This window comes from Poecile atricapillus, chromosome 28 (genome assembly GCF_030490865.1).
Source record: "Poecile atricapillus isolate bPoeAtr1 chromosome 28, bPoeAtr1.hap1, whole genome shotgun sequence".
Lineage (NCBI taxonomy): Eukaryota > Metazoa > Chordata > Aves > Passeriformes > Paridae > Poecile > Poecile atricapillus.
The window spans coordinates 5,741,647-6,006,053 of NC_081276.1; the positions used below are offsets into that span (position 1 = coordinate 5,741,647).

At 43.4% G+C, this 264,407-nt stretch overlaps 8 protein-coding genes across 18 annotated transcripts; 4 read left to right on the forward strand and 4 right to left on the reverse strand.

Moving 5' to 3' along the window:
* Window positions 1-12,585: 12,585 nt before the first annotated feature.
* On the forward strand, window positions 12,586-29,163 carry TMPRSS9 (transmembrane serine protease 9). The gene is made up of 18 exons (XM_058858310.1): window positions 12,586-12,706; window positions 14,425-14,552; window positions 14,960-15,027; window positions 15,455-15,633; window positions 16,752-16,793; window positions 17,736-17,907; window positions 18,122-18,396; window positions 18,561-18,697; window positions 19,940-20,255; window positions 21,080-21,251; window positions 22,474-22,745; window positions 23,442-23,578; window positions 24,075-24,432; window positions 24,521-24,637; window positions 26,012-26,183; window positions 26,496-26,761; window positions 27,278-27,414; window positions 27,892-29,163. The coding sequence occupies exons 1-18, from the start codon at window positions 12,586-12,588 to the stop codon at window positions 28,051-28,053; spliced, it is 3,231 nt and encodes a 1,076-aa protein (XP_058714293.1). The 3' UTR covers window positions 28,054-29,163.
* A 1,077-nt stretch (window positions 29,164-30,240) lies between these two features.
* TIMM13 (translocase of inner mitochondrial membrane 13) lies at window positions 30,241-31,102 on the reverse strand. The gene is made up of 3 exons (XM_058858399.1): window positions 30,764-31,102; window positions 30,552-30,620; window positions 30,241-30,476 (listed from the first exon to the last, which is right to left on the reverse strand). Exons 1-3 carry the CDS (start codon window positions 30,890-30,892, stop codon window positions 30,378-30,380), a joined length of 297 nt encoding a protein of 98 aa, XP_058714382.1. The 5' UTR covers window positions 30,893-31,102; the 3' UTR covers window positions 30,241-30,377.
* Window positions 31,103-32,282: 1,180 nt separating this feature from the next.
* Window positions 32,283-79,562, reverse strand: LMNB2 (lamin B2). Its single transcript, XM_058858398.1, has 12 exons — window positions 77,353-79,562; window positions 70,033-70,169; window positions 49,964-50,120; window positions 49,104-49,229; window positions 46,542-46,712; window positions 42,922-43,047; window positions 42,503-42,723; window positions 41,618-41,909; window positions 41,016-41,123; window positions 40,077-40,196; window positions 38,590-38,691; window positions 32,283-37,488 (listed from the first exon to the last, which is right to left on the reverse strand). Exons 1-12 carry the CDS (start codon window positions 77,662-77,664, stop codon window positions 37,447-37,449), a joined length of 1,914 nt encoding a protein of 637 aa, XP_058714381.1. The 5' UTR covers window positions 77,665-79,562; the 3' UTR covers window positions 32,283-37,446.
* Window positions 79,563-97,960: 18,398 nt separating this feature from the next.
* LOC131589157 (merozoite surface protein CMZ-8-like) lies at window positions 97,961-98,305 on the forward strand. The gene has a single exon (XM_058858311.1). The coding sequence runs from the start codon at window positions 97,961-97,963 to the stop codon at window positions 98,303-98,305; it is 345 nt and encodes a 114-aa protein (XP_058714294.1).
* Window positions 98,194-100,004, forward strand: RPL36 (ribosomal protein L36). Its single transcript, XM_058858520.1, has 3 exons — window positions 98,194-98,400; window positions 99,179-99,313; window positions 99,874-100,004. The coding sequence occupies exons 1-3, from the start codon at window positions 98,308-98,310 to the stop codon at window positions 99,961-99,963; spliced, it is 318 nt and encodes a 105-aa protein (XP_058714503.1). The 5' UTR covers window positions 98,194-98,307; the 3' UTR covers window positions 99,964-100,004.
* A 1,132-nt stretch (window positions 100,005-101,136) lies between these two features.
* LONP1 (lon peptidase 1, mitochondrial) lies at window positions 101,137-123,015 on the reverse strand. The gene is made up of 18 exons (XM_058858519.1): window positions 122,589-123,015; window positions 120,391-120,479; window positions 119,866-119,985; window positions 118,497-118,725; window positions 117,910-117,971; window positions 116,517-116,646; window positions 115,305-115,388; window positions 113,361-113,581; window positions 111,690-111,828; window positions 110,755-110,933; window positions 109,037-109,124; window positions 107,524-107,646; window positions 106,649-106,765; window positions 106,220-106,360; window positions 105,968-106,133; window positions 104,827-105,035; window positions 103,395-103,559; window positions 101,137-101,512 (listed from the first exon to the last, which is right to left on the reverse strand). The coding sequence occupies exons 1-18, from the start codon at window positions 122,970-122,972 to the stop codon at window positions 101,348-101,350; spliced, it is 2,811 nt and encodes a 936-aa protein (XP_058714502.1). The 5' UTR covers window positions 122,973-123,015; the 3' UTR covers window positions 101,137-101,347.
* Window positions 123,016-125,421: 2,406 nt separating this feature from the next.
* Window positions 125,422-168,319, reverse strand: LOC131589301 (excitatory amino acid transporter 4-like). 8 transcript variants are annotated; one of them, XM_058858605.1, is made up of 13 exons: window positions 168,058-168,315; window positions 154,655-154,766; window positions 139,363-139,620; window positions 138,374-138,511; window positions 137,374-137,578; window positions 136,479-136,521; window positions 135,554-135,894; window positions 133,154-133,387; window positions 131,917-132,111; window positions 131,354-131,488; window positions 129,875-129,978; window positions 127,747-127,773; window positions 125,422-127,071 (listed from the first exon to the last, which is right to left on the reverse strand). In XM_058858605.1, exons 3-12 carry the CDS (start codon window positions 139,574-139,576, stop codon window positions 127,769-127,771), a joined length of 1,614 nt encoding a protein of 537 aa, XP_058714588.1. In that variant the 5' UTR covers window positions 139,577-139,620; window positions 154,655-154,766; window positions 168,058-168,315; the 3' UTR covers window positions 125,422-127,071; window positions 127,747-127,768. The 8 variants fall into 8 exon arrangements, with proteins under 8 accessions (XP_058714588.1, XP_058714587.1, XP_058714585.1 ...); XM_058858604.1 differs by lacking the exon at window positions 127,747-127,773 and having other exon boundaries at window positions 168,058-168,316; XM_058858600.1 differs by lacking the exons at window positions 125,422-127,071; window positions 127,747-127,773 and adding an exon at window positions 159,634-159,735 and having other exon boundaries at window positions 129,406-129,978; window positions 168,058-168,316.
* Window positions 168,320-198,642: 30,323 nt separating this feature from the next.
* On the forward strand, window positions 198,643-261,723 carry RANBP3 (RAN binding protein 3). 4 transcript variants are annotated; one of them, XM_058858592.1, is made up of 18 exons: window positions 198,643-198,769; window positions 210,495-210,550; window positions 219,690-219,893; window positions 225,632-225,668; window positions 225,757-225,843; window positions 228,337-228,408; window positions 229,551-229,616; window positions 231,094-231,186; window positions 232,289-232,392; window positions 238,535-238,654; window positions 239,224-239,327; window positions 242,651-242,729; window positions 244,311-244,413; window positions 245,259-245,383; window positions 247,371-247,491; window positions 248,745-248,887; window positions 250,517-250,697; window positions 251,568-261,723. In XM_058858592.1, exons 1-18 carry the CDS (start codon window positions 198,748-198,750, stop codon window positions 251,609-251,611), a joined length of 1,761 nt encoding a protein of 586 aa, XP_058714575.1. In that variant the 5' UTR covers window positions 198,643-198,747; the 3' UTR covers window positions 251,612-261,723. The 4 variants fall into 4 exon arrangements, with proteins under 4 accessions (XP_058714575.1, XP_058714578.1, XP_058714579.1 ...); XM_058858596.1 differs by lacking the exon at window positions 219,690-219,893 and adding an exon at window positions 211,489-211,542 and having other exon boundaries at window positions 198,755-198,769; XM_058858594.1 differs by lacking the exon at window positions 198,643-198,769 and adding an exon at window positions 211,489-211,542.
* The last annotated feature ends 2,684 nt before the right edge of the window (window positions 261,724-264,407 follow it).

Genomic DNA, 264,407 nt, shown 5'->3' on the forward strand with positions numbered 1-264,407 from the left:
GACAGTTTGTGTGGACTATTCACAAACATCTTTGCACACCTTGCTCAGTTTTGCAGCAAAACCCCCTCAGGCAGCTCTGGAAGGAAGGGCTGAATTCTCCACATTCTTCACCCAGGATGATGGCTCAGTTAAGTACAGGGATTGCTCTATGCACAGATGCTACTTGAAGGTCAGTTTCAGGGCAGACTGAAATTCTCACAGGAGAGTTCCTGTGCCAACTAGTGAAATATGTTTTTGTGAATATACTCAATCAATTACCAAATTTCAAATCATCTCATTGCCTCACTTGTGCAGGTGATTAACTGGGGAGTTCTTGAACTACCTGGGGACCCTAGGACTTGGCTATGCTGCAAATCTGTCCTATTTTTCTTCTTGCGGGAACTTTAACAAGGCATATTACAGTATTATGATCTTTGGTTTTTCTATTTAAATACAATTCCCAAATTCACAGTCTCTCAGTCTCACCTTCAAGATAGATTTGACTCTCCAGATCACCTCTTCATACTGCTCTCAGAAGAGTTCCTTGGAAAGAGATGCAGCTATCAGAAGAGTGTGCTACATGTCTCCAGGGGCTCCTAGGAATCACCCTGTTCCCAACAGATGCTCCTGAGCAGGTTATGTTATAGTCAGGTACGTCTGCATCCTCTGCAAGGCATAGCCATCTAGCCCAGCCATTCAGATGTTCCATGTTTTCCTCTGTGTGGGGCAGGGAAAATCCTCTTTTATGTGGAGGATTACAAGGAAATGCTACCTGAGCAGCAAGAGTTGGCCTGCTGTCCCTTCCTAGATCGGTCTGCTTTGCAACATGGGGTTGCCCTAATATAGACAGAGAACATTAAGGAGCTTCATGAACTCTGTGGCATGGGGATGAATTCTTCCAGTCTTGGTGAGCTTGAGGAGGTTTTTTTTGCCCTGTCAGCTGTACTCTGTTATATTATTACAGTGTTGTCAGCCACAGTCAGGAGCTCTATAAAATATATGTGGCAAAAATATCTGCAACATCTACTATACAATAGGGCAATAGTCCTATTCCCAGAGTCCCATAATTGTTTGGGTTGGGAGGGTCCTTAAAGCCTATCTTGTTCCAGCCCCTGCCATAGGTGGGGGCACTCTCCACTGTCCCAGGCTGTTCCAAGCCCCGTCCAACCTGGCCTTGGACACTTCCAGGGATCCAGAGGCAGCCACAGCTGCTATGTCAGGGCCTCACCACCCTCACAGCCAAGAATTTCTTCCCAATATCCCATCTATCCCTGCCCTCTGGCAGTGGTAGCCATTCCCTGTGTCCTGTCCCTCCAGGCCTTGTCCCCAATCCCTCTCCAGCTCCCCTGGAGCCCCTTTGGGCACTGGAAGAGGCTCTGAGGTCTCCTGGAGCCTTCTCTTCTCCAGGGGAATACTGCTCTGGCTCCAGATCAGAGTGGTTCCAGCCTCTGGACATCCTTCAACAGGTCCATGTTCCTCCTGATGCTGAGGACCTCACAGGTAGATGTAGTACTCCAGGTGAGGTATTTCAAGTGAGAAATTAATTCCAAATGACCTCCAGAAGTCCAAATGAAGAGTGTGTTTATTCAGTGTCTTTGTACCTCTTTTGGATGGGGATAGAGAAAAGGAACAACTCTGTGGCCATTAAAGAACTGTTCAATTATTGCATACTCTCAAAACAATTCCATCAAAGTTCAAGCAACTATCACTAATAAGAAGTGAAATCACTCAATATTTCTGTGATATTTCCATAGGGAAAAAAAAAGAGTGGAAAACTTCTAGCAGAAGAAAGCCACTTAACTATCAGTTTTGTATCTCTATAAAAATGAATAGTGTAGAATTTAATTTTATGAAATAAAAATTCTTAAATGTCTCTCATAAAGTTATGTTTATTATTTTTTTCTATTCCTATGTTCTCTTATATCTTGATTGGCTTATCACTCTAAAATCAATATTAAAAATTGAATTAAATCAACCAATATTTTTTTCTCCTTTGAGAATGTCTCTTCCCAGTGCAGAAAAAGAAAATGAAACAAGGAAATCTGCACTTAAAATGTCTTTTGAGGGTGGTGATGTAGAGTGTGTGATGTACATCTTGATGTGTCAGGATGGGGTTCTTATGATAAAAAGTTATTCATTTCTAAAGAGTTTTCATAAGCTGATTTCTGTCCCCATTCCATTTCTTGCTGTACCACAGGGAAAGAACCGGGAGACAACCATTTAACCTCACATTCATTTTTTCCATGCCCTCAGTAAAAGGATCTTCCTGGGAAACAGAATGAAGTGAATGGTCTTTGAAATCCTTTCATGTAAAGTTCTCCTCACTGTGTTTTTTGCATCTAGAAATTTTCTTGACCATGGAAATAATTCCATATCCCATACATTTTTCAGCATTACAGCATGAAATGTAGCAAACCAGCTAAACATTGTTAAAGCTATTTAAATCCTTCTGGTGTACCACAATGTTTTCCTGATTGTTCTATTAAATTTTGAGTATTATATTGCTTTAGTGCAGTGTTAATTTTATGTGTGCACTGTGACTGTGTGTGCAGCAAACATAAGAGACAAAGGTGGTCCCAACTGCCCCTGTTGAATTTGACTGCCAGAGATCACAGCCGTAGTGAATTGTCTTCTCACTTTGATATATTTACTCCCAGCCACTTCAGCAGGAGTGCAGAAACTGCTGCTCCTGATTTCTTACTTATTTGACCACTGATAATTTTGTTGGTTTCTTCTTTTATTGCAGTCCTCCTCCCCTTATTACTTTTGGTCTTTTGATTATGCAGTTTTGCATCTCCATTCACACAAAGATCATCTTTATCTAATGAACTATTAAAAGGATGTCAATGCCTCACTCAGCTCTTTCACACTTGTGGTGTTCATGTGGCTCACAGCCAAACATGTTCAGATTCAGAGATTGCAGCATTTTTCTGGTTATTAGCTTGGTGCTAATAAGACCAAGGTTCTCAGTTTGATTCTCATATGGGCCATTCACTTAAGAGTTGGACTCAATGATCCTTCTGGGTCCCTTCAAACTCAGACCAGTCTGTGATTCTGTAACCAGACAATTATTCATGAATGATGCTTAGCAGGAAACCTAAAACAGATTTCAGTTTGTTGTTGCTCAGTCTGGAGAGATCCATGGCACAGCAGATGTTAGGAATGAAAGGATACACTCTAAACAAAATCAACTTCAAAATCTCTATGACAATTTTATAATTTTAGAATCCTATGTTCTTTCATTGCTTTGCCATCAAACACATGAACTGCTCAAGTTTGTTGTTAATGTTGAAGCTACTTAAGAACAGAAGCGGCAATTGGATGAGAGATGACTGTGTCAAGGAGCAGGCCAAAATTCCAACTAAAGCAAGAACTAAAACAAGTTCTCAGTTTTTCATATCTTTTTTGTCTTTTCAACATGGCAGAAGAGTCATCTGTGGGCTTAAATAAGAACTTCAGCACAAGGACCTCTGTCCAGTTTTGGCTTCTGCTGTGGGTGTGTGTGATGTTGGATTATCCCTGTCCATTCCTGTGCAGCAGTGAGGCTGTTCTAACACAGAGGTTGTCAGGAGGATAAACACAGTAGGAACTGGAAGGGCTATGGATGTCTGACTGAGGAAATTAGTAGGGTTTTTTTGGGAATCCTGCACCCTTTATGGTTTCTATGTGCATGGGCCAGTGCTGGTTAAGAGATCATCCCTGTGGCTTTAGTGTGGGGCCAAGTTCTGGTGATGGGGGAAATTCAGTGCTGCAGGTATGAACCACCCCACTTCATTCAGCTGTTTTCCTTTATGTCCTGCTGCTGGAGGGGATGGGAGCTGCACAGCGAGCTGCAGGAATGTCTCGTGACTGGGGAGAGGCAGGAGCTGGGGCATCACTGGTCCGGTTCCCAACGCAGGCAGCTGGGGAGGGGGGGAGGGCGGCTGGGGGGGGGAAGTGTTTAATTCCAACGTTCAGTGAAAGCAACAAACCAGCTCTTCAGGCTAAACCGTTCTTGTCTCTCAGCCTGTGCCTTTAAACTCCGCCGCGAACTCCCCCAGTGCCTCCCACCGCCCCCGCCGGCGCCCCGCGGGCCCGGGTGGCTGAGCTGCCGGGGAAGGCACCTGGCGGCAACGGGAAAAGCAAAGCAGGTGAGTCCCTGCTCCTTCCTAGGAGCCCTTTTTACTTCCTTCAAGGTGCTGTCCTTTCTTGGCTCGGATGGGAAGAGAAAAATCTACACCTTTCCCGACAGCTGCACCCCACCTTTTTGATGCTCCTCGCCCCGCGGTCCCACCGCCTAGCGCGATCCCTTCTGCCTGGCTGGGGCTCGGGCAGCCCTCCTCCTTCTCCTCCTCTCCCTGCTCTTTTTTCACCTTCTCCTCCTTCTTCACCACCTCCTTCTGTTCTTCCTCCTTGCTTCTCTGTCAGAGTCAGACAGGTTTGCTGCCTGCGCCCGCAGGTTTTCAGACAAGCTGGAGTTTGAAACTCGTTCTCCACGCTGGATTTTCCCCCGTGCTTGGGAGAATCCCTCGTGCTTTGTTGGCTCTGAGGAAACGGCCTGTTTCTGAATTTATTGAGTGTGGAGAAAACAGCTCAGCTCACCTTTTATTGAAAGTAATGGAAAAAACTTCTGTGCTTGCTTTTAGTTGCTGATGGCTAAGCGGTTTTCCTTATGTGATGCTGGATTGCTTTTCAGTGCTTCTTGGTTCCATGTAATTCTAACATGATTTAGGGGAGACTGGGAGCACTTTGCACGAGCAGGTGTGTGGTGCTGGAGGGGATTTGTTCGTTCTGGACCAAGGGAACCCATTAGCTACAGAAACGGGGCTCCCCATCAAATGTCTGTGGGAGTTTGACCCTTCTGCCAGTAGTGTCCTGCAGTTGTATTTCTGTAGCACATTTCATCTTCTGCCTGTTAACCAGTGTGTGTTCAACAACATGTGGGACCTAAGGGATGAGCCTTGGTCAAAAGTGACCTCTAGACCCCCTTCTCTGAAAGTACTGGTTAGGAGAAACATCTTAGTTTCTTAAACACTTTGGAAACCAAATGCAGAGAATGGTCTATATTATTTGAAAGCTATAGCAAATTAGGAAATATTCTAGAAAGAAAGCTCAGGGTATTTCACGGAAAACAAAAAGCGCAACTTTGACAGTAATGCAGACCTAAATGCTGAAAAAAACAATATTATCAATGTAGGAAATAAAGAGTGAAACAGACGTGGCAGTGAGCAGCTTCGACCTAGGCATCGGACAAACTCTTCTAAACAACCTCTATGGGCTTAAAATAGTACCATCATTTGAGCTTAAATAAAATATTTCTGTAGCCGGATAGTTCTTTGTCCCCATGGTTGAAGGGAAGGGCTTGAGAGTCACGCTGCTTCACACCCACTTGTGTTGCATCCCTGAGGTTGCCCTGCAAAGAGCCCCTGTTTAAGGGACGTCCCTGTAAGCGAGGTGCCAAACGAGGCAACCCTGCCCAATGCAGGACTCGAGCAGTCCGTGTGTGCCAGCGTCCTGCGACTTCTGCCCGGGGATGCCCTCCTCAGGCAGGAGGGCTGGCCAAAGCTGTGCAGAGTCACACAGCTTCAGCGCTGGAGTTTAGCATGCAGCACTATCCCCATATCGATACACGGAGAGTTTCACTCTGCGGCCTCTCTTTGGCTCAGGTGCTGTGAGTTCAATGCTTCACTGATATCTTTCATCACTGGCTGCTTTCTCTGTATCAATTCTTCCTTTGAGGGAGCATGCATTGCAGGAAATCGATTTCAGGGTAGCTTGGGGGTTTTTTAATGTCTATCTGACAATCTGTAATAACAAGCTAGGTAGAAATGTAATTTAATGTATGTAAGCTGGTAAGAAAGAACAAAATGTGATTATTTGTGAAATGAAGACCTCTACTTTAGCCCCTGTTCCTCCAAGAACCTCTGGTCCCAGTATGTCCATCAGCTTCACTGGGACCAAGATTTCTCCTACACCCCCTGCACTGGGCCAAGCAGTGTTCAAGGGAGGCGAGTGAAGGAAATGCCATGAGTTGAGCGTGTGAGTTTTTCTTGGCCATTCATGAGCTGAAAAGTATCAAATTATATAGTGCTCCTATTTTGGAAAGTAACCAGACAAACATGGACTTACTGGATACTCCCTATGTGTATTCAGTATTTACTATCTGTACTGAGTTTTCAAGCCAGCACAGTTGGGGGGGCAAGGCTGCCTTTATTTTATTGTGTAATCCATGGCTACAAGTTTAAGAAGTAATTGCAGGTCCAAATCTGCCCGGTACTTTGTTACCAGTGAGAGAGCTCAGGGCTGAGTGTCTCCAAGGTGGAAGTGATGTTAGAGCCTTTGTTACCCGTGATAATATGAGCACTGGGGAGCTCAGCTTGTCTGTCATGCCCCAGCTGAGACTGCTGAGCTGGCAGGCAGGGAGAGGATCTTCTTACTTGTAAATTGAGAGACATTTGTAGACCAAGGGGGACAATAAACAAGGCCAGCACAGTGTCATTTGGCTTGCTGGGAGCAGGACTACAGCTGAACCAGATGCATCTCCATGATGAGTGCTGCAGGTGAGCAGGGACTTGGAATCCTCACTGATCTGAGTGCAGGGGCTTTCAATTTTGCTCACTTGCAGGCTGTGCATGGTCTGGGAGCTTGCAGTGTCAGGGCTTTTCACTCAATAACAAGAGGTGTCCTCAGCTCAATCTGCATTCTCTTGAGTGACAAGAGTTTCTTTCTGCTTGAAAGTAGACTTTAGCCTTTTAAATACAGCACGACCACTGCTAAATGTTAACCTACAGAGAGATGGGGAACATGCTCTATTCATCCCTTACAGAAGCTGGAGACGGGTTAGAGCAAAAGGATTGGAGAAATACAGTGTTGGCTGGTCAGGGAACCAGTGTCATGGTAGGTGAAACTCATGTCACCCAAAACAAAGACCATGTAGTCAAACCTGTGTCTGCTGTCATGGGAAGGTTTGCCTTTGATGATGAGTGCTCTGTCCTCTATCTGCTCGACCAGCTGCTGCTGTCTCTGCATAGGCGTTTTTTTCATGACATAAGATCATCTCATCAGAAGATTTAAGGGGAAATATATGAGCTCACCAGGAAGCAACAGTGTTGGAATAAATTCCAATACTCCCTTCTCTGGAGCCCCACTCAGAGAGAGTGACCCATAAGGAGGAACTGGCACAAAGCTCTTTGCCTCTCCAGACTGATGTCCTCACACTGCACCACCACCCAATAGATACCACTGGTAATAAATCCACTCCCTTACAAAAGTATTCTACCCTTCTCAGTAGCTGCTGCCACAAGTTCTGAGCTTCATTTCAACTAAATTCCCAACTGTATTGAAAAAATCACTAGGCTTGACCCCATTTTAACAGAGATATTTGAGGTTGGCTGTTGCCACCATCTTGCTCTGCCAGCAGATATGTTTGCACACCTCTTAGCTCCTGTGGTCATGCTTCTCATTTCACTTACAGCAAACAAGCATCTTCTCTTTCCTGCTCAGGCTCATGGTTTGGTGACATAGATGTGTCACCAAAGGTCTGTTGTTTTGGCGGCTGTGATTTTGGATGGTGAATCTACCAAATGAGGCATATTGGAGTCTGCTTTCTGATTTTGGGCTACCTCCTTCTGGAGAAATATTCTGCTTCTGCTGTATTCCCCCTTTGAAGTGCCACAAGTCTTTTATCTTGGTGATAAAATCAATAGTCCTTCACTTGCCTTTGGCCACATGCTCATTACTTGTTGTGGCTGCAGGCAGGTCTGCTGCTGAGCTCGTGGTATGCCTTGAGCAAGCGGCATGTTTGTCATACCTGTGCCATCATTTTGCAAAGGCTCGGTCTGGATTTACAGGTCACAATGAGACAGTTTTACGACCCCTGTGTCTGAAGGCTCAATAGACACCCTATTGCTGTGCTAAGAGCCACACTACCTTATTATGGGATGAAGCAATTAACAGTTGGTTATTCAAATGGTTCCAGCATATTGGGTGCCCTTTATCATCCCAGTGTGAGAGAAACCATGCATGCTAGAGTACAGAAATGCAGCACAAAGACCCGAGAGCAGCCCAGACTCTCCACTGGGGGATTGCATCGGGGTGGGGGAGTGGTTTTCTTGCTTTGTCCCTTGGGGGACATCAGGGTTTCCTTGCATTTGTTGTCTGTAAATGAAGTTGACTTTTGAAAACACAGATACTACTGTTTCTTTCCCGTCTTTCTTTCCTCTGGCTAATAGTTCAGAGCAGGGCATCTCAGCTTGTGTCCTCATGGTTGAGGGCTGCTGATAGGGGCCACCAGGCCGGGAATGGGAGAAACTGGAAAAGAGCAGGGGGAAGTGCAGTGCAAGACAGGAGTGTAAATGCTCCTGTTCTGAAGGGAGACTGGAGAAGGCTAGGAAGGCAGGATGCCTCAGGAGGTGAAAACATGAAAGGGAAAACAAGGTGAAGGAAGAGAACTACCAAGCAGTGTAATAAAGAAGGCCAGGGTGTGTGGAGGTGAATGAAGAAAACCAGCCCTTTTGCTGGGCAGCCACCAGCACAGTACTGGGAGATCTGTGCTTCAGACTCAGGAGCTGTGGCATTTTACAAGAAGACAGTTTCTACCTGAAAACAGGAACCAGCACAATTTGTGCTGGAGACTGGGCCAGTCCTTCAGGTGTGTATGGCATGGGATCCCCTGAGCTGGAGAGACCCCTGCCACAGTGAGGCTGGGTCTGTGGCCAATGCACGGACAGACAACCAGGGTGCCCCTCTCGTGGCCCTGCCTTGTCCCTCTGCTGCTCCTGCAGGTGATATTCCCTCAACATGCTGCAAATGCATGTTCTCACACACGTGTGCATGCACACACACACGAGATCACACACACACACACACACACACACACACACACACACACACACACACATGAGATCATACACACACACATGAGATCATACACACACACATGAGATCATACACACCCACACCCACATGTGCTATTTGTCCTCCTTGATGAGAAGAGTGGGTGTGAATGACAGTTTGGCTAATTGGGTAAAGGAATATTTTTACCATATCACTTTATATTTTACAATTTCCCTGCTTGAACCAGCTGAGAAATAAAATCCATCTTCCAAGGAAATCCTATGGAATTACTCAAGGCTGCCCTAGAGCAAAATTCAGACTTCTGTGGAGAAAACAAGCAGCAGAAGAGCAGAGGTGGTGGCCACTTCCCAGCACATGGCAGATCCTCAGGGACAACCAGAGATGATGACAGTCTGCAGGACAGCTCTTTCTGTGCTGCACATCAGACATGTCTTCTCTGCTAAAATGTAACAGTGAAACGATGCCCCACTGATATGGGCACTCTCTTAGGTCACAGTTCCCCACACCCTGCTCTCAGGGGCACCATGTTTTATAACCACTCACAAATATAAGCTGACAAAAAACCATAGATGTGCTTTTACTTCTCAATAGTCCTATTGGAAACTCATGACTGTTAATACTCTCCTAATTTCTGCCCCACTAACAACATTTACTTTTCGCTCATCTGATTTTATGACACAATATTTTTTACTGTATATAGCTTCTTGCCACAGATCTCCACTATGCATTTATAGATTATCCTTATTGTCTTTCAGGAAAAAAAAAAAAATTAAAAAAAATTGCAATCTCTACTTTACTATTGCAAAATGGGCTTTCCATTTACATGTCCTTTTAATTATTTTTTTAACTCACACCACTGACACCAAAAGAAAATAAACTTTCCTTATGCTAAAAGGGAGAGCAAAGACAAGTTTTGATTGTTTTGGGAAGTAGAAAGTTTCACTCTCTCTAAATAGTCTATTTTTTCCAGTTAAAATGCCTCTGCAATCACTAATACAAACTTCTTTCTAGGGTTCCAAGTACCTTTTATTTTAGTATGACTTTTACATGCAACTAAGATTGTATTGTCAGAAAAATAAGCCAGAGCCAATTTTGTCTGCAATGTTTTGTTTTTTTTTCTCAGATGCATTTGTCCTACCCTTGAGGTCCATTGAAATCCACTCTTGCACTGGTCAGCACACCTGAACTAGATTTCTGAGTGCCCACATTCAGCACACTGCAAGAGGGACAGTGACTCCAAAACCTACCGAAAGAGGGAAGGAGAGATTCCTCATCTGTATGTATTCAGGCCACAAGGACTTGTGTTCCCTACTTGTCTCCCCTTAGCTGAATTGTCAGAGATATTGTTAGCAGAACCCAGGGGCCACAGTGCCGATCTGTGCCAGGCTCAGTTACAGCTGAAAAAGAATATTTGGATGTCTGCTAAAAACAAGGGGCATTTTGGACAGACTCTCCCTTCCTCTCCCCTTTCTCCATCTGTTGCCTCACAAAGAAGCGACCTTCTACAATCTCTTATCTAGAAGCTTTGGTTTAAAGAGCTGCTGACGCCTCTTGGAAAACACTGAAAAGCTCTTCTGAAACAGGGAGCTGCCTCTCCCTGTGTCCCTATCCTCCCCTCTTCCTTTCATTGCTGAATGCATTTACATTAGAAAAGGCTGTTCCTCTGCAGCTTCTCTGAAGTCACAGTCTGATTTACAGCAGTAGGGAATTGCTGCTGTGGCAGCCCAACCTCTCACAGCACCGTCTGATGGATAGGAAGTGACCAGGTGAGATATGCCTCGGCAGAACAGACTTTTGAACTGAGGAAGGAAGAGCTGTGTGGGTTTTATACTCTTGATGCTGTTGATATCAAGACAGAGTAAGTTTGAGAGGTGATTGTGCCTAATCAAGGCTTTTCTGGTGTCTCCTGTAAATCTGAGTTTCCCTAACAGTCCTCAAAAAACTCATTCTGAAGCTGAGGAGCTCTGGACCCTTGGCCAAGAAGGTTGGACTTCTGTGGATTTCCACTCTAACCACACAGATTGTCTGAGACAACTTCAGCCTGCCAGTTTGAACAGAAGGATTGTGTGTCTTCTTCCTGCTTATGTGGGAGAAATATTAATACAGTAATTTAATACATTTTAGGACCACAGGAAATCAGTGTCCCTCCTTGTCTCATCTGGCTTGTTGCAGATACTAACCTGTCTGAAGGAAGTAATAACTATGGATATTACAGCCTGGTTTTATTCCTAGTGATACCCAATTGTTGATGATGTGCAAATATAGTCTGTCTTGTACTACCAAGACTGCAGAGTAAAAACAAAAACCAACCAAACAAAAAACAAATACATATTCTTTATATTTTTGGCATTTTATTAAATTCACACTTGGAGCACCATATCCCACCTGGGCATCTTCAGTGCATGGAATGCATTGACATACTGAAACCAGTCTAGCAAAGGCCAGGAAAAGGTAGAGGCAGGAAAGTCTACAGGAAGGGGCTTTGCTTCTGATGCAGGACCAGTTGAGGTAAAATACAGGAAGCAACAGTGCCAATGATGGCCACAGGGAAGGAGAATCTATTCATTAGGGTAGCAGAAAAGCTGTAATCAAAGGACATATTAATTTCTCTGCATTACTAGGCATTGGGAGCTCTCATCTAAATGCTGTACTGGGCTTTGCCACTCACTGTGATTTTATAATTCCTCCAGAATTCCTGAAAAAAATGTGGAATAGCATTGGGCTATATGAAACCGCACCCTGGAATCTGCCCCATAAACTACAGGATGGGGTTTATTACTTAAAGAGTTTTAATCCATATAACATGAACCTTGGGGATATAAGTAGCCTAATGCCAAGACTTCCATAGCCAGGTCAGAATGGTCCAGCAGGAGCAGATAATGATTTCTGAAGTATTCAGTGCCAATTAGCTCTGGTCCATTCATGAGCCAGAGTTCCAGGCAGGTCTCTTTCCACAGCTATCTATTCAGACTGAAGTTCCATGTTTAAGGATGAGACTGCAGTACAGTTGTGTTTGCAGACCTATAAGATTACTCTGAGATAAATGTTGAACTTTACAGCTCAACTGTTCTACCTATTTACTGTAGCTCCATGAGTCCTGAGCAGCACTAAGGCATCCTCTAGTGACACTGCCTGGGTTTAGGATCTTTATGAGGGGTGATGTCTAAGGAAGAAGGAGTAAGCCAAAATGTAAAGCCCCTAGCTACTCAGCCCGTGCTAAGAGCTGAGGAACCTGTTCACCCTGGCACTGTGGGCAGTAGGACCTGGCACCCGGCTGCTAAGCAGGCCTGGGTTATTGCCTGCTGAAGAACAGGTACAGGGTGCTGCCAGGCAGGTTCTGTGCTGCTGGGACACTGGCTCAGTATTCATCTGAGCATTCAGCCTGAGCATTCATCAGCATTCAGCCTGAGCAGAACATGGAGAGGGAGGCATCAGGCTGGTTCATGCTCACACTGGCATGGCCATTGTGAGCACAAGCACAATGGGCATCACCAGTCAGTGGTGGCCTCCAAGGAAGACAGAGAAGGGGAAGCAGGCAGAGAGGAGCCACTATGGTTGATGAGTTCAGGTCCTACAACTTGAATCTCCTGACTGCAGCCTGTGGCACATTCAGGGGACACAGTGTGTATCTACCCTTTCATTTCTTGGGGCAATGCACTCTTTGGAGCTCCTGAGGTAACCTTAGCTGGCAGGACAGATTTCATCCCAGTCTTGTCATTTTCCTCCTCTTCTTTTTAACCACAGAGCCATCTGTAGAGCTGCTCAGAAAGCATGGACCAGATAAAGACAGGGCAAGGCACACAGAGGAGACTGGGGGCCTGCTGCTGGAAGGTAACCGCTGCTGCTGCTGTGGTGGGCAGTGCAACAGCCCTCTGCCTGGGGATCCTGCTGGGTGAGTGTACAGCCAGGGACATTCTTTCAGTTTATCAACTCCAAAAGACAAGTGGTCTGCACTGCTTATAGCAAAAATCCTCAAACTCCTCCTGCTGAGGACAAAATGCGGACATCTTTCTGCACAATTCACAAAACCTACAAGGGCTGTAGTCAGCTCATGTTCTCAATATGTGACTTTGGAGCACTTTACCTTCAGTGTCTCATGATACATATGCTGTATTCCTTTCCTACTTGACCAATCTGATGTCTTTCTATGGCAAGATGACCTGTCTAGTGAATGAGGGAAAGGGTCTGAATCTGTTTCAAATTCAGTAAAGCCTTTGACACCATTTCCCATAAACATTTTCTTGAAGAAACTGTCTGCTTATGGCTTGGATGGGTGTGGTCTTCAATGGGTAGCTGGATGACCAGGCCCAGAGAGTGGTGTTGAATGGAGTCACATCCAGCTGGAGACTAGTGACCAGTGGTGCTCCTCAGGGCCACTTTGGGGCCAGCCTTGTTTAATATCTTTATTGATGGTCTGGATGAAGGGACCTCAGTCAGTTCACAGACAACCCAAGCTGGGTGGGATGTTTATCTGCTGAAGCAAGAGTCTGGCCATCAGGACCAGGGCAGTGACTGTCCTCCTGTGCTGGGCACTGCTGAGGCCCCTCGAATCCTGGGGTCAGTTTTAGGTCCCTTATGACAAGAAAGACATTGAGGGGCTGTAGTGTATCCAGAGAAGGAAATGGAGCTGGGGAAGGGGCTGAAGGACCAGGAGCAACTTGGGGTGCTGGATGGGCTCAGCGTGGAGATAAGGAGGCTGAGGGGGGACCTTCTGGAAAAACTCCCTGACAGAAGGGGGCAACCAGGTGGGAGTCAGGCTTTGCTCCCAGGAAACAGGGACAGTGAAGAGGAAAAGGCCTCAAGGTGGCCCAGGAGAGTTTAAGATTGGATATTGGGAAAGTTTTTTCACTGAAAGGGCTGTCCAGCCCTGGCACAGGTTGCCAGGTTGAGGAGTGATGGAATCCCCATCCCTGCAGTGATTTAAGAAACATGTAGAAGTGCCATTAGGGGACATGGGTTAGTAGTGGCCTTGGCAGTGCTGGTGGAATGATTTGACTCCATCTCAGAGGTCTTTTCCAACCTAAACAATTCCATGATTCTATTATTCTGTCCTGTAATCTCTCTCTGTGGCTTTGAAATTTCTTGTCACTGTACCTTGCTGCCTCTGCCATTTCCTATCATGACCACTTGCAGCCACTAAGCACTGCCAGTTTTACTGTCCCACTCCAGAGCATGAGCACCATTTCCTTCCCTCTTCCACCTCCCTCCTGTTGCTTCTGCTGCCCCATGGCCAGATGCCACCTCAGGCCAGCACCCATCTGTACAGTCAGTTTCTGGGTCAGCCTCAGTACCCAGAAGAACTTTCCCAAGGCTGTTCCTGCACAGATAGAGCCAATCTTAGGTTGTTGGCTGTACCCATCTGTTCATGAATTTCTGTCTCAGGCTTGACAAAAATCCACTGTTTTCAAGTTCAAACAAGTTCAGTGCAAAGTGCTATTACTACACATGTGCAGGGTTATCCCAGTCCAGTTATGGGGCACTCCCAAGGCAGCTGGGATGGTCAGGGACAGTCAAGCTCCTAAAAACAGGGGGTTTGAAGGACATGATGATATCCATGTTGCAAAGATGTGAGGAAGGCTGCTTCTGACAGACACCTTCCTTTTCTGGCAGCCTGCCATTCCACAGGAGAGGCCAGCTTTGAGCACACAGTGGAGCTGAAAGGAATCACATTCAACAGCAGCTTACAGATGGAGAACTCAGACTACTATAGGGTGCTGACACCTGCTCTTGAAAGACTGGTGAGTTGATCTGAGCCTTCTGGAAAAATGTTTGTGAAACACTGTAGTGGCAGCACCAGCAGAATCTGTATGCCAAGGGCAGGAGGAAAACTAGGACTTCTTAAACATCAACAAAGTACACTGTGGGGCTGAACCACACTTCAAGAGGCCCTGTCAGGGCCCTGAGAGACATTCGTGGAGTGGGAAATTGTTCAGGCCTACTTGCAAACAAAATAAAGCATAAAAAAAGGATGTACTACCTCATGCCAGGGTAGGAGAAAGGTTACATATGAGCTGGACACGGGTGTTTCTGCTTATAGAGAAAAGAGACCATGCATCAACAGCTCCATATTTCAGCAAAATCCCAGGCATCATCTATTCCCACCTTCTTGGGGTCCAGTGTGTGACCATCACTCTTTGCTTTGCAGTTTCTGTCCAGTCTCCAGGACTCCCAGCTGAACTGGAGTTGCACTGGTTGCACTATCCTGGGCTACAGGTGAGTGTAGGCAGCTAACTGCATATCCTGCAGCTCATGTTTCAGGACATTCTGACAAGCCTCACCAGGAAGGTGAACTCACACCTGTGCTCTTGTTCAAAGATAGTACAAAGAGAAACTGTTTTTTGGTCAAGGCTGAATTTTCATCTGGGATTGCAACAGTGTTCTGGATTCTTTCACCTGGAAATTCAGACAGAAAGGCAGAGGAAAACAATTTTGTTCAACTACAGCTTTGGGCCAAAGGGAAAAAAAAATTCAAATGACCACTTCAACACAGAGAATCTCCAGAGAAACATTCAATCGTTAAGAATCAAAATATTAAGAATGAGATTTGCTTCCTTTGAGTTCCCTGTAGACAGCTAGCACAGGAACCTGTCCCTTGTACTGATCATAAAGCCAAGGTGCCCCTTAATTCTCTGTCTCCCAGTAGGAATGGAAATTCCGGTGTGATCGTCCATTTCCGCCTGCTCTTCACTCCCCAGGATTCCCAACCCCTGAGCTCCATCTTGGAAGAGGAAGCTCTGAGGGATGGGCTGGCAGCTGCCCTGCACAAGCAGGCTTTCTCCCTGGCTGCCTATGGGACCATCTCCTCAGCTTCTCTCACAGGTATGGCCCTCCCGCCTCTGCCGAGCAGGCAGAGCAGGGTGCCGTGTGCTGGGGCTGCTGGTAAACAAGGTCACACAGTTAAGCCACTATTAGACAAACTGCTGAGCTTTAGCTCTGCACATCCACTCAAGGCTTCATGCCCAGCAGCAGTGTTGGAAATGGGGGTGTTGCCAGGCACCCAGTAAACCAGTAAAATTATCTGCCTGGCTCCCAGCTGCTCCAGCTTCACCAGACAGCAGAGGAAACCAACCTAAATCTTGGCTGCTGCTTAACAGACATTTGTGGGGGCCCCAAATACCCCTCCAATACTAATACTGTCCTGCTGCTCTGCCCTGCAAGAGTAGTTTGAGGGGCCTACAGCAATGACAGAACCTAAAGCATAAACTGCAACTGCTTTGGCTTTTCTTGCAGCACCTGGAATCAGTCTGAGAGACAGGGAATGAAGCTCCAGGAGGTTAATGGCTGAGGTTGTCTGTACCCACCTGTGCACAGCAGCCCTTAGGCAGACCTCAGAACTGTAGCAATTACTACAGCTCAGGTTGCTATTTCTCATACTTTAATTACTCTCTGAAACCACCTGACAAGAAATTCTCCTTTCCTTTGTGGAGTTGCATGTGACATAGGATTCCAGGTCCAGCCAATTTTAAAAAAAAACATGAGCCTGGGAAACAAGAAGGTGTGGGCTCCTCTGCAGCTCCCTCTGCACCCTCTGCCACAATGGGCAGGATCCCTGGATCTTTGGGAGCCTTGTGCTGCCCAATTGGAAGGTGCTGAGAGTCCTCTTGGCTTTAGACAGACAGTCTTGCACAGCTTCAGCTCCAGTCTGCTCCTGAGAGGCAGCTCACTGCCACAGCTTTTGGGAATTTCTCTGTGCACATGGAGTCACCCCAAAGCCTGCTGGGCAATAGGGAGCTGCTCCTCCCCTGCCCTGTGGCAGAGCAAGGGTCCCCAGCAGGGGCCTGGGCTGTGCCTCACCCCCGATACGGGTGGGCAAAGAGATGGCCAGGCAGGAAGATGCAGCAAAGCCTGTGGCAGCCCCAGCCCAGGAACACAGCTCCAGGACCTGAGGCTGGGCTGCCCTGCCCCTGCTGATCCTGATTCCTTTCTCTTTGTCCCAGGTGCCAACAAGGTTTCTTCCCACAGACCTGGACTGAAATCAGGTAAGATCCAGGCAGCAGGAAGGACCCCCTGCACTGTGCAGCCTCCTCCTCATCTTCACCAGCAGCCTGAATACAGATACAAAAGGTGCTTGGGCCCCATTTTGTTCATAGCCTGGTGACCCAGGGGCCTGCAAGCTCAAAACAAGCTGCAGCTCTGCTTGCAGCACTATCCTGCCCAGACCTGGGGGCAGCTGAGGAGCAGAGGTACAAGGATACAGTGGTTGTTGCCCCTGGGGAAGCCAGGGGAGAGTTGCTGTGTGGACTGCAGAAGACATGTGTGACTCAAGCCTTACTGTCCCCAGGGAGCTGCCCTTGAGACACAGGCAGTCACTTGCTCCGACATCCAGTATGTGAAAAGAAAGCCCTGAACGTGACAGCCAAACAGGCTGTGCTGATGCCTCTGATGGAAAGGGTTGTGCTGAATCTCCCACAGCAGGTCTCCTAGACAGAGACCAGCCACAACCCATTGTTGGCAGACCTTGACAGGTGGGACACCATTGGCTCTCAAGCACTGAAGAGAGCCAAGGATATGACATGATTTTTCAAGCCAATAATAAATGGCTGCATCAGGATGAGGGAAATTTTGCCCTGGTCCCATCAGCTGTGATGGGTTGTGGCAAGGTCCACCTTCCTGGTGGGCTGGCACAATGGACAAGAGCCACATGCCCCTGAGCTGCTGGAAGGAGGCAGTATGCTGCTCTATGATTTCTTGCTCCAGAAGAGTTTTGGGGAGGATGTTGTGATGGCTCAGTGCTTTGCAGTGTTCTTCCCAAGCCTGCAGGTTAAAGGCTGCCTTGTGACATCCCAAGTACTATCCTGCTGCTTGAGCATATGCCAGCAGCACACACAAAACCGAAGCAGCTTTTCCCACTTGCCCCCAAGAGCGTGTTGCTGGGGTGCAATGTCAGGATCCTGATGCACTGGCTTTCTCCTCCCTTTCAGACTGTGGGAGTCGCCCTGCCATGCAGACTGCCAGCAGGATAGTCGGAGGCTCAGAGGCGTCCAGAGGGGAGTTCCCGTGGCAAGTCAGCCTACGAGAGAACAATGAGCACTTCTGCGGGGCTGCAATCCTCACAGAGAAGTGGCTGGTGTCTGCTGCTCACTGCTTTACTGAGTAAGTTTTAGTCACGCCACCTTCCACCCTTCATCGCTGTTCCAAAAGCTGCCATATCTGCTCAAGCTCCCACTGCACCACTCTGCCCCACCATGGGGAGAATGAGGAGTTTCCATCACTCCTGGAGTGGATGGCAGGATGGGCAGGAGGCAGCTTGGGTTTGCAGGACAATGTCGTGGCTGCAGGCTCACATGGCCCCCACTGTCTCCTCTAGGTTTCAGGACCCAGCCATGTGGGCAGCTTACACTGGGACTACATCCCTCAGAGGCTCTGACAGCAGTGCAGTGAAAATGGACATTTCACAGATCATCCCACACCCCTCTTACAATGCTGACACAGCTGACTATGATGTGGCTGTGCTGGAGCTGAAGAGACCTGTGACTTTCACTAAGTACATCCAGCCCGTGTGCCTGCCAGATGCTGGCCATCACTTCCCCACCAGCAAGAAGTGCCTTATTTCTGGCTGGGGCTACCTCAAGGAGGATTTCTGTAAGTAAAGCGTATTAGGCAGCAGAGAAGACATGGTGGGCTGTAAGCCAAGCAGAAAGCATCAGGGGAGGGAACTCTGAACTTGCTCTGGCCAGCTGGGGTGAGCTGCTGATCCTGTACAGGGCTCCCTGAACTGAACTCTCAATTGCGTCTTTCTTGTTTAGTAGTGAAACCTGACTTCCTGCAGAAAGCAACAGTGGAGCTTCTAGACCAGAACCTATGTTCCAGTCTCTACAGCCATGTCCTCACAGACAGGATGATGTGTGCTGGCTACCTGGAGGGGAAAGTTGACTCCTGCCAGGTAAGTTTTGCCCAGAGAAGACAGCACACCTGCCCACATAAGGCTTTTCCTTCCCAGTATGCACCAAGTGACACTTCAAGAAGCAGAACTGACACCATGGTCATTGTTTCTCATTGAGGTTTGAGGCCCTGCATTGTACCCAAGCACAGATCAGTGACTGCAGAAGACACAAATGAGGATATGTTCCCTACTGTTTAGAGCAGGACACTGTTTTTTAAGGGGCTCTTTCAGCTAATTAACTATTAATTAGATCAAAGCTAATTAACTTTTCTCTTCTTCCTGAGCTGTCATCAGGACTGGCCCTACCAATATTCCACACAGGTCTTCAGATCAAAATCCAGCTGGGCAAATGGCAGCAGTGGAAACTAAAACATACACAACCATTTTTGGTGAACAACAGAGTGGTTTTTTTAGTTAGCCTTTATCCATCCTGGAACTGCAGCTGGTCAGCTGCAGACAGGCCTGCCTTTCATAGTATGGAGAGAGGAGAGCTACAATGTGGGAGGAGGACTGTAATTTCCAGGTTGGTCTCTGTGGTTTGGCAAGACTGTTAAAACCAACAGAAACCAGCTAAACAAATCTGCACTTTTCTGGTAGTAGCTCTTCATATTTCTGCATCAAATATAGTACAAACACCAGAGAAGGGGCCAAGAATTGAAGATTCAAGGTTGGGGGATGAATGTAACCCATCTGGTTATTCATTACTGATCTAGAGCAATCTCATCCCCAGAAGGTATTATCAGCTTCACAGACACCACATGTCCATCAGTGATAGTCACAGGGCCCCACAATAACCAAGAATTGACCAGGGAACCATAGACCAAATCAAGAAAACCTCATGCAAACATTAACCATTAACGTGGTCTCCCTGGGTTGTGTATCAGGCAATGAATACCCATCATCTGGCTGTGTACAGGCTGCTAGGATCAACCTTTATGAGGTTTAACAAATCAAAGCAGTAGAAATGCTTAGAAATGCTAAATCCTAGATTTTACGGATGCCTTTGTTCTTCTGGCATATAAAGGGCACAAGGCTTCTGTGTAATAGCAGGACAGTGGGCCCACATGGAGGAACACCCAAGGGCCAGCACAGAGATGCTCTACTCATCACTAGTTGGAGCAAATATGAAGTGAGTTAGGATACACAGGGACAGAGATCCCAGCTGGTAGAGGGACGCTAGGGCTAGCCAGGGCAAGCTCAGTGCATCCCCAGGGAGAGCTCACCATCTGGCTTCTCTTGCAGGGCGACTCTGGTGGGCCCCTGGTTTGCCAAGAACCATCTGGCAGATTTTTCCTGGCGGGAATTGTGAGTTGGGGTATTGGATGTGCTGAGGCCAGGCGCCCTGGGGTTTACACACGTGTTACCAAACTCAGAGACTGGATCTTGGATGCTATTTCTGCCTTCCCTACCTCCATAGCCCATACTGTTCCTCCAGTACACTTCAGGACTAACAGTAACATGGTCAGTGCTGAAGAGGTCAACAACACCACTGGAGCAACACCTACCACCTCACCAGCCCCAGCTGCCAGCAGGCCAGTGACTGCAGCAAGATCACAAGGTACGAGCACCCACAGCAGGTGCACCCTGGTGGACAGAATGGCAGGTACAGGTCCAAATGTCAGGTTTGTTCCTCTGCTGACCTAAGCTGACCTTTTGTAGGGTGAGCCACACAACTTAGCCTAAGTGCTAAGGCACAAGTGACACTATATGGCTGCCCTGGCTCAGTCCAGAGCAGCCTGGCAGAGTCACTCAGTCATGCAGTTCCATGTGTGCCGTTGCTTTTGTGACTGTGTAATCTTTTGTGGCTGTGTAACTGGTCTGCTCTGGAAGGCCTAGAACAGACCACTAAGGCACAGCAGCATCTGACAGTATTTAACCTGTTGATCACTTACTTTTTGCTTGCCACCTAACTGCTCCCAGCAGTTCAAAACTGATGGCTGCCCCTTCACAGTAGCCATGCATCTCTCCCTGAAGGAAAGGAATGCAGGTGTCTGCAGGATGACCTGTCCACTCCAAGGAGCTCTCTCAACAGTTTTGCAAGAAGATGCAGATGAAGGGTATTTTTCTAAATCTGGAATAAACATTTTAGCTGGAATGGCAAAGCTAAGAGGCACAGAGCTACTGATTACTCTGCCTTCAAGAAAGGCCCAGTATTCGTTATTTGCCAAGAACAAGATGCAGAACAGCAGTTTTTTGTGAAAGTCCAGCTGTACATGGCTACTATCAGGCACTGCCACTATCAGCTGGCAGGGCTTGGGTAGATGTCTCACACCTCAGCCCTTGCCTGCCCTTGCTAAGGCTTACTGGTTAGAGAGAGCAAAGTCTCTCCTTGCTCGTCTATTGCTAGGAATACTCACAAGTCCTGCTTTGACTTTTGTTCAGAGTGTGGAGGACAACCTGGGTTCTCTACACCCAGCAAGATTGTGGGAGGAACAGATGCTTCCAAAGGAGAGATCCCTTGGCAAGTCAGCCTGAAAGAAGACTCAAGACATTTCTGCGGAGCCACCATCATTGGGGACCGCTGGCTGCTGTCAGCAGCTCACTGCTTCAATGAGTAAGAGCCCATCCCTTCCCCAGCTCCAGCTCACCTGCCCAGCAGCACAGAGCTGGGTAGCTAAATCCACAGTGTGGCACTGGAGTCAAGCAATGGAAATCAAGAGTACATGTTGGACGTTAATTTTTGCTATAACTAGAAATTCATAGAAAAAAGGAGTTTGTGGGGAGATTGGAATGAGGTAAAGAAAGGTTAAAGCAGCCCGAGCAGGGAGCAAGGACAGCACATCTAAAAGGAGTGGAAGAAGGTGTCACAAGAGAGTTTCTTTATAAACTTAACCTTAAACTCTGAATAATTTTAAGACAACCTCATGCATTAAACATCTGGGCAATAAAGGAGCAAGTGAAACGCAAGGTAGGCAAGTATGAAATGAGGCACACAGCAAAACCAGCAGTGTCTGTCTGTGAATGAGGATGAGTCTCCATCACCTGTTGCAATTCAAAACAAGAGGTCAGAAACATGTGGATATTGTCCTGAGAGCAGTGGTCTTGTGGCAGGGGCAGTTAATGAGCACAGTAAGAAACAAGGGAGAAAAGAGGGATGTTGCTGGTAATGCACAGCACACCGACTGCTGCAACATCACAGGGAGGGCAAGAGTAACACTGTGTGAATGTGCAAACAAGGCTCAGGGATGAGCTGGGTGTGGAGCAGCATCACAATAAGCACAACAAAATAGACCAGACTAGTCCTGGGGGGAAAAACTAATGGAGAGGCAGTGTTTGATGGGACTGTACAATAACGAAAGGTACAAAGTGTTTAGGGAATGCCTTTTGCCTGTCTTTTTAAGATACCAAATAATCACCAATGGAAAACAATCAAAAGGAAGCAGTTTTTAAAAATAAATTTCATTAAACTGAATACTAAAAATTCACCTGGGGTTAAAAAAAAAAAAAAAAAAAATAATAAAGCACAACTTTAGAAAAATCCAAATAAAACAAAAAAAATCCAGCAAGACCTACTGAATACAGAGACACCACCTGTGTGCCAGAACACTCCTGAAATGACAAATTTCTGGAGGTGAAGAGAGAATTATTATTACATGTTTATTTGCTCTTCAGGTAATATCCAACAGATGCCACTGTTGGAAACATTCTTTGGGCCTGAATTAGCAGGTCTGCTTTGCTGCATGCTGATCATGTAAAGCTGTATGCAATTTCGATGTCAGAATTCATGCCAGGCATTAAGTGTGTGAGTATGCATTCTTAGGTTTATGTATTTGCAGGACAATGCCAGAAGAGATCGAAGCCTATGTGGGAACAACATCACTAAATGGAACAGATGAGAATGCAGTGAAAGTCAATGTAAAAAGAGTGGTCCCACATCCCCTCTTCAACCCCATGATTCTGGACTTCGATGTGGCTGTACTTGAACTGGCAAGACCTCTTGTCTTCAACAAATACATACAGCCCGTGTGCCTCCCACTTGCTGTGCAGAAGTTTCCTGTTGGCAAGAAATGTCTCATTTCTGGATGGGGTGACCTGCAGGAAGGGAACGGTAAGCAGTAATGCATTACCTGCTGATTTGCCTTGGAGCAGTGATACCCTGAGCAGCAAAGCCCATGCCACTGTGACCCACAGTCCTGGGAATGTATAGGACTGGGGTCAGTAACAGGGACAGTCAGGAACTGACAGAAACACAAGAATAAGCAAGAATAAAGGCACACAGAGCACTGCCTTAAGCAGCAGTTACCTAGGAGTAACCAGCAAAGAAGAAAATTGAGAAAGCACCTTGGTGGGAACCAGGAGAAACCTGCTGGACTGCCCTTAGTAGCTCTACCATGCTAAGCAAGTGTCAGGTGCTTGCCTCAGAGCCTGCTGCAGCTCTGGCAGGATGGTATGTCAGCCACAGCAGCCACTCTCAGAGATGTTCCAAGCAATGAACATAAGCAAAGATCCCACTATAGGGAGAAGGCCTGAGTGACACGTGTGCTACTGAAGAAGTCCAGCTTACAAGAAGCCCACATTCTCAGGAGCATGGGACACAAACTATGTGCAGAATCCTTAGCACAGACACAAAACTGCACCCTGGGGTGAGCAACAAGCTTCAGGGCTGCAGAGAAAACAGGTTATATAGGACTCAAATTCCCATGTGGGATTAGAGCCTGTTTTCCTAAAATATGTGTTGAGTGAGTCTAAAAGCCACTAGTTTCCTCCTTCTGCTGCACTCACTAATTCCATACTTTTCACGCAGACACCAAGCCCGAGATCCTGCAGAAAGCCTCTGTGGGCATCATAGAACAGAACACCTGCAACTTCCTCTACAACTTCTCCCTTACTGACCGAATGATCTGTGCTGGCTTCATGGAGGGGATGGTAGACTCATGTCAGGTAAAAGTGTGGGATTTCTCTACTCTGTAGGTTGTTCTAGAAAGCTGGGCTAACTCTGCCTTCAGCAGATCCCTGTGAAATATTTAGTGAGCTGCTGTAATCCAGCTGTGTAATTCACATATACTTGAGCACAAAAACCCCAACCCACTACTTTGGAAATTTAGAAAAGTAAATAAAGCTCCACCAAGTCGAGAATTACTTAAACCAACATTCTACCACTCTGTCTGGCCAGACAAATCCTGGATGAAGCAGGTCTCCTCCTGTGGCAGTGAGTCAGTGGCAGTTGGTGGCAGCTGTGGAAAGGTGCTGACAGAAGCCAGGTTGAGCCACTGACCCTAGCTTCAGCTTCTGCAAGCTGATGCTCTGCAGACACACTGTATGACAGCAGACAGACCCACAAGGCTAAAGAAAGAAGAGCTGGGGGTAGTTAAGTCCTGGTGTGTCTGAGGGGCAGACCTGATTGGACTGAGCAGCCATTGCCTTGCTTCTTCCACAGGGAGATTCAGGTGGGCCCTTGGCCTGTGAGGTGACTCCAGGAGTGTTTTACCTTGCTGGCATCGTGAGCTGGGGATTTGGTTGTGCCCAGGCTATGAGACCTGGTGTGTATTCCAGAATTACCAAATTCACAGACTGGATCCTGGACACCATCTCCCAGTTGCCCAGTGATGGCACAAGCACACCTTCCAGTTCAGCCATCCCTAGAACTTCTGCCATGGCCATTTTTATCCAGCCCAGCACAATGGCTGAAAGTCCAACCAGCAGAACCACCCTGGAGACAAAGATGAACAGAACCATGAATGAAACTTCCACAGCTCTGAGAACGACCGAGACTGTGAAGCCTACCCAAACCCCAGGTAAAACTGATAACTGATGCATTGACATATTGACAGGAGGCCTCCAGCACAGAGGGTACTGAGCAGGCCATGGGTTATTGCCTTCCAGTGGTGCCTTGTACCAGCCTCACTTTCAAGTGTTCCAGCAAGGTGTGTATTGGAAAAGAAAATCCTGAATGTGATGGTGTTGTGGACTGCAGCAATGGTTTCGATGAGCGCAACTGTGGTGAGTTCTCCTCTGTAGCCTGTGGCTGCTGCCAGCTGTGCTCTACATGACCTGGACTCCACAGTGGTACCCACCTGTCTTGGTTTTAGAAGAGAGGTGTCTGCTAGAGAGGGCAGGAGCCTCCCTTGGAATGAAAATGTAGATCCCCTCCCTCTGAATTATTATCATTTTGAAATCAAGGAGCTCTCAGGCAGAGATCTGGGGATAGCAATAACAGTTCTTTATTAGTATGTATAACGAGGCACACAAACAACAATAACTACAGCATTAGCAACAAAACAGAACCAGGGACCCGTGACAGCCTTCTCGGCTGAGATGGGAAGGGATGGAGGAGAGGCTTTGCTTCACAAACTCCCTCGGGCGGGCAGTCCTCGTGCTCCTGCAGGGCTCTGAGGAACACTCAGCTGGATCAGCAGGGATGAGCTGAGATCCTGGGCCGGTGGCTGAGATGGATCAGCAGCTCCGTGGTGGTGGCTGGCACTGCCACACATCCTGGCAGGACAGGGGGTACGAGGCCACCAAGGAAGAAAGGAAGAAGGAGAAGAAGCAGAAGCTCCATCTGGGTGACAGTGAATTCCCTTCTCTCTGCAGCAACAGCTCTGCACCCCAAAGTGTCCCTCTCTGAAGCTGAAGAAGCCGCCAAACTGCCCCTGCCCTCCCCTTTTCCTGCCCCCCTTGGCCCTGGGCCCAGCTGAACTCTTTGTGTTGCTCAAGTACCCACCAAGTACCTGCAGTCAGGTTTTCCCCGAAACTAATGGGTAAAAATTCCACAGGTGAGCCAGAACTAAAAGAAGGGCACCTAACCCCCAACACCACCATATTCACACTAGCTGTCTTGGGCCCAGACACTGGGGGTCTAGGCCAGCCAACTGTGGCACAGATCGTACTTGCTCTGCCAGAGCCTAAAACATAATAAAGCTAGATGAGCCAGATCCAAATTTACTGCCAGAAAGTGGGGCCTCTTCTACTCTGCTACAGACATTAGAACCCATTTCCCAACATACAGGCCTTTTGGCCAGTCAGTCTGGGAGCTCAAGGTGGCAAGACAGCTCGGCACAACATGGCAGCCCAGGAAGTGTCTTGTCATCCCTGGGACTGCACTTTGGGCTCCACATTCCTTGCCATGTGATAGCTCAGACAGCCCATCACTTGTGCTCCTCGCATACCACATCCTTAGAAGGTGTGATCTGTATTAACAAGTCTGCAAAATATACCCTTCTGTCAAGCCTTGCCTCAGCTGGGTGAACTGAATTCACCAAATCCTACTGCCCTGTGTACATGAAGGTTTTCCCACAGCACAGGTTATGGAAAGCAGGTAGTCATTCCTTTCATTTATGGTTACTTAAGCCCACAGTGCTTTTTCCTCTGTTCCAGACTGTGGCCTAACAACTGCTCTGGCGTTCAGCAAGATTGTGGGTGGTAGCAGTGCAGCCCAAGGAGAATGGCCCTGGCAAGTCAGTCTGTGGCTTCGGCGGAAGGAGCACAAGTGTGGGGCTGTTCTCATTGCTGACCGGTGGCTGCTCTCTGCAGCTCACTGCTTTGACATGTAAGTCTAAGATGAGCTAGTTGAGGCAGCTGACTCTTGCCTCAGTCCCATCAGCCAACTTAGCCTTCCCCTCCCTCGCTGTCCAGCACCCTGGCTGGGATGATATGCCCCACAGGAAGCACACACTCCCTGTCAGAGAAATGCCCCTAAAGGTAAGTGTGAAGAGGAATGGGTGGAACACAGCCTGAGTACACCCACTGTTCTGGAGACAGGGGTCCTGACCTCCCAAGGTGTGGCCAGGCTCACAAGTGGTGGGATGGCCCTTCTTGTGAGCCTATGCCCCTAACAGCCAGGTTTGCTGTCTTTCTGCAGTTACAGTGACCCCAAAATGTGGGTGGCCTTTCTAGGAACACCCTTCCTGAGTGGCATCAATGGCAAAATGGAGAAAATATTCCGTATCTACAAACACCCTTTTTACAACGTCTACAGCCTGGACTATGATGTGGCACTACTGGAACTGAGCACACCTGTCAAGTTCAGCAGCTCCATCAGACCAATATGTCTCCCAGACAATTCTCACATCTTCCATGAAGGAGCCAGATGCTTCATCACAGGCTGGGGCTCCACAAAGGAAGGAGGTACTGGCTGAGAGGGCCCTACCACATCCATGTTCACTGCTACTTACACTTCAACACATCTACAGCTCTCATACCACCACCTCAAGCACTCCCATCCCAGCCATACACTGCAGAGAATACCAAGCTGGGCAAGGCCTGGTGTCACCATCATCTCGTCCCCAGCTACCACGCACACTACTCCCCCTCTTTATTACATCTCTGCCCTCTTGGAGCCTTCCCAAGCTTTCTACATGCCAGCCACTGTGCTCTCCACCCCTATAGCAGCTGCTCCAGCTGTGCTCCTGCAGTACAAGAACCACCCCAATACCATTTGTATCTTGTCAGCCAAGCTGCCTGACAAACTACACACCCAAGTGACCTTCCTGTGTTTGCTCTGCTGAACCAGGCGTGACTCACTTTCCCAGAGCAGGTCTCTCCCTCTGGCAAGCAAGTAAAGCTGCAGAGACCCCATTTCTTCACATGTTGCTGTTTCTCATGCGCTCTTTACCCAGCTAACAGCAATACTTATCTCCTCAGGTCTCATGTCAAAGCATCTGCAAAAAGCGGCAGTCAACATGATTGGAGACCAGGCTTGCAAAAAGTTTTACCCTGTCCAGATCAGCAGCAGGATGCTGTGTGCTGGTTTCCCACAGGGCGCCGTCGACAGCTGTTCAGTGAGTGCAAGAGCAGCAAAACGCTGTGGCTAGAACAGAGCAAGCTCCTGCCAAGTCTCTAGACTATATTCTCTCAGGAGGGCCCTGCCCTGCTTCCCCTAGCTCAGCTGTCTGTCCATCCATCAACTGGCTGCTGCTTTTATCCATGTCCATCCTGCATACACCTCATGCTGCTTGCCCCACCAACCTGTGACAGGTCAGGGAAATAAACAGAGAGGTAGTGCTAAGCAAGAGACCACATGGAGCCTGTTCCATGTTGCTACTGTACCTTCAAACACACTCTTCTTTGTTCTAGAACCCCAGCCCCAGATTGTTCATGCAGGTACATCACTGAGCAGTCATCCAGCTTGGAATGGGGCTCCTGGGGAAGTGGGGAACAGGACAGAAAATGCCCATGCCCAGAGAGATGGACATTTCACAGCAGGGGGAGCTGCACTTCCTGTGGCTTGATACTGGATCCTTTTCCTCTCTCTGCAGGGTGATGCAGGTGGGCCCCTGGCATGTAAAGAACCTTCAGGGAAGTGGTTTCTAGCAGGAATCACAAGCTGGGGCTATGGCTGTGCCAGGCCATACTTTCCTGGCGTCTACACCAAAGTCACAGCTGTCCAGGGCTGGATTGTACAGAACCTGAAGCTCTGAAACTACATTTCACCACTCAGGGAAGGCGATGAATGAGAGGAATAACTGCCAGAGGATGCACTAACCCCTCAGCTACTGTGCATGTACTGTACTGTCCTGATGTTGCAAAGGGGTGAAGATGGCCTTGCAGGTACTAAGCAAATGCCAGTGGTGTGTGACCTGCTGGTTGTTACACCAAGGCATTTGATAACTGCTTTGCATAGAAAGGTACAAAATTCTATAGATATTTTCTATAAATAAATGAAGCCTGTCCCATCTGGCCAAACATACTGTGCATTAAAACATGACCTTTGTAGTTGGATGGGTGTCAGAAACATCTGCCAAAGATTCATGGAGTTTGGCTGACCTCTGCCTATGAACTGTCATTCAAAGCCAAGCCAACAGACTCATGACCTTTGCCCCAGCCCAAAGTTATGCCCTTGCAGAAGCTTCAGACCACACTAACTTGATGGAGCTGTTGTGCTGTGCAGTGGCTTTTGGGAAAGGTGTGATGCTGTTTTGAATTAGTGCATGGTACTAGAGAGTTCAGTGATGACTTCCTGGCTCACCATTTGATCCCAAGAGAATGCCAGACTGGAGCACTTGGGAGTTCAGACTGCACAGGCCCTCACCCGTACTAGAGTACTAGGAGGGGCTTCTCACACACCCCTTTGCAGCTCCTTTTGCATTAGGTAACAGGTAATTAAACTAGAAAGATTAAGGCATGACCACACAAACCACTGTCTGGGTAAGCTAGTGGAAAAAATTTAAATTGCTAAGATAGTGGTGAAAAGTATTCTTGTCAGGTCCCACCAGCCAGCATAAGACACATAGACAACTGTTCACAAGCAAAGAACTGCAGCAAAGCTCGTGTGCTGAGACTTTGGCAGAGCAGACTTAGACACATCCCCACTGATTCAGCCACCAAAACTGAACTATATATATCATATCTCTTCATACCCCTAACCTCTTCCTCCTTTTTGGTGCATTAAGCTCTGCATCTGGGCATTGCAAGAGGTTTCTTCCATCCCAACCCAGCTGGCAGCAAGATCCACAACTTTTGCAGACAGAGCACCAGCTAGGTGGAAGACCTGGCTTCCAGGCATGGCTCAGTTTCAGATGGGCTGAGATTCATGGCTGGAGCACCTGTAGGATGAAATGGGACTGCTGCACAGCCAGTGCCACAAAATTTACACAGTCATAAAGAAAAGTAAAAAGCCCCCGTAAGCAAACATGTCTGAAAGCACTTTATTTTCAAGTAAGTCATTCTGACAGTCTGGAAACTCCAGTTTCAGTAAGACCAAATACCCAAATATCTTCTTGTAGTTTATGTTATGTGAGAACACTTTAGGTTCTATCACATCACTCTCAATGTCCTAGCAGGTATGAACATGTCATTCTTCCCGTCTGTCCCTGTGTCCAGCAAACTATGAAATTTTTCATAAAATAGAGAAGAGCTTCAAAAGAAAGGATTTTAAAAAACTCACTAGATGGGCACTGTTAATCTCCAACACTCTCCTCTTCCAGCTGTTGTATCCACTGCTGACCATGCAGCATGAACCCACCATTTCAGGAGCAGTGTGTAAGCAGAAAACAATAGAGTTGTGCCCCAAAGCAGACCCACATCCTCTATTGCAGACATGCTCCTCCAACAAAAAAATTATGCTTCGGATGTAAGCTCCAAGTTGGAGCATCTGTGCCAGAGCCAAAGCAGAAACTAGAGAGTATCACAGCCACACAACACACTTTATTCTATAAAGAACATAAGCACTTCCCAACCCTGTTCATCCCTAGCTGTGCTCATACAACTATTTGTGAGGCTGTCCTTCCCCCCACCACTCCAAGTCAAAGACTATGAGCCCAAAGATAGCCCCAAATAGTGCTATACAGATATAAGGGATGAAAGAGCCAAGGTGGCTTGTGGATAATATTCTAGCAGCTTTCGACTAATGGAAAGGGACTACCTTATGGATGGGTCCATGCTGGAATCCTGAGCAAGGGTACTGTGTTGCTGGTTTGGCTTAGCCCTTGTTTTCCACAGAAGGCTCCCTGCCTGTTGCAACCTTTACAGCAGGGATTTATCAATTGATATAATGCCTGGGCCAGTCTGGACACTTGGGAAGGGCAAGAAGTAAACCAAGCAGCTCATGGGGAAAAAAAATTAAAAATCACTTTCTCCTGGAGCTGGTGCTAATAAAAGCCAATGGATGCAAAAGGTTCAGCGAGGTTTTATTGCTCTGCCACAGCAGGGGCTGGGAAGGCTGCAGGATTCACCCCTAACCATCTGGACTGGCCGCTCGTCCCTTCCCCACATGGTCCCTTCTCGGCCTGGAGGCTGGCAGGCGTCACATGTTGGCTCTCTCCCGCTGCAGACGAGAATTGTAGGCTCTCGAAACTGTGTTCCAGGAGTCCATGTACCGGTCCATGCACATGGCGATGCACTTCTGCGGGACACAGAGCCTCAGAGGCAGCCCCGAGCTAGGGGCCCGCGGGTCCCCACTTCTCCTGCCCGTCCTTACCTGCTCGGAGTTGTCCAGGGCGCCGCCTGGCTTCCCGATGCACTTCCGAAAGCACTTGTCCGTCATCCGCTGCGGAGAAGAGCCCGTGAGCGGGACCGCGGCCCGAGGGCTCCGGCCGCAGCCGCCGCCCCTGCTGCAAGGGGAGCGAGGCGGCCTGGCCGTCACCCGCGACCCGCACTGGGACCGGCCTCGGCCCCGCCGCCCTTTCTGACCTGCAAGAGCTCCTGTGCATTGGCCACGGCGATCTGCACTTTCACCTGCTCCATGATGAGCCCCGGGTCCAGCTTCCCCCCGCCGCCGCCTCCTCCGGAGCCGAAGTCGGAGCCGAAGCCGCTCTCCATGCCCAGAGTCACCGCGGCCGGGGCCCCTGCGCTGCCGGAGGGAGAAATGGCGGCGCCCAGGACTGCGGTTCCCAGCGGGCCCCGCGCCGCCTCCGCCTCCGCGCCGGGCGGGACTGAGCGCCACGTTCCCCTCCGTGGGCCGCCTCAGCGGGGCCGGTGCACGCCGTCCCCGGCCCAGGGGTGCCCGTCCCGCCGCCGCTCGTGGCCCGTGTCCCCGAGCGCTGGTGTCACCGCCGACCGCGGAGGAGGCAGCCCCGAGCGAGTTCCCAAGGGACTCCCCGAGGCCGAGCCGGGCCCCTGTCAGATAACAGCGTTGGAATACCAGGGTTCAGCGCAGCCCCACGAACTGAAGCAACGGGAAGGGGCTTTAAACCGGGATCACCAGACACAAACACTGCCCAGCTACACCCCGTAGTGAAACACCAGCTCTGCTGGGATCGCCACAGAGAGAAACTGCCCTTTGGGTTCTCTCTGGAGTTCATCCTTCTGTTCTTCGAGGCTTCCCTCTGCTTTACCTGACTCGGGTGAGAGGCCCATGCCCTCAAAGCTTGCCTCAACTCCATTACACTTCCTTCATCGAGTATGAATGCTGGGAGACGAGGTAGAAGTAAACGGGAGAGGACAACATTACGGAGTTCTTTTTCATGGGTGAGATTTGATGTGCAGGTAGGAGATTGCATGAGAGGAGGGGATTACTGGGTACAACAGCAGAGCTAAAGCCAAAACTGCTCATCTTCACTAGCCCGAGTCCACACTCAAGAGTATTGCAAACCATATTGTCCTGTCTTTGGATCTGCCCACTTCAAACAGAAGCCATTCCTATCACCCTACAGAAGCATCATCAGCTAGTGCTAAGGATGGGGCAGCCGCCTAAGGTACTATTTTAAAATGAGTATGGACTCAAAAGTGGACTGGGAGCTGAGCCAGGCTGGCAAATGTGTCAGCTCATGGCAATGTTTCTGTCCATCCCTAAGAATCCATCCCTGCCAGGGATGGTATCTGCTCTCATTCTTATTTAGCATCAAGTAGGTTAAATCGAAAACCCCGTTCACTGCAGTAGTGATGAGAAAGCAAGGGAAGGTTTATCTGTTCTAGCTCCTAATTTTCTTCCCCCTGCTTTTCTTGGTACTGATCAGAGAGGATAGCATGTTGCACCAGAACTCCATAATGTTTAAGGAAAGCATTCATTTGCTTCTGGAGCGCATCCTGTGATCCCTGTTGGGACACACCCCACGATCCCTGCTGGAACACACTCTGTGATTCAGCTGGATCACTGTTGGGAGCACAGACAGCAGCTCTTTGTGTCCTCTCTCCAAACAGCCTCCTTGGATGAATAATCTCAAACAGCCCACATGACCTGTGTGTTGGGCAATAGACAGAAAGAAACCAATAAAATGCAAAACATTTATTCAAGTGTGTTGTACAAAAAGTTTCCAGTCATAAAATGTATATTACAAATCATTGAAAAAGACAAGACATTTGGCATGCATATTCTAAAAAGAAAAAAAACCAAACCACTTTGAAATGATAAAGTCTAGGTTATGATGTAATTTTTCTAAGTTTTAAGTGAACACTTTCATTATTTTGTTTTTGTGTTTCTGTTAACATCCTTTTTCATAATTCTCTATTTAAAAAACTTGAACCTTCCAAAACCACGTCTGCAGCAGCTGACTGGAGGTGGTTACTGAAGTGCCCTCAAGCCAGACCTATCTAAATCAAAATTTTGTTAAAAAAAAATATAAAAATAAAAATCACAATTCAAGTCACAAGGCATCACTGCTATGAAAATAAAGTATCAACTGTATTTTGTGCCCAAATGGAAAGCATTTTGGCTTAAACTTGCTCAAAATAGATTATTGCTTGTAATTTTAGTGTAATGATCTGGGTAGCTGAATATACAGTAACATCTGCCTTACCAAGATGGACTTGTCACTTCAGTAATAGCTAACTAGAAAATCTGGAAATTCAAGAAATAACATCATATTTTCTGTAACTCCAAGTCAATTCACTGCTTGTGCTATTCTGAATGGAGGCTTTCACATCTTTTTCACTCTAGACCTTAGCATTTCAAGAAAGGCATTATGTTTACAAATAATAATTGCATGTAAATATGATCTTGTGTAAAAAAAACAACAAACACCTTTAAATAATTTTAAACTGGTTTAAAGCTAAGCATATTGAAGGGCAAATAAAAATTCTGTTTCCCAGGCCATTTTAAATGACAAAACAATCTCTCCAATATAATTTGTTCTGACATTCAGCTAAAACAGTGCTTTGAAAAATGCAATCACTGTCTCACCTTCCGCTCACTGGTTCACAAGGCTTTGCTCACACAGAGCTTGGACCCAACAGTATCAATAAAATGCAGGACCAAATATGGATATGCCTTTGTTTAGAGATAAGACTTTCAAAAGAAGATAGAGAAAGAAGAGATAGAATGGTTTAACAGTGAAGACATGAGAGAAGTGGCTACAAGAGATCTAGAACATACAGCATGCGTGTTTTCCTGCAGCATCAAAACCTGTCTGATGCGCATAAAATTAACAGATTCTCCAAGGTCCTGCGGTGTAGAGAGGATTTTTACACGTCTCTTCTAACATGCAACCTCTGTTCAGGTTGTAGTTAAACACCCTTTATAGAGGATGAGCATTAAAAAAGAAAAAAAGAAGTGTATAAAACCCAGTAAGATCCCTGAATGGAACATTAAGTGTCTCATTGCCTGAGGACAGGCACCACACATAGTGATCTCCTTTCACACTGCAGTACAAGTCCCACACTACTGTCAGCTTGCACATATGCTCAGCTAGCTTTTACATCACAGGAAGCAGATATTTGTATTATTCCTGAGACTTTTGGTTCCTACTACAAACACAGACTATGCAGCCAACTGTCCATCTAATGGCAACACAGAGCTGAAGACAAGTGAGCAACGTGTCAGTGCAAATGATGGGTTCTGTCAGAGCCAAGCTGGAGCCCCATGTAGACATAAAGAGACCCGCTGGGAAATAGAGCTGTGAAGCAACAAGGGGAACAGGAAATACAGCTGTGCGGCAGCAAAAGAATCACAGGAAATACAGATGTGCAGGAACAAGGGAATCCCAGCCACTCCACTCCTTGGAGTATATCATTGCAATGCAACAGTTAAAGGAACAAATGCAAAAGCAAGGAGAAGTGGCATGAAGTGGCTATGCAAGGGACTCTGAGGCCACACCTCACTCCAGAAGGCACCACAGTCCTGACAGGTCTGCAACTGGATGGACTTATTCTGAGACAAGTATTTTCATGTGGCATGAGCTTAGGAGGAGGCAGGATGTGCTTATTGTATTTTATATTATATTCAGTTATGAGTTACACATAGGAAAAACTGCTTACTATTTCATCCAGAGCAAGGTTGTCTTTCTGGAATAAGAACATCCATATGGATAGTTATGCTCAAGTAACTACTCTGATAAAAGCTTCATTTCCCTCATCAGAGACACCTTAAAATAATTTTTCTCCTGACAAGTCAAATCTATTTCTCCTTCAAGCTTATGCCAGGTACCAGCACTGGAGTAGAACTGCTGTTCATGCTCTAATTTTGTCAAGACTGGATCATATACAGGATGAAAGAGGAAAAGAGGGCAAGGAGACACTGCATTTTATTTGAACAAAAAGCTTTAACTATCCTGAAAATGGAAAGAAATCTTGGAAAGACAGAAAAAAAAAAAAAAAAGAAAAGAAACAATGCATTTTGGGCTGGTAAAGCCACAAAACTGCATCCCAGTCTGGCTAGCACAGGGCCATTAGACTAAAGCTCAGCATCGAAAGCAAGAGGCTGGGATGGTGGCTGGAGGAGGTAACACAAAAAATAAAGTATATGGAATACAGTAGTTCTTCTCTGTCTTGTAATTTACAGCCAGGAGTTATTATCATATTTGTAGTAGCCTATTAAAAAGCACTGTGGTAACAGAATCATCCACACTCAGACTTGGCTTCTCCCACAGTGTCAATCACAGGTTTATTTGTCCTTTATATACCTAAACATGGTCCTGGAGTATCAAATAAACTGTTTCCAAAGTTAAAGGATACAGTTCCAATTCTAAGACAAATTCTGCAGACTGTTACTCAAGGGCACAGTGCTCATTACAAGAGATCTGCAAGCACCAGTTCTTAAGAATACAAGAAGATACATTCCCCATACAGTAGCTGAAGAAAAATATGGCTCAGGTAGCAAGAGGTTTTTCTTCATTTGAGCTGCCTTTCTAAGGCCATTCTTTACAAGAAACAAACAAAAAACCACCCAAAAAATGTAAATTAACTACTCATTCATTGCTTTAGTATTTAAGATCACAAAGTAATCTTAAATTTACAGGACAATCTTAAAGGAATAAGCAGTCTTAAAACTGGCCCATGTAAAAAAAAAAAAAAATAGATTTTTAGGGAAAAAGCAAAAAGCTCTCAAACACTATGTCAGTATATTATAGAAGCTGTGGGTCAGAAAGGGAAATGGTGTCCAGTGGTTGGAAGGTGTGTTGCAAAAATAACTTTACATTGATTGCATTAATTTGCATAACAACAAATTTAGAAAAGGTAATTGTTACAGTATGTCTGAGAAACATAATTTCACTAGATACATCTTACAGAGAGAGAGAGAGAGAGAGACATGATTTACTACATATTTAACCTACTCAAGCAGAGTGGGAAAATTACATTAGAAAGATGGCTGAGTACATCAACGCAGTTATCCCATCAGCCCAAACAGCCAAATCTTCATCCTGTTTTTTTGTAATGGGTCTTCAGATAATGGATTAAAACATAATTCTAAATGTCCATTAGCTTAACTTCAGCAACTCAGTCATCCCACTCAAAGAGGGAAAAGTAGCATCTTTGATTTATTTTTAGATGGCAAAATAAATCCTGAGGCTTAAAGCCCCTTTTGTTCCCACCCTGCTTGCATAACAAAGCCATCAGTCAGAGCCACTATAAACCGACTTTCTAGGTTATATCTGTCAGTCATGATACTGTTCAGAGAACATAATGTCCGAAAGCCACCGAAAACATCCAAACCTTGTCACTTTTCTGATGAGTCTTAGCTATTTGAATGACAAGATCAGAGTTCAAGAGTGCAGGTAAAAACAGGATTCTATGCTGGAATCAAATGGTGTCCAAATTTTGTATCTAAACTACTAAGTTTGTTTTTCAACTAGTAGTTGAAAAAACATTTGCATTCTTTGGAGCAGTCAAATATATTTCCTCATGCTTAAAGATGAATACTAACCCTTATGGGACTCAGAGTTACCTCTAGAGAAATGCAGTGGCAGAAACCTTAAGCTAAATGGACACTGTCAGATAAAAAATGCATCCTACTAAAATAAAAATCACCTGCTACCCATAGAACATACTTTTTATATAAAAAACTATTCTCCCTTCACTCCTTGTTAGACTTCGCCTTGAGCATTCTAATGTTGCTTACGTACTTAACAGAGGCAGTTCCTTTGAACTGTTTAGAAGTCAATAAACTACTTCTGCTCTATTTTGCAAATATTGCTCCTTAGGATACCTGACAATGCCCCTTTGAACCTAAGAGAAGTATGAACAAGCTATATCTAGCTCTGATTAAAAAGGACAACATTTACATGGGATAACCTTTAAAATCCCCAATATTTGTAACTGCCAAAAGTATAAATATGTTTTACATCTAAAATCTTAATCAAATATTTTTAAAGCTGAATAAGTCAAAATGATTAAATCATAAATACTGAATATCATAATTTGTGTCCATGATTTAACTTGTGACAATGGCAAAATACCCTAAAAATCAAACAGTTCGAACTCTGGGGTTGGACACTTCCAACTTAGGATGGTGTGTATATTTAAGAAGCAGAACCCACCATTCTCCATCTTCTGAAATGATGACATGGAGCTCAGGTGTGACAGACCCAGATGTTTTATTATTAGGCTGTCAAACATTGGAGAAAGACACAATGGCAAGGTCCTGAGTAAAAAATGCCTAAAATGAAGCTTCCATGTGACATTGCAATTGTGAAACAGCACTTTGAATGAATCTGTGGTCTAATTTTCCTAAGCTGGGAATTGCTGACGATACCAGGCAAAATACTAGCATTTCTACAACTGTGGAGGAAACACTCTGTGAATCTCTCCCAGGGCCCTGTAGATGAACACACTTCATTAAACTTTTTTCTGGGGGTATTATACTGGTTATATATTACTGGTTATAGATTTACCATACACTCAAGGAGTCTCATCTCATTTTAGCTAAAAATCTCTTTTCTGCTTTAAGTTTCTAAGTAAGACTTAAATTCTGTACGGGGAAAAATACTGTATTCTAATATAGTGTTTCAATAAGGAGGGAAAAATAAAGAAATCTATTAAAAATCCTGGAAGTTTTGTTCAGTAAAGTTTTTTCTTTTTATATAAAAATGTACCAAGGAGAAAACTTCAAAGAAATAGGTGATGCATATAAAAATAGTTTTCAGTGGCTCTGGAAGGAAAAAATAAAAAATAAAAGGAAATAAATGAAGGGGGGAAAGCGCAAATAATAGTTTCTTCTTTTTTCACATCACTGAGCATCCTCTAGAGGTTGTTCTGGGATCACCCTAAAATAAGATAGACAGAGTTGAATTCAGTTCATACCAGCTATTCAGATTGCAAGCCTAGACTCTGATTATCATCTCAGTTCCAAAAGCACTTTTTTAGTAGTTTAGTTACATTAAGGGAACATAACTACATAAGAGGAAGTAGAGCACATGCCCTACTCTGCTGCCAGGACTGACACACTGCTCCTCTGGCTGTGGTTTCCTGCAACGGGTTGACTGGTTAGACTCCACATTTCCAACAGTGATACAGATGACAAATGAAAATTGTGATGCCATTAGCTCAAGACCAGCAAGTTCCTTTATTTCAAATGCTGATTCCATTTCAGAGAGATGTCTACTGCATAGCTGCTCTTTTGGGTAAGAACTATCAGTTGTTTTATACTACAAATACACTTCTCATTCCTTGGGACCAAAATAGCTTTGAGAACACAACTGCATACCTGCACAGAATGGGTTATTTGTGAAAAGAGGTACTAACAGCCATTGATCAGAAGAACAAATCCCTTGAGTTTCAAATATAAAATATTTTCTGGTATCATCTATATGCCTTTCTCCTTTTTTTTTGCTCTGTCAACTGCTGGTCGCTTATTTCACATTATTAAGCTAAAGGTTATCATAACATACAGGTGGTATTATTAAGAAAAACCAAGTTTATTTCCAGTGTAAAATTGTATCAGAAAATAAACCAATAAGCTGAAGCTTGCAGCAAGAGAAGCACCCCCATTCCTGGTTTTCAGTCGTTATCTGGAAATCTGCTTCCAGCAAGAATGTTCCAGCTCTGTTGCACAGAGCAGCAGATACTGGGTGGAACACTGCTTGCTAATGCTACAAATGTGTGATCTGAAGCACAGATATCCTGAGCTGGCATCAGCCACTGCCTGGGCTGTACCAGGATAGATCCCAGCAGTAATTTCTGGCAGCACTGCTCACATTGTCCTCTCTTGGTGCACTGCAATGTTGCAAGCAACCATTGGAAGAAAGGACAAGGAAGCTCAGAGCTGACTAAAGTTGAAGGGGGATGCCCCCCCCACCCCGCAATCTTATGCCCGACTGATCCAAATGATGAGGTGCAAGTTAAACATCTGGTCTGCATCTGATTACCTGTTGGTTGAAAAGGTCTTCCTCTCCATATTCTGTTTCGTCTTCTTCCTCTTCATTCTCTCGCACAACTACTGATTTAGTAACACTTCTCACTGCAACTTCCTACACAAAATGACAGATAAAGAGATAGCCAAGACTCTATCCCTTAAGTTTTTGCTATACAATTAATATAATATCCTTATTAAATTTTGGAGAGTTTAAAGCAATTTGGCCTAGATTTAACACTAGCTATGTAAGCAAATACTGGCAATATCCTGCAAACCACAACATCGTTCCTATTTCTGCACACTAAAAGACATGGAAATGTAATTAAGCCACTTTAATTTTCTTTCATTACCCTGGGATTTAAGAGGAAGCAGACATGTTTCAGGTGAACGGTAGTCAATTTTACGGTAGTCACAACAGAGACAGATAGATGCTGAGATACAGTGTAATGTGAGATACTAAACTTTCTCAGTATGATTACAAAACATAAAAAATATTCCAATTTCTAGTAAATATTCAATGTTAATTGCATATGTTGGTTATCAGTATGGTCTTACAAGGCAGGCACTAAAGAGAATTCTAAAACCCCAGGAAGCTTCCTTTATTACTAAATTATTTTTAACACTTCTTAATAGTAAGAAATTCTTCTGCCTACTTGCACCATGGAAATCACAGGTGAATATCTCTAATTGTGGAAAACGTTGCCCTTAACATACACTCCTAAGCAGGGATACTAAAAGTAACCATAGTGAAAACAGACATGGATTTGAAATTTTTTCAGATACTAGTTCAACCACACAGTTTGAATACTGAGAGTGTTAGCTTTCTATTTGTACAAATTATCCCACTCCTACCTCATCCTGCAAACAAAGTTCTTCCAGAAAACTGCTAGTAAGAAAGGCAACACAAAAACTGATACAAGTGTTGTCTGCTTTCTTTTCCTACTGCTATCAGATTGCTGGGATAATGGCATGGTTATGACTCACAACCAAGGCATGACTTTCCCTTGCAAAAGTTGTCTGCAGGAATGATTTTAAAAAAATTAACTGTGGGCAGATGTAGGACAATGCAGAATGCTCAGGAACATCTGCCAAATGAGAACTTACGCTTCTAACATGGAAAGGACAACTATCTTTCTACATTAATGTTTACACTGTACCTCAGAACATCATAGGAACTATATAATGGAAGTATGAATTGCCAGAAACACTTCTTTTCTTTGTCTTGTTTGAAAGTACATACTCAAATTCCAAACAAATTCTCTATTAGCAGGGTATTCTTCTAAAATAGGAAAAAAGTGTCTATGGGCATAATCATGATGATCACAGTTTTCAAAAATATCCCAAAAATGTCAGAGATATATACAGAAACCTAATTATTTTACTGTTATAAACTGTCATATTAGAAGGCAACAGCAGAGAGCTTACAATCAGGAATTTGTAAATGTGTCATGTCACCTCACCCTCAGCTGGGAGACAACCCAGCCCATGGACACAGCCTACCTCTCCTTCAGAGTTTACGAGGTAAGTGCGGATATTTCCACCAGTGCCCCAGCTGCCTTGATTCTTCCACACGAGAACAGAAGGGGGGCTATGAGATACACCTGCATCTGCACCCCAGATCTAGAGAGAACAACAATCTGTAATTAGCTATTTATCCAATTTTTACTTTTAAATATACATATCCCTCTAATTCTCCTACATCTCTCTACATACTAAGTTTCTTTTCTGAATTCAAATGGCAGTTTTACCCTACTTTTAGCTACACTGTTACTTGTAGTAAGGTATTAAAAAAAATCTAATACTTCAGTCATGAATTCCTTTCTGAACAAATTTCTCCTACCACTGTCTCAATAACCATACTGTATGGAGCCAAGGCAAAAAGCAGCATGTAGTGTATCAACTTGATTTTTTAGATGTATCTGAACAATTGATACTTAAGCAGAAATAGCTGAAAGTGATTAAAAGATACATTTATTTCTTCCTAAAAGAACATCTGTTGCAGTCTAAAAATAAAATACAAAATTATTGAAAAGCAGCTGTTTTACCACAGTTAATGCTGAGAATGTCCAGTCTTAACTACAGTTTACTAGCCTGAATGAATGCTCTGAACTGCTCTAAATTTTTTAAGAGGTTGAGCAGGATTAGGGTTCTAAACCTGGGCAAAGGTGTTTGGTAACAAATAGTACCAAAACTAATCCCCAAAATACCTTTTTCTTCAACTTTCTCTGTGCCCAAAAAAATGGTCTTAACTACTGAAGTACTAATGTAGAAATTAATTTTTTGTTTTGCATTTTTATAACTGAAATCCTGGTTCTGTAGAGTGAGACCCATTAACCCAAAAGTTATGCACCAAATCAGGCTGTACCAGACTTCAAGATTTGCAATTGCAAACAGCATCAAAGAAGAATATGTTGTTGACATACTGTAAATATAACTTACTGTAACAGTCTGCCCAGCTCTGAGGACATACTTAGGAGTAAATTTGTAAGCAATTTCATCTCCATCTCCAATTTGTCTTTTCAGTCTCCAGTTACCCAAAGACTGATCCTAATGGAGAGAGTCAGAAAGTTATTCAGAGTGAGCAAAACACAACAAACAGGCATCAGAGTATAGGTCTTTGTTATTAAAATAATGGGAATATAAATTTATTTATATGGTTGTTAGACATTTGCATTCTACCTTGAAAGTATTTGCCTGTATCTAGTCAGAGTCTGAAAGTCTAAATCCCATAAGGTCATTCAGCAAAATTTTAAAAGATATCCATTTCACACTACAGAGTTCTGTTAGACAGCAGGCTGTTTCTGTGACCAATGCCCCAGCACACATTTACACATTTGGGACACAAATTGTATTCTCTTCCTGCAGCATGTTAGCCCATCATTATGTTCAACTTTTCAAAGCCACCATTAATTCCTGCAGGATGCTGCACCTTGAGATGCTGCTCCTGCTCTCCACATGGCCGCACCTACTCATGTTGCAAAGGGCTGCGTATCATCCAATTTAGCTCCTCCTTGTTTTCTATGAGTTCTGCTGATGCTCACCTTCTCTGAGTTGTTTTTCAGCTGAACATATTTGCCCTCCAGGTCTATTTCTTCTATGCTGATACTTCCTGTTGCTGAAGCTTGCTGGGACATTTGAAAGCTACTGCTACTACTGCTGCCACTGATACTTCCAGTGCCGATCCCACTTGTTCCACTGCCAGAAAGCTCCTCTGCTTCAATACGTTTTCTCTTGCCTCGGGAAGAGCGAACAATTGAAGTGCTGCTGCTGCTGCTGCTGGAGGTAGCCCGAGAGACTGTGACGCGGGAGGAGGGACTTGGAGAGAGCTTCAACCTTAACACAACCAAGAAAGCATTTTAATTAACTCACCCAGAGAGCCACTTACAAAGTTACAATATCCTCAAATAACCAGACTGTAATGTGTGCCGAGGCTGACAGCATCCTAACTCTGTATGTCAAGAGGACTGCACACATGAGGAGGAGTGGGCTACCCATCCCTAAGGAATGTTCTCGCAGTATGACCATGTGACATGGAAAGCAGTGCTATTGAGAGCAACACAGATCACTTAACCCCTCCCTCCAGTACAGGTACTACTAAACACACTACTCTTGGGCCTCACGATTTAAACCCACAGAAGTACAAGCTCTTAAGCAAAAAGATGATATGAAGACCAAGTACAGAATGATATATATTGTAAGCAATCACTATACTCCAAGACCATTACAAAAACCCAAAATAAGGACACTATTCAGTTGAGAACAAGTGCTCTGTGCAAGTGTTCATGCCACAACGTTGTAGTGTGATGCCAATATTACTTCAGGGGAAGGAAATCTGGGCATTCCTGCTCAAGTGGTAAAAAAGTAAGTGCAAGAAATGAAAATAACACTTGTGAGTCTTTAGAAAAGAAAGTGGAATCTTCACGCACCTTTCCTCTTCTCCTTCCAGGAGTTTTCGGTAAGCACTAATCTCCATGTCCAGTGCTAATTTAACATCAAGCAGTTCTTGGTACTCTGTAAGCTGAAGCTGCATCTGGTCCCTCATGTCAGTCATTTCCTTCTCCTTTGCATCCAGCATCTTCCTAAACTTCTCCCGCTCACCAGCCATCATTTCCTCCAGTTCCCGAATGCGATCTTCTGCTGCACTGGCCTAGGCACACAGCACAAGAAAAAGCCCACCTGGCATCCATACAGGTCCACTCAAAAAGTTAAAACCCTTCTCTGTCCCAAATGAACATAACAAAGATTTCTCCATGTAAAATTCAGAAAATATGAAGGGTCAGAAATGTTAATACATTCACACAAAACAGCTGTGTATTTGAGATGAAAGCCAATTTAGTCCCTTTACCTGTTTCTGAAGACCAGAAAGCTGGTAGCTGAGAGCTTCTATCCTCATGCGAGCCTCCTTCAGCTCCTCTCGAGCGGCACCAGCAGCTTTGTCATTTTGGTCAGAGGACAATTTGGCATTCTCCAGCTGGAAAGTAAGTTTTATACAGCTCACTTGTACTGAGTTAGAAATCTTGCAATATCCTTTTAGAAAAAAGTAGCAACTATTTAATTTAAAAAAAAATTAAGTGGTCTGGTAAGTTTAGGATAAGAACTGCATAACATTAAGGAATGCCCTAAGGACCAAAGGAAAATAAATTTCTATAGCATTTGCTTATGCTGTTAAAAAATTACTCTTAGCCCTTCCATTATAAAAGCAACCTTAGTTTCCAAAAAATTGACCACATGCTCTGCTTGCTTGTCCTAAGGCAAATCACACTGGGTGACAGCAAAGTCTGCCCACCTAATTCATGTCCTAGTCCCCTGGATGCCCAGAGACTAATTCAATAAAATATTCCACGGGTATTATGTCTCTGCCGGCTATGTGCAACTCAGGAACTTCCTCAATCAGAGACAATATTTTGCTGCTTACTATCTCTCAGTGCATTTCTCAGGCAGGAATTTGTCTCTGGTTTTTGAATTTGTGGGGCAATGACTTCAGCTCTATGTTAGAGAACAATACTTTTTGTTTCTTCTCAGTCTGGGCATTCTCACTGGACATTTACTGCCCCTGCTCCTACTGAAAAAATAATAAACAATCATTCCTCATTCACCTTGCTATTTATTCTTTATCAGACATCCAATGTATCTTTCACTTCTCTCAATGCATGTCTTTTCCAGATGAAGTTTTATTTAAAATACTCTCATGCATAACTTGTTTCCCACTCTAAATTGTCTGTCAGTCTGTTCTGTATTAGTCTGTAGTATCTTCGCAAGAAACAATAAAACTACCTGTTTCCAGATGACATCCTGTCCCCGAGGCAAAACAATGGGTTTGGTTTTCTTCTCTTTCCTTAATAGTTGCCAATATGCATTTTGTTTCTAATTTTTTGTTAAATTCACCTAGTGAACAAGCTTAATTTCTAGTGGTTAATTTTAACCAAAACAGAGAGAGCAAAACCAGAACTCCTACAAGGTTAAGTTTCATGAAAGCAGAGAGCTAGAAAATGCATCTTCTGCATGCCTTAGAGCTGAACTTCAACAATTTGGCCACACCATGAAATCCACTCAAAAACTAAACCAATCCAATTGTAAGAACAGTTAGAGGCAGAAGATGTTCTTTAGTCACACAGCACAAAGGTTTATAAAATCAATCTTCATTAGCTCTGCTGTTCACTAGCTTCTGAGCAGCAAAAACAGAGCCTTCTTTTAGGCTACGGATTTTGAAGGAACTTCAACTACACACTCCATTACTTCTTGTAAAGTTTAAAGATAAAAAACATTTGAAGTCTAACAGCTATTCACTACCTTATAGTCATGCTGGCATAGTGCCACATACTCGTACTTAGCATTTCTATCTCTTATTATCACAGATCATTATGATCTTTCTTAGAAGTCCTTTTTAAGTATTCAGAAGTTGCAATAAGGTCTCGCTGGAGAGTTTTCTTATCCAGACTGAATACCCCACCTATGTCAGCTCTCTCCATAAGAGGTGGAGTCCTTGGATCACCCTTGTGGCCTCCTCTGGACTTTCTCCAGCTGCCCCACATTTGTCCTCTGCAAGAAGTGAGCTTTTACCCAAGACCAGCTCATCCTGGAGCTGCTCAGTAGCTAAACCTAATTATTTTATTTGACATCATATTCGTCCCAGCTTTGGCTCTCTAAGAGGTACACATCTTTGTTCAGAAATCACAGAATGAAGTTCACAGCTAAACCCCTTTCCCTCCATATTCCAACTTCATCCATAACAACCACCTTTATGGAGGGAAAAACAGCATCATTTCCTCATTCCCCTGCTCAAAGCTTGTCACTTTTTCATTCTCTAAATCTGTATATTCCATCCTTTTTTAAAAATCTGCTTTTCTACTAAGCATCTTCTATCCTGGATCTCCTTCAGACTATGACAAGTCAATCCAAATAGCTCCTTGTATAAAGTATTACATATTCCAGAGTTCTGGGAATAATTCCAACCCTGCCAACTGTGTTGGGGGTTTTAATTTTAATTTTAGGGTTCTAGTACCTATTATCTATAGTGTTGCTGCCATAAGTAATATTTAAATATTTGTGGATCAGTGTTTCTCGAACCAAATCATCAACCCAAAGAATTCAAAGGGAGTTTCAGTGAAGGGTGAGGGACAACAATGTTTGCAGTACCATCACTCTTTCAGCACAAGAGAACAAAAAGTGGCTGTACCTATTGACAAGTAACTATTGAAAAGTATTTTCAATAGACAGAATTGCCAGGATGGGGTTCGGAGCAACCTGGTCTAGTTTAAAGATGTTCCAGTACAAGGCAGGGGGTTGGACTAGATGGCTTTTAAAGGCCCCTTCCAGCCCAAACCACTCTACAAGTCTATGATTTCCAAATTATGCACCATGGTTTTCATCACCAAAGCTGGTCAAGAAAGGTCTGGTATCTTGCCTGAAGTTTCCCTGTCACCAAAGAAATCACAGCTACATCTAGTCATTTTCCAGTCCAGAACTAACCTAGATCATTGAAATGTAGCCAGGCTTAAACATATTTAAAAGTGTATTGGCATGATTAAGAACACTGCAAAGACCACAGTAAGAGCAAAGTGACAATGCACTCTTAGATAAGAAGCCCTTCCAGTGTGTCTGTATTAGTTTGCAAGCTCACTGCATCCAAGCAAAGGCCCACATCAAGACACACCCACTTCCAAGCCCTCCAATCTCCCCCTTCAGCTTCTTATGCACAATGCATTGGACATATTGCAATTCTTCTCTATCCTCTCCATTTGTGAAGAAAAACTGAATCTACTGAAGTAAGAAAAGAACCCTTAGAGCAGAAGATGTTGTCTGTGGAGGCTAGCTTTGGAGCAGGCTGTAGGCCCATGGCCTGCCAGACCTGCCTGAGAAGCTAGCCTGGGAATTTCATGGAAGGATTCAAAACAATCCTCAAAGACAGAAAACAGCCTGCAGGTGCTGTTTGTCTGTTCCCGTGTTTTCCTTGCAGGAGAAAGTCAGGGGGTGGTGAACCCCACTGACCAATGATGGTAATGTAGCACTTTACTAACCAATAAGAGTTTCCTTTCTGTACTTTCTACGAACTAGTCTATATAACATGACTGTAGCAATAAACTAGAGATTCTCTCCTGTTCTGACTCCCTTGAGAGTCCGTGTCGTTCTTCCTGCCGTTCCCAATTAGAATGACAGTTGTCTAATCAGCTACTGCATGACATCCATAGTTCCCACTGTGTCTTCTGCAGAGACCAACAATAACTCCACATGTTTTCTCACTAACTGACCTCTCTTGGCTAAAGCTATTGCTTGCCATTACCTTTGGCTATAACTCCCTGGAAATGCACCTGCACACAAGTCCCAGGGAAGGCGTTTGAACATTGGGACAAAACTTCCTCAAATTATAACTACTCATCTCCTTAAGAGCCATAGAGCTGGTAGAAGTGTTTTTTATCTCACAAACTGGGCTTCCAGTCTGACAGCACTATGGACAGCAGTTGTTACCTTAGCCTGATAGGTCTGCTCCAGCTCCATCTTATACAGTTTGACTTGTTCATCATGTTGATTTCGCAGATCCTCCAGAGCCTGAGTCATTTTGGATTCATACTCCTGTTGGCGGCTTGTGTCCACCTCAATCAAACGATGTTCATGTCGTTTTCTTGTTTCCCTTATTTCCTACACATACACAAAAGAAGAGGGTCAAATTCCCACACTAAGGTAAACAGTACAAGCAGTTACATTCAGACAACAATTAACTACTGCAGCACTATTTAGTATAATGGAGCTACAGTACTACAGGCATTTAAGCCTGGGAATTGCTGCATGCACTAACAGATTCAAGTTACTGTTCTCATTTGTCAAGATGCAATTCTTAGAATTGATCCAACTTAAAACCAGCTTCAAAAATAGCTATATACTGTCTAACTAAGGAGCTGTTTTATGCTACAAAAGTCAAAATGGTGAGAAGGGTGGTGAAAATCATCCATTTTTACATAGCAGAGAGATTCCATATGCTGCACTACAAACCCTGTCCTTCTCAATATACATCCTGACAATACAATAGCAGTCTACATGGAATCAGATGAAAATGAACACCTTTTGTGAACATTACATATATTAAAAAAAAAAAATAGAAAAAAACTGCATCTTCAAATTTCACTCTTAAGTACATGCAGATCTCATCTATATTCCATATACCTGATGACCCCTTCTTACTAGATTTTGATTAGAATATTAATAAAACAGCAACCCAAGAAATCCTGAAGACATAATCTTTTATGATCAGTTTGTACTACGAAATTTTCATTTTTAGAAAGGTACAAGTTTACTGTGCTTAAGAACACTAGTTGCAAACTAGTTAAGGTAAGGCTTACTTCATGCACTTATTCATACAGACCTGGCCAGGTCTGAATGTGCAGTACGAGAAAAATAATTTCTTTCTTCAGGGCAGGACAACCAACCAATGAGTGGTTCTGAGTACTGGGAGGAGGCCTGAAGTTAGCAGCAGGGCCACGAGGAACAACAGCAAGTGAAGCAAGGCTCAATTTTGCTAGACTAGAGTCACAGCAAGCTAACACATATATTCAAACCAACTTTACTGGTTGTTTTGTAAAAATGCTCTACATCTAAAAATAGATCCCCAGAAACATGTCCTTTTACTAACAGCAATGTGCTATGAAGTGATATGGAAGAAACTTTTCTTTCTGTGGTTAATTTTTACACCAAGAAAACTAGCAAGCAGCAGTCTCTCAGTACCTGTAGGCAATGACAGCCCAGAAGCTGAAGGAATGTCTTGGGGGACTACAAGGGATCAGGTGAAGGGCTGAGTGGATCCAGCAGTTCAACACCACTAGAATAAGTAGGCCTTACTTGCCACACTCCCAGTCACAATGTCTCAATTCTAATGGAGACTTGGACCCTTCAGTGAATCAAATCCATCCACTAACGCAAAGGAAATCAATTTCTTTATTGCTTCATGTGTTGAATTGGTGCATTCAAGAATCAAAGAGCTTCAGGGATGGCTAAAGAACACTCACCCTTAAGCACAGCAAGCTTTAAGATTAGCTTCTGCTGTCTCATTTAGCTTTACCTTCAGTCAACAGCAACACATTCTCCCCAATAAGAAAATTTATTTTAAGGTCCTACAACCAAACAAGGATCTGTCACTGCAGTCAGTGTAGCAATGCAAACGCTCCAGGCCATGGAAGTGAGAACAATGGTCAGTACATTTCAGGGGGACCTCCCTGGTTGGTTTTTTTACCCTTCTCCAGCCCCTGTCCCACATCCTTAGCCACACAGCCCTGTCCCATCCTTTAAACCAGTCTGAGCACTCATTTGGATTCTGTGGTGAAACAACTCAGCCACTAAGCAGTCAAAAATTAAACTCAACCAAAAAACTTTAGTATTTTTCTAGTTAATCTGGTTGAAATGGTTAGGTGACTGGTGAGCCAAGCATCACACCTAGAGCAGGTGAGATGAACAGCAGAAACGTGGCAACTACTGAGCAGCCACTCACTGAATGAGCTTGCAGAACTACCAGAGATGGAATAAACAGACATAACACATTTCATCTGGAAGGGAGAGAAAGTTATGCTTCCCTTTCCCAATTCCCACTATTACAAAAGTTTTGGTCTTCACTAGAACCATTCACTTAACAGGCAGAAAAATACCTCTGCAATAAGCAAGGCCGTTGCATACTGTTCTAGTCAATAAAAACAGGTTACCATCAGGTCCAGCAACAAAAGCTGGTTTAAGTAAAGAGCAGGGCCATGCAACCAGGTCCAGAGAGAGGAAACAAGAGGAAACTTTTCCCTTTCCCACATCAGCACTCCATTAATTCACCTGCCCATGGAAAAATACTCTGGTCACCTAGCTTTCACAGTGACTCCACCACTGATTTACCATGTAAAAAGATGTAAAACCTTCACCTATTTTATTACTCAACCCATTTATAGGAAGGCTAATACTGATTTTCTCTATCTGGACTAGTAAGTAGTTGCTCATAGTCAATTTGATTAAAAGCTACATTTACTTTGGACAGTGGTAAGATTACTAGATTGATAATACCTCCTCAAACACATTCTTCCTGAAATCCAGATCTTCTTGCAAACTCTGGCACCGATTTTCCAGGTCCACGCGCATAAGTGTCTCCTTCTCCAATTGCTTCTTTGCCACAGCATGACCATCTTCAGCCTAGTAAAGAATTTTAAAGATAATTTTGTCTGGATTCCTATCTTCCATCCATAAACATTTTGTGGTCTTCATCTGATGTCTTTGGACCAGTTACTCACAATAACAAATCTAATGTTAAGCCACTGATTTAAAGAAAACTAGCCCACACCACCACCAGAAGGAACGCAATAAATAAGCAAAAGCCAAAAAAAAACCCCCAAACAAAAAAAAAACCCAAACAAACAAACAACAACAAAACAACAAAAAATATGTGTGTGTGTGTTAATTGATACTTAAACAAAACTTATATGTTTGCATACCAACTATTTAAAATGTAGGATTAGTTCAATACATTCTGATACAGGAGCCAAGGATTATTAATTCCTCAAGCACAGTATGTTGCACTTTCTTTTTCTTGCTAGCATGGTCCCACTGGGTACTCCAGCACAAGGGTGTAATTATGCAGGACCTTACAAAGGACAATATTTAATAACCCAGCATCCCATGAATATAGAAACATCAGAAATCTTTAAATAAAAGCTTCTGAGCAAACTGTGTAAAACACTGTGTTGCTCTGGTTGTTTTACAAAGATTTCTTAAAATTTATTTTTGTATCAAAGAGGGGTAGCCAAAGGTTCAGCAGTAAGCAAGGTGGATCATTGATGTTCAGACTATAAACTAACTGCAAAGAAAAAAGGGAATTTACGCTACACAGACTGTCCTGTGCTGAAGCAAGAGAGCATTGCCTATCATACCTTAGCAAGCTGGGCACGTAGATCAGCCACCTCTGCTTCCAGACTGCATTTCTCGTTCAGGACAGTATTGAGTTCTGCTTCACTTCTATGGAAAAGAACTTCCAGATCCTTGATGCGCCCCTGAGCCACAGACAAATCTGCATCTTTCTTCTTGTAGCTGGAAAAACAAAAGTACATTATACTTATACACAGGTGCACACTCATCCTGAGCACGTCCTGGTTACAGCCACATGTATTTTGTTATCAGACACTTTTTATCAAGCCCAGGTCACCACTATATGGCTCTTGCAATAACCTGCAGATACTGCTGATCATTGACCTGGAACACCCCCAAAATGTGCAGCCAGTAGCATGTTCTGTAAATGCATAGCAGAGTAAAAACTATGCCATGGACAGACAAGGGAAAAACAAGAAGGCAACTCTGGTAGCTAAGAAATGGTAATACCTAACTCCCAACATACACATAAGGTGTAAATAGTACTTTTTCATCTGACAGCTACACAGATGGTACCTTTTACTTTGGAGTACAGCCCATGAAGCAAAGTACATGCAATGGCCAAAGAGGCCTGAGCATCCCCATGGTTTAATATCTTATGTGGTCAAGCCTACTCCTCATGATGCATTCCCATGAAAAATAGTAAAATAAAATAATCCACTGTGGAAATGGGGTGACCTTTCAGGAATAAACCAGTATTTCTTCAGCAGTATTTATCTCGGGCAAAGCACATCCAAGTATTTTAAATATCATTATTTGAGCTGTTATATCCAACTTGCAGATATGATCAAGGTAATCTTCCTTCTGCCCACCAAGTAATTTATCAGTCTTTTCATCTAACATAGTGACTTTCTGCAGCTTTTCTCAGCATGTATAATTATGTTTTTAAAAATCTGTTCTGCTATGTGCTGTAATCCTTCCTTGTTGCTGCTTAAGCTCACTGTTCTAGCCTCATACCGCATGAGATGGCGGAAACAGAAAAAATTGTTTTCACTTAAGTCACTGCAGACAATTTTTCTTCTTTCCTTTCCTCAAACCTTGAATCCATAGATCTGTAGTTTGTGCCTGTGGTCCATAAGCTGCTTTTTAGGGCCCACAGAAATAATTTTGAAGAGAATTTCTTCTGCATATAGGCTTTAAAAAGCTCTGTATTCCATCTGCAACTCCAAACACGGAAAAAAATCCATTATGTGTGCAAAGAGAAAAAAAAAGCTGAAAAACACTGTTCTAGATTATACAAACCTTGCTGCAAAGCCCAAATCCTGAAGCTTGGTTCCCAAACTCCTCATCACTTGTACTGTTGTCTTGAACTTATGATTTGCCTGAATTGGCCAGAATTATTTTACAAAAATCCTCCATTATGGGGTATTGGTGTGCCCTACATACAATATTTCTTTACATAGTACAGCATTACATGCATTTTTTTCTAAGTTGACATCTTTATGATGCAATCAGTTTTCTTTCTGCATTTCATGGTGTAGATCTTGGAATTTATTTTCATTTAACGGTAACCAATTTTTCTTCTCATCGGTCCAGTCTGTCACTGTGAATTCTGTTCTGCAACATATGTGCAGTGTCTTCAAACTCAGCAGCTTGCTGGAGGCACAGACAAAACATGACTTCTACTTAGAAGACAGTTATTTAGCAGTAATCAGAAAGTCACAAGCACAGCGTTACACACATGTTGTGTGTAACATGTTTCATGTTGTGAAACAAGCCACTGTGCCTGTGTCACAAGCAATCAGACCTGGGAGCCTTCTGCCTGTGCAGGACCCAAAGGACAAATGCCACTTCACTCTGAGCTTGAACATCAGTATGTGTGTTGAGGGTTAAGTGGGAATTTTTACCCATTATGTGCTGGGACAACCTAACTACCGGTACTTAGGGGTGCTCACAAAGGACAAAGAGTGGCCGGGCCCAGAGTGGCGGGGGAAGGGGGTAGAAAAAGGAAGGTGGGGACAGTTTTTAGCTGGCTTTTTTCCTCAGCTTCGGGGAGGAAAAAAGTGCGCTGGGTCGCGGAGCTGCTTCTTCTCCTTCTCCCCTCTTGGTTGGTGGCCTCGCACCCCCTGTCCTGCCAGGCATCGCCGTGGAGCTGCTGATCCACCTCATCCACCAGCCCAGGATCTCAGCTCATCCCTGCTGTTCCAGCCGACTGTTTTCCTCGGAGCCCTGCAGGAGCACCGGGACTGACTGCCCGAGGGGTTTGTGAAAACAAAGCCTCTCCTCCATCCCGTCTCAGCCGAGAAAGCTGTCCCGGGGTCCCTGGTTCTGTTTTCTTGTTATTGCTGTAGTTATTGTTTGTTTGTTTACCTGGTTATACTAGTAAAGAACTGTTATTCCTATCCCCAGATCTCTGCCTGAAAGCCCCCTTGATTTCAAAATTATAATAATTCGGAGGGAGGGGGTCTACATTCTTTCATCCCAAAGGAGGCTCCTGCTCTCCCTAGCAGACACCTGTCTTCTAGAACCAAGACAATGTGTTCACACAGCCTCCTGCTTCCTCCCTGCAGAAGCCAGACAGCAAGTAAGTGCTTCCAGGGATGGGAATGAATAGAAGTGTTTGATACAAAGCTTGACAAAGAACCACAGAGAATTCCTGACAATGATAAGTAACTTTGGCCCCCTCAAGGACACTGACAATATTGCAAGCCATTTTAATTTTTATTTTTCACTTATAATTTCAGCCTGGTTTATTGCCTTCAAGCAAAAATGTGACAGAGGTTTTACAAAGGTACAACTGCTTTGGGGACCTATGAGATTTAAAAAAGTTCCTAGAAGCAGTTGATGCACCTGACAGATGTGTCAATGCCTCCAAGGAACACCAAGTTAGGGTAACTCTCAAGAGCTCTTTTTTCCAGAAAGAGCCAAGTTTGCTCAAGGGAAATATTTTGGTGACCACAGAATCACAGCATTGTTTGGGTTGGAAGGGACCTTAAAGTCCATCCTATTCTACCCTCATTATACTCCAAGCCCCATCCAACCTAGACTTGAACACTTCCAGGGATGGGACAGCCACAACTGCTCTGGGCAACCCATGCCAAGCCTTCACCACCCTCACAGGGAAGAATTTATTCGCCATATCAAATCTAAACCTACTGTCTTTCAGTCTGAAGCAACACCCTGCTGTCCTGTCCCCACATGCGAGGTAAATAGCAGGCAGAGGAAGCCACAACATGACATTCACCCCTCTCAGAGCTGGGAGTGTGCAGCTCCAGCAGAAGACTGCTAAAACATGCAGAATGATGGCACCTGACAGATACTGACCTCAGACCTGGCTTGACTTAGGAAGAAGTGATACTGGTAAAGATATGAACAGACACTTCATGAACACCAGGACAGAAGACTTTCCTTAAACATGCCATCAGAGTTACTTCTGCTATCAGTGAATGGCCCTTATTCACTTCACCAGATCTGGTTCAAGAGCCTTGCGAGAGGATGACTTTCTACCTAAGCAGATGTGTTGTGCACCTCACCAGTATGTTAATTGTTTCCATCCACATCTCTACTTATCCCCTCCCTCCAGTAGTCAAAAGTTTTGTCAAACAGCTGAAGACGAAAACAGTGGAAGCCATTACACAGCATACAGGATAGAGCCATTCTCGCTACAGAATGATATGAGAATGGCTATTTTTACAACAATATTTTAATTCTAGATTTAAAAATACGTCTCATCTCCTGATACAAGCATCTTCAAACTAAAAGTTAAGCTGTTCCTTACATCATATAAATGGTGTTTGAACATCCTAAAGATATTTAACTTTTTATCAAGTGAAACTACCCAACTGTTATATTGTGCTGTTAATTTTGCTCCCCATGGTGTTAATGGTTTGTTCTCCTCTCCCCTCTGTTGTGTTATTAGTTTAGCCCAATTTGTACCCTCCTACCCCAGTTGTCAATCCACCCTGCCCCTTGTTTCTGAATCCTCCCTGTTCCTCCCCTCTGGGCTCTGTCTGTCACTCGACTACACCTCCCAGCTTCTAAAAGCTTGGCGAGGATCGTCAAGTGATACGGCACAGACAGAGGAAGTCCCTCCCCAAACCATCCTCATTAGTTCTCCCCAACGTCCTTTTGATCCTATCGCACTGCCCCCTCCCTTGTTTCTCACTGGTTTGCAGTCTGTCCCCTCCCCTTGTTCCTCCCCTGTATCTAAGATGCTGTCATTCCCTGCTTTGGAGGCTCTCCTGGAGCAGCACCCCTGAGGTTGGAGGTCCCTGTGAGGACTAAATAAACCTTGGAATTTGTCCTTCACAAGAGCCTGACTCCTGCCTCCTCCATAGTCGCTGCAGTCTCTTCCAATGAGCCACTTCTCTGATTCCCAGGATTCAGAGGGGTGTCCCCCTGCATGTCAGTGGTGTTGAGCTAGCCCGGGTGGATGGAGTGCCAACGCCAAAAGGGACACCGTGACACCCAACTGCTTTATGAACCTAGTTATTGTCACAGTCGGACACAAAATTATTCACACAGATGCAGCTCAAGGTGTGGTGAAAGAATAATAATCGTTTATTTGTTCTTTCAGTATTTATAGGTTTTCGACCATGACCAGGGATTGGATAGTCAGGTTACCACCTTCCCAACTGCACTGGCCGTGAGAGATGTCCATCAAAAGGCATATCTTTAATGGAATGTATAAACACCTATGTTTATAGTCACTTTCGTGGGAATGTGGCTAGAACTTGTGAAAAAAAAAATATCAAAAGGCCTGATTCTCAGGGCGACAAGTTATGAACTTGGTTCAGTAGAAAAAAATTTACATTCATAAGTTGCATTCAAGGTACAAATGGTACAATACTTAAGGTACAAATAATACAAACAGTACAATTCATACATGGATGTGTTGTAGATGTTGTAAAATACACAGAATCACAGAATGGGTTGGGTTGGAAGGGACCTTAAATCTCATTTTGTTTCACCACTCCCATGGGCAGGGACACCTTCCATTAGACCAGGTTGGCTCCAAGCCCCATTCAGCCTCATCTTGAACACTTCCACACAGATGGTGCAGCCACAGCTTCTCTCAAAGTAACCATTTCCAGTGGTTGGATATTATGTTCTTCCCCCAGAGGGTGCTGGGGCATTGAACAGTCTCCCCAGGGAATGATCACAGCCCCAAGGCTGCCAGAGCTCAAGGTGAGTTTGGACAAGACTCTCAGGCATAGGGATTTTGGGGTGTCTGTGAAGGGCCAAGAGCTGACTTGATGGTTTTGTGGATCCATTCCAGCTCAGGATATTCCACAATTCTATGATTCAGTGCCTCACCACCTTCACATGGAAGAATTTCTTTCCAATATCCCATCTAATGCTGCCCTATGTCAGCATGAAGCTGTTCACCCTTGTCATACCACTACTGCCTTGTATAAAGTTCCTATCCCTCTCCTGGAGTACCTTTAGGCACTTGAAGGTGCTTTGAGGTCTCTCTGAAGCTGTCTCTTCTCCAGATGAATGTCCCCAGCTTGCCCAGACTGCCTCTAGAGCAGAGGGGCTTCAGTCCTCAGAACACCAGAGCATGTCCTCCTCTGGATTCACTTCAGCAGTTCCACATTCTTCTGATGTTGGATCCCCAGAACAGAACACAGTACTCCAAGTGGGCTTGAGGAGACAAATTGCCTCCCTTGACCTGCTGGCCACACTCCTTTTGATGCAGCACAGGATATGATCAGCTTTCAGGGTTGCAAGTGCACACTGTTGGCTCAAATTCAGTTTTTCATCCATTGATACTTGGTTATCCTCCTCTTGATCCATTCTCCACCCAGCCTTCGTCTGTGATGGGAATAACCGAACACATATGCAGAACCTTACACTTGGCCTTGTTGAACTTCATAAGATTCTCACAGGCCCATTTCTCTAGCCTGTCCTGATCTCTTTAGATGGCATCCCTTTCCTTCAGTTCATCAACTGCACCACACATGTTTTGGCTGGCTGTTCTTTCTCGTTATAAGGAAGTGCCTTCTATCCCTAACCATCCTCATGCCCTCGTTTCACATTCAGTTTCCAGTGGGTACTCTCAAAGTCTTATGGAGATGATGAGCTGGTGGCTCCTGAGATAATAGGAACCAACAGGGAAACAAAGAAGATGATACAGCCAACAGCCCATCTGTTTCTCTACACCAGTGCATGCAGAGTGGGCAGAAAGAAGCCACTGTGCTACTGGAAAGCTGCAACCTAGTTGCTGGTGAAACTTGGTGGGATGAATCTCATGACTGGACTACAACTATCAACAGCACAGGCTGACAAGAAGGGACAGGTGAGGAAGGAGGGGTGGACGGGTTGCCCTCCCCAACAAGTAGATTGAATGTGAAGGTCTGTCTATAAAGAACAGCCATAAGCATTTTGAAAGCCCATGAGTAAGAATCAGAGACCAAGGCAACAATGGGAGCCCTTGTGGTTGGCATCTACTCCTGGCCGACTGATCAAGTGGAGCCTTTTTGCTCCAGCTACAAGAGGCACTGCACTCAAAGACTCATCATGCTGTGGGACCTCAACCATCCCAGCATCTGCTGGAAAAGTAGCAGGGCAAGCTGTAGGCAATTGAGGAGGCTGTCGAAGAGCACGGAGGATAGCTTGCTAATCCAGGTAATAAACAGCTCTACCAGATGGGATGAGATATTGGACCTAATGGTCACCAACACAACTGAGCCAATCGGTGATGTCAAGACAGGAGACAACGTGGCCTGCAGTGATCATGCAGTCTAGGAGTCTGCATGACTCCTGAGAGACGTGGGTCAAGTGAAGAGTAATGAACAATGAATTTTAGGAAAGCAAACTGCCTACTGTTCAAGGAGTTAGTCAATAGCACCCCCTGGGAAAGTGCCCTCAGGAACAAGGGAGAAGATCTTTTAGGAAATTTTGTGGAGCACAAAAGCTCTTGATCCTCAAGACTGGGAGGCAAGAGACCAGCATGGATGAGCTGAGACCAGCAGGTCAAACTATAAGGCAAGAAGAAAATGAAGAGGCAGTATTAGTACAGGCTGGTATTCTGGCAAGAGTATGGAAATTTCAGAAACTGCACTTGCTCCCAGACACGCCAATGTGAGCACTATGTGCTCACAATGGTAGAAGCCACCATGGGACAGCTGGAGGCCTGCCCTGTGCCTCACACTAATGCCCGTAACGCCATCCAAGGTCTTGAAAAGCAAGACCTTTGGAGGCATGGTACCACTAAGAGGCTTGAGTCAGAAACCAGGACTCATTTCAAGAACAGCATTAACAACACCTGGGCTAGGGAACACGGCATTGAGGGGGTATACCCTATTCCCTACCATGCCCCATCAGGCAAAGTGGAGAGGTACAATGGACTGGTAAAAACCACCTTGAAAGCATTGGGTGGGGGATCTTTCAAAAACTGGGAGCAGCATGTAGCAAAGGCCACCTGGTTAGTTAACACCCACAGTTCCACCAGCTGAGCAGGCCCTGCCCAGTCTGAGCCCCTGCACAGAGTAGATGGAGACAAAGTCCCAGTAGTACATGTCAGAGGTTTGTTATGGAAGACTGTTTGGATCAATTCTGCCTCGAGTACAGACAAACCCATCTGTGGGGTTGTCTTTGCTCAGGGACCAGGTTGCACATGGTGGATAATGCAGAGAGATGGAACAACACAATGTGTACCTCAGGGTGATCTGACATTTGGGTGAGAACCATGTGTAAATATCACTGTTTGCTGAACGTCACTGCTATTGTCTGTATACAGTTGTATACTGTATATATATATATGTGTGTGTGTGTGTGTATATATATATATGTATGTATGTATAAAAGTACATGCTTGTAGAGTTAGAATATATATTAGTTTTGGTAGTAAGCTCATATGGGAATAAGGGTTGGAATATCCTAGGGTGACTTTATGATGTTTGCATCCCCAGTCATCTGTTCTGTTCATGCTGGATATTAAGTTCTGCAACTTTAAGGCTTATTCCGAGAGCACAGAGGGGGAGAAGAAGCACATTTTTTTGTTTGCAGAAACTGCATTTACTTCTCCACATTCCTTCTCCCGACTGTGTTGTCTACAGCACACACTGTGGGACAGAGCTCTCCTTTCTTTTTAGTTAGTTGTGGGGTTTTTTTTAAGCTAGCTGAGGCAGAGAAGTTCCCTGGACTGTGGCATTTCTTTTTCTCAGAAGCACCTGGCCCTGCCTCTGGACTGAGAACCCAGAAAAACACCACGGGCTCATACCTGTGGCCCACCAGGGCCTGGGACACAGCATTTTCCAGTGCTGGAGGGATTGCTAAAGAGACTGAGCGAGCTGAGCTACACCCCACAACAAAGACTTTCTGAATTTGCCATCTCTTCAGAACTGCAAGAGGTTCTATTGTTTAATATTATTCTTTTTTGTGCTTGTTAAATAAACAGGTTTTTTCCACTTTTCTCTGTTGATATATATTAGTAAAGGGCTGTCTGCACAAACCAGCCTTTGAAATAAGTCGTGATATTAAAGGCTAAAGTCCTTGAAACCTTCATGCAGAAGAGAGAGTAAAGCAAAACAATATCCTTGTGTGTAGGAGAAAAAATGTAAACTGTGTGTGTTAGCCAATAGTAGCTTGCTCTGCCCACGGACCCTGTAAAACCCTATAAAAGGTGTGCTAAAGATAGAAATAAACAGTGTTCACGTTTACTTCTGTGAAGGCTGGTGAATAAGCTGGTGGTCTCTCAAAATCTGGCGCTCTGACCAGGGACCTCCTGCGGGCAGAGGGGCTTTGGAGCCAGCGGAGCGGATCTGGGTGCGGGAAGCCGTGGGCGCAGATCGGCACCGGATAGGCAACCTGAGCGCGGTGAGATGCGGTGCGGTTAGATGTGGAAATTCAGGTTGCTGGGGGAGACCGAGGTGCGGGGGCGTAGTAGAGGGGTAGCGACCTTCCCCCCCCCCCAGCCGTTTGCCGCTAGCATGGAAGCGGAATGTGTGGCGGTGAAAAAACTGCTTCTTTGTATTCTCGTTAAACGAGGCGAAGCAGCCCGGGAAAAAGACGATATGCTCATTATATGGGCTAATTGTCACGGGCATTTTGCAGTGCCCACACTGCTTTTTGCGGTCGAAGAATGGACTGATATATCCGTTCTGATATGGGAAATGGCAATCACGGAAAAGAGCAAGGACACTGTGTCTCTCAGTCGAACTTGGCAGATTGCAATTAATACCTCAAAAAACAGACAAGTGAGATATGCTGAGGCTGTGAGCCCCGTAATTCTACCTGCATCACAGCAGCAGATGCCTTTACCTCCCACTGCTGGGCAAGCACTCCTATCTATGCTGCCCTTGGAGAGAGGGAGGGAGAGTCAAAGAGAAGAAAATAATGAGAAAAAAGTTCCACAGCGAACACTGAAACAACGAACAGAATCTGTTCAGTTACGGCAGGATGTGATACATCTGGAATCATTTGCTTCATTTTGGGAGTCACTTTTAACACTACAATCTTATTTAAGTTCCAGCTTTACTACCCTGGAAGAAAAGAAGCCAGATTTAGATTGGTTTCCACCCGAACCAGGGGGACACGGGGGAGCACTGAAGTGTGGGCAGAGAACAAAGGCACCCTGGGGGTAGAAGCAGTGCAAGAAAAGTTCCAAGGCCACGCTGATAAGCTGCAATGGTCACCATTGTTAGCACCTGGCCGTGAGACTTTTCGTGTAACATCGCCTACTTCTGTAAAAATCATGCCCTTTTTCTTCTATCTGCAAACAGCAAGAGAGAAATTGAGAAAAAAAACCCTGCATTTGTTAAAGTTAACTTTGTGAGGTTTTTTTTTTTTTTATTTTCTCTCCGTTTTTTCTCTCTGCGAGAGTACGTGGAGAATGTGAAGAAAGATAACAGCAGAGCTGCAGCAGCAGCAGAGCGGGCAGTCCACCCCCCCTGCACCCTCTCTAAGAAAAAGCACCGGGATAATACCCAGTTTGTTACAAAGTCATGATTTATTGGGTTTTCAAAATGTTTTTATATGCCCTCTTAGAGTTAATTTTGTGTTTTAAGTAATTATGAGTTTATGCAGTTGCAGTTTTTAGTTTTACTAGAGAAGTTATTGTGATTCTTTGAAAGTTAAAAAAAAAAAAGTTTAACAGAAGTTGCCTTGCAATAATTTGTTTTAGAACCCCAGGTTAAAATATAGTATGATTTACAGCTTCTAAGAAAACCTTACAATTAATGTTATCTACAGAAGAGATTTGTGGTTTAAAAAATAATTAGTTAAGAGACCTTTACTGTACAAGACAAAGTTAAGTTAGAACATATATTATCTATTTGCTTGTTTTCTCCACAATTTTAATAAGGTAATTTCAATGTGAGTTCTTTTGTTATATAAAACACATATAGCTGCATATATACCAACTTGGATTTTGGATTTTAGTTTAAGAATTGGACTTCATTTTCCTGAAAAGTGCTACAGAAGCTGAATGGCAATCAGCCAAATCCTGTGTTGTTGTGGTTTTTCTCTAGAAAAATTGCACTTTAAAATCCTATCCAACTTAAGCATATACTAGGCAAATTACTGTTATGAATAAGTATTTTTAGTAACATTTGCAGTTATTGTGAGTTATTTTCAAATCTAGATGACATAGAATTGTGATGTATTTGTTACATTTTTATAATCTTTCTAGTGAATCCATGTTATTGTATTTTGTGTTTAAAAGATATATATCAAACTTTTAGCTGCCTTTTGTAGTAACAGAATAAGATTAAGTTATGTTTTTATTTAATATAGATTAAGTGTTAATAGAATTAAGAAAAGTCAGGTTTTATTCTGTTTAGGCTTGAATGTTTTTAAGTTTTATAACTTAGATGTTCTTTTAAGGTTAAGTTTTGTTATTTCCTTTTGTCATAAATAATTATTGTTAGGTTTAAATATTGTTTAACTTAAATTGTTTTATGTTTTATTGGAGACACTTGTTTAAACTGCAAAGTATAGTTATTTTTCTAGAGAAATTAAGATAGCCACAACTGAAACAGCTGTGATAGAACACTGATGAACACCTGCTTGTGGATAGAAGTGAATGCAGTCTGTGACACCCTTGACTTCATCAGGAGTTCTATTGTTTGTTGCAATCTTTGCAGTTTTGTTTGTTATAGCTTTCTTATTTTACAGTGTTTCCAGAATTTTAAGAAGATGTACCATTGTTGAGGATCAGCTGCCACGGGGGAGGCTTCAGATTAAACCAACTGCTGCATGGTTTAATTGGTCTGGTACCTAAGGCTTCTGATCATTTGCTTTGTACAAATGCATTTTAACAGTTTGCTGTGCTGTAAGCAGCTCATAGCTGCTACTATTGAGAACCTTGTTTTATAAATATGTTAAGAGGCATCTTTCCAGTTTAAAGCCTAGGCCCTGGCCAAGCCTTGACTTTACCTGGACGGAATGTTTGCCAACAGATCCAGATGTTTTCTCTACCAAATCAGTATTTGAGTCACTTCTTGACTCGGCAATTTGACCCTATTAATATGACAGCTGGATCAATTTTGAAGTGGGCTTGGAGAATCATTTCCAGAGGTGATTATCCAATCCTTCACTGATGATTTTTGTTGTTTCTGTTTGTTTGCTAACTATGGGATGCTAGTGCAGTGTTTTAGTAATTAATAGTAGTTCTATATTACATATGTTATAAATAATGTTTATGATTTAATTGATTTTAACTGTTATAGGTTCTTATTCATTGTGTATATAGTTTTGTGTTGATGTTGATGTGTATGACAGAAGTACATCTCATTTTTATTTTTTTTTAAGAAAACGGGGGAAATTGATGCCCTAAAAGCATTTAATTAGTGTAATTCATTAACTTCAAGGGGAGAAGTGTCTGTGTTTTGTCGGCAGGTTCAAAAAGGTCACCTGTTCATCTGACCAGACTGTGTGTCTCTGAACACACAAGATCCAGTGAACAGAGAAGTCATCACACAGTCTTAGTTCTCCAGACATGTATCAGAAGTGGACCTGTCAGGACACAGTTGTGTCTGAACACTACACAGACAGTTTGCCAACAGAAATTTTATGTCGTTATTATGATGTTGTGTCTCTACCAATTTTTTCAGTTATCTTCTGTTTTAAGATTTAGAAGGATCTGAAGAACAACCTAAACATCAAAGCCCTCAGTCACCGATCAGCTGCCAGCTGACATCATGGAAGCATTGAACGTTCCAGGACTGAATCGTGTTAGAGAAATTCTGTAGAAGATCTAAGAAAAGTGTAGAGACTCCATCTAATTGTATATAAAGCAAATTGTAGTTGTGTGTTTACCCTTTCAGCAAATTGCTTTCACGCTTAGACTACATATATACCAAAGCACGTGTGTTAAAAGTAGTTAAATAGTTTAAGATAAAGAGTTTAGTCTGTGTAGTAATTATTATGTTAGTATAAAGTATAAGTATTTCCCCTTCAAGAGCTAGTGTAAGCATCTTTGAAAGTTCATTTAACGTTAAAGTTTTAGCTGTGAGTTTGCAAGTATGGTGTCATTTGCATGGAACAAACTGCTTATAGTAATTGTGCTGTGTATAGTCGTGACCAGCTGTCTGCTAACTAACATCCAAAAGTGACAGAACATATGGGTCACTCTGGCACATTGAACTGGCCAAAGGTCAATGTGTTTGAGCCTAGCCACACCTGGAGATCCTTTTCACACCTGTCTCATAGGAGTCCCTGAGTGGGATCCTCAAGCATTTAAAGGTTTAATTAGTAATGAGACTCAACTGAATCGATTGGCAATGTTACAAGAGTGCAATCGCACTGTTGGCTTCACATTAAGACAACTTGAAGCCTGCTGGCAAGCAAAAATTACCAAAGTTCTCAATGTTACCATAGAACCCTCAGAAGAATCAGATTTGTTAAGTTCCACCAATACCTCAGGTGGTTGGATAATGTTTGAACCCCCAACAAAAAGTCATTCTAACAAAGTAATGCAGCACTGGGATGCAGTCAGCCCTATAGCTGATCTCGTTACTACCATTGGAAGTAAAGCCTTTATTCGTGGTGCAATCTCACAGGGCAATTACCAAAGTGATTACCTAGTTCCATATTCCTAATCTGTGGAGATAGAGCATGGAATTAGATTCCTGCTAGTCCACATAGAAGATCCTGTTATCTTGGGAAACTTACTTTGTTCCACCCAAGCTTACACCAATTGCTGAATGTAGCTAGCAAAGTGAAAAACATCGAACAGTCAAAGCGAAGCCTGAATGAATTAAGGCCTAGCAACTCTAAAAATGCTCACTTGTTAGACTAAGAAAGAATTGAACTTAACATCCACAATGTTAAGTGAACTTTCAGCTGATGTGAGTAGTGAACGTCATGCAGTATGTCATCTATGGAACCTTAGATTGGCTTTTGCATGTGGAATTGTTTGTTGTTTAGAAGTTGTTCATTGCAGAATTGTACTGGTTGTGGTTTTTTGTGTGTTCCAATTGAATGTTTAATTGTAATAAGCATTATCCCTATTTTTGTAGTCCCTTACTCATTTGTTTGTTGCTATCGATGCTTTGTTTGTAAGTTTAATAACCCCTTTTAAGTTTGTTACTTTCGAGGTTTTCAAAGCAAATCCCCTCACCAGCAGCATCTTACAAAGAAATTTTAACCTGCCCCAGAAGACTTGTAACTTGACACCACGGCAACGGTGAATACTAATGAGGAACTTTCCCTCCAAAACCTCAGTTACCCCATCGACAGCAAACTGTTGGAGGAGAAGATGTTACCAGCACCAATCAACAACAGCTATAGGGGTGGGACTGCCAGCAACAAGCTGAGGGGACAGAGATTATAAAAGGACCTGTGAAGTTTGAAGAACTGCCCCTTAACTGTGGATTAGCTGCAGCTGAGGACCCGACACTGCAGACTTCGGTCTACATCTCTAAATTTTAGAGACTTTTATATAAATTTGAATGCAGATTAGCTGCATTCACTGCAGTGCCGCTGAGTTCTTGCTTTGGGACCAAAACGCCGGTTCGGCCAGAGGATTCCTTAATCCTCAGACCCGGGACTTTTTTTAATTTCTTTTTTTTTTTTTTTCTCCCTCACCCATTATCCCTTCCTCCCCTTTGTTTTTCTTCCCTTAATAAAAACCCTAGTTTATTAAAAACCCCAAAGTTGTGTCTTTTTCCTCACACAGTATTACAGAATCGAGCTGCAATTGATTTTTTGCTCTTAGCACAAGGACACGGTTGTGAGGAGTTTGAAGGCATATGCTGCTTGGATCTTACTGATCATTCAGCTTCCATCCATGAGCAACTACAACAGCTACAGGATGGGTTACATGCCCTGAAAGAAGATAGTGACCCCATTGGAAGTTGGTTCGCCAGCTGGGGCATCACTGAATGGTTGAGGTCTCTTGTGCTAGAAGGGGGACAGACTTTACTTATAATGTTAATTGGGATGACAGTCTAATTTGTATGTTATCTTGTCTTCATAAGAGTACAGAATGAGTCACATCCAAAGCCTGGTTTGTGCAAAAAGAGAAAGGGGGAATTGTTGCTATATTTTATATATTAGTAAAGGCCTGTCTGCACAAACCAGCCTTTGAAGTAAGTCGTGATATTAAAGGCTAGAGTCCTTGAAACCTTCATGCAGAAGAGAGAGTAAAGCAAAACAATATCCTTGTGTGTAGGAGAAAAAATGTAAACTGTGTGTGTTAGCCAATAGTAGCTTGCTCTGCCCACGGACCCTGTAAAACCCTATAAAAGGTGTGCTAAAGATAGAAATAAACGGTGTTCACGTTTACTTCTGTGAAGGCTGGTGAATAAGCTGGCGGTCTCTCAAAATTTCTCCAAAGAAATCTTTTCCCCAACCAGTACGGGGAGGGGCCGCTTTCTAGAGAATTTGCTTTCTAGAGGGACCCCTTTGGAAGTTTCCTCCCAAATTTGCCCTAAACCACAACAGTAGGGATAGGGTCAGTAACGCCAAGGTGCAGCTGAAGTTGTACTTGGTAAGGGACACCAAGAATAACAAAACGTGTTTCCACAGGTATGTTAGTCAGAAAAGGAAGGTCAAAGCAAGCGTACTTCTTCAATGAACAAGACTGGCAAAGTGGTAGTTGTCGCTCTATTGGGAACAGCGAGAAGAACACAGACTCTCTTGTGTGTTGAACAGGAGAGCAAAGTATTATTCTTGATCTTCTTTTATAGACATGTTCAAGAAAGTCCAATAGGTAAAACTCTCATTGGTCATTAAAGCAACACATCTACCATCATTGGTTAAGTGTAACATCACCCCTTGACTGTTTTCTTAAACACCACCTGAAAAGATTGTTGTCCTTTACCAAGGACTGTTTGGATTCTTTCTCATGCTTTTTCAGGCCAGAATGAGAAGGCTGTGACTTAGTTTCACACAGGCTCTGTTCCCTTCTTCTTAGCATCCACAGGTAGTAACAGATGAGAAGAAGGTTAATGTACTCAACAACTATTTTGCCTCAGCCTTCAATGGCAACCTCTCCAGTAGATGGACTACAAAACAGGAACTGGCAAGGCAAAATAACTCACTATAAGAGAAGGCTAGGTTTGTGACTACCTGAGAAACTTGAATATATCCAAGTCTACGGGACCTGTAAAGAGTCCAGAGGAGAGTGGCCAAGCCACTCTCCATGACATCTGAAAACTCATGGCAGTCAGATGACAGCCCAGGTAACAGAAAAAAAGGGAAACATTGCACCCATTTTGCAAATGGGTGGGAAGGAGGACTTCAGGAGTTACTGACCTGCCAGCCACACCTCTGTACCTGGGAACATCTTGGAACAGATCCTCCTAGAAGCTCTGCTAAGTCACACAGAGCACAGGGAAGTGATTCAAGACATCTCGTACATCTTCTCCAAGAAGCTTCTTGGAGCATGAAGCTTCTTCTGCTTGATGGAGTCACTTCATTGCAGAAGGGTTATGAATATTATCCATCTGTACTTCTGTAAGGCCTTTGATAAAGTTCCTCCACAACATCCTTCTCTGATAATTGCACAGGTAATATTAGACAAAAGCATCAATGAAGAAAAATAGTGGGCATATGCATAAACATAAAGAAATTAGAAAATTCAGAGTCAATTTGGCTTTTGTAAAGGAAGGCAAGGAGCATAAGCAGGGGAGGGAACCCTGCATAGAAGAGCTCCGAGAGGGTCTTACTTCACCTCTGCCCAAAGAGGCCACAGCAAATCTGGTTACCACAAAACACTCCTGAGTTCTGTAGCACTTCTGCCACTCACTGGGGTCTTGGGAGACATCTCTGAGTCTGACGTAAAATACTATCTGAAGCTTACCCTTCTTCACACACCATCAGCTCAGAAGCACTCAAAATGCAACTGTGTTTAAGAAATTACTCATAAATAAAATTCAGAACAAGACACTGAACACTGTTATGATACAATAGCATCTTGATTACTGGCTGAAGTTCCAATTCTGCAGCTTTCCTTCCCTAGAGGATATACTAAAACAGGAAAAATGACAGAGGATAAAACATTGATTGAAAGCACAAAACAGCTTCAGGAGTAGAAGCAACTAAGCAGTAAGATGTTTCCACTTCAAAAAATAGATCATTAAAGAGAAATATATTAGGAAATATGAAGGAAAATACAAAACCAAAGGGATAAATGAACAAATGAAACTGGGCAGACAGATTGAACAACATGTTTATACAATACGTAGGTAAGCTCAGAATCCCCTTGCTATATCTAAGAACTCCACAACCAGCTGGTCTCAAGTACTGGTTGCACTGTGAAATGCAAACCCATGATGGCTATTGCACAGAATCCAGCTGGACGTCAGGAAGTCCCTTAGCTGAAGGGAGATGCTGAAGACTGGAAGAGTATTCCAGAGAATTGTTGCTATGCATGTTACATTCTTCTCTTCTCTAGACAAATGGCTTTTAACAGAGATCGATTAACAGGCTAAGTAGACATTTGGTCCAATTCAATACAAACTACTCTTGAAAATGCCTTGGGATGCTCTTTGTTAACTAACTAGGCAAAAGTATACCAAATTATCTCAAACACTAAAAATCCCCCAGAAAATGTTACAACAGAGGTAACACAGTAAGAGAAAAAAAATCTAAACTAAACAAAATAGGTGCCCCTGTTGCTGCTGGACACGAAATGAGTCACACGGACGCAGTTTGAGGTGTGGTGAAGGAAATAGAAAACTTTATTTTTTCGCTCAGTATTTATAGGTTTCTGACCACAGCCAGGGATTGGATAGTCAGGTCAACACTTTTCCAACTGCACTGGCCATGAGAGATGTCCATCAAAAGGCCTATCTTTAATGGACTGTATAAACACTTACGTTTATAGTTAGTTTCCTGGGAAAGTGGCTAGAATTTGTAGAAAAACAGTATCGAGGGCCTGATTCTCAGGGTGACATGCCCCAAAATCCAAACCCTGGGAACTGAATTTGCACTCACATGAAACCCTGGGGTATTGTTATCTTTCAGTATCTGAAGAAGATACAGAATGACATAAGCAGAAGTATTTCCTCTCAAGTCTATTACTGACAGAAAAACCTTGTTCTTTCCTAGACCACAGGCCCTGTCCCAAATTCCTGTGTCCCATCCAAGGCTCTTGATGCAGGTTGGTCAGCTGCTTCACAAATTGAAATTGTGGCAGTAGGCAGCCCCAGGAAGGAAGTAAAAGCCAAGAAAGCCTCAGGCTCCTTTGGACATGAACTAGGCTTGACATTATAACCTCCAATCACACCCTGTGGCTTCCCTGGAGTATCTTCAGTGCCTTCAGGGCTTTCCATGTTCACAAACTCAGGCTTTTGGAGAAAAAAGGGGGGATCTGCTCTTAAAGCAGTAGGTTGACTGTGATCCTATGTCTCAAGGGAAGTCTATTATCTCCTGTCCCAGCAACCCAAAGTATTCCAAGCAAACAACAGGATAGCAGTGTTTGGGATCCCTCTGGGCCAGACTGTACTGGCATCCATAAACCTCTCTTCTGTCATGAGCTTGAAAAAGAGATAGAAGTAATAGTGGTAAATATAAAATTATACAATAACCTACTCTTCCACTACACACAGTTCCCAAAGAAAGTTTGGTTTGAGAGAAGCACCATCTGACTGTCAGCATAGACAGGGAAGCTTCAGAAATGAGCTAGATGTCAAGTGAACACTGCAAATCAGACAAAAAATTGAAAGCTGCACTTGCAAGAGTCATATTTAAAATCTGGCCACATCACAAGCTAGACACCCCATGAACACTCCAAGTACATTACAAGAATCTCAACGGACTGGAAGGAATTTGGTAGAAGAAACTCTGAAGCTGAAAAAGAATTCAGGTCTACTGCTATGAACTGTAAGCAGAGAGAAACCCAGAGAACCAGGTGTTTTTTCCTCATCTCTCACAGAAGACAAACAAACAAAAAGTTGAAATTAGTTTGGTAGAATTGGTCATTGAAGTGACTGGTAAGGGGCTACTAAGTTGTCCAGACAAAGGATGAGGGAGGTGATCCAAGGGAAAACACTATCTCCACCATTTTACATGCTCAATTTTCTACAAGGTATTTGTAAAATCTCTTAGGGCTATCAAAAGTCTAAAGAACAAGAGTCAACTGGATTCTCATTACCTGCCAAGTGAAGACACTTCTTACAAGGATACCTTAATCAAAAGAGAGAAATATCATCTTGCAGAAGATGAGAGGTGAACCAAATTCCCAGTTACTACTGTTGCTCTCTTCTGGAGCTTGCTTTAAAAGCCAAGCAAGAAGAGTATCTGCTATCATGAGATGAGAGAGACAAAGTCCATGTAATGCCAACTGCCATGCAAAATATACTATCCAAAATAAATGCCAAGACTGCTGGCCTGAGGCTTTGAAGAGGAAAACCAGTCCCAACAGGAATATCCCAGTAGGGCTGGCTGGGATTCACCTCACCGCACTTCAGAGGTTTTATGGCTGACCTAGTTACCAGAGAGGTTTTTCATGGTTAACAAAAGCTGAGCTAACCGAGTCCACAAATACCAGTGCACAGGTTGCCTGACCACATGAAGGCCCATGGTATTGGCTGTACTTCAATAGGCTTTACACCAATTCACTCAAATGCAAATGCTTACACTATCGCTATTTCATAATTGGACAGTTGTTACAGGGCAAATTCCAAAAATATCTCCAATGGCTGACTTTAAAAAGAGGGCCCAGCATAGAAAATGAGTATCCAGTGATATAACAAAATTTACAGAGAAAACATTAAATACTTCATCATAAATCAACTAGCTAGTCAGAAAAAGAAAGGAAAGGGAGGAAAACACTGAAGTTCTTCTATAACCACTTAGCTGCAAATGAAGAGAGATGAGAGACTTATAGTAGGCCTTAGTGGCACTGACAGATTAAAACCTATTTTATGGCCAACAACATTGATAAACAGGTGATGTACATAATGACCCACTCAGGAAAGATCTGTAATTCCCAAATCTTATATACAAAAATAGGTACCAAAATTCAATTAGAAGCAAAAGTTGATTTTTCTACCACATATATTAATTTTAAAATGAAGTTCCTACTGCTAAACAGTATTTGATTACAAATAATTCCCATGGGAATTAAATAATGGATTCTACTTGGCTTCAAGAACTAGTTTATTATGCCAATTTTCTGTGATGTAAACTGAACAGCAGTTTTAAAAAACTTAAGTTTTAAAAACAAGCTCTTTTCACAGCACATTTACATTGTAGCTTCACGTCTTTTCAAGGCAACACTGTTTCCATATTCCCAAACTGCTCAGGACCAACCCTTTCTCCTTTCTTCCATTATTCCTATCAGCCATATAGTGAACCAGACAATAAAAATCATTAATTAACCCTCCTTGGATGGATTAATTTTAATCTAGATCACTTTCTCAATGCAGTTTACCAAGCAGCTGTACACATGTGTGTTCATGTAGGGGAGGTATGGCAGGACAAAGCAGGCACAGCCATTTGTTTGAGCCTCAAATCATGACATTCATCTTACATTTATAAATACACTTGCGTATATACTGCTGGAATTATGGGCTCTGACCAGCTGTACCAACAAGGTGAAAGATTTTTCCTCTGACAAGACTGTATCACCTCATATATCTGCTTCCAAAATGCGTTTTAAGAAGCATCATTGGTATCATTTCCACAGCAAATATTACTCATTCTAATAAAAAGAAAAAAAATTGAATAGTCTCCTCACCTTTTATTAAACTCCTCAAGTTCTGCTCTCAATTTTCCTATTTCAATTTGTAATCTAGCCCTCTCTTTGGCAGTTTCGTCCAGAACTCTTCGAGCATCAGCCAGTTCAGACTCATAGAGACTCTTGATTCCACTCACCTAAGGGGGGAAAAAAAAAAGTATTTGGGTATGAGAACATCCCAACAACATCAAAGAACTGAAACATAAGATCATGTTACACACAAGTTACACACAAGTTTCTTTGAAAAAAGGTGTATGATATGATTTCTGCCATTTAAGAACATTCTATATTCAACATTTTTAATTAACGACCAACCCAAAAATTTAGTTTTTATCATCACTGTGGGTATTCAAACATACTATGTTTGAAATGTGCAAACCTTCCTGGGAGATAAGCAGAACTAGATCAGTGCACCCTATAATCTTAGCTTCAATTATTTGCCCTTATTCCCAATACTGCTGGCTTTGGGAGTTTTTTAAACACTTGAAGACATTTTGTGGAATACAAGCCCAAGGGCGCATTTTGACTCTGCTTTTCCACTTTGTACAAAGCTACAAAGAATCAGAAACCAGATGAACTACAGAAATGTGAACTGTTCATTTCTACCTCAGAGGATAAAGAGCTACAGACTTCTCCCTGTCCCAAAATAATATATCATATAATCAGCGATACAGACACCATGAGGCACCTCAAAGTCTTCTATACCTTTATATTTTTTAGAAGGCAAGATTATTTGAAAGGTATAACAGACAGCTAAAATGTACAGACCATGTAAGATTGCTGCTTTTGCTTCTGTGAAAGGATACCAGAACAAGTATCATAGAATCATAGAACATGCTGAGTTAGACCTGTTAGGAGCACCAAGTCCAACTCCTGAGTCTGCACAGAGCACCCCAACAATCCTATGCTGTGCCTGAGAGTGTTAACCCATGACACCCACCTTAAGCTCTGGTAGCCTTGGTGCTGTGAGCACTTCTCCGGGGAGCCCGTCCAGCACCCAACCACCTCCTCGGAAAAAACCTTCTGATATCCAAGCTAAACCTCCCCTGACTCAGATTCACGCTGTTTCCTCAAGCTCTGTCATTGGTCATGAGAGTGTAGAGACTGGTACCTGCCCCTCATGAGCAGGCTGAAGACTGCATTGAGGTATCCCCTCAATCTCTCCTTCTCCAGGCTGAACAAACCAAGTGCCCTTGGCAGCTCCTTGTACATCTTTCCCTCTAGACCCTTCCCTATGGCAAAGTCATAGTGATTAGGAGAAGAGATTTGATAATCAGGATGCCTTGGCAAAAACAGAGCTTTGAAGATTGCAAGAGGATTGAATCAGTCTGGTGACAGAAAAGAGTGAATCAAGTAGAGGGATGTTGCAAAAATGTATAAGTTTGTATGTTTGCAGGATGTTTAACCCAATCATTGTAGTAAAAAATTAGTAGCCTTCCTAGACTGGTATATAAGCATATGTAACACACAGTAAATTCAGATTCTGATCACCACTCAGTTGTCCCTGTCTCTCTCTCTCTCCATCACTGATACTTCCCCAACCTTGCAGCTTCTTTCTTTGGACACTCTCTATTATACTCATATATATATACAATTATATATATAATATATATATATAATATATATAATTGTCTTGGGTTGCAACGCAAGATATTCTACTACCATCTGTTGAAACCAGGTGGGGCAGTGTTCTTCCTCTCTTCCAACCCATCCTCCCTCCAGGGGGATATCTTCTGTTAATGGGCCATTGAGTCTCACTGCATCGCTGATAAAATTACATCATCCCATTGTGAGATGATCCACCCAGGGGGAGGGGCCAAGCATTTCTACCTGTATCTCTTTGGCAACTCAAAACACCACAAGCAGCCTTTCTCCACTGGGTCCCAGAGGCGAGACCAGACCCATCTACACCACCACTGGACCTTCAGAGGAAATCTATGCCCTTCTGTAAGATCACTACTGCAACAGAACCACATCCGTCACTCCAGGAGGACTGCAGCCACCATTTAATCACACTGCTACCAACACCCTGACCAACAGGGTGTAAGGCTGTATTCTGACTCTGTCAGTGGTTTTTTTGTTGGTATTCTTTTTTGTACTACTGCATTTTTATTTTTTATAATTTCCTTAGTAAAGAACTGTTATTCCTATTCCCATATCTCTGCCTGAGAGCACCTTGACTTCAAGATTATAATATTTTGAGAGGGGGGTGGTGGTTTACATTTTTATTTATTTCAAGGGAGCTTTCTGCCTTCCTTAGCAGACACCTATTTTTTTCTAACCAAGATGATAATATATATTATATATTACATTATATTTATATATAGTGTATTATACTCTTCCTTCTTTGGACACTCTCTATTAACTTAATTTCTTTATTGTACTGTGGTGCCCAAAACTGCCCCCAGAATTCAAGGTGAGGCTTCCCCAGTATAGCGCAGACACAATCCCCTCCCTTGCCCAGTTGGCCTGATGCCATCAGGACATGTTTGGCCCTCCCGGTTCCAGGCCACTGCTGACTCAGATCCAACTTGCCATCAACCAGAACCCCCTTTCAGTAGCTCCTGTTCAGCTTCTCATTCCCCAGTCCATCCACAAAACCATGGGGGGAAGGGGAAGGGGAAGGGCCTAACCCTCCAACAATCATTCAGAATCATGTAGTCATGTTTGATACTCTTCAGGTCCCTCTTGCCACTAGCATTGGTCCCTTTGTTGAAGAGCAGAAGGAATAAAACTCATATGGTCATGTGACCCTCAGCAGCCTCTCTACAATATCCAGAACACAAGCCCTGGGGAGCAGCAACGAACCTTATCAGATGACAGGTTAGGCCAGCAAATCTGTCCCTCAACTGTGAAAATGGAAACCCCATCTGAAGGTGACAGAAAAAATAAAACTAAAACCTCAAAATGGAGTTGAGGAAAAAACAAAAGGACATGCTGCAGCCCAATCCACTTCATGTCTATGTCCACCCAAGCATAAATCTTACTGCACAGAGGCCAACCTAGACACCCATATCGTACTACAAATGTGCTTTGACTTCCCCCCTCCCCCGTTTTGCCAGCAAAAGAGTCTGCAAGTTTGTAATTGGGCAACACAGAAACAAGGAAATACAAGAAAACAGATGTTTCCATAGCAGACCGAAAGACACAACTGCTGGTTGTGCTAACCTACCTGTGCTGGGAGCATTCAAAGCTCACTAGGCAGTGTGTGAAGGGCAGACACACTGATACAGACCCTCCCAAAGCAACCACTTGAGAAAAGCTGCAAGATGTCACTCAGTGAAGACCCGAAACTTGTCAAGAAGGCACTGAATCAACATGCTACGCAAGAAATATGTTCCAGCCAACCACAAGTGACTCCAGACAAATTTGGTGAAGAAACATTAATCTCATTAGCATACATTAATGTGCAAAACACAAGTGTATTCCCACTTATGTTCTTATTTAGCCAGTTATAAACTGACAAAGGACTGCCAGCCAGCTCTCGCTCAGACTCATCAAGAGTATCAGTCAAGTTCTCAAGAACAATGAAGATATGTGTTATGTCACCTCCCAGATGCACCCACAGTGCCAGAAAACCATTTAACCAAATATTTTAGAGGATGCAACTTGAGTGACTCAATGTCCACAGCAGCATCTCAGCATGTACTGTACAGGTGGCAACTTGGCAACAACAAACCCTCATATCCTGGTCATGACAGTAGCTCTGGTTACCACACATGCTGGCAGGTAAGAGGAAACCATGTGAGATTGGAGATGCCTGCACTCACACCCACAGAGATGGGAAGACACAGCTGAAGAGGGAACCCACATAGATACTGCTTTTGTCATAAGGGCAATTGTCGTCAGCAGCTGAGGCTCCCAAGGATTTCTCTCTAATTCTGCTTTCAGAGGGTGAGCACAGTGGGGTGCCCTTACAACAGTGCAGTAATCCCTCCTGTCCCCATCAAAACATCTGTTCCGGAAGGCTGCAACCATAAGCACTGCAGGAGAGGACAGGGAGTTAATAAAAGGGAATTGAGGAGAGCTCTAGGACTGTTTTCTTAGCTCTTTCAGTATCTCCTCTCCCAGCCTCACAAATTAGGTTACCGCAACAGTGACCTCAACACAGTGAGAACTGTATCAGTCATCTATTACAGATGTAGAAAAACAAGGGGAAGAGCTCAATTTCTCTTCTGTCACAGGCTAGCCAACACAAGGGCAGTGATGGAGGAAAGCAAACAGAAGGAATGAGGACAGTTAGAGGTTCCCCCAGCAACATCTTCAAACGTTTTTTTTGCATTTGTCTGCGGGCTTACTGTACACTTTTTATTTGTCTAGGCACCTACTGCATACAAGTAAAGGTAAAGCAGCATTGAACAGGGTTAGGAAAAAGGCTATAATTAATAAAGAACTAAAGATGAATCAACTGCAAAGCTTCTTTTCTCTGCTGTTAAGATATGGCAACCCTGTGTTCATCAAAAAGAACAACAGAAATATATCATTCTAAGGCCATGCTGAGATTGCCACACAGAACAGCAAACTTTCCTGAAAGCTTTCAAAAGCTGCTTTCTGCAATCTTGTTGAAATTGGTGATTGAAACAATGAGGAAAAAGAACATCCTGATCAGCTGATGATTAAAGAATGTCTGGCAGAACAGTGGCTACAGTCCTTGCCTGATCAGCACCAGTAAAACTTCTCTCAACAAGACACTATCCTAAACCAGAACTCTGAGCACAGATCAAAACTGTTCCCATACATGCAGGGTGGGGGCAGGGGCGTCAGGAATTAATAACCCATTACTCAGGACATGCCATGTCAGTCAATAATGATCTCACCCAGCTCAGGTATGGTCCCTGTGGGACACTGGAGTGACAAGCAAAGAACAAATCTGTCTCTCATGGTAACCACAGTTCTGTCTACTGCTTGCCATAGTGATACTTAACCTTGAGAAATTCACCTTTGATCATGGATCCCACCATCTGCTCTCTAAGCAAAAGTTTCAGGTAGTAACCAATAGCCCACTGGTGAGCAGTCCCTCCTGTCTGCTTCCCACAATGTGCATGATACCACCTACTAATGGCAGGTGATGTTTTCCGCCATTACCAAAGAAAAGCCAAAAATAATAGAAAATTCAGTCAGCTTTTATAAACAATAAATAAGATCAGACTCAAATTTATACACACTTGAGGACAGCCAATGGGAATTTTAATCTTGAATACTGTGGAAAAATAAAATAGTCTCCTATATGCATGTAGAACTTAGGTGTTTACATATATAGATTTAATAATGCAGAGAGAACAGTATGTGAATTTCACTGGACTATGTTTAACTGTGCTTTTACACAGAAGTTAGAGCTGCTTTGGTGTTTGTTTGGGGGGGGTTGTGGGATTTGTAGGGTTTATTTTAAATTAGTATCTTATTTCACACTAAGCCTAATCATTTTATGAATGCAAATTCCAATGGTTAATAAGAAAACTGAACTGTCAGCAGAAAATCCAGTTTACTAGGTTGGTCCCAAAAGTGAAAGGACAGGATTCTCACATTCCAGTAGGTGGAAAATCTGACAACTGTGTGAAGTTTTACTGATTTCACAGTTCTAAACCAATGTCCACCATCCAACATTAAAACAATAAAACTACAAAGTTCCCTTCTGTGGACATACGCAAAGAAAAAACAGACCTTCTTAAAGGGATGGAGAAAGTATTTAACAACGCTGGTCCAGAGACAAGCCAAAGTATTAGTGCCAAAGAACAGCTTGATGAATCCTGACGAAGTTTGTTGTAATATGTCTAAGGATTAAGACCCTTTTAAAATCTGTATGAAAAAACGTGAGAAGGAAAGTTCAAGAGCAAAGTAACCAGAAGGATCCTATGAATATATGAATATTCTCAAATTTATTTTCTGATTACTGCATCAGAATACTTTTCAGAATTGCTAGCACACAGAACTGCTGTTATGAGCTGTTTTACGCTCATGTTAAAAGTCTAATGAAATTCTATCCACATTGTCTACCTGTCCTCTTACTCTTGCTACATGTGTGCTATCAACAGAATTACATTCTGCCTCTTGCATTTCAAAGGGATACTCCTTCTAGCCTCCAGCAATCTACAGCTTAGAATTTCCCTAAACTAGATGTGTTCATTTTGTTTATAGCACGATTTCACACAGCAAGTGATGTTCCATGCTTAGAAACAGCTGGCGATTTTGAATGTATTGTTACAATGTTAAGTGATAAAAAGGGACCTCAAAGGTACTTCGGTTTTGGGCATACATACACTGACTGCAGGTACTCTAAACAGTCCCCAAGTAAGACATTATCCTATCTGCTCCGCTAAAACTAAATGAAATCAAACCCTTCTCCCAACACCCCAAACATCATTAAATTAGCATCCTAAGAGGTGAGAAAAAGAAAAAAAAATAAAAATTAAAAGCTACACAGTGGCACTGCGATCCATCACATCCCAGAAGTTACAGTTCGGGCTATTTATTGATAGGCTTCCCACAGCAGTTTAACATCATCTCAGTGGTGGGACACCGCACCTTGCTGACGGGGTTTGGGTTTGCACAGGACAGGACTGTCTCCAGTGTGTCACCAACTACATTCTTCCGCCATAAGGGAAGGACAGCTCTGGGGGAAGCAGACACCACAGAATAGGGAAAAGCAAGGCTTAGGAAAACGAATCATCCAGTTTTGCTTACAAAATTCGAGGAAAAAAAAAATCATAGTCGTTTACAAGGATTTGATTCCGAGTATTTACGGGGTCTATAAGATTTCCTATGGTGAGAGGCAAAACTAACCTAAGCCCTTTCAAATCTTCCATCCCACTGCATCAGCCGTCAAGACAGAGGCCGTAGAGGACATCCAATACCCCTGTACCAGAATACGCGTGTGCTGTGGGCGCGGGACATCGGAGGGCCCGGGCCAAGGGACCCGCAGCGGCTCTGCGCTGCAGCCCGGCCGGCCCGGGAGCGCCAACACCGCCCTCAGCGCCGCGTCCGACTCACTCCGCTCCAGTCGCCGGCACAGTCCTCTGCCGGTGCCGAATCCCGGCCTAAGCCGCCTTGAGTGTGTCGCCAGAAGCCCCTCAGCACGACAGCGCGCCCAGAGAGCCCCCGGCCGCCCCAAGGGGGCTGCGCGGGTAGGCGCTGGGTCAGCACAGCCCCAGCTCCCCGCCCGGCGGACGCGCACGGCGCGGCGGCCATGCGGAGCACGCCCCGCGCCGCGCAGGGAACGGGCGGGAACTCGCCGGGCGAGCCCCGGGCCGTGGACCCGACCCGGGACGGAGGCGAGGGGGCGCCCGACAGGCAGTCACTACTCGCCCCCTACTCCGGCCGTACCTCCCGGGTGGTGACCTCCTCCTTCTCCGAGATCTTCAGCAACAGCCGGTCATTCTCCAGCTCCAGCGCCCGCACACGGTCAATATAAACGGCCAGGCGGTCATTGAGCTGCCGCAGTTCCTCCTTCTCCTGCAGCCGAGAGATGCGGGTCGGCGACAGTGGGGTACCGCCGGGGGTGCCGCGGCTCGGAGTGCCTGACATGGCGCTGGGCTGGCGGGCGGGCAGCGACTCATTCAATCCCGCCGCACCGGGGGAGGGAGCACTAAGATGGCGGGCGGGCGTTCCCTCGCGCCGCGGCGCCGCCTGGGACATGCAGTCCCGGTGCCAAGATGGCCGCGGGGTTTAGTGCTGCCCGCCATTTTGCGCCCAATCAGGGACGGCGGGAGGCGGCTCGGGCTGCGTGGTAAGGTCCGAACCGGGCGCGGGGCCTGTTCTGAGGCGAAGAAGTTTTAGAGGCAACAGCGGAAGGGACCGGAGCGACCGACAGGGCTGACCCTCACCCACTCCTGGCGGAGCAGCAGCCCGGATCCCCCGCGGGGCTCAAGCAGTCTGTCGTCTGTATGAAGAGCAAAGAGAAAAAGTAGCAAGAGCATTATGCAAAGGTGGGAATATAGGTCTGGAAAGAGAAACAGGAAAAACAGCAAGAAAATACAGCATACAATGTGAAAACTTAGGGACCCAGGACGAAAAGGTGGGTAGGAGGTATTTGGTCTCAAAACAGCACTAAAATTATTTTAATCCTAATATCAAGTACACCTCAAACTGGAAAACCTTGGAATAAACGCAGCGCTTCTGGATGCTCAATATCCCTGTGGGCAAATAGCTGTCTCTCTAGAAATCACTGTGTAAATCACAGGTTTTCACCTGAATGCATTAGCCTCAAAATGTACATCTGATACAAAAGTATATGTCCTTGCTGCTGTGAGACAGCAGAGTGCCCGTCTCACCTGCTTGGGCATCACCTCTCCCAGGACAGCACTATGTGCCCCTTCATCTCCGTCTCCTACTGAGAGCCAAGGGTGGGAATTTCCACATCAGTCTGTGGAGCTGTGGGTAGCAGTGGGTTCCCTGGATGGTGTTTGTGAGTGACAGCTAAAATGGAAGCAAGATCACTCCCCGTGCGCTTTCTCAAAGGCACAACCTCTCTACATGAGAGTCACTGCCGGCATGGCGCTGCCAGTGAGAGCAGATTATACAACGTGCGACCTAGCATGAAACTCAGCTTTCTGACTGAATCGGGAAAGGAAGCAGAGAGCAGAGACTACAAATCCCAGGGTCCTGTGGTCGCTGCTCGCAGCGAGGTCGGATCCTGCTTCATCCGCCTCCTCCTCTTTGTTCCAGCCAGGCTTGGGAGTTGCAGTACAGTATAGTGCGTGTTTTGAATTTTGGCGCCTGTCTGCAAACTGTAAGCGAATTGTTGCTGGAGCGGCTCCAGCCCCAGTCCCAGCCCCTTCTCCTGCCCCAGCTCCTGCCCCACGCAGTCCATGTCGTCTCCAGCGGCTCTGTCTTCCCCCGAGCAAACAAAAAAATACCCCTGAGCCGTGCACTTAGAGTGAACTTTTTCTCTCTTTAACATTCAGTTTCCAACACCAGCAAATTTGTGGAAGACCGGCTATAAACTCTGGTTGTGTTAAGACAGGAAAAAATATTTTAAGATGCTGAAAGCCTCTTAAGCATTTTTGAGCTAGCTCACTTCTTGTAATTTGATGCGATCATCTGTGCATCTGTCATATTTTAGAAATTCTTTTAAGCTTTTTGCCGAATTTTGATTGATAATGAGAGGGATGATGGGTTTGTCTTCACAAACAAGCTGTGGGTCTGCTGATAAGATGCAACTATCACTGAGAGACAACAGAAACAATAGGATAGATTCCATTGAAAGATGAAAGAGGCACTGAAAGAGCACCATGAATTCCACAAGAGTTGAAAATTAAGAAAAGATTATGCATTGCTGGGGGAAGGTATCCCTGGTATCAGGCGTTCTGGGAAGTCTGTACCTCTCAAGTACCTCAGCCTATGGGGAAAGAGAGAAGGGACAAGCAGCCGGGAATTAGGATAAAAAGGAGGCTGCGCCCTCCAAAAATTTGAGAGACCCCAGGGGAATGCCCCATGGCTTCTCTCTTTATTCGAATAAAGTAAAAGGACTCCTCTGTCTCCTTTTTGGAAATAAACTTCTGGTGTTTGTGGATTAAATTTTCCTGACAATAATAAAAAACAGATGTAAATCCCTTTTGTTCATTAGGTTGAGCCCTCTGGTTTTTTTAGAAAGTGGCTTAGAAACTTTGAATGTTTCAAGAGTTTGTGTGCTTTGGGATTTCGGTGGGTTGTGGGTTTTTTGGGTTTTTTTTATTGAAGTAAAGTTGTTTGTTTGTTTGTTTTCAATATATACTTCCTGAAATATCCAACAGTAATAATACCTCATATTTTCTACATTTTTTAGAAAGTCCTTTCTTTTGCAGTAACCCAGACACACATTTTTGTCCCTGACACCAGTCTCCCCTCATTAACAGAAGATGTATATTCACTTTTCCTATCTCATCTAAAACAAAGAGAATGGTTTGGGGGTGAGATGGGGAGATGAAGAAAGGGAAGTGCAAAACCTGAGTGCCCACTCACCAGCTGTGTTTTCCAGGGAGTGCAACACATGTTTCAGTTGTGGCTTTGGCATCTGTTTAAATATGGGTCCTCTTGGATCCCTCCTATGATAGGGATTTAGTATTGAACCGTGGTCAATATGGTGACTTATCTCTTAATATTTAGCAATTAGTTTTTCATTAGAGACCTTGACAGATCTTTGCTACCCAAAATAATTTTACAATAAACTTCTGTTTTGAGCAAGTAGAATAGGTTTGTTACCCTAAGATAGAATAATTTAGTGTTTGACAAAGGGATGTGTCAGCCTTACCAGGCTAGGAAAGCAGAGGATCACGTCAGTCTCTGGGGCTGTATTCCTGGGCATTCAGATTGGGAATCTAGATTGTTCAGAGTACACTGCAGCTCCTGCCTTGCTCACTCTCCCAGGTTCTCCCTTTGCGGGAAGTGGAGCAGAGAAGGAAGCTGCTGCAGGTATAGGTCCCACCCTGATACAAAGTCAGGAATTTGGAAGAGCCTTGGGCTTATTATTGAAGCTCTGGCTGAAAGACACTTGCAACATATATGATTGTCTGCATAGGATAAGAATAAATTTTTGGAATGTCAGACACAGGCAGTAGAGACAGGCTCTGTTTAGCTCTGGAGTGTTTCTCTCACCAGATAAATGAAGGAATTGCTTCCATGTATGTAATAAAAGACAAAGGAAAATCTTGTGTACCCTTTGATGCAGAGCACCTTCTCATTTGTTGACCAGGTTCCTGTACATTTGGGTGTAACGAATTTTCTGATGCTATCTGGGATTTCATAATGACTCTGACATTTTCATAAATCTGGAGATACAGGATTTCCACTGCTATTTCTTAATTGTTTTGGTTTCTCAGCAGCTGCATCCATGTTCTTCCCTTTCTCATTTTGCACCCTTTTATTTGTATGTCTTGAATAGGATTATTTTATCTTTCCTGTAGCTGCCTAACTCCCCCTCTGCCTCATGTTCTTCACCTTGCTCGAACAGCCAGATAATGTTTCACTGATTGTCTCAGATATTGTCATTAATTTCAGGAAGGAGAAAGGATTGAACATATATCACAGAACATTTTCCTATAAGTCCATACTCAATCTAGCCTCTTCATTAGTGCTCAAAAAATTGCTAGCAATGGCTCCAAGTCTGGAAGAAGCACTCATACCTCACCACAGAGTACTGGTCCTGAATTTCATCTTTCGTTGAATATAATATTTTCCAGCAGTGTCAGGACAGAAAGCACTAAAGCAAGTGGAGAAATTGAATGGTATACCATGAGTCATGGATGAAACCTTCCTCATGCAATACGGGAAAGTTTGCTGAGATGTAAAAAAGAGCAAAGAGGAACATGGTGCACAATTGTGAGGTTAAAGCAAACAACAGACTGTAGGACAAGGGTTTTTTTCAAGACGAGAGGTAAAGAGTAAAATGTGACCTCCTGATCAGTATACAAAGATGTTTACAGTTTGAACAGTAGAATGTTGTCACCATAAGGTGCCTTCGTTGTTAAATACCTCATGTTGTGTCATGTTTGGTAAATATCAATGTTGTTGTGACGGCCTTGTTAAATGCCACCTGGCCTTGTATATTGCCTCTGCTGCTCCCGGCATCCCCAAATGGCACCGATGACCTCACCCAGTATGTAGATGAGCCAAACTCCCATGGGGATTAGCACCCAGGAGAACTGGAATTAACATCTAAAGACTCCTAGAATCAGTGAGCCATGGCACAAACTGGACTCCAAACGACGTTGAGGAGCAATATTGCACAACTTACTGATGTTCTGGACCTCATTGCCATAACTAACAACACTTGCTATGCATGACTACCCTAGATTTACAGTGAGCCAGTGTCTTCTAGGGACTCTCATGGGGATGGAAGCCTCAGCTCTGCCATGCAGCACAGTTGAACACTTCCTCCTCTGGGTCATCCATTGGGAGCAGCACTGGTGTGTGCAGCCCCTCAAGCCTCCCACCTAGATCTGACCTCAATAAAGGCATTAAAAAGGAGCTGGTCTCCTTGCCCCTTCTTCTCACAAGACATCACACTGTTATGCGTAGAGGGTGTATTTATTTCTGAATCCAGCATCTACTGTTTGGCAGGAGTTTTGAAAAATAATATTCTTCTGGTACAGCATTTACCTCCTTATTGAGGCAGAATTCAATCTGTGTCACACTAGGGGAAGTGTCGATCAAGTCTGGACAGGGAGAGAATTCTGGTCTGTGCTTGGAATTGTTCCCTCTTTTGTGGCAGGAAGGCAAGTAACTTCTAAGCGTGGCCCTTTTAGGCCCTTGTACTGGAACCAGACCCTGGTTCCATGTGATCAGAAAGAAAAGAGAATTTAATTCAAAAAACACTTCATATCAAAAAACACTTAATATTGCCCCCCATCTCAACACAAAAGAGGTAAAAGAAGATGCTGAGTGGTCAGTGCTCAAGGCTCCATGACTTTCTACATTTCTGCTTTATCATTTTTCTACAGAGTGATTTACGTGTTGGAGGTCAAAACAAAAGGTTTTTCCTTTTGTTTTTCTTTTCTTTTAGGGAATTTTCCCCCATTTTTGTTGCTGAGGAACAAAACTGGTACTTAAGAGAGGCAAAAGAAGCTGCCAAGCTCAGGAGAGAGGAGGGCATCTGGCTGCACTTCTCTTATCTGAGGGTTTCTCTCAGAGGGGCAAAGATACAGAGATAATTGGGTTGGTAAAAGATGGAGCTGGGGCAGCTGCTAGCTTGCTTGCTCTCTTGGCTTCGGAGGACAGTCAGAGCTGCTGCTTGGGAGAGGGAATTTGCTGGCACTGCCAGAGCCCAGCCTGGCCTTGCTTCTTCTGCCGTGGGGTGAGCCTTTTGCTCATGACAGCAGCCACTGAACTGGGACCATATTAAGACCCTACTTCACCAGAAATGACCCTCACCATCTACTCAGGTGCCTCAGAGGAAACCCCGAGATCCCCAAGACCCCTCTGCTTCCAAGGGAGCCTCTCCAAGTGGTGCTCCGGAGCCAGGCAGCTACTGCCCAGCACCGCCGCTTCTCTGCCACTGCTCCGGGTTTTCACTACACTGTAACCCAGCACCCCTGCCTGCCTGGACGCTCCTCAGCTCCTGTGGAGTTTCTGCTACATTTCATTTGCTACTGTGGAGTTTGCTCATCCCTGCAGCTCCAGCTGCCGCTCCACGGTTCCTGCTGCAGCCCGTCTTGGCCATTGTGGAGAGGCGGCCGAGCTCGCACCACAGCGCCCCCTGCAGCCGCACGGGAATCATCGCACCCGCCCTGCCCGGCCGGGAGCCAACAGCGCCCCTGCCGGCGGTGAGCGGAACTGCACCAACAGGGAAAGTGGCCGCGAGAAGGCCGAGACCGGGTGTGAGGTTCTGGCCGGGACCGGGTGTGAGGTTCTGCCCGGGACCGGGTCTGAGGTTCTGGCTGGGACCGGGTCTGTGGTTCTGGCTGTGACCGAGCCTGTGGTTCTGGCTGGGACCGGGTCTGTGGTTCTGGCTGGGACCGGGTCTGTGGTTCTGTTTGTTGTTGTTGCTGCTGCAGTGGTTGTTTGTTTGCCTTGTTATACACACATACATACTGGTAAAGAACTGTTATTCCTTTTCCCATATCTTCATCTGAAAGCCCTTTGATTCCAAAATTATAATAATTTGGAGGAAAGGGAGTCACATTTTCCATTCCAAGGGAGGTTCCCACCTGCCTTGGCAGACACCTGTCTTTCAAACCAAGAGTCTTTCTCTGTCTCAAGAGAGATGATGTTTATTTTAGTGTCCTTCCTCTTTTCCAGATACAGAATCAGCACAACCTCTGGCCCACCTGACAAATACACTGGATGCACAGCTGAATGGTGGTACCTGGGACCCCACTGTCTTCTGAACCTGAAGCTCATCCTGCTCACTGCAGAGTTATGGATTCTTAAAGTAGGCAAACACACCAGATACAAACTGTTTTCCACCTGTCCATTTGACTGCATTAGTTTTTCAGCCATCCCCCTTCATGGCACCATGGCCAAAAAGTACACTCACCTTCCGAGATCCACCACCTGCAGATATGGAAAGGCAGAGCTCCCTTCCCTCCTGCTAGTGGAGCTGGAATTCCCAGAGGGTCGCTGTGAAGCCTGTACTCACCAACAAATTGTTGTGTCACATTGGATGAAAGATGCTCTCACAGTGGGGGAAGCCCTTTACCCATCAATTCCAAGTATTAACTGAATCACCTCCCCAGAAGGGAGGAGGACAGGTAAGACAGTAGCCTGATACTGCTCAGCAGTACTCCACCTTCCTGTCTTACCCCTTCTTGGCCAAGTTACTTGCATTTGCCAAGATCTAGACCTAGTTTTCTGCTAGATGTCTTCCAGCAGGGTCACCCTGTAAGCCAGCAGTTCCAAGGACGCTGGCAGAGGCTGGTTATAGGGAAGGCAGGCAGGAGACAGGCTCAGCCTCATGCCTAAATTCAAGGCTACGGTCTTATGTTAATTAACAAAATATGCATAGCAACCAATGTGAAAGAACTTTCCACCACTCCCATAGGTAGCCAGAGGCTTTCCCTTTGAGCTGAAAGGGTGTTGCTCTCAATGTTTGGTTTCTTCTGGAAGTGCCCCTTCCCCAGTGCATGCTGGCTGTCCTGCCTCAGGCCTCTGGACCACAAATAGCTGAAAGCTTCACTCATTCTGCAAGGTTCAGAGCTGTGTGATTCTGCCCTGTGCTTCAAATGTCCACGCACAGTGTTTACCCAAGTGGTGAAGCCTCTCTGTCTTCCAGGAAATAATTACAACAGCAGCCAGCAAAAACCTCTGCATAGGGTTCATCACACACACTATTTCTGCAAATGTGGCCCTCTCAATCAGGGGTGGAATTATTCCCATACATAACGGAACACGGCTCTGAAAAGAGGATCTAGGGACAACAGAAATGATAACTTCTCTCTTTACTAGCTAAGAAGTGGCTGTGGCTGTGAGACACAAAACCTGTGATGATGATGATGAGCAAGGCCTCTCTTATGGGCAGACGGTGCTGTGTTGGCCCTGTTTCGGTGCTTGATGATAGTTGCCACCAATGCTGTACTGTGATCTTTCATTGTCCTGTTCTGGGCAGGAGAGAACTGGACAAGGGTCTGTTCAGCCTCTGTTGGTGAGATGACAAAGGTGGAGGGGTCCCTGGTGTGTAATAGAACCAGGGAGCAATAGGAGCCAAACTGAGCCAATGTCCTGCCTTCTCTGAGGGACCTACACAATTGAGGCTTCCCTTACAGCCACTGTACAGGGAGTTTTACGCTGCTGCTCCCCTGGGCCACTGAATGGTGCAACGGGACCATGTGAAACCGACCTTTCCTCCTTGCTGGTCTTGCTGGGGATGGAAAGGTTTCACCCTTATCAGATGAGAAAGGCCACTTACAGACCTACAGATTTCCCTTGGAAGTAGTCACTTTGGACAAATGCAAGCTCCATTTGTATTCCTGCTGCCTTTTACAAGGTGGCCAGTGCTTTGCGACAGCTGGATGCCATGTAGCTAGGACTATGAATGGTTTCTGTGGGAATGAGACCATGCCTCAGTCCCTTGGTGGGCAAGCTGAAAGTCTCTGCTCTCAAGGGGGAGCAGGCTGGATGGTGTGGATGGAGAAGCCAGGGGGCATTGCCCCTTTGTGCAGCACCAGGAAGCTGCATGAACTCTGCCCAGTTGTCACTCTGTACTGATGGGTTCCTGGGCTGTCCAGCCGTAAAGAGTTTCCAGAGAGAGGTGGGAGCACAAACTGGCATCTCATCAGTGGAGCCTGTGAGGACCTCAGTTTTCAGACAGAGGCTTAAAGCTGGCTCTGGTTTCTAGCTCAGTGTATTCTTGGTCCCCCATGCTTCTCCCTGACCCAGTATGTTGGTTTGGCACAGCCTGGTTTTTGGTAGTGGTGGGGGGAGCCACAGGAGTATCTTCTGTGAGAAGCTGCTAGAAGCTTCCACCATGTCTGACAGAGCCAGTCTCTGATGGCTCTGAAGATGGACATGCTGCTGGCACAATTAGAGACGTTGGTAATGCCTCTGTGACAATATATTTAGGAAAAAATCAAAACAGTGCACACGCAGTTTTTTCCAGGGATAGTGAATCACCGCTGCTGGGGCCATTCCTGGTGCAGCGTGTGGCAATGCACTGCCGTAGCCACAGCCATCTCAGTGTGGCCCATGGTGAGCCTTGCCTTCCTGGCCTCCCCTAGCTAACTGTGCTGCGGATAGAAGGGCAGGGGTGGCAGCGGTGGCTCCCCCTCCCAGTGCCCTGCATGAGGAGAGGCGTTCAATAGAGACAGCACGACAGCAGCAGCACCACTGTGCAATGGCAGCAGGACTGCATGGACAGCAGCGGAAACATGGTGAGCAATTCCCCAATGTGGAACCTAAATGAGATCAACTTCTTGGCACTGTGGGATCCTGCAGGAATCTTTGAATTAGTAAAACTTGTTGGCAGTGGTACCTAGAATCAGCAATTTTCTTCTAGTCAGAGAAGGGAAGGAGGTGAGAATATGTGAGGGAGAACAACATGGTGACACCAAGGTCAGTGGGAAAAAAGGAAGGGGAGGAGGTGCTTCAAGCTCCACAGCCAAGATTCCTCTGCAGGCCATGGTGAGGACTGTGGTGAAAAAAATTGTCCCCTTGTCATGCATGAAGTCCATGGAGGATGAAGATATCCACTTGCAGCCCATGGGAAAAGTGGTCATGGTGGAACTGGTGGATGTTAGAGAAAGCTGTGATCTAGTGGGAGACCTGAATAGAGAGGATCCCTGCTTCCAAAGTTAGAGAGAGAGGGCCCTTGCTTCCAAACCGGAGTAGTCTATCCTTAGGGGACTGCCCCCCATGGATGAGTGACCCATGCCACAACTGTTTTGGGACAACTGCCCATGGGAGGGAACCCAATGCGCAGCAGAGCAGACTCTCCCTGAGAGAACAGAAGATGATCTTGAGTCACGAGCTGACCAAAACCCCCACACCCTGTCTCCCTATGCTGTTCATGGGAAGGAGGGAGGGGCTCGCGAGGAAGAAAGGTGTTTTTATGGCTTATTTTACTTCTCATTATCTTCCTCTGAATCTGTTAATAATAAATTTACTTTATACCTTTAAATTTAAACCTGTTTTGCCCTTAAATTGTTTATTTTTGACAAGAACAAACAGAAAAATTGGTCATGAATTGGTTGGTGTGGCCAGGTGTGTGCTGTCATTGACAGCAAAGGAGAAATGTTCAGAGTGAGAAGAAAAGTAGATGAAAAAGTAAACAAAATTCAAGAGATTTATGTAACAACGGAGCAAAAGTAAAGGGCTCAGTAGTCACAGTGCTCATGGATGGCCCACAGAAGAATGGATTCTCCACACAGAATTTTCTCCTACTGGGAGTCCCAGTTATGAAGCCAAATATGTCCTGAGGCTGGCTGACCACCTCTAGGCACTACACTGGAAGGCCTCCCAGCTCCTTGCCAGGTATAAGGTGAAGGTATTCTCCTTATTGGCCTCAGGCCATTCCTCCAGACCCTAACACTGTGTGGAGTGGCCACTGAACCAGAACAGCCTGTGATGGATGTACCATCCACACATATTTGCATAGCAGGAGTAGAAAGGGCAAATAGTGATTTATGTTCTGCAACATTCAAATGTGACAGGCTTGAGCAGATCTGCACATCTGCTCCTCCAGGCCTGGTCAGACCAGCCCAATACTGGCACAGAAGAGAAAATACACACTTCTAGCCATTGGCACTATGACTCCTGCAAGTGGAGGCTCATGTGCATGATGCCCACCATGCATCACTGACTTAACTCTTTATTGCTTTATTGCTTTTTAAGTTAAATTGTCAGTATAAACTGTCAATGGCATAACTGACCATGTAGCCTCAAACTGATCTCTCCACCTTCCTTTATTCTGAGGCCATTTAAATGTCTGCAGTTTCCTAGCAGTTGCTGGCTTCCCACTCCAGACCAGACTGCCCAGCACTGGTAAGAGTTCTTCTATGTCATCAGACCTCAGGGAAAAAGTCTGGACCTGGGCTGAGACAGCACAGTCACACCTACAGCATCCCAAGCCAGAGCCATGCCTTTGAACTATTTTTTCCTTCAGAAACACAGCCAGGAGGAAAAGTGAAAAAGCTGCTACACGAGAGCTGGTCAGAAACATTTAAACAAGACATTTCTCCATTGGAATGTGCTGGCTCATGGAGATGTTTTGTGGAGATGGTTTGATTGCAGTTGAACACTGTCAAGAAACTGCCAGACCTGCTGCCTGGCAATGCTCTTATAAAAACGCAAGCAACAACTGCATCATGGTTCATCAACTACTTCCTTATTATCCAGCAAATACCAGATTAATTCCAGGTTTAAAACTGAGTATGAGTCTTACATGTCAGACAGGTGTTTTCAGGTAGACCCTTCTCCAAGATAACGGCTTGATCATCTAGCTTGATGCCAGACCTCAAGCAAGCCTTAAGGATGTGGTCACATGTGCCATGGGGGTTGCACACACCTGCACTGGGCTGAGGATCATCTCTATTAATGGTGCGAGTAAATCCCCAGAGATGGATGATGCTCTGAACCAGATCTGTCCACACTGCTGGGAGAGACAGAGGTGGACACTGTGCCTGTAAAACTGGGCAATATTTCCTAGTATAGTGAAGGAGAACTGTCCTGGTCTCCTTGGCACACAGGAAGGACTGTCAGCGAATCCATGCCACTTGTTAGTTCTCTACAGTTTGGGAAGCTCAGCATTTTGGACACAGTTGTTGTTTTTCTGGATTCCATGGGGTTATACCTTTTGCACTTGGAGAAGCTCAGAGGTTCCGTCAGAGCAGGCGCAGCCTTAAATTCCTGCACTTGGGCAGATTACCCACTGAGTGAGGACATCCATCCAGCCCCCAAAACAGTGGCCTTGATCTTTCCAGGGCACAGTTTTTTTGCATGCCAGCCTGTCACAGTACACTACATAGGGCCATGCTGAAGCTGATTTTTTTGTACATTCAAGATTTCTGCAGACAGTGTAAAACAAATTAAGTCCTACAAATCTATACTATTCTCATACCCAGAACTGGAGTTTAGCAGTTGTCCTGGGGTGACTTTACTTTTAAGATAGTTTTGGGAGCTAGGGAAGCTGAAGCTGCTGGAGGCTGATGGGAGTTTTTTCTTCTGACCAATTATTGGTCATTTCTGAGAATTGGAGGCAGTTTTAACTATTGAGAAGTGAGATCAACTTATGAACACCACCTTAAGATGTAAAGCCAGGGATCTCTTGTTCTCTTTGGTTTCCTGCTTCTGAAGAGGTAACAAGGCTCTGTCTCAGCTTCCTCTCCCCACTCCAGGCCGGACAAGGCCGCGGAGGGTGGGGGGGAGAAACGGAGCCGGCCGGCCTGGCTTGGTTTGCAGTTTCTGTCGCTGAACTGAAACCTGACACCATAAACATCTGCAGCTTTCCAAGACTTTAACTCTTTTACTACCTGTATGAGACTTACAGATTACTCCTTTTTCCCAGAGAGAGAGAAGGAAGAGAGAGAGAGAAATAATCAACATGAAGAAGACAGCATAAAACCATCAAAGACAGTGAAGAAAAGAGTTAAGTTTTAGATGGAGAAGAGAGAATAAGGAGATGCTTTAATTAAGCTGACATATCTTTCTGTTAAAGCTATGGAGATGGACAATAGTGTTCTGAAAAAAAGCTCCTTTAATTCATGACAGAGTATATTGGGAGGAATGGAGTGTTCAAAGTGTGGATTTTGAGCAAAAGGTGGAGTAATTGTGATACAGTGAGGTGCCGGAACAGAGGGGGGAGAAGTAATAGTTGAAGATTTGGGGCCTTGAGAGGCAATGAGAAAACTTGTTTTCCAAGGAAGCTCACAGAGACAGAGGAAAAGAACTTTTGCCTTTGAATAACTCATCCTTAAAAATGACATCCCTAGACTCATTGACCCATACACACCTCAGAGTGATGTGAAATGGGAGGAGTGAACTGATGACAGATTTCTGGGCAGCTGGCATCAGAGAAATAGAAAGCTATAACAGAAATAGTTTTCTTGTGAGAAACTCCATAGATTAACAGAAGAAGACTTCTGTTTCTCTACAAAGACTGATGAAAAGACTCTAGCAAGAATTAGGACTGTTTCAAACACAGAAGTTTTTTGTCTCTATGTTGTCATGTGAACAAGAAAATGGTTGGGTAGTAGGCGAGAAAAGGGTTTTCTGGAAGTTTTATTCTGGTTTTCTTATTCTTATAGTTTTTATTAATAAACTTTCTTTATTCCTTTTAAGTTTTAAGCCTGTTTTGCTCTTGTTCTAATCCATATCTCACAGCAAGAAATAAGTAAGTTTTCTAGTAATTTTTTTTGTTACTGCTTTAAAACCACGACAGCAGTGCAGAGGAAGCCTGCAAATATCACGATCAAACAAAAGCTTTTCTCATTTGCTGTAGCTCCTGCCCATTTACTCCATCCAAGCAAATCTCTTTCATGGCTGCCCTAAACACCTGATTCTTGCACCTGCCCACCCACATGCATACTCAGAGTGATGGTGGTAAAAAAAAAAAGTAATATGATGCTGGTGGCCTTCAAAATTCAGTACAGAGCACAGGCTGCAAGAGAATGGGGTAGGGCAGGGTCTCTCCTGACTGTACCAAACTCAAGACAGCAAATGGCTTCCTGTTGTAGGTCTCTGGTTAGCCAGAGCTGTTCTTTAAGGATGTGCAGCTCCAACACAAGTGTTAACTGAGGCAGTGCTCCATCACTTTGCTGTTGTCCCCAGCTGTGGACTGGAAAAATGTTTTCCAATGAGAGAGATGTATTGACAGCCCCTAAAAGGGCTCCAAGAGAGATGGAGAGAGATTTTGGACAAGGGAGTGGACAAGGGGGAATGGCTTCCCACTGCCAGAGGGCAGGGTTAGATGGGATATTAGGAAGGAATTCTTCCTTATGAGGGGGGTGAGGCCCAGACACAGGTTGCCTAGAGCAGCTGTGGCTGCCCCTGGAAGTGTCCAAGGCCAGGTTGGACAGAACTCAGAGTAACCTCTGGAAGGTAGAAGGTGTCCCTGCCCATGGCAGGCAGTTGAAACAAGATGAGCTTTAAGGTCCCTTCCAATCCAAACCCAAATCAATCTATTTATCCCTACTATTCTATTCTATTCTATTCTATTCTATTCTATTCTATTCTATTCTATTCTATTCTATTCTATTCTATTCTATTCTATTCTATTCTATTCTATTCTATTCTATTCTATTCTATTCTATTCTATTCTATTCTATTCTATTCTATTCTATTCTATTCTATTCTATTCTATTCTATTCTATTCTATTCTATTCTATTCTATTCTATTCTATTCTATTCTATTCTATTCTATTCTATTCTATTTTTCTATTATTCCCTATTATTCTGCGACCTGAAAGCCATTTTCAAAGAGCTACTCCATGAAACTCTAAACATATAGATATTAACTGAATAATCTTCATGGTCATCTTAGTTCTGTTTCAAGATCATTATACAGCTTAATGAATTATCCCTTGTTAAATACTTTGAGATCTTGGTGGAGCACACTTTGGAGTTGCAGAAAGCATTCCTTTCATCTCCTTGATTAATCATTTAATATGTCCAAGAGAGACTGATCCCATGCACACACTTCATTATCTCCCTAGGCCCATCTTCTTCCTTGTCACATATGTTTTACTCTGTAAACTTTAACTTTGACAGAACCTCTGGCTTAAGGAATCAGCACTGCCAAACACATGTAGTATGTTACAGTGCATGATGGGATAAGTAGATAATTCTCTTTCAAAGTGGAGCCAAAGGTTTCTACTTTGACTTTCTACACTAAAAATTGAACTCCACTAGGAACTGATTTGTTTTTTTGTTTAATATCATAAGACCAAAATATTTCTCTCCAGTGAGACCATGACAAAGGCTGAGCCAGCCTAGCCAGGCATGAGGAACAGAACAAGTTACTGCAGCTGATGGAGGAAAATATGTAAATAACTCTATGATGGTGGGCACCTAGCCAACTGCAGATGGGCTGCAGATTTGAAAATTAAGCACCAGTGGTTGTTTTGAAAAAAACTTGGGTTTGTTTTTATTAGCATGTAGATAAGTGCCAGGCTTTATATATAATAACAATGCAGGGGTGTGAGCGTTGCATGCTCCCCTCCCACAGCTCCACTGGTGTAGCAATGATTTAAGTGATTCTTGGAGAAGACTTGGAATTGCTCTGGGCTGATAACGCAAGCTTTTTGAACTCAGAGGAACTGCATTCAGAGCCAGTCCCCACCCTCCTTCACTGTGCTCCCTAAACTACCAAATGGATAAACAATTAGGAGTTTTGCACATGAGATGAGGGAATGCAAACTCCATAGTTTGCTAAGAATTGGGGCTACCCTGACAGTTGGATCCCAGAAAGTCTAATGAGAATAAAATCAAGCTCTGTCTGTGAAAGACAAAACTCACAGTGTTAGAGATTATTGGCCCAATATTTCATTGAGAGTGATGTGAATAATCCCTTCTTTGGTTATAGAGTAATATTAGTATTTATCTCTTTAAACAGCAGCTACTCTACACAGTCATGCCCAGGGTTCTGGCTCCACAGGTTGATTGGAGGGAAACAGTGGCATTTTTCTTACCTGGACAGATCATCTGTTCTCAGTGGTGCTTTCATGGTATTCAACTGCCAAGAAATCTATTTTCCTAATAGTTTGGAAGAATTCTTGAATCCTGGAAACCCAGTGAGGGTGAGACACAGTAGGTGATGATACCCTGAAGCCTGGTGTATCCTACCATACACCTCCTCCTGCACCTGGGGAACACTGTGAATGAGCTGTACTGCAGGAAGCTTCTCTGTGGCTCCTGTGTTACAGACAGGGCTCTTTTTAGCATGTGCTATGTCTTGATTTGAAAGACAGGTGTCTGCCAAGGAAGGCAGGAATGTCTTTGGGATAGAAGATATGAACCACTTCCCTCCAAATTGTAACTTTGAAATTACGGGGCTGTCAGGCAAAAATATGGGAAAAGGAATGACAGTTCTTTACCAGTATGTATATGTGTATAACAAGGCAAACAAACAACAATGGCAGCAACAACAGACAGAACCACAGACCTGGTCACAGCCAGAACCTCAGACCCAGTCCCAGCCAGAACCTCAGACCCGGTCCCGGCCAGAACCTCACACCCGGTCCCGGCCAGAACCTCAGACCCGGTCCCGGCCAGAACCTCACACCCGGTCCCGGCCAGAACCTCACACCCGGTCCCGGCCAGAACCTCAGACCCAGTCCCAGCCAGAACCTCAGACCCGGTCCCGGCCAGAACCTCACACCCGGTCCCGGCCTTCTCGCGGCCACTTTCCCTGTTGGTGCAGTTCCGCTCACTGCTGGCAGGGGCGCTGTTGGCTCCCGGCCGGGCAGGGCGGGTGCGATGATTCCCGTGCGGCTGCAGGGGGCGCTGTGGTGCGAGCTCGGCCGCCTCTCCACAATGGCCAAGACGGGCTGCAGCAGGAACCGTGGAGCGGCAGCTGGAGCTGCAGGGATGAGCAAACTCCACAGTAGCAAATGAAATGTAGCAGAAACTCCACAGGAGCTGAGGAGCGTCCAGGCAGGCAGGGGTGCTGGGTTACAGTGTAGTGAAAACCTGGAGCAGTGGCAGAGAAGCAGCGGCGCTGGGCAGTAGCTGCCTGGCTCCGGAGCACCACTTGGAGAGGCTCCCTTGGAAGCAGAGGGGTCTTGGGGATCCCAGGGTTTCCTCTGAGGCACCTGAGTAGATGGTGAGGGTCGTTTCTGGTGAAGTAGGGTCTTAATATGGTCCCAGTTCAGTGGCTGCTGTCATGAGCAAAAGTCTCATTTGTGGTAGGAGAAAAGAGTAATGGGCTGGACACCACGGTGGCAGCGATAGGAGCAGCTCAACTGTTCCCTCCAATTCCAAGAGAGAGAGGGGGAGAGATAGAGAGAGAAAGAGCTGAGCCCAACCCAGCCCCTCACCCTCACCCAAAATCTCATGATATCTCTGCCCTTCCAAGAAAAGTCCCCTCAGTTACAGGAGTGCAGCTGCACCCTTCCCCCTACCTTGGCTACTTCTTTCTGTCTTAAGGTGGTTATTGTCTCTTAGCAACAGATGGGAAAAAATCCTTGAGAGAAAAAGAAAGAAGAAAAAAAAAAGAGAAAAATCCTACCCTTAAACAGGCTCTCTTCATAAACTCGGAGCAGTCAGGGGAAAGTAAGGTACTGCACTTTTCCTTCTTTCTTGGTCTTTGGTGAGGTTGTTATAGATGCATAGTATAATATTGGCTTTTCACAAGTATTAGGATGAATGTTATATGTATAATGTTAAAATTACTTTGCTGTATGAATATAGTCTTTATTTCTGCTATTAGCAAAAATGTAGGCATAGTAGTAATAGTTTATATAGTATGCTTATACTGTCTGCTTGGTTGAGATAACATCCAATGAACAGATAGTTGGGACCCTGCTTCTTACCAACACTTACTGTCTGTGGAAAGAAGGAGCCAAGGCTCAAATTAAAAGGTGATAAGAGGATTAAAACCACAAGCCAAGAAACACACATGCTCTGAAAACACAGACCCAAGGAGTGGCCATACAAAAAAGTTCCTGGAAAATGTAAACTAGTTAGTGGAAAACTTTGAATTTGCATGAAGGTCTATGAATATGCATAAATATTTTTTTTTTTATTAAACCATTTAAAATTTACCAGGAAAAGTGAACATGATTTTTCATGAGGTCAAGAGGAGCTCTGGCTTTTCCAGTTCTGTTCCTGATGTCCATGCAATGCCTGTGTATGTCTCTTGGGTAGTTTTGATGCTGCTTCCACCCCCCACATTCTTAATTTTTGTATTTAAATGTGATGCAGAATTTTCCACTCTGTCAGTCTGGCCTCCTGTTGTACTTGCTCAGCATTGGGATGGATCACTCTTATACTTGTTGTCCATTGGTTAATCAGAAATTCAGGTGGCTGTTTTAGATCTATCTCAGCTCACTTCTCCTCCAGGTTGAAAAAGGCTAATTCCTTCCACTGCTCCTCATGCTTCAGACCTCAGACATCTTCATGGCTTTCTTCTGAATTTATTCTAGTTTATCAAAGTTTTTTTTGCATTGCAAGGCCTGAAACATGGCACCACTAGTGTGATCTAGTGAGTGCCAGGAAAAGGGAGCAATCCTTTTTGGCCCCTGCCAGGTGCATCTGTCCATACAGCCCAGGACATCACTGCAGCAGCCAGGATTCACTGCAGATGTTCAGCCTATTTGTGGTCCACTGAGCCCTACCTGTCCATCTCAGCAGAACCAGTCCATACCAGCTTCAGATTCGGCTCCAATCCCAAGGCTTCCTCTACCTTACCTACCTTTTTTCTGCCCTCCTGTCCTTGGGTTCACCTGATGGGTAACATCTTACTTGTAATGCTTCTAGGAAAGCAGTAAGTTAAAGAGTGAAGAGATGTAATGCAGAATCCAAAGAAAGATTCAGGAGAGATGCAAACCATTTGCAAATGCTGGGAATGTAGAAGAAGACATTTAACAATGTTGGAATGGGGAAAAAGCTTCTGGAACCTGAAAACCAGGATTTTCTATTATGGACTTGTGCAGACAACTATAGGAGGCAATGTTATGAATGAATGAAATTAGACAACTAGGTCTATTGAGTTAATAGCAATTTAATTTAAAAAAATTAGTGAATTGAATAGCAAATTGGTATAAAATAATACAATTTAGTAAAATAATACAATTTAGTGAATTGAATAGCAATTTAGTATAAATGAATACAATTTAGTGAATACATACATATATATATATATATATATATATATATATATATATATATATATATATAATGATTTGCCAGTAATTAAATCTGATTAAAACATAAGCAAAACCAGCCGGGGTATGGAGAGGGCTTCTCACCCTACTTCATGAACAAAACAAAGCAATTCAAACTAAACTTATATACTATATGCTTATACAGATTCATTAGTGTTTCCTTTAAGTTTCCTCCCACTTTCAATTCTTAAGTTCTATGACACTAGACTTCATGGTGCATGCCTCACTTGTTGCTAGGGGGTCTTCAGTCTTCTTTTGGTGGTCTTTGGATGAAGGCTTACACTCATCTTCGTTGTCCTCTAAATAACTTTACAAGTTGCATGTGCGTACTAAGCATTGTGTTATGTAAGTAAGCATTATAGTCCAATAATTAGCCTTGCATTTCATAATTTTAGACCTTATGCTTGAAGTCATTCCAACTTTGTCCATCTCAAGGTCGATTCTGTCTTTAGACATTACTTATCTTTAAAACTACATCCTGTATCCTATTTTTAACATGTAACATCTGCAAAGGGGTCCGTCTGCCTTGTAACACTAATTCCCTTTATTGCTTTATAATAATAACTTTCCAAATAGTTACGATTTAGTTAGCACAAATCATCTCAATTTATTACAGCAAGAACCCTTGTCTCTGGGAAATGGCGCAGTTTGGGTGGGGGGTCCAGTGCAGCACAGAGAGGTCAAATGATGAGAAACCCACGGGGAGTTTGAGAACTGTAGATCTGTATGTTTCTGCATGAATGGAAAAGATGTCCTGAGGGGAAGGTAGCAATAGTTGGTGTGAGAGGGAAGAGCCCCACAGAGACGCTGCTGGTGGGGTGGTGCTCACAGACCAGGCAGAGGGAAGCAGAAGGTGCCGCCTCCTCCTCTTCCAAGCAAACATTTATTTTAGGGCCACTTGTACCTAATGAGGTCACAGAGCCAGAGCAGGTGAGGGCCCTTCTTCAGCACACCCAGAGGTGAGTGAGCAGCCATCCTAAGGCAGCTCCGTGCACATCGGCAGTGGCAGGAAAGGCAGCAGGGGAGCTGACACCTCCTCCAGCCTGGGGCTGCGGCAGCTCCTCCTGTGAGGAACACAAAGCTTGTGGATGGGGAGACCTTCAGCTGTCCCGTGCAATAGTTCTCAGTAGCAAAGATGGTGCTGATTTTAGAAGTGCAGATTGACAAAAAAAAATTGCATTCGTAATTTTTCTTTCTTGACTTTCAGAAACATTAGGAAATATTTCACAAAGGCAGTTCCTTCTGCCTTTGTAGGACAGTCACGTCCACTCTGCAGACACCTGTTCATACTCTGCCCTCCTGTGGAGCAAGGCATCCGAGTCAGATCTGTCCCACCGTCTAAGCCACGAACATTCCTCACTGTTGGAATCTGTGCCATGAGGGGGTGACAAGAGTCCAGCTATGAGCTGGTGAGCTGGGACCACTGCCCTGGGATGAAAGGAACCAGCCATGCAAAGACAAGCTCTACAGCAGAATGTAAAGTTCTGTAATTTGTTTTAAAATCCAAGATTTTCAATTTCAAGAAAATATTTTCCATTTCAACAAATTAAATAGAATTGTTTTTGAAAACAGAAAAGTTGAGTTGAACATGTACACCTCAGTTCTCTTTCAGAGGTAGAAAATCCAGTACCTTTTATTCCAACAAAATCGTTTAATCTCTTTCTTTAGGTTTGTCTGTCAAATGTTATCAGAACCTGGTCAAGCAATACCAAAGTTACAGTTTATCGAGGAAAAGCCTGTAAGTGCAGGGCTGTACGGCCCTGTAGCGTGGGCACCCCGAGGCCCCGGCCAGAGCTGAGGGGAACCAGCAGTTCTGCCGGACCCTCCGCTGCGGGGTGACCCTGCTCTCTTTCCCGCTGTCCCCTCACTCCCACAATGACCCCACGGGGGGGTGATTCCCCCTCGTCCCCGCTGTCCCCTCACTCCCACAATGACCCCACGGGGGGGTGATTCCCCCTCGTCCCCGCTGTCCCCTCACACCCACAATGTCCCCACGGGGGGGTGATTCCCCCTCGTCCCCGCTGTCCCCTCACTCCCACAATGTACCCACGGGGGGGTGATTCCCCCTCGTCCCCGCTGTCCCCTCACTCCCACAATGTCCCCGGGGGGGGTGATTCCCCCTCGTCCCCGCTGTCCCCTCACACCCACAATGTCCCCACGGGGGGGTGATTCCCCCTCGTCCCCGCTGTCCCCTCACACCCACAATGTCCCCACGGGGGGGTGATTCCCCCTCGTCCCCGCTGTCCCCTCACACCCACAATGTCCCCACGGGGGGTGATTCCCCCTCGTCCCCGCTGTCCCCTCACACCCACAATGTCCCCACGGGGGGTGATTCCCCAGCCCCGCATAGCACACCGGCCGCGCCGCCAGGGGGCGCCCTCTCCCCCGTACTTTCCCCCGCGCGCCCTCGGCCCCGCCCGCCGCCGGAAATGGCCCCGTCCCGGAGTCCTGCGCGCTCTCGTTCCTTCCGGTGCGGCGCCATCGTCGCGGGGCTGGTGGGGCCGGCTGTATCTGTGTCCATCCGCGTCCATCGGGCCCGGGCGCCGTAGCCATGGCCATCCGCTACCCCATGGCCGTGGGCCTTAACAAGGGCTACAAGGTGACCAAGAACGTGTCCAAGCCCCGGCAGTGTCGCCGCCGCGGGGTGAGTATGAGACTGCTGGCGCGCGGTGCCCCGCGCCCGCCTCTCGCGGGCCCGCTGCCCTCGGTACGCAGCGCGGTTGTGTTTGTGTGTCCGGCGCGGAGCCCTCCACCGCCTCCGGCCCCGTCCCGAGGCGCTGGTGCTCCGCGCTTTCGCTGTGGAGAGACGGGAGGGCTCAGAACCCGCGCGCTGCCCGTGACTGCGGGGCGGGCGGGGCTCGACGGAACGGGCCGGGAGGACCGGTGGACTCGGCCGGGCAGGGACGAGGTTGGCTATGAAAGCTCTGTGCCTTCTAGAGTCTCTTACTCTGCTTCTCTTGGTAACAACAGGCAATCCCTTACAAAACTGCCCGGAATTTCCCTGCTAGTATATATATATATATATATATATATATATATATATATATATACAGATCCCATAAATGCGTGTTACGGGACATGAATGCATCTGGGTCTATTATTTATTCTTATTATACGCTCTATGTAGCTGCGGTGCCCGACGTGTGCTGCAGCGCAAACCCTGGCTATGGTCCTGCTTTTTCTAAAACTGCTGTTCCATAGCACTGTGTGGCACATCTGGACCCGAGCCTGAAGAAAGATCTGGCACACCTGGCCAAGCTCACGTACTGTGCAGGATCTGCCAGGGAGATTTTCTTGGGACACGTAAAGAATGGGCTTGTTTTGAGGCCTAGCTGAGAGTATGCCACAGCCCCTTGCAGTCCCCTTTGCATCAGTCAGCATGTAAGTGCTTTGTAACCTGTGTTCTCCCTCCTTTCCCACAGCGCCTGACCAAACACACCAAGTTTGTGCGAGACATGATCAGGGAAGTCTGTGGCTTTGCACCTTATGAGCGACGTGCAATGGAGTTGCTGAAAGTGTCCAAGGACAAACGTGCGCTGAAGTTCATCAAGAAGCGGGTGGGTCAATCAATTAAAAATTACAGCAAAAACTACTGTGCCTGTTTTCTGCCCTCCCCTAGGAGTATTTGGCTTTAATTAATTACCTTTGTTTTTTTCATTTGTTTCGGAAGTTACTGGTGTAATACAGTGGAGTGGAGAGAATGTTCCTTGGGGGCTGGGTAGGAGAGCAGGAGATGGCTGCAAAGACACTTTGTCAAAAAGGCCCTGAATTCCAGGATTCAGGCTTGTCATCTTATTTTTCCATGGTTTGCATGTCTGGTGTGGGGAAGATGGGAGCAGCACTGAGGTTGGGTGCTATTAACCAGGAGACCTCAAATGGGGTTCCTTGAGTTGTAGTGGTTATGAGAGCTGAAAGCAGCCCGTTTTGTGTACCAAATAACTGTGTTGAGGTACTGCTGAGACACGATGGCAAAGTCCTGGCTGGAGGTCAAGTCCATCTTACCAGGACTTTACCATTCTGCCTGGTTTTGAGGTGTGACAGCAGTGACACTTGTGGCAGTCCCAGTCTGTCCAGTCTCCACTGGGTAAAAACTGACAGCTCTGCTCTGTCCCTGCAGGTTGGCACTCACATTCGGGCCAAGAGGAAGCGGGAGGAACTCAGTAATGTCCTGGCGGCCATGAGGAAAGCTGCTGCAAAGAAGGATTGAGTTGCACAGGCTGCAACACAATAAAGTCCTTTCTCCCAAAACCAGGGTAGTGAGTGTTCTTGGTACACCTATTTCAGTGTGTGCTGCTGGGGAATGCTGACAAGGTCCTGAACTTCAGCCATCAAGAATTTGGGTCAGTGGCTTATTGTACCTGCAGCTGGAGATGCTGATACTGGTGCTGCTGTGACTTACTCTAGAGGGGAATCCTCTATGACTATATGCAGTCTCAGGATGTGGAAATCTCTGGAGTAATGCCTTACACCTCCTAGTCTGTCTTCAGACCTAGATGGTGGTACAAGGAAAGTCAAGTGGGAAAAAGTGGCTGTTGAAAATAGTAACTGCTTTGCACTTCTTCCCCACGGCACATCAGCCCATTCCTCATGCAGCTTAACCTGCACCTGTGTTTCCCCTTGTACCCTCTATTCAGGCCTGTCTTCTGCAGTGTGTTAGCAAGTAATGAAAGACACCTGGAGTCAGCAAGAGCTCCCTAGACTTTGGTAGCTTCTTTATTCTCCCCTAAGGGCTCCCTTGCTGTGAGATAACAAGAGCTGTTCTTGGCTGAGAAAATACTTTTCAACTGGACTTCATGCTATTACTCTTCCCTTCTTTAAATTCCTTTTAGTGTTCATTGGAAGACGAAGTATTCAAGTTCTCTGGTCCCCAAGCCTGTGTTCACTGATGTACAACAGTCATGTCAAGACACATAATTTCTTTTCTCACTCCCTCAATATGATAGAGCTGTTGAAGAGACACAGGCCATCTGTGATGCAGCACAGTGCTGCTGACTGGTGGTACTGAGCATGTTACTGGCCCTGGTCTGTTCTCTTTAAGCCTGGAGTTCTTTCTGGTGGTATTGACCTGGTGACTGAACCTGGAGAACCATGTGCCTTTATCAGCTGAATGTACCAGCTGTGCTGAACTATTTTAGGATTTCAGTGTCCTTTCAGCCTAGCCCAAAGAGACAAGATACTGAGAGCTACTTACCTTTATTAATAACTTAATAATACTTGCTGTTATTCCGTTAGGAATAACAGCTGTACATCAGCCTAGCTCTGGGTGTACTGTTTAGTCCTTTTCCACAAGCCACATGAAAACTTACAGTGAAACAGCTAAAACATCTTCAGTGAGAACAGACCAGACTAGCCCCACTGCTGGTGGCTGATAACATGCCCATTCTTTTGGCAAAATTGGAAATCCTTTATTGTAGATCATAATTCAGTATTAAAGACTGAGAAATACTTTATTCTAGCAGAGCCATAATTTTGGCAGCTGCGCAGCAGCAATAACTTTATGTCCCACTTCAGGATTGCCCTGGTCACCCATCGCAAGGCGGGGGCCGAGTGCTTAGGGACAGAACACCTTCCAGCCATCAGAGCACAGCTTGTCATCGTCCAGTGAGATCCAGCTGTGAAAATGCGATATCAAATACCTCTTTGTAGTGCTCCACAAAATGCACTTCCAGTCCTTCTGTAATGAATCCAGCAAGGTCATAATAATCCTTTTTGTTTTCTGATGGTAGAATGATGCAGGTAACACCTGCCCTTTTCGCCTGTGGGGAGAAAAAGTTTGTCTGTTGAGTCCTAGGAATCCTTCCATGTACCAGAAACACCCTAGCCCATTTCTGGAAGCAAGAGCATGATCCAGCTTTACACTCTTTGGAGAGCACCAAGGGCATTCCTGATAGACATCACCAGGGTGATGCATGTTCTAGATCCCCCCTGAAGCCCCAAAACACACACTCTCCAGTGCCATCTCAGCTGCAGGGACAGGTGGAGGGAGAGGCATTTTAGTTGGACTATGTCAGCAGCTCGGGGGATTTTTTAGAACATTTGTATTATTTTACAGTTTTAAGTATCTGTTCCACCTTGGGTGAGGATAAAGCCTAGGATGAAAGCAAGAGTTAGAAACATACTGGTCTGACCAACCTATCCCATTCAATAACTGTGGGTATGGAGGAGCCCGCTGGGCCCGAGATACTGGCCCTCCCCTGGAGAGGAGATACTTCTCTGTAAGAGCGACACAATGTCGCTCCCGGTGGCCTTTGAGTTAGTTATGTTAAACTGTTGTGTTTCATTGGTGTTCCCCCCTGCTGTCCCACCCCGATACAGGTATCTCGGGCTTCCCCCCGCCCCTCTCCTTCCCCATAAATATCCCGGGTTTTCCTCCGGGAGACAAAGAGTTAACATTGTTCCACCCCAAACCCCTTGTGAAGGGCGGCCCAGGAGTTCTGATTGGGTTTGAGTCCCTGGGGGGGTTCTCCCTTGTTGTGTTTCTAATGGTCCCTGACCCTGAACTCCACCCTCAAAGGTGTAAACCCTCGGTTCTGTCCTTCAAAAACCCCTGCTGTGCCTCTGTTCGGGGCTCTCTGTTCTGGACCTGACTTTGTTCCCATGCTGAATAAATGGTTTCATGAACCGGGAGCCCGTCTCGTTGGTGTTTCATGCTGGTCCCCAGAATCCTGCTGCTTCCCTGGACGAGATCCCGAGGTTGCGGACTGCAACAAATAACTTTAGCACAATTCTACAGAACCTTTTGATAGGGCAACCTTCTCTGGAGGGAGCACAGAAAGCAGAGCTGCTCCTCCCAGGACAGGTTTGTACCCATTGCTTTAGGGGTGATCCTGTGTTTAGGCCTGTGACCACTCACACTCCTGCAAGTGCAGCCAGTCAGTGCCATAAGACAGGTTAGTGCTGTACTGACTGTTACAAACTACTACTAATTTTCAAGTCATATAAGCAAAAGAAATCATAATACACAAGGCTGTAGCCCAAATATATCTGGGGACAGAACTCTGATGTGAAGCCCCAGTTCAATGGAGGAAGACCTAATAACATTCTTGACAGAAAAATGTGTGCAGTGCAAGGCTTATGTAGGCCAGAATTGTGCAGCTGAAAAGTAACTGAACACTTGGAAAGGAATTCTGAAAACTCCAAAAATACAAGACACTAAGTTCCTTTTATCTAAAGCAGACATCTGTATAAAAGGTCAGACAAATTCACACTGGAATTTTAGGAAACAGAGCCTTGATTTCAAGAATGTACCTTAGAGATATTGTCAAATCTCCACTGCATGCCCTCTTGAAACAGGCAATTCAGCACAGCACAGGTGATTGAACTGTGCTAGTCTGAGAGCAGACAGCTCTGACAGCCAGTTAAAGCTGTCAGTCACCTTCAATTCTGCCAGTGTAGGTGGAATTGAACTAGGCCAACACAGATTACCTGGCATAAAGGCTGGGGTCCCATCCTTTTCCTCACAGCCAGAGGACAGTCAAGATCCCCATGTTCTCTAGCAGGCTTTATTCAGGCTGTGTATGGAATGAAATCTGCCTCTCCTAGTTCAAGGAGCAGCCCCTCTGGCTGTCCCTGTCCCCACTGAGCCTAACCCACGGCTCTCCTGTGGATGATGCAGAGAGACAAGAGAAGAGCTCTTACTGCAATAGTCTTTTCCTTGATTCCACCAACAGGAAGAATTTTTCCAGTCAATGACACTTCTCCAGTCATGGCCACGTTTTGTCTCACTGGGCAATTCATGGCCAGGGATAGCAGAGCTGTTACTATGGTACATCCTGCACTTGGTCCATCCTTCGGGGTTGCTCCCTGTTTAAAAAACACAAAGCACAACCCCTCTGATCATTCAAGAACCAGCATAGCCAGACAGTACCCTTGTCCTTGTTTTAACACTGTCCAAATTTCATGAAGCCTCTCAAAGGTTTTTGTATGTGCGACTGATGGAATGCTGCTATTTGAATTGGCTGGTGTATTAACAACTGGCATTCCTCACCTTATTCATGAGGCATAATCCATGAGTCTACAATGTGGTTTCTGGCCTGATGCCATCACCATACTCCCTGGGCTCAGGTCTTTGAGTAAGCAGCATCGGTGGAAAAAAGAGCACAAACACTTAGAAGCTCTTTGTTAGACCTAAGCCAACCATGGAAACAAGGAACAGAAGTCAACATCACAAGGGGGAAGAGTGTCAAGAGTCACAAAGTAGTGGAGGCCAATACCAAAAATCATTCAAGGTAGAAAAGATCAGTATATAAAGCCCCACAAGATCCAGGCTTGAACTAGTGACAGCCTGGATTTAACTGAGATCAAACCTCTTTGAGGTGAGAGCAGAGGAAATCAATGTTTGAGAGGGAGTAGAGACAGAGATAATGCCTTCTGTCTTCTCGTCTTTCAAGAAATGAATTCACAGACAACAATGCAGTACCTGGACAGATACAGAGCAAGCTGCAACAAAGACATTGCACGCAGAGCACTCAGTAGTCCAGAAGTAAGGCTGGGGCACAATCACAGCTCAAAATCTGTCTTCAATAAAGCACCTGCCCAAAGCTTGTTATACAGCATGTGAGCCACTGTGAGCACAGTGTGCATTTATTTTCAGCCCCAAATACTGGACAACTGCAATCACTGCCATTATGTAGACTAGGAAGCATGGCACAGATATCAGAAGCAGTATTTTCAATTATGTGTAAATGACTTGAAGCCTTTAACAAGGCCTGGTAACACAGAGACCTAAATTTTTATGTCCTTGTAACTTCATCCAAGCATTTAGCCAAATCACTTATCTCTATGTCATGCACAACAGAGCCAACAGCTACCACAAAAGCTTAGGTTTCTTTAAAAATTATCCAAGCCCCCTGCATTCTTGCCACATGCTTGCTGTAGAAAGGAATGGAAACATAGCTCACAAGAAGACCTTTACAAGAGCCTGAAGAAAATGTCTTAATTCTTGGGTTTTACTGTTAGGAGAGGGCATATGGACAACATATGGACAAATGAAGTACATTCCAGCTTTACATCTAGAGAAGCAAACCAGCTGGGCTGCTGTGCATGCTCTGTGAAGTCTGCATCAGTTTACCTCTGGAACATGCAAGTGGATATGAGAAGACATAAGAAAGTCATTGTTGGGGTCCTTCTGCATCAGAAAGGCTCTTGCAAATGTGTATGCAATTTTGGCACTCTCTTTCATTACATCTCCCAGTTGCCCTGTTACTTCAAGCGACCCATCCTTGTTCTCCTTGTCTTTGGGTCGCCTCAGGGATGTTTCAATAAACAGAGTGGAACCTCCTAAAAAAAGAAAAGAAAAACAACTTCTGAAAAAAGTTAAAGGAAAATTTAACCAGAAGGTTTTGGTGATGCAGAAGGTGTATCAGGCATTTGGAACTGATGCTCTCCGATGAGACACTAGCCCTTGAGTAGAGAGCAGCTAAAACCTGTTCCTTAAATACCTTCAGGAAGGCCAGCTAGAAATCTCAACAATCTCCATTCATTACTTGCTTGGACTTCTCCTTCTAGGAATACAGATACAACCCCTATTTAATGGAATCAAGTTCTGATAATGGTTTCATGTTCTTTGTTTCCTCCAGAGAGTAAGCTGAGTTCATGAAACACTTTTAGCCACTTCAGTTCTCCAGTGCCAGGTATCTATTTACCTTCTCCATCATACTGATAATTTCCTTCTGAACTACTTTAATTCTACCCAGGGTCAGTTTGAGTATGAAGAGGTCATGTCCTTTGCTGTGTGCTGTATTTCCATCCTGTAGTGCACATATGCCCCCAAGGTACTAGGGGAGTAATCTAATGAACAGTAAGCAGCCAATTGCACACACTCCATGGAATGCTGGAACACACTTGCCTTCAACACCAGAAGTCAAGTCAGTGTTGCACATCACTGAGGAGACACAGCATTCTTCAGCTGTGTCATGTGTCACACTGACACCTCCTGCTGCTGATTTTCCTAATGTATGTCATTTGTATGGGATATGGAGCTTAAAGAGAAAACATGCTGGCTCCAAGCTAAGATGAACTTGAGTAAGGGCATAAGAAAGTCTCCCTTCTTCAAGGAAGTAGTATTCAGGATCCAGAGGCCAAAGGAAGTTCCTTTCACTGGTGCTTGTAGAAGAACATCACTGGATTCAGTTCTGTTTGACTATTACATTCAATTTTTGGAAATTACACAGAAATGGACCCAAATTAACCCAAAATTAATTTTGTCTCACCCATAGCTGTCCAGGCCAGACCCATCACAACTCCTGGAGGAGTGGTTTCATACATGCGGTCCACAGTGAAGATGGGCTTTCCTACAAAATCCTGCAGGTTTTCCGGTGTTACTTGGACTGTCTCTGCTTCTCCACTCACAATTTTATAGGCAGATTTCCTCAATACCTGGGTGAGATAGTAATTTATCTCTGTTGAAAAAGCTGAAAAGGCTGATGCACAGTGGTCACGGTAACAACATGACTTTCCCTCACCTTTTCTACTTGTTTCTGTAGATTCCTCACCCCACTCTCTCTGCAGTACTGCTTGATGAGAAGAGTCAGGACATCTGATGTGATCTGAGCTTTGTTTTCATCCAAGCCACACAGAACTCGTGCTTGAGGGACCAAGTATCTCTGAAAGAAATAACCTCCCCAAATCTTTCTCTTCGTATTTGTGACAAAAGCCTAGCAGTTCCAATTTACTCAACTTTCTGCTGTTAGCTCAATGCTGCTTTCTGGTGTCCACAGCCTATGGAACACTAGAGTTACTTTAACTATGTGTTCAAGTCAAAGGAACTCTGTCCAAAATACCACGTGCCTAATTTTTTTGGACACAGTTGGATGTAAATATATAACCCTAAATCTGCCAAAAAAAATTTACCAGATGTAATTCACATAAGGCACAATAGTGATTTCTCTTACCTCTGCAATTGCAAGTTTCTCTTCTGCTACATATCCTGACACATTGATCACTTCCATTCTATCCCGCAGTGGCTCTGGAATGGTTTCTGTTACATTGGCAGTACAAATAAAAAGTACCTGGAAGCATTAAAAGATCCTATCAAGAACTTTCATTAACCTGTTGATTTACTCCAAGTACTAGTTCCTAAGTTCTGCGTTTCTCTGTCTGGAGGGGTAGTGCAAGATTAACCTCTCTGTGGAAATAGATTTTATTAAAAGTTTGGATTTTAGAGCTATGTAATAGCATGTTCCCTACCCCAAAAATAAATGTTTAGAAATACACAATGCACAAAATGGGAAATTGGAATGGTTTGACAGGGACCAGAAAACAGGAGGTCTAGATCTCACTCAGAAGTTCTTTCTACCTTCTAGGAAATTAGCACGGAATGACCCAATTATCTATACCTATTCCTAATACGTCAATTCTGCAATTTATGTCAGCTTCACCAAAAGTGAGATGGTGTGTCAAGATGACCAATTTCAAAAGCTTCATAGCAGCATTACGCCACCTTCCTTGACAGCAGCTCTGCCAATCATCATGTACAGGAAAACTCTTGCCTTTTCTAGTGGAGACCACACATGTGTCTGTCATTGGCTCTACAGGGAGTTAAGGCTATAGGACATAGGCTGGTGATCATGTTCTTTCATGTACAGACACTTCAGTTAAAGTCAACTCCTGCAGAGACAGCTGTTGACAGGAATGTTAATTACCATTTATGTTCCATCTGACTTTCCAACCGAGTAAAATGTCAGCATCTTTTCATGGACAGGAAATCTCTGCATTGATACACATTCATACATTCTGGCTCTACAACCTCTGCATAAAAGAGAAATACCTTTGACAAATCCACAGGAACATCAAGATAATGATCCAAGAAGTTAGAGTTCTGTTCTGGATCCAATAGTTCTAGAAGGGCCGAGGATGGATCCCCTTGATAGCCTCTTCCTATTTTATCTACCTGTGGGAGAAAAGAATTTAATACTCTAAGAAGTTTCCTACCATGATAAATTCTCAAGCAAGACTTTTTCCAAGGCTCTATCTGAAAATCTTCATGAGTATTCATTAACATCCAGTACCAGTCTATCACTTTTCTGTGCACTCATCCAAGTCTTCAGTACCTTCCTTTGTGAGCACATGACACACCTGAGAAGACACAGGAATTTTGAGTGTTGCAGAAAATAACTATGAGGTCTCAGGCAATGTGCATACAATAAAAAGCACTACTACTAGTGGGCTATTACTCGTTTAGCTGAGATAAGCTATAGGCACAGACCAGAACATTTATTCCACAGTGAGAGGACTAAAATCCTAGCTTATACCACTTCCCTAATATGCAAGCTCAGACACTCTCCCTACCCTGCCCAAAGTGCAAAAAGTCTACACACAGCCATTCAAGCAGAGCCAGATTAGTGACCTGGGCTGCTGTCAAGTGATAAGTTGATTGAGGCTCATGGGGACTTCTTGAAGTCATCTTGACCAACTCCACTGCTCATGTAGGGCCACTAGAGCCAGCTGCCCAGGACCATGGCCAAGGTAATTGACTCTTCCAGCACTGTGAACTCTCCTTCTGAGGACACAAACAGGGCCACTGCTTCTTCTCCCTTAGGAGCAGTGTTAACTGGATGGCCTAAATGAAATTTGCTGCTACAGCCAAGGCAGGGCCCAGCACCACTCAAGTGTCATAATCTACAGGTTCCATTACCTTTCAAATCACGATACTTATTGATTACATCACACTGCAACAGATGACAGTTTATTGGTCCCTCACACCATTTCCATGAATCCACTGTTGGTCCTTCCCAGGTATGGCACACAAGAAATCCAGAACAACCTTCAGTCTATTGTAAAAACCTGCTATTACATCCTGTCCTTATTTGCTTTTCCACAAAGCATTAGGCTGGTAACCCTGACTCATTTATTCTCAAATCAGACCATAAATTGACTGTAAGCATTATTCCTTAGATCCCCGATTTAAACCTACTGAGAGAGTGCCTATTGCTAATAATCACACAGGCAATAGTGGATTTGTGCACAGCGATGTGCCCACACCTGTGTAAGAAACTCTGAATATCCAGCCAGGTCCATTAGGATCCAAACAGCTGTAATTTAATCAGAAGGACACAACTAGAATTTTAAAGCTGGAGTCTGTTATAAGGAGAGAAAACAAAGCCTCTAAGACAAAGCATCTAAGGTATCATTGTCACCCAGAGAACTTGAGAGCACAGCCTCATATAAACAGAAAGAACCTGGGATTTTTAGGAGAGTTACTGCTTCACCATTTCTATGGGGATCACAAATTGATACAAGTCTTTAAGAGCAAAACCTAGAAGAAAGACCAAATACTTCACCTCATCAATCAGTATAAGTGGATTCTCTGTCTTGGTCTTCTTCAGACACTGGATGATTTTTCCTGGCATTGCTCCAACATATGTCCTCCTGTTTTACCAGAGACTGTATTTAGGGAACCATTGAAAAGCACAGCACATATCAGAGCGTACACCACACAGCTGACAGAGCAAGTATATCCTGCTGGGAAACAAGTCTTTATTTCTTCAACATCTATCAAATGCATTCTCCATCACCACATTAAGCACCAAGACCCACCTGGTCTGTTTCTAGTAAAGAACTAACAGGAATTTTTGCAAAATACTCCTGGACTACAGTTTTTATCTTTAGTTTAAACCACTTCTCAATCAGAGAAAAGCAAAAAGGTTTGAGAATAGAGATGTTTGAATTTTCATGGATTTTGGGTAAGAAATGTTAGAAGAGGTAACATTTCACTTTCTCACTTGATAGGGACAAAAAGACCAGTGTAAATCAAAAGATACTAAAGGAACAAACTGTTAATAGCAAAATGTAATCTTCCTCCTAGAGATTGTTTCTGTTATCCAGAAATAAGCAGAAGCAAAGAGGGTAACAACAGAGTGAAGGCCAAGATGCACAGAATAGATAACATATGAAAAATATAGAAAATATTTTTCTCTGGTTCTGTATAGGGCAGAGCCCTGCAGATTCAATTTACTCCACAGAACAGCTACTGGTTTGAAAACACTGGTGGTTTTATGTTCAGATGCAGACCCTCTCCTCTGCTCTGGTGAGGCCACATCTGGAGTGTCGTGCCCAGTTCTGGACTTGCCAGTTCAAGAAAGACAAGGAACTGCTAGGGAGGGTCCAGTGGAGGGCTATGAAGATGATGAGGGAGCTGGGCCTGTTTAGCCCTCAGATGACTGAAAGGGGATCTTACCAATATGTGTAAAAATATCTGACAGGTGGCTGTCAAGAGGACAAGGCCAGACTCTTGCCAGTGGTGTCCAGTGACAGGACACAGGGCAATGGGCACAAACTGAAACACAGGAAGTTCCACCTGAATATGAGGGGAAACTTCTGTACATTGAGGGAGGCAGAGCCCTGGAACAGGCTGCCCAGAGAGGCTGTGGGATCTCTTTCTCTAGAGACATTCAAAACCTGTCTGGATGCCTTTGCAACCTGCTGTAGCTGAATGTGCTTTAGCAGGGAAATGGTCTAGACGACCTCCAGAGATCAGCCATTCTAAGATTTTATGTATGTGGAAGGAAAATAAACCTATGCAAGGATCAGATCTACCAATTTTTTTATTCACTTCTTGTTCTCCCTATGAATGTTCTTGTTTCCAGGTTTTCCTCATGCAGCATCTCTGTCCTGATTATTCACAAGCCAAGTCTTCATCACACCTGGACATACATGTGAATGATCCTATTCAAACTGTCACCATTCTCTAGTTCTGACATTTACAGACAGGCATGTATTAGCATTTGGCATCAGTCCAATGGTTTTGGGTAGCTCACTTAGCTTTTCAAAGCTGAGAATACACAAGAAACAGGGAGCAACTGCACTTAAAAGCACAAATTGAATTATGTTCCAAACTCTACCCTTCGCTATCTTTTTCACCTTTTTCTGTATCTCAAGTCCTGTCAGCAAGGGTTGGCAGAACAGAGGTGAAAATTACATGCATTGTCCAACTTCAGTTAGATACCTACTTACTTTAGTAAAAACTGCCGGATAGAGAAACTTCTCAAGTTACACTGACCTGTGTCCTTTTATTTCTGCTACATCAGTCATCCCTCCAACACTGAAGCGGAAGTACTCTCTGTTTAGAGCTCTGGCAATGGAGCGAGCAATACTGGTTTTGCCAACTCCAGGAGGACCATAAAAACACAAAATCTTCCCCTGGGTGGATCCTCGCAGCTGGCTGACTGCAATAAATTCCTGTAGAAATAAAGCACCAGCAGTGAACAGAAGGGAATATGAGCAACAGCAAAACACATTTGTTATCAGGTCAAGCAGTGATTACAAAACAAGCATCATACACAAAACTGGTCCTCAAAGGACTTGGGGGAGGGCAAGGGGAGAAACTAAATCAGGATGCATGTTTTCACTCTGGTTATTTGCATGCTTGGCTGTCCCCAGGTTCTGTGCTCTGCATCATCTCACCAGAAGTAGTCTCTCTCTCTCTCCACTGCCTTGGAGTGAGAAGACAGAGTTCTAGTTCCCTTGTTCTCACCTGAGTCTCTCAAGCTACATGTGAGCATCTCCTACTTTACCACTCCTATGTGCTAAGTTAAGCTTGCTTCATTTCACACTTCTACAACAGACAACCCTCAAGTAACACTAAACAGTTGAGGAATCAAAAGATCACAGTTCAGAACTGCAGCCTCAACTAGTTATACACTTACACTGAAGAAATGACTGTGCAAGTGGAGAAAAAATCCAGAGACTGCTTCCCTGGGATACTTACTTGTCTAGCATTAAGTGCAAACCAGAATATTGCAGTGTGAAATGAGAATGTAACCTTCATTGCCACAAGTAATTAAGCACATTAACTGATCATCTGGGTCTTTTATGCAACTTTCTGTTTGATGCATGAATTACCAGCAATTCAATGGAGACTGCAATCTGAAACACATCCAAAATGCCTGATGTTAAGCAGTGTGAAATGGGACACACTGCCTACTCCTGCCTTACCAGAATTCGCTTCTTGACGTCATCCATTCCATAGTGATCCTCCTCCAGAACCGCCTGGGCTCTGGACAGCTCCAGGTTCTCCTCGCTACACTTACCCCACGGGATGGATGTCAGCCAGTCCAAGTAGTTCCGTGTAACACTGACGGAAACACACAAATGGAAGTGATTCACCAGCTTATGTATTTCTCCACCACTTTCCAAAACAACCTCATCCAGAACAAGTGGGATATACACTACTCATGGAAGTGAGGCTATGAAAAGAGCATCACTATTTGGGCAGTCACCACTAACCTTTTTCACAGTCTTCAATCCCTTGTCCCTCCCCCCACAAAAACCACAAAGCTTTTTTTCACAGCTTTTGCTTTTCTGAAACCAAGAATCTCCAATATACCGTGGAACGACTTAAACTTCAGCACACAACTTCCGTGTATACTTGCTTTGGTGTGGGGCTGGCTCCTGTCTGAAAAGGAACAGGACTGCTTGTATGATCTCCACCACATCAACTACTTAGATCAGGTCACAAAACTTAAAACTAGAAGAAGGTTTCTGTATCCACAGTAAACTAAGATATGGTAGAGATGAACGACTCCTGGCTCAGAAGCAAGACAAAACAGTTGGATGTACAACACCACAGAGAAAGACTTAAGACCAGGATAATGATGCCAGTATGGAAGTTAACAGTAGAGATAATCAGCATAAACAAACTGAAAAGAACACAGGTGTGTCAAAGCACTACTCACTATTCTAAAACTATGCACTTAGATCAGGAACTCAAGTGTACAGAAAGGTCTGCACAATGCAGTAATTATCAAGTTGTGCACAGTCATGGACACAGGGAAGCACAGCTGGGCTGTCTGGGCCCAGGATTCACCTGATGGCAATTGCCATGCCATCAGAGCTTTGGCTTTTTTCTCCCAAGTACTTTCTATGCAAACCTGCAACCACTGTTACAACTCTGAAGGAAAGGGAAAGGTACTAATGCTGCCTGTGAAGCCCAGTATGTCTTCTATGATTGCCAAGACACTGCTCATCCAAAGGCATGTTTGCCCCCAAACACAGTCTTTGACTTTGTAGAAGATACTTTTAAAAGCAGAACATTAAGAGAACTGAGGAGTACACCAGCCGCTGTATTGTATAGCACACTCTGACTCAACAGACAACTGAGAAATGTTCAATTCAACCTCAATTTCTCACAATTAACGTTACAGAATACTTTATAAACTATTCATTCTCTCCTTAGCAATTCCAACCCTGCCCCAATACTTCAGCGACCACCTCAGGTAGCTTATCCAATGTCATGTATTAACTCCTCTCCCATCTACTGAAGACACCAAAGTACAAGGAAGAGCAGCCAAAACTGAGGGCAGAAAAAGAATCACCACACATTTCATGAGGAACTAACTGCACATTTTTTTATCTCTAGTATCAGACTGCAGGAAAAGACAGAAGACCTAAAATGATCAAAAGAGGTAGACTACATGAGTAAACAGACAATTTGGAGAAAAATCCTATAATGTAAGGATATGCTACAGGGAGGGGAGGGCAGAAAAGGGACAGCAGGACAAAAGAAAGGAAGAGGTGAGAGGAGAGGGACTAAAGTGCTTCACAGAACTGCACTGATGTTTCACTCTCCCAACAAACCCTGATAGCATGACATGACCATGCACTCACTTGAATTCTGACGAATGATTATCCAACAAGCCCAACTTGTTCAACTCTTCATCAATCACATCCATGACATGTTTTGGCACTACCAGCTCCTTTAGTCGCTCACGGAATTTCTCTTCTATAGCATCTTTGTCCTCTTTTTCCAAACCTAGCTCTTTCTTAATAATCTTCAACTGCTCTTGAAGAAGATACTTGCGATGTGTTTGCTTGATCTTCTCCTCAACCTAGACAAAGCAACAAATGCAGTAACTAATATGTTCCTGGTACAGCCCATCTAACACCAAACACTTCCAAATACTTCTCAGTTATGACATTCCAAGCAACTGAAAATACTACTTGGAACTCATCTGTAGTGTATTCTAACACAAGAAGTGATATAACAACCTTCTCCAGCACCGTCCATATCTTGGTGGCCTTCAATGGCCATGATTCAGTGCTCCAATGTTCTGTTTGTGCTGGGGAGACCAAAAGCTGGGCAGAGTAAGACAGATGTGATCTCCTTAGTACCAAACAGAGAGGGTTAACCACTACTCTTTACCTGCTGCCTACACAGGGCAACTGAAACCCAGTATGCAGTTGGCCTTCCTTGCCACAAGGACAGTCTACTGACTTTATGGTGAGCTTCCTGTACATCAGGGCTTCAAAGTCTGTACAGCTTTAAAAGCTGTATACCTATTTTCTATCCTGATTATTCCAGGCTTGCTCTGGGATGTAAATTTCTCTTGGCAGAACTTAAGGAGGTTCTTATCGACTCCCTGTGGGGATACCACTAGTAGCTGTCTGAAGTTAGACTTTACTGGGTTGATCAAAACCTTTTCCACCCATTAATCTAGCCAGTATTTTCACCAACCTCATACTACAATACTTCCAGTAACATCCCAATTTAGTCAGAATGTCTGACCTCAACAAAGGCCGTGCAAATGTCAAGGAATACAAAAGTCATTGTTGTATCATAGAATCATTTAGGTAGGAAAAAACCTCTGAGATCATTGAGTCCAATGATTAACCTAGCACTGCTAAGCCCACCACTAAACCACATTTCCTTTTTGTGTTCTGGGCCTTCTCATAATGGAAGACAATTAGGCAGTTTGCTTTTGGGAAATCCCTTCTGGCGGTTCCAAATCATATCCTTCTTCATTAGCCTGTACAGGATTTATTGGATAATTTTCCCCATAATTTTCCCAGGGACTAGGGGTAGGCTGACACACCTACAGTCTCCCCGATTCTCCTTCCCGGAGATGGGCATGGCATTTAGCTTTTTCTGCTTCCCAGAAACCTCTCCCATGACCACAGTGCTTTAAAGATGAGTGAAAAAACAAAATAATGACATTGATAAGCCCTCTCAGCATCCTTGGATGCGTATCTGGTCCCACAGACTGCATCTGTTCAATTTATTTAAGAAGTCTCCAAATATTCCAACCCTGGTCCAAAAGCATTTTGCAATTGACATGAATTCTAAAAGCCTCAGTTAAGGGGAGTTAGCAAACAAAATATGGCAGAGTATTCTCAAATATTTGTACTTCACATTCTTCATTACCATTTAGATGGAGTTACTGTACTCTGATTAAATCTTACAACAATCAGGAGCTACTGCAGTTCACAGGAGTTAGCAGAGGGTCATTTGAAATAACACTGTGGTATTTATGGTAGTACATGCAATATACAGTATTAGCCTGTATATTGTTACACAGATGCTTGGTAAACTGCAGACCTCTAGATTTATCTGCTTGCATGAAATTACAACTTGGACACAATTTAACAGCAGATGCTGCAGCCTCATGTCTTGTTACTTCCACCATGTGCATGAAAAAACACATTTCTGAAAGAACAACAAAAACCATTACATCTAAATAATGTACCCTTTAGAGTACATACCCATATTAAGCATCAGAGTGGTGGACACAATATAAATATATGTACACAGTGTTTGTTACTCTAGAAACTTACCTCTCTTCCAAGACGCTGCTGAAGTTTGCTCAGCTCATATTCCTTTTTCAGAAGGGAAAGAGCTTTATAAAGCCGTTTGGGAATCTGGAAAAAACAGACACAAAATGAGTTTTAAGACACCACACCACCCTTTGTAAAGTAACACACACACACACACACACATATATAAGTGTAAATTAAAAATAACATACATATATATACACACATATATATATACACACACACTTTATCCCTCCCAGTGAGAAACGCAGAATAAAAAACTCCAACAGGTTTGGGAGAGCTTTACAGCACCTGCAGATGTGGAAAAACAAACATGTAGCTACTCCACAGAACACAAAGAAAATTATTTGCCACCAAAGATGTAGAGCACTCTGATTTACTCACAGTAAATCAGTACTAATGATCTACTATATCCTTCAACAGGAATTTAGTCACTGATATTAACATATGATCAAAAGTAGCTGTCCTGGAGTGACTTTATGATACTGGTATCCCCAGTCGTCTGGTTTATGTCATATATTAAGTTCCACACCTTTAAAACTGGCTCTGAGAGCGAAAAGGAAAAAAAAAAAGAAGCACACAGTTTGTGCTGAAAAAAAGCATCACTCCTCTGCATCCTGCTCCTGGACTGTGGCGTCTGCAGCACGGACAGACAGTGAGACAAAGCTTCTCTTTAGCTTTTAGTTAGTTTTAGCTAGCTGAAGCAAAAGAGTTCCCTAGACTTTTTTCCCTTTTTTCTTAAATCTGTGCAAACCTACTCTAGACTGAAAAACACCCAATCAAGCCCCGAAAGCTCACACCTGTGGCCTACCGGGGCCTGGGCCTCAGCACTATCCAGTGCCAGAGGGACTGATAAAAACTTGAGAAGGCCGAGCTACACCACATGAAAAACACTTTTCTTCCTAGATTTGCCATCCTATCAAACAGTAAAAAGTTTTATTGTTTAATATTATTCAATTTCTCTTAAATAAAGTTTTTTCGACTTCTCTCCAAGAAAATCTCTTTTTCCTGAACCAGCTGGGGGGAGGAGTCGTTTAAATTTTACTTTTCTGAGAAAACCCCATTTAGAAGTTCTCTCCTAAATTTACCCTAAACTAAAACAGATACAGTAGCACTGAAGTCTCTTCTGTACAGAGGCTGGTAAAGAAACTGTGACATACAACAGGTGTACTGATTCCGTTCACATCCCTTGAGTTATAAACTTCATCTTACACTGGTTTCTTCCAAGATGTCTTGAAGTTCATGTGACTCTGCCCCTGTTAGGGCTGCACCCATGTCACTCAGATAGATAGGGTTATCTACCACACGCTGTCCAGCCTGCATCATCTGAAGTACGGACTCTCTGAAAATAAAAGGTAAAAAAACCCGAAATACTCTGTAAATTTACATTCAAAATGGAGTATGTTAATTTTCTTGTTATGACAGTGCAATAAAATGAAACAGCTCAGTTTCACAGCAAACTAATTTTGAAATTTGACTATACCACTACTGTCTTGGGTTGCAATGCAAGGTATAACCAAAAGTTTGTATTCTATTACCATCTGTTGAAACCAGTTGGGGCAGTGTTCTTCCTCTGTTTCATGACCCATCCCTCATAACTGGGGGATATCTTCTGTTAATGGGCCATTGAGTCTCACTGCATGACTTGTGTAAAATCTCACAAATCCCATTGTGAGATGATCCACCCAGGGGGAGGAGCCAAGCATTTCTACCTGTATCTCTTTGGCAACTCAAAACACCACAAGCAGCCTTTCTCCACTGGATCCCAGAGGCGAGACCAGACCCATCTACACCACCACTGGACCTTCAAAGGAAAATTACGCCCTTTTATAGGATCATTGCTTCAACAGAACCACATCTGTCACTCCAGGAGGACTGCAGCCACCATTTAATCACACTGCTACCAACACCCTGACCAGCAGGGTGTCAGGTTGTATTCTGACTCTGTCAGTGGGTTGTTTTTTTATTGGCTTTTTTTTTTGTACTACTGCATTTTTATTTTTAATTTCCTCAGTAAAGAACTGTTATTCCTATTCCCATATCTTTGTCTGAGAGCACCTTAATTTCAAGATTATAATATTTCAAAGGGGAAGGGGGTTGTTTACATTTTTATTTATTTCAAGGGAAATTTCTGCCTTCCTTAGCAGACACCTGTCTTTTTCAAAACAAGCCAACTGCACAGTAACAAACAGATAAATCACTTGTTTAGAGGAATGATCACCAAAATACCTAACATACCAATATACCTAAGTATCTGAAATGCTCTCCAAACAGTTACATAGGATTTTTTTGTACCAGTATTCAAAAACTTTTATCCTGCTTGTACGATATGGATCAGATCAGGTCTTTCACTTAGACTCAGATCACCTGCCTTAGGACTTAATAGTTCTTTTGTTCTATCTTGTTTCTAAATTGCACATCAGGTTTTCAAAACCTTGATTCCAATAATGGATAGAGCTTACAGCCCAAACCAAAAATCTATGTGACAATTCAGCAAATATCTCTAGTTTATTACACCAGAAAGGCAAGTGATATAGAAAATGTCAGCATGTTCCAGCCTGAGAACATGCTGTTCCTAAAGCAGGGCAGCATAGGGAAGACATACCTGTACAAGGGATTCAAGGCAATGATGTCCCGGATTGTTTTAACAATTTCTGCAGTAAGTGCCTATAAACACAAAACAAATTTAATCACCAAAAGAATGGAAAAGGATAGGCAAGATCTCAGTACAAATATGACATTCCCCAGACTCTAGCCACTCACTGCAGTGGTGGGCTGTGATGGTTCTTGGTGCTGGGGCAGTTCCTACTCACAGGAAAGGCAACAAAGCCTATAGGCTGGCTTTCTGCATGTACAGAATTTGACTGGCTCTTGGCCAGAAGATACAATAAAGTTGAACACTCAAGCCACCCTTGAGGAAACACTTAGTTTGATAGAGGTCATTATACAGATATAGGCACAGACCAGCCTCTTCATTCAGTAACTTTTTGATGTCAACAGTCCTAAGGAACTGAGCTGTTATAACAAAAATTCTTTACTTTCATATAATCCCCTTGTGCAGAGACTGTTATAAGAAGGAACTAGCTTCTGCAGCCTGAAATTAGAGCTTGATTTTAGAACTCTTCCTTTTAAGCGAGAAGTGTAGGTACAATTCTACAGGACAAGTCCAAGCTTGTAAATTAATTCACTTACTTTAACCTCTTCTGTGATCTGAAAATCTTCATGAACCACATTCTCTACTTCTACCATGAGAACTTCCTTTGAAGGAGCAGATACAGGATCTAGTACCAGCTCCACAGATTGGTCCTTTGCTCCAGGCTCCTCTTCAGCCTCCTTCTTAGATCGCTTCTGTTTCCTTCTGATTTTTTGTTTGTTCTCAGGCTCTTCAGGTTCAACCTCTAGTTGCTTGTTTATACGAATCCTGAAAGCCAAAAGAAACCAGCAACAGTCAATCTCCCCATTACATGTCATTTCAGTTCTTCAGCATGGAAAGGAGAGAGTCTAAGATGTATTTTGAACAAGCTAAAATTTAGAAAGAAGAGGACACATGTTTTCAAGACGCCATGTTTCATTGTTTTGGTTTTTATACAGGGGTTTCCTTTTCTACATGTTTCCCTATAAAATGCTCCTCAAATCTGATATCCACTGTGGTTCATATAGATGTGACTGACCAGTGCTCCATGTCTCAATCAAACATAAAGACCAATCCTCAAGTTTTATCTTAGGAATACCAAACTCTTCCAAGTTATAGGGAAACATTTCTATTCCAAGTAACCCCAAACCAGTAACTTATTTCCAAAATGCAATCAAAACATGGCTGTGCTTTGATAATGCAGTAGGAGGTGTAAGACTTCATTTGAAAAGGAGCTGACTTGTGAACTCAGATAAATTCAGCTTTGACAGGACTGCTCATTCTTTGCTGTCCAGAACAAAAGAAAAGTGAGGAGAAAGAAGAAAAAGCCATACTTCAAAGCAAAATCCACCCTGGATCTGTCTCTTCTGCCATGTTTCTGTCCTTGTGTTTTTCCTTCTAATGGAAATTACTTATTTGATGCTTTTAAAAGTACAATTTCTTAACTTAGTTAAAAATATCTGACGTAAATGGCTAAAACTAGATTTTCAGCAATAATCATATTTTTTTCAATTCAGTTCTGGGGCAATATTATGTAGACAAGACATAATTAAAGTTCTAGACTCCCTTTTCTCCACTTTTTTTTTTAAACAAAAACACTGGCTTGAACTAGTTCCAGAGATTTTTTTTTTCACCATTACTAAACCTTGCTGTAATTGTCAAAGTAACTGCTAAACTGCAGCTTACTGAATGTTTGCTTGCATCACATCACAGTTGATATGACAATGAAATGCACTGTCTCTTGTTTTGCAGCTAACCTGCCACAGCTGTGACAATACGTGGACTATCCTGACACCCTCAGGATATGGCGTGGTAACACACACTCTACACAAGTTGTGTAGAAAAATACATGTATGTGGTGAAACTGATAAGGGATGTCTCTGTTAATACAGAAGTCTGGTGAGATGCAGTGAAGTACAAGCAACCAACCTTCGGTGTCCCATGACTATCATACGCAACTTGTCTCCAAGATCCTGCATTTCATGAATCTGGACAAAAGTTCCCATTTGGTATATTTCGTTCAGATCCTCCACCACATCAGATTCATTGCTATTGAGCAAAAAAAATTGGAGCAGATATTCAGAAACTTGAGATAGCAGGTCAGATTAAAAAAGAAAAACACAATCACTGGTTGCAGGACTTTAAACTTGGACTTAGGGGCAAAGCCACTTAATCCCATGTACTGCTACCACCATGTAACCCCTTTCCAAATCACCCAATTATCTGCACAGCTCATATGCTTCCCAAAGAACACCCTTTTCTAAACCAAAACTCCAGCTCCTGGCAGTGCTGGTGGTGGCAACAAAAACAGTCATAGCAAGAGGATGGTCCAAGGCTAGCAACAATTTCTGCAATGCTATCCAAGGCAGGGTATTTAGGACGATAGCTTTTAGAGTAAATGCAACCTGGAGCTTATTTTTGTATTTTTTAAAAAGATCAAGAGAAACAACTTACTTGTCTTCTTTTTTAAGAAAAACACCAGCATAAGGCTGGGCAAGACGAACTTTTCTCCTCAGCAGTTCAACCAGCTTCTTATTTTTCACCTAGGACAACAGGTATGCAATCAGGTAGGCAATCAGAGGTGGATTTTCTGTAATCTTTGCACTCCCAGGGTGTATGATGATACCCTATAACTAAATTATGAAGTTGGAGCACATACTGTTCTAGTCTTGTCTCCACTAGAGAACAGTAATATAGAAGTGGAAAAAAAGGTAGAGAAACATGAAATTTAAGTATTTTGAACAAGTCGTTTCACAGTCAAGACAAGACAAGCTCAAAGGCTAAGGGAGGAACTAGATCTAATCTGTACAAGTCTTACAAGCAAGAAACCTGAGTTACTTGAATAGTATCATGTAAGTTTTTGTTGCTATCACTGTTCCCCTTCCGTACGTGTACGTCCTAGCTCTCTGCTCCTGATGGGGAGCTAGTTCATCCTTCCTTACCAGTTGCCTGATTTCTGCCCACAAACTCTAGTTAAAATCCTCTTCTCCAAAGCCTTCTCTGCTCAACTCCTCTCCTGCACCCATGAGCCTGAGTTCCTGCTTTGAGTTTCAGCCAGTTATTTCTTCCTGGTTTACTTTCTCACTCCCCTCTGCTCTCTAGATGCCACACACCTCTCCCTGGCAGATCTCCCAGCACCACTGAACTGTAATCACAGCAGGACGAATCCTCAGTGACCAAGAAAATAACTCCTTGTGAATTCTGCTGTTGCATGAAGTCACCCTATCAACCACTGAGTGTTCTTTAAAGTGATGGACATAAGTGGCATTGCTCAATGCTTTGCTAGCAACCAGCACGGCTCTGACAGAACATGAGCAATACCAACACTGTTGGCTTATTCTAATCTCAGAATGCCTACTCTAATTCTGCACAGTGTTTAGCAAAAATATGCTTACCAGTGTCAGAGACATTAATAGGAAGAAAATTAGTAATTCTACAGGCACTGTAGAGACTTGACCTTGTCAGGTAAATTGCAGCACAATGAACTCACAGGATAAGGGAGAACATTTAACAATTCTGTGAAACATTGTTGACCTGTGCATTGAAATTGATGGCTTTTGTACCTACATCTCATATGAATGCATGCTCTTAATAATGCATGTTTTTTCCTTTCCCTGACACATCTAGAAACTGTACATATTAGATTTGGACATGCAGAAAAATACTATAGTAAAAGTAACATTATGATAAATAATATTACAGGAACAAGAAAATATTGGTTTATTTCATACTACATTTACTTCAAAATCAGACTGGCAATAGACCAGAGAGGCTATATATATATGTATATGCATATATATATATATATGCATATATATATATATATATATACATATAAAGAGAGATATATACAAAAATACAAGTACTTGTTCCAGAATGGGTTTCATTTCAGAAGGAAAAGTATTTCTGGCCTGTAAGCTCAAGTCACACATCAGCGATATAATTTATAACTCTTAAAATCCTTATAGGTGCAGAGGGAAAAGATCACACTGAAATAGTGACTGCCATCCCCATCCCTTTCCCACTGCAGCTGTCCTGCTCTACACCGAATTCTTGCTTTTTTCTTGCAGCTCACAGATTGTTGCCTTCACCAACACGGGTCTCAGTGCTCTGACACCAATCCACGGCGCCGAAACAAGGACACGTTTGGTTAACCTTCATCAGAGAACACAAAGAAGACAGCGAACTTCGAGAAAGTGTATGCGAATAGCCGACCTTCTCTGTTAGAAGCAGAGCAGCTGACGCAATAACTGTGAAACTTCAACAGGCCCAAAAGAAACCGCTATCCCGATAGGACCTGGTTACAAAGCTCGAGCTAAAGGCCGAGCAGCGGCTGCCCGTGGAGGTCACGCACGCGGCTGCCTTGCTCTGCAGTTCAAGGAACCTGCCAAGGTAAAGAGGGCGGCCCGGAGATGCGGAACCAACAGCAGCAGGGTCAGCCGTTGACCCCCGCACAGCCTCGGGTGATACCACCCGGGATCCGAGGCCGAGGCCGCAACGCCGGGCTGAGCAGCCTCCGACCGCTCTGAGAGCCTGCCCAGAGCACCTCCTGCCCGCGACCCCGGCACCTTGCGGCAGCGGCAGTTCCTGCCCAGGCCGGGCCGGCGGAGCCGAGCCCCGGCCCTGGGACCGAGGGCTCGGCGGCAGCTTACCTCGATAATCTTGATGAAGCGCGGGAAGACAGGGTTGCGCGTCACGGCGATGAGCGGGACGTTGGGGAAATGCTCCGGGACGAGCAGCGGCGTCAACGCCGTTATGACTGGCCCGGCCCCGCCGCTGTCCGCGCTGCTACCGCCACCACCGCCGCTGTCCTCGCCGCCGCCTTCCAGTGCATCGCCCCCCGGCAGACCGCCGGGGCTGCGCTGGTGCCAGCGCGAGCCGGCGCTGAAGGAGGCGCGAGGCGGCTGTGCGGAGCCTAGCGGCGCCGGGACAGCGGCAGCGGGGGCCCAGAGGCGACGCCGCGTGGGCCCCAGGGCGGGCCCAATAAGCGCAGGCCGCCAGCGCCCGCACAGCCGCCACCACCGCGCTGCCGCCATGCTGCCGGCGCGCGCGCCACACTTCCGCCCTCCCAGCAGCGCCGTCCCCGCCCTCCCGGGATCGCGTGGCGGAGCGCACGTCCGAGCCCGCCCGTGAGCACGGGTTCGAGCCCCGGGTCTGGCCCAGGCCGGGCAGGGGCTAGAGTGAGGGACGAGGATGGCACGAGCGTGGCTTTGGCCGCTGCCCAGTCTTTCTTTTCCTCCTCGGTTCCCTGCAGTCATCTGCCCAGAGGGCTATCGAATACCTCCAAGGATGGAGACTCTATAATCTCTCTAATCACCCTGTGCCACTGCTCCGACAGCCTCTCTCTAAAAAAGTCTTTCCTGGTGTTTTGAGAGAGCCTCCCGTGTGTCTTGTTTTGCCTATTGCCTCTTGCCTTGTCACCACGCACTTCTGAGAAGAGCCTGGCTCTGTCTTCACACTTCCCTTAGGTAGGTATTGCTCTACTTTTATGACACTCACGAGCCTTCCCTTCAGCAGGCAGCAGTGCCAGCTCCCCCAGTCTTTCCTCAGGGGAGATGCCCAGTCCCTGTATCACCTCTGCAGTTCTTTGCTGGACTGGTCCGTGGTGTTTGTGGTGAGGAGCCCACAGCTGGACACAGTTTGCCGGCCGTGCTGAGGGGAGGCTCCTCTCCCTGGACCTCACCAGGCCAGGACAGGCAAGGGCACAGCAGTGGCTCGGGTTCACCTCAGGGCTCGTCAGATCCCTCAGGTCCTGTTCCGCAGAGCTGCTCTTCAGGAGGTTGGCCGACCCCCTGTGTGTCCTGGTGTGTGAGGTTATTCCTCCCCAGGTGCAGGACATTGCATTTCTATTTGCTGAACTTCATGATGGGAACATCAGACCATCTTTCCATCCCGTTGAAAGATTAAATTAAATTTGAAGATTCAAGAGAGCCTTGAGACTTGTTTCAGTGGTATTTGGTGAAAACACAATAAGCAATGGGCACATATCAAAAGACAAGAAATTCTATTTAAACAAAGCAAAGCATTTTTACAATGGGTGTTATTGAGTGTTGGAACAGTGTGTGGAACCGGCATCCTTGGAGATGTTCAAAATCCAATCAGACAAAGTCCTGAGAAGCCTGTGCAAGTTGCTCCTGCTCTGAACAGAGGGGTTTGACTGCGGATCTTCAGGGACCCCTCAGCCAAACTGGTGATACCACACAGGAGTCTGCATAGCTGGGAGGGCCAGAGGGGTTGACTATATGGCAGATGCACCCCAATTGGACTATTAGGCTTTAATGGATCTGGGCAGCCTCCCTCAGACCTGCTTATCTTGGTTTTATGGTCTGACTTCTGAGTCTCTGCTGTTGCCTTTCTTGGGTGCTGTGGGACTGGGGGTGCCCTTTCCCCAGTGTTATAAATAAAACCAATGTTCAAATTTTATGTTCCTGTTCTAATCCCAGTTTATGTCCCTGGTTAAGTTGTTAAAAAGTTCTTACTTGTTTTATCCCTGCCTTTAGTCATTTGTACCCCCCCTTATTCCCTTCCAACCCGTCGGGTAATTTAGCCGCTGCTACCCAGGACAAACTTCCGCATTTCCCATAAAGACTTGTGCACAGGTGCATATTGAAATCATATTACCACCTGGGAATAAAGACAGTCCTGGACAACGAGCCACTCTCAAGGAACATCTAGCAAACCACACTACGGAGGCAGCAAGGACCTGAGGAAGCTGGGTATGCCAGTCTCAGTCTGATGAGCCAGTCCCCATGACCTAGGCAGTACCTGAGCAGGAAGACTCCCCAGGACTGTTGAGCCAAAAGTGAGGTCTCTGCAGGGTTGCTGCCAGGATAGAGACTCCAGTCCTGCCGACAGCTAATGATGACAGGCCTGTGTGATCCTCCTCCTGGACATTGACCATTGGGTGCAGCGCTCACCCCGAACTCCCACCTTTAGGCCCTGTTCTCTTTAATAAAGGCTTGGTAAAGGGAGCAGAAGGTTTCCTAGCCCTTTATTTATGTCACCCAGCAGCCCAGTTATTCAGCTTGATTCCTGTCCATTAGGGAACAGAAGACAAGAAAAAGGGATATCAGGGGGGCAACAACCAAGTTTCACTTTGTGCAGATGCCATGCCATTAATGCAACATTGTAGTAAGTAATGAAAACCCATTACTGTTCAAGCCTCTGGGACCTCTTCCACATAATCTCTTTTGGGGGTGGATTTTCTAGATGGAAGTATGTGCCTGTGTACAGTCTGGTGCAGATGAAGCAAACCTCATGTAGCTTTGTCAGTTTATGGACATATGCCAAAGATGGCATCAAATAAGAAGCTTTAGGGAAAGGCCTTGTCAAAATCTGAGATTAGTATTTGACCCATGAGGTAGGCACATGGAGATAAGAAAGTATAATACTTCATGTGGTAAGTAATGTCTCTGGCTTTGGAAGGTCACAGACCTGAGGAAAAATAATAATAATAAAAAAAAAATCATGGAAAAGTATTGTGGAAAAAATTCCCTTTATTTTTCAAATATGGAAACTATCTGTATTAACACTGGAAATAACAGCATGAAGAAAAAGCCCTCAGGAATTAACAGAGTCAAATTGCACGAATACCATGAACACACTGTACAGTACTGATCTCCAGTTCTTTGGGCAGAGCAGAAGGACATACAGTTTCATAGGCAGCTCTGACTCCTGGAAAAAGGTGCATGTATCACATACATAAAATGACATGCAGCCTAACTGAAAAATCCATATTTTTCCTGGATTTTCTCTCTTCAAATTAGTATTGAAGAGTTATGTCCTTATCCAAGAGCTACTTGTGTATTTACACATTGAGATAGCTCTCTGTTTCATGCCATTTGTAATCATTATAAAGAGATCTGTTTGCAAATATGAGAAACTTAGAAAGTTTCTGAAGGTTGAAGCAGCAGGACTGCAGTAAAGACTGCATAAGCTCACAAATATCTGGTAATTTTAAAAGATGGTGGATAAAATTATAAAATACCTTTCAATTATCCAGTTTTAAAGGCTGAGTTAGTACAAGGTCAGCACTGGATTTAGAAGGAGTACAAATACTTTAGTATTCTTGACTGAGCTCTGAAAGCTTGGCCTTTGCCTATACAGGTGCAGTGTGGATGCGGATCTTTGAGATGTGTACAGACAAGGACACAGAGGAGAATTTTTTCTATACATTGAGAAGTTCTCATTTCATCACCAGCAGGTACATGTCAAAATTGGCATGCATTGAGCTCCTTTCTGGGAAATCTGGCTTTGAAAGACTCATTTCTGGAACGAAGTAGAACAGCCTCAGTTTTTTAAGTACAGGGTTAAATGAGTAAATCAAGGTGGGCACCAAAATTAAATATGCAGGTTTACACATAGGGAGACTGTAATATTGGCTTTCCTTCTTGGATTAGTAACAAAAAAATTGACTCAGTGTATACGTATGCTTGCACATATGTACCCCTTTCATATATATGTATAGATATATATGTAAGTATATGCAAATTTCTGACAATACTTTGATGTTGAGGTACTCTAAACAGATAATCTCAATCATAATCTGGTTAATAACATGGGTAAACATCAGAGCTGAAATCTACAAACTGAATTCTGAAATTCCCAAAGGAAGACTGGTTTGCATTATTGGAAAATTATGCCTCTACGTGTTTGTGCTCTGTTAATCTTGTGTGGAAAGCAGGAAACCACAAATGGCAAGGCTTGGTGCTTACCACTTTTTGGGAACATCTGGGAACATGTGGATGCAATGTGGTATGGAGATATCACCCTTTTGTGATATGTGTACATGTCTGCTAACAGGAACTGAAAACAGGTTAGGCTCCTGCTGAGTTTTATTGAAGTATCATTAGGATCCTTTCAGATAGCTTTTAGAAATGATTGAGCTGGAAAGACCCTTTGTGATATCTAAGCCAGAAAGTATGTGCATATATTATAAAGCCAGAAGGGACCCTTATGACTTTCTAGTATGACTGTCTGTGTAACCCAAGCCATAGGACTTCCCAGAATTAATTCCCATTTGAGCTAGAATCCAATCCAACAATCTTCTGATTCATCCTTCAGTTTGCCCTTTTTATACAGGAAGTCTCTTCAGGATTAGAATTCAATGTTTTCTTGAAAAGTTGGACAAATAGTCTGAAAAGAAAAAAAAAACAAAAAAACCAAGAAGCAGTTCAATATGGACAAATTGAAATTACTATACTTCAATAATAATAATAATAATCAACTGCACAAACAGAGACTGGGAAATTGCTTGATAGGCAGCAGTCCTGCTTAAAATGATATGGGAATTACCATATATTACCACTGGACTAGTGCTGATGCTATCATGCTGTTGTTAAAAAATAAAGCACTTAACTGGGTTTTATAAGCAGGTCTGTTCTTTATGAAGGTTTAGACTCATCAGCTGAGCAGTGTTACTGATAAGCTAGTGCTGTCTTAGCTCACTATAGATACAAGCTGATGCAGTGTATCTGAAAACTCTTTGATTAAGATCCAGTCCTCAGATAGAGCCATCTCATCAAAGGAAGAGTCTAACCTTGCTAAGAGTTAGGATAAGATGAACAGACTTGAGTTTGCTGTATGTATGCATCAGGGACAGTTATCCTGATCAGTCGATGCATAGCCTGCTAACAACCATGGTAACATGAGTCCGAGGTCTAAATCTTAACGTACAGAAAATATTCTTTCCTCAGTGCTCATTAATAATAAATCTTTAGTTGGATTTTTGTGTCATTTTTAGTCATTCCACTTCAAGAAAGATGTGGAACAGCAAGGACAAAGTCCAGAGGAGAGCAACATGAATATTACCTGTGATATATACAGGATCTGTTTAGTCTAGAAAGGAGAAGAGCAGACATTATAAAAGTATTCAAACAAGATTAAAAAAGTGCTACAAAGGGAAGGATAATAATTTGTTATCCAACTCACTTGCCTCCTGCTTGAGTAGATCTCTTGTCAAAATAAGCAACCTGCCTTCAACAGTCAGCAAACAACTTGTTGCCTTACAGTCTGGAGCTAGCCACTGCTAAACAGAACTACTGCACACTTCTAGTTACCATGTTCTACTACCAGTCTTACATGAAGGAGATGCATCTGTGCATTTATCTCAGGTTCCAAATAATTGTCCAGCCCATAAAAATACTCTGCCTACAGCATGTCAGTGTGGCAGCACCTGTATGTAACCCTGCAGTTTCTGAACAACTAAAAAGAGCCTCAGGATCTGGCTTTGAACATCTCAAGAAATGTGTTTGAGGAAGCTTTGTTAGGGAGGGCAGCATGGGCAGGTGTGCAGTTGTGATTGGCAAAGTTGACTCCAGCAATGCCTCTGAGGTCTTCCTTCCACGATGTGCATCTCTAAGTGTAGGTCTATGGCTAGGGATGAAAAACATCAGTGTGTAAAGCCGGGGTAGAGGGGTGTAAGTGACATAGTGGTTTTGGAATAAAGAGCAGGCCTCAAGTGAAAACTTCCCAGTTTAGATAGTTCCTCAGTGGGTCAGGAGGCTGCTCACTGCTATTCCTGCTCTTAGCCATTACTATCCTGCAGTAGCCCAAACACTGTGGATCCTTAACATCTTCCTGGCTGAGTTATAGACATTCATTTTCTGGATGTTCATGGACTTGGATGTTATGGAACAAGTCCCAGTGGTCCTGTTCACTGGTGTGAGAGATACCAGCTGTATTCCTGGCCATGCCAAGGAAAGGGGAGAGAGCATGGATGAAGCAGGTCACTACTTCTATCTTTAGACTCTGAATTCCATTTGGTAGGAATCGAAAAATATATCCTGAAATATTAAGTCTGGTATCTGTCAAACTTCTGCAACCACTAAGAAGTGATTTGGCTCTGCCTATAAAAGATAAGGACCTGTGGAAAGACAGAGGTGTTTGAAAGCACATTCTAGAGCAATGTGACTGAGAGGAAGTCACTTCTGAAAACAGGCAGAGATGACCACAGGAATAATTTCCTTAGGAATCCTGTGATGAGGAGTGATACTGTTTTCTGAGAAAATCTGGCACAGAAGGGAGTCATTCCTGGCATGGATGTCCTACTCAGCTGCTCAGATGGGAAAACTGTTATTAAACTTTGTGTTTCCTCTTATGGTTTCAGCAGGATGAGAAGAGCTTGCTAAAGAGAAATGCAGTTAACTGTTTTTGGCAGACCTTGTTAGAGGGGAGAACTTTTTCAAGACTGAATAATGGATTTAATAATTTTTTTAACTGTTTGCTTCTTTTACAATCCTTTAAGATCTTCCACTGATGAGAAGCCTATTGACCCCTATTGGTGCTACCAGCCATCTGTCCCTGCTGTATGATCCCGCATTCCTTCAGGAGGTGGGTGACTAGTATGGCAACCAAGTTGGTTGCCAGTGGAGCTCTCAGGAAGCATCAAGTGCGTATCTGTGCAAACACCAGGAGTGTGAGCAAGGAGGTCAATGCTAAAAGCTTGTTTGGGTGAAGGTACTAACCAAATGAAGACTTTGCAGCTGTATCTTGCAGGACAGAGTTACAGTAACATTTTGGTGCCAGTCGACTGATGGTGGTGCTCCTGAGTCATGTGGCTAATTAGTTCAGAAATAAAGGAGCTCCTAGTCCAGCTCCTTCACTGTGTCTTCCTTACTCAAGTCTAACTATTTGGCCTCATAAGAATGACTAAATCAGGCTTTCTTTGCAGTTTAATTATCTCCTCTTTAATGCCAGTCAGAGAGAAATAGGGGAGCAACAGGATTAGGGAAGACTGCATGTGGCAGAGGTGATAGAAAAGTGTCTTTTTCTGTCCTCCACTCTGGACTTCTGTCTCAAGTTTTCGCTTTTTACAGCATTAATTTGCGCTCTGCTGCCTGATTTCACAGCGCAGTCTCCCTCCTGGAGTGCCTGTGGGTGTCATTCTGTGGGCAAACCAGGTGGGAGAGCTGTTCTTTCTCCTCTGTCCCAGATTTACCAAGTTCGCAGTCTTGCGCATCCAGCTCATGCCGGGAGAGATGCTCCACAATGCCAGCCCCGAGAGAATCCCCCAGGACGTTGGTAGTTGTTCTAAGGCGGTCCCTGAAAAATCAAAGAGAAAAACGAAATACAGTTTCAGAGTAGCAGCTAAGGGGATGAAGATTATTTTAAGAAACATCTTCAGTGAAACTTTTTCTGCTTTCTAAGTCATTCTAATAATGGATACTTCAACGCTGACAGGAAAATGACTCCCAGAGAGCCTTTCTTGATTGACATCCTTGAGCTCAAGCTTCACATTCATTCCTGTTTTATTGCACTTCCAGTTTCTTACTGAAAAGTTTTGGACTTGACACCAATGAAGAGGAAGGCTGCTTTGTTTCTACATGGACACTGTCCTTTCCAAAGGCCTTGCTGCAGATGGCCTCCCCACATCTGTTTCACTTAAGTTGCATTTTGTTTTACAAAAAGTGCTGAAATTCTGGTGCAAACCTATGACAGAACTGCTGTGGACACAGATTTCCTCAGCATGGACAGCATGCACTAAGACAAGGCACAAGATTCTTTGAGCAAAATAGCACATCTAAAAGATGTTTTGCAATGAGTTATTCTTTACAACCACAACAGTATGTCAGAGCCACGGAAGCTGCCACCAGTCCAGCGCCCCATCAGATCCTTCAGTGGTAACAGTGGCACCTGATTGAAATAATCTACTCTGGGTGAGCACAAGAAGTAACCTGACTTATTAGGAGATTTTCCCAACAAAGTCTGTTCTTATGCACAATCCACAGGAGAAGTGAAGGTATTCTGCAAATCTGTTTCCAATTGGTCAGCCATGGCTGGGAGCAGATTTTGGCTGTTATGGCTACAAACCAACAATACAAGACACAGAAGAACAGAGGAAATATTGACAGTGTATCCATCTATCAGGATTTTGGTGTTTGAGAAGACAGAGAGGTGGAACTGTGCACAAATGCATTCTTCAATCTGGTTCCTAAGAGCACTCCTATAAAATCACTTGTCCCAAGTGATTTTATTTCAAAGGGAAAGAAAGCTGAAATGTAGCAGTGTGGCTAACTGCACCCATGTGAACACTCTTCAGCCTTGTACAGCCCAATCTCATCCCAGAACTATCATTCTTTAGTGTGGATTTGCTTATTATTGGCACAACCTTTTCCTATGACTCTGCAGATAATTTCTGTGCACATTTTAAATAAAGCAAATGGAGGACATTCTGTTTGGTCACCAGGCTGATCAGCAAGTGACGTCTGATGCCTTGAGTCACTGAAGAACATGGCGAAGACTCCAGCATGGGCAGAGAGGGCTACTGTGAAAAGGTCTCAGGAATACAGGCGTGTTTTAAGCTTAACTGTACAGCTTAGTGAGCCTGCTTTTAGCAAAGACATCAGAAATACAGATAAGGTCTGTAAGCACTGGCAGGAATGCACAGCAGTGCATGCCTGCTGAGCAGGGAACTTACAGAAACCAGTCCACAGCGATGATCAGTGTAATGTCTTCAGTAGGCAGCCCCACTGATGTCAGCACTATAACCATTGTCACCAGTCCTGCCTGGGGAATACCTGCAGCTCCAATGCTGGCTGCTGTGGCAGTGATGCTGGAGGGAACAGGAAAGCAGAGCTATCAGCAAAGGGAAGAAAAGAGTTGGTCGCATTTGCAGAAATGTCAGGAGGCAGCTCAAACTCATCATTGTTTTGGCAGCCCTTCTGCCCTGATCACCAAGAGGGATGGTGACACATGAGACATCAAGACAATGCCAGGCTGCCCCTGCCAGACACCCCCTCATAACAGACTGCACACCACAGCTTTTCCTAAGACCTGGACATGCAAGAAGGGCTCAAGTGGAGCCTCAAATACATGATGTCCACATGTGCTTTGACCCCTGGAGCTGTAGTACAAGCCTTCTTTCCCATACTTTTTTTTCCATATTGTCTCTTCTGTGCAAAACAGGAATGTGATTGCACCTCAGAGAAAACAACAAAACTGAAACCCTTTCTGTAGTCTCAAAACTCTTTCAAAAGTCACCTTATTGTGATGATTTGCCCAAAGTCAAGTTCATAGTTGTTGACTTGTGCAATGAAGATGGCTGCAAGGGCCTCATACAGAGCAGTGCCGTCCATGTTAATTGTGGCTCCCACAGGCAGCACAAACCTCGTGATGCGCCTGTCCACACCATTGTTTTCTTCCAGGCACCTGAAGGTTATGGGCAGAGTTGCTGAGCTGAAAGGAATTTACAAAACCACATGAATTGCCTGTATGCTGACTTTGGAAGAAGGACTAAGCCTCTGCCTGTTTTTTGACCTTACCCACCTGCTTTTTCACCCTGCCATGCGAGCCAGAGGCCAGAAGCTGCTAGGAGAAAGAACAGTCTAAGCAAAGCTTCCTCAGATATGGTGCACACTGCAGTTGCACATTCTGACATGTCTTTTCTCAGGGGGTTGGGACAGTGGCTGTATAACCCTGAGGCTGATGATGCTGGCATAGCACCAAAAGTAGGAGGATTCAGGGTAATAAGGCAGAGCCTCAAGACCAGAATTCCTTTTTCTGCTGTTAAAAAAACTTGAGCCCTTTCTCATCCCTCTCAGTCCATAAGACAAGAATCACATGTGTTTGAGAATATATCTTGCAGGGAAAGCAAAGAACTGTTTCTGAAAGAGAACGTGAGCAGGAAAAATGTTATGTGTTATGGTATGAGAATGTATGTGGAAGAGCCTGCTATGTGTTTGCCAGGACATGAATATAACCAGAAACATAGCACTTAGTGAGACAACAGTTACCTACCATCCCTTGTTTTGGCTGTGTGACATGGCAGTCTGAGTCATTGAACATACTGGTGTTGATGCCTTTGCCCAGGTCTCTGGGAAGTTTAATGACAGCTGCATACAGTCTGTGTGCCTGGGAGAGATGAATGTGAAAATGTGTGCAAGTACATGTGTGAGAGGTATGTGCATGTGGAATAATGCTGTGATTCAGCAGGATATTTGTCCTGAGCTCAGCATTTCAGTGGTAAGCAAAGTCAACCTCATGTTCTGTCAGGAGGTATATGGATGGGCCATTCAGTGATGGTCAGAGCTAGTCATGTGAGTAGGGCTTCTGAGCAGGACAGAGGGAACCTTTCCACTCCCAAATGAGCTTGTCTGGTTCACTGCAAAAAGCCGCTAGTGCTAGAAATTGTGAGACCACAGTGCTGCATTGAGAGCAATGGAGTGCTAAGATGTAGTACTCTGTCAGCCCAAACCCCACTCATACATAGCCATCATACCTGGAGGAGGTGCCCAGGGCTGTGATGAGAGCCTGCAGGAGCCCTGCAATGAACACCCAGGGGTTTCGGTGAGTGACAATGAAGTACAGCAGGGGTAAGATGCAAAGGGCATGAATGAGGAGTCCAACGATAACAGTGAGTGTGTACATCCCCAGCTGGCCTCCCATCACTGCTAGATCATCCATCTCCAGGATTTTGCCCGCAATTAAAAACATGATCCCAACTGGAGCATACCTGTGACAGAAACACAAGGCTGACGGTCAGGACTGGCTCCCACACTTTCACACCAGCTTTAAGACATGCTGTCTGTGTTAAATAAGTCATCATACCATAACTGCTCACTGCGTCTAATCACTGGTTTATACCACTTGTTTCTTTTCTAGAAACCTGGAGAGAGCTGGGACTTGTTCATCCCATGGTCAAAAATCAGCTCTTGGTGCATGCCTGGGGACCTGAGCACTGTTTTGCACACAGCATGGGCAGTGGTGGTTTCCTCCTCGTTTTGCGTTTTCTACATTTCTACAACACTCTTTGTAGAATTGATAAGGAAGGTTATGTAGAGAAACCTTCAGAGTTCCTTCCTTTCCCAACAGAGCTTGGGCTGACAGTATTTTTTTTTTCTCCTGAGAGGCACAGGAAAGTACAGGAGAAACAGGGAATCAGGGAGTAAAAGCAAGAGTGTCCTATAGGCTCTGGGATATCACCCTTGCTGTCTTCAGATGCTCACATTTAGGGAATATGAATATCTAGGGATTCCAGATATGGCAAAACAAGCACTGGGCACATCAACACCTGTAAAAGCAGCCATGGCTCATATAAAACCCCATTTTGAAGTACCTATATTTTCCATTTCTTGTGCCTTTTCCCTCCCCTCCATAACAATGCAGCTGACAAGCAGCAGTGAGGCTCCACAGAAAAGAAGACGTAAGTCAGATATGGAGAGAATCATGGGTACTAATATAACAATTCCAGAAAAAAGAAAATTCCAGCTCTGTGGCCACACCTCTAAGGGCTGGGCCTCTGCAGCTCAAGAGCTCACATGCAACTCATGCACAAGGCTCAGAGATCTACATGCCAAACTCCAGCTTAGCCTGGGAGGTTTGGAAAAGTTTCAGGAAAGGATTTAATAAATATTTCATTTCCTCTGACCTTCCTGTTAGAACACATCCTTGGCTGCAGCCAGTGACCAGATCTCCCCAAGAAAAACACGCTCCTGGGAGATGATCTGCAGTCTGTGGCTACAGGAAGGCATGCAAAGGCAGTGTCCAAGTGTAACCAATGTTCTATACATAAACACCCTGCCTTCCTTCGTCTAAAGGGAGGTTTAAGGAGGGGTGTTGAAGGTCTCTGTAGTAGTATGCAGGTCTACTTGTTGCACTGTGCTCATGCTCCTGCTTCTGTGCCCTCAGGCAAGTCTTACCTGTTCTTAGGAAAGCAAAGCCCCAAGTTCTGGTTCAGACATGGAGTAAAACATCCTGGGGGAGTGGGGCGTCCCAACATCTGCTATTGGCTCAGGGATATTCTTCCCCTTTGTACCTTTTTCTGTAAGGCCTGTCCTGCTGTGCTCAGGATTTTGCTCTGAGATAAAAGACGGTGACTTAAAAGACCAAGCAAAAGAAGCTGGAGGGATCTAAAATGGGAGAGGGTGTCAGGCTGACAGATTTCTTCCCTGTCAGACATTTGAATGTATTCTGCCAGACCCGCATCTATCCTCTTTTGCAGTACCTGACAAAACTTTGAGCCCTAATAGGGTAAAAAGCTTAAATAGCAGTATTTGGTAAAATGCTGCCTTCTAGAGTAGACTTGTCTCAGCCTTGTTTGTCTGGACCATGTGTCATAGGTAGCCTTGCACAGAAAGCAAAGAGTAGCTGAGCTCCAGCGAAGTCATGATCTGGGAAACCTCAAACTGAGAGGCAGTAACTTTGAGCTGTCCTCAACCCAGCTCAGCTCTCAGAGCTACTGCATTACTACATACAGCTGCCACACTGAAAGCAGGAAAGGGGCAAAGGGTTACTGTGATTCATAGCTAAGTCAGACTCCTGGAACACAGCTGGAAGGAAAGCCTTTGGTGAGAAAGCCTCACACCCTACTCTTGTTGGTGAGGCTAAGAGATCTTCCACTCCAGCTCTCTGGTCTTCCAAGGATGTTTCCAGAAGCCTCAAGAAAAGCAAGTCCTGGTGTACCTGATACTTCTAAGGCAAAAACAAAAAGAACAGGAAATGAAATGTGAACAAATATCCCATCCAGACTTTTCCCTCCAGCTTGATGGAGCCAAAATAGAGCTGTGCCCATCTGCTTTTCCTGTCTTGTGCATGAAATCCTTAAAGCTACCCCACTTCTCATCATGTCAATGGAAACTGCACCTGCAGACCTCCTGCTCCAACCGGCCGTGCTCCTCACCAGATGATAATGGCCACCAGCCTCATGATGGCTTCGTTGAGGCAGTTAAAGAACTCCCGCAGGGCCCGTCCCTTCTGCTTCATGCTGCCGATCATCAAACCGAAGCACATGGAGAACACTACCAGTCCCAGCGCATTCACCCCATTGGCTGAGCCTGGGATGGGAATGATTTCTTCAAAGGTCAGCACCTCGGAGATGGTTCCCAGGGCATGAGTGACATTCTCCATGATGCTGGTGAAATTCTCAGGTACAGGGATCTGAGTGGTTGTCACACCTGCTGTGACATTACTGCTGTGGAGGATGGTTCTGGTGAAGACCCTGGTGCTGTACTGAGTCTTGTACTGAAAAGACACAGATTATCAAATGCACTCACAGGCCCTAGTTCAGATGATCAGAACACATGCTAGGCTCTTACATCCCTTCTTAAAGTAAGGAGAGTACTGTAAGTTGCTGCTGACTGGTGTGGGAAACTTTCTTTGCCTGTTCTCAAGGTCCCCAGTGTAGTGCTTTCACCAGAAAGTTCAGAGAGTTCATAGAGCAGAATGTCAAAAGAGACCATTAGAGGATCTCATGTCATGAGGACTGAGATATTCTGGCTTCTCTCATAACCCTTTGTGCTGCTATGAAGGGCACTAGCACTGCAAAAGAGACATATTCTTGAAGAATCTATTCCATACCACTGCCAGTTCAAGCCTGCTATCTGAGATCATGCAAACCCTTCCTGCCTCTCTGGGATGGGATGGAGGTTGAAGCCCCCATGTACAGACAGTTTGAAAAGTTTGCATGGGGGATGCTATAATACAGACTAAAATCTGCAATGCCTCCTGCAGCAGTCAGACTTGGGGAATAAAGTGCTATTCCATCCCTCAGAGAAGTAGATAGGACCATGGTCCAGGGCACAAGGCACAAAGATGAGATTTCATACCTGTTTGAAGCAAGCTTCTACCAGGTTGGGCGGGAACATATTCCTGCAGTAGATAAAACAAGGAAAGCATTATTGTCCTGTTGAACTAGGAGGAAAACATGGTCTTCCTGGCCAACTTCTTTGTCCTGGAGCAGTGTCTGAGGTCACAACTTTCACAATGTCCACTTAAGCCCTTTCAGTCTGACTGACAGAAGAAGAGAATATGCTGATCTGGACCCAGCACCTCTTGCAACTTGACAGACTTCCACTGCATGTTTTCAGACTCCAGAAGGTTATTCAAGTATGTGGAAAGAGATGACACACATACTGCCCTGGGATAAAGGTATGTTGTAAAACCGTCATCAAACACAACTGAACCTTGAAACAATACCATACTACAATGTTTAATACACTGCCTTGGTCTCAGCCTCATCTCTACAGCTGTCATGTGAGCTCTCTATTATTCTGCACCTCAAAAATATGGCATTATGCCACTTGAGATGGTAAAGCCTTGCAATTCACTGAGTAAGGTCACAGCAAGGGAAGAAAAGGCAATGTCTTGGGAACCATTTCCTTTGGTCATTGAAGATAAATATTTGGAGTAACCTTTGCCATGTGAATTTCTGAAAGGTAGGTAGCCACTGATGATTTTCATTATTTGTTTTGTTGAGCACACCATGACCTCTTACATTAATACCTCTGGAGAAGGAGTGAATTCCAAGCCAAGCACTCAGTCTTGGAGTGACAAAGCCAGTTAGCTAGACTAAGCTAGAAGTAGTAGGCTTGCCAAGACTCAGCCATTAACGTCTTTCCCGAAGACTGTATGCCTAAAGCTGTGATATTTCAAAAGGACACTCCATGGAGGAATGTAATCTCACTGATATAGTCTCATCATGAGACCATTTTGTTTACCTACCTCACCAAGTCCATGAAGGCATCTGTGGTCTGCACCTGCTCAATTCTGCCTTCTCGGTGAAGTTTGTCCTTAGATCCTTTTCCTGGGTGTATGATGATCACCATGAAGATGCCGATGAAGACAGCTATGATTGTGGTCACCATGTAGTAGATGATAGCCCGCATCCCCATCTTCCCTGAGACTCTGCTATCCAGTGAAGCCATTCCTGGGGTGTCACACAGAGAGACAAGGTGAGGAAGCCTATCATCTTAGAGAGAAAGGGAAAGATTGAGGAAGGTTCAAAAGGTGCAAGGCACCTGCATGAGTTGGACAGGGAGCTAGGGTCTCTAGGAAGCACAGCCTACAAGGAACAGAATTTGGAGTTCAGGGTGATGATGTTAGGGAAAAATACGGCTTGTGGTCATGAAGAAGCATAGTACTGGTGGATCTTAGTCTGCATTTGGGAATGTAGCAATTTTCTTTTAAAGCTCTCAGAAGGGAAATAATCCCCTCCTAGTACATTGGGCCTTTCAGTCCCTAACGGTGGAATGTTTCAGCAAGTGGAACACCTTGCAGTCCCTTCTGCTGTCTGAAAGCTTGGCTGTGTGTCATATCTTCTTTGAGGATCTGGGTGAGACAAGTCCTCCAGCTGGTGATCAACTTCAACCCTTTTGGACTGACACAAATTAGCCTCCTCTAGGCTGGAGGAAACCTGAAGTTGACTTGGGCAACAAACTTGGAGATATTTGCAGTTATGTAGGATTAAATCCTGGTTAGTGCTCAAGTGCTGGGCATTGGAACCACTGCACTGTGTTATCCCCAGTCTTCTAAGAAAGCACAAGTCTTCTGCTTCTCTGCACCACTACTGAGCCAGCAGGGGTTTCAGTGTGGATCATGTTCACTGTGTCTGTAGATTCATGCTTGTTACTACTAGCCAAGCTAATCCAAACACCTCCAGTTGGTCACCCAAACACTTTGCTGGCCATTGTCTTGGCTGAAAGCAGCAAAAAGCACTTCTTACCTGTAATCAAGCTAGAGACAATGAGAGGAAGAACCAGCATCTGAAGCATACGCATCAGCAGCTCACCAGGGAAGGAGAAATACTTGATCTGGCGATAGGTCAGCTGGTAGGGCCGGAGGGAGAAGGCCAGGATAATCCCTGTGGATCAGCAAGGGATGAAAATGGAAGTGGGACAGTGTGATCCAGTGGTTTGTCCCTGACTCCTACAATGTGGCATTTCTCTTTCTCACCTATTCTCAGTTCCTCCTCTTCCCATAGGAACAACTACTCATTTTCTAAAAGGCTGTGATCCAGTTTTTATGGTATGCTCTCTCCCTCTGACATATTTATGTGCAGAAGAGCCTTGTGTGAAACCACAGGTCTCTGTTCCTTGCCTGTTCTGCTCTTCTAGAGTCTGTTCCCAAGAGGCTCATGAATACAAAATGCTGTGATGAGGTATATGATCTCCCAGACTAAAATAAGTGTGACTACATTCAGATTCTTTGTCTACCCATCTCTTAAAGCTGAGTTCAGCCAGTTAGAGACATAAAGCCTGGATCAAAAGCTAGGGACAACCTGCTATCTGCTAAACAGATTTGGTGTGCATTGCATCACGGCCATTTGCAGCAGTTCTGGTCCTGTCAGGCTAAAGCTGTGGGACAAATCTGAAAAGCCCTTGTGGCTTCAGCTGCACTCACAAGGTGCCTCTGAAGAAACTTAGATGATTTGTACAAGGATTGGTTGAGTACGACCATCAAACTCTTTCTATTGTTGACTGTTTCTATACTGCAGCTAGAAAGGATCAACAAGGACTCCCTCCCACATACACACTGTCTGTTGGGTCTCTTGATCTTGCACACAGGAGTACTCATGATGTGGACACCACCTTGAGCTGTCAGCTCATCAGCTTTACCTCCTCAGTCAAACTGCCACGATAAAATAAAATATTTGTAAAATAAACATTTCTCCATATTTATAAATGGTGCCTGATGTTGCCACCATCTCCATACCTAGTAGGACCGCAGCAATGGTGAAGAGGACAAAGGCATTTCTCCTGAAGAAGCTTTTAGCACTTTCAGCACTGATACTGTGCATCCGCTTCTTGGCCCGTGCCGCCCGCTTCTGCACAGCCTGCCGGAACCGCTGCACCCGGCTGTCGGCGTGGAGCCGCTTGGCTGCATCCTCATTGAGGAACAGGCTGTTGACATGGCTCTGCTCGCTCATGGTCAAGACAGCTGCTTAGTCCTCCAGGCACAGCTCTGCCTATGCTGGGCAGGGAGAAGTACAGGCAGGAAAGCATAAGCTATGGCACATCTTGCCTTCATCTTTAGGTCATTTCCCTGGGGCCTGCTTACAAAGGTTTATTCAAAGGTGATTAATGAATTCCTCTGACCACTTTCAAGGAGCAGACCTTGGGGAAGGGTATCTAAAGGTCTGCCAGGGTCTTGTCACTACTGCTTTGGTGCCTCTAGAGAAGCTCTGGCCTCTATAGCACCCAGCCTGCACTAAGGAGTGGCTTATGTTGGCCTGGGCAGCCAGAGAGGGCTCTATAGCCACCCAGGCTTGTTCTTAGGAGTTTGATCACTTTGGAATGGAATTTATTTTTATCACTTGGCAACAAACCCCTTTCCCATACACAGACTCTTGCAAACAAAACCAAGCAGCAAACAACATTTCTGATGCACCTCCAAGGTGGACAGGCCCATACCACAACAACTTTCTCCATCACAGTGAGTGTGCTGGCTGTTTCTGTTTCTGCCTTTCATGGAGCCTGAGGATAAATCTTTACTTACTGACTTACCTTTGAAACATAACAGTAGTATCAAGTAGTATCTCTTATCAAACTCTACTGATGGGATTAACCTGATGTTCTGTCTTCATAAATACTAAGACTGAAATCAAACCTACTCCAAAGAGATAAATAAAGAACCAATTCTGCTCCATTACCAATAAGCTGCAAGGCCTGGACAGTCTACTGTACTTTATCTGTTTAGTTTTTACTGTTATTTCCATATTCCTCAGAACAAATGAACAAGGAGGCTACACAGGCAAATCAGTCCCTTCTAGAGTTAGAAGGCACCAGCCACCCAACAGTTCACATAATGAGGAAGATTATTGCCTTACTATGCAGGTGCCATTTTCCTTCTGTCACTGTGCCTTGACAGAGGGAAGGTCTGAAAATTATTCTTGTTCCCAGGAGTTTGCAAACCTAAGTTAAGCCAAAGAAGAACAAAGTCACCTTAGCACATCAGCAAGTGCTAAGGAAGACCTTCTTTGGTGTTCCAAGTCAAATAAGAGCTAGTCCGTTTGTAATCCTAAATTTAAATCAAAGAAACCCTCACAAATGAAACTATATTCCCTATAAATTACACACCTAGTATCTTCCATTTGGACCCAGAAAAATGCCTATCATGAACTGAAGACATTGCCTTAAAGAGGAACTGTTTCGTGTTACAAGAATGCAAGGTTATGTGCACAGTAGGTGGAGAAAAACCTCCATTCTGAGAGAAGGTTTGTTTGCATAGATGCTAATGCCTTCATGAGGTTCAGAACAGCAGACACACCTGAGGTGGCCCAGCCAAGTCACTCTAAGCCCTCCCAAGGCTAAGCTGCGCAAAGGCCACTGGCAAAGATGACGGGTATTTGCTGCAGGAACCTTGCAGTGCTGCTGTGGTCATCCCAGCTTTCAGATCAGCAAACAGCATTCTATGGATTTTGAGCCAGTCATTCCAGCTTAATCAAGCAGTCCATTCCTTACTATACCACCCCACTTTTATCTGTTGACAGAGACAATACACACCAGACATAGTGAAGTGAAAGACAAAGTGAAAACTTTACCTGTTTTCTTTCTTTTCACTGCCAGTCCTGCTTTTCACAACTACACATGAGAAAAAGAAACTGCAAGATTCTTCAAGTTTATTGAGACTGTGCCTCCTGAACCTGGCAGTAGGTTTAGAAACTATGAATTCAATCCCCTTGTGTTCCACAATAAACTTGTATCACTTATAGCCTTCCAGATACAGAGTTGAACAAATTACCTGGAACAGGTGACACAGGAACACACCCTGGTGGGTTTGAATGTTTCCAGAGGGAGACTACATGACCTGTCTGGGCAACTGTTCCAGTCGTCTGCCACCCTCAATGTGAAGAAGTGCTACCTCATGCTGAGGTGGAACTTTTTGTGGTTTAGTTTCAGGCCATTACTCCTTGCCTTGTTGCTTGGGCATTCAAATGCTTCCTAATGTCCAGTCTGATTGTCCCCTGGAATGACTTTGGGCCATTCCTAGTTGTGCTGCCCGTGGATCTCAGAGAGAATAGTCCAGCACCTCCCTCTTCACATTCCCTCTTGAGTAAGTTGCAGAAAGCAGTGCTTCCCAATCTTCATTTCTCTGAAGGCGATAAACGCAGAGCACTCAGCTGCTCCTTGTAGAACATGCCTTCCAGCTCTTCAGCAGAAAGTTCACCCTCCATTCCCCTCCTCTGGACATGTTTGAGGACCTTCACATTCATTTTCAATGTTGGGGCCCAGCCCTGCACACAGTGCTCCATGTGAGGCTGCAGCAATGCTCACTACTATGGGATAATCCCCTCTCTGGACCTGATGGTCATGCTATGTGTCATGTCTTCAGCATGCAATTTGCCCTCTCAGCTGCCTGGGCACACTGCTCACTTCTCTTGAGCCTGTGGCCAATCTGCACCCCCAGGTCCCTCTCTGCTCCTCAGCCGCTCCTCTCCCAGTTTAGACTTGTACTCAGTGTTACTCCCTCCCAGCTGCAGAAAATAGCACTTGGACCACTTCCATTTCATGACTGAGATAGTCCAATGCTCCAATTCATCAAAATTCTCTTTTGAGGACTCTTGTTCCTCAGGGAAATCAACAACACCTCCCAGTTTGATATTGTTAGCAAGCTTGCTAATGGGATATTCAATTCCTGCATCTGGATCATGGATCAAAATACTGAACAGTACTGGCCCCAGTGTTAAGCCCCAAGGACACTACCTGTGACCACTTACCACCCAGACACAGCCCCATTCACTACAACCATTCAAGTCCTTCGATCCATCTGGCTCTTCACACACCACAACTCGCCCCTCCCACAGCTGCACAACTGTCAAGAAGGATGCTGTGAGAGGCAGTATCAAAAGCCTCACTAAAAGTCAGGAAAACTGCATGTAGCACCTTCCCTTCATCAACTTGGGGTGTGACCTCATCCTAGAAAGAAATCAAACTGGTTAAAGAGGACTTTTCCTCTGTGAACCCATGTTGAAGATTGCATTATTCTTCAAATGCATTTCAGGAGTATTCAGTAGGACCTTCTCTCTAATTTTTCTAGAAATTGAGGTTAGACTCACAGGTCTTTGTGTAGTTCTTTGTGTCTTCCCTCACACCATTTTATGGATTAGAATAATATTGGCTTGCTTCCCAATCATCAGGGAAGCCATGTGGCTGCCTACAGTAGAACAGATTGCTGCCCAAGGCAATCACTTCTAAAAGAAAAACCACCATAAAAACTTTCACACCCCAGATACTCTTTTTCTTACCCCCAAACCACTCTTCATCAAATGACCCAGCACACATTGATAATGTGAAGTGCTGGCTTATTTTGATGTGGAAAGCTCCAAGCAGTTTAGTGATGTCAAAAGTCACATTGATGGCTCTAAAATCACCCACCACAGACTTTCTACACACAAACCAAAGAGGCAGGGATTTGATTTTAGATGGGCAGGGTTAAAGTGAGAGGCGTGGCTTTAAGTCCTGGGAAGAGTGGATTCCACCCCTCTGCCTTGGGGGATGTGCCCTATAAGCCCGGGAAGAGTTGCTCCATCCCCAAATCCCTCATGGGGTGTCAGCCCAAGGTGTTCTGCCCTTCTTGTGTTGCTATTCATTGTATTCTGCTGCATTAACCCCTCCTATTGTACCATTATTGGTTTGTGCCCCTGGGGCTTCTCCCTTGCTGTGTCCCTGTTAGACCCAGACCCTAAACTCCACCTTTACTCTACCCCATAAAACCCACCACCCTGCCTCTGTTTGGGGTTCTCCCTCTCTGGTTTATGCTGGGTTAATTCCTGTGTTGGTGACACCCCAATAAATGGATTCCCGAGTTTAACCAAATGGAGACCCATCTTGTTGATTTCCCACATCAGTCACCACTGGCTGAACCCTCCCTGGACATGATGCCGTTGCAACATGTGATGCAACACCCAAGGAGATTTCCTACATGGGGGGGAGGAGTGCAATAGAGCTTAAGGACTTATAAAGAGCTAGAAAACAGGGAATCTTTGAATCAGCTGCAGTGCATCTCTTCCAGCCTGTACTGGACATTGAAGAACATCTGTCGTCTTTATCTTTTGTCTCTGTTAACGCAGCCAACATCAGAAAAGCCAACATCAGAAAAGCATCCAGTGTGCAGCACCTTCCTGTGAGCATGTTTTAGAGATAGAGAGTATTAAAATTCTAGTTGAAAGGAGATAGGAGATAGCCATGGCACACTCAGAGCGCTGGAGGGCCAAATGTGGGAGCATCAGGACAGGTTTGCATCCCCTTCTCATAAATTGTGTCATTTTGGTCCCATGAAGTTCCACACTTTTACACTGAGAGTACAATATTGTACAAAGCGGAGAAACTTCTTGAAATAGTATCTTGAATGTACTCTTTCACTACAGGCTCCGTAAAGACACAGCCTCCCATATTTTGGCCATGCCCCCCTCCCAGAGAAAAGACCAGCTTGTTTAAATGGAGAACTAGGGAGAGCAGAAATAAAAAGCAATCTTCAAATGTATGTAGTTGAAGGAAAACCCACATCAGTAAGGATATCAGTGTCAGATCATTCAGGGTTTAAAAAAACTTTTGTCAAGGATCATGCATGAAAGGTTTTTTAAAGCAATGGATACGAAAGGGAATGAAGGGGAGATCCCTGTTTCATCATCACTTGTGGTGACAGGCTGCCAACAGAGATTTCAGTTGTGAGGTCCGAAAAGAAAGTGTGTGGAGGGCTGAGCTGTTCATCTACTCACAAGTGACAGGAAGAATGATCTGCTCTATGCAAAAATGAAAAGCAGTAAACACAGAAAGAAAAACTCTTAATTCCAGTGACTCACAAAGAAACAGGAAATACCACAAAAAAGTACAGACTGACAGAAGAAAGTACTAGGAATTATTTGGGAGACATTAGGGGACAAAGAAGAAAATATTCTATCCCTGAGAGGATGAGTGGCAGCTGGGACAGAGTTAATTTTCCTCCTAGTAGTTGATACAGTGCTGTGTTTGAAATTTAGGGTGAGAGCATGTAACAAGAGCAATCTTGGACTGTATAGTGATAAAGTGAAAATGCCAAGACGAATCGCACTTGTGGGAATGATACAGCTTTCACATGGCAACATTAAATGCTTGAAACTGTTGAGATTTTTTAGTATTTAGAAACCCATATTGCTTAAATATTGCTACATCACAACAACAGAAATGAAAATGATATTATTTGGGCAAATTTCAAGTTGCTTGCTGAAGAAATTTTGCATTTAACTCAGATTCTAGGAAAGCTTCTATGAAAGTCTTCAATTACTTACTTACTTTGTTGTGCAGGCTCAGCTTCAGAAAAAACACAGCCAAATCTGACATCATCACTGAAATTTTCCTGCATTCAGTTATTCAAACATCAAGATGCAGGCTGTAAGTATTTAAAAAATTTTCTTCATGTGCTGCAAAGTTATGTACTGTCTGTATTAAGACAGTTTGCATCCATGGGAGCCCACAGTGAAGCTCCCCCTGAGCTGCGCATATTTCAGGCTATCAGCAGAGGTGAAGCGCACACTTTCCTCAGAAATGCACTGGTCATGAATCCAGTCTGTCCACTGGGCAGGCAGGTCTTTAGTCTATGTGTTCCATGGTGCTGAGGAGCCCTGCAGAGCCTGTGGGTGTGGTGCCTGTCACTGGACAGTGTTGGCATGATGCAGAGCCCAGTGCTGTGGCAGTAGGGCTGCATGTGAGGCAGGATCTGGGGGACCTGAAGGAGATAGGTTGTATCTGCATATGTAGATCTACACAGCATGTAGATCTGCAGAGAGAGCACAGTTCCACATGGAAAACATCTTCCAAGAGGTCAGGGCAGTGGTGCTGGTGAGAGGAGGTCAGTTTTATGTAGCAGTGATACACTGAGTTTCTGCCAGGGAGAATAAGACAGTTCTGCTGCCTGCAGAGAAGCTGTTTGATTGGAACCAAAGGGGACTACTCTCTGTTCCACGTGAGCTTCTTATGCCTTAATATCCCTTCGTGACAAGAAGAGAAACTACATGTAGGGAAATAAATCTACTTCATGCCTGTGTGCAGCTCTGCCTTCATTCCAGTGACTTGCAACAACTCTGAGGTCACAGAGCAGCAAATATTCTGAGCATGGGGGCGGGCTGCAGAGATCTCTGGCCTGCCTTTGTCCAGGCAATGGTCAGAAGAAGGCTGCGGTGGATGAAGAAATGTATCTGACTACTTCACATGGTCCAGATCAAACTCAATGTCAAACCCCTAATAACAGTTTCGTAGGGCCTGCATCTGGTCCATCACCCCTGGGACCACAGAACTCCCAAGACATCCCAGGTGGGACTAGCACTAGAGTCCAGAAACTCTGCTGTGCTTATGCCAAAAGGTTGAGAGAGGCGATCCCTCCCTTGCAACTCAGTCCTGGTGAGGCCACAGCTGGTGTGCTGTGTCCAGGTCTGGGTTTCCCAGTATGGTCACAGGGAAGAGAGTCTGTTGATATATTTTATATATTAGTAAAGGGCTGTCTGCACAAACCAGTCTTTGATATAAGTTGTGATATTAAAGGCTAAAGTCCTTGAAACCTTCCTGCAGAAGAGAGAGTAAAGCAAAACAATATCCCTGTGTATAAGAGAAAGAATGTAAAACTGTGTGTGTTAGCCAATAATAACTTGCTTAGCCCACAGACCCTGTAGAACCCTATAAAAGGTGTGCTAAAGATAGAAATAAACGGTGTTCACGTTTACTTCTGTGAAGAGTGGTGAAAAAGCTGCTGGACTCTCAATATTTAGCACCCAAACAGGGACACCTTGTGGGCAGGGGGGCTTCGGTGGGTCCACGCATGGTGGGACGAAGCCTTGGAGCGGATCTGAGCACAGACAGACGCTGCCTTGGATTGGTACTGGATAGGCAACCTGAGCGCGGTGAGATACGGTGCGGTTAGATGTGGAAATTCAGGTTGCTGGGGGAGACCGAGGTGCGGGGGCGTAGTAGAGGGGTAGCGACCTTCCCCCCCCCAGCCGTTTGCCGCTAGCATGGAAGCGGAATGTGTGGCGGTGAAAAAACTGCTTCTTTGTATTCTCGTTAAGCGAGGCGAAGCAGCCCGGGAAAAAGACCTGGATATGCTCATTATATGGGCTAATTGTCACGGGCATTTTGCAGTGCCCACACTGCTTTTCGTAGTTAAGAAATGGACAGATATAAGGGATCTGATATGGGAAATGGCAATCACGGAAAAGAGCAAGGACACTGTGTCTCTCGGTCGAACTTGGCAGATTGCAATTAATACCATAAAAAACAGAAAAGCAAGATATGCTGAGGCTGTGAGCCCCGTAATTCTACCTGCGTCACAGCAGCAGATGCCTTTACCTCCCACTGCTGGGCAAGCACTCCTATCTATGCTGCCCGTGGAAAGAGGGAGGCAGAGTCAGAGAGAAGAAAATAATGAGAAGGAAATTCCACAGCAAACGCTGAAACAATGCATAGAATCTGTTCAGTTACGGCAGGATGTGATACATCCGGAGCTATTTGCTTCACTTTTGGAGTCACTTTTAACACTACAATCTTATTTAAGTTCCAACTTTACTACCCTGGAAGAAAAGAAGCCAAATTTAGATTGGTTTCCACCCGAACCAGGGGGACATGGGGGAGCACTGAGGTGTGTGCAGAGAGCAGGGGCACCCTCGGGGCAGAAGCAGTGCAAGAAAAGTTCCAAGGCCATGCTGAACAATTACAGAAACAGCTGAGCAGAAACAGTTGGCTCAGACAGCTTCAAAGAGAGACAAAATAGCCAAAAAATCACGAACTATATGGTATCTAGTTCAAAATTCATCACTGTAATTAAAAGTTGATAAGCTGCAATGGTCATTGCTGTTGCCACCTGGCCCTAAGAGACTTTTCGTGTAATATCGCCTGCTTCTGTAAAAATTGTGCCCTTTTTTCCTCTATCGGCGAACAACGAGAGAGAAATTGAGAGAAAAAACTGCATTTGTTAAAGTGAACTTTGTGAGGTTTTTTCTTTCTCTCTGTTTTTCCTCTCTACGAGAGTATGTGGAGAATGTGAAGTAAGATAACAGCAGCAGAGAGCAGCAGCAGGGCGGGCAGTCCACCCCCCCGCTCCCTCTCTAAGAAAAAGCACCGAGATAGTACCCAGTTTGTTAAAAAGTCATGATTCATTGGTTTTTTGAATGTTTTTAATATACCGTTTTAGAGTTAATTTTGTGTTTTAAGTAATTATGAGTTTATGCAGTTGCAGTTTTTAGAGTTTTACTAGAGAAATTATTGTGATTCTTTGAAAGTTAAAAAAAAAAAAGTGTTTAAGGTGAATATTAACAGAAGTTACATTGCAATAATTAGTTTTAAAACCTAAGGTTAAAAAACGTGGTATGATTTACAGCTTCTAAGAAAACCTTCCAATTAATGTCATCTACAGAAGAGATTTGTGGTTTAAAAAATAATTAGTTAAGAGACCTTTACTGTACAAGACAAAGTTAAGGTAAAGTATATATTACCCATTTGCTTGTTTTTTCCACAATTTTAATAAGGTAATTTCAATGTGAGTTCTTTTGTTATATAAAACACATATAGCTGCATATATACCAATTTGGATTTTGGATTTTAGTTTAAAAATTGGACTTGATGTTCCTGAAAAGTGCTACAAAAGCTGAATGGCAACTTGCCAAATCCTGTGTTGTTGTTGTTTTTCTCTAGAAAAACTGCACTTTAAAAATCCTAACCAACTTAAGCATATACTAGGCAAATTACTGTTATGAATAAGTATTTTTAGTAACATTTGTAGTTATTGTGAGTTATTCTTAAAGCTAGATGACATAGAATTGTGATGTATTTGTTACATTTTTATAATCTCTATATTGAATCCATGTTATTGTTATATCATGTTTAAAAGGTATATATCAAACTTTTAGTTGCCTTTTTGTAGTAACAGAATAAGATTAAGTTATGTTTTTATTTAATATAGATTAAGTGTTAATAGAATTAAGAATAGTCAAGTTTTATTATGTTTAGGCTTGAATGTTTTTAAGTTAAGTTTTATAACTTAGGTATTCTTTTAAGGTTAAGTTTGTTATTTCCTTTTGTCATAAATAATTATTGTTATGTTTAAATATTGTTTAAATTGTTTTATGTTTTATTGGAGACACTTGTCTAAACGGCAAAGTACAGTTATTTTCCTAGAGAAATGAAGATAGCCACAACTGAAACAGCTGTGATAGAACACTGATGAACACCGGCTTGTGGATAGAAGTGAATGCAGTCTGTGACACCCTTGACTTCATCAGGAGTTCTATTTGTTGCAATCTTTGCAGTTTTTCTTTGTTATAGCTTTCTTAATTTTCAGTGTTTCCAGAATTTTAAGATGTACCATTGTTGAGGATCAGCTGCCATGGAAGAGGCTTCAGATTAAACCAACTGCTGAATGGTTTAATGGGTCTGGTACCTAAGGCTTCTGATCATTTGCTTTGTACAAATGCATTTTAACAGTTTGCTGTGCTGTAAGCAGCTCATAGCTGCTACTATTGAGAACCTTGTTTTATAAATATGTTAAGAGGCATCTTTCCAATTTAAAGCCTAGGCCCTGGCCAAGCCTTGACTTTACCTGGATAGAATGTTTGCCAACAGATCCAGATGTTTTCTGTCCCAAATCAGTATTTGAGTCACTTCTTGACTCAGCAATTTGACCCTATTAATATGACAGCCGGATCAATTTTGAAGTGGGCTTGGAGAATCATTTCCGGAGGTGGTTATCCAATCCTTCACTGATTTTTTTATTGTTTCTGTTTGTTTGCTAACTATGGGATGCTGGTGCAGTGTTTTAGTAATTAATAGTAGTTTTATATTACATATGTTATTAATAATGTTTATGATTTAATTGATTTTTAATTGTTATAGGTTCTTATTCATTGTGTATATGGTTTTGTGTTGATGTTGATGTGTATGACAGAAGTACATCTCATTTTTATTTAAAAAAAAAAAAAAACACGGGGGAAATTGATGCCCTAAAAGCATTTAATTAGTGTAATTCATTAACTTCAAGGGGAGAAGTGTCTGTGTTTTGTTGACAGGTTCCAAAAGGTCACCTGTCCATCTGACCACACTGTGTGTCTCTGAACACACGAGATCCAGTGAACAGAGATGTCATCACACAGCCTTGGTACTCCAGACATGTATCAGAAGTGGACCTGTCAGGACACAGTTGTGTCTGAACACTACACAGACAGTTTGCCCACAGAAATTTTATGTTGTTATTATGATGTTGTGTCTCTACCAATTTTTCAGTTATCTTCTGTTTTAAGATTTAGAAGGATCTGAAGAACAACCTGAACATCAAAGCCCTCAGTCACTGATCAGCTGCCAGCTGATCACTGGAGCAGTAAACATTCCAAGACTGAATCGTGTTAAATCATAGTCTGTTTGTGAGAGAAATTCTGTAGAAGATCTAAGAAAAGTGTAGAGACTCCATCTAATTGTATATAAAGCAAATTGTAGTTGTGTGTTTACCCTTTCAGCAAATTGCTTTCACGCTTAGACTACATATATACCAGAGCACGTGTGCTAAAAGTAGTTAGATAATAGTTTAAGATAAAGAGTTTAGTCTGTGTAGTAATTATTATGTTAGTATAAAGTATAAGTATTCCCCCTTTAAGAGCTAGTGTAAGCATCTTTGAAAGTTCATTTAACGTTAAAGTTTTAGCTGTGAGTTTGCAAGTATGGTGTCATTTGCATGGAACAAACTGCTTATAGTAATTGTGCTGTGTATAGTCGTGACCAGCTGTCTGCTAACTAACATCCAAAAGTGACAGAACATATGGGTCATTCTGGCACATTGAACTGGCCAAAGGTCAATGTGTTTGAGCCTAGCCACACCTGGAGATCCTTTTCACACCTGTCTCATGAGAGTCCCTGAATGGGATCCTCAAGCATTTAAAGGTTTAGTTAGTAACGAGACTCGACTGAATCGATTGGCAATGTTGCAAGAGTGCAATCGCACTGTTGGCTTCACATTAAGACAACTTGAAGCCTGCTGGCACGTGAAAATTCTTGAAGTTCTCAATGTTACCATAGAACCCTCAGAAGAATCAGATTTGTTAAGTTCCACCAATACCTCAGGTGGTTGGATAATGTTTGAACCCCCGACAAAAAGTCATTCTAACAAAGTAATGCAGCACTGGGCTGCAGTCAACCCTATAGCTGATCTCGTTACTACCATTGAAAGTAAAGCCTTTATTCGTGGTGCAATCTCACAGGACAATTACCAAAATGATTACCTAGTTCCATATTCCTAATCTGTGGAGACAGAGCATGGAATGGGATTCCTGCTAATCTACATAGAGGACCCTGTTATTTTAGGAAACTTACTTTGTTTCCATCCAAGCTTACACCAATTACTGAATGTAGCTGATAAAATAAAAACCAGCAAACAGTCAAAGTGAAGCCTGAATGAATTAAGGCTTAGCAACTCAAAAAATGCTCACTTGTTAGACTAAGAAAGAATTGAACTTAACATCCACAATGTTAAGTGAACTTTCAGCAAATGTGAGTAGTGTACGTCATGCAGTATTACAAAATCCAGCTGCAACTGACTTTTTGCTCTTAGCACAAGGACACGGTTGTGAGGAGTTTGAAGGCATATGCTGCTTGAATCTTACTGATCATTCAGCTTCCATCCATAAACAACTACAACAGCTACAGGATGGGTTACATGCCCTGAAAGAAGATAGTGATCCCATCGGAAGTTGGTTCACCAGCTGGGGCATCACTGAATGGTTGAGGTCTCTTGTGCTAGAAGGGGGACAGACTTTACTTACAGTGTTAATCGGGATGACAGTCTAAGTTGTGTGTTATCTTGTCTTCATAAGAGTATAGAATGAGTCACATCCAAAGTCTGGTTTGTGCAAAAAGAGGAAGGGGGAATTGTTGCTATATTTTATATATTAGTAAAGGGCTTTCTGCACAAACCAGCCTTTGAAATAAGTTGTGATATTAAAGGCTAAAGTCCCTGAAGCCTTCCTGCAGAAGAGAGAGTAAAGCAAAACAATATCCTTGTGTATAAGAGAAAGAATGTAAAACTGTGTGTATTAGCCAGTAGTAACTTGCTTAGCCTGCAGACCCTGTAGAACCCTATAAAAGGTGTGCTAAAGATAGAAATAAACGGTGTTCACGTTTACTTCTGTGAAGAGTGGTGAAAAAGCTGGCGAACTCTCAATAAGAGTCCACTGAAGTACTGCAGAGATGATGGTGGGACTGGGGCATCTCCCATGAGGAAAGACTGGGAGATCTGGGACTGCTCAGCCTGGAGGAGAGAGTGCTTGGGGTAGGTCTTAACAATCTACAACTGCAGGGAGGGTGTGAAGAATTCAGTGTCAGACCCTTCTCAGTGTTGCACAGTGACCACGAGAGGTGGCAGACATGAATTGAAGTACCAGGAAATTCTTCTTAAGCATAAAGAGAGTCTTTGTCACTGCAAGACAGACTGAACACTGGGGCAGATTGCCCAGAGGGGCTAGCAGGATGTTCTCCATTCTTGGAAATATTCAAAAGCTGTCTGTACAGAGTCCTGAGCAACGAACTATGGCTGACTCTGCTTTGGTCAGGGGGATTGCACTAGATGATATTTAGGGGTCCCTGCCACCCTCAGCAATGATGTGACCTTCCTTCTGCTGATGTGCTGCTGTGAGACAAAGCTTTATGGGACTTCAGACAGCACTAACACATCCTGTCCATGGCAGTGTCCTGAAGGTTATTTACATTTCTAATTAGCACAAGGACATGATCGGTTCTCCACTCTTCTCTCACCCTCTGACCCCTGCACAGCACTTCTGCACTGCATTGAAAGACAGACAAGAAAATGCTGCTTCATTAAAATAGCCACGTGCCATTTGTGGCTGTTGGACAGATTTTGAGGTCTCAGTGAAGGGGGAGCCATCAACCAAGTGGATCCATTGTGAGATACTTCTCTGGGAAAAGTTAAAGTTCTGACCACTGGCAGGACATAGCATTACAGGGCACTCTTGCCATGGTGTGTGGGATTGTAGAAAGTAACAAAAATTTCAGACAAAGACTGTGTCTGCCTTCTTGCCCTGTGCTCTGTTCTCTCATGTGGTGGAGCACAGCAGTCATCCCATGCCTCCTTCCTCTTATATAACACAGTGGCACAGCTTTTTGATTGCTGATATCTCTTGGACAAGAGATATCAGCTGATGATCAAATAACCTACCCCAAAAGAGGCAAAAATCTGTGTGTCCAGCACAGCAGAGGAGAGCTCTATTCTTCAGAAGGTTCAGGCTCTTGGCTGGGACAGGCCCAGTTGTCAGAACAAATGGATGGGAAACAATGACTGAAATGCAGCTGCTTTACACCATTGTCCTACTATTGTTAATGTCTAAGAACATAAAAAGGGGTTAATCTAATTAGCCGGTTTTACTCCTGGGACTGTCAGAAGTCAGCCAAATTAGGAATGCCCATTGCAAACCCTCTCCCAGGTTTACCAGCCTCCAGGGGCTGGTGGAAGAGAGGCAACATAATCCCAAGACAGCAGTGTTTGGTACAGCATGTACCATCACACCCTGCCACAGATAAGGCATGTGGCACTCAGTCAAGCCATGCTGCTAAAGGGATGACACTAGAAAAGCATGTTGGGTGTCCCCCTCAATGATGGCTGCTCCAGGCTCCCTCTTCCCTCTGCTAATGCAATCCCCCTTTTAGTTTTCATTGTTGAAAGCCAGTCAGACTGTGAAATAATTAACACTTGGAGCCCACTGTTTCTCTTGTCTCCAAGGAAACTCTGCTTTATGTTCAACATCAAAACCAGCAGAATTTTCAGTGAGAGAAATCTCTGCAGGTAGCAACAAGGAAGCAACCCAAAGTGGGGGAAAGAGAACTCTCTGCAGAAGGAGAGGTGTTGGAAAGAGTTATGCACAGTTAGGCAGATATGGAAGAGCAAGGCAAGGAGTCACTGAAAAATCTGTGCCAGTCTTTTCAAGGTGGACTTCTGGTGCTGGGCCACCAAGGGAGAGGAGTTAAATAGCCCATCCTCATATGGTGGGAGGGGAGGCTCAGTGCTTGCAAGGAAGGGACATGTCACTGCTCAGCGGTCTGAAAGCTGATGTTAGCACCTCTCAAATTCTACTGGGAAGCTACAGTCCTCCCACTGTGGGGACTGTCTTTTCAAGGATGGTAAAGGAGGAGTAGATGTTTCCACTCCCACCTGACTTCTCCCCATCAGTAGCTCAGTGCCTGTGATCAGGAGCATGAAATCCAGCTATTGTGCTATTGCCTGGGGTTTTTTTTCAGTCTTGAGGATCAAGATCTCTATCTTCACAGGGTTCATAGACCCCCCCCCCCCGCCCTTGGCTGGAGGCATCCTCACCCCTCATGCTATTAGATCTTTGCAGCCTGGCCCATTGCTTGCCCTTTGGAAGGGAAGTACAAGCTGAAAGCAGTGCAGCCAAAGAGACTATGTTGAAAATTTCCATTCCCAAGCCAAACTCAGCCATCTCTGCATTGCTATAGCAGCCCCCAGAAGGGCTTTCTGCTTAGTAGCGCATTCCTATTTCTTGATACCTGCCAGCTAGCTCCCCCCCAGACAACACCTACCACAACAATGGACCCAGGAGGAGAACAGATTGCTCAGGACCACTGACCTATCTCTGTGAGACAGCACCAGCTAAAGAGAGAGGAATCTGCAATGGGCAGGAATTTCAACCCAGCTGAGCTCTACAAAGACAGACCAGTGGGTTTGGGGCCTAAGTCAAATACTGGAAAGACAAATGCCACTCTCTGCAATGCTACCTACTCATGCCAAGGTCCTGTGATAAGGTTGTCTCACTCAAGCTTCCCACCAGCTTTTAACGACAGCCCAAGACATAGAGTCCCATTTTTAGAGCACCCCCCACTGGGCAGCCCCCTGTCCTAAAGCAAATGAGAGCTATCCCTGCTGCTTCCTCATGCACATGGTCAAGGAAATCTCCTGCCCTGCTTCAGCCCCTGGTACTGGAACCACTCTTATTCATGCATTCAGATTCACTAATAAAACCACTCACCTGGAACTAGTGCAGGGTGTCAAGCACAGAGGGAAGCAAGTAGTTTTTGTCTTGGGGATTATTCTGCGTTGTTTCTTTAATTCTTTCAAAGGCAGGAAGCAGGATTTTCTCCCTAGGAAGGTACAGTGTTAGCAGAGAGCTCTGAGCAATACCTCCTGAGAGAGGGAAGGAAGACTGTATATGCTCAGGATACATGGCAAAAAGGGGTGGGGGAGTGGCATGTAGGAGGAGACAGAAAAAATCTTTGATGATTGCTCCAGACCAGAGCACAGAAAGCACCTGTCACCAGGAGGCTGCATAGAGCCCTTACTGGGTTTCACAGTACCAGTGGGTTTGCACTTTCTTCTGCCTCCTCACGCAAGCTTCAAGGAGAGTTAGCAGGAACAGAGAGCAGGGCAGCTGTTAAATGAGAATCAAATCTCATTCCCATTCCAATTCTGCCCCTTACAAGTGTTACTTCCACAGGGGAGGTTGCATGCACAAGTCAATCCAGCAGCAACAGCTGAGTACTGGACAGGCAGGTCCTTCCCTAGTCCAATCTGTGTGCACAGGACCTCTGAGGTCCAGACACAGCCCTGTGGTTTGTCCAGATCAGCCTTAGGGAATAGACATGTGTCTGTGCTTCAGCCAAACTTCTGCAGTTTCTCTTTGATGTGTTAGGCACATCATATGGAGGAATCAGTGCACTGACATGCAAAGGAAATACAGTAGCTGTACAGTCTGTCAGGGAGACAGACTCTGCTTCCAAGGAAGTAGGCAAAACTTCCACTGCTTGCTGATTTCTTTATTGATTCCTGATGCAGTTTTTTAAATAAAAGTCCCACATTTCAAAATTTTGATCAATGCATTATGTCAAAACAAGTCAGGTTACAGGTGTGAGCACCACACAGAGCCCATTGCTGGCCTCTGAATGTGGCAGAGTGAAAAATTATATTCAAAAATCAGCACCAAAGTTACAACAGCACCTCTGTTTCTAGCCCTACCAGATACATCACTCACAATGAACATAGCTGTCTAATGAAAGTAGCCTTCTCCTTAATTCTGGTGGCCCCAGTGTAGGGGTTTTGCTGTGTGCTCTGGCTTTGGCATAGCAAGGCTGATATGTTGCATCTGCAGATGGAGCTTGCCACAGAGTTTGAACTCATCTAGTGAGGAGTAGGTCAAAGCCAAAGCGCCATGGTCATTTTACGGATGACCCTGGAAATTAAATCACCCCAAATCCTGTGTCCTCATCAGCTCTGTAAGAAGAGGACAACTGGATCTCCTCATGCCAGGTTACAGAGACCAACTCCCAGCATCAACTGGCTTTTTCAGACATTTATCATAGAATTGTTTAAGTTTGAAAAGAACTTTAAAATCATTGAGTGCAACCATAAATCAGGATGGTGATTAGATGGGGCTTTGCTCAATGAGCCATTTGGAATTATGACTGTTTCTGTCATTCCCCGTTGATTAAACTTGCTCCAGACACAAGCTATCACTGCATTAGGAGACAAAGACACTTTCTGAACCAAATAAATTGGTAGGTCTCACATGGCATCCATGATTCCATGGTTCACATGGCACTAATGACACCAATCTTCTTATTGAAGGTTCAACAGCATCTCAGGTCATGCAAGTGTCAACTGGGGACTTTAACTTCAAGTACTGTGCCCTGCAAAGTTTCAGTCATCTTTCCAGAAAAACACATATTGGAAGGGCCTATCCAAGAAAATATTTTTATTCCAAAATTAATGTTTCTGGTTTTGGGGAATAGGTGTGCTCTGCCTGTGCCATGCACCAAAACCTTCCTGCAGAAATGTGGCTGAGAGCCAGTTCAGCCGCAGAGGTAAAGGGAGACAGATTGTGCTGGCCCCACCTGGTACACGGTTGAACTTCTTTTCTTCTTCTTCTGGTTCACGTTGGCCATTGCTGGGGCAGTCCCAGAGAAAGGACATCTCCTATTCCTCATGCCTCTGCTTCTCGTGTAGTTTGGCCAGAAGCTGCTCTTGCAGAAGCTGCTCTTGCCCCTGACAGCACTGTTGGCACTGCTAGGGGTTGATGATCTGTAGCAGGGCACTCCTACCCTGGACAAGTGCACTTCTGATGCTACCCAGAGAGTGGCAGAGCAGCCACGCACTTGGCCACACCTCAAATGCTGTTCTATTCCCTGATTCCACCTCAGGCACCACTGTTTGGCTAACAGTGATTGTCCTTTCCACCTGAAGTTCAGCTTGGCTTCTAGAATCTGCTGATTTCTACCCTGGATTTTAATCCCCTGGTTAGCACCCATAAAAGCCATAAATTTGCAGTGACAAGTGCCTTAAACCTTCTCCTTTGGTAAGTTTGTCCATATTTTGACTTGTACCTGTGGCAAATTCCAGGCAACTTTGAATTGTTAAATAGGAAACAGAGCAGCAGCCTGAAGTTATGGAGGAGGTGAAGAGCTCTGCTCCCTCAGGATGGAGCTGCCTGATGCCCAGGCAGTTTTTCCAAGGTAAAGCAATCCTTGGGGAGCAAACCCCATGGTCAGCTAACTCCCCCAAGTCTTTTCTTGTTCTGTGAGTGCCAGGCACGCTTGATCATCCACATCAGAGGCCACATGATGCTCTAAGTTTTCAGCAATGGGTAAAAAGGAAACTCACAATTTCACCTTGTGAGAGGCAATGGGAGAAGATAACTGCACCTCATGTCATGGAGTCACCTTACAGAGGGTGTTCTGATGCTATCCTTGCACAGCTGCTTGGAGAGCTTGATGGAATTGAAGGAAGGGCTTGATGGAAAACAGCCTGGAATAGCTTTGCAAAATCAGCTCCTGGAAATTTCCTCCACAAAGCACCTTTCAAAATGATTTATGCTAATTCCACTTGTAGACTAAAAATGTTACGTAGGGACAGAGCAGTTTAGCACCCTTTCTGTCTTTAGATACATCCTCAGTCTGTATTGATGCCTTTTTCTCTAATCCTAGAAATATGAGCCAAGCACAGTTAGGGTGATAAAAAGTGACCTTTATATAAGGATCTTTAGGTGCACAGTCCATTAGGTGGAAAATGCTGAAGACGATTGCTCTGCGTAATCTGTGTACAATTTTTATAGATTCTGCAAATTAACATATCTGACAAGAGCCCCCCAATTAGAAGCACACTCCATGAAGAAATGCCCCCTAGCTCTAGCACCTTCTAAATCCTCCTCCCTCAGATAAGGACCAGGCCCTCTTTATAAAAATATGTCTTCAAGAGCTGGTTTCAACCTTGGTTTCTAAGGAGAACCAAGATAGCATGGAATATGTTTTGTCTTTCTGCCTAGGAAAATACTGAAGCTAAGTTAAAATAATAGACTACAAAGCTACAAATACAATGTGAAAAGAATACAGAAATGTCGCTAAAGGACACGAAATTATTCACATGACCACTCTCAGTGTCAGAACAAAAACCCGTGACTTTATTCTCTGACTCCACTATTTATAGATTCTTGACAATGACAGGGATTGGATAATTAAGCTACCACCTTCCCAAGCACACTGGTCATGAGAAACGTCCATCAAAAGATGTTTCTTAAAAGGAATGTGATAAACAACTTATGTTTATAGGACTTTCATGGGAAAATAACTAAAACTATGAAAACATTATCAGAAGACTTAATTTCCAGGACGACACAGAAATATATATAAAAGAAAAAAAGGTATAAATCCAGATGGAATCAGTATCTCTGCCCAAATTGGAAAGACCCAGGTCCTAAACAAGTGAAGTTCTGGGCAAATGACTCTTGAGACAAATATTTACAAAGGGCTTGTGTGTCTTCTTTATCATCTCTGCTTTTTAAGAAAGACTGATTTCTATTGGATCTTTAAAAAGCAAAATACCTAAAAATGGGCTAAGAGTTGACTCATAATGTAAGAAGGTAAATCTCTCATGTGAGTCTCTGTTAGAATGCAGTTAAAGTGTCCAGTTTGGACACACAACCTGGAGGAGGCATTGAGGCTGTGGGGCCGGGATACAAAACCCAAGTATATGGTTGTATCGACTGTCCCATGGCTTTCCTGGCTTCCAGTAAGCACTTTGCTTATCAGTCTTCTGAAAGTGCTTGATTTCTCTGAACTGCTGGTACAAAGCCCTTCAGGACCAAGTTGTACTGAACGACAGGTGTGACAGCCCTGTCAACAGAACATGTGGTAACTGGGAGGATGGATATGGACCATCCATACCTAGACCTGTCCTAGGATATGGATACTTTCTGCTGGAATGTAAAAAGACACTGGGATATTCCCTGCTGCTAATTATCGTGGGGAAAGATGTGATTTCTTTGTGTGTTAAGCAATCCTTCAGCCCTCCCTTCCCTGGATTTTGCAATTCTATAGTCTTGTTCTCCTTGTTACAGTAACCTTAATTTGGGGTTTGGTATTAATTCTGTCTCCTACATTGCTCACTGGCCCTGGGAATGGAGTCCAATTATGCAGCTGTGACCTTCATTACAAGTTAGCAGACTTTCTGCAAATGAACTTCCTTCATGTTTTGCAGAGCTACTCAAATAATGGAATTTCCTTCCTATGGGAAATGCCAATCTCTCAACATCTATTTTTGCCCTATTTTTTAACAAAAAGTCAAAATTTCAACTCTTGCCACACACGAAGCTCAGGAAAATTCAGAAATGTAAATAAATGTTTTGATTTGAATCAGACAGATGTAATTCTACTCCTACCTAAGTCATAGCTTTTCTTCATGTGAGTGCCTCTTTTTTTTTTTTACCTCATTTTTTATAGACTACAGGTCTCATGGTGCTCTGCAGTGTCTCTGTAGCCAAACTGCTATGGTGCATTTTCCTGGATGCAGCCTGGAGGGAGGAGCAAGGGCCAAGGAGAACAGGGTCCAGAGAGCTAAAAGAGAATATGACGCTGTTCTCACTGACAGCACCTGCCAGGATATTTGGTTAGAATTTCTGATGGGACAACAAAACAGATAGTGAAGCTAAAAAATTATATATCCAGTGACAAAAATTATTACCTCCAAATTTTGTCTGGGCAGTTTCAACAGATGAGTGAGACAAAGTTTTGTGAATTTCTGAAGTTTCTGTCATTCTGAAGTGTCCTCATTTTCTTCTTGGCTCTGCTGAGAATGTGTGTGACAGAGGCATTTTAGCTATTTTGAATCCCAGCTCATGCTCCCTGCTTCTTCCAGGTGCACTGGGAACTTGTGCTGCACACTGCTAGGAGGAGTTCTGCACTGGGAGTTTGTGTGATTTATTATGTTCATTTTTTATTTTTAGCAATCCCTGTAAATCACTATATACAGGCACAGCCAGTGTGACCTGCAGATTCTTACAGTGGTTCCTGTGATGCCTGACTTTTCAAAAACACCATTTTCCTCAAACAGTCTGAGAAACTGCACTGCCACTGCCACTGGAAAATAAATCCCCTGCTCCCATCCTGAGAGGTTCCCTGGTGGAAACTCACTTGATCCCCACAGCATGACAAGCTGAGGGGTGAGGAGTCATTTTGATTTATTTCCTTGCCCTAATCCACCTCTGGCTCTTCCTCCCAGCCCCATGCTTGTCTGCTGCACTACAAACTAGCAGTAGTTCTCCCTGACCTACTTGAGACTTGGTTCAAGTTTCATCACAAACAAGTTCTTTCTATAATCCTTTTTATTTTCACTTGCCTTACTGTATTTGTACATTTATTCTACTTTGTGTTTTACCCATTACTTAGGAATGCAGCTTTCTTCCACTGTTTATGCTGCACAGAGACAATTCCAATGCCAATGTGGTACTGTCTTTTAATTTCTTTTCTTCCTTTCCATGAGCAGGCTGCATCTTTCCTTCCTTCTCATCTCTGCTCTGCCTCTTGCAGCCTGTGGTTCTCTGTTCTTTACACTGCACAATTGGCCTAGCACTCAGCAGTGCCTAGCACAGTGGGACAGCCACTGCCCTGGTCCTGCTGGCCATACTATTGCTGGTACAGGCCAGGTGCCACTGGCCTTCTTGGTCACCTGGGCACACCTGGGCTCATGTTCAGCTGCTATTGAGTAGCACTCCCAGACCTTTCACCGCTGGCAACTTTCCAGCCACTCTGGCCCAAGCCTGGATTGTTCTGTGAGGTTCTTGTGACCCAAAGACAGGGCCCAACCCTTTGCCTTGTTAGCCTTGGCCCATTGATCTGGCCTGTCAAATTGTCTCTGCAGAGCATTCCTGCCCCCCAGCAGATCAACATCCCACCCAGTTTGGTGTCATCTGTGAAATGACTGAGGGTGTCTTTGATCCCCTCGCCCAGATCATTGATGAAAACGTTAAACAGGATTGAGCCCAAAACTAAGTCTGGGGGAACACCACTGGTCCCAGCTGGATGTGACTCCATTCACCACTATTCTCTTGGTTCAGATGTCCAGACAGCTTTTACCCATCAAAGACCACACCCGTCCAAGCCATGTGCAGACAGTTTCTACTGAATACAGTGGGAAACAGTGTCAAAACCTTTACTAAAGCTGAGATATAAAACATGCACACCTTTTCCCTCATCCACTAAGCAGGTCACCTTGTCATAGAAGGAGGTCAATTCAAGCAGGACCTGCCTTTCATAAACCCACACTGGCTGGGCCTGATCCCCTGGCTGTCCTACACATGCCATGTGACAGCTTAAGATGATCTGCTTCATGACCTTCTCCAGCACTGACTGGCCTGTAGTTCCTTGGATCCTCATTCCAATCCTTCTTACACATGTGCCTTACATTTGCTGACTTCCTGTGATCCAGGACCTCTCTGGCTGACCTGGAACTGCTGGTAAAACATGTGAGAGAGTGACATGGTGAGCTCTTTCACCACCTCCTGCTGACCCTTGGACTTGTGCTGGTCTAAGTGGCATAGCAGGTCACTGGCCATTCCCTCTTGGATTATAAGGTCTTGATTCTGCTCCCCATCTCTGTCTTCCAGTTCAGTGGACTGGGTATCCTGAGGATAACTGTTCTTGCTACTAAAGACTGAAGCAAAGAAGGCATTAAGTACTTCAGCCTCTTCCTCATCCTTTGTGACAATGTTGCTCACCACATTCAGTAAATGATGGAGATTCTCCTCGGTCCTCCTGTTGCTGATGTATCTATAGAAACACTTTTTGTTATCTCTTACAGCAGTGGACAGATTAATTTCTAGCTGAGCTTTGGCCCTTCTAACTTTCTCCCTGCGCAACTTCCCAACACCCTCATAGTCCTCCTGAGTTCCCTGCCCCTTTTTCCAGAGGTGATAAATGCTCTTTTCCTCCCTGAGTTTCAGACAAATTTCTCGGTTCAGCCAGGCCAGTCTCTTCCCCACTGGCTCGTCTTTTGGCACATGGGGACAGCCTGCTCTAGTGCCTTGAAGATTTCCTTCTTGAAGAATGTCCAGCCTTCCTGGACCCCTTTGCCCTTCAGGGCTGCTTCCCAAGGGATACTCAGTCTCCTCAACAGACCAGTATGAAACACTATGTCACTTCATTATCGCGTTGTCCAAACAGCCTCAGTTGTGACATCCCCCACCAGTCCATCTCTGCTCACAAACAGCAAGTCCAGCAGGGCAGTTTCCCTGGTTGTCTCACTTTCCAGCTGTGTCAGGCAGTTCTCTTCCACACACTCCAGGAACCTCATAGACTGTTTTGTCTCCACTGTGTTGTATTTCCAGCAGACAACTGGCAAGTTGAAGTCCCACACAAGAACAAGTACCAGTGATTGTGGGGATTTTCTCAGCTGCTTATAGGATGTTTTGTCTGCCTCTTCTTCCTGGCTGGTCAGTCTGTAAGTCATTGACATTCCCCCTTAACCATAAACATAAGCATTCAACCTTATAATTGATAAAGGTGATGCCTTTATCAGCCTGAAATGCCCAGCAGAATGCACACTGAAACGCACACATGATGTAGAGCTATGATACTTTCATAAGTTTAGCATATTAACATAGTTGACAAGAACTGCCAATTAGAAGTACAGTTAATGAAGTAATTCCCCCCTTGGTTTAGCCTCCTGCTGAAGCCTCCACCCTTGGTTCTAGCCCTACATTGTTTATGTCTGCATACACAGGAAAGCAGAAGAATGGCCTTGGTTCACTGAAAAAGTAAGATTAGAATAGGATTCCAGGAATGTGGCCATCTTAAGAGAGTACTGGAAAAGTACTGAAGTAAACTAGGAAGCTATATAACTATACTATACAACAATAGTCTACAAAGCTATGAATATATGAAAAATATATAAAAAGCAAAAATCTTGTGGCATCAATTGCTATCATTAAGCTTGAGCCAGTCAAATCATTCCCTCACACACAGAGTTACCACAATTCCCCTTCCTTGCCTGTCCCTTCTGAAAAGTCTACAGACACCCAGGGCACCACTCTAATCATATGAGTTATCAAACCATGTCTCTGTAATGGCAACTATGTCACAGTTTTCCAGCTGCACCACAGCTTCCAGTTCCTCCTGTTTGTTGTCCATGTTGTGGGTATTGGTGTAGGTGCATTTCAGTTGGCCTATTTATCTCACCACCTCTTTGGAGGGAGAGCCCCTAATTCTTACATTACCATTCTCAGATGATTCTATGGTTTCTAACCCATCAATAACTCTTGTTTCTTTGCGCCACATCAATCTCCATCCCTTCCCCAAGCATGAAGATGACAGACTGAAGGACCTCACTAGCGCACCATCTCTCTAACATCAACATGCTGCCCCCAGGCTTATCTCTAGTGAGCTTGGGTTATTCCCCTTTGTAGTTTTTCTCACTTTGTCTTTCCACTGCTCCATTCCCTCCTCAGCAGCAGTTTCCTGCTGCTCTTCCCTAATTCCCCAGCCTCCCTGCCACCACAGGTGGGTGATGATGAGGTAACAAAGAATGGTTAGGGAGAAGGGAATCCCACCCAAGAATAAGAGTTGGGTTCTTAGGAAGCAAAGGTTACTGGGTTGGAAGCAATCACTCTGGAACAGTTTCTGGCTTGAATGATTTAGAAGGTCCCTGGTAAGCCAAGAATCTTCAGTATAGTGATGTTATGCCATAGGACAACCATGGTACTAGGAAGGCCAAAACTGGAAAAGCAGCTGTGTTGAGAGGAGCTATGTTTAGGTAACACTATATTGTTTGAAGGCATCTTTTATGTAGCCAAGCAATTAAAAAAAATAAAAGGAAACAATCACTGGCAGCAGCAGCAACAGTCTTCTGAACAGATGTGGACACAATTAATATTTGTTCTGAGAGTGGTTTGTTTCTGTGGCTAAGACTGCAATAGAACACCTTCATGTATATCCTGTTCCATGTCAATAGACTGAAATGTCTGAACTGGCAATTAATTATTTCAGGGGAATATCTTGCATGATTTTGCAACAACAGCACATGACTTTCATTTGGGCATCCTCTATTAATAAGTTGTACAAACCAGAGGATGTCACAAAGCCTTTCTGTTGCTTCAAATAGCTTGGTCTAATACTGCTATGGGCAGTCTGCCTTCTCTGAGCTGGGAAAACAGGATGGAAAGGCTTCGCTTCTGCTGCTCTGATGATATATTTGTCCAGATTTAACTTGGCCAATTTTCTTTGTTATTTTCCATATGGTATTACCATTGGTATTGTGCCCTTCTCCGACAGCACCCAATGCTGTGTATTTGTATATGTATTACAAGGACAAAAGGGACCAAGTGTGATCATCTAATGTGACCTCCTTTTTCAGGACAGGAATAGCCCTGTGTTAATTAATTTTCTTTTAACTAGAATATACTATTTTAAAGAAATTTTAGAACCTGCATCACTGTCTTCTGGTGGTCATTAATCCACCAGTTTCAGGCAAATTATATAAGCCTGGGTCTATCTGACCCTGGAAATGATGCATAATCACTAGAAGAAGCAGTCAGCTGCTGCTGTAGAGGAGCTGAACTGAACCTACTAATGCTAATGGTAATGCTGACATTCACACACCAAGAGGCGGAAGCTTTATCACCATGGATAAGCAAACACTCATGCATACAGCACCTGCAGGCAGTCATAGAGACTAAAATGCAAATGAGGTCTGTGGTATGAAAGTCAAAGTGGATGATCCTGCAGCTGTCACTGGGACAGCAGCACCTCCAAGTTTTTTCCAGATCCCACTCAAATCTCCACTTCCCTCAGCATGGCTCCTCTTCCTCTCCTTCCAAGTGAGATCCTAAACTACAGACGGAAGCATTATGTTGACTTCTGGGGTTTGATTTTGCAATTTTGTTTCCACTGGGAGTCTACCCTGTAGATGGCTCTCTTGAAGGAGAAGAATTAAAAACCACAAGACTTCAGAGAATGCAGACAGCTCTAGAGGAAGTCTACACCACTGGCTTTCCTTCACTGAATTGCAGAATCCCCTAAAACCATCTGCTTTCAACCATTCCCTATGGACTTTGTATTTCATTCTCTCAAGTTTTGTCTAGAAAAAGCAGACTCTACCTCCCTCTTCTTCATAGACTTTATTTCACTCTGTTAATGACACTCTTCTGTCATGCTTCTTAGGCTCCTAATTTTGACAAAACATCAAGGGGTACAGCCTTGCAATAAAGACCCCGAAGTGGAAAACTCAAAGGTTCCCAGATCCAGAAAGAATCTCCAAATCTCCCCCATTGTGAAGTATCTCATGGAAGCTGTATCAGAAAGATACAGGATCTCCTCTTTCAGAATGCAGGTGACACTACATGTATTTCCTTGTCAAACTGCCTTTGTTGTCAAATGATATACCAATGGCATATGCAGCTATCTGCCTATCTTTGTATCTTGTCCTATCAGCAAGATTTCTGCCAAATCACTCTTTTATGTATTAATATATTAACATATTAATGCAGTCTGAAGGCAATAAATCAGCTTTCAAATTAACAGTTGAACAGGTTCAGCTTCATAAGCTTTGCCCTTTCTGCTACATCTTTGAAGTATTACAGGGGGAAGCATGGCCACATCTTCAAAAATTTCTCCAGAGCTCATTTCTCGGGCATTGGTGTGACCCCTTTGGTGCTACAGAAGGGTTTGTTGAGCACACTTCACCCACTGAGACTGCACAGTTCTGGCCCATGCAGGCAGCCAGCACAGACAGTACTGGGCTATAATTTGGAAGGCCTCCATACATGGGAAGGGTGCTCCAAGTTGGCTGTCCTGTGCCAGCACACATCACAGTGGTGTACAAGCAGTCACTCAGTATCAGGGATCACTCCTGACTCCAACCAAGCATCCTTTCCAAATTCCCACACAGGGAGTTTTCTCCCCATCCCCTCTCATGGGTCATAAAGCAGATGGTTCATGAGGTGGCCCCAGATGCCATTAGGTGTTAGGCTGAGCTCAGGCAGGCATGTGGGGCTCAAGCCCTTGCTCAGAAAAGCTTGGAGTGCTGCTGTGCTGGCTGCACGCTGTCAACAGAGGCAACACAAACCATCTCACAGCTCATTACAGAAACTGAGCCAAAGGGAAGGCACGTTCCCAGCTTATCAGGCCACCTCCTCTGTGAGCTCTCTGATCTACTTTTCCAGTGATTGTTCCTGACCTAGGAGAAGCCCCTGAGAAATCTCACTGTTCATAGCCTGCAGCTAAATGGGCATCTGCAAGCAGCTATGGTGGGGAGACAGCAGCATGGCATGCAAAGTCTGATTAACCAGATGGAAAATTCCACTCTTCTTCATCACAGCACACCATGCTGAAGAACTTGGGAAGCAAACCAGCTGTGTGTTTATCTGCTTGCCAGGCTGCTGCTCTGCTTTGGTTCCATGAATTGTGTACATTTGCCAGGATACCTGAACTATCTGCTCAGCCTTCTTTTAGCACTGTGATAAGAAGTGCCTCTGGAACAGCATCTTGCATACTTTGCTCTGCTTTGAAATATTTTTTTAGCACTGCTGACAGTCAGTGCAGTGCAACATGAAGGGTGAAGCTCCAGCATGGGGACCAATGGAACCGACCTCTCCTTCAGCTCCATGCTGAGCACAAGAATCCTGTTCCCTGACGCTTGCACTCTTTGTACTTCTGCTAAGTAATCAGCTGTTGACATCTCCTCATCCCAGGTTAACTCAAACCCTGCTACCTCGTGTAAAATTGGTCAAACTTACAGACTCTTCTTACTTAAAAGACATGAATGATAAAGTCACTAATGAATGCCAGCCTTTCAAGAATTCAGGCATCCCGGCTGATGGTCTGAAAGCCTTTGTGTGCTCTTTGACTTGTTTGCCCCTCTTTCGGGTGCTTTTCCACACACAAACAAACTTTTACCTTCCTGATCTTCAGCTGTGCTCACAGCAAGTTAATTTAGTTCCCTGTGAAGAGGTGAGAAAAGCATGCGAGTGTCTGAGCAGAAAAGCTACAATGACACTCAGGTCACCAGTGTACAGCCAGTGCTAACCAACGGGAATGAGTCCCATGGGAATTACACAACTGTAAATCCTGTAAACTATGCTTCACACTGTGAATGTACTATTGCTAGTTCCCTTGCAACACTATGCAATCAAATTATACAAAACCAGCAAATAAAGAATTCATTATTAACATATAATATTATTCAGACTCTCCCCTCTAACACTGCTATACCATGAAGTGTCTCACTAATGGCCACAAGGCACCTACTCCTCTGATCACAGCAGGGAAGAGGAAATGCAGAACAAGTGGCTCCACAAATGATCCCGAGCCCGGCAGGGGTGGGAGGAGGCCAGTCACCCACGTTATATCAGAAACGTGCTTAGGCACTACCAAGAAGGGCAATGAGCCTCAGGAAAGAAGTGTTCTCTGAGGGATTTTATTTAGGTATGCAGTAACAAGGTCATTTAGTAAGGCTTCAATTCTGTTATATGCTTCCATTGGATGAGGTTTTATATACATATATGTTTCATCCATTTGTTTAAAGTACTGTCTCAAAAAACACTTGTTGGGGGAGGTCTGTTAGCACTTTCCAAGTCAGATAATTTAAAATGTGGTGGCAGAAAATACAATTAAATTTAAAGAAGTGGTGCTTGTTCAGTCTAACAAATCAGACATTTAGCACCAAAAAAAAAAAAAAAATACACACTGAGTTCTGGGGTTTTTTTCCTGCATTTTGCATAGCTGTCGGAGAACATGTAAAAGATTGATAGAAAGCAGTGACATAGCCAATATACTGCCTTAGGCAGTTCAGCTCCTTTACAGCCCAAGAGCAAAGCTGCTTCTTGAAGGTCAGAAGTGTATGAACTTCTATTCACAAAACCTGGATTCATGTAAAATCTGTAAGGACAAATTATATTAGTGATACCTTATCCCCTCTTCCTGTGATGTGGGAAATGCACTAAATCTCTGAAAACCAGAAATGAGAAAGAGTATTTCTGGTCCTTTCAAGTCCCTTAGCATCTTTAATACTTCCCTGGATCGAGAATCCTGCCCACATTTGGGATCTCCTGTATAATTAACAAAGTCTTCATGCAAAATTGAGCAGAGTATTACCTTTACAGAGTGCTCACCATACCTTCGAACTGTAGACCTGGAGAAAAGCTTGTAGAGGGCTCGGGGGGAAGGGGGAGCTCTGACTGTCTCAGGAACCAAGCTCTGCCTGTTCAGGTCGAATGACAGGCTCTGCCCACTTCCAACTGCACAGTAACGCCAGGCACTGAGCTTTTGAAGATGGAAAGCAAGCCTTTGGAGAGGAGGGGTTAGCCACAGGCATCACATCCACAGCTCGTCTCTTATTCCTTCTTTGTGCCCGTGACTTCTGCTGGCCCCAGCGAGAGAAGCCCGGTTCCACCCCCAGCACGAGGCTGCTGCCAGGCCGGGCCGAGCGGGGTCAGGGCCGGCTGCAGACGGCGGGGGCCGGGTTATTCCCCGCTGCTCTGGGCAGGCTGGAGCAGGCGCTCATGGGGCTCAGGGAAACGCCGGGCAGTGGCGTCTGGGCTTCTGGCGGGCTGTAGCGGCAGAACACAAACAAGAGCCAGGAGACCTTGATAGGGAAGATTTGTGCTCATGTCTTTACAAACAAATTCGATGGGTCGACATCTTTGAAATGGATCTTAACGTGTCCACTAACTTCAAGCAGCAGGTTTGTTACAGAGCTCACACAGCCTGACTCCTCAAATAGACAAGTGGGGGACTCTGCACAAGCCTGAACTTCTGAACTTTGGGGTAAAATGCCAGGTTCAAGCGGGGATACGGAGTAGGCGGTTCGGGGAGGCTGCACCTTCCTAGTACCTCAGCCAATGGGGTAAGGAAGAGAGCAAGGTGCGGTGCCCTCCAAAACATCGAGAAAGACCCCTTGGGGTATGCTCCAGTGAACTCTCTCCTTTTTTTATTTGAATAAAGTTGCGGGACTACTGTCTCCTTTGTGGACACTGGCTTCTCATAGTGAGATTTTACATGCAATTGTTTCTCTGACAACTTGGAGGAACCAGTTTCCACAGACCTGACTGTGGATGAAAGCCAATGAGGCAATCTGCCACATGTTACTCTGCACTTTTTACAGCCTGCCTTCACTATTGTGCCCATATCGTTTGCAGTCTTCCTACCTCCATCAAGAGGTATTAGCAAGGAAGGGATAGCTCGATCATTCAGCAGTTTTGTATTTATAATTATTTTAGACCAACGAGGTACAAGGCAGTCAGTAATGCTACTTTTCAAAGAAGAACAGTACCTAAGGAAGGTCCACCACTGCCCTGCATCTTACACACCTAATTTTCCACTTGAAACATTTCCTTTCTGGCTCTAGAGATAAACAAGTATCAGTAGCATGGGTCAGCTGTCATAAACACACTTCTTGTAGCTGTAATCTGCTTGGAACCTGATGGACCTCATCAATAGAATGGCAACAATAATCTGAATAATCTTTGTAGAAGATGCTCACTTATTCTGCTTTGGAACACAAAAAGTTTGACTACCAGAGGCTGATACTGGATTTGTACAGTGTTGCTGTGGAAGTCTGTGTAAGGTTGTTTGGCAAAGCTGAGGAAGGAGGCTATAGTACATTTTGAGTGTGTTCACATTGTCAGGAAAATTAATCCTGAAACACCAGACGTTTATGTCCAAAAAGGAGACAGAGGAGTCCTTTTACTTTATTCGAATAAAGAGAGAGGCCATGGGGCCTCCCTGAGGTCTCTCAAATTTTTGGAGGGTGCAGCCTCCTTTTTATCCTAATTTCCTGGCCGCTTGTCCCTTCTCTCTTTCCCCATAGGCTGAGGGACTTGAGAAGTACAGACTTCCCAGAACGCCTGATACCTGATGAGAGGAATCATGGGTTTGTCTTTACAAACAAGCTGTGGGTCTGCTGATAAGATGTAGCTGTCAGTGAGAGACAACAGAAACAATGGGATGGATTCCACTGAAAGATGAAAGAGGCACTGAAAGAGCACCATGAATTCCACAAAAGTTCAGAATTAAGAAGGGATTATGCATGGGGGGGGGGGGGGGAGGGGGAGGGATATCCCTGGTATCAGGCGTTCTGGGAAGTCTGTACCTCTCAAGTACCTCAGCCTACGGGGAAAGAGAGAAGGGACATGCAGCCGGGAATTAGGATAAAAAGGAGGCTGCGCCCTCCAAAAATTTGAGAAACCCCGTGGGGAATGCTCTATGGCTTCTCCCTTTATTCAATAAAGTAAAAGGACTCCTCTGTCTCCTTTTTGGACATAAACCTCTGGCGTTTGTGGATTAATTTTCCTGACACTGAGATTCCCCCCCAGTGCATAACCTCCCTCTTCATTCTTAACTCTTGTGGAATTTATGGTGTTTTCTCGGTGTCCCTTTCATCCTTCAGGGGAATCCATCCCATTGTTTCTGTTATCTCTCAGTGATAGTTTCATCTTATCAGCAGACCCACAGCTCGTTGTAAAGACAAACCTGTCATTCCTCTCAACATTAAACTTTAAAAGTTCCGAAAATTTCCACACCCCCCCCGCTTTTTTTAATTAAAAAGGGGCAGCAAAATGTGTTCTCTTTGGGTTTTGTTTACATCAAAATTCATGTTTTCATATTTCACAAAACTTTTTGTTGTACAGAGACAATTGCCTCCTCTGCATAAATCTCACATCTGAAAACTTCTGTTGTCCACCTTATCACTTTCTCATTTCTAGTTTGCACAAGAACAATTAGCTTGGAAGAAGTGTAACTCATCTTCCTTTAATCTGACATGGCACTCAGCAAAATGATGCAGAAGGAAACAAATCATGTCCAGCATGGGAAGTGACACCCCTGTCCATGTGTAGCAATGGGAGCAAGGAGTGCTGCTGCTGTGGACACTGATATGCAAAGCATGCAACAATGCAGATTTTTGTGATATTTACTGAACTGCAGAGTCAGGGTACTTTTGCTGGAGAATCAATCAGTCTTTATGGTTACAAACACTCCCCCCACTCTTAGTCCCAGATAGGAAGACAAAAAAGCTAACCCTGCAGCTCCTCCCCTGGGGAATCCTATTCCATCTTTTAGAGCATTTTGGAAGCTTCAGTGGAGCTAAGGGGTTATTTGGTACTGAGGGGATTCTGTGCAATGACCCCTCTGCTAACAGTGGCAGACCTCTCTTTCAAGGGCAAGTTGCAGAGGATTGTCCAGTTCTGCTCCCTGTAATGTGCTGTTTTCTGGCAGAGGTGGCAACTGCATCGTTGCTGGTTTCTTAAGTTTCCAGTACAGGAACACAGGGTATAAATTGGCCAGGAGTATTTGGTGCCACCATGATGGTGCACGGTGCCTGCAGGTGGTTTGTTGCTGCTTGGCCTGAGAGTAAAGTTTTAGGGGCAGGGAGCTGGAACTGGTCCCAGCTTTTCAATGAGGCTGGTGTTCTTGCTTGTCTGTGCCACTGCAGGATTTTCATTACTGACCATATTCCTTTCCTGTACAGCTCTGACATGCTGATATCCCCCCACTGCATCTCCAGCATGACAGCTCTTGGACAGTGCCTCCCATAATCTTCCTGAAAATAAGATGTGCTGGTGTAAGTGGTGGCAGGAGCAGTGTCAAGGCAGACTTCTGAAAAGTCATCTGGGCTCTCTGCACTTGCCTTCTCCAGTGGCCATAAATGACATTGATTTGAGAAATTAAGGTGGGCATGATGCCATCCTGGTACCTTGGGATCTTCCCCCACACCCTGACCTCAGCATTTCCAACACTCCAACCCTTAATGCTCCCTGGTGTGGCAGCATGTGCGTAGACTGTCCACTTTGGCTGAGCAGAAAGTTGCTGTGTCCATGCCTAATGCCTCAAGAGGCTTAGCCCACCGTGATGTTAACCAGGGAGGAGCGTGTTTGAATTCATAGTGGAAAAATAGAAGCACATGGGAAGACTGTGCTGAATTGAAGCTGCTCAGGAGGGTCCTGAGAGGGGTCAGGGTTCCTCCAGTTCATGGCTATCATAGATCTAGTGCCCTTGTTGACAAAGATGTAGTGAAAGCCCTGCTCAGAATGGCCAGAGGACCAAACACTGTACTTGAGATGAAGTCATAGCTGAATATGCTGTTGACCCTATTCTTAGCCAGATGCCTTCATCTGTGTGCCTCCTGCTCTGCTTGCTTCAGCTGTTTCTCTGGAATCTCAAGTCTAGGAAGGTGCCATTTAGAATAAAAGATGGAATTCAATACTCAGTGATTTCCCAAGAAAATATTCTAACTGCCTGTTGGGGGTTAGGTGTTCTTCTTTTAGTTCTGGCTCACCTGTGGAATTTTTATCCATTAGTTGCGGGGAAAACCTGACTGCAGGTATTTGGTGGGTACTTGAGAAACACAAAGAGTTCGGCTGGGCCCAGGGCCAAGGGGGGCAGGAAAAGGGGAGGGTGGGGACAGTTTGGCGGCTTCTTCAGCTTCAGAGAGGGACACTTTGGGGTGCAGAGCTGTTGCTGCGAAGAGAAGGGAATTCGCCCCAGACAGAGCTGCTGCGTCTCCTCCTTCTTCCTTTCTACCTTGGTGGCCTCGCACCCCCTGTCCTGCCGGGACGTGTGGCAGTGCCAGCCACCACCACGGAGCTGCTGATCCACCTCAGCCACCAGCCCAGGATCTCAGCTCATCCCTGCTGATCCAGCTGAGTGTTCCTCAGAGCCCTGCAGGAGCACCGGCACTGCCCGCCCGAGGGAGTTTGTGAAGCAAAGCCTCTCCTCCATCCCTTCCCATCTCAGCCAAGAAGGCTGTCACGGGTCCCTGGTTCTGTTTTGTTGCTAATGCTGTAGTTATTGTTGTTTGTGTGCCTCGTTATACATACTAGTAAAGAACTGTTATTGCTATCCCCAGATCTCTGCCTGAGAGCTCCTTGATTTCAAAATGATAGTAATTCAGAGGGAGGGGATCTACATTTTCATTCCAAGGGAGGCTCCTGCCCTCTCTAGCAGACACCTGTCTTCCAAAAGTGAGACACTGCCTAATCAATAAACAAACTTGTTGTGGCAAAAGTCACACTGGATAACCCCAACTAGCAACAGCCTTTAGGACAGACACTGATTATGAGGCATATGAGAACCAACCCCTAAAATTTTTATTTCCTCCTTAATATGCACTACAGTTTTAAATGTCCACAGTCTGTAATTCCAATTTTCCAAATTGTTGTTGATGGTATTTTACAAGTACTAGATTGAAACTAAGAAAGGCCTTAACTGATTTTGTTATGTTCCAGGCTGCTGAAGGATCTTTAAAAATACTAAGGTAAAGATTGAAGAGACCCAAGGTATTCATCGTTTGCAGGTTTATCAGCAAACATGTCTGTTTAATCATTTCCCTGTAAGTCATTCTCCTGCTGCACAACCTGTGCAGTCCTGAACCCATGCACAACCTTGCCTCAGACTCCAGCAGTCATTAGACTTTCTGCCTCTCCCAAGTTGCTGAGCCTCCAGGTGAAGGTTGGGGGACAAAGTCCTTCCTACCGTCAGCAAAGAGGAGGTCTGAGACCATCTGATGGAACTGAATAGGCACAAATCTATGGAGCCTGACTGGATGCATCCCAAGGTCCTGAGAGCTGATGTAGTTGCCAAGCCAGTCTCCATCCTATTTGAAAATGGTGGTCAGACTAAGTCCCAGTGATTGGAAAAAGGAAAATATCAATCCTATTCTTAAAAAGGTGTCATGCTTTTAAGCCCAACTGGAAATTCAGCCTTACACAGCTGCTACCTTACTTTCACCCCCTCCCATAAGAGAGAAACAAAAGTCAGAGACAAACCAATTCTTCTCTAAAGAGCAATTTACTGGAAGCAGTAATGTGCTAAGAAAATGAACAGTAACAGCAACAATTTTAATTATAAAATTAGAAAAAAAGAGGGCAATTTATATTCAAAAAAGTGCTCGCTGACCAACCAACCAATCCAGCAGGTGCTGCATGGTTCTAAGACAATGAAGAAAATGGCCCCTGGGCCCACCACATGCACTTCCCCTTCCCCCCCCCCCGCTTCGTTCTCAGAAATGAGAATCCCTCACTTCTACCCCACCTCCCCTGATATGATGTGGATGGTACAGAATAACAATGTGGGTATGCCCACACAGCTCCAGGCTCCAAGCCCTCATGGCTACTGCAAGAACATTAATTCTGTCCTGGCCCATGGAACTAAATACCAGTGACCATCATCTCTCTGCCTGGAAAGGTGTGAAGTTTGGGAGGATGCCTGAACATTCAGAGGACGTGCACAAAAAACTCAAGACACACTCAGAATTGCAAAGTAAATTAATTTTATTAGTCACACTAGCAATTAATACATACTGGCCCCTGGATTCTAGAGAAGCCGCTGAACAGGAGAAGGTGATAGAGCATGGCTCCTGAGTGGGATGAGTAGGGAGGCAGCGCATCTTCAGGGTATCCCCTGAATGAAAGCAGTGTACGTCTTCCTCCCCCCTCCACCCCAGGATGACACCTTATATCTCCTCCTCAGCAGTAGCCTGTTTCAACATCATCTCATGCAGGGCCAGTGTGTGAGATGAGGTCATAACAGCCCATGATAACACCTCCATGCCATCAATGACTATTGTATATTATTCCCCTTTCACAGGTTGAATCCCCTACCAGGTGACCGATACATAGTTTCATTTCTGAAGGTTAAAGTCTCACAAACTAACAGTAAGATCTTCTTCTACATTATCTTGTCAACAGTGGATGAAATATGGCAGGCTTTAAACACTCTTTGGTCCCTGACACAAAAGGGACTGGACCAGGTCTTCATGGAAGCAATATTAAGGCACATACAAGACAAGGAGTTGACCTGGGACAGCCAGCACATCTTCTCCAAGGGCACGTCGTACCTGACCACTTTGGTGGTCTTCTATGACAGAGTTACTGCAACAATTGACAAGGGAAGATGACCCATTTTATCTACCTAGATTTCTGTAAAGCTTGTGATGTGATCCCACATGGCATCCTTGTCTCCAAACTGGAGAGACATGGATTTCAAGAGGGGAGTATTTGGTAGTGTTGTGGTTTAAGCATGGTATTCTCCATTAGGGGATACTCCTGCTAACACCATGCGCCACTTCCCCTCCTCCTCCAGCTGGGGGCACTGTCCTGGTTTAGGGCAAATTTGGGAGAGAACCTCTGAATGGGGTCACTCCAGAAAATCAAATTCAAGCAGCCCCTCCACCAACTGGTTTGGGAAAAATATTTCCTTGGAGAAAAGTGGAAAAAACTGTTTATTTAACAGAAATTGAATAATATTTAAAGCTAAAACCTCTCAGTGTTTGATGAGATGGAAAATCCAGAAAAGTCCTTTTCATGGGGTGTAGCTCGGCTCACTCAGGTTCTTATTGGTCCCTCTGGCTCTGGAAAGTGCCAAGGCCCAGGCCCTGGTGGGCCACAGGCGTGAGCTCCTGGGGTTTGTCTGGGTTTTCAGTCCAGAGTAGGTTTGAACAGATACAAGAAAAAGGAAAAAAAAACAGTCTGGGGAACTCTGTCTCAGCTATGCAACAGCAAAGGAGATCTCCATCCTGCTGTCTGTCTGTGCTGCAGACAGCACAGTCCAGGAGCAGGATGTGGGAGAATGAGGACTCTTTCTGAACACAAACTGCAGCTTCTTCTTCCCCCCTCTTCACTCTCAGAGCCAGTCTTAAAGGTGCAGAACTTAATATGTAACGTAAACAAGGTGATTTGGGATACAAGCATCATAAAGTCACCCCAGGACAGGCTCAAAAGGCAAAAATCATGGGTTAACATAAAAACAATTTACTAGAAAGAGCAATGAGATAAGAAAACTAACATTAACAGCAACAATATTAATAACAAAAGGTACAAGAAAAATAAATTATTTACATGGAAAGCCTCCCCAAAAAAACAATATCAGACCATTCTGTCCATCATGTTTTCTTGGCTGGAAGGAACCTCTTCTCCCTGTACAAGACAGAGAGTGTCCCTTTTGTGTCAAATAACATCTGGACCGTAGTGTTATAAATGGGATGGCAAAATGAGGTTAAATAAAAAACAATTTATTATAAAGCAATTTCAATAAAACAAACAACAAAAGGAAAAACCACAATAAAATATATCAGCGCAGCGCTGGGTGGACAGGGGTCTATAGTCAAAGGTACAGATTTTCCCAAATCCACACCGTATGTGTTGCAGTCCGGGGTTTTTATAGGGGTTTTGTGCCCTGAGGCCAAAACTCCGAGCAGTCACTGTTCAACAAAGAGTCTTGATGGTTGGTTGAATGGATTTCCTGGAACCGCAAACTGAATCAATAGACAGTTGGGCAGAGTCTCTTTGCATGTAGAAAGGTTCTGAGTGTCTCTTGATTTCATCTTGGGTTGGGCTATCAGTACGGAGTGGTTGGGTCCGGGTTGGAGCCGATGAATATCTCGGCTGGGCTTCTCTCTTTGTCCAGTTTGATTGCTTCTCCAACTGTGGCTTGCAGGGTGGGGCGTTTAGGTCCGGTGATGAGTACCTCGTCCGGGCTAATTTCTTTGTCCAGGGCTCGTTTCTTTGTCCAGTCTGATGGCCCGTGTCCTGCTCATTCTCTTAGGTTGATGGGCGCCAGCTAGAGTCGTTATCTCTTGAATGGGTATTTGCTGCTGGGTCTGGGGAGGAATCTTTGGGCCACACTATACTTTATATTTTCTTATATCATTATAAATACAGATATATTTATTTAGGCTTTCACAAATTTTTATTCATAGATACATTTATCACAGTCCCCCGCCTAATACTTTATCACATTAAAAATTCGTGTTATTTCATTCAATCTTACTGAGGAAGAACTGTGAAATTTTAACTACATTCATCTTCTTCCCAGTCCGATAGCTAATTCCCACAATATTCTTGAGACCGGTTATGTTTATTTTCAAAATTCTTTAAGGCCTTAATTGCGTTCTTGTTCTCCTTTTCCTCCTCTAATTTCATCAGCTTAGAGAGATAAGTAGGTTTCCCTTGTGCTTTCTCTGGATCAATTGGAAGGGTGGCAATCTGCATTCCTTGCACAACAGAGTGAATTAATCTGATGAAGCAAGGAATTAAACAGGGGAGGAAAATGGTTCCGGCAATTGAACAGGCTACGAAGAATACTAACTTTTTCCACCAAGCCCCCTGCCCAAAGATTTGATCTCACCAGGAGGCTTGTAGAATTGAATTCCACTTTTGAACTGGCACATGTGCTACTTTCTTTATTTTAGCAGCCAGTCTTTTTATCGTTTCTCCATAATCGTCTATTTCCATGCAGCACTCGGACTCATTGTATCTACTACACACTCCTCCCTCCTCGGCTAGCAAATAATCGAGAGTTAATCTGTTTTGGTATACGAAAGCTCTCATTTGTGAGTGCTGTTTTGCTAGGAGTTCTAGGGCTTCTGAGGTGTGTTTGGAAACTACTTCCACTACCGCTTGTAACCTGATAAGTCTGTTGAGGAGATAAATGGGGGTTCTGTAACCCCAACTGCCATCATTTGCCCAAGTAGCGGGCCCATAATATTGAATGATCCTTTCGGCAGGCTATTCTTCTTCTTTCCATTTCTGGCTGCCTCCTGCCATTGGTAATTCTCGTTTTAATTCCCTCCTTTGTCTATTTAGTGTTTCAAAGAGGGGGGCCCCCAATGATTTACTCTCTGGGTAGAGTAAAGAAAAAGGGCCGAATTATTCCGAGTGTGCAGGATCCCTTCCATTTTCTAGGTAGCTCACTATATGCCTTTTTACTACATATCTAATAAATGCCGTCAGGAGCCTCCCAGCCCTTGTTCGTTTTTGCCGGATCATCCCAATATTCTTTTAGGTCTTCTAGGGCATGGAAGGGATTGGCCCCGGAGCTTTTGTACCAACATAGTTCAATCATTTCTATCCATTCGCAGTGATTGCCCCGTGTGCGACTCCAATAGCCCGCGGGTGGTTCGGGTTGCCAAGTCTTTGTTTTACTGTCAGAATTCACTGTGAGTGTGTTTATACATGGGGTATAACCCACTAAATCAGTAAATTCTCTCCCTTCTCTGCTAATGCAGAGAGTACCGATTATTCTTTGATCTATCACCCACCCCTCGGGTCTTCTCGTTGTTTTTAACATCTTTAAGCCCTTCCATTTTAGGAGTTGCTCTGGGGTGAGTCCTTCTCCCTTCTATGGCCACCTTTCGGCCGATTTTAAACCACCACATATCTAACAGTTAGACAGACCTAATTCTGTGGCTATTTCTTGCATTAGGTCTATGAATAGATTCTGGTTGGGGTTTGGTAATCCCCAGTTGCTGTATTGTTTCTCTAATTGTTCATAATGTTCACTAAGAGAGTTAAGTCTCTCTTGTTCTAGCCTCTACCTTCGAATTTCTACTTCTCGCTTCATTAATTCCAGGGTTAGTTGTTTTATTTTACTTTCAGGGTCCAACCCTTCCTCATCTTTGGAGAAGCAGAATACCTGATCAAACTGTAAACATACCCGGTCATCATCACTTTGTAACACGTCCAGAATTATTGGTTCATTACTAAAGGAGGCTTTTTCTCCGTGTTTTAAATTTTTACCTTCCCAATATAATTTCCTTCCTATAGTACATGTTTTCAAGTTTGCTTTATTGTAACACAAAGGATTGATTTTGTAATATGCTACAAAGGTGGATTGTCTCTTTCCTCCGATCCAGACAGTTTTGTTACATTGGCTACAGATAGAAACTGGAGGAATCACTCCCACTTCTCTTCTATACCTGAAGTGGGCAGCTCTGGTCTTTTGTCTCATAGGAATCTGAAACTGCCCGTCCTTAAAACTTGCCCCTGAGCGAAAACACCAAACCTCCCCCTTTAAATTACAGAGATTATACTGAGTGCTGTTAGATATGCAAAACCCTTTCTGTCGTTCTGGAGGACAGTCAATCATTCGTTCGGTTTCTGTGGCAGTCCGACACTGCTCACACTTCCCCAGGGGACTCTCTCCTGGAGGTACCTTGGGACTCATTCCCTCGGCCAAGCACATGGCTAGATTCAGGACTATCAGGATTCTCCACCGTTGTATCCCTCTGCTTTGCCCTTCGCCCGTATAAGAATATACGGCAGGGATTACCATCTTCTCGGCAGCACGGATAATCTTCAGGGGCCCTTGAAGTCCTAATGGCATACCTTCTTTTGAAAGTAGCCCACCGAGACGACCTGATTGTGTCTGTCCTACACGGAACTTTGACTGTCTTCCGGCACTCGATTTCCAAAGCCTCTGCTTTGGAATCTAGTTTACCTCCTAATCCCTTTTGAAAAAGCAGGAACCACTCAGGAGAGTCTAGTTCTAAAAATCCCGCCCGGGTGGCAAGTGATAAGAAACGGCTAGTTTCCTCCTGTTCTTTTTCCAGACACTTAGTACACAATCCTTTAGGCTTGTACCCTCCCCAACAGTGGGTTACCCAAATTTGTTTACAATAAAAGCACTTGAAATGAATAAATGGAAAGCAATCACATTCAGGGTTAATACAACTTATCTGGTCGTCACTTGTCATTTGTGATGACGCCGGAGTTTAATTTTCAATTCTCCCGGAGGTGTGGTGACTTTCCACTCAGAGGCATCGTAATCCTTTACTTTTTTCACACGGGATAAGTGTGTCCAGCCTCTTTCTGCAGTTCGGACAGCTGTGTCTGTGGTCAGGAGAACGAAAAATGGTCCCTCCCAGTGGGGGTTGAGGGGGAGCTCCTTCCAAGCTTTGATCAGGACTTTATCTCCAGGCTGTATCTGGTGTATTGCAAATCCTAGTGTTGTGCTTTGGGGAATTAGTCCTCTTTTCCGCAGATCTTGCAAATTTTTGTTTATAGAAATGAGATATGGTTGTATCTGCACATCCTCCACCTGAGGGTGTGCCACTGGCATTCCATGTTTGTACGGCATCCCATATAACATTTCAAAGGGAGACAGACCTGTCTCAGAGTGTGGCATGGTTCTTATATTTAGTAAAGCAAGGGGAAGACACTTAATCCAGGACATCTTTGTTTCAATTATGAGTTTTGACAGTTGGGATTTCAACGTTTGATTCATTCTTTCTACCTGTCTTGAACTCTGAGGATGCCAAGGGGTGTGATATTGCCATCTGATACTTAGAGCTTCTGAAATTTGTTTAATAATTTTTGACGTGAAATGTGTTCCTTGGTCAGAATCAATGCAATCTACTATCCCATATCTAGGAATGATTTCCTCTAATAAAATTTTTGACACTGTTTGGGCTGTTGCCCTTGCTCTGGGAAAAGCTTCTACCCAATGTGTCAATTTATCCACTATTACTAATAAAAATTTGTATCTACCGATTTTTGGTAGTTCGGTGAAATCCACCTGAATTCTTTCAAATGGCCTGTATGAGAGAGGGCGACCTCCCCAAGCCGTTTGCTTAAATTTTGATCGGTTTACTTTTTGGCATATCACACACCCTTGTACCTCCTGTTTGGCGAGTTCAAAGATCCCTTTGCACCCGAAAAATTTTAGAAACTGTTCAGCTAATGCCCGAGTTCCCCAATGAGTCTGTTTGTGTAATCTTCGCAGTATCTCCCTTGCCATCCCTTTTGGAATTAATTCTCTCCCATCAGGCAACCACCATTTTCCCTTTTCAAAGGTTCCTCCTACCTTTTTGAATTCTTCTATCTCCCTTTCTGAAGGGACCGTGGGGATTTCTGGTGATTCCTCCGGGGTTATTTCGGGAATACTTACGGTTAACAAAGCCACTTGTTTTGCCTCTTTGTCTGCCAGGTTGTTACCTCGGGTGTGGAACTGCCATCCCGTTTGGTGTCCTTTTACATGGACAACCGATATTTCCTTCGGTTCCCTGACAGCTTGTAGAATTTGTCGAATGATCTCCCCGTGGATTAACCCTTTTCCTTTCGTATTTATCAGACCTCTTTCTTCCCAAATTTTCTCAAAGGTATGTACTACTCCAAAAGCATACCGCGAGTCTGTATAGATGGTCCCCCTCTTTCCTTTCAATCCCCGGAGGGCTCTCAGGAGAGCATAAAGCTCGCAAGCTTGGGCAGACCAGCTTGCTTTCAGGGGGCCTGATTCCACAATGTCTCCTGATATGCCATTCACTATAGCATATCCTGACTTTCTTTTTCTCTCAACAACTTTCGAGGATCCATCTATAAACCACTTCTCTCCTCCTTCTAACTCTTGATCTTCTAAATCTGGTCTAACTTTAGTTTGCAATTCCACAGTTTCAATGCAATCGTGTAACAGTTTTTCTGTTGGTTCCCCAAACAGGAACTGCGCAGGATTCTGCACGGTAGTGGTTCTTAATTCTAAACCAGGCGAGCTGATTAAGATGGCTTCATATTTCAGAAGCCTCGAATCAGTCAACCACTTTTCCGCTTTTTGTTGTAAGATGTTTCTTACATCATGTGGGGTGTAGACTATCAAGGGAGCTCCGAAAGTTACCTTTTTTGCTTCCCCTGCCAACAAAGCCACTGCCACAATTGCTTGCAAACAAGTAGGCCAACCCCGACTAACCGGATCTAAAATTTTCGAGAGAAACCCTATGGGCTTCTTTTTTTCTGCCCATTCCTGGGTCAGAACTCCTTGTGCTGCTTGTCCATTCACATCCCGAATAACTGAAATTCTTTATTGGTATCTGGTAAAGTTAGTACGGGGGCAGTTATAAGGGCATTCTTTAATTTCTGAAAATTAAATTCATCTTGTTCAGTTCACTTTAACCTGTCAGTGTTCAATCTTTCATACAAAAATTTCACTCTTTCACTGAAACTTCAATCCATTGTCTGCAATATCCCAAGAGCCTTAAAAATTGTCTAATTTGTCTTTTTGTTTTTGGTGCAGGGAGTGCAAGAATCCCTGCCAACCTTTCAGGGTCTAATTTCTTTTTTCCCTGAGATATCCAGTGACCAAGATATTTTATTTCGGGCTCTGTGAATTGCAGTTTGGATTTCAATACTTTCAACCCCTTTTGTCCCAAAAAATTCAACAAGGCAATCGTGCTTCTCCTCACTTTCTCTTCAGTCGTTCCAGCTATCAATAGGTCATCAACATATTGCAGGAGCTTTGTCCCGCCCTCAGGAACAAATTGCGTTAGCAGTTGTTCCAAAGCCTGCCCGAAAAGGTTCGGGGATTCCACAAACCCCTGAGGGAGGACTGTCCACCTCAGTTGTTGTTTCCGGTTTGTGTCTGGGTCCTCCCACTGGAAGGCAAAATAATTTCTACTCTTTTCATCCAGAGGGCAAGTCCAAAAAGCATCTTTCAAATCAATTACACTATACTACACATCCTCAGGTGAGAGCCTGTTTAGTAATGTGTAAGGATTGGCCACTACTGGGAACCTGGTTCGGGTTCTAGCATTTACAGCTCTGAGGTCCTGAACCAATCAGAAACTGCCATCCGCTTTTCCTACAGCTAGGATGGGGGTGTTATGCTGAGACATGCAGGGTTCCAGAGTACCCCCTTTTAGGAGGTCGTCAATTACTTGTTTCAATCCCCTCCTCCCTTCTATCGGGATGGAGTATTGTTTGACCCTTATAGGGTCTTCAGGGTCCTCGATTTCTGTTTTAATGGGTTTGATGTCCAATTTCTCTACTTCCCCTTTTGAGTGCCACACTTTAGGGTTAATTTCTTCTTCGTCTTTGGGAGTCAGTTTGAATATTTTCACTACTAATTCAGAGTTTTTAACAAGGATATTAATTCCTAAAGCAACAATCATGTCTCTTCCCAACAAATTATAATCTGCTTCTTCTACAAGCAACAAATTCCCTAAGCAAATTTTATTTTCCGATTCTATTTTTACATCTTTTATTACAGATACTTTGAAAGGATCTCCCTTGGCACCGATTACAAAAACCTTTTCCCTGCTTGCCACACATCCCTCTGGCAATTTCTGCAGAGTACTTCTCTCTGCTCCAGTGTCCACTAGAAAGCTTACCTCCTGTCGCTGGGGACCCACTTTTAATTTTATCAAGGGCTCCTTGGATGTTCTTGTCCCCAAATTAAAGAGCCCCCGACACCCTTAATCTTCTTGAAAAATTTTTTCATCTTTTATTCTTTGCCTACAGACCCGCTGAATGTGTCCTACCTTCTTACAGTAGTAACATTCGGGGAGCTCTCTCCGCGGGGTCGGGGCTGCCTTGTGAGGGCCTCTCTGTTTTCTAGGCAGTGTTTTAAACTTACCTTGTGTTTGCTCTTGCTTTTGGACTTCCTTGACTGCAGCTACCAAAACCTTAGCTTGCAGTCTTTGTTTCTCATCCTCTCTCCTCATGTATATTTTCTGAGCTTCCCTTAGAAGCTCCTGGAGGCTTTTATCCTGCCATCCATCGATCTTTTCCAATTTTCTCCTGATGTCTTCCCAGGATTTGGCAACAAATTGTGTTTTTAGCAGAACCTCCCCCACGGGGGAGTTTGGGTCAGTCCCAGAGTAAATCTGGAAACTTCGCCGCAATCTCTCTATCCATTCGGTGGGCGATTCTTCCTTCCCTTGACACTCCCCGAAAACTTTACTAATATTCTGACCCCGGGGAACCGCTTCTCTTATTCCCTGAATAATCATGTTCCTCAAATCTATCATGCTCTGCCTGCCCTCCTCCGTCTGGGCATTCCAGCTCGGGCTCACACTAGGCCATTTCTGGTTACCTGGTGTCTCCTGTGGATTGCGTCGGTCCCAGTCTCTGATACCAGCTTGTTTAATCATCTCTCTCTCCTCTTGATTAAACAATGATCTCAGGATTGCCGTAAGATCATCGAATGTATAAATACTACTCCCCAAAAAGTCGTCCAACCTTTCAGCCACACCGAAAGGATCGTCCAGCAATCGCCCCATCTCTTTCTTAAACGCTCGTACATCCCCGGAGTTAAGTGGAACATTCACAAATCCAGTCACTCCCGGAGCTGTCGGTACTTCCCTGAGAGGGAGTAACCGGTGCTCGCTCTCACTCTCTCTCCACTCCTCACCCACCATTTTTGCTTTCAAACGGGTTCTACTTGTGGGAGGGGAACTGTGGTTTGTGAGAGTTTTTCCTTTTGTTAATTGTGGGAACTCTGCCGCCACCCGGTTAACGGGAGGGACCCCTTCTGTTAGATGGGAGGGTCCCGACTGTGGCGGCCAGACTGGTAATTGTGGATAGAGTGTTCCCCAGCCCTGCGCAGGACGAACCTCTGAAGAGGCTACGGTGGCTATGGTATCCGCAGGCGGGGGCAAGGGGAGTGCTGCCGGCACGGCTGCCGACACCGATTCTTCCGCTCTGGATACATACATCTCAGCGGGTTGTTCCTGGGAGCCTGAAGGTGCCGAAGGCACCACTTGGTCTCCGGAAGGGGGCTCTGCCAGTCCATGGTACGGGGGTGGTAAATGGTTGAGAGGTTCCCAGGGTTCGGTTTTTGACCCACGTTTTTCTTTTTGCTTTATTGGGAATAACCCTACCCTGGCCGTTAACCAGAGTTTAGCATATTCCCTCTCCTCGGGGTCCGAGGGGACTTTGCTCTCTACATAGAAGAGCAATTCGTTACATGTCCATCTTTCAAATGTGCCTAACACCGGCCAAGTGAGGTGATTCCTCAGCTCCTGCCCTCCCCAGATCTCTGTGCAATACTGAATCATTTTCGCCTTAGACTTTCTCTTTCTCTGGGGACAATTTTCCCAGTATTTTAACATCCATCCCAAGGGACTTTCCGGTGGGATGTCCAGCGATCCCTCCGCCTGATCGGAGGGACCCTTCCCGGTGGTCTTTCTTTGTATCTTACTCTTCTTCTGCCCCATGTTTAGTAAAAAAAATTCTTACCTTCCTTTGACTTCTCTGTGAGTCTTTTTTCGTCTCTATGTTGTGTCTGTTCTGCTTTTACCCGAGAGATCAAAGTTTGCTAATACTCACCTCTCAGCTAGCTGAGCTGAGGTCTCTTGTATTCAGCACTCCGATTCTCTTCTGGACCTTTCCCTGGGTCCGTTGACTGAAAGGGTTTACCAATTCCCGAGCTCGACAGGACGTATCCTTCCCCTTTAGCCCCTTGTGATCGGTCCCCCGAGACTCCCTTTCGTCCCAGGTTTTTACAAGTGTGTGGAGAGAGAACTTTCTCACACTGAATCGCTTCCTTTGCGGCCGGCCAATTCCCTTGTGGGAGGATGGAAACGCGACCTTGAAGTCTGCACTCGCTCCGTGATCAGATCACATCTCACACATTCGCCCAATCACCCACTCAACCTCACAGTACTTACAGCTATTTCCTGCGAGGGTGTCTTCGTGCACAGTAGACTTTTTACGAGCAACCAAGCCGTGGCTTTCCGAAGGCTCCGTGCCTTCCCGAGCTCACTGCTCCGGATACGTCTCTCTTTTATTGTGGTTTTTACCTTAGCCTAAATTTGGTTCGGATATCGGAATGGGCTGCGGAGGTTCTCGACTCACCAGGCCGCCAGAAATTGGCGGGGGTACCCGTCCTGGGCAGAGATTCTTCCGCAGTTTTCTCCGATCCAAGTCATGGCACCAATCTGTTATAAATGGGATGGCAAAATGAGGTTAAATAAAAAACAATTTATTATAAAGCAATTTCAATAAAACAAACAACAAAAGGAAAAACCACAATAAAATATATCAGCGCAGCGCTGGGTGGACAGGGGTCTATAGTCAAAGGTACAGATTTTCCCAAATCCACACCGTATGTGTTGCAGTCCGGGGTTTTTATAGGGGTTTTGTGCCCTGAGGCCAAAACTCCGAGCAGTCACTGTTCAACAAAGAGTCTTGATGGTTGGTTGAATGGATTTCCTGGAACCGCAAACTGAATCAATAGACAGTTGGGCAGAGTCTCTTTGCATGTAGAAAGGTTCTGAGTGTCTCTTGATTTCATCTTGGGTTGGGCTATCAGTACGGAGTGGTTGGGTCCGGGTTGGAGCCGATGAATATCTCGGCTGGGCTTCTCTCTTTGTCCAGTTTGATTGCTTCTCCAACTGTGGCTTGCAGGGTGGGGCGTTTAGGTCCGGTGATGAGTATCTCGTCCGGGCTCGTTTCTTTGTCCAGGGCTCGTTTCTTTGTCCAGTCTGATGGCCCGTGTCCTGCTCATTCTCTTAGGTTGATGGGCGCCGGCTAGAGTCGTTATCTGAGTGCCGGCTAGAGTCGTTATCTCTTGAATGGGTATTTGCTGCTGGGTCTGGGGAGGAATCTTTGGGCCACACTATACTTTATATTTTCTTATATCATTATAAATACAGATATATTTATTTAGGCTTTCACAAATTTTTATTCATAGATACATTTATCACAGTAGCCACACCTCCTCTTGGCTACCGCAAAAATTAACCCTATGGTGTCTGAAATCAGGATAGGTGGCTAAGAAATTGGCTGAAGTGCACAGCCAGAAATAAGTGGTCTGTTGGGAATTAAAGTAAATTTACTTATGGAATATTAGAAATGAATTATGTAGGTTGAAGTTTAATTGTAACTTGCTTACAGTCTAGCATGAGTGGGCCTTGCTCGAAGCTTGGCTTTGCGATGAGCTGTAATGAACTCTGTGAACATAAACGGCTGAGCAGGGGAGGAACAGAGATCTGGAGAGCTTCAATAAGAGCTGAGACCTGGAGGGCCCCAAGATTACCTCAAGCTGGAAGAGAAGAGCAGTTAATGGTCTGCTCACATGGACATGGAGAAAGAATCCAATAACGTGTTAGAAGACCTCAGATCATAAATTGCCATTGGACCAAGAGGCATGTACAGAGTGTTTGAAGAGCATGTGAAGGTCAGATGCACAGACTGTAAGTGAATAAAAGTGCACAGACTGTGAACAGATAAAGGCCCAGGGGCTGCTCTGTTCAGGGTCAGCCTCCTTGGTGGAGGCACCAGCTCAAGCTGAAATAAACTGGCTGCCTCATAACCTCAGAAGAGAAAGCTCTGGAGTGACCTCAACTGCAGTTTTCAGTGCTTAAAGGGAGCTTATGAGAAAAGAGAGAGTGACTTTTTACACCGGCAGATAGTGAGAGGACAAAGGGGAATGGTTTTAGACTAAAAGAGGCGGAATTTAAATAACGGTGAGTCATTAGGAGGAATTTCTTCCTTGTGAGAGTGATGAAGCCCTGGCACAGGTTGCCCACAGAATCTGTGGCTGCCCCATCTCTGGAAGTGTTCAAGTCCAGGTGGGACAGGACTTGGAGCAACCTGGTCTAATGGAAATTCTCTGCCTTTGGCATGGGATGGAATGAGATGGGCTTTAAGGTCTGGGGGGTGCCCCCACCCAGTGAGGCAGATTTAGTTTCAGATAAGCATTGTTAAAGTGAGAGGCGTGGCTTTAAAGCTCGGTAAGTGTAAAATCCACCCTCTGCCTCAGGGGATGGGCCCTGAGAGCCAGGGAAGAGTTGCTCCACCTCAGACGCTCGTGGGGCTGGCAGCCCAGGGGTTCTGACTGGTCCTGTGTCACAGGGGTTTCTCCCTTGCTGTGTCCCTATTAGACCCCGACCTTAAACTCCATCCCAGTTTTGTCCCATAAAACCCACCACTGTTGCCGCTGAAGATGAATAGATCACACGGACACAGGTCGAGGTGTGGTGAAAAGAAGAGAACGTTTATTTTCCCCCCCAGGATTTATAGGCTTTTGGCCATGGCCGGGGATTGGATGGCCAGGATAACACTTTCTCACTGCACTGGCCATGAGAGATGCCCATCACAAGACGTGTAACAGAAAGAATGTACACATATCTATGTTTACAGTTACTGTCCTGGGAAAGTCTTTAGAAAACCATGTCAGCAAGCTCAGAAGCTGAGTTTTCAGGGCGACATCTCACCCTTTTTGGTTCAATAAAAAGAAAAGAAAAAAAGAAAAATGAACAAAGAAACTAGCAACATTATAAACAATCAAAAGATAAATAACAGGAAAAATACAATACTCCATACAATCAGAAGGCTGTAATTTCAGGGTGATATCTCACCCTTTCGTTATTATAAAAAAAAAAAAAAATAATTTTTTTTTTTTTTAAAAAACAGAAAAACAACAAAACTCAAAAAAAAAAAAATTAAATTAAACAAATGTCCAACATCAACACCTGCTTGTGGATGGCTCCCAATTTGGTCATGGAGGCAGAATCCACGGCCAAATTGAAAGGTGCCTGGGAAAACCTATGAAATGCTATGACAGCAGCCTGTAATTCCATCAATTGGGCCGATGCAGCCTCATTACTCTCTAAAAAAAAAAACCTAAAAACAAAACAGCGACATCAATGGAAAGTGTAATGTAATAAAGTTGAGGAGCAGAAACTGCTCGCAGAACCTCCTCCAGCATCTACTGTGCCTGTGGGGTCAGTGTCAGAGGTGACTTTAAATCAGAGTCCCCCTTTAATAGACCAAACAAGGGAGACAGTTGTGTCATGGTCAGTCCCATATAAGGACACAACCATGTAAAAGTCCATTAATATTTGGACATCATTCATGCAGTGTCTGCACTGAATGCAAAAAAATAATTGCACCTCCAAATGCAGGACTGTTTGCCCCAAAATCATTTTTGACCCTCAAATAATTTCAGGGAGGTTGTAGAGACAAGCAGCAGGAAACTGCTTGCAAATTCCAGAGTGGGCTAGAGCCCCATATCATCGGCAAATGCCAGCAAATTTTGCATGCCTCATGGCAAATCTCCATTGATATCTCTGTGTGGGCTCAGCATTAACGATAGCTGGCACCAGAAAGACAAATTTTGGTCTGTCATCGGGATGCAAAGGAATTGTAAAAAACAATCCTTCAGATCCACAATGAGGACTAGCCAATCAGCAGGAAGCATGGCAGGTGAAGGCATGCTAGCCTGCAACATCCCCATGCTTTCCATCATAGCAGTAACTTTCTGGAGGTGTTGTAGCAACCTCCATTTCCCAGACTTCTTCTTGATACAGAAAACAGGAATGTCCCAGGGACTGGTTGAAACTTCAGATCACTGTGATCCAACTGTTCTTGCATCAGTCACGGAGGGTGACTGGTCTATCATGAGAGAAGAAAAACAGAATCTGCTGAACAAAGAGTCAGTCTCAAGTTCTTCTTTGCGTAGAATGTGTCAGCATCGGGTCCAAGGGTCCATCAGCAAACCAGACAATCGTGATGTCCATGCCAGTGTCAAAAACCCATGGAAGCTAGTCTCTGACAGCATGTCACCAAGGATGGACCGGATGCAGACCCGTTCAGGATGATCCCTGGCTGTCAGCACAGCAGTCCAGTGACCCAGGGAGGTCCAGGGAACCCGAAGCCACCATCTCCCCGCAGCTGATTCTCAGCTCTGCGAACATAAAACTCAGAAGGCACAAGGTGAGCAAATCTGGGTCCCTCAGGGATAAGAACAAGAGGGGTGAGTGTGGAACTCATGGCAGAAATGCATCCCAGGAAATCCAAATCAACGTCCCCTAGGTGAGCAATGATGCCTTGAGCAGTGGCATTCAACCACACCACAAGAAGAGCACTCATACCCTCACCCACCGGACCAAAGCATTCGGAAGCACATGGAATGCCTGATATGCTCAGCTGCACAGTCATCTTACAGGAGGACAAGGTCCACAGGCCAGCTGAAGAGGCTCCAGCAGCCTGGGACCCCTGGCCCGTCAAGGCCACCGGCTTCTGTCCCGCCGCAGCACCACCGGAGCCAGTGGTAAACAGCGCAGGACCTTGGTCTGCCACAGCCGCAGGAGGCGACGGGCGAGGCCCGGCTCCAGCCGCAGGCTCAGGTGATGCCTGGGAACCTGAGGCGGGGAGGGCTGGAAGCAGCTCGGCAGAGCCCGCTCCCGGCGCGGGGGGGAACCGGGGCGCTGGTAGAGGCACAGTCGGGGAAGCCGCGGCACCGTCCTGCTCTGCTGCCAAGGGACAACCCGGGCTCGCAGGACGGGAATCCGGCAGCACGGGGCCGGCAGAACCCAGCCCCGCGTCCGCAGCACCCGCAGCACCCGTGCCCCCGCCCCACGAATCCGGCACGGGGCCCGGGCCCGGGCCCGGCCCGTCCCCCACCGCGGGGCAGGGCACGGCCCAGCCGCAGCACGGACATGGGACGGACTCCGAGGCATTCCCCAGGGCCGGCGCCGCCCCCCGTTCAGGCACCCCCTCATCGGTCTGTGCCGGGAGGGCACACGGAGGCGGCGACCCCGCCCCGGGCTTCCACCGCCGGGGCGCGGGCCGAGGAGGGCTTACACCCCCCGGGTCCGCGGCTCCCCGGACAGCCTGCCGGCAGGGATCCAACCCCGCCCCGAACCTACACCGCCGGGGCGCGGGCAGAGGCGGCGTTACACCCCCCGGGTCCGCGGCTCCCCCGACAGCCCGCTGGCAAGGCTCAGGCTTACACCGCCGGGGCACCGGCCGAGGCGGGGTCACGCCCACCGGTCCCGCAGCGGCCCCGTTCAACCCGCCAGGGGCCCCAGCGATCCCGGGGGAGCCGACCTCGGGACCCGACCTCAGAAAGCCGCACCTTCGCCAGATCCCGAGCAGCCGGAGCAGCCGGGGCTCATAACCGACCAGCAGAGCCTCGATCAGGGAATCGCCTAAAGCGTCCCAAGCTGACTGCGAAAAAATCACTTCAACCACAGGGAAAAAACCCTCATCCCTGCCATACTCACACAATTGCTGAAACTCAGCATTCGAAACGTCAATCCCTCTCTGATCCAACACCGCATACCATATCTCCAGAACCAGGCCCTCTGTAGGAGAGAGCCCAAAAAGAGCCATAGCCACAGGCTAGACAGTACCCTGTAACACACGTTCAAGACATGTAGGGGTTCACCAGATGTTGCCGCTGAAGATGAATAGATCATACGGACATAGGTCGAGGTGTGGTGAAGAGAACGTTTATTTTTCCCCCCAGGATTTATAGGCTTTTGGCCATGGCCAGGGATTGGATGGCCAGGATAACACTTTCTCACTGCACTGGCCATGAGAGATGCCCATCACAAGACGTGTAACAGAAAGAATGTACACATATCTATGTTTACAGTTACTGTCCTGGGAAAGTCTTTAGAAAACCATGTCAGCAAGCTCAGAAGCTGAGTTTTCAGGGCGACACACCACCCTGCCTCTGTTTGTGGCTCTCTGTCTCTGGATCTAAGCTGAGTTTGTTCCTGTGTTGAATAACTGGTTTCCTGAGCAGAAGCCCATCTCATTGAGTCCCATGCCAGTCAGCAGTAACTGTAGCCTCCATGGACATGATCCTGCATCTGCGGAACACTAAAAAGGTCCCTACTAACTCAAACCTGCCCGTGATTCTATGACTATACACCTCCAGATTTAGGTCTTTGTTTTGTGGTCTTGTGCAGAGCCTTCCTAAAATTCAGTAGGCTGAAATTCTGAGGTTGGGTGCTGCAATGCAGGGTACTAAAGCAGGTATCCATTCAGATATGCTAAATAAAAAGGCAAGAATGCAATGAATTGTATAAGCATAGCCAAAACCATGGAAGTACAATTGTGAAAAAACAAGTGCTTGCTTCCCCATCTAGTGGTTATATCCAGAAGGAAGAATGTTCCAGTAAATACAAGAAGCTAGTCTCTGGAGGCTGGGGATGTATGCATGCATTAAAATCAAACACCACAAATGTGGTCTTACGTGTTTTTGCACATTGATTCTATTTAGATGGACAAAGAGTTGTAGTTATAACTCTCTACGTCTTCTTCGCCTTCTATCTGCACAGCTCATTTCAGAGAATCTTTTAAGAGTGAAAGAAATCAAATGTATCACCAAATCATAGAAAGGTATAGGTAGGGCAAGACATTTTGTACTTTAAGTTGCTGCTTGAAGCAAAGCTGTCTGCAGAGTAGATCAGGTTATTCAGTCAAATTTGATCCAGCCAAATTTGAAACTCTCTAAGGATGGACATTCATCACCTCAGTGAATATACCACCTTAGTCTGTATACCAGTACTATTCCACCACTGTTCCACCACCTGGGGAAAACACTTAAAGAAAACAAAGTCCTAGAAAAAATATTGCTCCCAAGTCCTGCCAGGGAATGGGAATCCAGGTCCCCTTTTTCTTGCACACTGTGATGTCTGCAGAGGAAGATGCTGTTTGCATAGATTCTTAGCACACTCTTAGGTTGCTCTAAGAACTGGCTCAAACTGCCAGGGTCTCGAAGCAGTGCAGGGTGGTGAGTGGGATTTCTAAGCTTTTTAGTTCAGGCCTTGAATAGCCCTAAATACTGACAGCTTTGCTCATGCTTTCAGGCTCTAGAGTCTTGGACTAGTGTGCCTGGAGAATCACAGCTCAGGAGCAGCACTGACATTGCAAGTTAATTAGAGAAGTGAACCTCAGACTATGAATGCTTCTAAGGCTGAGTATTTGTGAGTGGACTTAGTTGCCCTTGCACAAACGCACTTTGCTAGAAGCAAGACACAACTTGTAACAACCCAGCTTGCTTCCTCTGAGAAAAAACATCAGAAAGGTAGCTTTAGTGACCCGCCCATAGTGTTTTTAGCCCTTTGCCCCCAGGTCTTATGTTTTGACAAAACCCTTCAGTCCCTCATGTCAACAATCCCTGTTCTTTGCTCTCAGGGCCTCATAAGCCTTCTTCTTGTTATCCCAGATCACCATCTAGTGGGTGCTGGAGATCTCACCACAGCCAGGGAGGACAGCTTTGCCATGGCCTCGGACATTTATCAGCTGCTCTTTTGAGCAGCTCTTAAGTGATGCCTGGATGAGCAGAGCTGTATGCCAAGGGGACATCATTGGAATTTTGGAGTTTCACTCAGCTGAGCTGTTGGTTACATGCAAAGCATTTAACAGAAAAAACCTTCCCCTTTTTATCAGCAGTGCCTTGGCCCATGCTGTTATAAGATCTGCAGCTGAAATTGTATACAATTCTGGAAATGCTGAGTAAGCCCACAAATAGCCCCTCATTTTCATAAAGCCAGATTGAGTTCTGGAGTGTGTTGAGCATATGAGTAGCTTCACTCATGAATCAATTCACTCATAGGACATATTGATCATTCCACTTTAGCAAGTATTTTACCCTGTGAATTTTCCCACTGAAATAATTATAAATCCTTGCAGATGAGGATACTAGAAGGAACTGAATTTAATAACAACCTGAAAACCTTCTGAAACTGCACCAGATACCAGAATAAAGATAAGGTGTAGGCTGTGAGCTGGTTGGTTCCTCAAAACTGTCACAAGATGACCTCATTCCTTACAGTTGGAGAAAGATTGATGGCTCCCTTTCTTCAGGGAAAAAATTATGATTCAGTCCTCACAAAAAAGGAAAGAAATGTTTCATAAGAAATCGCTTGCTGAGTTAGAACCTCTGAAAACATTAATGGTGGTAACCAACATCACTGTCATGTTAAAGACCCTCAGATGTAGGGTGTGTGGCCAAGCCCACCCCATATACTTTAGGGTTAGGGTTACACGCAAGTATTAGTTTCCAGGGATGGACCACTGCCTTCACATTGCATGTTGCCTGAAAGCAGGTTAACAGATGTATTTTCTCTATTGTTGTAATCTCCAGGAAACAAGTGTTTGGAAATATGTGGCTTGGACACTGCTCAGTCACCCAGTGTCATTAATATAGCAGTTTCTGGCTCAGGGTCATGATGTCACGGGAGGTGTGAGCTGCCACAAGAGGGAGCAGGACCTTAAAAAAAAATTCTGAAGTGGCTCTGTAAGACCCACAGAAATGGTCTGGCAGCTAAGAAAGCATGTGGCATCTATCAGTTGAGTGTGACATAAATCCATGCTGCTGTTGAAAAAGGAAACCTTATTCCTCTTAAGGTTGTTTGTCCTTGCCAGCTCCCCCATGCTGTAAGGAATGACTTATCTGAGAAATAACTTCATCAGTGCAGAAACAAGTTAAAAAAATAGGTTTCCACTGAATCAGCTCCAACAGAACCTAACTTTTACAGAGTCCTGGCTATATTTCCCAATTAATAATAATTACTGTACTGCTGAAAATCATAGAGGTATGGGCAGAATGCACCTCTGGAGGCCTCAAGTACAACCTTCTGCTTGATCCAGGTCTGCACCAGAAGCAGACAAGATAGTATATTTACTGACCTACATGGGATGAGCATCTAGAGACTGCCTTCTTGTCCAGGACATTGATAGAGCAATAGACCTAGAAGTGAGATAGTGATTACCTGTGGCGCTATCTTCACTCTAGAACCTCTGTTTCTTTTCTTGCTGATGAATGCTTGTAACTATGGATCAAAATGCCACTGTCATGCTGTGGAACAACTGTGAATGCTCCAAGGTATGATTCCATCCAAATGACAGTCACAGACCACAGGGTGGTTTGGTTTTAGCTGGGGTTTTCTTTGTAAGGTGGTGGCTTTTTGCCTTTGTGGGATTTTTTGTTTGTTTGTTTGTTAATTTGTTTTTCTTTTGTTTGGTTGGTTTTCTGTGTGGGGTTTTTTGGTGGGTTTTTGTGGTTTTTCTTTTTTTTTTTTTCTTTTTTTTTTTTTTTTGAGATCTCAGCTGTGGAAAAATATTTAATTTTTCAAAGTCATAGTGACTTTTAGGCCATGTCCCTTTAGAAATACTGACCTAACAATAGTACTAATCAGAAAGTATGGCATTTATAGTATCTTAATGGCATGCACCTAAAATAGATTCTAGTTATATCAGCAAGTTGACAAGCTCATAGGGTACAGATAACTCTTGTAATTAACTTCTAAAAGTCACAAGAACTGTGAAGTTGGTGTGGGTGGAGTTTGATTTTTATTGAAATAATAAATTACTAGAATCACTGGTATTACTACAGATTTACTTGAAGGTAAATTAAATCACAATCAGAAACCTCCCAAAGCTGTTAGGATAAAACTGTTAATTTTCCTCTCTTACGTTAATGATTCTGAGAAGTATGGGCTCTAATTAGAACGTGAATAGAGAACATGACCTGCTGATTTTAAGTGTAACTTTCTGAGGTGCATTCTTTCTATAGCACTCCCCTTAAATAGGTCACATCACTCACTATGCTAGTACCTTACATTCATTAGAGAAGCACAGGACAGTAATTCCTATAATTAAAGTTGCCCAACATTTTCATGATATAAGCATGTTCACAGTTTCTTATAAGTTTAATAGGTTTTAATGCTCTAAACTAAAATTTTCTATAATGGATATCTGTATCAGAGTAAGTACTTAAATTAAAAATGTAATTATTGTTTTTTAGACACATAATAAGTAATTACTCTGACTCTTGCTTTTCAAGACTAGTGTTTGGCTCAGTTTGTAGGACATGTCTGCTTTGGGAAAGGAGCTTAATTCCATAAAGACTGAAGCTAAGTGATCCATGTTGTATATTCCTGAAACTCAGAGTTCTTGTGTGAATAGAAACAGACTAATTCTTTTGGCTAAATTCTCTGCAAATCGTCTGCACCAAATGTTCTCCAGGGAAAAGGCACAGACCAGGTCTAGAACCACACACAGACTCAGGTTGCCATGTGGACATCATGCAGCTGCCAGCACTAATGTCCAGCCGTGTAAGTTCCCAGTGGATGTGCACAAAATAAAAAAAAACTTAAAAAGCTATTCAAGGTCTCAGGTCATGATCAGAGGATATGTTAAATCAGCTTTAAGTCAGCTGGGATCAAATAAAAAGGTATCTGTGGGAGCTCCATGGCTGAAGCTCTACCCTCAGGGAAAACGGGGATGACTTGTTCAGAACCATGTAGCTTATTGACTAGTGGCAAGTTTATTTAAGCCAGGGAAGCATGACAGGACCCATCTCAGGTGAAAAGCAACACTCTCAATGGTATTATTCTTCTGCCTTGGTAGCTGGAGAGTGAGAGGTTAAACAGAGCCTCCTGATGCTTACAGTGCCCCCTGGAATGCAGATGTGGTCTTCACTGATCTCCAGGACCCTTTAAAGCTGATGAAATGCATCTGTTCAGTAACATGAGCCAGCTTTCATTCCCCCCCCCCCCCCCCCCCCAGCGCACTGGATCCCATGGACTCATGTGGGCTGAGAGTTCTCAAGAGATTTTTTACTTGATCCTGTCTCTGAATCCTGTCTCAGAGCTCAGAGATCTGTGGAACTTCCTTGGTGGAAAGTAAGGCCAGGAAAGCTTTTGAAGTCCCTTGGCAGTGTCAACTCTAGTTGACCTTTGGCTTTCCTAATACCATCTCTGCATGCAGAAGAAGTATTCCTATATTCCGCTTCAGTAGACTGTCCTTGCTTTCATCCCATGTATAGTTTTTGTGTTAATTCACAAGTTCTATGTTTACCAAGTTTGTCTCCCAACACATTTACTTACTCCTCTAATTGCTGGGATAGACTCTTCTTGTGCTTGGAGGAACTCTGTAACAAACTGCCAGCTCTTTTGAGCTTCTTTGTCCTTCAGAGCTAACTCTCACAGAATCTCACTTCACTTGAATAACCCAAAGTCATTCTCTTGAAGGGGCTGCAGCCTGCCATTTATCTTTCTGCCCCTCAGAAGCACAATTTCAGTTGTTATACCCGACATGACCATTATCAAGTCCCCAAACATTCCTCTCATAGTCATGAGTACCAGATACAGTTGGGTGTTCAGCTAAATTAGATGGCCTGTCTAGCAAGTATACTAAGAATTTGTCCTTAACACGCTTTAGAAAAAACCTGGATTTCTTGTGCCTACTGTCTTGCAAATTCAACTGATAATGCAGCTTGCATTAGCAATCATAAACTCCAAAGAGTCCTGCCTGATCTATGGAAGTATTCCACCACATGCTGAAGATGGACATTTATTTACAGATAGGTATTCTGTATTTAAAGAGAAATATCCTGTGTGGTGTTGTCAACATGCTGGAGGGAAGAGATACCATTCAGAAGGACCTGGACAGGGTGCAGAGGTGGGACTTAAAAACTTCTACAAGGCCAAATGCAACTCCTGCACATGTGTCAGGGAAATCCCAAACACAAACATAGGCTGAGGGGAGAATGAACTGAGAAAAGGCATGGGGAGAAGGACTTGTGGGTGCAGGTGGATAAGAAGCTCAACATGCCCTGGCCATGGGCACTGGCACACAGAACCCCCCCCCCACTGTGCTGGGCTGATTCCCCCAGCATGGGCAGCAGGGGAGGGGAGGATTCTGCCCCTCTGCCCCACTCAGGTGAGGCCTCACATGCAGAGCTACCTCCAGCCCTAGGGAACAATATCAGGAGGATGTGGAGCTGCTGGAGCCAGTCCAGAGGAGGCCACGGAGCTGCTCCAAGGGCTGGAGCCCCTCTGCTCCAGCAGAGGCTAGAAGAGCTGAGGGTGCTCACCTGGAAAAGAAAAGGCTCTGGAGAGACATCAGAGCCCCTTCCAGTGCCTAAAGGGCTCCAAGAGAGCTGGAGAGGGACTTTGAACAGGAGTCTAGAATGACAGGACAAGGGGGAATGACTTCCCACTGCCAGAGGGCCAGGTTAGGTGGGATATTGGGGAGAAATTCTTGGCTAGTAGAAATTCCTGGCACAGGTTGCCCAAAGATGTGGCTGACCCACCCCTGAGTGTTCAAGTCCAAGTTGGATGTGGCTTGGTGCAACCTGGTCTAGAGGAAGGTGTCCCCGTCTACGGCAAGGAGGGGAATGAGATGGGCTTTAAGGTTCCTTGGAACCCAACCCATTCTGATTTTTTTTTTTTCTAAATTAGTGTCATTCATTTATTTTTACCAAGTTTTGTCAGTTCTGCTGTTATATTCCTGATGGACAATTCTCCTAGCAGGCAAACCAGATGGTTTCAAGTGGTACTTGCAAAAGGAATCAGGAGCCTGGCCCTTGGGTTCTGCCTTATGCTAGTGTGATAGCTTGTGAGGGATGTAGTCAAATGATGGGCACTGTGCATGCTGTTGTTAAATGAGCCTTGAAGCAATCATTAGGGGTAAGATGAGAATCATGAATTGCTCAGTTTCTACCGCCTGTGCCAGCTGCTATTGATTAACGCATAGAGACTGAGACCATGTAGTCGGGGGAGCCCTGGTGCTCCGAACAAAGCAGCCAACAAAATATGGGGCACCATCAAGGAAATGAGAGCACTAGCATGGTTACACACTGTACTCTTTGGACAGACCCTCCGTGACCATATAACACTCGGGTGCACCTACATTTTGAGCAGCGTGGACTTCTGTAGAGCAAGATGTCATAACAGTAAACACAGATGTATCGGATAGAGCAGTGTCTTCCCAAAAAGAGATTTTGAGTCTTTAGTCTGGAGAAAAGGCTTGGAAAGGTATGATCCATGACCGAAGTGAATGGTATGAAGCTGTGTCATGGGAGGTTTAGGTTGGATATTAAGCAAAGGATCCTCCAGAGGGTGGTCAGGCACTGACCAGGCTCCCCACAGCAGTGGTCACAAACTCAAGGCTGCACGAGCTCAAGGAGCATTTGGACAATGCTCTCAGGACCAGGGTGGGATTGTTGCGCTGTCCTGTGCAGCGCCAGGAGTTGGATTTGATTCTATTCTGGATATGAGTCAATGCTCAGGCTGACAGCATCTCAGAGGGGCTATGTCCCAATGCAGGTACTGCACGGGGATTGCTGCCCCGTGACCGGCCCGGGCTGCGGCACTGTGAACGCAGGACGTGGCACCAGCAGCAGCTCATGGCCTGCCCACTTGGGCTCCGCAGCCACGGGAGGAAGTGCGGAGAGCAAAGCTGCGCACGGGACGCAGACCCGCGAGTAACCGGCCCCGCTCCGACGGCCGCGGCCGCCACGGTATACATGCCGCGCGGGCCGCAGGGACCGACAGGGCCCACGGGGATACCGCCCACACCGGCCGCCCGGCGCTGCGGAACCGGTCAAGAACCGATTGGGAACCGACGGGGCACCACGCGCAGCGCGCGAGTCCGCCGGGCCGGCCCCGCCCTCCGCGCACGCGCGGGGTCGGCTCGGGGCGGCCGTAAATCGGGGCGTGCGCGGCGTGCGGGGCCCGCAGCGAGCGGTGCCGTCCGGTTGCGCGATGCATTGTGGGCGCGGCTGAGGAAGTAAAATGGCGGACCTGGCAAACGAAGGTAGGCGGGAGTTGCAGGCGTTGCTACCCTGGCCCACAGCGGCCCCGCGCTGCCGTGGGCCCCGGCCCGGCCCGGCCCGGCGTTCCGCGTTCAGGACTGTGTCCGGGAGCGCCACCTCCCCGCGGTCTTCCTGGTCCCAGTGGGGCCAGCGGCCGGACAAAGGGAGCGCCTTGGCCGGGCCACCGCGCTGTCCGCGAGGCGGGGACGGACGAAGCCAGGTTGGGGCCTGCGTCCTTAGGTGCTTCCCGCGGGTCGCTGCCCCCTGGACATGGACAGCGGGCCCGGTGCAGTGCGCGGGCCCTGGAGCGCGGTAGCGAGTGCTGCGTCTCGGCCCTGGCTCTGAGCCGCTTTGTGCGCCGCCTTGTCCAGTTGCTTTTTGAAGTTGTTGTCCACAACTTTCGCACCACTGTAAATCTTTCCTTTGCTTACAGTCATGTTAATCTTTTCTTTAGTTAAAAGGATTAATAGAAGGGCTCTGTAAAACAAGGTGGGATACCATAGTAGTATTGTATTTTCTTGAGCTGCAATCATCAGAGTTCTGCTAGTAAACTGGCTTCATGTTTTTCTCAAGAGCTTTAGGAGAACGTGGGCTGCAGTATTGCAGTATTTGGGTATTCTGCCCCAAGGTGTATACAGTGGTGTTTTAAGTGGCAGTGGGTATCTATATTTTGCCTTGGGGAATGAAAAATGTCTCTCAGTGTTTTGGCAAAAGCTAGTTTGCCCTGCTGTCGCTGTTGTTTCTCATAATTTCTCTCAGCTAATGGAAGAGGGAAAGAAATACCCAGAGGGAGGTGAGTAGAAGCATGTGTGAGGCCCCTTCTTTCAGGATTGTTTCTTACTTTTGAACTCTGTCAGTGGCAATTACTGTTCTGATATTAATGTTAAACAACAGGAAGCAAAAAAATGTTGTAGGTGCAGACTTTGAAGATGAAGCCTACAAACAACTAACAATACTATTACACTTAAGTTAACAAATGCTGTGATGCGGTATGTCTTAGGCTGTTGACTTTAAGATTCAAGATGAGTTGTCAGTGCCTGAGGAGGCATGATAAGTGGTCTCAAGAATAGTAGTAGGCAAATCTGTTATGCAATTTATGAGAAACTTAATGTCTTAAGTATTTAATTTATATACTGCCATTATAATCACCTTATAATAAATTTTAATGAGTTCTTCCATTCTCTTAGAACCAGAAGCTTGGCAATAGCTACCTTAAGTCATGCAAGCCCCTCGCTTTACCTCCCCTTTCTGCTGCTTAGAGTTTACCAGTATTTATTACATCTTTTGATGATGACTTGTTGTGTATTTCTAGCTCTACTTCTGTTTTTCTGCAAGGTCTTATAGACTGTCTAGGATAGCAAGGGGGAGTGTGATCCCATCCTTTATGACCCTTTCCTGCCTCCAGAGACTTACTTCACCTGTAAACATCTTTAGTTTATATTCACCAGTCTTTCCAGAGTTGTCCCCTTCAGCTGTTGCAGTTCTGCTGCTTCTTGCAGTAAGAATGTGATACAATCTTTCCTCAGACGAAGCAAGATCAGCTGCTTTGGAACTGTTGTCTCCTTCTAATATCATTAGATATTAGATAGAGTGTTATTAGATATTATATAGACTGTTTCTAGTTTTATTCCCTTCAGTTCCATTTTTGAGGTGTATGTTCTTTGTGTACCAGTGGAAATACATGCACTTCCTGGAATTCGCATCTATCTGCTGAAACTTGGAGGATTCTGTTGTCTTTTTACTTGGCTTATTTGCGCTCTGTTATGGCAAGGATCTTCTCAGATGACTGTGTTCTCATGCTTAAACACATCAGTTAGTTTTATTTTTCCATTGTTTAGGTGAATACTTTACTTCCTCGTGCCCAGATATTTTCATCTAAATATGTCAAGTAACTATTTTGGTACTGATAATTCTTTGACCTTCTGCTTCATATTGGCCTTCTGTTGTTCATGGCATTTGATAGCTCAGTGTTCATGTTCACAAAAAAGTGTGATTACAGCAAATTTCTTAAGGTTCCTTAATTTTGATCGATCTGTACAACAGTACTGTCTCAGTCATACTTGGTTGTGAGGTGTGAAGCCAATTATACATACTACTATGACACCTAGTAGACACAAGTACCTAGAATGAGGTTTCAGTCATTCTTGCAGACTGTTTTTGCTTGGCATGTTTAAACAGTAGCTTTTATTGTCTCTCCATGCAGGTGAAACTCAAGATTTTTACCTGTTTGATTACTGCAACAAACCTTTTCCTGGCCTTGAAAAGTACAATTTCATGCTGCCTGTGTCCTCTCATCTTACTAATGCAAAGCGCTTTTAACCTGTAACTTTTGCCATGGCACCTGTCTTTCATTGGTGTTTCTGTTTCCAACAGTATATTAGCTATCTTTACCTTCTAGGTTCTGATGTGTCTTAGACTACTGAATGTTTTAAATCACTGCTGAGCTGTCAGTACTGCCTCCAAGTAACCATTTTACTAATGTCCTTTGCAGTTTCAAACTGTTTTAATGGATTATCTTTCTGTGATGCATTTCTTCAAAGCTACAAGCATTTCCTGTAATAATTACTTATTTTTTTTTATTTTTTCTTCCTCAAATCTTCTTCATCCACCTGTCCTAGTGAGTAGGTAGAACTGCTCCCCTACCTCTTAATAGAGGAGTGATGACCTACCTTATCTTGACAGAAGAAGGTTGTTGGTTTAAGGGAGTCCCCTACTTCATAGAAGGGGGCTAAAAGATGAGGTAGTCACAGTGTCACTTTCCAAAGAAGTTTGTACAATGAAGTTTCCTAGGAACAGATCCTGGTCTTGGCTTTGCCTGACATGGTGGGAGACGAGCTATTAAGTGTGAAGCTAATGAAGAGGAGGAGAGAGTAAATTCTCCCTAGCTGTGTGAAGTTTGATTGACTTTGCTGCAAACATTTAGTGACATTGTGATAAAGGTTTTGGGGACTGTAATTTTGAGGGTGATTATTGAAAACCAGGATTTTAGACTGGTGAGCACAATTGTTAATGGTACTAATGTATAAAGTAGTTACTGAATGTTCTTAGAAACTTTCTTTGAAGTCTTTGGTACTTCACTGCCACATGTGTTAAGTGTCAGTTTTAAGACAATCCAGCTAGAATACTAAAGAAAACTAGCAGCTTCCTGTTGGTCCCATATATTTATGGGAACCTGAATGCTTTTCTCATTAACTTGCAGCTAATACACAACTAGTAATTTGCTTATCTATAACTTGCTGCTGAAGCTGCACTTTTAAGACAACAGGATCCCCTTGTATGGGGAATTAATTACTTTATCTTTTTAGTGGCTGAAAGGTGATACAAATTTTTGTCAGGGCTAAAATTTGATGGATGTGTTCACATTTCCCTTTCAGGAGGTGTCTGCAACTTACTTGGCTTTATGAAATTGCTAAGCATACAGTTCACAATCATAAGAGGTTTACTGTATGTAACTGCCTTAAGTTAATTAGAGGCTAGAGAGCAGTGGTGCAGGAAGGGACCTGGGGGTCAATGGCAAGTTGGATCTGAGTCAGCAGCGTCCTGGAGCCAGGAGGGCCAAACATGTCCTGGGGCATCAGGCCAGCTGGGCAATGGAGGGGATTGTGTCTTTCTGCTCTGCACTGGGGTAGCCTCACCTTGAATTCTGGGGGCAGATTTGGGCACCACAGTATAAAAAAAGACATTAAGCTAATAGTGAGTGTCCAAAGAAGGGCTGCAAGTATGGGGAAGGGTCTAGAGGGGAAGCCACATGAAGAACTGCTGAGGGCACTTGGTTTGTTCAGCCCAGAGAAGGGGAGACTGAGGGGAGAGCCCAATGCAGTCTTCAGCCTCCTCATGAGGGGCAGGTACCAGTCTCTACACTCTCATGACCAATGACAGAGCTTGAGGAAACAGCATGAAACTGATTCAGGGGAGGTTTAGCTTGGATACCAGGAAGAGATTTTTCACCCAGAGGGAGGTTGAGTATATAATGCTTCTCAGGGCAGTGGTCATGGCACTAAGCCCAAGTTCAAGAAGTGTTTGGACAATGCTCTGTCACTTGGTGGCCTTTTTGGGGTGCCCTGTGCAGGGCCAGGAGTTGGACTCAATGTTCCTAATGGGTCCCTTCCAACTCAGCATATTTTATGATTTTATGAAATGCATAGAAGGTAAGCAAACTGAAGTAGCTCCTTTCAGACTAATCAGTATTTACCAGACTTGTAAGATGGTGACATTGCTTCTGTGCTGTTTTGGTGGGGGGATGCGATGGATTGGGGGTTGCCCTGATTGTTTATTCTGCTTGTTTCATGATAGATTTTGGACAGAGGAACATCTGCTATTACTTTGAGGGAAGATGTCACATTCACCAGTGGCTCTGTCTGCAGAATCTAGAAACAAAATTTTTTTCCCCATTCATGGTGACTTCAAATGGATTATTGGGTGCAAAGTTAGACTGAGTGACTTGTCCTAATAATTCATACCCAGGCACCATAAAGATCTATTTAATTGATAAGACAGAACTATCTAAATGCTTTAATACTTCTTGTTAACACTTTTTTGATTTCTTTATATATATTTTATCTACATTACAAAGTAGTTGGCTTGCCTCATGGCTTTGTTTTTCCTCATATGAAAATAAGCTACTTTTTCCTTTTCTGACTTGTAACATTTGCAGAAGTATCTTTTCCCCATGTCAGTTCTGTTCATCATGACATCGCTTGTGAAGTCTGACCATGAATTATCCAGTTGTGTTTCTTATTCTTTCTGACATGAAGTATGGCTGGATTTTGCTTGTGGAGGTCTTTCTGCAGATAAGCTCTTAGTGGCAGCTTGCTCTTTGCTCTGAGTCTATTGTTAGCTATTGAAAAAGAATCTTGTGTTGTTATCAACACCTTTTGAATTTTATAATGCCACAAATTGTCTGTATCTCTTCATATGTTTCATTTAGCATGCTTATTCTGCTCTTCATAACGTAAATGGTGAAAAAATCCCCAAGAGCATTTATTATGGCCTGCAATGTTCCAATAATCATATTTAAACCTAACTTTGAACTTTTTATTTTCTTGACTCTTAGGTAAGTGTTTCACAAGTGATAAATTACCACTCCGAGTATTTTCAGTCAGTTAACAGCGTTATTGCTCTTCTTTTTAACACTCATTCATTGTTCACAGGTATGCCTTTTCTCTCAGGTGATGTATTACAAAGAGTTACAGCTGGAGTAGCTGTTCCAAATTCATATGCTTCTGGTGTCAAAGAGTGCTTGAAATTGAAGCAAGGACTTGCTTGCCAAGAAGTTGTGCTGTAGGTTGTTTTTTTTTCCTGCCTCATGTAGTTTTCCATGTAATCAGGCATTATTCCATTTCTAAGTGTAATTTGGAGTGAATTTAAAAAGAAAAAATGTTTGAAACATTGTAGTTCTCAGCTTTAAAAATAAATTCTCGTGCTAATAATGTGGTTACAGCAGATCTGGTGAGGTCCTGAAAGTTTTTTCCATGACATGGTTCCTTCTAAAATTTAAAGTTTAACATGAATCACTGAGATAAGCATGTCCTGTGAAGAGAGTGGGAGTGTTCAGCCTAGATGAAAGAAGTCTTCAGAGAGGCACATCTGGATCGAATCAGGGTCTGTCAGGAGGTTATTAGACAGACCCAGGCCCATCAGAGTGGTGTATATTGAAAGGACAAAGACAAAAGGTGAGAGGTGGAATGGTATGTTCAGACTGGAAACAGGGAAAAGGTTGGGTTTTTCTGGTGGTGGTAGTTTGTTTTTTTTTACCATGAGGGCAGTCAAGCAGTAGGGAGGAGATTACCCTGCTTAGCCTCCATCCTTGGATGTTAACCTGATTAACCTGGCCTGACATCATAACTGACTTGAAGCAGGAGATTGGACTAGAGACATCCAACCTCATTTATGGTGTGTCCTTATGGTAGAGGCCCAATGAGCTCAGCAGTGAAGAAGGTGACTGCTTATCTGGCCCTTGTCACTGCTGTGCCATGTAATATACTCTGTGAGCCTGAGAACTCTACAGAGATACACACTTCTGCAGGTGTTCATTTTTATTTTCATAAGAACCCATGGTTTGGGTTGGAAGAGACCACTGAAGACACACACCCACCCACCCCCACCCCCTAACCTCCCAGTGTTCAGGGATACCTTCCACTAGACCAGGTTGCTCCAATCCTCATCCAGCCTGGCCTTGAATATTGCCAGGGATGCCATCCAGAGGTCCATGAAGTAACCTGTGCCAGGGCCTCACCACCCTCACAGGGAAGAATTTCTTTCTAATATCTCATCTAAATTTACCTTCTGTCAGTTTGAAGCCATTCTTCCTTGTCCAAAGTCCCACTTCTGTGGAGCCCCTTTAGGCACTGGAAGGGGCTCTGATGTCTCTCCAGAGCCTTTTCTTTTCCAGGTGAGCACCCTCAGCTCTTCTAGCCTCTGCTGGAGCAGAGGGGCTCCAGCCCTTGGAGCAGCTCCGTGGCCTCCTCTGGACTGGCTCCAGCAGCTCCACATCCTCCTGATATTGTTCCCTAGGGCTGGAGGTAGCTCTGCATGTGAGGCCTCACCTGAGTGGGGCAGAGGGGCAGAATCCTCCCCTCCCCTGCTGCCCATGCTGGGGGAATCAGCCCAGCACAGTGGGGGGGGGGTTCTGTGTGCCAGTGCCCATGGCCAGGGCATGTTGAGCTTCTTATCCACCTGCACCCACAAGTCCTTCTCCCCATGCCTTTTCTCAGTTCATTCTCCCCTCAGCCTATGTTTGTGTTTGGGATTTCCCTGACACACGTGCAGGAGTTGCATTTGGCCTTGTAGACATGCATAAGGTTTGCACAGTCCCACCTCTCCAGCCTGTGTGGATGACATCCCTTCCCTCCAGCGCATCAGCCACACCACACAGCTTGGTGTCATTGGCAGACTTCTTGTGGGTGCTCTCAATCCCACTGTTCAAGTTGCCAACAGAGATATTAAGCAGTGCTGGTCCCAAACTTGGTCTCCACTTTGACAGTGAGCTATTGACTGCAGCTCTGAGTGCTGCCACCAGCAAATTCCTTATCCAGGAAGTGGTCCGTCTGTCCAATTTGGAGACAAGGATCTCCTGTGGCACAGTGTCAAATGTTCTGCACAAGTCTAGGTAGACTGTCAGTTGCTTTTCCCTTGTCCACCAACACTGTAACACAATCACCAAACCAAATTTATCAGGTGTGGTTTGCTCTAAGTGAAGCCATGTTGGCTGTTGCCAATCACTGTTATTTTCCATGTGCCTCAGCACAGTTTCCAGGAGGGTCTGCTCCATGATTTTGCCAGGCACAGAAGTGAGGCTGGCCAGCCTGTAGTGCCCCAAGTCTGCCTTTTCTCCCTTTTTGTAAAGGGAGAATATTTCCCCTTTTCCAGTCACTGGGAACTTCCTCAGATGGCTGTGACTTCTCAATGAATGGAGAATGGCTTAGACACTTCCTCTGACAATCTCTTAGGACTCATAGATGCATTTTATCAGTGCCCATGGACTTGTGCACCTTCAGCTTCCTTAGATGGTTTCAAGCCTTTTCCTGTAGCAGGTGGTCCTTCATTCTGCCAGTGCCTGCTGCTTTCGCCTTTGTAACTTGGGTGGAGTGTTTGGAGCAGTTCTTTTGGAACACAGAGTCAAAGACATCATTGAGTACCTCAGCTCTCCATATCCACGGAAACCACGTCTCCTGTTTCCTGCTGGAGAGGGCCCCCAGCCTCTCTTGTATCTCTTTTCCCCAGCCTTTCTTGTATCACCAATGTACCTACAAAAGCTTTTCTTGTTGCCCTGGTCCCCTTGGATTTTTTTTTTTCAAGGAGTCATTTCATGCTGCAATAAAGGTCTGACACCTTGTGGCTGCTAGAGGTGCACCAGCTGCAGTGGTTGCATTCATGTGAGTGGATGTTTTGCCTAGCTGTGGGAAATGTGGTTGCCATGGGAGTTTGCTACAGCTATTAGTGGTCACACATCTAGGTTAAAAATCTCATAGTAAATAGTATATATGACTTGAATATTATATCTGTTCATGAGCTATGGAGGTAGTATTTTCTGTTTCTGCATTCTGATTTCCACAGCTTTTAATAGTACATGTTTTTCTGACAGCACACAGGGCATTTATTGATAGTTAATGACTTGATGGTAAAATATGTTAAAGAAATTTAGCCTGTGAAATCCAGCTTTTGGAGGTTTTTGTAGTTATTCTTGCAGGTTGAAATACCTTCAAAGTGAATAAACTGCAGAAATGAGTTCTGTGGATTCAGCTGTTTTTCAGTTGTGGATTCAATTTGATTTGACAGCCTAAAACCATTCAGATTTGTATGATTCCAGATCTTGAGATTGGAGAGGTACTGTCTTTGATGCTAATTATTGAAGTTTTGCTTTCCTTTTTACATGCTTGGACTTTACCTGAACACCTTTATCAACGTCAGCTTAGAAACATGGCAAAATAAAGATCTGGAGAAATACCGATTTTCTAACTATCTGCTTCTCTGAAGAAAAAAAAAGAAGTCTAATCCTCAATTTTTAAGAACTAGGTACTCTGACTGCTCATCTCCTGTTGAAGGAGAGCTCATGTTCTCTTACATGAATTCTACCTGAAGTTTGAAGGTTGAGGGGTTTTCCTTCATATATCATGCTTTATTTTCTTTATAAGTTGCTGACAGTTTAGTGGACCTGGCAGATCCATTTTACCATAGGTCATTCCTCAGACAGCCTGCTTAACAAAAGTATGCTTGAGAACATGACCATCTGGCCCAGAGGTTCACTATTACCAATAACATTGGAACTCCTGTTTTGAACCAACATTTGACTAGAAAAACCAGAGCTACCTAACATCTGCAAAAATAAAACCTAGTATGTGTGTTCTTCTGTTGATGGAAACGTGGTATGTGTAAGTGCTTTTGTATGAAAAACATGAAATGGTAGAGAGCTCTACATAAATGCATTTAAAAACATAACTAGAAATAGGAACCAAAAGCAGGAGCTGGATGTTTGAATGGGAAATTTGACACTAGAATCTTTTACCACGCGCAGAAATGGATGATTGAGGGCAGTAATGCTTTGCTTTGATGCCTTCAATGAAAATGTTTACCCAAAATTTAAATAAGGCTTAGAAAAATATGCAGTATTTGATGACGGTAGTCAGATTAGGCAATCTAGTGATCCCTTCTTGCCTTGGGCTAGAATTAGGGAGATATTTCTAGCACTGTGTTCTTGTTGCAGACTTCAGAAAGGACGCAATGAACAAGTGTTCCCTGTGTCTGTTCCTGAGTAAGCACTGGTACAGTTGTTAGCTCTGAGTGCCTGTTGTCTCATTGTCATTCCTGACCCTGTCAGTTTGTCTCACAGTCAACAAGATCAGTAGTGAAATTCTTGGGCCTTGAATACTGGATGACTGTGTTCCTTCAGTGCACAAAGACTATCAAATGTTGCACCAGTATTCCCTTTTTCAGGTTGATTAACAGGCCTGGCTGTAGTTTGCTTTATTAGATCCTTTTGCCATTCTCATTTGTCATAGCTGGATGCAATGTCAAATAGTTGGAGTTTTTTCACTCTACTTTTGTTCTTTTTTCTTTCATCTGTTTCTTTTTTTCCTGGGAGCTTTCTGCTGTTCTGGACATCTGTCTTCTTTTTTCCCCAAGTGCTTAGTTTTCAATTACTGGACTCCATCTCCTATTTTGTTGTGTTACTTTGCATCAATTTCTCTGGCTACCCATTGTGTCTTTCACCAGTTTTTCCATGCTTTTCTCTTCACTCTGCATTGTTGTTGGATCTGTTTTTCTTTGCTTTCTTCTCTCTCAGTACCTCAGTCCTTTATTATGCACGGGACAGACAAGTAGTTTTTTGTTCGGTTCTCCTTGGTATTTGTGGAATTTGGTGCAGGAGTCTCTTGTAAGGTGTGCATGACAATCAAGTCTCACATTCTGGTCGATCTCCCTATTGATTGGTTTGGCGGAGGGCAGGCTGCTGTAGCAGTAGCGCTAATGAACACTAAAGTATACCACATGTTATTAAGAAATAACTGTCACTTTGAAGTCAAGGGCCAAAAGCTTGGCCATTGCCTCAATGAAGCCTCCCACAGGCAGGTTATACTGAGGCCAAGGGAATGAAAATGGATCCCTGGCTTGTTTCAACACACTCTGGTTCTTGGGACAGGTATTAATTTAAGGGTCTGTATTGTTTTCACTTCTGAAATGGATTGTCTGCATTGCTCTTAGTAATAAGCATTTTTAAGATTCTGCAGTATTTGATGGATAGATTAACTTAAAAAATAAAGGGGAAAAAAAGAGCAGGCAAAATGATGTCGTAAGTAGTTTATTTTCTTGATTAATTTTACTTTTTATAGAACAAGTTATGCCAATCTTGCAAGATCAGTCTTGCAGTGTTTTTTTGCTTTGCTGGGTTATCCCTTTGAGTTAGATCCACAGAAAAGTAGAAAGAGGCTCTTCTACCCTCAATTAAATGCACTGTTCTGGTAATTATTTTCATAATTTTGTGTATGTAAATTAAAATTTCACTTTTTCAGCCAAACTGATCTAACACTAGCATTTCCCAAATGGACAGTTTCATCCCTTTTTCCTTATATGGTGATCCAAGCACTTTACTGATGCTGCAGCTGATTTATGGAAGATTTTGTGATACTGTTCTCTTTTTTTTGTCCAAGGTAATTCTTCTTGCTAGCTTTATATTTCCTTTTTTTTATGCTAGCCTTTCAAGCTCTGAAAGTCTTAAAATTTTTAATTTTCTTAGATGTCTAAACTTGCTTATAAGACTGGATAATTGCAAAGGTGGAACTTTTTGGCTTACTTCTTTGCAAATCTAGCTCTTCCTAAATCCCATTTTCCAGACTGAAAGATAGACTGAAGTATTGTACTCATCTTTAGCCCTACAAACATGCAGGAAGGCTGCTGACTGCATAGTGCATGTGCAGCTTCTCAAGTATAACTCAAACACAAGGTGCACCAGTTTGTTGAACTCTGAGGAATTCTCTGCTTTATCACACACACTCCCCCTGTGTATGTATATTTTTGTTATTCAGGACACTGAGATAGTTGTGGAATCTTGAAGGACAATGGAAATACACACTCATTGTAGACACTGATTCTGCTCTTGTCGACTAGATGCTGATGTGCTTATTTTGAAAATAGTATTCTGCTAATATTTGATTCAGAGCTTTAAGATGAAAGTACATGTAGTCTTAAATTATGCAGAAAAGACTGGTTCCTCTTTAATATGTAATAATCCAGTTTGAATTTTAGACCTGCACATACTGATTTAGGACCTTTCTAAAGTTTTCAATGATAATGAAATACTAGTGAAATCAAATGTCAGTGCTAGGTGACCTTTAAGAAGGGGATATGTAGGGGTGTACATCAAACTCCCTTTTCATTAATGCATGACAATGGGGAAGAAAAAGCATCTGGTCAGCTAGTGAACCGCTGCAGCAAAGGGTCTTTTCCTTCTGATGTACTAAAATATGGTACAAGTACTTGCTTGAAAGCCATCTGGAGGGGAAACAAATAGCTTTCAGACATTAATTGTGTTGTCTGCCTTAAAACACTCCTTTTTACTTCTGGAGATCAAGTCCTTATAAACATCTATTACCAGGAACTGGTAGAAACATGTGTAACTGAGATATAAACAGCTTAAGGATTCATTGTTGGTAAAAGCATCATAGAACATAACATTTTCATAATAGTCAATATAAATGTGGTTGGAAAAAGCCCCAATGATTTCTCTTTTTACAGAAAAACCTGCCATTGCTCCACCTGTCTTTGTATTTCAGAAGGATAAAGCACAGAAGGTAAGGAGATACTGATACTTTTTTTTGGTTTTGTTCTTAGCCCTGACTCCTTCCTTCCATGGTGATCAGCCCTTTGTCTATATTGCTGTGAAGCTGAAGATGGCTAGTAGACCATTAACATCATTAATGGGCATAGGGCAAACAGGTACTGAAGGGCTAAAAGTGGGAAGATGTATGGTGGTTTCACAATACAGGTAGCTGTTCGGACAGAAGATGGACCAATGTGGAAGAAAAAGTATGGTGAAGGTGTGTCTTGAATATGTGGCAGAGGAGTGTTGACACTTGAGTTGCATGACAAAGCTGCAAAATTTGTTTTTCTGATAATAGGGTTGAGATAAACCAAAGAAAACTGGTCCGGATTGTTTTTTACTTCAGTGTATTTAATTGTCTCTCATATCTTTGGTTAGTATGCTGTGAAGTGTCTAGTTACCTTGGGAAATAGTAATTCTGTTCCCTTATCTCAATAGGGTGTTTAATTCTGTCTGGTTAATAGTAAAAGCTATTAAGATTTATGGTGGGGAAAAGAAAATAAATCAAAGTTACTCTTGTTTCTGTTGAAGATGGTGGGAACCAAGAGAGGTTCCTGTTGGATCACTGGATTGTTTTGTTATCTGTGGAGTCAGAAACGTTTGAATTGAAATACTGAACCGCTTTTCAGTTGATAGCTTTTCTTTGGTTTGGAACAAGTACCAGACTCAAGCTTTCTCACAGGCTCAGTAGGCATATTCCTCAGCAGGAGCTAGAAATCATTTCTCAGCCTGTAAAGGTTTTAAGTCTGCTGTCCTCCTGATATTAGCTAATCAAATTAAATCTGCCAGAGAGTAAGTACTTTCAAGACATTATTTTAATTACATTTTTACAGTGGCTGTTTACATATACCTTGGAATGAAGGGAGTGGTAGTGTTTGCGCTACCAATTTTGATCATGTTTCCTTTTAGGAAGCAGCTTCCAGTCAACCACTGTTGCTTAGACTGTTCTGAAGTTGCATCATGGTGAGTGTTCTCTGCAGGTGTCCTTTACCCTGGTGGTAATCATAGCGGTGTGCAATCCAGGCAGAGTGACATGGTCCTGTGTCCTTTTTTTCTGGACTAGTCTTTACATGCCAATACCATACAGATAGTAGTTCTTGTACTCACAAGTTCCTTCATGTTGTACCTTTGCTTCTGCACTCCTCCAGAGGCCTGCACACTGCATGCCTTCAGCATTAAGCTGTGCAAGGCCCTGCATTGGGCTGTGAGACAGCTCTCTTGCACTCTGATTGGTCTCAACAAAATATTTGTAAAAATATATTAATAAAAGGCATAATGTATTCTGGGGCTGGCAGAGAGGATCTAGGGAGGGAGATCTGTGATTTGATCTGCCCAGCTGCCTCTGAGGATGCTGAAGTGGTGCTGAGCAGGTAACTGTATTCAGGACCGCCTCAGCACAGACAGAAAGTCTGGCTTTGTTGGGCAAAGGGTCTGTGGGTTTCTGGGCATCTTGAAGGCACATGATTTAGAGATAAGTTGATCTAAATACCAAATGGTGGTGGTGCTGTTGTGCTGTTGCTTTGAGCATGGAATAAGTCTGTCTTGGGTGGAGAATAGGGCCTGTTCCTTGAAACAGATCAGAGAGTCTAGTAGTAGCATCTGTCAGTTAGTTGCCAATTTTCAAAGTAGTAACAGATATGAATGCTTGTGCTAAACTATGTATTGCATGGAGATGTCGGATTTTTTTAAAAGGGGAAGGGGGAGTGATTAATAATTTTAGTAGCTTTTATTGTGGTGTATTTGACACTGCAGAGAAGGACTTGTAGAAGCATCAGTGCTGTGCTTCTTGCAGTTTGATTAAATTAAGGGCTTGTTGGTCATGCCAGTAGTTGTCTTTTGTAGTATAGATACAATAGCAGTATAGTCAGAACATGATGCTATGAGCACAAAGTTACAGCCATTTAATCCATACTGTATATATCAGAATATAGCATTCAGGCTAGCTTTAATCAACTTAATTAAGGAACAGTGCCTCAAGTTACATACTGGTTGAGATCTTTCACTGTATTTTCAGAAAGACTTAATAGCTAAGTGTTCCGAAGAAGGGTAAACTCTGTTACTGTTTCTGTAAAAGGTGCTTAAGTGCATTGCCTACCACAAAAGACTGTCCTTATTAAAGTTAACAGGAAAATCCTGTAAACAGAGGAGTTTTTCCTAGAGCAGTGTTTTGAAGAGAATGCAAAAGTAACTTCAAAATTGTTGTTAAATAACACACTACTTTAATATGTAGTTTCTCAATATAAATTACAATTTTACATTTTGCAAAATGTCTGTCAAGTCAGTCACTTTTTTCTGTAAGCAAAATTGTTAGTGGAGGCTTTTTAGTGCTGACAGTAGTCTGACAATAAGCTGAGGGAGAGAAAGCATTGCGTTGTGTATTCAGTTAACTGTCTGTGATGGTTGTTCATATATTTGCCTAGTGGTTTTCCACATGAACCTGGACATCCTGAGCATATTTCATTGCACCATCTACAGATCCTCTTAGTATTACAGCTGGGTTGATATAATTCAGTGGTATTACTGACTTTTGTGGAGCTAACAGTAGTGTCTGCTATTAAGTTAAACAATGTTCTTTTTCTAGAAATCTTGACTTAAGTTTGTGCTGGGAAGGTGTCTGACATTTGGGTCATGCCAACACCATAAAACACTTGAGGCTTGGAGCAGAGGGGCTGGAAAGCTGCCTGGTGGAGGAGGACCTGGTGGTCCTGGTCAACAGTGGCTGAACATGAGCCCAGGTGTGCCCAGGTGGCCAAGAAGGCCAATGGCACCTGGCCTGTATCAGCCACAGTGTGGCCAGCAGGACCAGAGCAGTGGCTGTCCCCTGTGTTAGGAACTGCTGTGGCATTTCAAATCCTGGGTTCAGTTTTAGACCCCTCATGACAAGAAAGTCATTGAAGGGCTGGAGCATGTCCAGAGAAGGGCAGCAGAGCTGGGGAAGAGTCTGGAGCACAAGGCTGATAAGGAGCAGCTGAGGGAGCTGGGGCAGGGCTCAGCCTGGTGAAAAGGAGGCTCAGGAGAGACCTCACTCTCTACCACTCCCTGAAAGGAGGGTGGAGCCAGGTGGGGGTCAGGCTCTGCTAGTAGGGAACAAGGGATAGGATGAGAGGAAATGACCTCAAGTTGTGCTAGGGTGGTTTAGGTTGGATATTGGGAATTTCTTCACTGAAAGGGCTGTTCAGCCCTGTCACAGCTGCCCAGGGCAGTGATGGAATTCCCATCCCTACAGATTTAAAAGCTGTGTGGATGTGGCACTTGGGAACATGGATTAGTGGTGGACATGGCAGTGCTGAGGGAATGGGAGGACTCTGATCTTGGAAGAGTTTTCCAACGAACAATTCTATGATTTTATTATTTTTTTCTCCACTGGAAGTTGGAAAATGTTCACAATGTTCTAGGACAAAGTTCATACTAGTCTAGAAACTAATTTTTTAACTGCATCTTCCAGCTAAGGATGTATATACTTGAATAAAACATCAGAACTTGCAATTTGACATGTTTATTTGGAGGGGACAAAAAGTGCATGGTGTTCATAATACTGCTCCTTAATTTTACTTTCCTTAAGGAGGTTTGAGTTTTCTTTTGCAGTTAAAGACAGGATTAGTCTGTCCTTTTTTTAAATTTAGATGTCAATTAATGGTGGATGTCAAGTTGGTAGTTACTAAATATGAGTGAGTCTGCATTTTCATGATTTTCCTGTCTCCTTAGTGTCACAATGAGGGTGGCTGTGACAAACCTTTAGGTCCCCTGATTTCAGGGCAGAGGGTGGTGAGAGAATAGGAGCAGGAGCGATCATTGGCACCAAGAAAATAACATTTTAATAAGGAATAAAAGAAAATGGGGACAATGCCCAAAAGCCAAACAACGACCAGGGAGAGCTCCGTGGGGATGACCAACCAAAGACAAGAACAAAGGAAGGCACAACAATATATAACCTTAGGGGGGACCCTTAGGGGGACAAACATTCTAGTAGCCTAGCCATATAGGGAGCAACATTACCCAGTCTGTAACTGACATGTAACTTATCTAACATAACAGCAGAGGGGTATCTTGGGAAAGGCTTTTAACTCAAATGAGAGATTCCCACGGCTTCAGGTAGGTGGGTCTTCAGAGGCAATGGTCAGCTGGTTTGGGTCCCCAGCCAGGCTGAATTCCACACCTTAGCTGTTTGAGAACTATTTTTACAAAGTGTGGAATATAATCTTGCAAATATCTGAATAATAGCACTGCTGTTTGTGTTTCTGACAAGCAGAGTTTCTAGTGCTGACACCACTTGGAAATTTGCATCAGCTTAAGGCTCAAGCTGTTGAGATCTGAAAGCAATACGAAGTCTGAACCTCACTATTTCTGTTATTATCTATCCAAATAACATATTTATGAGCTAAGATGTGCTTTTCATAGCACTTTCTGAATTAAATATTTTAAATAGATGGATACAATTTATATCTGTGCTTAATATTAGACACTTCTTTGGTGTTTCTGCTCTGAAACTGATTTTAGCTTCTGCCGTAAAACCATTTTGTGACAAGTTTCTGGCCATAGGTTACTTTAAAGTAATTTTTCACTTCGAACATGCATTTCTAAGGTGAAATTATTCTGTTGTTTTTGGATTGACATATTTTTAAGCAAGTATGTTAGCTCAAATAAATTCAATCGCTAGTAGTGTAAAGAAACACTTCATCCAAAAATGTTTCTAAAGTAGTGTCACTTGTTCTGCAAGTGTGAACTGTGGTAATCTGGATGTTACTGATTGTCATCATATAGGATTGTTATGACCTCCCTAGTCACAAGTATAGGAAAAGGTAGACTCTCTACTTGGATTTAAAAAATTTTTGCACTTGAAAAGGCCATTGTTTATGATGCAAGCTTGCACCTTGTCCTCTTCCCTCCACCAGCCTATGCTGGGGTATTGGTAGAATATAGAAAAGAGCACTTTATGTCTAGTTGGTTGTATAACTAGTTTTGTTAGTGTACTGCTTTCCATATGTGAATTGATAGTGGTGGTCTTTTAAGATTGACTCTGAAAGAAGTCAAAGAAGTTATGTGATACTTGGGTCATGTTCTATGCCGAAGTGGTGCAAAGAGTTTAAGGGGTAACTGGGTCCTAAATGTAAAGGTTCTGGAGTGAGTAAGGGGTTATGTTGTTAAATTGTTACAGTTGTCACTGTGGTCTTAACTATGGAGTTTTAAAACTAGGTGTGGAGTTGTAAAAATGATATAGGTGATTAGAAGATGGCATTCCCAGGTAATCTATAGAGCAAAATAATGAGTTAATATTTTTTTAATTTATTTTTTTTAGATATGTAAAGTAGGGGTTGAAGCCCAGCTTTGATGCAGTGTTATATGGGTTTTGGTGGTTTGGGGAGGCGGATGACTAGAAAAGATTCTTCATACTGTGGCCATGATGTAAGGGTTTAGGATAGTGACAGAGAGAGAACTGTGAATGAAGTTATTTGTGTATGGAGAGGCAAAATATTCCCTTTCCCAGTCTGACTCAGCATAGCTGCCAAGAGGCTTTGTTGGGATACCCAGCAGAACTGTATTGTAAGTCCATAGTATACTTAAGGAGTTAAAATTTATGCTTAAAAGGTTATAATTATGAAGATATTGCTGTACTTAAGAGAACAGTCATGAAGGTATTTGGAAAGACAGTTGTGCAAGAGAAGGCTTGGCAGAATACAGAGAGGCTGATAAAGTCAAAAGCTGTTAGGCATATCAGCAAGAGTTGTCCTTGGCTCTAAGCAGGTAAAAAATGTGAAAAGATATACTCAGTGTAGTCTTTTTAGGCCATTGGGTAGAGGTGCTAGAGTGAGGAAAATGAGGAAAGGAGCTGCAAATAGCTCAGTTTAGAATTAGAAGGAAAAGCTGGTCCAAGAGTGCTTGTGCCAGTCTTTATTGAAAAAGGATATTATTTCCTTGCCTATATTTGGTGACCGTAGTATCACATGAGTCTTAGCCTTTAAGTATTTCTTCATGTCTCTTCTTATTCTCTACATTGCAGAAGAAGCCAAATTTCCAGATAGACTTAGATGTATTTAGTCTGTGTGTGTTATTTTTAGTTTTAATGAAATAGGAGTTTGATCTGGCTGAGCAAGGTGAATCTGTGTAGGTGGCTTCCTAATGTTATTAATCTCTCTTGATCTTTGCCGTAGTGTTTAAGAGACAGGAACAGGTTTCAAGTGTCAAGTTCTCCCTAGAACTGTGTTTTATAAGGAATGTTTTCTCTAGAGAGGAGGCTCAAGGAGGGACACATTCCTCAGACAAAATATTCCAGCAAAAAGGAAGAGAGTGAACTGTTCACCAGCTCCAAGGAACTTCAAAAAAGAGTTTAGATCAGAATTCATGAAGTTAAGAGACTAGGAAACACTTTCAATAGTATGCATGACTAAGGATTAAAATTAATTTTAATATTTTGCAGTTTCCTTTGGATATGCTTTTTTGAGAACAGCTGTACAAACTTCTGCCTGGAGCAGTTCTGGTTTGATAAATCCTTGAGTCCTTTGTTGGTCTTGTCTTCCATGACTCAAACCATGTACTGTTCACAAAATTCTAAAACTTGCAGTAGTTTTTGATTAGGTTTTTTTTTAGTATGTTTGTATATTTTTATGTATTTCTATATTCAACATGAAATTCTTATCTTGGATTTCAGATTTTTCTTCATAGAAGTGGTGATTTGCAATAATTACTTTTGTTTATTTCTTTTGTGGGTCTTGAAGCAGATATTCCAGTCTTGCTTAGGCTAGAAATCAGATTTATACTTATTTCCACTTTTTGAAATGCTTGGCACTAAGCATTTCAAGTATTACAAGAGTTATTAAAATCTGTTGGATGTTTACTTAGCCTTACTTAGATATTCTAAATTGCGTTGATATGAATTGCTTGCAAAATATTTTGTCATTTCCAATTTTAAGTGCTTAGCACAAGTGTGTATTGAATGTTCTTGCTTCCTCTTCATTATTACCAATTTTCTGAACTGTACCTAGAAGTCAGTGTAGATTTCTGGTAAGGCTTTTTTTTTTTTTTTTTTTTTTTAATGCCTATTGTAAGTGCTACGGCCAGTTCCAGGTGGCCTTTCCTGCTATTCTCCCCAGATGAAGAAGTATAGATAGGGTGCTAGACAGCTAGATTTTATTAAATATTTGGTGAAAAAATGTTTTGTTAACTCTTCTCATTCTGTCGGGTTTTAAGTTAGTGTTATTAACAGCTAAATATTAAAATGTTAGCTAACTTCAGCAGTGCAAAAACCCAGCATCCTGAACTTTTATCTGACATCCATCATATTATCTCCATAAATATTTTTTTATTATTTTGAGCCTTTATTATAGTAATATCTTGCATGATAAAATTTCATGCATTGCTGGCTTTTGTTACCACAACAGGACAACTGTTACTTAAACTTGGCTCTTAAGATGTTAAGTGCTGCTGTTTATTTTTAAGGCTTTTGCTTACTTTCTTGCCATGGACCTGGGCAATTATGAGCATTTTTAGTCTCTTTTTTCTGACAAGTGTTTTCTGGGAGCAAGCCAAGGTTGTGTGCTTTTGAGTGCCATCTTTCCCTTACTGCTTAATTCTTCAGATCCTTCACCATAAGCTGAAGCTCAGCCTACAGATTGCAAGTGGAAGCACATCCTTGGCCTGCATGTTATCCATGGACTATAACTTAATCCTTAATCACAATATAGTTGTTTGTGCTCAAAGTCTTTTTAACTTTTTCATTCTTCATATATGTACAGAATATGATAATGCTAACTTTTGTTGTACAAGCAGAGATGTGCAGCATTAAGTGATGTGAAGGAATGAAATGTCGGTGGCAGAAGTTCAGCAAATACCAAATCCCATTAGGGTGCACTAGTTGTCCTGTCACCTCCCTCCTTGAAATAAATTGAAACATGCTAGTTTATGAAAAAAAGCATTGGTGTTGCTTTTCAGATAATTCGCTGTCATGTGACTATGAAAGAATCCCATGTCTTGTGTGAAAGTTAAAATAATGAATTTCTGTGAGTTTTATAACCAACCTCATCTCCCTCAGAAGTGGGCTGAAGAGGCAGTGGAGGACACTTTAGAGTAATCGTCTGTGAAAAACAAAGTTCACTCTGGAAAATTTTTAAGTTAAATAAGGGATAAAGGGACCAAATCTATTGCTGGGGTGCTTGGCTATCTGTCAAAAGCACACCCTCAGCTTAAAACAATGTTCTTTAGATACTGTTGCATTACAGGAGGTACATGCATATTTATAAGAGTTTATACTTACTCAAACATTTGAGTTTAGATGTTATTTTTCTTGGTTTTAACCTTTGACTTCATGCCATCTTGTAGATTAAACCCATATATTTTATTTCTTCTCCTGGTTCTCTCTTGTTGTTTTTACACTCCCTGATATGGAGTCATCAGGAAATTGGGTTCTGGTTTTTGTTACTGTTATCTTATCAGTCAGATAGTCTACAAATGCAAGGAACTCCCTAATTATCTTACAGCGTTCTCTGAGTTAGTTACATAAAAGCATTTTACCATCACATAGTCTCTATATTAATATTAGACTATGGCCTAAGAGATCATACATTTATTAAATTTCTATTTTCTATTTATATGAACCATACAGTCCACACATAAACTCAAAGATTATACAATACCAAAAAGCAGTTAAAAGGAAATATAAATTATATCAAAATTTTTGTGATTAATAAGATGTGAAAGCTAATACATAAATGCGAAAGCCAATACTATATTGTTATTTATAACAGTCTAATTTTTTATCTGAATCTGCACATAAAAACTATCAGCTGTCCTTTAGTCCTTGAGTGAAGGGAAGGGAGTAAACCCCAACAAGCCTGTAGCTGGCAAAATCCTCTTTGCTGGGGACACAGATGATTTTGGTAACTTTCAAAATAGTGCATTTGTTCTAACTGAGGCTTTTCACAGGGAGGGGAAGCGAATTCTGTCAGCAGGTTCTGTTACAGAATTTCTGTGTATTTTAATTTGTGCCATGGCAACAAGCAGCTCCTTCTGCCACACTGTGAAAACAGTCAAATTTAAAAATGGATCCTCTCACTAGGACGACTGATCTCTCATGTTGCAGCGTTGCATTGAAGGGACGTTGTCTTTTCTGCTCACAGTCCCCTGGAGAGCAAAAAGCTTTGTCGGATTCAGGAGAGGACCCCCAGGGAGAGGTTGAGCCCCTCTACCATGGTCTGGGTCACACAGAACCAGCTGGTGAGTGCGACTTTGAGCACCCTACTCCTGCTGTGGCCTCAGTCATTGCTACCCTGAGTCCTGCTTCTGAAGCCCAGCTTGCTCCTATTCACCAAGAACTGGCAGGGGTAAGTGTCATCCTACCAAGTGCTTCTGCTGCTGAGGGGATTAAGGAAGTACCTTCCACCAGGTGGAATCCGTTACTGTTCACTGTAGGTAGTGCAAATGACTGTCTGGTTCTTTGATCTCAAGTGTTAGTCCTCTCTAAACCCTCATTCCAATTAGAAGAAATGAAATTTGTGAGTCTCCCTAGTAGCATAACTGTAGAGACACCTCAAGTATTTTAAAATTGAAGGTGTAAACTGTGTGTTAGCTTAAGGGTAAGAGCACTTCTAAATAAGGGTCCATATTTGAGGGATTTGCTTCAAGCAGTTAGAGAACTCTGTTCCCACTATGGGCCATAATGTTGCAGCTTGACAAAGTGAGCAGCTAATACTGCTTTTACTGGATACATCATGCCAACAGATTAAAAGCACCAAGCATCATAGCAGAGTTCTAAATTTGTGTGTTTGGAGTGGGGAGGAAGTCAGTATCTTGTGGAAAACCTCTCAGTGCTCATAATTTGATTTTTCTATTGGTGATGTTGCAAATTTTTTTCTGAAAGATTGGATGACTAAATGACTGCTACCATACAGTCTTTCAGAACAACTTTAAGTCTTCCTAATCTTTCTGGTTGGTGGACCGTGTTTTCTTGGTGCAGGTGAGTGTTGCTGTGTATTCTGGCATCACACCGTTGGCATGTGCTCTTTGCTAGATCTTTGTTAAGGCTGCTTCTTCACCCAATACCTGCACGCTTTTCCTGCACTGGTTGATTTGGTATTTTTTTTTGTACAAGAATAAGGGCCATTTCAAGTAAACACAGTACTGAATGGATTGTTATGACAAGGTGCTAATAGCTAAGATGTAGGTTAAGCATCTCTCAATGTTCAGACGGGTACTTGATTACCTGCTGAAATCTTTTAGTTTCTTTTCTGAAGGATAAAATTTTCAAGAATATTTTAAAATATAACTGGTAAACATGTGTGGAAGATCACACTATAAAAAAACAGTGTCCATGAAGGAGACACAGGAGTCCTGCAACTTTATTCAAATAAAGGGAGAGAGTCTACTAGGCCACACGTCCGCAGCAGGTTTTCACTCTTGAGGTTTCAGAGGGTGCAGCTTCCTTTTATCCTGCGCCGCACCTTGCTCTCTTCCTTATCCCATTGGTTGAGGTACTAGGAAGGTGCAGCCTTCCCGAACCGCCAACCATGTATCCCTCCTTGAACCTGGCATTTTACCCCAAAGTTCAGAAGTTCAGGCTTGTGCAGAGTCCCCCACTTGTCTATTTGAGGAGTCAGGCTGCCTGGACTCTGTTACAAAACTGCTGCTTGAAGTTAGTAGAGGCCTTAAGACCTATTTCAAAGATGTTAACACCCATACCTTCTATGGTGTTATTACACATCGTTCCTATCAAACATGATCACAGTCTTTTATCTCAGTTTTCTGTCACATGAAATTGCAGTGTTACTAGAACTGTCCAAGAGAATGGTGGTAACCAGACTTTCAGGAACATAGCAGCAGCCCTAATCCTAATCTTCATCTTGTTCTTAGAGAGCAGAAAATCTTACCCCAGTTAACTCAGTTCTGAAAGAAATTTAAAACCCACAAATGCTGTTGGGGATCATATGCAGAAATTAGTGGCTGTACAGAACAGCTGTTTCAGTATTCTTCTTGATTCCATTAAATTAAATGTACCAAATTGCATGGTGCTCAGTATGGACATATAACTGGCATGCACTAGCAAGTACTCTTCAAATTATCCCAGTGTCTTACAGTAAAACCATCCCTTACCTCAAAATCTAGAGAAGGTTGATGCATCTTAAGAGTACTTGTACTGGTTTGTTGGATCAGGAGTTTTCATGCAGTCTTCCCAGGTCCTGTGACAATGGATGAGTTAAGACAGAAGAAGAGACACTGCATATTTCTTGTTTACTTGTTTATACACACACTGGCAGATATTTTTGGCATGACATGAATTTAATGTGGCCATAGGTACAGCCCCTTGCAGAGCTGATGGTTATGTTCTAACTCTTTGGCAACCCACACCAGCCTCCCACAGCATGTGGCTGTCCCAGCAAAACTCTGCTGATTAAGAGGTTCTGGAACAGCTTTTAAGCAAATCATGGCAGTTCAATAATGTCTGTGTATGTGCAGAGTGTCTGGACTGAAGAGTTGCTTTACTGTGCTCTGAAATCCTTTATACATGACTTTTTGCATCTTAAAATGCATTTTCAAAGATAAACACTAGAAGCGTACTCTTAGATCTTTCCCTGAATTACATTGACCTTTTCTGCTTTACCCAAATTCTCCCTTCCTGTCCCTGTTTCTGCTCACTAATGTGAATAAGCAAAAGCTGACAAATTTGTTGAAGTTTTGAAGTTCTTCTCTTAGCTTGATGTAACCATTATGTGAGGAATTAATGTTTCTATTTAGTTAATTACTGTGACTTAGACTTTTAAAAAGCAGTTGGTAGCCTTTAGGAAGCTAATTTCCTTGACTAGAAACGTGTCATAATTGTAAGAACCTCTGTTTATGCATAAATGTAACTTTTCTCTAGCTGGATTTCTGAAAAGCTGGGGCAGAGGGAATAAGTGAAAAGTCGCTTCTGCTCTTAAATGAGAAAATTCTAAGTTGGATTTTGCTGTTACCAGTTTGTGTTTCATCAGTATCTAAGTCCAAAGACCTGAATGGAGATAAATTTAATTACCTTGGTGGTTTCTTACAGGATGAGATGGTCCTGCCTTTTGTTTCCATTGTGTGGGGTACTTGTGTAAAGCAGGTGTTGCTGTAAAGTACACTGAGTAGGTTGAGAAGCGTGCTGCTGTTCATTGTCACTAAATGTAATTTGCTGTTTTTCCAGTCTGTCAGGCTTGTCATGCATATATACCCCTGTTTTCCGTCTAGTCTACCCAGCTTCCTTTGAAGCAGCACTGGTATGCAATTCTGGCTGCAGTGGTGACTTACTTTATCTGTGGCTTCATAGAAAAGTGAAGCTTAGGGTAATACAGTAGATCTGTGTACCCCCACCCCCTTGGAATCTACGTGGCATCTATTTGTTCAAAGGTACATAGCTTTAATCTCTGAAAACTCTTGGGCTAGGAAGCATGGAAATAACTCTGAGCAGATTTTCTGTTCTGCTTTGCACTCAGTAGGGTACAGAGTTGGTTTTGGTATTGATGCCTGTTACCCACTAGACATGGTGATGGTACAGTAGTTGTGCTTGTCAGTTATGAAATTACAATGGTAAGATGATTTGAGGCTTGCGCTATATAGGTTTGATTTTTTTGTATGTGTTACTTGAGCATTGAGAATGAACCATATGTTAGCAACATCTTAAGTTTTTGACATTCAGGTGGAAATCACTTGTTTGTTTTTAAGGATTTTTGCATATAGAGATCTGCAGTTCCACTCATGCAAATTTTTTACCAAGTGTTTTCTTTTTGCTTTCAAGATTTTTGATAAAAGTGGAAACAAATTGTTTGTATAGGTGACAACACTTTATGTGCAGAATGGAATCTTTTCTGAGTTCAGATGCTGGTTGCTGAGATACATGATAGCATGGTTTTCCATTTTAGCCTCATCTTTTGAGAAAGTATTGTGTGTTGACAAGGGCGGTGACTAATAAGACCACCTTCTTGTAGTACCATGGACTACCTGCCTAATTTTGTAGGAAGAGCCATGGATCATCAAATGCAGCATTAACATGGCTGGGCCGATAGGTGTGTGTGAATGCAAGGAGTTGTGTTCCAGACCTATCATTAGCTTCTTATTTCCAATGCTAAAGGTTTCAGAGATACTCAGCTAGGGTGCTAGTGAGGTAGCTGTACTTTTCTATGAACATAAAACACAACAGAAAAGCTCCTAAAGGTAATTAAATAGGCAAGTGCAGTGTAAGTGCACTTGAATTAGCATTAGCATTGAATGGTGTACTTGTGGATGCTAAATGCAAGCAGGGAGCACAGTGTCTGTGTGAAACTAAGTCACACAAGGTTCTCACTCTGGCCTGAGGAAGCATAAGGAGGAATCCAAACAGTCCTTGGAGAAAGACAACAACCTTTTGTAGGTGTTGTTTAGATCCTTGTTGTTTACTTGCAAGAAACAGTCAAGGGGTGGTGTTCCACTTGACCAATGATGGTGATGTATAAGTTTAATGACCAATGAGAGTTTTGCTTCTCAGACTTTCTCGGACCTTTCTATAAATGAAGATCAAGGATAATAAAATTTGCTCTCTTGGACAGCCCAGCCAAAGAGTCAGTGTCATACTTCCTGCCATTCCTAATATAGTGCGACAGAGTACTGATAGTATAGCAATTTCTGGGTTCTAAATGTATGCAATGCAAAGCAGAAAGTTTTGTACTTTGTGGTATTCTTACACCCAAGGTATGCCTCAAATACCAGTCCTGTGCAGATGTGTGCAGTCCTTCTTGTGTGTCTGCCTGCTCTCAGTGCCCTAGTGGGCTGAATCATGGCAGGGAAGGAGTTTTGGGGTATCAGTAGGCTCTGCCCATGAGCTGCCATTCCTCCATATATCAGCCAATATCTGAAGTGAGATGGAGTGAACGGGAGGTGTCTGTCTGCATGTCCTGGGGCAGGAGTGGGATGAAAGGGTAGTGTTGGACTAGGTAGATGGTCCAATATGTCAGAGCTGTCTGAAAGAATGGTGTAGCCAAGGTGAGGGTTGGTCTGTTCTTCCAGGTAACAAGGTCCAGGACAAGAGGAAATGGCCTCAAGTTGCACCTCAAGTTGAATATTTAGATTGGATATTAGTAGAAGCATGTTTCACAAAAGGTTTGTGCATCCCTGGAACAGGCTGCCCACGGCAGTGGTGGAGCCATCATCCCTGCATGGATTTGTAACACGGATGGATATGGCACTTGCGGACATGTTTTGGCATTGTGCATGGCAAAAAAGTTCTGAGGGATCTCTTAGACTTGGCGATCGTAAAGGTTCTTGCTAGCCTAAGCAATTCAATTATTCTAAGATGTTTTGTGATGAGATGAAGATGCTGATGCAGCCCTGATCACCTTCCATAGTGAAAGGAGTCTGTCACGGGGTTATTTTGTGGGAGGAGCAAGGGAGATTATATTAGTTGAGGAACTGGCAGAGAAATAGGAGGAAAGAGCCATAGAAATCTTCAGAAGATACGTAAAACCTTTGTTTGAAGACTTTTTGAATATCTATGATAGTTGGTAGCCTGTGATGCTTCCTTTTTTGTTCTTGGTACTGTGGAAGATGTTAGGGGACTATCCAATGCTAATTCCAATAAAAATACTGTTGTACTAGTTTATCGAGCATGCTTTGAAAGACATTCCTCCAATGCTATGATTTTGTTGAAGGAACTAAAGTCACTGAGAGTAATTAGGTAAAGTGCTTTGAAATGAACTCCCAAATAATGGGTATATTTATGTTGAGCTTGAAACTTTATATTTTAAAAATTAAACCACTTTAAAAAATTTTCAATTTTTCAGTGTATAGAAAATGTAACTGTAGTAATTGTTACACAGTCCCTAAAGATATTTGTGCTTGGGATATGAATTTTCAGGAATCTTACTTAAAAATGAAATATTTTGAATTAATTGTATTTGATAGTATCTGTGTGAAGCTCTGTACCCACACGTAAGTCACAGAAGATTATTGCATTGAGTGTTTATCATTGACAATAAAGAAAAATCTCCTAACTGACGCTTAAAACATTTGAATCAAACTGAAGAGACTGAAATGTTCACTATGTGATCTTTGTTTGATCAGTGTAATCTGATTTCAGAGATCTGGAGATGGATCAAGTCCAGAAGATGGAGATGGTAAGAGATTTTATTGTAAAATTAAAAGCCATGAGTGTGTGTCTTGCTGGGATGTTCTGTTTTTTCTCTAATGATTGTTTTTCTATAGAATCTGATCGAGAGGATGGAAGTTACTGTCCACCTGTAAAACGTGAGAGAACTTCATCGTTGACTCAGTTCCCTCCATCTCAGTCAGGTAAATGTTGCTACAGTATTATATATGAGGGATTGTTTTCCTTCCTAGATATTCTTTTTCCAGTCATGTAAGCAATCTTATTACTGTTTGCTGTGCTTTGGGTTAAGACCACAGCAACCATGTACTTGTGTTAGCGAATTTGGTGAAGCCCAAAGGAGTTGATAGATAACTTTTTAAAAATGTTTTCTATCTGTAATATTATACATGTTTGTAGTTTCAGCTTTTATTTTGTGCTGTTAAATTGCAGAATTAACCAGAAATCTTCTTGATTTGTTGCGATCAGGTTGCTTCTTTCTAAAGTTACATAACTGCTACCTTTTCTTAGTTACTGTGGTGCCAGGGAAATTTTTCAACTCTCAGCTTGTGTTTTAGTCCTTTTCTCTTCTCCATTTCCTTTTAAAATGGGGATGATCCGATGCATTTCTTGAACACCTGACATACACAAGAGAGAATGAGCACAGCCTGTGTGTGTGCACAGTCATGGCAGTGAAATCACTGGGGTAAATTCATGCAGTTCTCCTGCACAGGGAATGGTCATGTTTGATATTTGTTCACTCACAGGAACAGTCTTGATTTGTGCCATCTCTCCTCACAGATCGTATGAAGGTTTTAGCTTTGGTCAGCGGTTATTTTAGTTATGTCAGTGTTTGAGGCAGATTTCAAGACTGCTACTTTACTTCTACTATCTTAAATTGAAATACAGGAGATGAAAAACCTTGAAGGAGAGAGCAGTAAAAAAATACTCCTCTCATAATGCAGCACATTCTGGAGATGTGACTAGAAGATGAAAGCCTAGTTTTGATTTTTATTTTAAGGAAATAAATTACTCTGAAATCTAAAATGTAGTTGCTGATACTTTATGGGCACAGTATTCTAAATGCATGCACCAGTTCTAGTCAGGGGAAGAATCCCTTCTCTTTCAGATCCCAGTTTTCTGGTGTGCAGCTCTGTAGGTCTCCAGATGCCATCCTGTGAATTGAATGACCAGCATTGCTGTCTGCTTGCCAACCACTCTTAGTAAAGGAATGCACAAAACTAATGAATATGGGGTTTGGTAGATTTTCTGTTAGAATAACTGTATGTGTATACCCAGGTTCCCCATAATCTCTAACACTTCCATTCTGCAATGTCTTTGCCTTATAAGATTAGAATCTCTATGCCAGCATCACTTAAGAAGCGGAGGAAAACAATTTACTCAACTCTTTCATGGTTAAATACTGGATGTTCCAGGAGTCCAGTATCCTTTCTCAAGCCTCTGCTTAGCTAATGTATTTTGAGAGGATGTGGCAATTTATTCCCTGATGCCGTTGTTCTCTTCTGATGTGTTGTTGTCAAGCAGTGACAACTTTGATTTGAATTGCAACTTCCATAACGACCTCTTTGAATATTGTTGACATTATTCAATGCTTTGATTTCCAGAAAATCTTTTACTTTCCCACCCTTTTTTTTTTTCTTTTTATTTGGTGGGATTGTTTCTCTCAAGAATAGGGAAATGTTACTGATATGAAAACTGTGTTGTTTTTAGGCTAAAGGCAGACAATAATAAAATGAGAGAAGGTGGAATTAAAGGAAATATGAAAAAAAATTTAAGCCTTAATTGTGAAAGGCAAATGCCACATCTTTTAGTACAGTGGTGTTCAGAGATGAGCTTCATTTCTCTTTTCAACATATTTAATCTTTTTCTACGGCCTTATAAAAGCTAAAAGAACCAATAAATATTGTTTTGCCTTTCTTCATGCAGAATGATCTGTTGGAGGAATCTGTCTCCTTCTCTGGTTGCCCTGTTTCATAAACTAGAGTGTGATTTTTGTATAACACCGAAAATACTAGAACTGCTGGACAGGGAATCAACCAAACTCCCTATTGCTTGCTTCTTTAGGTCCCATCAAAGGGTGGAAAAGAAAAACTGTCCTTTGCCTGTTTTTTCAAACATTTTTTCCCTTTTTTTTACTATAATGATGCTGAAGTGACATCTGACAATATTCTGATGTGCTCTTCTTTGTTTCTGTAGAAGTTTTGTCTTCGCAGAGTAGTTCAAACCTAGTAGTTCAAGTTGCCTCTTGGTGCAGACAATACGGTCCATTGAGCCCAGATGTTCACTTGTACTCTCTAGCAGGCATTACACACCTTTCTGCTCTCTCTCTGCAGGCGCCTTTTGAAATGGTATTATACATTTTGCAATGCTATTATGTATTTGAACACCACTTCTAATTCTTAATTCAGATACAAGTCAGATTGGGAATCCTGTATTTATACAGGATTCAGAAAAAATTATATTTATTCTTTCTCTGTTTCAGGAGACACTGAGAGGATTTTATGGACAATGGTCTGCTACTTTGTCTGTCTGTAATACTGTTTTAGTTTAGAAGAAACAAAACCAAAATAAAACAAATTACTAGAAAAGTAATTTTCAGTTCGGAGTCTGGGAACAGTTTTGGAATAAAGAACAACATACACAACTTCCCTTTTTTTTTTCTTTTTCCTTGACTGCAGTAACAAAGAACAATGTCTTTATGCCGTCAAGTTTCTGTGAACCCTCTACAGGCAATTCAGACTCAGAACCAGGTGAGCTTCCTCATTTTTCTTCTGTTTTCTTGAACTGTTGTTAATTTGTCATGATCCAAAGTACTCAGATACTTCAGAAGTAAGACCCTATTTGTGATTATGGAAGTGATGATGGTTCTGATCTTAGAGCTGTTCTCTTGTTCACTTCATTGTTCGACTTCACCCTTGCTGGAAGTAATTAAAATCAAAATTGTTAAATGTGTTGGGAGTGATGGTATAATACTGCATTGTGACCCTTTCCTGCTAGCCTCATGATAAAACCTTTGGGAAATTCTCATGTATCTGCTTTGGAAAACTGTTCTTTTATACTGGAAAGCTAAACAACCATAAGGTATGGTCATGACTGTGTTCAGCTATGACCTGTGAGCCCTGTGTTGACAGAACTGACAATTTTGTTAGTCTCCGTAGTTCTGGTTTGGTTGTGTTGGTATCACTGTAGCGCACATCAGTATCATATGATGATCACAAACACAGTGAGACGGTGAGATGTTGAATTGTCTTATTCTGAGTACAGATACTAAGCCCCTAAAAGGAAAAAAGTATAATTATTCTTTTTAAGTTTTTAGGAACTCAATTTTTAATAGCTGTAGATTTATAATTTTTTTTGAGGTTTTGGTAGTTAATTAAAAAATCATAACTAGTGTCAGCAAAGGAATTTCTTTTATCTTCATATTACAAAAGCATGAGTAAAAGCTTATTATTACAAGAAACTGTCATTAAGCAATTAAGTTTAAGTTAATTTATGATAATTAGCAGTTAGATACTTGTTAGCAGCTGTCATGTTCAGTTATAATTTTGACTGTTCTTTCTTTAGTTTGATTCTCACTTAAAACCTTTATCTCTATCAAGTTCTTCACAGAAGGAGCCCCATTTCTCTGGTGAACAGTCTTTTTCCTGTTTCTTCTGAAAAACTTTTGAACTTTTTGGTTGTGACATCATGTGTTTGTGATGTATATTTGCTGTGATGATCACTGGAAATTGAGGTTTCTTTCAGAAGAGAATTTGGAAATCTCCTAATTACTTTGTGTATTTATAGAACTTGTGGGTTGTTACAGTAGGGAAAACATGAGGAATTTTATGACTGAATGGATATTGCTAATATGTAACAGCTTTGTCCTTGTAATTTTGTATTTCACTTCCAGAGGAAAAGAGCAGTGGATTCCGGCTTAAGCCACCAATACTTATCCATGGTCAGGCACCTAGTGCAGGTGAGTTCACTGTTAACTGCAACAGTACAAAGAAACCAGCTCAAGCATTTTATTTAGTTAGAAGTTTCATAAATTGGCTGTTGTAAATAGAAGGTGGCAATACCTATTTGTCTGCAGAAAAAAAAAATCTTCTCTAGGGTGGTTGTGCCCATACCCACTGTGTAATGCATATGGACACATCTGTGTTTTGCGTTGGATCAGCTGTGCATGTCTGAAATGCATCTCCCAGCTGTTGCTGCTTAGCAAGCTTCTGTTTGTGCTTGGAGTAATCCTACAGACGGTGAATTCAATTCCTTTGGTAGCAAACTGTAAGAAAAAGGATGTTCCAGGAGTGCCTTGAGTAAGTTCCAGCTATTATTGAGTGTTCAGTCTGGGACCAGACCACGGCAGTTGGAAGTCTAAGAGAGTGCCCACTTATGCTTTTGGTGGCAGTGTAGGTGGCGAGTCCTTGATGATGCCTGTTCTGCAGTACAGTTAGGCTATGACTGAGTTTCCTGTTTTGTGATGTAGACCTAACCACTATCAGAAAGATATTAGTATTAAAGCTCCTTAGGAATTTGAATGGGGAAAAAAAACCAAACCCAAAACTATTTGGGTAATGAAAGCTATTATTGCATAACTGTATGGAAACTTCATTTTACTTGCAGGAAGAGGGGTAAATTTAAGAAGGGATCAAGCTGTTCTGAGCTTACGAATGTTTTGAACTTAGGATGTCATGCCCTTTGAATCTGGGTGACCTGAAATGGAACTAATTGCTATAAGTGAGTTCTCTTGCAGTATTTTATTGGATCAAGAGTTCATCTTGACTATTTTCAGTGGAGAAAACTGAATTTTCTGGGCTTGCCATAGCCTTCTAGAGTTGATGTTACAATGTTTGATGTTTCTTTTATTAGGTTGTTTAAGGTTAATTACCTTCTTGAATCATAGCATAATTAGAGTTGTAGTGCTGTGTATCTTACTATAACAACCAAAGAGGCCATGTTAATTCAAAAAGCCAAAAGGTTGTTAAATGACACAACACAATTGTTACAGTACCAATATGTTTGATTGTATGGATTAAAAAATAATAGAATCTTTTACTATCTGAAAACTATTTTATTGGAAGGAGAAAAGAAGACTTGGAATGTGTAGTTGATTAAAATGTTAGTGCATAAATAGGATTACTGGTGTCCTGTTCATTTCTCTTGCATACTGGCTTTTATTTCTGGATCAGTAGTAAACTTCAGTTCTGTGCTTTCCTGGATAAGGTAGACAATATATTTTAAAGTGTCTTTTTAGGTTAGGAAATTGTCTTCCCTGTTTGGGACTAACTCACTTTTGAGGCTGAGTAATGAGGGATGGAAAAGAAGAGAGCAGAAGCTTTTCTAGTGTCTGTTTTTTTCAAAGTATGTTCTGTTGGAAGCAGTTAGAGAAGATTAGATGAAGCTGAATTTTCCAACTTTAAAGCTTTATACTTGAAAAAACTTTGCACTTGCAGGTCTCCCTAGCCAGAAACCGAAGGAACAGCAGCGAAGTGTGCTCCGTCCAGCAGTATTACAGGCACCACAGCCAAAAGCTTTCTCACAGATTGGTAAATAATGCTTTTGCATTCTAAATGCAGTGGGGAGAGAACAAAAATATTGAATTTGTTTTGTGTGGTGGTTTGTTTTTACTCAATACCCACCTTGGTTTTTCTAGTTTTCTCCTTTCAGAAAAGAAACAAATGGTAAGTCTGTCTGTATTACATGAACGGTAACATAGTGGAACCTTCAGGTCTTGTGTAGGATGACTGTCTGATGTTGCTAGGCCTCTAAGTTTGGTGTAGTCCATGCCTGAGTTTTGGAAAACAAAAAGACTTTTAAGAGTGTGGTATGTCAGTTGCAAATGACAGCAGTAACCGTGGTGTAATAAGCTATTGCTGGTAATTGATCAACAGTAAGAGTCAGTGAGAGGTGCCTCCGGGTTTGGGGACTGTTTTGGAGATGGGACTTTGAAGTACAATTTTAATTCTGAACATAGAATTTTAGTTCTTAAGTTTGGTCATTCATATAATGTTTATTGCATAATGGAATTACAGAATTTGATATATCTGATGGAAATAGATATGATTAAAGTGCAGAAGTTAATGCAAAAAAACTGTTTAAAGTGTCCCTGTCTCCTAAACCTCATGTTTCCCCAGCCTGATGCCATTTGTTATGTGGAAGTTTAGTTGAACAGAAACAGGAGTAACTTCAGATAATGCAGAATCTGTCATAGAACCAAGCATTTCTGTCTTGATTTCTTGACGTACCTCCTGACACGGATTTGACTCTGCAGAGGACTTGCTATTGGGGTAAAAATTTTCAGTGGGACTTCAGTATATGAGCAGATAGATCAGTCTGAAGAAAAACCCTCCTGGCTGTGAACAGTATTACATTGGAGCAGGATGATTGCTTGAAGTTGTATGTATTGAAGTCCATACAACATTCGTATAGATTAATTTGCTGACTTGATTTTCTTCATTTGGAATTCTGATTCTGCTAAGAATTGCTGAATTGTGGTCCTTACATCTCTTGCATGGGAACCTTTTAGTTGACATTGCAATGTTTAATGGACTTAAACAAGAAAACTGCATGCAATTTGCATAAGAAAGATTTTATGACAGTCTAAATATCTAGAGAGTTTGTATATATATTTTTATTTCTGTGTTGCAGTTCTCAGCAGTGGCACCAATGGTGTAAATATCCCCCCAGATTCTGCAGCCATATCAGAATCACCAAGTGATGCAACACTGAAAAGTTCCAACTCTGAAGACAAGGTGAGTTGGAGAAGAAGATTCAAGGTGACAGACATAAATATTCTCTGAACAGAGTAAAAAGCCAGTGGCAGTACTTGAATTCCCTACAGGAAGTGGACAGTGCAGGTAATGAGGGCCTGAGAAGCTTAACCTAGAGCAAAAGATATCTAAGTGCATTGGAAGTTGTTTATTGGCTATCATGAAAAAAAGGTAATGAAATATTTACTTCCAGTTCTGTGTAGTGTGTCCAGTCCTTTTCTTCAAGTTTTGAGTTAACCATTAGCGCCTGAAGGTCTTGACTCATAGTATGAGGAGGATGTTTGGGGATTTTGAGTGTTACTGGATTTTTTTGGAGCTTCATTAGGCAGTTGTTTGCTTTTTGTTGCCATACTAAGCATAGAAACAGTATTGATAAGACAAGAGTATGGAACAGTTCACTTGAAATTCAAGTCTTAATCCTGAATATGCAAGCAGAAATACGTGTGGTGTGAATGGCTTTTTAAGGTTTAGTGAAAAGCTACTGCTACAACTAAGTATCAATAAATAAATTGAATACATGTACCAGTATGAAAACTGTGGGACATGCCTGTAGCCCAGGTGTGTATCATAGGGACACCCTCTATCTGCTTTTAACATCCTAAAGTCCTCTTAAGTTTTTTAATCAACTGACCTTGGAGAAAGTTTTCTGGTAAAGGAAAGCTCTTAAATCTGATTGGTAAGGATTTCTGGAAGCTCAGTATAAATGATATAAAGCTTCATAACTTCATAACATTTGCACTTTTGCCAAGTGTTGTGGTGAGATATTTTACTGCCTTGGCATTTGCAGTCAGTTTTGTCTCCCTGAAGCTTTCTAGCAAGCTTTCTAGAAGTCATTTGAGTTTGTGCAGTAGTTGTGTTAAATGCTTGAGTCTCTGCAGAATATTAGATGGCTTGGGGAGAGTGAAAGATTACTTCTGGAACTGTTTCATAGGGGTAATTGTATATGCAGATCTGTGGCATAGATTTGATGCACCACAGAGAGAGTGCTTCCTTGTGAGGGCAAGTGTGTTATTTGCAGTATTACATGAGCATGGTCTGCCTTTGTTAGAGCAGATGTGAGTCATGGTCTTATTTTGCTGTCAGAAAAGATTTTTCTTTGTGTCTTGTGCTTATACAAGGTAGCAGAGTGGGAACAGTCTCAGTCTGGTGGTTGTCATACCCTGAGCAGCTCTGTGGCAACTTCTACCTATCTGGTCTCTGTCTTGAAAATCCCTAGGAAACTATGGGAGCCCTAAGCAGCATTGTCCTCAGGTGGGTACAAGCTGCAGCCTTTGATCCAACCATCCTCAACTGGTAGGAGAGTCTGGTGGCTGAAAGTCATCATTGGAACCTTGACAGCCCTCAGCCTTCCTAGTAGCAGGGAGGTGCTGATCCTTAGCCGGGGGGAAGAGGACTTGTGAAGGAAATCCTAGGCTAATGATGTTTCCTTGTGTTCAATAGAATGCTCCTTGTATAGAATACACCATATGTAGAATGCCCTATGTATCATTCAGTGGTGGAGGACTACTCCCAGTGATCAGTGCTGGCCCGTTTCTAATTGCAAGCAGAAAAACAACATCTTTCAAATGCCAGAATTAGAATCTGAAGGCAAATGATACAGCTAGGTTATGCAAAGGTTGTCCCTCACACATAAAATGGGATTTTTGAAACTCTTGGACCTAATCTAGTGTTGTTTTCCTACTGCCTTTTCTGACCTATATGATATGTGCAGAAAGTACGATAGCTGGCACGTGGGGGCAACAACACCCTGCATTAGAAACTAGCAGAAGAAATTGGAAATCTGTGTTCAGTGATGGTTCTGTAACCTCATTGGGATCATGGATGCAGGAGGTTTACTTGGGCAGCTGCTTTAGATGCCTAAGGGCCTTTTAGGAAATAAAGCAGGAAAGACCTTCAGGGGTGGGTTCTGGTATGCTAAAAGTAGCTTGAAGTTTGAATGCAGAGGCTTTGTTTTGGGAAGGCACTGAATTGGTCAAGGCTTTATAGATTGAGATCAGAGGGGAAGCCAGCAAGAAGGACATTAAAGTGAACCTTCACCAGACTTGGACTGATCAAGTAGAGAAAGTAACTAACACCCTTGAAGAACTAGAAGCTTCACAATTACAGGCCTTGATTCTAAAGGAGAACTTTAGTACTTGAACACCCAATAAAATGGCAACATGTCCTCCTGGTAGAAATCCTCCAGAATACTCCTGGAGATTTTAGGAATAAGTTGATGAGAGTATTTGCATATGCTGGGTAAGTTTACATGGGAGGTATTTAGCTGTGTCTGGTATTCATAGCAAGCAACTGGCTAGAAATGCAAAGGTTGAGAGTCGCTGTCATTGCAGCATCAATGAGATGGAGTTTGAGATTCTGAAGGAACTAATAAGTAGCAGAATAAAGAACAAGACTTCAGGAGAAAAGACTTCAGGTTGTTCAGTGATCTGGTTGGTAGGATTCTGAAGGACTTCAAGGCTTATGAGAGCTCATTACCTCCATGGACAACCACCTCAGACAATGAATAATTTATTCCAAAGTGCATGAAATTGTGCAAGTGTGGCAGAAGACCAGCATGTATGGGCTGGGAGCTCCTTAAATCCAGAAAGAGAATGTGCAATAACTCACGGAAACAGTCAAGACACATGAGAAATATACAGAAGGATTGCCTGGATGTGTAGGAGAACTGTGAAAGCCCAAATTTGGCTGGAGCTGGAAATGACAGGGAATGAAAAGCTGCAAGCAAGGCTTCCACTGGTATTCGCAGCAAACATAAAATGAAGGAAAATTGCAGGCCTTCTGTAAAAAGTTGAAGGGAACCTAGTGGTGAAAAAAAAAAAGAAAAAAATCTGAGGTACTCAATGCCTTTGTCTTGCTTCCTACTGAGGAGATCTGCTGTCAGGTCTACCATGTCCCCTTCTTTAGGGGAAGTTTGAGGGAGTGAATTATTACAATAAATTTGCCTAAGGACTGTTTTAGACAGTTTGACATACACAGGTCCATGGCACCAGATAGGGTGTATCCATGGGTGTGGAGGGCGAGTCATAGTTTAACCCCAGCTGGCAGCTAAGTACCATGGAGCCACTTGTTCACTCCCTCCACTCAGGTGGGATGGGGAGAAGAATCAGAAAAAAAGTAGTGGATTAAGATAAGAACAGTTTATTTAAGTGTTGGAACTTAGAGTTTCAGAGTAAAAGAGTAAAGTATAGTAATAATAATAATATTAATAATGAAAAGGGGAGGGAGACAGATAAAACAGAAAGAAAAGAAGTCATGTCCAGTATAGGTGCTCAGCACCCACTGATCTGTGTTGACCCTGTCTCCCAGTAGCAATCAGCCCCTTACCAGCAGCTCCCCCAGTTCACACACTGGGCAGAGTTTGGGTCAGCTGTCCTGGCTATGCTCCCCCCCAGCTTCTTGTGCAGCTCCTTGCTGGCTGAGCATGAGCCACTGAAAAGTCCTTGACTTGGGGTGAGCACAACTGAGCCACAACCAAAATATCAGTGTGTGATCAAGATTCTCATCCTGGATCCAAAATACAGTGTTGTACTGGGAAGAAAATTAACTCGAGACAGGGAGCTGGGGGATGCTAGTATGGGACCACTACCTCTCCTCAGAGAGTTGTGGTACTGTGTTGGGTACCAGTTACTGGGGGAGAAGTAACTTCTTTAAGAAAAAGGTTCCAGGAAAGTTGCTGTAAATATTATATGACCCCCTTCATTTTCATCCCCTGTAGAGATGTGTCTGCCCTACACAGACCATGGCGGGGGCGGAATCCTATAATATATTCAGCATGAACTTGGGTATTTAGACAAAGGGGGCTCAGTCTTGAAGGATGTGGTCCTGGGTTTATTGTACATGAATCACCGGGGGCAAGAAAAGAGATAGAAATGTCTTTCGCACTCTCTTTTAAACCGAGGGGGAAGGAGATAAGGGGGGGGAGATTTTACAGCCAATAGGATCAAATGGAGGGGAGCGGGAGGTTTGGAAGGGATTAACATTATACAAAACCAAGGGTGGGTTCATCCTCAGGGACATACCATATATCTTAATGCACTGCAACAGAAAGTAGAAATGGCTCAGCTCCTTCCTCTCCCTTTGGGGTGAAGTAGTCCTGCGATATGAGGCACCTTAAAGGGATTGAGAACAACCAGCGTAGATAAAACAGAGACCAAGCTGATGGATTTTTTATCCTCTGAGACTATTTGCTTTACAGAGAGCCCTACTTGTTGATTTTGACTTTAGGAAAGATCTTTGTATGGTCTGAAGTATCATTGTCGTAGCCAAAATAGAGAGGTGTACTGGTTGGGTGAAATTTAAAGTGAATGAAAAATTGGCTGAAGCAGTGAGCTTTGAGGGTAGCAGCCAGCAGTTAGAAGTCTGACAAGTGTCAGTCATTAGAGATTGTTTAGGACTGTTCAACATACACACAAACAGCCTGGCAAGGTGGAATAAATCTTGTCAAGTTTGTGGATGCTAGTACATTGTGGGAAGGGGAGATGGTCAACATGTCGGAAGGTAGGGGCTCTTCAGCAGGATCTCAGCAGGTTGGAAAAAGAAGCTGAGAAAAACTAGCTGATGGTCAGCAAAATCCTGGGGTGAGAGGATCCATGTGTCGCAAGGACTGAAGAGGGTCTGGCTAGAAAGCAGCTGTGCAAACAAGTCTTGGAGATCCTGATACTGCAAGAAAGGTGTTGAGACAAGTTCTCACATACAAAATTCATTAGCAGAACTATAGCCGATAGTATTGCTTCTAAGGGTGACGGTTATTTATTTTGGAGGAAAGGAGATCAAAAAGGGGAAAGAAGATCAAAAAATATCAAAAAGGGAAAACTTAACATTGGCCAGTCATAAAGACTAGTAATGGGTTCCCTAGACAGGCATCTTCCCTCTGAGTGTCCTCTCCAGTGGAGCAGGTGGTGCCCCCTAATATACTTCCCATAGTAACTATAGCTTTCTTCATGATATGCTCAGACTTCCTGTGGTTTTGGGTTTCTTTTCTGCTTATGGTGCTGTTGATGCTGATGGAAGTGTGCTTTGCTGAGAGGCAACTGTGGGGTCACTTCTGAGGATTTGTGTGTGCATAGTTGTTGGGTCTTCCCATCAGTGTCAAAAGTGATAGGGTAGGAAGTTAGGACAGATGCGGGAGGGAGTGATTCCCATGCAGGTTGCAATTGCTTTCCAGCACTGCTTTAGGGGTTTGTAGGTGCAAGGCTCTGAGTATAGTGGAACAAGAACTATTGTATGGGAATAATCAGGAAAAGTGCCACCACACCATGTGCAGGGAGAAATCATGAAGGCACTTGTGGAAAGCAGGTGGCAGAGGTGCAGAATCGAAAGTCCTTAGGAGAACAAAAAGTTCAGGAACCTTCAGGTGCTGTGCAGCAGTGATGAACAATAGATTGAACATGAATATGTAGCGTATTCTTTTATTGATTAAGAGGATTTACGGGCTCCTTTACTAAAACTGCAGCCATTAAGTTCAGGAAACTGATCTTCCTCTTTTTGTGCCACTGGTGGATGGCATCAGGAATACCATATATAGTTTGGGGCTTGACAAGTACATGGAAGACACTTAAATATCACCGGGAGACTAGTGGCTGGAGCACAAGATGTGTGATGAGAGAATGAAAAAGCTGGGTGTGTTATCCTTGGACTAGGGCAGGGGAATGGGATTGTTCCCCTCAGCTCTGAAGTGGTAAGTGGTGGCAAGATTAGAATGAAATTATGGAGTGTCTATCAAACTGCAGGTGCGGTGTGAAGAGGATTACAGATGCGTTTTAGGACATAACTATCATACTTAGTGTAGTTGAACATTACCCAGACTACCAAAATGTAAAACTGTCGTGGATTTTTTTAAAACTTGATATGAGATCTTGGGCAGCCTAATGTAAGTTTGAAGTTGATGCTGCTTTGAACGCAGTTTGGACCAAGTGATTTTTAGAAATTCCTTTGAACCTTAACTATTCTGTGATTTGCTAAGAAAAACACTTAACAGAGATGTTACTTAAATGCAAAACATGGCGTGTAGATCTGGAAGTGTTACTGGCTTGTCATTGTAAATGAGTGTGTGACTCACCTTGTCGTAAGGTGTTTTTATGTAAAGAAACTCAGTATCTTAGGCTACATTTTTCTATTTCTTTAGGTACCAGACTGTCAGAAAAAGGAGTCCAACAATACTTCAGATGATGACAACTGTGAGAAGGCTGAACTAAATGCACACCAAGCATTTGTTTTTGGGCAAAATTTAAGAGATAGAGTTAAGGTAAGCACGCATTTGTTCTCTTGACTAAGCGTTTATGAAGTACTGTGAAGATACTATATGAAAAGGTTAAAACCAAACCTCCATGTATATATGTAAAATTAAAAGCTATGAACACAGTAGAGTTGACTATTTAATAAAACTAGTCTTCTGGACATTTAATAAATGAATTCTGGTAAGTAGCATAAGAAGCTTTTTCAAATCATGAGTAACAGCTAAAGCTCAGTAGAATGTGGTGTTTTATCTTACAAAAACTTTTGGGTTAGAATGAAGTTGAAATGTGGTCATAAGATGTTCCCATGCAACCAGGACTTCACAGAAAATATGGAAAAACAGGCTGAGCTTGGACTCAAACTTCTGCATAGAATAACTGAGTTGGATTGTTAGTGTCTCCTGTTGAATACAGGTTTGCTCAGATGTCCTAGCATAATAAAAGAAATTGTAATATTGGGCCATAGACTTGTCTTATTGTAGAAAGCATTTGTGGATAAAACTTTGTCTTTAGGAAGAATGAGTTGAAAAATTTGTGGTCAGTAATTAAAATTGTTGCTGTATACTTGTTGTTTTTCTAGCTAGGAGATGAAAGCGATGAAACAACTGATGTGCAGAATGCTGGTCTTCTGACATCAGATGTACCTTCTGCAACAAACTATTTTCTACAGTATATCAGTTCCAGGTGAGACTACAGGAAAACCAATAGAACAGTTCTCCGTAATCTTTATTGATCATTCTTTATGGTTCTGCTTTTTATTAAATGCAGGGCATAGACTGGGTTAGTGGGGACCCAGGCTTCTGAAGAATGAGATGGCAGTCTTCCGATCTGGGGGAATCCTCAATCATCTCATCAAGGGAGATGCATTTGATACTATTTATTTGACCACATCCTCACCAAAACCACTTCAGGAAACCAACAAGCATGACATGAGAAGTGTTCTCATGAATGAATAGAAACAGTGATGGACTAAATTTGAGCTACCAGTTGAATCTTGTGGAGATCTGCACTGTATTTGTGTTGTTCAGTAGGTTGCACATATGATACGGATAAAAAGGAAGAATAGTTAATTTTTTTTCATGATAGCTTTTCAGAGTGCTCTGTATGCATAAGTAGGAGCCTAACTGTGGGAGGTTTTTAGGAGAACTTCTGATGAGGCAATAACTTCAGAAGAAATGTGTAGGTAAAGTGAGGCAGTCGGGAGAAAACTGCTAATCCTGTCTTAGGTAGTGATGAGCTCTGAGCTGAGAGCCTTCACTTGAGGCTAAGGTAGTGTCGTGGTTTTAAACCAGTAATTTAAAAAAAATTACTTATTTCCTGCTGAGAGATATGGATTAGAACAAGAGCAAAACAGGCTTAAAACTTAAAAGGAATAAAGACAGTTTATTAACAAACTACAAGAATAAGAACACTAGAATAAACTTCCAGAAAACTTTTTTATCTCTCACTACTTGACCATTTCTTTGTACACATGACAACATAGAGACAAAAAAACTTTAGAACTTTGGTGGTTAAAAACAGTCTCAATTCTTGCTACAGTCTTTTCATCAGTCTTTGTAGAGAAACAGAAGTCTCTTTCTGCTAACTTATGGAGTTTCTCACAAGAAAACTATTTCTATTGTAGTTTTCTATTGCTCTGATGTCAGCTGCCCGGAAATCTGTCATCAGTTCTTCTCCTCTCATTTCACACCACTCTGAGGTGTGTATGGGCTATGAGTTTAGGGATGTCATTTTAAGGATAAGTCATTCAAAGGCAAAAGTCTTCTTCATCTGTCTCTGTGAGCTTTCCTGGAAAACATTTTTCTCTTTGCCCTCAAGGCTTCAAAATCTTCACTCTACTCAATTCCAGCAACTCACAGTATTACAAGTACTCTCTCTTCTCAAAAGTCCACACTTTGAATACTCTATTCCTCCCAATACTCTGTCATGAATTAAAGGAGTCTTTTTAAACTACTATTATCCATCTCCATAGCTTTAACAGAAAGATATTTCAGCTGTAAAGCACCTCCTTATTCTCTCTTTCTTATTTAAAACTTAACTCTTTTCCTCACTGTTTTTGGTGGTTCTATGATGTCTTCTTTATGTTGATTGTCTCTTTGTCTTTCTTCTCAAAAGCCGGAAACAAAAGAGGACAAGAGAGCTCTGACTGTACTTCTTAAGGGGGTGTTCACAGGTTGAATTCACTTTCTAATGGTCAAAAACTGCTGTCAATTTTAGAAATGACTGATAATTGGTCAGGAGAAAAAACTCCCATCAGCCACCAGCAGTTTCAACTTCCTTAGCTCTCAAAACCACCTTAAAGGTAAAGCTACCCCATGACAGGTAGTGATACAGCTCTGTGAAAATGCTAGCTTAGTAGTGGTCAAAAAAATGAAGTAGTGTACAGAATGAGAAAACAGAAGACACAGAGCTCTGACTTCAGGTAGTAACTGGGAAAGTGTGAGGGAAAATCCCACCAAGAGTGATGAAGCAGAGCAACGTCTCTGTTCCTGTAGTAGGCTGATCGTCAGATTGAAGCAATGAAATAATCATAGGAAAAGTGCTGATACATGCTTTTTTTGTCCTTATATTTGGCATTTTTAAGGTCCTGTTCACTATGAAGGAGGCAGTAGGCAGTTTTGCAGTCAATGAACTTTTGATGCTGAACTTTTCAGATGTTGCACTGGAGAGGCAGAGAACACCTTTGCCCTCTTGTTGCCAGATCAACGTCTTACCAATAGAAAGAGTCAGACTTGTTCAGTCAAGTTTGGCAGACAATAACTACTGTTATGTGGCCTTCAAATACTGGAATATTTTTTTCATATTTTACAACTTGTGACATCTACTGTCATTTCATTTGAGTCTTTACTTTGGGAGGACTTATTCATGGTGAGTCAATTGCCAGAAACCTGGTTTTGGACTTGTCTTTAAAAAAATAGTGTCTCTAAGGGGAGTTGGCTCTGGTTTTCAGCTAAGATGGCAAAGCATTATGGTAATCAACTTGTAAAAGGAAACTCCTCCCTTTGTGTAACACTGTCAATTCTTTAAAAACTGTAAATGTGCTAGTTGGGATTGGCCACATTGAGTTTCCTGTCAACATTTGGAGCTCAGAACTGTGGTATTTAATTCCGTTAGTAGGTAAAGCTGTCTTCCGCTGAGGATCTCCTTCGTTCTAGCAATCTCCTTAATAAGAGGTAGCAACTCTACATGTACATTTTAAAGGTTTGTTTGGTTTCGCTTGAATCATGTAGATCATGTGAGTCCCCATTTTCCAAACTTGATGAAATGCACTTAGGCTTGATTCACAATGCCTTTTGTGTGTTCACTTTATGAGCAAGCTGGTGTTCTAGAAAGGTATGCCCGATGGGATACCTTCAACCAATCAGTCAACCATACCAATCAACCAGCTTGTTAAGTCTTTTGACTCTGTAAAAGAATAAAACTCTTGTCCTTCCTAAATAGGATTCAAAACCTGTTCATAAAAATACTAATGAGAGGAGAATGTTTATTCTATAAGGAAGAAGTAAGATTTGATTGTGAAACTTCTTGGAGAGGCTGTGGTATTGCAGCAGTGTGACAAAAGGCATTGCTTACTTACCTTTGCTACCTTTGCTTCAGTTACGATATTGGAAGTGCTTTTGTTTCAGTTCTTTCCCTTTCTGAGAGAATTGTCCTAAAAATGTGTAGTAGTTCAAGTCTGTACATGTAGAATACTGTTAAAAAAAGGGTATGTTATATGATTAGACAATAAGCTTTCACTTAGCATTCAACATTGCTTTGTATGTTATTAGTTATCTGAAGGGGGAGATTTTTACAGAGACAAAATCATTTGCTGTCATTTGGAGAGAATTCTTGTTCTGTAAAACTAGGATGTGCTCTGGTGTTAATTTTTGCCTATGTTTGTGCCAACCAGTGCTTACTTTTCTAAAGCCAGTGACACTCACTTTCTGAGAAATTTTATTAGTAGAAAATAAGAGGTATTACTATCTGTCTTGTAAAACCTGGCTTATTTCTTGGGTTTTTTTCAGCATAGAGAACTCTACGAACAGTGCAGATGCGTCTAGCAACAAGTTTGTTTTTGGACAGAACATGAGTGAGCGAGTTCTAGTGAGTATCCACTATGTATGTGTCATAATTTTGCCAGCAGTTTGTTATGGATTCTCACTCAGGAATTTTGAGAGCCTTTAATTACACCTGCCGTTTGAACATGGGGGATTTTTCAGTGGTTTCCCTTGAAGGTAACTTAGTTTGAGTGTAGCACAGGAAGTTCATTATGAGCTGTTGACTGCCCAGCAATACTCTTCAGGATTTCCCTGCCAAACTCTCTAAATATAAGGAGAGACAGTGGCCTCTCTGTAGTGCACGTGGTTCTTGTGCCCCAAGCATTTTGTGGCGCAGCTTGTTGCTTTAAATGGCTGTTGGAGTATAAGTGTTAGAGGGTATTTTATGTTTGTCCTCAAAATTGAGAGCAGTTCAGTCATGTGACTCCCCCTGGGATGGGATTTCAAGCCCAGCAGTAAAGCAGCTGCCTCAGGACTGAGGTGTGATTCTGGAAATACTGTTTATGATGTATCAACCTACGGTGTTGCACTACTTGTTGCTGTAGGATTATGGTTTTTTTGGGGCTGTGTTCTCTTGGGATACTCTTCTATGAGGAGTTATTTTTATTTCAGTTTTGTTTTAGGAAAGATTCTCTAAAGGTTCATTTGCTTCTTGTTTCTTGTGTTTATTAATATATATCAAAAGACTTGGCAGTCCTCTCTGGACTTTTCGCTTAAGTTTAACTCATTATTGCTTGGCTCAAGTTGTCTTGAAAAGCACAAAATGGCTTTGAAATACACAGCTCTTTTATCTTTATACTTATTTTTACCTAATTAACAGTAGACACATAAATTATTTTTCTTAGTGACTCAATGACTTATCACTTGTGTGTTGCATTGCAGTATTTTTTATCTAATCACTTACTATTACTCAGAAACTTCTAGAAGAAGATGGAGAAGAAAGAAGGAAAAGAGACAACACCTTAAATCCTCTATCTTGTGTTCTGTTCTCGAAACTAGCTTATACTCTAAACTTCAATTTTTTCACTCAGTGACTTAAGAAAACTCTTTAATTTACACACAGTTTTTCTATTTAACTTCAACAATTGTTTTCATGGTGTTATATGAAATTCAGTGTTTTCTTGGATGTTAGAGCTAGGCATCAGAGATAAGGGCACACTCTGTGCCTCAGACTCTAACATAAGGAATAACTTTTAGTTCCTCAATATTTCCAGCTGTTGTTTTTATTCGTGTGCTGAAACAAAATGGAAACATTTAATGCTGAGCGTTCAGACCTGTCTTAACTACCAAGCAGGAGTTCAGACAATTATGCCATGAGTAGCTGTAGTTGAAATTTACTTCCTGTGTTGAGCAAAGCAAGTCAAATAGCCTCAAAATTAGGATTGAAATTTTGTATCAGTTCAAGGGAAAAGAATTTGAACTGGTTTTTAGGTCACACTCCATTTAGTTCCTTGGCTGAGGTAGTAGGATAACTTTGACTGTGAGAACATGTTGTCCATGAGATCCTTTTTTTGCTGTATGGCTTATAAATACTGGAGCTGCCCTCAGTACTTGATCACTAGTCCTGTTTAGCAGAATTAGTGTATGTTTTTTCTCTTCTGTTTACCTCCTCTTATTTCTGTGATAGAGTCCACCAAAGTCAAACGAAGGTAGTACAGAGAGTAATAAGGAGAATGCTTCTACAGAGTCTGGGTCTGAATCATCTTCTCAGGAGACCACACCAGAAAAAGGTGAAAAACAAAATATTAGTAATGGTAGTTAATCCCTTTTTAAATTACTGTGTTTTTCAATATCCTGTTACTTTTCAAAAACATAAAATTTTTATGTTGCCTTTACTGTCTACTGTAACCAAAGATACAGGCTGGGTGTGGAAGTTGCTAGATGCTGTAGGTCCTCTAATATTAAACATGTACAGGCTGCACTGTCTTTTTCCTTGTCATTCTGTGGTAATACCTTCAACAGAATAAAATTAGAGGGAATTAACAGAACTGGTACTAAGACTTGGAAGAGAACATAGGAGAAATGTGGCAAACTTTTTTTTATTTTAAGTGACTGAATTTCTGAGTCAAATGTGTATTGCATTGAGTGGGTGCCCCACATGTTGCTCGAGCTCAGAACTATTTGCTGGATCCTATGACTTCAAATTGTCGTGATACTATGGAAATTGTGGGAACTATGGATTTTCTTCATTAAGCTGCTTGCAAGGCCAAATGAAACTGGAAAACTAATTGCACTGTCCATGCGTAGGCACAGCTGTATGGCTGGCAAGAGTATCAGTACTGCTGGAACATCTACAGATAAGCAAGTGTCTGTGCAAAGGTTTTGAACTATTCTGTGTAGGGACAAAACTTCATGAGAACTTATCTCTTTTGTCCCTTATGCTTGTAAAACAAGTATTAGAAGACAAGCTTTAGCTTCAGCTTTAAATTTCAATTGTTTTTTACATGTTCTATTTTAAGGTCGGTCTTCTATACTTTTCAGAAGGTCTCAAAATCATGGTGTACTTGTGTGAGACCTTTGTATATCGTATAAAATTTCATGCTAATCATTCTCAGACTCTCAAAATGTTGTTCAGCTAATAATATTTCAGAATCACTGGCAGAGTCTGCAGCAGCCTATACTAAAGCAACAGCAAGGAAGTGTTTATTAGCGAAGGTAGAAGTGATTACTGGGGAGGAAGCTGAAAGTAACGTGTTACAGGTAAGAAACTGATAGAGGAGTTTTGAGTTTGTGGGGATTTATATGGATGTCCAGTGAATGCACACCATCTGATTCCCTACAACTCAGCCTTCCTCTATATCTCTAATGTATTTTCTTGTGTTAAAATGCAAACTTTTGATATTTATATCAGATCCTTATTTATTAACTTGTTGTTCATTCTTTTTTAATTTCCTCTTTCTGAATAAATTTTAGCGTCTTAAGGATACACCTGGATGGCTTATAAGGATTCTTTCCTGAATCCATCACATAGAAGCTTTTATTTTCTATGAGACAATTATTTGAAGAAAATTTAAATGAACTAAATATTTTTAAGTTCTTTAATTGTTGTACTACTGAAGATTTTCTAAAACTTGGAATGGACTATTTATGCCAGCAGTCTAGTTTCTTGCAAAACAGAAACTATATCACAAACACTCAGGAATTTGGCTTGAGGTACTTAATTGAATTAGTGATGTTGTAGAATGATATTTGGTCATGACCTAGACTCCTGATTTTAATCGTGATATATTTAGCATTGTAGTTATTCATTAACTTAAATATACTTACTAACTCCAGTATATCCTGAAGAAAAATATGTAGGGTTTTCATATAAAATAAAGTGGTATATGTATTTTTTTCCCATCTCTCTTTATCTTCCAATTATAGCTTGTCTTTTTTTCTTGAGATATTTTGTTTCTCAGCATTTGAACAGTGTTATTTTCAAGGGTAGCTTTTTTATTCTTACAGACATAATGCTCTATTCTCACACCAAACAGTTCTACTATCAGTATCTAATGCCTATCAGTTATACTTGTATTACCTTACAAAATTATACTCTATAATGTTTATCTTCTTGGACTTGGTTTTACCAGACATAAACAACCTTTAAGTGGTTCTTCTGGTACATCTCTGTTTCTGTGTAATTCAGAAATGTCTGGATGCTTCACATAATTGAACAAGACACTGAAGAGATAAGAATCCTGTTTTAGTTAGGAAAACTACAACTTTTGGCAATTGTTTGTATATTTAATAGAGGACTGACTTCCATGAATATGTTGTAATTTAACAGACCTCTTGCCTAACTTTAATTCTTTTTTCTTATGAAATGTAATGCATTAAAATTCCAAATGGGACTTGTACAGACAGAACTATGGTAATGTTGCAGAAACATCCAGAGCTAGATGTTTTGGGGTGAAGAAAGTGAGAAGTGGAATGAATGAAAATGGAAGTATCTTTTCCACTTAGTGCACGCTCATCTGTGGGGAAGTTGAGGGGTGATGATTTGAGGTATAAAACTTCAGGAATAACAGTGAAGTTGGATTAGAGAGGGCAATACAGAGTAGAGATGTTTGGCGTGGAAGAAAAAGTGAGCTTGTAAGTCAAAGAGGAGTATTCCTACTGTTTGAAAAAATACATACACTTTTTGAATTTTATAACCTCTTAACCCTGCAAGGAGGCAGTAAAAATACCTCACTTATTAATGACTTTGTGTGATTCAGGCTTTGGTAATGAATTGATAATGAGCTAACATGTTTGTTCATCCTTTGCTTCTTTACAGGAAGAATTTTGCTTTGCTGTTATTATATTTGCTGGGTCTTCCCAGCAGCAAATACCATTTTCAGTTGTGCAGTGTATACCTAAGGCTTTTAAAAGAACTGACTGATAAAAAGCAGTCTCTTAAGACATTAAGTTACCTCTGTGAAAGTTTATATCTTACCTGAAAATTACTTGTTGTTTTGATCCTGAACCCTCTTATTCTGTAAGAATATATAGCTTCTTTTAATAAAACCTGATGAAAACAGACAGCATATTTTGAGAAATTTATTGCAAAGGAGAGGATGACTGTTTTGGTTTCCACAGCTATAAAAAAATTCAGTATGAAATCTGAATATTTTTTTAACCAGCTGTAGGTTACTAAGAAATATATGATTACTTAATCAACCACTATGCCATAGAGATATTTTCTGTAACGTATTTTCTGTTACAGATTCAGTGCAAGCTGTTTGTATTTGATAAAAGCTCTCAGTCTTGGGTGGAAAGAGGTCGAGGGCTCCTGAGACTCAATGATATGGCCTCAACAGATGATGGAACATTACAGTCTCGACTGGGTAAGGGGAAGCAGGGGAAATGAGATACTGGATGACAGTCATGCTATTTTTATAAGGTTCTTCCTTGACACCACGGCAACATTCACTTTAGTTTGTCTTAGCTCCAGCAGCTCAGAAGCAGTTTGGACTTTTTTTCTTTTGCTTCAGTTTGTGAATATTGCCTCCAAAGAGAGTATCTTCATACCCTTCTGTTGCAGCAGATGTTCTATTTACTTTGTCCCCCCATAAAAGAAAGCCATGTTTAGTAACTAAAGTATTTGCCTAGAAACTGATGGTAATATCATTCAGATCTGGCTGTTTTGGATGGGTTGCTTGTCCCCATCCAAATGGGTGTGGAGGAAGTCTGTTTGAATAGTGCGTGATTGTTCAGACTGTCAGGAATGTGCATTAGCCTGAGATTATCTGCTCAGATACAACTGCTGAACTTTAATGTATTAGCATATAAGGCTTCAAACTAAACAGCTTTTGATGTCATTTATAATCTTTAATAGCCTTGTGCTTTAAGCCCAGACTGCAACCAAGCCCCTTGCAGCTGCTTGCTCACTCCCCCTCCAGCAGGATCAGGGAGAGAATTGGAAGCATATAAAAGTTAGAAGACTCGTGGGTTAAGATAAAGACGGTTCAATAAAGAAAGCAAAATTGGTGCATGCAAACAAAGCAAAACTAGAAATTAATTCACTGCTTCCTATGGGCAAGCAGGTGTTCATCCATCTCCGGGACAGCAGGATCCCATCACACGTAATGGTGATTTGAGAGGACAAATGTCATCACTCCAAACATCCTCCCTTCCTCTTTTTACCTCTGCTTTATGTCCTGAGCATGGTGTTATATGGTCTGGAATATCCCTTTGGTCAGTTTGGGTCACCTGTCCCAGCTGTGTCTGCCCCTAACCTCCCACATACTCGCATCTTCTCATCACTGTAGTAGTATGAAGGTAGTGTGAAAGGAGCAGAAAAGGCCTTGGCTCTGTGCAAGCACTGCTCAGCAATAACAAAAACACCTCTGTATTATCAACTGTATGTTCAGCATAAACCCAAAACACAGCTCCATACCAGTGATGGGGAAGAAAGTTAACTCTACCTCAGCCAAAACCAGCACAAGGCTACATTCTTCTCATTTACAGCTGTGACAAAAGCCCAAGAGGGCTTATTTGTAGAAAGACTGAAACCTTTGTACAATAATAAGTGTCTTGACTGTTTTGAGCTTCTTGATGTGTCTTTTTCTACCTAACTGATCTTGTAACTTGGCTTTAGTGATGAGGACTCAGGGGAGTCTCAGGTTAATCTTAAATACCAAGCTCTGGGCTCAGATGCAGATCGATAAAGCCAGTGAGAAGAGTATCCGGATCACTGCCATGGATACAGAGGACCAAGGAGTTAAAGTTTTTCTTATATCAGTGAGTACTGTTTTTTGTTTATGTCTTAACCGTCCTACTAAAGTTGGTGCATACTTAAACTGTAGTTGAGGTAGCATTCCCATTTTTCTTTGCACCCTACACTGTCTTTGCATCACCCCTGCCCCAAAGACAAGGCACTTGGCAGATTTGCTTGTCTAAAAAGTCTTGCTGGCTAGTTGTGAGTAAATGCTACATCAAAAGCTGCCCTAGGAAGCCAGGTTGTCCAAAGCATTTCCAATGGAGTCATGGCATCTTTTCCACACATATTGAGAATCTAGCTATAGTGTTTAATGCAAATTGTTTTCTGATTTAAGAAAAATGGGCATTATTTCATAGATTTTATGCAGTAGTTTAACCAAAATTATTGGAACTTTCACCACAGGAAGGGTCTCATTGTCTGCCGTGTGGGAGGATGGATAGGTGTCCACTGGAAAGGAAACACTAATACTGTCAAAACCATCATATTAGTACTTAAGGGTTACACATTTTAACTTTGATTTTCTTTTGATGCAGAGTATTAAAGCAATAACAGGATAGTGAAAGTGATTCCTGTGCTAAATGTGGAACGGCCATCCCAGTCAGAATTACTAAAACACTCGGGATCTAATCATACAGTCAGCAAGAAAGGTTGTTCATTCCCTAAAGTGCTTACAGATTTGGAGAGGTCTGAACACATTCTTTTGATTTACGCTGGCTCTACACAAGATGTTGCAAAAGAATTAGTGTTCCTGGGGATCAGAAATTGAGAGCATCAACAAATGGTCAGCTTTCCCTGGGGCATTAGGTTTGTAGGGCTGGGATCTGGAGTCCCACAATGGAACTTAATGATACCAAATATGCATTGATGAAGAAAAATAAATGAAATTATTGGATTGGTTTTTCTCCATATTTTTCTAGATTTGAAAGTTTTGAGTTATTCTGTCATCAGGTTATTCACTCGTGATTTTAGTATTGATATAAAGTATCTTGTTTGGAATTACTTTTTCATTATAGTTCATTGCAGGAGAATTTTGCAGATACAGAGGTGAAAGATTCAAATGTCAGATGCGGTGTATTGAAACTATTTTTTATGAAAGAATTCGACAGGTTGTCAAAAATGCTTCCCTCTGAAACAGATTCCTCAAAAAAAAACTGGAATGTTTGCCTGACTGTCCATTGAGTTTTCTCATTATAGCTCATATTGAAATTTTATGCCAGTGCTTCATGAAACAATTGGCTTGGTAACAATTAACTAATGTGTGAAGTTGAATTATTGACAAGCCAGCAAAAATCTGCAAGATTTTAATTGAAGGTCTTTTTAATATGAGCTTTCGGGTGGTGTCAGGAAAGATGTGTGATTTCTTTGTGAAGAAGGCTGTATGAGATCAGCAACTACTGGGTATGTTAACCAGAGAAAGTCGGAGCTAAGCAGAGGAATATACTCTCACCACTAGAGTTCTGTATATCTAGTGTCTTGCTGTGTGTACCACAGCCCATTCTGACTGGTTTGAAAAACACTTTGAGAAAAAGTATATTGTGAAATTTGGCATAACTGGTGTCATTATGTCATTAATCCATTATGTCAGCAGTGTTTTATTGTGTTACAATTCCATGCACCTTTTTCTTATTTCTGAATATTTAAAAATGCAGGCAAGCTCTAAAGATACAGGGCAGTTGTATGCTGCATTGCACCATCGGATCTTGGCCTTGCGCAGTAGAGTGGAACAAGAGCAAGAAGTCAAGAATGTAGCACCTGAGCCAGAGGTAACACAGTCAAATGAGGAAGACAGTGATGATGATGTCATTGCACCTTCAGGATCAGTTGGAAGTGGTAAGTAAGAAACAATGGTGTTTCCTGTGTTCCATGCATTTTTCTGTGTCATTTCTTAATGCAGACTCTGCTCTTTGTGTATGTCCATGGAGTAGGACTATTGCAAAGATTTCCTTTTTGAATGCAACTACTTGCTTCTTCTCCAAACTGGTAAAAGACCCCTGTGCTGCCTCTGAGTTACATGTCACAGTTTAGCAGAGGTTTTCTGTGCTTTTTATCATATATAGGATTTCTAAGGGTGGTTCTGAGTTTCATTTTTGCCTTCATCATGGCCAAGACTTGCACATAAAACCTGAGATGACTCAAGATCAGTAGACAGCATGCAGACTGACCTTTCAGTGGTGAGCTGTTTGGAAAGCAGAAGGGTTTACAAAGGAGTATGGAAGGATTGTAATGTTTCTTTTTTGTGCATGAGGAGACCATAGTTTAAGAAAAATACTAGTCTTCAGTTTGAGGAAGGCTTCTTTTTGTACTCTCAACTTGGAAGTCACCTGTGCTTTGCTTTCTTGTGGCTGAGAACATCCAGCCTTTGACAGTCCTCCATCCTGATTCACAGAAGGGGAAAAAAAGAGGAACGAATATGAACAAAAGCAGTGGGAAGGTTGAAGAGGTTGGAAACTGAGTTTTTAGGTTTTGGGATGCTGCTGGGATTCTTGAGCCAGATTAGTCAAGAATATAAAATTCTACAGTCGAAGAAGATATCCCTGGAGAAGGCATATGCAAGGTGGGGGTGGAGGAATTGTACAGTTCTTATCTTTCATTGAACACGTGAATCTGAGACTTATGTAGGCTGCTTGGGATGGGTCTCTTACGGCAAGGCAAGAAACAAAAGGTATTTCTGATTATCAGGAACTGCTTTTATTGTTTCAGGTCCTAATGATGAAGGTGATGGGCAGAACGTTGGCAGCACATAGCAGATGTGAGCCAATCTGCTTGCAAGGCTGCTATGAACACCATCTTGCAGGCGTCTCTGGATACCCCAGGCCAGCAATTATTTCAGGCGGTGTTGAAAGCTCCAAGACTTAAGAACTGTGCATCTCTGTTCTGTTTGTTTGGGTTTTTGGTCTGGATCAGTAGATTCCACACACACACAAAAAAAAAAGCAGACTTGGAAACTACCTGAATGTGGTTTGGGACGTTGAAAGCTCATCATATTGATGAGCAAAAAAAAAACAAACAAAAAAATCCAACCCCAAAACAACAAAAACACAAAATGCAACCACCCCCAACCATTTTCCCTCTTCCTTGTAATTAAAATGGCACATTACAGCTTGTCACAGCTTTTCATTGGGACCTTTTGGCTGTTTCTTCAGTAGTTCATGTCTTGCAGGTCTCCAAGATAGAACTTTTCAACACGGTTCCAACTCGAATTCTGCTTTTATAACCCCTACTCTCCTTTATGCAGGGAAACCTGGTTCTCATCAGCTCCTATGCTCACTGGCTGCCCTTTTGGGTTCCTTTTTTTTTGTACTGCAGATGGGGCAGATTATGTTTTTACCTTTTAATCCCAACATAGGTTGTGGATGTGGACACCATTGTTTGCTGTCTAGTGGGTTTGTAAACAGAAAGAAAGAAAACATTGTTTCACCAGAAAAGCTTTTTTAATGTGATAATAAGAAACTTTAAAGTCTGCAGGACATTTTGCTGACTCCTTTTTTCTTCCCATTTCATTATTATTTTTTGGGGATTTGTATTGTGGTGAGACTTTTTTATTTTAGCTTTTCAATAAGATGCTCTTGTGTGTTGAAAAAGTGAAATTATTGTTTTGTACTGTTCTTTTCTGTTACTATTTAAGGGAGAGCTAAGCCACTATATATAATAGATGTTGCATACAATTTTTCTTAGAAAATGTTATGTTTCTGTGGCTACAGTAAAATGCAGGAGGCATACAAATTACACCTTCAGAAAAGGTAATGACAAAACAGCTGTTAGCCCTTGGAAGAATAAAATAGGCTCTTGTAATGAGCTCTGCCAGCCATTAAAATAAATCTGTATAATAAAGCAGCTCTCATGTAATGGCTTGATTCAACAAGCCATTTAAGCACTTGCCTGACTTAACTGTATGTGAATAATCTTACTGAAGTCAATGCAACTCTTCATGCTTAAAGTTGAGGACATTTTTAAATATCTTGCTGAATTAATGGCCTTAAATAGAAAATTTAACTTCTTTAACCCTTCCTGTCCCCATTCCATTTACTGAAGTCTTGCAGCATGAAGAAAAAGGTAATACTGCCAGCCTTGAGTAGTTTGGGCTGAAGGTTATTGTATTCTATTCCACCACAAATAAAAGGAAGAATGTGTTTTTCTGTGTGAAATTCTGAAGTACTCCTACTGTAACCATAACTCTTTTTTGTTTGTTTTGTGTGTTTTTTAATCATTTGAGCCTTTTGTGTGGAAGTTGTTTTATTTTCTTATTGAAACATATGCTATGTTCTTGTCCAGCAAAGTTGGAAATTGGTAGTCACCAGGTCACTTTCACTATAAATTCCCCAAATTGTTCTATTTTCTTTATGAATAGTTTGCTGATAGATAGTTTCTGACTTTCATGCTTGCTCCTTTTTAGTTTAAGGATCTAAAATGCATCACCTAAAAGAAAATGAAAGGGGAAGAAGCATTTGATGTAGCATGAACTGAAAGCAGAAACCCAGGTTATAGCACAAAATCAACTTCGAAACTGAGCATTCAAATAGCAGAAAGTCTTTATTTCCTCTATTTTAATGAAACAAACTTTTCACTGGCAGTCAAGAACAAGTCTTCCCCTGTTTTTTGTTGTTAACCATCACTGAAGACTGATGCTCCTGGGACAGAGGGTGCTTTTACTTTCCCTGATAGCCAGTTGAAGGAACATCTGTGAATACTTTTCTGGCAATTGAAAAGGGCTAATGATAAGCTGTGCCACTGCATCTTGTTCTCTCTGGATTGTCCACTCATGCCTTCTTGCATTTTGGTTTTCTTTTTCCCTCCTTAGAGTTACGAGGCTTTTTACTGATGAACAGACCTATTGCTGCACCCCCTACTCTTGCCATGCTTCAACTGGAACATGGCAGATTCCTTAGTACCCACCACACAATCGTTTCTGCATCACAAGGTCTGGGGACTTTGAAGTAAGTGATCTGCATTTTGGATCTGGGATCTTTTTACATAGTTGAGATACTCAGATTCAAGCTACTCTTTTGAAACACCCTTGCACCATAAAGCTGTTTCTTGTCAGCACCTTGTTCATAAGGAAAATTTATAGTGTCTTGGCCAGCAGGGCCTACTAAGAAGAAAGGCATTATTATTTCCTGGTCCCAGGCTCTATGGTGTCCATGCTGAATCTCTCTTTGAAGTGTTTTACCTAAAATGTAATTGATGGTGCATGAAGATTCAGAAAAATGGAATAAGAATGCTTGCTTTGGGGTCTGGTGGTACACAATCACCTACAGCTTTCTAAAAAATCTGGCAACTGTTTACTGATGCAGATTTTTTTTTTAGCTAGAAGCTTTGCATAAATGTTTGTAGTGAAGGCAGAAATGTTGCTGTGCATCCCAACAAAATTGTGTTGCTGTGCATCCCAACAGAATTGGCAATGGGTTTAGTTCAGGCTCTGCCCAGCAAGATAAGTTAGGCCAAAGCAAAACCCTGACTTAGCTCTCTGCTTTCAGCCTGAGTGAACCAGCGGCAGGCAAAACCAGATAAATGCCCATGTGTCTCAAAAGATCTATGTAAGACTGTCATATCAAAAGGTACATGGGAATTACATTAAAACCTGTGTCAGCAAGCAAGCAAACAAAACACCCTGAGCCCTGTGTTGTATTTCCCGTACTGAGCAGCTGCTATTGGAGGGCTGACCAGCTCTGCTGCCTTACAGCACTCTTCCCCTTAATCATGCTCCTGCTCCATCCTTCTCCTTTGGCCTCTTGTTAGCTTTTGTGTGGTGTTGACAGTTCCTGTATAGCCTGTGTGGCTGCTGATCCACACAGGCACAGCCTTTCAGATTTCCAAGTGGAAAGAGAATACAGAAGAATGTACTAAAGTTGAACATTCTTGCTGATAATTCAACAGTGTACTCTGGCAACCAGGAGTACCAGCTATGTCCTGGGGTGACATTTGGCACAGCCAGGTGAAGGAGGGGATTGTGTCTCTCTGCTCTGCACTGGGGCAGTCTCACCTTGAATTCTGGGGGCAGATTTGGGCACCACAGTATAAAAAAGATATTAAGCTAATAGTGAGTGTCCAAAGAAGGGCTGCAAGTATGGGGAAGGGTCTAGAGGGGAAGCCACATGAAGAACTGCTGAGGGTACTTGGTTTGTTCAGCCTGGAGAAGGAGAGACTGAGGGGAGAGCCCAATGCAGTCTTCAGCCTCCTCATGAGGGGCAGGTACCAGTCTCTACACTCTCATGACCAATGACAGAGCTTGAGGAAACAGCATGAAACTGATTCAGGGGAGGTTTAGCTTGGATATCAGGAAGATTTTCACCCAGAGCGTGATTTTAGAACTGGAGCAGGCTCCTCAGGGCAGTGGTCACTGCACCAAGTCTGAGTTGAAGAAGCATTTGGACAAGGCTTAGTCATAGAGTGGGATTATTAGGGTGCCCTGTGCAGGGCCAGGATCTAGACTTGATGATCCTGATGGGTCCCTTCCAACTGAGTGTGCTCTATGATTTTATGAAAATGTTGCTTGAATGGTGATGTCACTGAAACCTGAAGCCTCTTATCCATAGAATGAAAATATGACACCCACAGGCAATACAAATATTAAGGTAAGAGAATGTTATAATTACATCATCTTTCTGTAGTCCAGTTTCCCATTCATGATGCATTGCTTTAGAGAAGACAGGATAGGAAATTATCTAAATAAATGAGTCCTCAGCCATCCTGCACTAGAACTAGGGTGGGAGGGGACCAGATTCTTAGAAACCTGCAGGAATTAAAACCCTCCAACTTTATAACGGCTCCTTTCTGTTCCCTGAAGTATCAGTTGATGGTATTGCTTGGGTATTACTGCCATTAGATGACTGTTCCTAATATGTCCCATTCTGCAGTTCAACTGGTCTCTTGCTCTCCCAGTGAGTGTAGAAAATGGATTATTTACTTTCTAAAAACATGCTGCATATTTCAAAATTTACCGTGTTTCCCATAATCTTCTCTAGTTTTAGGAATTCCAGTTATGATAATTGCCATAATTTGTCATACGTGATTTCATTAAACTGACTTTTCACTGTGTGCTTTTTCTCCCGGTGTTACTTGGTCTTTCTGTGCACTGACTGGCTCAAATTGAACTCTAGTCCATTGTGTGGGTAGCAGATTTTCAGACAGGATGTTATAAAGATGTTTTAATTTTTTTTAAAGGGTTTCTTTATTTCCCTCCTGTGAAATCAGCACAGACCAGCACAGGTACAAGAGAGAACTGCTAAATCAGACAAAGTCAGTCAAAATTCTTTTGTGCCAGGTGAAAGTAGAGGTATCTCATTAAGAAATACTTACCAATAATTTCTGTAAATAAAAGTCTCATTTGAAGATCGTATTCAGAGATCCCTTTTGGCTACCTCCTTTCAAGGACTCCTTTCCAGAACTCTTCCTTTTGTAAAGACACAAAAGCTGAATTTGTCACTGAGAACACTGGTAATTCTGTTGCATGGGTGGGAAGTGAATGCCTTTTCCAAGGTTGTTTTAAGTAAACCACCCCGATCAAATTCTGGTAGCATACCTTCAGCTTTTAATGAAACTGGAAAAGCCAAGTGGTGATGTTATGTTTGATTTCCTCCTGTTGCAGAGACCAGGAGCTGTCGTTGAGCCCTCACTGCAGGGTGTCTGCTGCTGGTAACATGTACCTGAGCATCCATGTGCTGACTGTACACTGTGTTCTGAAAAACAGCTTGCTGTCTGTAGTTCATTTAGCAGACAAGATAAATTCCTGTTCCAGAGAATTCGGAGCACAACTTCTGCTGCAGACAGGCGATTCATTGGACAAGGCCCTACAAAAAGCTCCTGAGAAGGAAGGATGGGGAAATGCTTTGAATGCAATTTGCTGGTGGATGGTTCTGCCATTTCTGAAAAGGTTTTGGAGATAGAAGGAACCCCAGTTATCTGCAGCTTTTAGTATGATGGCAATCCCCTCCCTCTGTTTAAGGGAACTAATATTCTGTATCAGCAAGTTTTCTTATCAGCAGTAAAAATATTTGGAACCAAGTTAGTGTTTTAAGAGTAATTTTGCATTAATTATGCTTTGCTTTCCCTGGAATTTGCCTGTTTAAAGTAAGGTAACTGTTTCCTCCTATTGTAATAGCTCTCTGAACAGCATTGACTGCCTGGGGATGATCTGCAGCCCAAGGATGTGTATACTCTGATACACGTACCAGCTACCTGAAGTGTGGCAAGGTTAGCTGCAGTCTGTCATGAGGCAGGTGGAAAGCTGAACACACCAGGGTGCTGAGTCTTGCAGGTACAGGCATTGTACCTGCTACAAAGTAGAAGAGATGTGAATTCTCTGTCCCACCTCCCTTGTTGGTGGAAGAAGCATTATGAATCTACTGCATGGGGTGTGGCCTCAGAAGAGCTTTTAACAGCTGCTTGGATCCCAGAAAAAATGTTACTTAATTGTAACAATTGTATTTTCCCTGTGCAAGATTCAGTGGCTTCTGTATGTTTATATTGGGGATAGAGCATTTGTAGCGTGTACCATCCTGCAGCCAAGTGTTTTCTCCGTCCTACTGTCTGGAAGGGTCACACAGCCCTCCATCCGATGTGCTTAGGAAGAGCTTTGGAGAAGGGGCAAAGCTGTTCTAAAAGATGCTTCCTTTATTAAGGCACTAGTGAGTACCCGATGGTGGCATTGGTTCTGTGTGTAAGAACAGCAAGCTGTCTGGGATGCAGAGAAGCAGTGCCCAAGCTGAGGGACAGTGGAAGGCCCTCTGTTGTGAATGCACTCCACACTAGGTCCTCCTGGCGCTGAGACAGCTCTAGAAAGGAAGTGATTTGCCTGACGTGTTGTGAGCACACCCCAGCACATCTCCTGTGTGATGCAGCCTAGCGCAACTGCCGAACCCTGGCCATGCCCCTTCTGCCCTGCTGCCAGGGCTTGTGAAGCCCTGACTTTACTGCCAGCAGGATACAGGGCTACAGAAAATTCCTTTGGATAACAGAGCAGTAGCATCCAACTTCAGCTGTTTTGAGCTCCTGTTGCAGAGAAGAGGTACTGTGTGGGACTCAGCATACTGAAAAATGCAGAAGTCAAGTATTTAATATGCTTCACATACAGGGAAAAGAGGTAGGTGAGAGAGTTTGAGCTAACAACAATACAGTTGAAGACTTGTTCACTCAGATCTTCGAGTTATTTCAAAAGTCTGCAATAAAACTGGAAGAGTTTTGCTTGAAGGATGTCCATGATAGGGAAGTGTGTGCTAATGTCTTTACAAACCAATTCAATGGGTGAGGGTATGGGTGTTAATGTCTTTGAAATGGGTCTTAATGTCTCTGCTAACTTCAAGCAGCAGATTTGTTACAGAGCCCAGGTAGCCTGACTCCTCAGACAAGTGGAGGACTCTGCACAAGCCTGAACTTCTGAACTTTGGGGTAAAATGCCAGGTTCAAGAGGGGATATGGGTAGGTGATTCGGGAAGGCTGTACCTTCCTAGTACCTCAGCCAATGGGGTAAGGAAGAGAGCAAGGTGTGGCTGGGAGTTAAGGATAAAAACAAGCTGTGCCTTCCAAAACCTCAAGACAGAAAATCCCATGGGCATGTTCCCCAGTGGACTCTTCCTTTATTCAAAGTTGAAAAACTCCTGTGTCTCCTTTGTAGACACAGGCTTTTCATAGTGTGATATTCCATACAAAAGGGGGACTCATCCAGGATCCTTCCAACATCTGGGTCTGGCATGCAGCAAGAGGAACTGGAGACATGCCTCACCCAGTTTTAGATGACCAGCTCCTTTTGGCCCTGGCTGTCACTGGGCAATTGATTTGGTACCCAAGACCCACAGACGAGTGATGGAGTGGGGGGTTCTGTGAATAGTCCACAGGAGGGTGACACGCAAAACAAAGATTCCACAACCAGCAAGGCTGCAAAGTAAGTACGTCTTTCTCAACACTGGGACACATGGGGGAATCGCTTCACCACAAATGCATGTGCCAAACAGAGCAGACATTCTATTTATATACACTCAAGTTCATACATATCTATGAAGCCTGTACATATTCATAGCCTATGCTCACCTCCTCTCACCTTGTATGTTAATCAGTTCTCAGTCAGTCTGCACTTGCGCATGGCCTCCTGGTGATCCTGGGCAGGAGGCATTAGATGAAGAAGTCTCCCTTGCAGTGTCTGCTGGATGACCTTTGTCTTTGTGCAGACTCTCTTGGCATCCAGCCGTCCCTCAGGGCTTCTGGCCACATTCAATACTAGAGATTCAGATTTTACCGGTTTTTAGAGCACTAATTCCTGCTGTATTAATTCTTAGAGACAGGGAAATCCTGTTGTTGCATAGCAAAGGACCATCTGTTCTGAACACATTTGATTACACAGCACACTATAGTTGCATAAGCATAGTTACAAGTTTCCCATCCTTTCCATGTTTGGACCAGTACATGAGGTAACTTTCTTACTCCTTTTGTTATCTGTTTCACCACCTTTCCATTGTCATCTATTTGCAAACAGCAATTTGAGTCATTTAGTTTGCCACACACTCTCCCTTTTGCTAATAGTCTAATACCATCCCATGTTGACGTACTGCATTTCTCATCTGAGTAGACTGGTCAGCAAGAAGGTCAAGAGCTGTAGCTGTCTGGTTGATTATTATTTCAAAAACAGCTTGCAACCTAATTACCTGATTTAAATTATAAATGGGTTCTCTGGCATCTGATATTAATTCATTTGGGTTCCAAGTAGCTGGTCCATAGTGTTGTATGATTCGTTCAGGTGGCCATTCATCTTTGCCCCACTTCTGGGTGCTCCCTCCAGCCAGGGATGCATCAATTGTCTGCTTTTCTCTAATTAGATTATCATACACTTTGGCTCCTAACCAATTTCCCTGAACTTGTGGTAGCAGAAAGAACAATGGTCTAATATACCCCACATAACATATCTCTGACAAGTTTGGGGGTAGCCTGCAGTAAGCATATTCGCCACAAGTCCAGTAATGCCCTTTTAAAGCCCAGGTCCCATTGGCAAAAGGACCTTCCCAATTTCCATCATCAATTGGTGGGTCAAAATACAGCTTGCTTCTGGTGGTTCCCCAACATTAGTTGCCTTGTCATAAGAATCACAGTATTTGTATTTCCAAGCTCCCACATGAGGTTTCCACCTGCAGTTACATCCCAGATCTGTTTTGTTAGATCTGGACCAGAACTTGCTGAAAAGGGCTCGAGTTCCATTCTGGTGTTGCCATTTCCACTGATAGTTATGGACAACATGTGTCTTGTAGAATTATCTCAGGGGCAGCTTAAAAATAAAGGTCAAAAAATAGGGGTCAAAAATCTTACCCTTCCCCACTGCTTTACAGCTTTCAAAATCCTATTGGTAATTATGGAAAGAACACCTTACCCAGCTACTATTAGTGAGTTTAACATGCGTTTGATTCCATCTGCCTCGATATCTGGAACAGTCATAAGGAGGGTAGTTGGGGGTCTGACAATCTAAGATCAAAGATAAAGCTCAGTCACAAACACATTTTCCCACATCTATGCTACTTGTTCTATTTAGACAATATATGCCTTTTTCAGAAGAATAAAGCTGCCATGGACTTCCTTCTTTCTCCCAAAATGCTGTTCCATTATGGACTCTACTCAGGGTGCTAACCCACCATTTAGACTTGACTGGGCTGGCCACCCATGGCCAGTTTTCAGATCCCCCTGGCCCTCTGCAGACCCAACACTTGCCAAGGTTAAAGGTTTTTGCTATTTCTTCTCCTGAGGTTAAAAATTACTTTCCCACTTTTGGCCCCAACCTAACTGACAATATAAAGGTAAGATTATTAAGAGAAACATTCTAATGGTGTAAAAACCTAATTTTCACTTTCACGTTGTCTTTCACACCACCTGTGGTGAGTTAAGGCACAGGAACAACTTAGCATAAAGTAAGCAATGACAGCATGGATTGGCTCTCGGTGACTGGAGATTTGTGAGTAGGGATGCCTAAACAGACTATTTCAGCAGGCAGTCTGTGGGTAGGCACTCAGGGCTTCCCCCAATGTTGACGCACGGCTACTGCTCCAGTTCACTCCTGCGGAGTGTCAGTTGCGGCCTTCCATCCTTCTCTTCCAGCTGAGATGTCCAAATCTCGGGCCTCAGAGACCTTGACCCAAGTGTAATGGGTCCACCCGTGTTCAGCTGTCTTGACGGCTGTTTCTGTGGTCAGCAACACCTGGAAAATCCACGCCACTTAGCTACAAGTGGTGTTTCTTTCCACTCCTTAGCTAGGACCCAGTCTCCTGGTTGGATGTTGTGAACAGCAAAGTCCAAAGGCAGGGTCTGTGCCAGCTGAGCTTCCTGTTGAAGAGATTTCACAAGAAACAGTATCTGGGAGTTTATTTTATAAATACATATTGTGATATTGGCTTTTCACAAGTATTAAGATGAATGTCATCTGTATAATGTTAGAATAGCTTTCGCTATGTCTTTTTCTTTAGCTAGAATTTAGGCATAGGTCAGAATTTTGGACGTTAGGTTCAGGCCCTGCCTGAACAGGCAAGATAACCTCCAATGAACAGATGAATGAGTCCCAGTCTGCTCAACACCACTCTCACCACTTACCTCCTGTGGAAGAAAGAGCCAAAGCCCAAATCAAAAGATGATAAAAGATAAATTAAAACCGCAAAGCCAAGAAATATGCATGCTCTAAATAGGCAGATCCAAGGAGTGGTCATGTAAAACAGTTCCTGGAAAAGTTTGAATATGCATGAAATCCATGTAACAAAATACTATAAAGGGTGTTCCCAAGACACCAGGTGTGCTCTTGGCAGAGAGCCAAGCACTCAGCTGTTTTAACCCTTTGCTTTATTATATTTGTCTCCTATTGTATTTTTGTTTATATTAAACCTTTAAAAATTTATCAGGAGAGTGAACCTTATTTATCACATGGGCCACAAATTGTTTTAAATACTCATCACTTATCTCTACCCCCCTCCCAGGCTGAGAATTGCAAGGATAAGGAATTCCAAACATCAATTCAAAGGGAGATAAGTTGAATATCCCCCCTGGGTCTGGCCCTTCATGCCAAAGCCAGTGGCAATAGCTGCACTCATGGCATCTTAATTTCTATTACCAGCTTCAGAAGGTGTTTCTTTATTTCCCCATTCATCCTTCCAACCTGGCCGGAACCCTGGGGGTGCCAGGGGTTATGAAGGTTCCATTGTATCCTTAAAGCAGTGTCATGGGGTAACTTTACCTTTAAGGTGGTTTTGGGAGCTAAGGAAGTTGAAGTTGCTCGGGACTGACAGGAGTCTTTTCTCCTGACCGATTATCGGTCATTACTGAGAATTGACAGCAGTTTTAACCATTGAAAAGGGAGATCAACTTGTGAACCCCACCTTAAGATGTAACGTCAAGGCACTTTAGTTCTCTTTGTTTCCTGGCTGTGAAAGGTGACAGAGCTCCGGCTGGCCTCCCATCCCCTGCCCGGCCATGCAGCCTGGGCAGGGGCTGGGCTGGGCCTCCTGCCTCTCCCGGCTGGGAGATGGGGCCTGCGGGGCTTGTCCTGGGCTCTTGCCGGGCCAGGCCGGTTCCTGGCTCAGCTGCAGTGACGGAGTTCACCGGGCACTGCCAAGTAAAGAAAGAGAAAAAGCTCTGGACCTGCGGCGAGCTGAGACAGCGACTACACTCTCCAGAGCAGCCATGGGGAATTTTCTATCGCAGACGGCTCCAGCTCCTGCACCGGCAGAAGTCACAGAACTATCTACAAAGCCTGAGCAAGATTTTAAACTTTTCATTACCCAGATGAGACTTGCAGATTAATCCTTTTACCCAGAGAGAGAAAAAGAGAGCGATCAACATGTAAAGAGACTTTATAAAACTATCAGAGACAGTAAAGAAAAGAATTAAGTTTCAGAAAAGGTAGAGAATAAGAAGATGCTCTTATGAGCTGAAATATTTTTCTGTTAAAGCTATGGAGATGGACAATAAAGTCCTGAAAGAACTCCTTTAATTCATGACAGTATATAGGGAGGAATAGAGTGTTCAAAGTGTAAATTTTAAGTAAAAAGTAGAGTGATTGTGATACAGTGAAGTGCTGGAAACAGTGAAGTGAAAATTTGAAGCCTTGGGAGGCAATGAGAAAAACTGTTTTCTAGTGAAGCTCACAGAGACAGATGAAGAAGACTTTTGCCTTTGAATAACTCATCCTTAAAATGACATCCCTAGGCTCATGGCCCATAACACACCTGAGAGTGATGTGAAATGGGAGGAGTGAGCTCTGATAACAGCAGTTCTGGGCAGCTGACATCAGAGCAATAGAAAACTATAACAGAAGTAGTTTTCTTGTGAAAAGCTCCATAAATTAACAGAAAGAGACTTTTGTTTCTCTACAAAGACTGGTGAAAAGACTGTAGCAGGAATTAGGACTGTTTTAACCATCAAAGTTCCAAAGTTTTTGTCTCTGTTGTCATGTGAACAAAGGAATGGTGGGTAGTAGGAGATAAAAAAAGGTTTTCTGGAAGTTTATTCTGGTGTTCTTATTATTGTAGTTTGCTAATAAACTTTCTTTATTCCTTTTAAGTTTTATGCCTGTTTTGCTCTTGTTCTAATCCATATCTCACAGCAAGAAATAAGTAATTTTTTTAGTTACTGGTTTAAAACCACGACAAGCAGTCATTAATCCTTTAATAAATTTTTCTGTAAAATGAGTTCTCCTATCTGAGTCTATTGCTTCCACAATCTTATATATTGGAATTGTTTCAAAAATACTTTAATAACTGGTCCTGTAGTTGCTGAAATGCCTGGAAATGCTTCTGGGCACCCTGTTAACTGACTATACTATACTATAGTGACTATTACTATTACTATACTATTACCAGGAACATTTAAATCTTGCCACTCAAGACATTTCAGTAAAATCTACCTGGCATCTCTGGAAGGGACATACAGCCCAAGGCCTCCCCCCTGGCAAGTTCATTTCTAACTGTTATTGGTTTTAGCACAAATCAAACAACCCTCAATAGCTCACTTGGCCAGAGTAAAATGACCCACAGCAGCACACATTTTGAGGAAGGCTCTTGCCAGTCCTCGGGAACCACAATGACTCCCTTCATGACTTTAAGGCCAAAGCTTTTGGTATTTACTGTTTACCATCCCTTGTAAACCAATTATACCTACTTACCACACTTTTTAACTATCTCAGGTTCTTCTGCTGGAAAAGATAGTTTCTCTGGCAGCAGTGCAGTTACTGGGAGCAAGAGGACGATTTAGAGATTTCTGGCAATAATGCAGCTTTCTGAGCTTCTTCATCAGCCAGTCAGTTTTTTTATTGCCTCTTCCAAGCACCCTGCCTGGTGTCCTTTGCTGTGTATTATTCCCATCCTTTTTGGTAAATTCACCACCTCCAATAGGCGGGAGATTAAGTTCTCATGACCTAACATCTTTCCCCTGCAAGTTAATAAGCTTCTTTCTATCCATTGTTTCCCAAATGCATGTATCGCCCCATATGCATATTTAGAATCAGTAAAAACATTTACTGTCTTGTCTTGGTATAATCCACAGCTCTCACAAGAGCATAACAGCTCAGCTGTATGAGCTGACCAG

Coding starts and splice junctions, on each gene's coding strand:
- RANBP3 (XM_058858592.1), top strand. CDS start 198,748: ATGGCGGACCTGGCAAACGAAG. Junction 242,730..244,310: donor ACATGAGTGAGCGAGTTCTA/GTGAGTATCCAC, acceptor TTTCTGTGATAG/AGTCCACCAAAGTCAAACGA. Junction 248,888..250,516: donor TTAAAGTTTTTCTTATATCA/GTGAGTACTGTT, acceptor TTAAAAATGCAG/GCAAGCTCTAAAGATACAGG.
- TIMM13 (XM_058858399.1), bottom strand. CDS start 30,892: ATGGAGAGCGGCTTCGGCTCCGACTTCGGCTCCGGAGGAGGCGGCGGC. Junction 30,621..30,763: donor ATGCACAGGAGCTCTTGCAG/GTCAGAAAGGGC, acceptor TCTTCTCCGCAG/CGGATGACGGACAAGTGCTT. Junction 30,477..30,551: donor CCCTGGACAACTCCGAGCAG/GTAAGGACGGGC, acceptor TGTGTCCCGCAG/AAGTGCATCGCCATGTGCAT.
- LMNB2 (XM_058858398.1), bottom strand. CDS start 77,664: ATGTCCCAGGCGGCGCCGCGGCGCGAGGGAACGCCCGCCCGCCATCTT. Junction 43,048..46,541: donor AGCAGACCTATCAGGCTAAG/GTAACAACTGCT, acceptor CTTACTTTCCAG/CTGGAGAATGCCAAATTGTC. Junction 38,692..40,076: donor TCGTAAACTCTGAAGGAGAG/GTAGGCTGTGTC, acceptor CATTTTGTGTAG/GAAGTTGCAGTGAGAAGTGT.
- LOC131589157 (XM_058858311.1), top strand. CDS start 97,961: ATGTCCCCACGGGGGGGTGATTCCCCCTCGTCCCCGCTGTCCCCTCAC.
- LONP1 (XM_058858519.1), bottom strand. CDS start 122,972: ATGGCGGCAGCGCGGTGGTGGCGGCTGTGCGGGCGCTGGCGGCCTGCG. Junction 116,647..117,909: donor GCCTTGAATCCCTTGTACAG/GTATGTCTTCCC, acceptor TTTTATTTTCAG/AGAGTCCGTACTTCAGATGA. Junction 103,560..104,826: donor TCCACTTGCATGTTCCAGAG/GTAAACTGATGC, acceptor TTTTTTAAACAG/GGAGCAACCCCGAAGGATGG.
- RPL36 (XM_058858520.1), top strand. CDS start 98,308: ATGGCCATCCGCTACCCCATGGCCGTGGGCCTTAACAAGGGCTACAAG. Junction 98,401..99,178: donor GGCAGTGTCGCCGCCGCGGG/GTGAGTATGAGA, acceptor CCTTTCCCACAG/CGCCTGACCAAACACACCAA. Junction 99,314..99,873: donor TGAAGTTCATCAAGAAGCGG/GTGGGTCAATCA, acceptor CTGTCCCTGCAG/GTTGGCACTCACATTCGGGC.
- LOC131589301 (XM_058858599.1), bottom strand. CDS start 139,576: ATGAGCGAGCAGAGCCATGTCAACAGCCTGTTCCTCAATGAGGATGCA. Junction 136,522..137,373: donor GCCTTCATGGACTTGGTGAG/GTAGGTAAACAA, acceptor TATCTACTGCAG/GAATATGTTCCCGCCCAACC. Junction 133,388..135,553: donor CTGGTGGCCATTATCATCTG/GTGAGGAGCACG, acceptor TTTCTGTCACAG/GTATGCTCCAGTTGGGATCA.
- TMPRSS9 (XM_058858310.1), top strand. CDS start 12,586: ATGGACCAGATAAAGACAGGGCAAGGCACACAGAGGAGACTGGGGGCC. Junction 15,028..15,454: donor TGCACTATCCTGGGCTACAG/GTGAGTGTAGGC, acceptor TCTGTCTCCCAG/TAGGAATGGAAATTCCGGTG. Junction 26,184..26,495: donor GCAGCTCACTGCTTTGACAT/GTAAGTCTAAGA, acceptor GTCTTTCTGCAG/TTACAGTGACCCCAAAATGT.